A 272958-nucleotide genomic window follows, 5' to 3' on the forward strand; every position below is an offset into this window, starting at 1 on the left:
GCAATGGACTCTGTGGACCGCTGAATCATACTGGATATTTTCCCTAATAGGTACTTTCTATGAATAGAGAGTGAGAGAGAGGCGGGGGTGGAGGTGGGGAGCCTATTTCTCCTGAAAAACTTGGCACAATAAAGTGAGTCTGAAGCATGGAAGATGTGGCTCTGTTTTTCCCACTGCATACGTATTAGTCATTCGTAAGCAACACATTCCAGCCTAGCACTTCTGTGTTTTTCTCTCAGTACCTACACAAATCAATATATATTTTTAAGAAAAAATGTTGGGGCACACTATTTCTTGAAACGTGGTGTGTGTGTGTGTGTGTGTGTGTGTGTGGATAATATTTATGGCATTTTAATCCTGCCCTTCCTCGAAGGAGCCCAGGTGGGTTAGGCTGAGGAATGGCGATCGGCTCAAGGTCACCCAGTAAGTTTTTATGGCTGAGCAGAGATTTGCATCCAGGTCTTCTCAGTCTAGCCGGCTGCCATTATGGTGCAGGGAATCTGGCTCAGGCACAGGAAAGCTAGAACTGCATATTATTATCTCGTTGGAACCTACAGCAGGTGAGGATGTATTCCCAAATCGCTTAAGACTGTGTGAGAGTTTCTGCTACATTCTCTGTTCAGGCGGATCCTGGACATATTGAAGACACTATCTATGACCTTGTTGGGCCTACTCAAAGTGAAAATGCTCTCTGATCAAGTAGGGCACTCAACAGCATTCTCTTAGTTCGAAGGCCATGCTCCCTTCCAGTCCACACTGGCTACACCTTATATATTTTAAGGAACTTAAGGCAGCCTACGTGGTCCTCCTCCTCTCTACTGTATCCTCACAACAACACTGTGAGGTAGGTTAGGCTGAGAGTCAGTGTTTAGCCCAAAGTCACCCAGTCATGGCAGAGTGGGGACTAGAACCTGGATCTCCTGAGTCCCAGACCAACGCTCTAACCACTACACCACATGGGTTTTCCCACACCTTCACTTTCCTATCCTCACCTGACTGTTAAGGTGCCCTTGTAGGCTGAATTGCTAGAGGGCTTCCAAAAGCCTGGGTCCAGCTCTGAACTCCTTGGGGGAAGGTCAGGGCAGAACTGTAAGAAACAGAGTTCCACTTGATCTATTACTGATTGGCTCATGGACCACAGAAATGCTGACTGGCACATGGACATAGACAAGCTGATCGGCACAAGGACCATAGAAATACCTGGGAAGTCTCATTGATTTCAGCAGAACTTCCAACCAAACAGTTTGCGGTTAGTGTATTATTCCTATTTAGCAGTTGGCTCCAATCCATGTATCTTATTGAGTTGCGGCTCAGGCTGAACACATCTGGATTTTCCCAAGCAGTTGATGAGAGTGCTTCCATGATATGTTACAGTGGCATTTCTGTTAGGTCCAGAGAGTTACCCACCTTATACAGGGAATCGCTTTGTTTGATTGGTTAAATCTGGTGCCCTCCAATCAGAGTGGGCTGCGTTGATCATTACATGGTCTAATATGCAAAGATCAGGGATGGAATATCTTGTCACCATTCAAGGAATACATTGGATGACCTTCAGGTCTCATGAGAATGACCCCCAAACCTTACAGGTTAGTATTGTTTGAAAAGATGCCCTCATGTAAGACCCATGTTACTCACATCTATCCATTTCAAACTGGAAACGCACAGGGGACATTTCCAGTGAATTAGGCTTGCAGTCTTTGCCTTCATTCTCCGCCGCAGTGTAATACAGGATATAGCCTCTTTCCAACACCATTTAAAAAAATTCTCCTTTTAACCGGAAAAAAAAAACTCATTTGTAAAAATCTCATAAAAAGGAGTTATGGTAAGTAATACACATTTCCAAATTTATGAGAAATCCCAAAACCTATATTTACTTGGACGGCTGCAAGCAAAGGGCTGCATTTACCCACTTCTGAGTAAATAATAGACACACCAAACTATGTACAACATGCTTACGAAAATGGAAACATAACCAGGTAAACAGAATGCCGCTTAAAAATGCCCAAATATGGTAGGTGATGGCTGGAAAGAGGAGGATTTTTATCATGCATTTCATTGAATCCTAAATGACTGTGTTGGAGGCCAAAAGAGAAGCCATTTGAGATGGCCCATACCAGTGAGCCAAACTACATTCTGTAGGGCAGAGGTGGGTGACTCTCCAGATGTTTTGGCCTACAACTCCCATCAGCCCCAGCCAGCACAGCCAATGGTGAGGGATCATTGGGGTTGTAGGCCAAAACATACGAAGAAACACAAATTGCCCACCCCTGCTGTAGGGGAAGGCAAAAATTAAGGTTGCCAACTGATTAAATTATTTTAATTGGTTAATCATCTGGCCTTAAACTAATTGGTCAATTCATTCATCAGTCAAATGTAAATATATTTGTGTATTATTATTATCATCGTTATCATTATCATTATTATTTTACCACAGATTCCATAACAGTGTTTTTTAGGGTCTTGCAGAAAGTGTTTAAAAACCTGTGGTCTGATAAACAAAAGCTATCACTCACTCATAGACAGAAAGACGATCTTTATAAGATATATATTTTCATTCTCTAATAACACCAAAATCAATATAGCCTAAAAAGTGGTGTCCTTAGCTGTGAATGCCACAAATAACCTCCCACTTTCAAAGTTCACTAACTACAGCTTTAGGTTGCAATCCTGTGCACACTTACCTAGGAGTAAGGCTCATTGCACTCAATGGGCCTTGCTTCTGAGTAGGCATGTATAGGATTGCACTGCTCATTGATTAATCTACCAATTAAAGCTTACAGCCCTGCTATACAAATTACCCTGCAAAGTTATTGTCAGTCTGACCTGGGCAGAAGCTCCTCCATTTCAAATATGATTAGTTCTGAGCATGAGCAAAAGCCTTCCACCCAAGTCATTCCAAGAGAGATGTAATAATTGGGTGTATGTCCTTGGTACCCAACATCCTATTCCTGGTTGGGCAGTTCTGGATGTTCCAGGAATGGTGGGAAAAGTGCAAGATCTCTTGAAAATGGGGAGGAAGAGGTGAGATGTTTTGCTGACCTGACTGGTTCAAGACAGAACTGGATCAAACAATATTCTTCATAAAGTGTGTTTGGAATCCAGTAAGGTTTATATACTTTTAGCAAACAAGATCTTCAGAACGTCATTGACAACAACAACAAAACTCCAGAATATCACTTATCTTGTACTCTAGTTAGTGTGCTTCACAATTTGTTTTCATTGGGTTCTCAACAACTCTAGGAACTACATCACTATATTTTATAGATGCAGAACAGAAGGAAGCACCTTGTCTATTGTTGTTCAGTCGATAAGTCATATCCGACTCTTCATGACCCCATGGACCATAGCATGCCAGGCCTTCCTGTCCTCCGCTCTCTCCCGGAGTGTGCTCAAGTTCATATTCATTGCATTGGTGATGCTATCTAGCCATCTCATCCTCTGCCGTCCCCTTCTCCTTTTGCCTTCAATCTTGCCCAGCATCAGGGTCTTTTCCAGTGAGTTTTCTCTTCGAACAGGGCTAAATTTTAGACTCTTGTAAACCAAGAGGTCCTCCAAGACCTGGAGCCAGAACTGTCCCCAGATCTTGTCACATCAGCCATGGATCACAGTGCAACAAACCATTACCAAACAGGCAAGGTATCAACAAGACTACTGCTCTTAATTTGTGGGTCCTATACAAGTATATCCATTTATTCTTCAGAAAGAACAACCATTTCTATTGGAACTTCACTACAAGAACCATTCTGAGCCTAATTCTGGTCTGTATTACATGGATTGTACAGTGTAATCAGAATTAAGTTCTAGCTCTATATTGTGTTGCTGTATACATACTACTTACAAATGACTAATCAAGTATGTTTTCTGCAGTTGTGAGTACGACAAAATAAAAACCACAGCCTTTACTATCACTAGCCTTTCTTTGTCTTGCCTTATGAGCTAATGGTATGCCACCCTTTCAAAAAATACAGGCAGTCATTGATACATAGGATTGTCAAAATGGACTAATTTCAACTTATATGCAGGTGTTTATACAGCAGCTCCTTTTCAGACAGTATATTTTTTCTGGTAAAATTAGGAATTCACTACATTGGGAACACAGTTGTGTTTATACAGCTATACGTGGAATGTGCGTGTCGACATTCATTTCAACTGGTGGTGAGTCTTGTAAAAAAAAAAAAGAGAGAGAGAAAAGTACAGGTGTGGATCTGAGGCATTTTCTCTTTTATGTTTATCCTGCTTCTTTTTCGATGCCGTGTCCCCTTCCCCAAAGAAGTCACTTGATCAAGTATCAGACATACTGAAAAACCTGGCAGGACTGCAGGAAAGTGGCTAGACTCAGTGTGTTTGTGTACTTAAAGAAAGAATCTTGCACATTTTCAACCTTCAGTCGCGGCTATTTTCTTATAAGAGCCACTGGAGGTCTGAGCCAGCCCTCAAAGCGGAAATCAAAGGCTCCCAGAGAAACACACCCGAAGAATGTGAAGCTGGTCCAAGAACTGTACGCAATGCTCACACAGGACTGTCGGCCTTATAGGAAGTCTAGCCGTATATGGACATCTGTACCCTGAGCTATTTATCATCCTGATGGGCCGGTAGGCTGCACTGCAGACGTTCCTAGCTTGCCTCAGGTTTAATGATGTACATTAACTCCCCTCCCTAAACGCCAGCCAGAATGTTTCCCCCAAATGTTTAATAAATATTATCTTGCACTCCTGAGGGATCCTGCTTAACCATACATTCGATGGGTATTTACTTAAAGTTCCGATTCCAAGCAAGGCTTGCTGTTTTGCCTCAGAGCTGGAAATGAAGTACAAATAAAGTAGCTTTACTTTATATCCGGAATTTGCTTCTCTTGTGTTTATTTTTATTAAAGTTCATTCACTGGCTCATTCAATATATATTGAAAATTATACACTTCCAGCTATGAGAGCTCCAGAAAAGAGTTCCAGAATTTCCAACTAGGTTCCCTCCCCCCCCACTCTGGGATGTGATTTAAAAAGGGTGGAAAGAGAGAGAGAGAGAGAGAGAGAGGAAGTCCCGCTTCATATGTAATGAGAAGCCACCGTGCGTGAATTTCTCCATGGGTCTTTTCATTGCAGTGGCAGCTTCCATTTTGAATATTCAAGCCATGGCAAGGGTGCTCTGTAGCTTGTTGTTATGTGTGAACCCGGCAAGGGTGGGTTGTCAGTGTTGTTGACAACCTATCCAGAACCCACGGGTTGTTTTAGAGCGTCTCTACACAAGCCTAAAATCCTGCATTTAAAATGGAGCTTTCTGCTTTCATTTTAAATGCAGGATCATGACGACTCCCTTCACATGTGCTTCCTTTCCCCCCTCTCCTTTCCCCCTCCTTTCCCCCCTTATCTGAGTCTTCCACATGTTTCATTATACAGCCACTAGATGGCGCTGTGGTCTAACTCCTCTCATTGTGAGTTTTCCTCTTTTCTTGAGGGAACTCAAGCGGAACTTAAGCGGAACTTAAGCAGAACTCAAGTGCTGTAATTGATAGTTTATTATCTACAATCCTTTAAAAAATGGAATAAAGGTCATTTAGTATGGGAGACACCTTGGAGGTTGACAACGTAATCGAAAGGACCTGCAAACTTCCATGAGTAACCAATCTCAATAGCAGGATAAAAGCTCCATGTGAAGAAGCCCTTAGGATTGCAGGTGGCTTTTCCACCCCAACAACCCACCCTCTCTGGATTCACATGTAACGGCAAGCTACAGTGCCCCCCCCCCCCCGCTGCAGCTTGAATATTTAAAATGGCGGTAGCTGCCACATCGAGAATCCCCACAGGGAAATTCACCCACAGTGGCTTCTTTACATGTGAACCAACTGAATGACAATGTTTCAGATGCCTATATTTCTGGTTATATGAGATATTAAAAATAACCACAACAAATGTTCCTAAATGTCCCACTCCCACAGCTATACTGAAACCTGGGATGGGCCTGCCATTGTTTCTCCTAAGCTTTGTTGCTCCAATCTGCAACCATTCTTCAGTTACTTTATGCTAGTTTACATAACCTGACGAAAGGACCCAAGTATTTTCATCCAGCCAATGATATGTAAAGTTGCTAGCTTGGATGAACTGCAGATAGAATACCTGACTAAGGATGGGTGGAACTAGCAGGTTATGATCTGAAAAAAACTGTGGTAGAGTAGGGAACAAATCCATTTGAGGTCCCTTGGGCAAGACTCTTCCCTCAGTGAGTCTACATTCTCACCACCATTGCCACCAGCTACTGTTGATCGTCATCCTCTTTCTCATCATTTACACCACTTGCTTGCTTAATAGGCAGAAAGCCAGTGAGCAAGTAGGCTGTGTCATCTACTGCTCCTTCCTCACCACCACCACCACCGCTGTGTGGGCCAGAGAGAGAGAGACAGGTGAAAAGGTAGGTTGCCATGGTGAAGATGAGGAACAACTCCAGGGGGGAGGGTCTCGTTAGTGGGCCCCTGCTGGGGTGTAGGCCCTCAGCAGGTGCCCAGTCATATCTACCCTTGACGCCAGCCCTGCATTTCACACTGCCAAAATAGATTCTGCAGTCCAGTCCAGTCCAGTCCAGTCATGGTTATATATATATAGGGGTATTGAACTGCTTTCAGTGAGGGCAGAATTCTGTGTAGGAGAAGCTCTTGATGGTGGGTGGGGCTGAAGGCAAAAGTGGTGGGGCCAGCCCCTCTCTACAAATACTGGCATGTTTTTGCTTAAAGCTCTTCCTGCCTTAGGAGAGGCATTTCAACATTTCAGTGTGTGTGTGTGTGTGTGGGGGGGGGCATACAAATGCCAGGAAATCACTAAACGACTGGTGGGAGGGGCAAAGGGGGTGGATTCAGATGAAGGGGTGTGGCCTTCTGGGGAACTCCAGAAGGGCAGATGCAACCCCCAGGGGGTCCGATTTGGCCCCTGGACCTGCGATTCTGCATCTCTGCTTTATATTAATGCAAAAATGTTGTATTATCTCTTTTGATCACTCTTGAACTAAATGTTGGACTTTGACTGGAGAGACCTGAATTCAGTTCTACCCCATTCAGCCACAAAACTGGGTGACCCTGGGCTGTCTCTTCAGCTAACCTGGCTTAGCCCAATCTAACAGGGTTGGGAGGATGAAAGGTGGGAGGCACGTAAGCTACCCTGAGCTCAACACAGAAAGGGCAGGATACAAAGGAAATAAATAATACAAGAAACGCACACAGAGTGAGAGAGTGAGAGAGAGAGAGCAATTTGCCTCAAAAAACAATCTATGTTTTTCTACACTTGCATCCTGAGATGTGAGTTTTGTCATATTTGTGGCTTCCTGAATTGTTTTGTGGCCATTTTTAGGAAAAGGGGGTATGAATTACACCATTGTTATCTTAGCAGCTGTAATAAAAATCTTCTTTTAAAAATGTCATTTTGGATATTATTCTCTTCTCTCTCTCTCTCTCTCTGCTTTTGTGCTGCATATTCTGCATGCAGTTAGGGCCTAGCCTTGTCCTGAGGTAGCCTCGAGTGTGTTGCCCAAAATGTATGCATACTGCTGTTCAAAAGAGTATTAAATAATCAACCAGCTAATCACTCTGTTACCCTAAACAGGAAATGGGATTTTATATAGAATGGAATAGCCTCTGTAGCATAAAGTCAGAAATCCCTGGGAACCAGGAATCAAGCTTTGTGATAAACTTTCATTTGCTTCATGTTTTTTTCTTATGGATTGAGGTGATCTGATGTGGGGTCATTCTGCATCAAGATCTACACAGACTTGGAAAAAAGATTAGCAGAGGAACTTTAACTCTGGCATCTATTTCCTTTCTTGATCTCACACAGATATGTTTTATTGACTTAGGGTCCCACAGTAAGGCCCATCCGTTTACTCAGACCTTTACTGAAGTGTTGACAAGAACTGCGTGCGCGCTCTCTCGCTCTCATTTTTTTTCAATGATGGCTATGAAGAACTGACAGTGGTACGCCATTTACAAATATACCTGCAAATGATGACAGGAAAAGCATGGAACCTGGAAAAAAAACATCCTAGCAACTGCAATATATCAATAATTTAATAAAAGTCTCTGCCCCCTGTTTTGGAGGAGATTCCAGATTTGATTTTCCAGTAGATCATCTCTAGAATGCATACTATGCAAATATAGCTGCATTGGTGACAGTGATGGGAACCTTGGAAATAGCAGGGGAAGGCTGAAGTTAAATGATGAGGGCCTCCTTCTTGATCCACAGATGGCATGTGAAATTTCAGCAATTTATCCAGCACCCAGAATCATCATCTAAAAGTTACCTGAGGGGAGTTTGATTACTAGCATACAGTCTTCTTCAAATGATCCAGTCTAACAGAAGAAAATCAAGGTACAAATGTGCACATAATAGTACGAAGAAGAGGGAATTATGCACCTTCTCTAGTCAATATGGATAGTCTCCAAGATATATTGAAGAGAAATACATTGACAGAATTTTCTCTATTGCTTGTTCAGCATGCATAGCCTGCAAGGCACACTAGACAATGTTAATACAGTGACAGAATTTTTATATTTCCCAATAGATATTTATTGACTGATTGGTATGTAAATTTATACATATTGGGATTTTGTTTTGTTTTTGTGCCACAAGGGTCATCGAACTGGCCTTGCAATAAAATCACAATAGAGCTTCACAAATAATTGTTGTTATTCAGTCGTTCAGTCGTGTCCGACTCTTTGTGACCCCATGGACCATAGCACGCCAGGCCTTCCTGTCCTCCACTCTCTCCCGGAGTGTGCTCAAGTTCATCTTCATTGCATCGGTGATGCTGTCTAGCCATCTCATCCTCTGCTGTCCCCTTCTCCTTTTGCCTTCAATCTTCACAAATAATTACAACACAATTAATAAACAAACTGCAAATACACACCAGTAGCCTTATCTTATACTAAAGTTTAAAAAACCCCATGATTTCAATTCTCAGAAATCCTGGCAGAGTAAAAACATATTTACAGATCTGCTGAAGACTGTAATGGTTCCCTGAGGAGGGAATTCCCAGGACTGGTACTACCACTGAAAAGTCTCTGTTTATAGGTGAGTTTAATTGTACCTGTTTGGAGCCAGACTCATTTCTAAATGGCAGCAAAATGCAGAATTCTGTTGTGATCCTGTACACATGCATGAGATCCAGCCTTCAAATTAATCTGCAAAATCGCTTACTACTTATGCAAATTCTCTAACATCACTTGCAGACAATCCATCTTGACTAAGCAATCTAAAAAACAACCACCCCCAAACCCTGTTTATATTGTCAGTTGTGGAAGAATTCACATACTTCAGTTGCACTTGATTTACTAGTAAGTGTATTGACTGGAATCAATATGGGATCCATCAGATGAATTTACATTCTCTGACACTGAGTGGAAAAGTATGGATATTGCCTGGACCTGTGCACACATCCCAATGTTATGTTGCTGCCAGTTCTTGCAAATTCTCTGACAAGACTTAGAGACTATGCACATTGCCTGGGCAATGTGCAACATTCTCTGCTTGGGCTGCCAGTGTAGGCACATGCTTGGATGTATCTTGCCTAGGCTTGCCTGGTGGAGACAGCTGGTGAGCAAACACTTCTGAAGCTGCTGGCGTGAGGACCACCGGCGTTTCCCTGCTTGTGGGGAAGGCGGTAACTTTAACCCATGGGGAGAAGTCACAGCTCAGTGGTGGAGAACATACTGCACATCCAGGAGGACCCAGGTTCAGTCCCTGGCATCTTCAGTTAAAGGATCTCAAGTAGAGGGGCTGGGAAAGGTGTCAGCTCGAGATGCTGGTGAACTGCTGCCAGTCTGAACAGACAGTACTGGACTAGATCGACAAATGATCTGACTCAGGCCAGATCTGCACCTTGTGTCATATCATTACGATTCCATCATGGTAACGCTATATCCCTCTTACACATATATACCTTGTAGGATACACAGTTACATTTGTTGTGGTATTTTGGATAATGTGGAATAAAAAGCAGGAATTAACACTGCAAAAGCAGTATATCAAATGTGTAATGTGTCCCAACAGTTATCGGTAAACTTCAATACCGCTATAAAGCAGTAGCGTAGATCTAGCCACAGTAAGTAAGTAAGTAAGTAAGTAAATATAAGGCAGAGGGTGGCCATTTGTGAACTGCAAAAAAGAGGACAAAAGAGGATACCAATTTGCATACAATTTGTGTGTGCTAACTTAATATGTAAAGATGCAGATTTATTTTATTTTATTTAGTACATTGTTAATCTGCCCAATAACTCATGTTTTCTAGGTGGATTACAACTAGTTAAAAAACTAAAATGCCATTTTAAAATAGTTAAAATATACAATACAATGCAAATATTTAAAAGAATAAAACACAATATAATGCAAAACAATAAACAGCACAGAAATCGATAAAACAGCCATTATACCCTAGAACTAGTTCTCTAAAATGCCTAGGAAAAAAAGAAAGGTCTTTGCCTGGTGATGAAAAAGATAACAATGCAGGTGCTAGGTGAACCTCTTTCGGGAGTTTATTCCATAAGTGGGGCGCAACCACTGAGAAGGCCCTCTCTCTTGTAGCCGGAGGAAGGCCCCTGAAGATAATCTAAGGGTCCAAGCAGGTACCTGTGGGAGGAGATGTGCCTTAATAATAATTATTAGTACTGTGCCGAATCTTGCCCCCTATTTTCAGGAATTTTTTCTGTCCTTGCGAAAGAGGCATTTTTTTTCCCTGCCTCTTTCTCAGGGAGGGGGAGAATTTCAGAGAATGTTCTCATTGGGGACTGGGACAGGGTTTCCACATACCTTTTTAAAGTGTAGGTGATTCTTGAGGGGTCTTCTTTGTATTTTTTATTTTTTTAAAAAAACTTCTGAATGCCTATTGGAGAGGGAGGTGTCACATGGTCTCCTGGGAGTTCAGAAAAAGCTGTCAGGCTGGAGAAGAGTCCTGGGCTCCTGCAAGTGCAAGGGGTGTTTTATTTATTTTTTTAAATTACAAAAATAGAAAGAAGACCCCTCAAGAATTGCCTACACTTAAAAGGGGGCATGAACACCCTGCCCCCTTCCCAAGGAGAAAATTCTCCAGAATTCTCACCTCGCCCAGCCTCTTTTGCCAGAGTTTTCATTTTGAACCCCCTCCCCGATGGAATGCCAAAAATGGAACACTCAAAACTTTCAGCACAGCACTAATTATTGTAATGTAAATAGAATTACAGTACATCTCACCATGGTCTGGAAGGCTGTGACCAGGTGACGTGTGTTCCTGCCTGTTCAGCCTGTTGTCCAGGAGCTCACTGTCAGGCAACGTAAGACAACAGTCCTTATGGGTCATTATCTTTCAACTGGACCTGGACTGGAAAGACCTTCAAATAGAGGAAGGTTTTCTGGCAGCCCTTCAGACAGAGGATTCTGTGAAGTATTTTCATGGGGCTGGAGAGGCTGCTGTGGGGTGGAGGGGGTGGGGAAATCCTCTTCTGCCAGCCCTGGATCCAACCTACTGTATTTTGCTAATTGCTTTACAACTTTATATTAATAGGCAAGATCAAGGCCAGCATCAGGGGTTGGCCTCACTGAAACATGCTGAGGACCATGCCTCAGTAGGGGGCCCACAACTGACCTCCACAGCCCCCTGGCCTCCTTGTTGCTCCTCATACCATTTCTGCCTGCTGGCTTGCGATCTCCCCTTGGTGCAGAGGGAAAATGGCTGATGCAAAGCGAAGGAGCAGGTGTTGCTAGTGTCCCCCTAGAGGGTCTGGGAACCAGGACCAGAAGCAGAGGGAGCAGGTGGTGGTGGTGGGGAAGAGAAATGGACCCCCAAGGGCTGGCCTCCAGAACTTGAGCTGACTGTGGCAAAGATACACCCCTTGGTATTTTGAGTATTCTGATGAATTAAGAATACAGCAATACAAAATGCCTTCCTGACATTCAGACATTTAAATTAGGCACTCCATCCTAATGATTCTTGTTAAGAGAGGTCTATGAGGTCATTGCGAAAGATTTGAAGGGCTTTTCACTTGTGCCCCATTTTATAGCCCAAAGTTCTCTGTACACAGTATTCCTGCAAAGCCTACCTTAAAGAGCAGGCCACAAGGGGGAGTATGCGTTAGACTATACCATTTGGGCTGCCTGCAAATGTAATGTGCTGCTGAAAGCACTGAACGAGGAGAACCGGTCGTCGGGGGGAAAGGGAGTTGGAACATCTTCCCACATAACTCTGGACAGAGATGATGCTGGGTTTTTCTATTTTTGCTCTGAGCACTTACCCTCACAGATACAGAAAAAAAGCCCCTCCTCTCTTTTGCTGGGGAAGCATTTGGAAGCAAAATGAAATACAGAAGCACTATGTGCTTTGCACATTCAGCATCATGAGCACTATAATCAGTGGTGTGGCTAGGTAATTTTAGAGCTTGGACTGAGTAATCTTATGGAGACCTCCCTTAGACATCCGTGAATAGTACTTCCATCGTGATGTACACAACTAACATTTCTCTTCTCCCTCCACCCCACCACCATTCCATGCTTTATAATTGCTTCTACATTCCTTGATATGTTACATGATATGTTAGAGCAAAAAATCCCTCCAAAAGCTGTCAGCTCTTTTTTTTTTTTAAGGAATCATAGAATCATAGAATAGTACAGTTGGAAGCTTCATAGACTACACTAAAGCCTTTGATTGTGTGGATCACAACAAACTCTGGCAAATTCTTAAAGAGATGGGAGTACCAGATCACCTTACCTGTCTCCTGAGAAACCTGTATGAGGGTCAACAAGCAACAGTAAGAACCGGACATGGAACAACCGATTGGTTCAAAATTGGGAGAGGAGTACGACAAGGCTGCATATTGTCGCCCTGCTTATTTAACTTATATGCAGAGTATATCATGAGAAACGCCGGGTTGGATGAATCACAGGCCGGAATTAAAATTGCTGGGAGAATTATCAACAACCTCAGATACGCAGACGATACCAGCCTAATGGCAGAAAGCGAAGAGGATCTAAAGAGCCTCTTGTTGAGGGTGAAAGTGGAGAGTGCAAAAGCTGGTTTGAAACTCAACGTTAAAAAACTAAGATCATGGCATCTGGCCCCATCACTTCCTGGTATACAGAAATGGAAGAAATGGAAGCAGTGACTGATTTTACTTTCTTGGGCTCCAAGATCACCGCAGACGGTGGCTGTAGCCATGAAATTAAAAGACGCTTGCTCCTTGGGAGGAAAGCTATGGCAAACCTAGACAGCATAGTAAGAAGCAGAGACATCACCTTGCCAACAAAGGTCCATATAATCAAAGCTATGGTTTTCCCAGTAGTAATGTATGGCTATGAGAGCTGGACTATAAGGAAGGCTGAGCACCGAAGAACTGATGCCTTCGAACTGTGGTGCTGGAGAAGACTCTTAATGAGTCCCCTGGACTGCAAGGAGGTCAAATCAGTCCATCCTAAAGGAAATCAACCCTGAGTGCTCATTGGAAGGACAGATACTGAAGCTGAAGCTCAAATATTTTGGCCACCTAATGCAAAGAGAAAACTCCCTGGAAAAGACCCTGATGCTGGGAAAGATTGAAGGCAAAAGAAGGGGACGGCAGAGAATGAGATGGCTAGATAGCATCACCGATGCAATGAATATGAACTTGAGCACACTCCAGGAGAGAGCGGAGGACAGGAAGGCCTGGCGTGCTATGGTCCATGGGGTCACGAAGAGTCGGACACAACTTAATGACTGAACAACAACAACAAGGGTTGGAAGGGGCCTACAAGGCCATCAAGTCCAACCCCCCAATTCCAGGTAGGAATACTCTGAGCATGTGCAATTTTGCATTTTAAGCCAACTTAAATCATAGTAGGTATGTTGGAGGAATCTGTTTGCAGGGGTGGAGTTCAATGAGCTTCCCTTGGTTCCCCCCCCACCCCCGATTTTGGTCTGTTTTCCGTGAACGTTCTCAATTTTCCATATTTTTATTTGCATAAATAGAGATTAGCGCAAATTGCTGCTGAAATTTGCACAAATCTCTATTTTTTGCTGCTCTGTAGCTGATGGAGGGGGTCATGACTCATAAAATATGTCACGGATCAAGAGGACGGGAGGAGATAGCCAACTTGTGACAAAGGAGGGCTGGTTAACAGAGGGCAAAATACAACAAGGGAGAATTGTTTTAAGCAAAGCTCTTTAAAAGCGTGACACACTTTATGGATGTTCCTAGAGTGGAGAGAGACAAATACAGTCGTTGCAACAACATCTATGCATGCTACCATGGTGGTGGAATACCCTGCATCAGGAAGTAACGCCGGTGCAGCACCACAGTTGAGGTGTCACTTTGGTGCTATTATTCTTGTGACCCAGGCGTTGAGAGATACCATATAGAATTCGGAAGTGGACAGCACTTCTGTGTAGGAAATAGCTTAAAAGCCACGGGCTGCATCCAGATATATGTGCATGTTACTGGGTCTGCATGTGTGTGTGTAAGTGGATTTACCTGCCCCCTCCTCCCCATGGCAGCTCCTCCAGCCTCCTGAAAATGCTACACAGAGGGTCATGGAACCCCGCTGAAGGGGGAAAAGGGGGATTCCTGAAAGGTGCTGTTGGTCCTCCCACTTTTCGGGGATCCCACCTTCCTCCTGTACCAAAGCCTACCCTTCAAAACTTCAGGGTTCTCTGGCCCTTTGCATAGCATTTTCAGGAAGCTGGAGGAGAGGGCAGGGAAGTCGACTTCCACCAGCCCAATTGCATGTGCCTAAATCGGGATCCAACCCCATAGGTAGATTGCCATGTGAAAATTGCATGCGTTGTTTTTTTCACTGTGTACAGTTGCATTGGAAAACCATGACTGCCCTCAACAACCCAGTGCATGAACATCACATATACAGTATGTATAGTGAAAAACCAATGCGTGTGATCTTTATATGTGTGGGTTGTATGGGATTTGGTGCATGTAGGAATAAATCAGCCCTTATTTTCTTGCACAGAGGTTCATGGGATGAGACCCTGTGGTCCCCATTCCACTAGATTGATCATTATTTAGAAGGACATGTACATTTATCCTGGCACTTTGGCTGGGGCCATATCTTGCCATAAGGTTATCACAATGAGATTTCAGATCATAATGATTCCTTTATCTTTTGCCAAAGAGCCAAATGAGAAGAGGACAGAAACGGATTTTTCTGTTACAGTTAAAGCTTTATGCACTTTCCCATCTTCTTTTTCTTTTAGTTTATTTATTGCCTGGCTACTTCTTAACCAGTTTCCAGTTTCAATTTTTTTTAAAAAAGTAGTACTTAACATCTAAAGTATGCATGAAAGCACCTAAAGTATGGTTTTGACCAAACATCATTTTGATAGTAGATGCATTTTACAATCATATGAAATAGATATTTTTAAACACACATAACTTATATAGTGTGCAATATGGTTTTCAAAGCAAGCCAAGGAGAACATGTTTCTCATTTTCGCTATTTATGATTTGTGAGCATAAACTTTAGAAGATCTCGTATGGAAAGATGAGTAAAACGTTCTTTCCTAAGTACAAAGACTGCATTTTTGTCACAGTTCAAAACAATTATGCCTTGAGGTTCAACTCAAACATGGAAAATGTAGGAGATGATGAAATTTCTTTGGAAAGGGGGGGGGGCTACCTCTGAGAAAAGGGCACATTTGGATGAGTTGGACATACAAACAAAAAGATCCAAATAATTCTTTCATTCCCAAGCCAGCTTTTCAGGTGTTTAATATTCTTCCAGACAAAGCAATTAAATGCTGGTTCTCACATTACAGTGCCTGGGGCAATGCTGGCATGAGAAGTAACCACATCATTGGCCTCATCTAATTTGAACTCACTTTCCTAATGTGACTGGAGTGGCAGAGGAAGAGATCATAGGAAGAGAGTATTGTACCACTGGTCATAGGTGGACTCCCCTTAGCTCAATTGAGAATTGAGCTTGGCTCATCAAACCAATCTACTCTTCTGTCTGTCTGTCTGTCTGTCTATATCTCAGAAAATAGTTGCAGCTTTTCTGAGCCTAGTTCCTACATTTTCAGTATCATAGAGTTCAGTATGATAGAGCTACAGCATCCCTGACAGATGGCTCCTCCAGAGAAGGATTGCCCAGCACCGCCCAAGGCTGTCTGTTCCATCACTGAAACCTCTTACTATTGGGAGGTTTCTCCTAATGCATAGCCAAAATGTGCTTCCCTGCTATTTCCATACACTGATTCTAGTCCTGGCTTCTGAAGCAACGGAGAACAAGTCTGCTCCCTCTTCTTTGTGACAGCCCTTCAGAGATTTGAAGATCATTGTTATGTCTCCCCTTCAACTTCTCTTCTTCAGGTTCCCTACTGGGCTCTTGATGTGTCAAATGGCCTGCTCCCAACCCCATGCAAGCCACTGGATCCTGCTTTGCTGCCCCCTTTCCTTCCCACTTACCTGGCAATGGTGTCATTGAGGTCTCACTGCAGGCTTTTCTGTGAGATCTCAGAGCCTCCCCCTCAGGCACTACAATCTGCAAGGCGCCCCGGGGCATGTCCTTTCCACAGTACCTGTTTTACATAATAAGGACTCAGGCACCCTGGAAAATGGCATTTACTGGGATCTTTGGCATATGGGATACTTTGGTTACCTGTTTCAAGCTCATCAGGGAAGGAGAAAGGTATGCGCAAAAGCTGAGCTTAAAGTCCAAGCTGGAAAAGATCTCTTCAGGGTCTTGGTGCTTGTTGACCTGTAATGCAGCTGAGTATTTTTGAGCTGAACAAGTTTATATCCTGGGCCAGGACAATGTGAACTTTGGGGCATCATGACAGCCTTCTCCTGGCCTTTAAGAATTAGCACAGCACTAAAGTCAGATTCAGTGGGAACATTCAAAACAGAATTAAAAGCCAATTCAAATGTCCTCTTGTGGGACTGTACCACTTCAGAATGGGGGAGAGTTGCTTGTTTAAAAGCTGATCAAATCAAAACTTCCCAGTATGAGGAAACTTAAGATGTTAGGAAGAAGGGATATCATAGCTTTTCAAATGCTTTTGACATTACTTTTGACAAGAAAAACTTCCTGACTGTTAGAGCAATACGACAATGGAACCAATTCCCTAGGGAGGCGGTCGGCTCTCCCACACTGGAGGTGTTCAAGACGAGGCTGGACAGCCATCTGTCAGGGATGCTCTGACTCGGATTCCTGCATTGAGCAGGGGGCTGGACTCGATGGCCTTGTAGGCCCCTTCCAAACCTACTATTCTATGATTCTATGATTCTATGAGGGTGCTGCCAAATAAGGAACACCCTTTCCCCCCTCCCAAATCCTGAGGTGATGCAGGCCTATGAGAAGACTGTACCACACGCTCCCCACATGTCTACATAGAGACTTTTGTGGGTGTTCGGCATACCCAGTTAGCCCTCCTGATCCTCTCCACCCCCTGTGTCCTGCTAGCTGTTGAAATGTGCTTTTCATGTTTAAAACACAGATGTCCTGTCAGAAAATTAAAAAGGCTAGAACCCTCACTGGATCCAGAATCATAATAGCAGCAATCGTCAATGCACTAGAACTGGACAGGTGTGTCTAGACTCCCAGTAAAAGTCTTCCATCAAAGGGAAAGCCCAGCTGGAGGAAGCCTTGGAGTTTTAACTACTCAGCACCCCTAATCAGAGCCAGATTTTCAAAGCCTTCAGCTCCCATTAAGGTATTAAAATAATCAAGAGATTCTCAAAAGTGCTGAGCATCCAGTCTGCCACTGATACATTTATGGATAGAAGCACTAAGGATTCTGGGTGAGCAGAAACAGTTCTTTTACAAACAATGTGGTTTTAGCAGTGCCACTGAGAAAGCAAACAGTGTTTAATGCTTTGCAACTTTTCCATTTCTGATGGGTATTTATGTTTATTATCTTTTATGGTATAAAACCTACACTGATATATAAATTATGGAACAATAAGACCGAAAGAGAAATGTTATGGAAGAATCAGAAAAACAATGGTAGTTGGATATTTGTATGTGGGCCCAGAAGAAAAATTGAATAGCATTATGAACTTGAAAGCACTTTGTCATGGTGTAATAGAATGAAATGCATGCTGCAGCAAAAGTGTCAAAGAAACAGTTTTATGTGATTGTTTTATCTTTCATTTGTGTTAAGCAGATTTGGAGTAACTGCAACTGGGAGAAATAAAATAAAAGTCTGTGTTCCAACATGGAAAAGAAAGCTGGTTTATGGAAGTGATAATAACAAAGAGTCTTGTGGCACCTTAAAGACTGACAGATGTATTCTGGCATAAGCTTTTGTGCACTCTGTCCACTTCATCAGATGCAAGTGATGGAAGTGATAAGTCTGCATCTAATTTTAATAGAAGTGATGCATGTAATGGAAGCTACACATCTGCTTCCAATAATGATAAGGGCATGCAAATGTCTTTTCAGCTTCTCTGAATGTAGATGTGTGGGAAAGTATACAAATGCTGATCTATCTTCTGCAATAACAGACAGCCAGTGTGGTAGAGTGGGTTGAGTGTTGGACTGGGACTCAGGAGATCTGGGTTCTAGTCCCCACATGGCCATGAAGCTCACTGGGTGACTTTGGGCCAGTCCCTGACTCAGCCTAACCTACCTCACAGGATTGCTGAGAGGAAAAAATTGGGAGGAGAAGGAGGAGGCTTGGGTTCCTTGCAAGAGGAAACAAGGTGGGATATAAATGTAATAAATAAATAAATAAAATTTCTGATTATGTGTGTACTAGCACATTTATATTCAAGTGTGCATTGTAAAATTGTAAAAAGAGAGCTTCAGCTATTGGGCAGTATAAAAATGTAATGAATTAATAAATTAATTAAAGAAATAAAACGCTGTAGATACCTGATCTCCTATTGTATGAGCTGGGCTTTCAGTGTTTTGGACAGTGCAAACATGTTTGAACCAATTCTCAAGTCTTTGAGGACTTTTTATGAAGCTGGAACTCTAAGGGAAAAAAATCTAAGGCAAGCAACATGCTGTGTTTGAAATAGGGCTATATCTTGTATTGCTTTTGAAGTTTGGTGGAAAAGGATGCTTTCCAAATGGAAAGCTTCTGTTCCAGCTTTCAGCCCAAACAATAGACTTGGATGAATTCTAGTATCCTGTAATACAGATTTATAAAGAAATGCTGACAGATGCTGGAATCTCACAGTGCAAGTTGGGAGCCCTGATGCTAGCAATAATCATGATCATAATGGTTTTCTTTAATATTGTTCCATCAAGTGTTCCAAGCAGTGAACATAGTTCTTCATTTGGTGTAGAGATAAAAAAAATAAGGGAAAGTTTCTTGTGTATAATACAGGCATGTTATAACTGTCTGAGGACGACAGTAAAGGTTTTTGCAATAGATCCAGCTCTTTCTAAATTACATAGGGGAACTGGACAGAGATGTCCATTGTCTGCAACATATTATCATTAGATCCATTAGTGTGCTCCATTAAACAAAGCATAAATGCAAGAGGAATGGCAGTAAATGAACAGATTTGCATGGTGCTGCATTACTCCTCTAAGAACTGGAAACATCTATACCAATAGCCCTTTGTTTTTGATTTTGATATTAATCATGGTAAATCAGAATGGCATGATGTTATTTTAACAACCGAAGAATAAGAAGAGATTATATCCAAGTTCCCATTGGCATGAGGCAAAAAAAGGTTGGAAATATTTGGAAGTCAGTATCACATGGTCACTTTCTGTTTTTTAAGGATATAATTATTTTTCACACCTTGGAAAAATGTCCAGAGACTTAAATGGATGGTGGGTTATAGATTATCCTGGGTGGGTAGAAAACATAGGCATCGCTAAGTCTGGTCTATGAGCCCTTGGCCCCAAAATCTATTTCCCAGGTCCCTAGATCAATTCCCCAGAGTCCTGAGTGTCCATTGATGCCAATGGAAGATTCCTTTCTTAGCTTAATTGTCATGCAGGGGGTGAATGTAAAGGGGGACTGCAGCTGGGGAGGGAATGGTTAATCCCTCTTCCCCACGTGTTGTACCCCCCATTGCCCCCCCCACATGGCAATTAAGCTGGGGGGGAAATGTCCATTGGTGTTAATGAAAGCTTTTCATCTTAATTGCATGAGGTGGGGGCAATTTTCTTCCATGAAGGAAAGAGAGAAAAGCGGGGGGTGGGAGTTGGGAGAGACAGAATGGCAGGAGAAGGGATGATCTGGGTTGGGGTGAATTAATTAAAGAATTTATTTTATTTGAGGTGATTTGAGGTGAAAAATTAATTGGCTGTCTTTGCTGTCAATGAAATTTAAATAAATCCTAGAAATTATTTCTAAATTTGCATATAAATTAGCATATGCAGCATTTATGCAGATTAGTGCCCTTTGGGCCTGGGCCCTGAATCTTTTAAATGCTTAGCACTGCCCTGGTAAATGAAAATAACAAACTTTCCAAAGCTTCTGTATTTCTTTCAACCATTATATGGGTTGGTTTCACTGATTCCAAAGGGTCTACTCTAAGTATAACTAAATCTGAATCCAACCCCAGTTTTTATTGCCCCCTCCAAACATTAATGAGATGGAGACTAAAATAAATAACGGCAACTTACAAACAAACTCTGGGTGATGATTTACTCTACTGTCGCCATAATGACTATTGCCACTCTCCACACCACACCCTCTGCACCACGTAGAGACATCTATGCCAGTGATAGGAGTGTACAGCACGTGTACACCACTGGTGCAGCCATAATGTGGGTAACTCATGCAGAGGCCATTTCCAATGTCTTTGTGTAATAAGCAGAACATGTCATCACAAGCCTTAGTGCTTGCTGAGTAGCTTCCTTCAGCCACAACCTTGCCTGCCCATTAAAGAGTGACATATTTCTGTTCAAAGAAGCAACTTGTGTTCCTTACTACTTATAGCTGTAGAAGCAACAGCTGCCATAAAAATCTTCTTGACGACTACGCAGGTCAAGAAGATGCAAGCATTTGCAGGCTGAGACACCTAGCTGAGGAATAGATCTGCTGGATTTATAGTCTGTGGTCCATAGGTGAAGAGCATACTTCCATACGCTCATGTCTCGTATTTATTTATTAAATTAGTACAACATGGAAATCCTCTCGCACGTATTTCTACTGGTCACATGAAACAGGATGGCAAGTCATGCACTGTCTGCTCTCTTTGTGGTCACATCAGAAGGAAATGGGAACCTTTGGTTACCTGGATCAATCTTTCTCCTTCACCTATATAGCAGATGGGATTACTCTGGCTCTCCTTCCCTGAAACATAATCAGTGAAACGAGGAGCCACTGTATGATTTCAGTGGAGGTAAGGGGCACATTTCAACCTCCAAGGATGCTCTTGTCAGTGGCTATTCTTGAACAAAGGAATCTCAAAGACAGATAACAGCAGAAAATTGCTGATGTATAATTCATCCAGAGATTCAGCTTTATTTCCTGTGGTTTGAATAAGGACAACTTTTTATTTTTAATCATGCTATATATGTTAATCGGCTCACCATTGTAATGATGTCTGTGTTATCAGCCAACAATGTTTGTGAATGGCAACTGTTAAGGTAATTATCACTGTCTGTATTTTCTGCATTTCAACCTCCCTGACAAGGCAGTTTACAGGTACTTTATGTTTATATAAATCTGCCAATTTGATATTAACATCTGATAAAGAGGACAGTATCCATGAAAATTTATGCCAGAATAAATTTGTTAGTCTTTCAGGTACCACAAGACTTATCACTGCTTTACCTGTTATCCTGGCAGTACAAGAGAAATTCAGGCTCAGCAGAGACACATGAAAATGCTTTTCATATACTGTACATGGAAAAAGGTCCCTGGTGCACAAGGGTTTCAAACAGTCATGGATTATTTCAAGTAGTGTAAAACACATGGCAGCCATGCTTCCAACTTCTTTCCCCTCTTAGCCTGTCATATTTAACACTTTCAAAATTAAAAAAAAACCATTGCCAGCACAGATAAAGGTTTTTTCTCTCCCCCCTCCCCCCGAATAAGCGGGTTTCTGCCTTGTTTACTGTTCCAAAATGGAACTGATTTGGATATTATTCAACTTAAGTGTTTAATTTCATTGTGTCATATGGAAAAGGTTATGATGAGTGTTTTCTGTGCCTTGCTTCTTTACATCTTGGAACACAGCTGTCCCTGCTGTATTTAGGTGGAAATGGAAAAAGTTTCCAGCAAATTTTGCACATTGATCAAGGTACGAGCCTGTGGAGAAATGTAACAGAGATGAAGATCTCATTATTTTCACTGGTCACACAGTCTACTAAGTTTGAATGAAAGTGAACAATGTAACACCTGCAGACAAGCCAACAGAGGTGGGGGAACCCTTCTAAGCATATTTCCACATTCTGCTGGAAAGTACATTATTCATACACCAGTTATTCTAAATGTTAACATACACAAGAGTAAAATCCTTGAATCAATGCATGAAATCAAATACAGATGGAACTACAGGATGATACGTATCTTCTGAAAGGAGGAACTGATTTTTCCTTATTAAAAGGAAAATTTCACAGTCTCATGTGTGTATGTGTCACAATGTACCAAAGGCCAAACAATGTCACTGTAACAATGTGAAAGAACAGCTGGATTCATCCTGAGTGGGTTGGGCTTCCTGGGAGGAACCAGGAAATGGTTGAGGACAACACCCATTGCTTCTGGCCTGAGGGGAGCAAGGCCACAGCGTGAGAGAGCTCTGTGGAAAAGTCTTTGTTTAAATAAAACTTAGGTCTGTTTGAGTCTGTGGGGTGCAGACACACCAACTTTGAAACATGGTGGCAGTGGTGACAGATTCCTAGACAGAAGAATAACAAAATGAGAGTAGAGAGAGATGATGAGAAAGCAAGAGACGATGAAAATGGAAGACTTGAATCCACCAAACACATTAAATGTGCAAGCCCAGACATAGAAAACCTGGAAAGAGGAGTTTAATCTCTATGTGGACATTGCCATGGTAGATATAGGGCTCCTTCACATGCAGCTTTTATCCTGCTATGGAGATTGCTTACTCACAGAAGTTTGCAGGTCTTATACATGATGCAACCCTCCTCCAGGGGACCTCCTGCTCTTTGTGAGCTCTATTACGTTGTTTTCCATGACAAAGAAATTCTGGCATTTTCCTTCCTCCCACCATGGAGTCGATATAGAAGAGGGTATACTGTTTTAAGTAGCTTTTATTGCAAATAAAACCACAGCGCCAACCAGTGGCTTTGTAATGAAACACATAGACATTTAGTTTTTTTTAAAAGCCATGTGGAAAGGACCCGATCTAATCCCACAAAGATTCTGGAAGCAGAAGCCCCGGCAAAGTGCAGGATTTTTAGCCTTGTGTGATGAAGCCCATAGAGGATTCTGTGAAAATGAAACTGTTTCTGTATTTGATTGTGGAAAGAGTCCAGACATTTCTGGAACTGACCAACTATTTAGCTAAGTTTTTTAAACACCTCTCAGAGAAGTGTGATATCCTGAGGCAGTTGATACATCAAGAGACCTGCACACCCGAAAGACTATGTGTAAAGTTTGTGTTTTTTATTTTTATTATTATTATTATTATTATTATTATTATTATTATTATTATTACTATTATTCTCCTCAAAAGAGCAGGGATGTAACAGTGTGAAATAACTGCTGGGTTGTGGGTTCAGTCTGAGAGGGTTGTGCTTAGGGATGTTGGAAAAATCCTCCTCGGACCCCAATGAGGCCTGATTCTATTGAATCCAGCCCCCCAAAGTCCATGGAGGATTGGATCCCCTACCTCCTCTGTCACAAAGTCCTCGCCAGCAGATCCTGCCGCCAGCTTCAAAACCCCAGTGATACGGCCGCCGTTGCTGTATCGCTGGATGGACTGACGACTGCGGACGCAAATGACGGCTGGCGTAACGGCCGCCATTTGCGTCCCTTGCTCTTTGATGTGATAGGCTACGTAAATCTTTATGTAGCCTATCGCGCAAAGGAATGGGGATGCAAATATGCCATTTGCATCCCTGTTCCTTCGCATGATAGGCTATGTAAAGATTTACATAGCCTATCATGTCAAAGAGTAGGGACGCAAATGATGTCCCCTGTGTCGGATGCCATTTGCGGCTGCAGCCCGGCAGTGGATGGAAGTCCGGTTGTGGCTGGGGAGGATTCCGGGGGGAGGGACAGATCATCTCCCCCCCGCGGATGCCCCGGATTAGAAAGGTAAGTTGAATTTGTACACCCCTAGTTGTGCTTCCTGGGAAAAACCAGAAAAAGGCAACACCTGCTGCTTTGAGCCTGTGGAGAAGGAGGCTACAGCCTGAGAGAGCTCTGGGGAAAAGGCTTTGTTTAAATAAAACTTAGGTTTGTTTGGAAGGCAGAGTCTGTTTGAGTCTGTGGGGTGCAGTGCAGTCCACCAACTCTGAAAGAGTAATTAGAAATAAGGCTCCTTTTGTTTCCTTGAAACAAATGCTAAGGCCTTAAAAAAATAGGAACATTCATTTTCTACATTGGGAGGAGGCAGGTCCTTGGAATGTATGACAAGACTATTAGAAGATATTATCTTATTTATAAGAAGCCTACTTCTGCTTGCATGGACAGGGGTGCGCTTCAGGCCAGTGCAAGCCTTCTGTAGTGTTTTTGATGGATCTCTTACTTGATCCTAGCTAGAATTCCAGAAGACTGGGTCGCAGACTAATCTACTGAAGGTCCTCCATGAAGCTAGTAAGCCAGAGTGCTCTCTGGAAAGAACCATGAGCCTGCATGGAACCAGATACATTAAAAAGTGTTCGCTTCTTCTTTTCTTAAGTTTCAAGCCTTGGGGTCTGTTATTTATAAGGGTCCCAATACACAGACACAACTCCTTCCATACTTCCTCTTTTTCTTGTAGGGTCAGCCCTGCTCTTAAGCAGAATGAAGCAGCTGCTCAGGCAGCAGATTTTTGGTGTCATCTTAGGGATGGCGGAGAATTTCTCCACGATTCTTCAGGAGGCCGAATGCCAATGCATTCGGCCCCCCGAAATTGGTGAGGAAATTCTCCGCTGGCCCCCCGCCCCCCCGGGACGGGATTTACCACGGCCGAATGTCCCTCTCGGTGGCGGGTCCTGGCGGCAGTTCGGCAGCGTTTCGTTGGGGGCGGGGGCGGCAGCCGGTCTCCCGACCAGCTGCCGCCGCCGCCGCCATTACAAAAAAAAAAGTAAAGTAAAAAAAAAACACAACCACCCGTGATAGGCTAGGTAACGATTTACATAGCCTATCACGGCTAGATTCCCAAAGTCAGCCATGATAGGCTACGTAAATCGTCACATAGCCTATCACGGGTGACTTTGAAAAAAAAAAAAAGCACGTACGCAAATGGCGGCGCCCATGGGCGCCGCCATTTGCGTTCCTTATTTTGGCACGTCTTGTCTACGTAAAGATTTACGTAGACTACAGCGAAAATAAGGGAACACTATTTGCATTGCCCTTATTTTCGCCGTAGTCTACGTAAATCTTTACGTAGACTAGATGTGTCAGAATAAGGAACGCAAATGGCGGTCCCCATGGGAGCTGCTATTTGCGTACGCGCTTTTTTTTTTCAAAGTCACCTGTGATAGGCTACGTGACGATTTACATAGCCTATCACGGCTGACTTTGGAAATCTAGCCGTGATAGGCTACGTAAATCGTTACGTAGCCTATCACGGGTGTGTGTGTTGTTGTGTTTTTTACTTTTTTTTTTGCGGCCGGGTAGACGGGGCGCTTCTACCCTGCCTGAATTTCGGCGGCGAGGGATAGGGCGCCTCCCCCCTGGCCTGAATTTTGGCCGAGGGAGGCGGGGTGCCTCCCCTCCCTCGCCTGAACTTCGGGGGGAGAACCAAAGCGCCTCCCCCCCACCGCGAAGCAAGCTTCGAGAACAGGTAAGGGACTTTCGTCCATCCCTAGACTCATCATGAAAGAGCAACAAACTGTTACTTCATTATTATTGTAGTTTTACTGCTGGGGATGGGGAAGAGATACTTGTAAGATGTTCTGCCTCATGTGCCAAAATAACCGGGCTGGCTTTGGGTACTATGCACCTTGACTTGGGTGGGTGGGATGTCATTTGCTGCTGTGCTTCTCTTCTTGTTTTAATCATTTGCTAAATTCAACTGTATTTATCAGACTAAAATGTTTGTGCTTCTTTGAGGGTACATTTATTGATCCTTAGTTAAAAAGACATATTTCTTCCAACTGAGGATATGAGATTAATTATAGGTTGCTTCTACATCTGGACAACAGTGTGTTCTGGGAAGCTCATGGGAGTGGGTGGGATTCTGTCTGTGGTGTGGTAACGCAGGTTTGTTTTCCCCCTTTTCACTAGAATTAATAACAGCTTAAGAAAGATGGGCTGTTAGCTTTTTAAACCCCCAGTTGGGGCCTCCAGGTAAATATGAAGGAATTAGCTAATCTTGGGGAAATACCTAAACCAGATTACTTGCTTTCTTGCTTAAATCTACCAAAAATCCATTTACAAAACAGCTTTTGGCTCTCTTCACACCTGAGTTTTTTAGCAGGATTGTTCTTCTATAATCACTGATTTTCGTGGGAGCTTTCCTCTCCTGCTACTATTTCACAACTTCCCTTCCCTCTTCCTGTGTTATCTGAGAATGGAGAAAACCAGGCATTTTCTGTGCTTGCGATTGAAACTGTAATTTCCCCCCATGTATTTCCCCTTTAGCGCTTTATCCCGCTTTGTGTGGATGTGTGCTATGGGGTGTTGCTGGGTGGTGTTGAATAACATGAGAACAAATTGGTGGGAAGGGGGTCAGGTCACTGACCAGGCTTCCAGTGACCGTTTCTGCCTCTTTCCCATTCCACTATGGGTTCTGAGATCCCCCTGAACACAGCAATGCTTACTCCTGAGTAGGGATGGACGAAAGGGACTTACCTGGTCCCGCAGCTTGCTTCACGGTGGGGGGGAGGTGCTTCGGTTCTCCCCCTGAAGTTCAGGCGAGGGGGGGAGGCACCCCGCCTCGCCTGGCCGAAATTCAGGCTGGGGGGGGAGGCGCCCCATTCCTCGCCGCCGAAATTCAGGCCGGGGAGGAGCGCCCCGTCTACCCGGCCGCGAAAAAAAAAAGTAAGTAAAAACAAACGAACACACACCCGTGATAGGCTACGTAACGATTTACGTAGCCTATCACGGCTAGATTTCCAAAGTCAGCCATGATAGGCTATGTAAATCATCACGTAGCCTATCACGGGTGACTTTGAAAAAAAAAAAGCACGTACGCAAATGGCAGCGCCCATAGGGTGCCGCCATTTGCGTTCCTTAGTTTGGCACATCTAGTCTACGTAAAGATTTACATAGACTACAGAGAAAATAAGGGAACGCTATTTGTGTTGCCCTTATTTTCGCCGTAGTGTACGTAAATCTTTAGACTAGACGTGCCAAACTAAGGAACACAAATGGCAGCGCCCCATGGGTGCCGCCATTTGCGTACGCACTTTTTTCTTTTCAAAGTCACCCGTGATAGGCTACATGACGATTTACGTAGCCTATCATGGCTGACTTTGGAAATCTAGCCGTGATAGGCTACGTAAATCGTTACGTAGCCTATCACGGGTGTGTGTGTTTTTTTTTTACTTTCCTTTTTTATTTTGCAATGGCGGCGGCGGCGGCCGGTCAAAAGACCGGCTGCTGCCGCCCCTCCGCCGAAACGCTGCCGAAACGCCGCCAGGACCCGCCGCCGAGAGGGACATTCGCACGAGGTAAGTCCCATCCCGGGTGGGGGGGCGAGGGGGCGGGGGGCCGACGGAGAATTTCACCACCAATTTCGGGGGGCCGAATGCATTGGCATTCGGCCTCCCGGAGATTCATGGAGAAATTCTCTGCCATCCCTACTCCTGAGTAAACTCATTGGCTGTAAGGCTTTCCTTTCCTGGGAGTGCCATTGAAATCTGCATGGCTTGCTTCTGAGTAGGCATGCACAGGAGTGCATCCCCTTCAGTGCATTTACTTGGAACTTCCCTTTTGACTCCACTGACTGCTTCTTCTCCCTTTTGCTCAACAGATTGATGGGCTTTTTTCCTCCCAAGGTGGATGGGTGAGTCTCCCTTCTTAGCCATGCAGGAGAAAGGCTTGACAGTTAGGATTTCAATCGGTATCAAAAAGTGCCTTTTCTCCACTATCTCTTCTCCTAGCCCACCTTGCAGGGTCGTTGGGAAGCCAGAATAAGGGGGAAGAGCAACAACAGTGTGTGTGTGTGGGGGGGGAAGCAAGCCGGGTCTAATGAAGGTGTACCCCATGAAGCACTGGGGGGCTGCTAGGGATGGCTTGGTGCATTGACTATATACAAGTCCTTTTGTGGATTTCTTACTTCTGTAGTTTGGATCCTGGAAATCAGTATACCCTTCAAACTCAGTAGTGCAAGCAATATACTGCATTTAGTTCCACCACACACTGACGTATTTAGCAGAGAAGGACTAGCAGCGTCAGCAGCCTCAGGGTAAGCCACCAAGAAGACTCTCTCCCTCAAAGGAAGGAGGGGATCAGCTCCCATAGCCTGCTATCCTGATCACCTCCGACTTCCCTCCTGCTGTGGAGCATCCTGGAGAGACATGTAATCATGTTACAGGAACCAATGATCAGGGGAGGGGAGGGGAGGGGGTATGGAGCCAGCAGCCCCCTTCTGTCCTGATGGTTCCGTGCAGCTCAGCCCAGTCATGAAAAGATACAATGCGGAGGGACGTGCTATGAGAGATGCCTGTATCCAGGGAAAGTGTAAATCCAGGAAAGGATCTGGAATCAAAAGGACCAGTTTGTAGTGGGATGAAATGCCAGGCGTGAAGAGAGCCTTTGTTTTTAGAATGAGGATTGCGTAGCACCATAATAACAGAAATGGTCAAATATATGTTTTATTAGATGCAAATACAGAAGCAGCATTTTCAAAATGAATAGTTCTGGATGTGTGACAAAATGGATTTTTAGACATGAAATTATGTTTCTCTGTGACTGTGAAACAGAGACTGGATTGGTTAAATCCCATCAAATTGAAATGGTTGAATGATAACTTATTCACTAGAACAGTTTCTGTCTCCTGTCAACAACAAAGCAAACCAAGCAACAAGAGTGGGAAAAGACCACCAGAAAATGGAAGTGTTAAACATTTCAGTCTTGATATCAGTTTGATATCACGGTATTATACATAGGCAAAAACACACATGTGTTTTGTGTATGTGTGTATATATGTGTGTAAATTATCATGAACAGTTATTGGTGTCTTAATACATGACAATATGCATTCAGTGGCTCCAATCCAACTAAAGACAGACACTGTTATGTTTTATTGAAATCAACTGATAGTTGCAACTCACTTATCCCATTGACTTCTATGGGACTTAAATGTGCCTAACTTCAGATGTACAGAAGTCAGTGTCTCAAACTGGTATTACAAATCTTTCTTTTTAGCCATAAAAGCAATGATTCAAAAAGCTCAATATAAAATGTGTGCCAAGCAGTTTGCAATGTATATACATTGGGATGGATATAGAGTTTTTATTCCTCCAGCGGAATCATCCCTGGGTGCAGTTCCACTCAGAACATGCCTGCTGGTGGAAAGCGAGGGAGGTAATTTTTGCTGATTCCCCCTCCCTCTGCAGTCCCCCCTCCCAGACCACAGGGATCCCCAAACCCCCAGAGCAGATAAGGGGACTGCAGAGGGAGGGGAAATCAGCAAAGATCACCTTCTCTCCCTTGACAAAAACATGTAAGGAGCTGCTTGTTAAGTGAACTCTGTTGCAAGCCACACAAAAGTTGTTTTTGGAATAAAATAAATTGTGATTCTCCAGCAAAGGAGATCGTTACCTTGTCGTGGTGCTGGAGCTTGAGCACCTCAATGACGCCATGAGCTAAACCATGAAGGGACACCCAAGACGGGAAGGTCATGGCAGAGAGGTCAGACTAAATACGATCCCTGGGGAAGGAAACAGCAACCCACCCCAGTATTCTTGCTGTGAAAACTAAATGGATCAGTACAACCAGAGATATGTCGGTATACCATCAGAAGATGGGACTCCCAGGTCGGAAGATGGTCAAAATGCTACTGGGGAGGAACAGAGGATAAGTTTAACTAGCCCCAGATGTGATGACGTAGCTAGCTCAAAGCTGAAGCGGCCGATGGTGCTGGTGGTGAACGACGAATCCGATGTTCTAAAGATCAACACACCATAGGAACCTGGAATGTAAGATCTATGAGCCAGGGAAATTGGATGTGGTTATTGGGGAGATGTCAAGATTAAATATAGACATTTTGGGTGTCAGTGAACTGAAATGGACTGGAATGGGCCACTTCACATCAGATGACCACCAGATCTACTACTGTGGACAAGAGGACCATAGAAGAAATGGGGTAGCCTTCATAATTAATAATAAAGTGGCTAAAGCAGTGCTTGGATACAATCCAAAAATTGATAGAATAATCTCAATTCGAATTTAGGGTGAGCCATTTAACATCACAGTGATCCAAATATAGGCCCGAATCTCAGAGGCTGAGGAAGCAGAAGTAGATCAGTTCTATGAGGATCTGCAGCACCTACTGGATAATACGCCAAAAAGAGATGTTATTTTCATTACAGGAGACTGGAATGCTAAGGTGGGTAGTCAAACGACACCTAGAATTACAGGCAAGCATGGTCTGGGAGAACAAAATTAAGCAGGACAGGCTGATAGAATTTTGCCAAGACAACTCACTGTGCATAACAAACACTCTCTTCCAACAACAAAGAGACGACTTTATACATGGTCTTCACCAGATGGTCGACACTGAAATCAGATTGACTACATCCTTTGTAGCCAAAGGTGGCAGACATCTATGCAGTCAGTAAAAACAAGACCTGGAGCTGATTGTAGTTCAGATCACGAACTTCTTATTGCACAATTTAGAATCAGACTAAAGAGACTATAGGGAAGACGCACAGATCAGTTAGATATGAGCTCACGAATATTCCTAATGATGCAGTGGAGGTGAAGAATAGATTTAAGGGACTAGATTTAGTAGATAGGGTCCCGGAAGAACTATGGACAGAAGTTTGCAACATTGTTCAGGAGGCAGCAACAAAAAATGTCCCAAAGATAAAGAAAACCAAGAAGGCAAGATGGCTGTCTGCTGAGACACTGGAAGTAGCCCAAGAAAGAAGGAAAGCAAAAGGCAACAGTGATAGGGGGAGATATGCCCAATTAAATACAAAATTCCAGAGGTTAGCCAGAAGAGATAAGGAATTATTTTTAAACAAGCAATGCGCGGAAGCGGAAGAAGATAATAGAATAGGAAGGACAAGAATGTTCTCTTCCAGAAAATTAGAAATATTGGAGGTAAATTCCAGGCAAAAATGGGTATGATCAAAAACAAAGATGGCAAGGACCTAACAGAAGCAGAAGAGATCAAGAAAAGGTGGCAAGAATGTACGGAAGATCTGTATAGGAAGGATAATAATATTGGGGATAGATTTGACGGTGTGGTCAGTGAGCTAGAGCCAGACATCCTGAAGAGTGAGGTTGAATGGGCCTTAAGAAGCATTGCTAATAACAAGGCAGCAGGAGATGACGGTATCCCAGCTGAACCGTTTAAAATCTTGCAATATGATGCTGTCAAGGTGAAGCATGCCATATGCCAGCAAATTTGGAAAACACAAGAATGGCCAACAGATTGGAAAAAATCAACTTATATCCCCATACTAAAAAAGGGAAGCACTAAAGAATGTTCTAACTATCGAACAGTGGCACTTATTTCACATGCCAGTAAGGTAATGCTCAAGATCTTGCAAGGTAGATTCCAGCAACTCATGGAACAAGAATTGCCAGATGTACAAGCTGGGTTTAGAAAAGGCAGAGGAACTAGAGACCAAATTGCCAATATCCACTGGATACTGGAGAAAGCCAGGGAGTTTCAGAAAAACATCTATTTCTGTTTTATTGACTATTCTAAAGCCTTTGACTGTGTGGATCATAACAAATTGTGGCAAGTTCTTGGTGGTATGGGGATACCAAGTCATCTTGTCTGCCTCCTGAGGAATCTGTGTAACGACTAAGTAGCAACGGTCAGAACAGACCATGGAACAACGGACTGGTTTAAGATTGGGAAAGGGCTACGGCAGGGTTGTATACTCTCACCCTACCTATTCAACCTATATGCAGAACACATAATGTGACGTGCTGGGCTTGATGAAGCCAAGGCTGGAGTTAAAATCACTGGAAGAAACATTAACAATCTCCGATATGCAGATGATACCACTTTGATGGCTGAAAGCGAGGAGGCGCTGAGGAACCTTATGTCGAAGGTGAAAGAAGAAAGTGCAAAAGCTGGGTTGCAGTTAAACCTCAAAAAAACACAAGATTATGGCAACCAGCTTGATTGATTACTGACAAATAGAGGGAGAAAACATGGAGGCAGTGACAGACTTTGTACTTCTAGGCGCAAAGATTACCGCAGAAGCTGACTGCAGCCAGGGAATCAGAAGACGTTTACTTGTTGAGAGGACAGCAATGACAAACCTTGATAAAATAGTTAAGAGCAGAGACATCACACTGACAACAAAGGTCCGCATAGTTAAAGCAATGTTATTCCCTGTAGTAACCTATGGCTGCGAGAGCTGGACCATAAGGAAGGCTGAGCGAAGGAAGATAGATGCTTTTGAACTGTGGTGCTGGAGGAAAATTCTGAGAGTGCCTTGGACTGCAAGAAGATCAAACCAGTCCATACTCCAGGTAATAAAGCCAGGCTGCTCACTTGAGGGAATGATATTAAAGGCAAAACTGAAGTACTTTGGCCACATAATGAGAAGACAGGGTACCCTGGAGAAGATGCTGATGCTAGGGAAAGTGGAAGGCAAAAGGAAGAGGGGCTGACCAAGGGCAAGGTGGATGGATGATATTCTGGAGGTGATGGACTCGACCTTGGGGGAGCTGGGGGTGGCGACGGCTGACAGGAAGCTCTGGCGTGGGCTGGTCCATGAAATCACGAAGAGTCGGAAGCAACTGACCGAATAAAGAACAACAACAAATTGTGATTGCTAGTGATGGTATATGAAACTACAAATTTGTGCTTCAAGATCTGTGTTTGGTTCTGTGAATGTTTCTAGAACTAAGTTGATTGATACTGTAAGAACTTCAATAACCTCATGTTAATACATCGTTCATATCAGTACTACAGTGAGCAGGCCATGAAAGTAGAGTATTATCCAGTTTGTCATGCATTTGAATGTATTAAAACAATATTTAACCTGTGAAAAAGGTTGAATCACCTGACCACTCCTGCACTGGGAATCTCTCATGATCAGCACTGACTACAAAAATGTTACTTGCATTTTGGAAAAACATACTCAGCAATTTTAAGCAAATTCCAAACAAACAAACAAAAATATCTGTATTTGAGATTTCCATTTCTGTGTCTTCTTGTATTGCTGAATCCATCACTGATAGTACTTATTCTGTGTTCCAGTTTACATCCATGTGAATCTCATCTCTCAGATCTGGAATAGTATTTGGAATGAGTGAAAGTGGGTTCTGCACTATACCCTCATGGATTTCTACAAACAGGGGAATGTAGGTAACAAAATCCAGGAAAGACAGAACACTTGCTTCTGTGCGGTTGAACTTCTTTAAGGCCTGAATAGAAAATATTGAAAAGAGAAAAGAATGTTATCTTGGTTTCATAAAAAGCTCGGAATTAGAGACATCTGAAACCCATTATAGTTTAGCTCAACAATGTTGCACATTAGGCTTTGACCACATATGTCCTGATCCAGGTCTAGTCATGGGTAATAGTTGTGGATATACATTGGGATATGAATCCTGTAGAGAGTAATGAAGTGCTGGCAGACATCTGCACATGGATGTGCATTCTGAAGCACATTCAGCTTTTTTTTACCTTCTCTGCCTACAGTGCATTACTCTGCACATCCAGCTGTGATTTCTCCTCCTAATGGAAAGGACATCAGATAGAATTGGACATAAGGAAGACTTGGGACAATTGTTCCTTCCAGTGGAAAAAATATGGTGGTGTACCACAGCATCCCTACTGTTTTTCTGCTGGAAAAAGGATGGTATCGATCATAATAGGGCCTATATTTTATACTGTATAAGAAAACCATATTTTGGCACATAGACAATGGAAAACATTACAGTCTATAGGCCTCCGAGTGCTACAGTTCAAAATCACATCAACTTCAGTGAATCAGTGTGCTTCAGACTGACACTTGCAGCAGATCCCAAAGCAGCAAACAGAATGTGAAACAAGGCAATGAAGCCCAGCAGTACCACCATGTTTTCCAAAAGCAAAACCTCATTAACAGGATGTATAATAGGCTGAAAGCTTATTGGTCCAAGTGACTGTGGACAGGCATCCCTCAATGCTTCTTGAATGTCGGCTGTGAGGAGCCAAGAACAGTACTGGCAACTGTTCTGAGATGCTGGCCAGGGTGGGGTCATCAGCCAGAGGAATGTGGTGGATAGAGCAATGCTGCCTACCATCTCCTCACTCACAATAACTATCCACATGGGAGGGGGAGTTTATATTAAACAATCCACATTAGCCTGCTGCAGATGCTGTAAATGTTTTAATAAAGTTGTGGACCCTTGTTTTTCCAAGAACCTGTGTCTGTTCCTTCATTTCTGTCTGTGTGCAACAGACCAGCAAAAGGAATTTCACATCAGTCTACATAGATCTGGTTACATTCTCTTTTACTAGTCAATGGCTGTGCTTGCTTCGAGGCAGCGGCTCCTAAAGAAAACATGAAGTAAAAATAAAACAAAACCCTATCAGGTTGTAACCGTAGCCTAAATCATGAGAATATATACTAGTAAAACCTACTCTACAAACAGATCTTCAGTGGAAAAACTGCCCCATCCTACAGAAGTGGAGCTATCAGGAAAGGATTAAGCAAAGGTGAAGTTGTTTTAGTGCAGCTAGGGGAGATGTCCAGGTAGGAAATAGGGAATGTTCTGATTTCTCCACAAAGTTGTATTGAGATAGGATTGGGGATCATATTGTACCATATTTTTTTCATCTACCACATAGACTATTCACCCACCCTTCATATGTGAAACCAGAACCCTGATGAAGGAGCCTGCTAAAGTCGTTATGTTGAATTACATAAAAGCAAACCTCAAAGAATGGTTAAAATGATTACACTGCTTGTTCATTACAGATCAGGTTATTTTCCATGGTTGCTTCCCAGCATGGAGTAGTTGGTCACTAGTGCCTTTAAAGTTCCAAAAACGGCACAAGAGGCCTCTTAACTATCAGGCTGCCCTGTATGCTTGGCACCAAATTCAGACGACTTGGAGAAGTTTAGTTCAAATTGCCTGTTTTTGCTCTTCTACTTTGTATACCTTTCCGTAAGAAAGCAGACCTATTTTTAGGAGTTGGCTGATGAAGCTGAACCCAGTGGTTTTGACTTTCACCGTTGTTGTTTTTCCTTCCTTTAAATCAAAAAGCAGGGGGGCTTGGCTGATGGGATGTATATTAAAGCTTTCTTCCCTCTTCGTTCAAAGTGGCAACTTTTGTAACTGTCTGGAAATCCTCCTCAGTTTCATTAAATCCTGTTGGGTACTTACTTGTTAAGAGCCCCTCCCCCTCCTTCTTCCTAACTTACTCACTTCAGTTACATATTCAACTAACTTCAATTTGGGATGCTCAAGGAGTGAGTTGAGTATTGTAGCTTTATATTACAATCCTAATTATTGGCTTCAGCTGCAGAAAACACAAACTGTGATTTGTGCTGCTGCTACAGCTACTGACTAGTAAATGGTTCAAAGCTGCCATATCCACTCTGCTTGCCTGACAAAATCCTTAGAATGGGGACAAGGGGAGCTTGAGGTTTTGCTTATGAACTGCAGTATGGTGTACTGGATAAAGTAAAATTTGAAATTGGGCATGGTGGGGCACTCAGTTCATATAACTGCCAATGCCGATGCCCCCTGGGTGGCCATGAAAAAGCCCTGATCACCTAGTTCTCTGCAAGGATAAATGAGATTAGACTTGTAAAGCACTTTGCACATAGAAATGTGTCTTAGAAATTATTGTTAATAATAATCACACCCCAGTTCATTCAGGGGTGTTACATAAATGATTCCTGCTGAAAGCACCAGCCCAGCAGTGCTGATAGATTCTGCTTTGCCAGCACTGGTGTAAGTGAACCAACTGTGCTGATGCAACAGGGTTGGGGTCATTGCATCTGACCCTATGAACTACTGTGCCAGTGCAGTAACTCATAGGGTTGGGTTACCTGAGTGTGCTTGAGGAAATTAGATTGCTGAGAACAGGGGCTGAAAGAGCAACAACAGTTCTGAGGCAAGTTCTCCAGAGCAAGAGAATGGCAGACAAGATTCATCATTGGTAATATAGAAATGAATGTACTGTGAGATAAATAATTTAGCTCTTCAGAAAGGAGACCATGGCAGAAAGCTCGCTGTACCATCTACTCAGTGAGCTGCCCCAACGAAAAAACACACACATTAGGAATAATGGATTCAATAACAGCATCTTTTCCTGGCTGTGAACTTTGCTGAAGTAGTTCAGCCAGTTTAAGAGACTAATGATGACTTAGGTTGACCATTGGTCTGACCCAACATAGCAGTTCTTAGATTCTGAATGTGTAAGTACAAGAGCAGTTAATGTGTAGTGCAAATGTGTTTATTGGGGTACGGTCAGGAAATATGGAGGTACAAAATAAAATAAAATAAAAGCAGACAAAGCCCTATATCTGTTTTTTATTTTATTTTATTTATTTATTACATTTCTATACCACCCAACAGCTGAAGTTATCTGGGTGCTTCACAAAAATTAATAGAAAGGAAATGTAATGTAATCCATCCTGGTTTCTGTGACGATTATTTGAAGAGTTTATGAATAAGATGCAGAATGTTTCCATAAAAACAAATCTGAATTTGACCTGACCTACATACTGGGAAAAACAAAAAAAACTAAACATCTGCCCTTATTATCTGCATTTCCTGTCATATAGAATCCCTTTGCTAGTGAGAACCTACTTTCAGCTGAAAACAAAATAAAATGGAAATGAGCGACCATGCCAAAGTAACGTTGGCTTTTGATCTGTTTAGCTAACTCCAAGTTATGATTTATATATGACATTTGGATCATGCATGCTACAGGAAGCCTAAGTCTGGAAGGCAAAAGCCATAGGGAGGATATCCATCTCTACAGAGCTATGTTTGGCCTGTGACTCTAGTTTAGCATGAAACTAGAAAGTGCCCCCGTCCCTGAACAGTGTTGTACAGGTGCATGGCTTTTGAGGGGCATGGGTGAAAGTGATCATCTCAGGAAGTGCAACTAGAGATTTTGGAGTGGTGCCATCCAGCCATGAGAAGGAAATAGAATTTTAATGAATTTGACTTACAAAATTAATGGCCTCCAATGGAAATCCACCTGCTGCCAACTCAAGTGCCAGGCTGCGAATGCTTACTGATCCTCGAGACATTCTGTTTGTTTTCTTTTCCTTTTCTCCGTCGCAGTCCTGGAGGAGCTGCCAAAGGTCCTTTGCTTTCTCAATGCGAACACTTAAGGCTTCAAAATCCAGTTTGTTGATAAGTTTCTTAATCACAGGGCTACAGAGACAGAAGCAAGAGCAGACTATTCAAACATCTGCTCCTTTTTATGAAGTATACTTCTTTTCTCGTTTTTGATGAAAAGGAGCTGCTGGCCACACAGTTCCCCAATATCAGTTTCCTAGTACATTTTTTAATTGTAAGGTAATAGTCCTAAAGACAAATGCACTGTCAAAAAGAGATTTGTATTATGAGCAGGGGAATGTTGAAAACATAATTCAATGCAGGTTATATCCCTTGCCCTGAAAACTACTACATCTGATCTGTTCCCCATTTTCAGCTGTTAAGTGTTTTGGGGAAACAAGCCTTCCTAGTGAAATTTGCTGTTGGATTACTACAAAACAACAGAATCCCTTCAAATCACATAAATGAAAAAACCCTCTTTGGGTGCAATCCTATGGCTGCTGGTCAGCAGCTAGATGGCCATAGGATAGGTTGGTTCACTCAGAACCGACCTGCACCCCCTCCTGCCCTGCCTCGTAGGTAGTGTGGAATGGTCCTGTGCTCTGTACTTGGAAGAGGAACATGGAGTGGCAAAAATGGGGCATTCCTGGGGCATGTTGGGGCGGGGAAGTCGGAAATGCCGGTATGTCACAACCTACATGTTGTCCGGCTGCTGCTTCCCACACTCTGAGGTCCCATGGCTAGACAGCTGAAATTAGCTGTCTAGCTGTAAATGCAGGGTGGCTGAAGCACAGAGGTGACGATCCCCTCCATTTGGAGGCGGCCGCCTACCCCGATAGGATTTGATTCACACAATGAATTAAATCTGAAAGCAATATATAATGCAGGGCTTGACAGAATTATCACACTTATTTCTTTGAGTACTTTTCATACTGGACTGGTTCAACAGAGTATTCATTAATTACATGTGTTATGATCCTTCCTCTGTAGATCTCATTCATGGGCTTATTTTATGCTCACAGATACGCCGTGTGATAGGCTGAAAGACAGAGATGTGCCTAAAGGCATCCAGAGAACTTGTATCCAGCTGCTATGCTGCACAAATTCTTACATAGCTAGCATGGGACATTTCTTCAAATCAAAGGTTGGCTCATCCTAAAATGCTGTCTGATGGCCAGGTGAGGAAAGCAAATGAACAGCTTCATCTGATTATTCTGGGTTGGACATAAAGGTTTTTTTCTTTTTTTCAACTTCATGAATGGAAGGAAATTCTGTTCCTTTCAGGAGAGTTGTGCTCATGGAAAGACCCCTTCCATAAGCAAAGCTCTTCCTTCAATGTAAAAATCTTTGGATCCAACCCATGGGGATATCAAGTATCCTCAAAGCTGGGCCTACCATGAAGCCATTGGCTTAAGGTGGCAGACTTTGGGGACAGCATTTTCCCAGGACAGCCAGATAGATTAAGGGAGGAGCTGATGTCTGAGTGATGCCAGCGAAGCTTTTAGCCCTAGCATGGCTGGGGACATCTGGTGCTGTGTTTCACACAGGGAAATGTCTCGGGCCAGCGCTGAGTGCCCTGGCAAACAAAGAAGTCCTGGAACTAATAGACAACAATAATACTATACAGTATCTAATTCTGATAGAAATCTAGCATGCCTTTATTTGTACCTTGGCCACGTAAAATTATTCCAGCCTTGTGATAACAAAGTAAGGGTGTAAATGTAGCAGTCACAAAACCAGACAATTAACCAGTGACCAATCCACATTTTATGTTTTGTGCACTGGTATAGATACAATATATATACACAGCACCTCAAGCGTGAGTGGCGCAAGTATATCTAAATGCCCAACTTTCCCAATAATAAATACCAACATTCCCTTCCTGATTGTCACTTCCATACCCATTAGAGAGGAAGCTGGCTATTTGACCATTGGCCATCCTGTGTATTTTGTACTCAAGTATCTGGTATTTTATTTATTTTTCTATTTAGAAGTCTTGCCTTCCTTATCCAAAAGCATATTGGGACTGATCAATGGTAAAATGTGATGGCTCCCTATCTCAAAGACTCACAATGAGGAACAAAAGAAAAAACAACAACACCAAGAATTATAATCCTGCAGCACACCTCTGCCAGTTAACCTAGTTTCTCTGTTTGTTTTCTAAGCTAAGAAAATTCACAATTCCCCCCACATCAAATTGTGCATCCAAACTTACACAGTTAATCCTTATTCTTTGACCTAACCTTATGTTGCTGAAATGTAGAGAGATTTTGCTTCCTCTCCCCCTGTGCATCTATTTTTTTATTTTTTTATTTGATGTGTATATTGCCCAGCTGGCAAATGCCCTGGGGGTGTGTGTGTGTGTTACAAAACCAAACTACAACAACATAACCAAAAATAATAAATAAAAATAATAATACAACAATACAAGTATCAAATTAATACAATATTAAACAATAAAAACATTTTAATTAAATACATTGAGGAGTCAGTAGTAAAAATTAATAAAGTACCAGATTAAAGCTTAAATGCCTGCTTAAAGAGGATGTATACAGTGAAGGCACCAGGTGGATCACCCTGGGAAGGGCATTCCATAGATGGGGGGCCCCTAAAGAGAAGCCTCTTTCCCTGGTAGCCACCCATCCTACCATTGTGTGATGTGGCACCCAGAGAAGAGCATCTGAAGATGATCTTAGCAGCTTGGCAGGAACATATGAGGGAAGGCTCATCTTCAGGCAGACTGGTCCTAAGCCATATTTTACATCCAAGTAAAATGTCATTCAATACTTCAATCTTCATGCAGTCCCTATGTAAATCACAAATGGCTTCCAAAATGGCATTAACTTAAAGTGCTTACCCACAGGATGCTATCTATAAGGCATCAGTAGTTATTTCAATATGTCTTTGGTTGGAACTTGGAACCTTCCTCAGCTGCAGTCACTGATGTCCAATTCTTGTGGAAGAGAATGGTTTAAATGTCTCCTGATTGCACATCAGTAATACAGCTTTCTAGAAGATTCTGGAACAGGTGGCCCGCAGAAGTGCAACTTTCCATTTGTAGATCTCCACAGTGACCTCAAAGATGAAGGAATGCATATATTTCTCCAATAGTTATTTCTATCCTGCTGTGAATGGGAATATCTTGTGTGCCTGTTGTGAGAGAAGCCTGCAATGCTGAGACCGCTTTACTGTTTAGAAGTTTCAATGACATCAAGAGAAATGCTTTCTGTCAGTTGGTTTCAGGATAGTAACCTCAGGCTCTGCAGTAGTAAATTAGTGGCATTGTTCACTTAATTTTCCAAGCAATGAGCACTAGGTTTTGTTCCACAAAACCTTAAGAAAGCAGTCCAAAGGAGTTGACTGAGTGCCACATAAATGGCACAGGCTGCTGGATTAATTGATGGCATTAACAGGGCAATGGGAAACCTTCCAGTTGGGAAACAGTTTGAAGTGTGATGGTGCCAACCTGATGTACTACTGGGAGGAAGCCAATTCTGTACAAAGTGATTGAGGAGGAGGTGACACTAAAGAAAAAAGAAAAAACGAAGATGGAGCATTCTGGAGAGACCATTAAAGAAAAACAAATGTTGCTATATTTAAGTACATTAGTTACGTTACTTTGTGGATTAAGTTGCTAAAAAATACATATCCAATAAGTTCATGTTTTAAACTCAGAATAATCTTTAAAAAAAAAAAAAAACCCACGAGTGTAAGTATGAGAGGAAATGGTTGAAATGGAAATGTTTTCTCTCTTTTGAGCAACCTAATTCCCAGCTAGGTTTAGGAGGTACTGTCTTTTTTTTCTTTTTTGTGTGAATGTTTGCTGTGTTCACATTCCATCCAGAAAGTGAAGTAGATGGCCAAAAGGTAGCCAGTTTTTCTGGTCTTGACTGATTGCCACCGGGCTCTCTTGGTGTGTGGCTCCCACTTGTAATTGATGAAGTGATCTGCATGTTTTATTTGGCAATGCTAGGCTTACACGCTTTGGTCCCCGAGCTGATCCCAAGGTTTGTCAAAGGCTTTCAAAATCTGTGAGTTGGGTTCAGCTTCTTCCCTTGGTGAATCCCATGTTATTTCCCAAAATGTTAGATCATTGCATATAATATTGCATTACTAGCATAAATAGGAGCATGCCTGAACTTTGAACATAAAAACTAAAGATACTGGCTGGTTCTGAAAAGAAGAAAAAGGTGTGTAGTCTCATACCCTTAACCTTGAAATAACTCCTTCCCATAGCTTCAACTTACTTCACTCCTATTATCACCTGAAGTTATATGTAAGCAAATCTGGCTAATACAAAACACACTTAAATAGAATTGGAAGACAACTCTCCCCCCGTTCTGGATTTCAAAATGGTCACCAATAAGCTCTTTGGACTGAAAGGTTAGTATAGAAAAGTACAATTTGTAAGATTGTCAATCAGACCTCTACTGTTACATTATTACTAAGGCTGCAGTCCTATGCTTATTTACCTGGGAGTAAGTTCCACTGAGCTCAATAAAACTGAATAGATAAGTATAGCACTGCACTGTAAGAGATTTATATGGATTTGCCTAGATTGTATGATGTACCTTGAGTGCCATGGCTAGTTAGTGGCAATGGCATATAAACTGTCAAAAAAATTAATGCAATAGTTAGGAGCATGAATCTTTCTGCAGCAGTTAAAATAGGCAAATTCCATGTTAGGGATTGTTAGGGAGACCGATAAAAAGGGCCATATTATAATTTGTTGTTGTTGTTCAGTCGTTCAGTCGTGTCCGACTCTTCGTGACCCCATGGACCATAGCACGCCAGGCCTTCCTGTCCTCCGCTCTCTCCCGGAGCGTGCTCAAATTCATATTCATTGCATCGGTGATGCTATCTAGCCATCTCATCCTCTGCCATCCCCTTCTCCTTTTGCCTTCAGTCTTTCCCAGCATCAGGGTCTTTTCCAGAGAGTTTTCTCTTCGCATTTGGTGGCCAAAATATTGGAGCTTCAGCTTCAGTATCTGTCCTTCCAATGAGCACTCAGGGTTGATTTCCTTTAGGATTGACTGATTTGACCTCCTTGCAGTCCAGGGGACTCGTAAGAGTCTTCTCCAGCACCACAGTTCGAAAGCATCAATTCTTTGGCACTCAGCCTTCCTTATAGTCCAGCTCTCACAGCCATACATTACTACTGGGAAAACCATAGCTTTGATTAGATGGACCTTTGTCGGCAAGGTGATGTCTCTGCTTCTTACTATGCTGTCTAGGTTTGCCATAGCTTTCCTCCCAAGGAGCAAGCGTCTTTTAATTTCATGGCTACAGTCACCGTCTGCAGTGATCTTGGAGCCCAAGAAAGTAAAATCTGTCGCTGCTTCCATTTCTTCCCCTTCTATATACCAGGAAGTGATGGGGCCAGATGCCATGATCTTCGTTGTTTTAATGTTGAGTTTCAAACCAGCTTTTGCACTCTCCTCTTTCACCCTCAACAAGAGGCTCTTTAGATCCTCTTTGCTTTCTGCCATTAGGGTGGTATCGTCTGCATATCGGAGGTTGTTGATAATTCTCCCGGCAATCTTAATTCCGACCTGTGATTCATCCAACCCGGCGTTTCTCATGATGTACTCTGCATATAAGTTAAATAAGCAGGGTGACAATATGCAGCCTTGTCGTACTCCTTTCCCAATTTTGAACGACGCGGTTGTTCCATGTCCGGTTCTTACTGTTGCTTCTTGACCCTCGTACAGGTTTCTCAGGAGACAGGTAAGGTGGTCTGGTACTCCCATCACTTTAAGAATTTGCCACAGTTTGTTGTGATCCACACAATCAAAGGCTTTAGCGTAGTCAATGAAGCAGAAATAGACATTTTTCTGGAATTCTCTTGCTTTATCCATGATGCAGCGAACGTTGGCGATTTGATCTCTAGTTCCTCTGCCTCTTTGAAACCCAGCTTGTACTTCTGGTAGTTCTCGGTTCACATACTGCTGAAGCCTAGCTTGTAGGATTTTGAGCATCACCTTGCTGGCATGTGAAATGAGCGCAATTTGTACGGTAGTTTGAAAACTCTTTGGCGTTGCCCTTCTTTGGAATTGGAATGTAAACTGACCTTTTCCAGTCTTGCGGCCATTGTTGAGTGTTCCAAATTTGTTGGCATATTGAATGCAGCGCTTTAACAGCATCATCTTTTAGGATTTAAATAGCTCAGCTGGAATACTGTCAACTCCGCTAGCTTTGTTGTTAGTAATGCTTCCTAAGGCCCACTTGACTTCACTCTCGAGGATGTCCGGCTCAAGTTCAGTGACCGCACTATCATGGCTATCAGGGACATTAAGATCTTTCCTGTATAGTTCTTCTGTGTATTCTTTGCACCTCTTCTTAATCTCATCTGCTTCTGTTAGGTCCCTGCCTTCTTTGTCCGTTATCATGCCCGTCTTTGCACAAAACGTTCCCTTGAGATCTCCGATTTTCTTGAAGAGATCTCTAGTCTTTCCCATTCTGTTGTTTTCCTCGATTTCTTTGCATTGTTCATTTAAGAAGGCCTTCTTGTCTCTCCTTGCTATTCTCTGGAACTCTGCATTCAGTTGGATATATCTTCCCCTTTCTCCCTTGCTTTTCGCTTCCCTTCTTTCTTCAGCTACTTGTAAAGCCTCATCAGACAGCCACTTGTCTTTCTTGCATTTCTTTTCCTTTGGGATGCATTTCGTTGCTGCCTCCTGAACAATGTTACGGACCTCCGTCCATAGTTCCTCAGGCACTCTGTCTATCAGGTCTAATCCCTTAAATCTATTCCTCAACTCCACTGGATATTCATAAGGGATATGATTTGGGTCATACCTGAATGGTTTAGTGGTTTTCCCTACGTTCTTCAATTTAAGCTGAAATTTTGCAACAAGAAGCTCATGATCTGAGCCACAGTCAGCTCCAGGTCTTGTTTTTACTTACTGTATAGAGCTTCTCCATCTTTGACTGCAAAGGACATAATCAATCTGATTTCGATATTGACTATCTGGTGATGTCCATGTGTAGAGTCGCCTCTTGTGCTGTTGGAAAAGAGTGTTTGCTATGATCAGCGTGTTCTCCTTGCAAAACTCTATTAGCTTTTGTCCTGCTTCATTTTGTACACCAAGGCCATGCTTGCCTGTTATCCTGGTGATTTCTTGACTTCCTACTTTAGCATTCCAATCCCCTATGATGAAAAGGACATCTTTTTTTGGTGTTAGTTCTAGAAGGTGTTGTAGGTCTTCATAGAACCGATCAACCTCAGCTTCTTCAGCATCAGTGGTTGGGGCATAGACTTGAATTACTGTGATGTTGAATGGTTTGCCTTGGATTTGTACTGAGATCATCCTATCGTTTTTAAGATTGTACCCCAGTACTGCTTTTCCCACCCTTTTGTTGACTATGAGTGCTACTCCATTTCTTCTAAGGGATTCTTGCTCACAGTAGTAGATATGATGGTCACCTGAATTAAATTCGCCCATGCCTGTCCATTTTAGTTCGCTGATTCCCAAGATGTCGATGTTCAATCTTGCCATCTCATGTTTGACCACCTCTAGCTTACCTTGATGAACTGATCTGACATTCCAGGTTCCTAAACAATATTGTTCTTTACAGTATCGGATTTTCTTTTCACCACCAGACACATCCACAGCTGAGTGTCCTTTCGGCTTTGGCCCAGCCACTTCACTCTTTCTGGAGCTACTTGGAAATACCCTCTGCTCTTCCCCAGTATTGGACACCTTCTGACCTGAGGGGCTCATCTTCCAGCGTCATATCTTTTAGCCTTGTGATACGTTCCATGGGGTTTTCTTGGCAAGGATAGTGGAGTGGGTTGCCATTTCCTTCTCCAGTGGACCACATTTTGTCAGAACTCTCTGCCATGACCTGTCCATCTTGGGTGGCCCTGCACGGCATAGCTTATGGCTTCACTGAGTTACGCAAGCCCCTTCGCCACAACAAGGCAGTGATCCATGAAGGGGCCATATTATAATACCCTTATATAAATCTATATTGCAGGCACATTTAGAATACTGTATACAGTCGTGATTGATTCATCTAAAAAAACATAACAAGGAACTGGAAAAAGTACAGATCCTCCCTTCTACCCCCCCCAATGGTCAAAGGATTATAACATCTTTCCTATGTGTTGCTGCACATGGACATGAAACTAGCTTTAGTACATGTGTAACCACAAACATGTGGGTCTAAGGGGGCCTTTAAGCTGAGGTGTAGTGCACACACAGTGGATTTAGATACTATGCTCTTGCCAAAGTGGGGAATAGCTACTTCTAAATGTAAAAAAACAATAATGTATTTTTACACATTTTGTTCTCAATACATACCCACATACATATTAATTACAGAAGGAAAAATGGCTTGGTTAATAGACCCACCCACTAGCACTCAGGCCAGTATAATAGGCTTAACTACAAGACAGAGAAAGACAGGCCACAGGAGGTAGAAATGGATAGATTTAGAAGAAAATGAAAGGGAAAGAAGTAGGAGTGGTTATAATTACCTGACCTCAGAGGAAAGAGAACTGAAAGGTCTTTACTTCTGGGTTGGGTGCCCAGTTAGAATAATGTTGTGGGCATAGATTAGCTTCAAGGTCTCAGCTTTGGTTCTAGATTCAAAAATACACCAAGAGCCTCAAGTCACTTGATTAATCTCATGGGTTAGTTGCCTGGGTGGAGGGATGACAATTTGCATGTTTCCACAGTTACAGAGAGCTACTCCTTATATCTAATCAATGGAGGAAGCATGTACACAGTGTGGTTCCCATGCCTCTGTGGCCATCCAGAGCCTTACAATGTTCCTCCTAGCAACTTTTCAGGCTGTGCCTTACAGAACCAAAATGGTTTCTTGAACCAAGGTGTCAGGGTAATTCCAAGTAAATACACAGCACACAAAACACATGCCAGCAAGCCAGCGCATCTGAAGCTTCTCTGTAACAAAAGGAGAAAGGTTAAGGCATTTGATTTTTTTTTACTTTCGAAAGAAGATGGTATGATAGAAGGTTATGAGAGTATCAATGGAGTGGAGAAAATAGACATAATTTTTTTGCTGTCTTTCTCATAATACTAGAACTCAGGAAGTCCTTATGAAGTTGACAGTAAATCCAGGAGAGATAAATGAAAGTATATCTTTAGGTCATGCATAATTTGCTGCCACAAGATGTGGTATTGACCACTGGCTTAGATGGCATTTAAAATTCATGGAAGATAAATCTATTGTAGCATGCTCTCTAAATCCAGGGACTGGAACAACTCCTCAGCATCTCAAAAATGGTTGAAGATTGAGGCCAGAGGGGACAAAGCGTATGAAATGTTTCCAAGTAGTAATTTGGTCTATGTCTTGGAGTGGAGTGATAACAAAGCAATATGTCTTTTATTAATTTGCAGTTTAAACTGAGCACAAAATGCATTCTCATGAAGATCTCTTCATGTATGAAGAATCTGGGGAACTAGGAAGAATTTGGACAACTGACAATTTAATTGCTAAGCTGGGTAGAACGCAGACAGGAGGAATAAGTCAAGATATAGGAAAATGAATAGAATTGCTTAACCTTGTTACCCTAACCTCCGTGAGATCTCTCATGAGAAGTTATCTTTGAACAGAATTGTACTGGGCTACAAAATTGAGGATTTGTTCTAAAATAATTGACTACTTATGAGCCAAAGATTCAGATCAAACAAAAGACAGGACAGGACAGGACAGGACAGGACAGGACAGGACAAGACAAGACAAGACAAGACAAGACAAGGATGCTGACAACATCAGAAGTTGAATATTCCCATCATACTTTGCTCTCCATGTAACTGGAAGAATGGGAAAGGCCATCTTTGTAAATTCAAGTGGATGTTATGGTCTAATGGGTAAGAACTTGACCATATCTGGGATCCCCATTATTAAAGACGTAACTCATCTTCAAACTATTTGTTTTCATGGAACTATTATGTTGTATAATATACTTATATTTCTGTATTTTGCTTGTTAAATTTTTTAAAACATGCTTGAGTAAACCAACTGAATTTTCAAACTCTCAAAGTAGTGTGCATGGTTCTGTCTCTGTTTCACTGCAATCCAAAATAACCTCTGTTTTACTCTGTCAGTGGCTACTAGTTATGATAGCTAATGGAACCTACATGTTCAGAGATAATATGCCACTGTATATCAGTTGCCAATGGAGGGGGGATAGGGAATCGGGTAGGATAATTGCCTTCATATCCTGCTTGTAGGCTTTCCAGAAGAATCTGGCTGGCCACTATTTGAAACTGGACTTCATGGACCTTTGGTTTGATCCAGTAGGGCTTTTATTCTATTCTTATGGATTATCTCTAATCTATAATACAGTGGAGAATGACCTAGCTGGCTGTTTTTTTCCCCTACCAGATGTCTAATATCCAAGGATTGTCAAGATCAAGTTCAACTCAGTGATGGAAGTACATCAATCACCTTCAGACCGCTCTCTCAGGCCCAGGGGTGCTTGCAGATGGAGGGCACCTAACACAAAACAATTAAAAGACATTGCACAGCTATTCCATCTTTTCCTCCTGAATAGATTTTCTATGGGAAAAAAAAAGATGGATGGAAGAAGTGGTGGGAAAGCACAGTAGGGTTACAAATGGAAGGTGACATTTCGATCCCCCATAAAATTCTGTGAATATGCCAGGGCAATTGCACAATGAAAGCCTCGTCTGGAAGCACCCTAGTTACTAACTAAAGCAAAGTTCATTAGGTCAAAGTCCCATATCCAGCTTTAGGGCCCCCTAAGTGACATTCACACTAGCTCTGGATTGATAAAACTTGTCTGGGGGGGGGGGATAACCCACACCCCACCTGTGCATTTGTGAATGTAAAACTTTTCCCCTAGTATTTTGCATGTGCAATGCAAATGTATATGGAAGCTATTATGGCCAATATGTGTGTGTGTGTGTGTGTTTCACATCCCCCTCCCCTCCCCAGGTAAAATACTAACATTATGGGAATGACTAACCCATAAAAAAAAAGTAATATAGACCCCATGGCTGGTACAGTACACACCAAATTCCAGTTTACTAAAGGGAGGAGAGTGAATTATTTTTGATTCAGCTCCTTTGCAACAGCCTCATTTACTGGAAAGGAGGAACAACAAATCCCTTTTATTCCAGCACAAGGACTGTGTATTGGTAAATATTTTGAGAATTTTGCCTGTAGTGTTTGCCTAGTGAGACATTAAAAAATGCCTGTGAACCTGGGCAGAGGAGGGGGAGCTAGTAGCACTGTTTGGTCATATCTTTTGCTGTACTCGATCCTCTTGAGCCTCATGCCAGTAAGAAAGACCAGTGGGGATCATGTTAGTCCTTTATAGCTGCCCTCAACATATATTCCCCATATTCTACCATTTTATAGAAACCAGAAAATCCTGTTAAGCTTTCCTTTGGTCCATTTCTTCACTGTCACAACCCAGAATGGGTACTAACTCTATATGCTGAAAGGACATTTGGCCATATCCAGGATCCACATCATTAAAGACATACCCGATCTTCAAATTTAATTTGTTTTTATGGAACTATTCTGTTGTATAATATGCTTTTGTTTATCATTTTAAAAAATGTATGCAGCATACAGTTCCTTCGACGTTTTTCATGAAAGAATGTTTATACCTGTGGGCAAGGGCAAATGGCACTGAAAGACCTGCATTCATGGGAAGAGTATTTAGCAATTCATGGTTGCCAAGGTAAGCAGTAAAGGCATCCCCTCAGCAACACTGCTGCCTCTAAAGGAAACAGTCTCCGAGGTAACAGGCTAACTTCCTTGGAGACCAAAAATGTCTAGCTTTTTTAGATAGCCGAAAATATTCAATACTACAGAGAGAAGCTTTTTTTCACAACAAAAAAGGGGGCTCAATGTGTTCTATTTTTAGTTTTGTACTGGAGCTTAATTCAGCTATTGGCCAAGCATATCGTTCAGTTTCAGGGGCATAGGGGCTAATGAGCCATGTTGTAATTCTAGTTAGACACTGGAGTTTCTCACACTTGCAAGTGTTGTGGAAGCGAACAGCCATTTCCCTTAGTACAGAGTTTCCAGAATCAGATGGATTACACCGTTTATAGCCACAAGCATGTCTTAAACAGTGCAATCAGTGGAGGAAAATATCATGATGTTTTGTTTGGTAGGTTGTACATAACTGCTATCACATCAGCTTTCACGGATATACTTTTTTCACTTTCATCATGTGACTGGAATAGCTGTCAACAAGAGACACACTTGGACAAAATAAGTTGGTCTATCTGAATTATGGATGCCCCTCCCACATTCCCCCCAACCCATGAGTCAAAACATGTAGTCTTGGCTGTGAGATTTGTTTGGAATCATCATATAACTCTTGAATTCTCAAGACAGCAATGTGTGTCACTTTCAAGAAGACAGAGTCAAAATTAGTCTGACAATGAGTCTGTGCAATATGTGTTTTTGACCTCTGATGTCACTATGATACACATCCAATCACACGTCTGTAATTGTCTCTGTCTTGCTGACACATCCCCTAGGATGTCAGCTTTTCCTCACTGTATCCATCAAGTCAGCTCGATCTTCTCTTTTAAATTTCTCTTTAAAACCCACTTATTCTGCAAAGCTATTTTCAGACCATCATAGGAAAAAACTCCTCCAGGCTTTTTGGTGTTTGATCGTTTCTATATCCCTCTGTCCAGCTTTTCCCATTTTTAAAATTCTGAGGCAGAAATGAATGGAATATTTCCAGCATGTAATCTATTTCCTTTGTCTGAGGCCAGGTGTTCGTTTGTTTTGCAAAATTCTGCCTGGCCCATCACATTCCAATAACTCATGTGTGTGCTGCTGCCATGCATTTTACATACACTTTGAATGTCTCCATGCATGTACACCCTGATTTTAGTCACAGTGAATGGTTTTACCAGTGTGCTGGAACCCCAGTGCTTTGGGGGAGGGATGCTGAAGCAATATATTGCAGGACTGATGTATCATTCAGTGGATTTTGCTTGTTCTCTCTCCCAGAATGGAGATGAGGGTTGGTGGAGGCTGGGACGTGGTAGGGTGTAGCACTGGATGCATGCTTGGAAAATGCTGGATATGCAAGCCTTTCTGCTTCTGCTACTGTATTCTCCACGTTCATCATCCACTCCTGTCCTATTGCACTTTCTGTGTCTTTGGTGCAATTGAGCAGAAAACAAAAATGTCTTAACCTGTCTTTCATTCATCATGACTCCCTAGTACCTACACCTATCCTTATGAAATTTTGCAGGTTTCTTACCTAGGGACACCATTACGACATATTCCATTCTCATACAAATTACCCCCTGCCACCAAAATGGAAATTAAATCATTCCCCTCCCAAATTTGAACTTCCCTTCCATAAAAAGGTGCACCTATCCATCTGAAATTTTGCAGGTTCCTTAACTAGGTTCACCTCTATGCAGTATGTAACTTTCATAACAATTACCCACAAAAATGTAGGGGGATAAGCGCACCCTTTTTTTGAAAGCCCCCAAACTGTAAGCCTCATTTTTCATGAAACTCAATGAGCTATTTATCTGAAACTTGTAGGCTTGATCCCCTCAGAAGGGGCAACCATCCATGCAAACCTCATCCACTTCTTCCAAGAAATAAAAACGGTAACAGCAGTTCCTTCAAAAACAACAACAACAAAAACAACAACAACATTTAAAGGCACATAGCACAACCCCACCCTGCAACTATTTGGCAGGGATACTGCCAAAATTTGGTAGGCATACTCTCCTCATAAGGGACTAGTGAGCCTGCAAATTTCATAAATTCAGACAAAGAAAAGTTATAGCTGTTTGTTGATTTCCAATTATAGTCAATGTGAGTCACGGAGATCTGGATTTCCAAATCAAGATTTGGATTCGGATCCTAGTCGAATTGAGTGGCCTCTGAACTGGTTCAAGCCGAATCGGTGCACACCCTAATATGTACCACTGACATTCACTTTCAGTACTGCTAAATGGAAAAGGTGCTGACCTCCTTAGCAACTGTAACCAATGCCTCTGTTAGCAGTCAAGCTCCCATACACTGTAACCTTCGCAGAGTTTTTAGGCCTAATTTATTTATTTATTTATTTATTTATTTCATTTCTATACCGCCCAATAGCCGAAGCTCTCTGGGCAGTTCACAAAAACTAAAACCAAACAACACACAATAAAACAATTTAAAATATATAGAACATTAAAACCACAATATAACAATACAACCACAATAAAACCTAGCAGCAGTACAGGAGTTTAAAATACAGATTTAAAACAGCAAAGATAAAAATTTAGAAAGCTAAAATGCCTGGGAAAATAAAAAGGTCTTCACCTGGCGCCGAAAGGAGTACAATGTAGGCGCCAGGCGAACCTCACTAGGGAGCTCATTCCAGAGCCGGGGTGCCACAGCAGAAAAAGCCCTCCTCCTAGTAGCCACCCGCCTCACTTCCTTTGGCAGGGGCTCACGGAGAAGGGCCGCTGATGATGATCTTAAGGTCCGGGCAGGCACATATGGGAGGAGGCGATCCTTCAGGTAACCTAATCAGATACTTTTACGTGTTTCATTTCAATCTGAGCTATTTAACCATAGTACAAAATTTATAACCAATCAAAACTCTAAACACCTGTCCTTTGACATTAAAATAATAATAAATACTTAATGGTTTCTTCACACTGTCACATATTTGAGCAAACATCCAGATTCTTGCAAATTCCACTTTAGATGCACATCATAGAGTTATGGGTCTGGGCTTCCAACTACCATTTTCATTTTTATCTTTAATTATTATTTTTTAAAGTGCCCTAGTTACCAACACTACTTGTCAGTGCCATACAAAAATGAAACCAGCAAGGTCCTGCCCTATAGGCTTATGATGGCTGTGTTCCAGAGGATCCCTTAAGCTAGGGGAAGACACTTCGACTTGTGCAAGTCTTGCCCATCTCAACTTCCATTGATTCCCTCTCCCCATAAAGAAGGACACTTGGTCATAGGGTGACCACCAGGTGTTCTTCTTTACAGGGGAGAGCCCTCTATTTGAAGCGCTATGCAGTTCAAGTTTGGCAGAAGGATAAAGGACCATAAGAAAGGCAAGCAGAGGCCTTGACGTTGCCCAACCATGGTTAATTCCTGGACAGCAGGCTGAGCAGGCACACAGGTCACCTGATCAATCTTCCCCACTATCGTGAGATGAATTATATTTCTATTTAAATTATAGTTGTTATTTCTAATTCTATACTATATCAATTAGCATATGCAAATGTTATACAAATGGGTGTCCTCTTTTGTCCTCTTTTTTGATGATGTGATTCCTCTTTTTTGGCAATGCATAAGTGGCCATGCTACTGGTGCAGGCCCAAACACTTCCCGTGTATTTTGGTATCTCCACCCATAGGAGTGGCTTTTGGGGGGAGTTCAAAGGGAGGGAAGAAGTCCCAACAGGGGAAGTACCACTTGCACTTCTTTAGATCCATCCCAGTTTGATTAAGGCAAGAGAAAAGGGGAATATTAGAAGGAAAGAAAAATATGACTTCCATGCTTGTTTGGAAGCAGCCATTGGTTTTAAAGCAACCTTGTTTCAAATCTTCCCAGAGAAACCTGCTCTGATTTCTGCTGATCTTGAACCAGAGATTAGTTTTCTTTGAATATTGGAGTGGGGAACGGGGGCCTGATCTGTTATTGTGCATGCATATGATGTTTATCAGAGACGTACTCCAGTAGGCAACTTGTTGTACTTAAAAACATGAGTCACTATTGCACATACAAATTTATTCCATATGCCAGTTTAATCAAGTTTGGAAGAAGTAGGTAGGTACTGTGAGAATACATAATGCTCACTTGTGTAAAGTGTGAAATCACTGTAAATGTCTACAGTTTCTCCCTGGATGTACATGTGGTAGATTTGATGAAAAACAACTGGATTCCAGAAATTATGCCAGATTTTTTTGAGCAACTTGAATTCTGCCTTTGATCAGTTTTGGTGGCAGCCCTAGTTTCAAGAATAAATGGACTTCATTTAGAAACAAAACTTTTCATGAGATATACATATACATATTGTAAGTTCAGACCTCTGAAACTCTCTATATACTTTGCTTCAGTTGATTAATGTTTACTGATGGCAAGGATGAAGATGACACATAAGAAAGTTTGACATTTCCATCCAAGGATGACTTCATTGGACTGGCTGCTAGAAAAATAAACAACTTGGTCCTTGTAAAATGAGTTAATTGATATGAAGTCACTTGAAGACGATAAATGTTATTTTGGTTTTATACACATACGCGCGTATGCGTGCGCACACACACACACACACCACTTAAGTCACTTCCTGATTAATCTGATAGACCTTAAGCAGGTTGTTACTAAGAACTTCAACTGTGCTCTGTCAGTTTAAGTACGTCTGAAGTAATCGGTGCTTGTACCAGTGAGTATTTCTGACAATTATATACTTGTTTGTATAATTTACTGCAGAGCCCCGTGTGGTGCAGAGTGGCAGTATTGCAACTGAAACTCTCCCGACGACCTGAGTTCGATCCCAGCGGAAGCCGGGTCTCAGGTAGCTGGCTCAGATCAACTCAGCCTTCCATCCTTCCGAAGTCGGTAAAATGAGTACCCAGCTTGCTGGGGGAAAGGTAGTCACGACTGGGGAAGGCAATGGCAAACCACCCCGCTACAGTCTGCCATGAAAATGCCAGCGCAAGCGGCATCCCTCTAGGGGTCAGTAATGACCCAGTGCTTGCACAGGAGGAACCTTATCTCCATACTTACTGCAGGTGCTAAACTCCTCATATAGGCCATAAATAAACTAGTAAAAGCATTAAGCCTACAAAATAAAAAAATCAGAAGCAAAAAGTCCCAGATATAGCAGTTCCCCATAGATAACCCTCAGAAAAGCTTGGTGGGGGGGCAGGAGCCTTCAGTGGGGAGGGGAAGTGGGGAATTTTTCTTGTGCAAGTATCCTTGTATGAGGATTGCATTGGACACAGCCCCCCCCCCCATTTTTTAAAGCAATGTCCTAGTTTTCAAAGACAAGTCAATGAAAAAATTATGCAAAAACATATTTCTTGAAACTAAACTTAAATTCCTAATTTCCCAAAGACCCAAAAGTGCTTGCATGAATTAGAATAATAGAAGCATAGAATAGTAGGGTTGGAAGTGGCCTACAAGGCCATCGAGTCCAACCCCCTGCTCAGTGCAGGAATCCAAGTCAGAGCATCCCTGACAGATGGCTGTCCAGACTTGTCTTGAATGCCTCCAGTGTGGGAGAGCCCACCACCTCCCTAGGTAATCAGTTCCATTGTCGTATTGCTGTAAGAGTCAGGAAGTTTTTCCTGATGTTCAGCCGGAAGCTGGCTTCCTGTCACTTGAGCCCAGTATTCCCTGTCCTGCACTCTGGGACAATCGAGAAGAGATCCTGGCCTGAGGACTTCAGGCTGGAGCCATGTCATCTTGGCAGTGACCAAGATGACATGGCTCCAGCAGGTTGCTTATCTAAAACAGCTATGAAAAGGTTGAGAAACCCTTTAAAAATTCCCCTGGAATTAAAAGGGGAATCTTACAGTACCATCGGGTTGAAATCTTGGAAGAGCAGCTGCTTTTGCAGCGCAGCAGAAGGGCTGCAATCTAAGGTCCGTGGCCGGAGTATCATCTACTGTATGCTGTTTGAAACTCCTAGCAATTACGAGACTACAAGACTGACGAGTTTCAAAAAATATTTGTGAACTTAAACTACCAGTAGTATCTGGGGATTGGTACTTAAATCTAATTAAACGTTTGTTTTTTCTGTTTCTGCAATTATACTTGCTTGTTGTACTTCTGGAAGTGGAGGATGGCAGTATCAAAGGGAAAAACAGAAGGTCTGAGAACGCCACCTACTCCCCCAAATTAGGGATGTACGAAAGTGACTTACCTTTTTGAGGATTCTGTTCATGGGGAGGGGAGGTGTTCCGTCCCTCCCCCTGGAATCCTCGATGGGGGGGGGAGGTGATCTGGCCCTTCCCCCCGGAATCCTCGACGGCCGGCTGTGCTCCGCAGCGGCTCCACGAAGCAGCCGGACAGGCCCAGGCCAGGGCCGTCTGCGCCGGATTTCCGGCTGCGGAGGGCTCTGGGTAAAAAAAAAAAGAGGCGTACGCAAATGGCAGCGGCTACAGCCGCCATTTGCATCCCTTATTTTTTGCCATCTTAGTCTACGTCAATATTTACGTAGACTATTACGGCAAAAATAAAGGGGAACGCAAATAGCATAGTGGGCACTATTTGCGTCCCCTTTTGGTTCTCCGTTTTAGCCTACATAAATATTTCCGTAGGCTAAAACGGCAAATCAAAAAGGGACACAAATAGCGCCCACTACGCTATTTGCGTCCCTTTTTGATTCGCCGTTTTAGCCTATGGAAATATTTATGTAAGCTAAAACGGCGAATCAAAAGGGGACACAAATAGCGCCCACTACGCTATTTGTGTTCCCCTTTCTTATCTTCATCTTAGTCTACGTAAATATTGATGTAGACTAAGACAGCGAAAAATAAGGAACACAAATGGCGGCGGCTGTAGTCGCCGCCATTTGCATACGCTTTTTTTAAAAAAAACCTGGATGTGATAGGCTATGTAAGTCCTTACATAGCCTATCACGTCTCTGTAAAAAAAAACCAATCCCAAAACGACAAGACTGCAAATGGCGGTGGCGGCAGCCGGTTGGAAGACCAGCCACCACAGCCGCCGCCTGGAACATCCACCCCAGGTAACTCTCGTCCCAGGGGGGATCCGCAGGGGGGCGGGGGGGTGGCAGGCCGTTCCGCCACAGATTTCGGAGGGCCGAATGCACTGGCATTCAGCCTCACCGAGATCCGTGGCGGAATTCTCTGACATCCCTACCCCAATTGCTCCCCTGGCAAAGGCTTCTAGAAATGCCAGAGGTGAAGAGGACCTGCTTGCTTTGATAAAAAATATGTCTTCTCAGCTATCAGTGCAGTCAAAGAAGCTTCAAACAATCCAGGACTCAATCACTGCCCTTCAAGGGGCTGTGGATTTAATTAATATCTCTCTTCAAAAGATAGAGACGAAGGTTAATGTGCTCGAAGATTGAGTTATTGCTCAGGAAACTGCTATGCAAGCTTCTCACAATACTTTTTTTGCTCGAATCTCTCAATTGGAGGCTTTCACACGCAGAGCGAACCTTTATATTCGTGGTATTAAAGACTTGGCTGCTGATGTATATTTGGCTGAATTTATGGATAAACTTTTGCATGAGTTATTGGTTTTGCCATCTGATTTTCTACTGGATATTGAGCATGCATATCGTGTTCCTGGCTCAATACGTGGCACTCAAGGAACTTCTGGGACTGTTGTTTTTCAGTTTTCACAGGTTTCTACAAAAAATTATCTTCTGTGTCTGGCAAGAGAAAGAGGTGAGCTGAGGTGGGGATCAGCAAATAGGGATGTCAGAGAATTTCGCCCTGAAATCGGTGGTGAAACGGTCTGCCCCCCCGCCCCCCTGGGACGCGACTTACCTTGGGTGAATCCTCCTGGCGGCAGCGGCTCCGGCGGCGGTTCAGTGGTGGCGGCTGCGGCAGCCGGTCTTCTGACCGGCTGCCGCCGCCACCATTTCCAAGTTAAAAAAACAAACAAACAAAAAAACTTGATAGGCTACGTAAAGATTTACGTAGCCTATCACGGCTAAATTTTAAAAAACACCGTGATAGGCTACGTAAATGTTTACGTAGCCTATCATGGCTGAGTAAAAAAAAACAAAAAAACCTGCACGTACGCAAATGGCGGCGCCCATGGGCACCGCCATTTGCATACGCGCATTTTGGTTTTTTTTTACTCAGCCGTGATAGGCTACGTAAACATTTACGTAGCCTATCACGGCTGACTGCAGGGACGCAAACGGCGGCAGCTACGGCCGCCGCCATTTGCGCACCCGGCCAGCCAGGATTCGGGTGGGGGGGGGAGAGACGGAGTGACCCCCGGCCAGAATTTCGGGGGGAGGGACAGAGCGCCTCCCCCCCACCCCGAATCAATTTCGTGAGAAGGTAAGTCACTTTCGTACATCCCTAGACAAGATTATGCTCTTTCCTGATTATACCAAAGAAATTGCTGACAGAAGAAGGCAATTCACCAAAGCAAGAAGTTTTGCAAAGCAAAATAATCTGCAATATCATATTAAATATCCTGTTACATTTTGCATTCTTTTTGAAGGCCAGATGAAAAAGTTTTTAAATCCTGATGCGGCCGAATCATTTCTCATTGGTGTTAACATTAAAACAAGGGAGCCAACTTTCTCAGCTTCCTGAGTTGGAATTTAGCCATTTTTACTGTTCCTCTGAAGTCTTGTTTGGGGTTTAGATATAGGATGTCTGGGAAGTTTGCCAGAGTAAATGTAGGGATGGTGGAGAATTCCGTCATGGATTTCAGTGAGGCTGAATGCACTGGCATTTGGCTCCCCAAAATCCGTGGCGGAACGGCCTGCCACCCCTACGCTCCCCCCCGCGGATTCCCCCTGGGACGAGATTTACCTGGGGCGGATGTTCCGGACGGCACCGGCTCCAGCGGCGGCTTCGGCGGCTGGTCTTTCGACCAGCTGCCGCGGCTGCCATTTGCATTCTGGTCTTTGCCATGATAGGCTACATAAGTCTTTACATACCCTATCACATCTGGGTTAAAAAACAACAACAAAAAATGGAGTACGCAAATGGCATTTGCGTTCCTTATTTTTCGGCGTTGTTGTCTACGTAAATATTTACGTAAGCTAAAACGGCGAATAAAAAAGGAACGCAAATAGCACCCACTACGCTATTGTGTTCCCCTTTTTTTTCACCGTAATAGTCTACATAAATATTTACGTAGACTAAAATGGCAAAAAATAAGGAACGCAAATGGCGGCCGCCATAGCCGCCGCCATTTGTGTACGCCGGCTTTTTTTTGTTTTTGTTTTTGTTTTACCCAGACATGATAGGCTACGTAAAGACTTATGTAGCCTATCATGGCTCCCTGTCTGGATGCAAATGGTGGCGGCTCCAGCGGCCGCCATTTGCGTCCGCACCAGCCAGTCCGCAGCTGGAAATCTGGCTGCAGACGGCCCTGGCCTGGCCAGCTGCTCCATGGAGCCGCAGCGGAGCAGAGCCAGCCGTCGAGGAGTCCAGGGGGGAGGACCGGATCGCCTCCCCCCCCGCCGAGGATTCCGGGGGGAAGGACAGAGTGCCTCCCCCACCACCACAAACACAATCCGTGAAAAGGTAAGTGACTTTCGTACATCCCTAAGTAAATGTTTGCATATTTTTGTTTTCTTTCTCCTTTGCGTGTTATATTGTATGTGTGTATGTGGGTGTACACATACAAATACATTTTTAGATATGATATTACTTAAAATAAATAAATGGTTTGTTTTTATTTTTTATCCTTTTCTTAAATTTCTTCTTCTTTTTCTCCTTTCCCCCTTAATTATCATTAATATTAGTATTACTATTATTATTAAGGGATTATTATTATTATTTCTTGTTGGTTAAACTTTTAATGTTTACTAATATGTGTCAATTAAATAGTAATATATGGTTAATGGAAATTGATTGTTTGCTCCCATTTATTTGCTATAAGACTGAGGTTATAACATTGAAAGACAAGGCTTACCGTTTATGGAGCAGCGAAGTGAAGATGTAATAATACCTGCAATGTTTGGAAGAGTGCTGTATAGGTATAATTTGCAATTGGACTTATATTTGGATATTTGGTTTGCTTTCATTAAAGCTTAGATATACTCTCCCCCCCTTTTTTTCTTTCTTGCTTTTTTCTCTCTCCTTCTTTTGCTTTCCCCCTTTTTTCTCCCCCCCCCACCCAGAATACTGTAATGTTGGAAACTGAAGATTTTGACTATGTCGTTGGTATTGTTTATTTCACTTTTAAAAAATAAAATAAATATAGATTAAAAGAGAGAGAGAGAGAGAGAGAGAGAGAAGAGATCCTGGCCTTCCTCTCTGTGACAACCTTTTAAGTATTTGAAGAGCGCTATGATATCTCCCCTTAGTCTTCGCTTCTCAAGGCTAAACATGCCCAGTTCTTTCAGTCTCTCCTCATAGGGCTTTATTTCCAGTCCTCTGATCATCTTTCTTGCCCCCCTCTGAACCCACTCCAGTTTGTCTGCATCCTTCTTAAAGTGTGGTGCCCAGAACTCCAGATGAGGCCTAAGCTGTGCTGAGTAGAGGGGAACTAGTACTTCCTGGGATTTGGAAGCCATGCTTCTATTAATGCAGCCCAAAAGAGCATTGGCCTTTTTTGCAGCCACATCTACAACAATTCCAAGATCGTTCTCGCTTGTAGAGTTGTTGAGCCACATATGCCCCATCTTGTAACTGTGCATTTGGTTTCTTTGTCCTAGGTGCAGAACTTGGCATTTATCTCTATTAAATGTAATTCTGTTGTTTTCTGCCCAGCGCTTCAGTCTATCAAGATCACTTTGAACTTTGTTTCTGTCTTCCAAAGTATTAACTATCCTGCTCAATTTTGTGTCATCTGCAAATGTGATCAGCATTCTCTGCACCTCCTCCTCCAAGTCATTCATAAAAATGTTGAAGAGCACTGGGCCCAGGACTGAGCCCTGCGGTACCCCACTCGTTACCCCTCCCCAGTTTGAGAAGATCCCATTGATCTGCACTCTTTGAGTCCGATTCTGTAGCCAACTATGGATTCACCGGATCGTTGTTTCATCTAGCCCACTTTGAGCTAGTTTGCTCATCAGGATATCATGGGGCACATTGTCAAAAGCTTTGCTGAAGTCGAGGTATATTATGTCCACAGCATTCCCACAATCCACAAGGGAGGTTACTTGATCAAAAAATGAGATCAGATTCGTCTGGCAGGATTTGTTCTTGACAAATCCATGTTGGCTTCGAGTAATCACTGCATTGTTTTCAAGATGCTTCCAGATGGATTCCTTTATCATCTGCTCCAGAATTTTCCCAGGGATTGATGTCAGAGTGACTGGTCTGTAGTTCCCAGGTTCCTCCTTTTTACCCTTTTTGAAGATAGGGATAACGTTAGCCCTCCTCCAGTCATCTGGCATTTCACCCGTCCTCCATGATTTCTCAAAGAGAATAGACAGTGGTTCTGAGAGTTCTTCTGCCAGTTCCTTTATTACTCTAGGATGCAGTTCATCTGGCCCTGGAGATTTGAACTCATTCAAGGTGTTCCTTGATCATATGCCTATCGATCTCAAGCTGCAATCCTGCCCCTTCAGCCTGTACTTCACCTTTGCCAGGGGGGTCATAGACCCTCTTTTGGGAGAACACTGAGCCAAAGTAGGAATTGAGCACTTCTGCTTTTTCTTTGTCATCTGTTATGATTTTGCCATCCTTATTTAATAGTTGAACCACCATTTCTTTCCTCTGTCTTTTACTATGCACGTAGCTGAAGAAAGACTTTTTGTTGCTTTTAGCATCCCTCACTAACCTCAGCTCGTTCTCAGCTTTCCTTCCTGACACCATCCCCGCAATTCTGTGCTACGTGCCTGTACTCTTCCTTTGTTGCTTGGCCTTCCTTCCACTTCCTATATGTGTCCTTTTTTGTTTTCAGGTCATCTCTAAGCTTTTTGTGAAGACACATTGGCTTTTTCTGTTGTCTTTCACCTTTTTGTTGTTGTTAGAATCGTTTGTAATTGTTCCTTGAGAATTTCCTTTTTTAAAAGCTCCCACCCATCTTGGACTCCTTTTCTCGTTAGAGTCGCTTGCCATGGGACCTTACTGATCATTGTTCTGAGTTTATTAAAATCAGCTTTCCTAAAATCCAGGGTATGCGTTTGGCTACATTCGGCTTTTGCTTCCTTTAGAACCAAGAACTCAAGTATAACAATTGACCCTAAGTGAGTGCCGAATTAAATCAAATTCAACAGGACTTAATCCTGAATCCCTATTATGTTGAGTTTATCTGGAGCTGGATGTGTAAAAAATAAAATAAAACACTTTTCCATTTAACATTTTATTCTTCAGGTTTTGGTCTGTCTTTTGTTGCTAAATTTGAAAGAGCAAAATGGCAACTGTCACTAAATCGTCACTTTTGATGGTCTTAGGTTCATTCACTTACTCAAGCTGTGTGACTTTCTCAGATAGAGCTGCTACTATACAGAAGAGTTCAAGATTTAGCCTGTATTGACCTGGAAGTTCAAGAATCTGGAAGAGAAAGATAAATTTTGAAGATCAGTTAGTTTAATAATTAGGGCTATCAACTGATGAAACCTTTGTCCTGAACATTTGAAGTGATGCATTTACATGCAAATGTAATTCGGTGGTTATGATGTTGATGATCTCATGCAACAGACAGTCATTGACTGCATTTGCATGTAATACTAAAACATAGTTTACCGGTATGTGCATGAACAGAAGGGAGCCTGCACAAAGTGCTGGGCGTGGGTGTTCACCACCCCTCCTGTGTGGCCAGAAGAAGGAATAAACCAAGATTCCATTTCAATTTAGCCTGCAAACCAAGAATCATGGTTTAAAATAAACTATAGCTTGTTAAACAAGCCAGTTAAACAATCCAGGGTTTGTAGATGGCTTGTTTAACAACTGACTAGAGTTTATTTTAAACCACAATTGCTGGTTCGCATATAACATTAAGCCCGGAATCTGGCAAGGTGGAACTGAATCCTGGTGTATTCCTCCTCCTTGATTTGCAGGAGGAGGAGGGGCAGCTGGGCTCTTTTCTATTCATGCATGTTGCACTAAAACATGGTTTAGCATTATGTGTGAATCCTCCCATTGGTTGATCAATGTGCATGGGGAAGCCTGAACATCCTCTCCTGGATCAGGAACCATCTGTGCAAAATGGTGCTGCATGCTTGGGTCCTGGAGGTGGAACTCTGCCTCCAATGCTTTGGTAGTATTCATGCTTCAACACTGGATTGAGAACCATGTACACAGCACAGGACAAATGGATCAATGCTGTCAAAGCTAATGGTGCATAACTGGAACAGGAGGGCATGCATGGATCTCTAGATCAGTATGTCCAGCTTTATTAAATTACTTGCTGGTATCAGAAATGTTGGGATTAGACCAGTAGTCAGTTAACTTCTCTGCTTTCAGTCAATTAACCAATTCATCCGTGAATACATCACAGCATTTGAATTTGAGGTTGAACATGTTCAAAATGAAGAATTTTGTAATGCAATTAGGATATAACACAGTTAGGAGACAATTAGTATTTTGCTTCTGGTAGCACCCAGCCAAATCGTTCTGGGAGCCTATAAGGAGAGTATGAAGGTGCTTCCCATCCCTATATATTTGCCCTAGGCACCTGGGATTCAGGTATATTGCCTCTACTTCAGTTGCAACAATATCAGTACATAGAATCACAGGTATTGGAGGGAAGGGTTAAATGGCCTAGTAAAACTGTTAGTGTTCTTGAAGAAAATATCTCCGCCCCAATGTTAGTACCCACTTTCATTAACAAAAACTCAGTGTGTATGCAAATCCTGGCGGTGGGATAAGAAGATCATTCTACCACCGCTTGGATTTTACTGCAGTATTTAACAGCCAGACCCCAAATAGCATCTGCTCTACCATAATTCCTGCATTAAATTATTGGTGCAATATGTTTATTGCCAGTGGTTAGCTTTCAGCCTTTGAAATAGTTCATGATGTGACCTGCTTTTTATATTACAGTTTGTAAGGAAAAGTCATAATTCAGGCTTGTTTTGTAAAGATTTTGACAGAGGAGGTCTTTCCCCTGCTCCTTCAACATTTGAAGGTGGGAAGAATCCCTTGAAGAATTATTTTAGCGTTGAAATAGCAAGAGCTCAGTACACCTTGTCTTTCCTCATGTGTTAACTGGCATGTGCAGAAGATTCAACATAGACTGCCTATATTTAAGTTCCTAACCAGTTATGGGTTTGATGTGAAACCACCATCAATAAGTAAAGAAAAACAACAACAACTCTTGAACATCCTTTGGCAACACATTTGTTGTTCAGATTTTTAATTAGATGCAGAATTCTACAAGCTCTAGACTTCAATGGCCAATGCATTCTGGTAAAATACATTCCATGCTGTTCCAAGGGCTGGCTGGAACACACATATGCATGTTCATCACTTGATGACTAGTATCAAGTAGTGACTTGCATGCGTGAACAAGTGACTGCAGATGAAACACCACAGCTAGAGCTTTTGCATCACGTATCACATCTGCAATGCTTTTCAGTAGAGTCACTTCACATATTTAGCTCTGAGTCCTTAAGTGAAAAGTCCTCAAGTAATATATTTACATGTCTGATATAAAATATTCTACTTCAATGGAAGGATCATAAATTTCATGACCCTCTTCATGTCCTTTCTGCTTCTGTTTCTATGATTTTGTAACATTCTTCACTAGAGTTCAGCCAAGGGGATGCTTTGCAGCAGTACTGAAAGGCACACATTGATGATATTTTTAGTGATAGCTTTGACAGTATTCAAAAGTGTTTGCCTCGCCAGGAAACATTGCCTTCTGTCTGAAGTGGCTTCATTTGCCATCAGTAATGTCAGCAAATACTAGTCAAGTCTGATTGGCTACATAACACTGGCACATTTGGAATTTTGAGAAAGTGTCATGGGCCCTTTCACAAAATGGCTGTCATGGGGGGGTTGCCCATTCATAAAATGGCTGCCATGGTGGTCACAGCTGGTCACAAAATGCTCATTTCTCAGAAGGCAATCTGATAAGGCTAAAAGAAAAGTAACTTGTGAAACAACTGCGCTCCAAACACGAAATCACTCTTTTGATCACAAAGACTGTGCTGGAGGACAGCACTTCATTTTGCAGCATGCCAGCCTCCCAGTTTTTTTTTTTTTTTTTAATCTTAAGAAATAAAATAAAAATCAGGAGGGGCAGGGAGCCTGTTAGATCCCAAGAAAGGTTCGATGGGCATAGTGGTGCCTACAGGCACCATGTTGGAGACCCCAGGGTTAGGGAATTTTATAGTATAGAACTGCTCTTTAAGTAGCTTGCCTCTCCATGCCTTTGGCATTATTCTTCTAAAACATAGTTTTGAATATCATGAAAGGAAGAAAGTCTGCTTGTAACTCCCATGATATCAATCCCACAGTAGCGTCACCTCCACCCAGATTCCTCTTTTGCCTCAGAAACCATGAAAGTATAACATGTACCTTCCCCTCTCTTTGTTTGGATTTGAAACCAGGTAAAGAGCAGGAGCTATCAACTGAGGTGAATGCACAGCTGAGTAAATAAAATGAAAGGTGAGTATAAAAGAGGGAAAATGTCTTTCCTAGTACAAAGTTTGAAAAACAGACTTGGCAGAGAAGGAGAAAAAAAATCAAAACAAAACAGGAAAAGAGGGTCTGCTTATAAATTATGCTTTTTCACCTCAACCTTTTTCGATAGCCCAGGAGTAATAAGAACGGGTGTTTCTTGGACCAGTTAAGCATGCATTCCAGCTTTAAATGGCTTCCTGTTCAAATCGTTCAAAGCCAAGAAGACTGAGGGTTTTTTTCTCTCTCCTTCTGGGGCTGGTTACAAGTGTGTGAAGCATGTGCTTTTATTTCAGGCCAATTCAAATGTTTTTACATCTTGCATCCAGTACCCCCCCCCCCCCCCGCAAAAGGATGGCAGAATCTGACCAAACTGTTTTCTTCTTCAGCTGGGAAGTTCAGTGATTAGCCCTCAGTTCATCGGTAAACATTCACATTTTCCATTAAAGATAGATACGGAGGAGGAAACACTAAATTTCATTCTGTGTTGGTATGTGTATAGTGTTTTTATAGTATGTTATTGAATATTTATTTACTGTCTTTCTATTTGTATTTGTGTATTGTCTTTATCTTTATCTTGTATGCTGCTTTGAGAAAGTTCTACCCATAAAGGTGGGCTAAAAGTCATTTTAAATAAATAGAAAAAAATAAAATGTGCACATGTGGGCTCTGTTACACAGGCTGAAGTCTGGCATACAACATTTCAAGAATTTAGCTTGAAGGAAAGTGAGGGAAAGCCTGGATGTTTGAGGGTGTGAAGCATACAAAACCATTTCCCTCCCAATATACCTGAACCTATAATTCACAAATTATAAATTGCAGCTCCAATTTATGGGTTTTTGGTCACAACACCCTCAAATATTATTTTGTACGGCATGTTCTCCATAGATTTTCTTTACAAAATAATGAACACTCTAATTACATTTCTAAGAGTGAAAATAACACACCCAGAAGAACGATATGTAATGAAATGTGCCACAAATGTACCAAGAAAAGATGTTTCTTGAAACCACTGGAATGACTTATGTCCAGATTTATTTGGCCTAACCAATCAGAAAATTCTGAAATTACCATTTCTAGCTGCTTTTTTTGAAGATGAAACTGTATTTGTTATGCATGATACTTCACAAGCTTATTTCTCTCGCAGTGCTTTATTTCAATGAGTTTGAGCAAGCTCAGACTTTAAACCATATACGCAGCTGATTCTCACTGACAAAATAGTCTCGGTGCTTAACACTGGAATGGGGTTGCCATTTTGCCCCAAATGATACTTCAGTAAATTATTGTTTAAATTTAAAATTGTTTTAGGCCACCTTTAAGGTAAAGTGTACTCTTTCAAGTGTACAGAGTAAAAACCATACAAAATGAACAAATATGCAACGAATATACAATAAAATAGTATAAAACAGTAAAACACAAATTATACCAATAAAATCTGTAGCCCACGGATTATAGGAAAGCCAGAGAAAACAGAAGGGTCTTCAGAGCCTTACTGAAGACCTGCAAAGAAGGGGCCTGACAAACTCGGAAGCTGATTCTAGAGGTGCCACCAGGCCCACCACTGAAAATGCCCTCGGAAGCCAAGTCTAGAGGTGCCACCACTGAAAATGCCCTCTCCTTTGTGCACACCAGCCTAACTCCCCTTGGCAGCAGGCAAGTGAGAAGGGCCTCTGTTGATGACTACCTGTGAGAGCAGTTCGGTGAAGGACACAATGAGAGCCTTTTCCATAGTGGCCCCAAACCTCTGAAATAAGTTGTCATTAGGGGATCCGCCGGGCCCCATCATTGCAGGCTTTTAAGAAGGCCCTGAAAACATACTATTTTACTTTGGCCTTCCCCTGATATGTTGCTGCTGTTGTTTTTATTGTGTTTTGCTGTTTTTGCTGTTTTTATTGCTTTTTAAGACTGCATCAGTTTTTATTATATGTTTTATTACTGTATGCTGCCTTGGGAGGGCTTCTGTCCTGAAAGGCAGCCAAGAAGTATTTTAAATAAATAGGACCTCAAAATGCAGGCAGGTTGGTATGGGAGAAGGCGGTCCTTCAAGTAACTTAGGTCCAAACAATTTAAAGCTTTAAATGTTAAAACCAGCACTTTAAATTGGGCTCGGAAAGACATTGGTAACCAGTGCAGCTGGTGCAGTATAGGTGTCATATCAGCAGACATCCAGTCTACACCAGGCAGCTAAAATAGGCCCAGCATCAGGTCTGGGCATGCTGAGGTTACCAGGGCTGAGGAACATAGGAAGCTGCCTTATACTGAGTCAGGCCATTGGACCATCTAGTTCAGTATTATCAACACTGACTGGCAGCGGCTCTCGAGGGTTTCAGGCAGAAATCTTCCTTCACCTTATCTGGAGAAGCTGGGGGTCGAACCTGGGACCTTCTGCATGCAAAACATGTGCTTTATCACGCTGAGCTATGACCCCAACACACTAAGACTGGTCTCTGCAGCATCCTTTTATGATTCATATTTTAAAAAACATTTTATAGTCAGGGTTGGGCATGCACATGGTTACAGATGCTCAATTTTTAATTTTTACTTTAAAAGGATATATCTTTCTACAACAAAATGGTGCTTATTACCAAGTAAATATGTTTAGCATCAGGGCAGCAGATGCAAACACCATTTTATTGTTGTAGTCACGTTGGTGCCATGACCAAAGTGAGTTTAAAATGTGAAACTGCACATGCTCAGAGTATCATCGTCATCAGGGTTAGCACTCCATCTTTTGTTTCCAGTTGTAAAGCAGGGAATTGGGGTGGGGGAAGATAAAAGTTAGTTGTGTGCTTCACCACTGAGTTTCACCATGGCTGTTTACCCCCCGCACCGCCACCCTGATCACTGAGGGTGCAATCCTATGCACAGTTAGACAGCAAAAAAGTCCTACAACTCCCAGCATGACCCTGCCAGCCATGCTGCTGGGGGCATGCTGGGAATTGTAGGACTTTTTTTACTGGCTAAACATGCATAGGATTGCACCCCATGTCCATGGTTTAAAATTACCTAGCTGTACCACTGGGTACACATAGAATTAGTGGCCAGTGTTAAAGAAGCATAAATCAGAATAACGAAGGAATCAACTAGGAATGAGGTCTCTTGATAGCTGGTGTAAGAGTTTGAGCTGGAAGCCCCCTATTCAATAACACCTCACAAACTCTCTAGGTGGGCTTAGGACAGTCATTGTTCTCTCAGTCTGAGTGCCCCCCCCCCACACACACACATTTGCAATATGGGGTTAACACTAACCTACTTTGCAGGGCTGCTGTACAGTTTACTGAGTTAATAAAGGTGAAGCACTTCTGAAGCACAACATAAACACTATGTATTGTTATTAGTCAGGCAGAGCACAGAAGCAGGGTAAATGCAGCCCTATGTAGCCCAAGAATACTGACAAATGCAGAGAGATCAAGAAAGGAAAGACCAAAAAGGGTAGGCCTGGAGATCCCAGAGATTATGCAAAGACCTAGGGACCGGGATTGGGACTGCAGTTAATTTGCACAAATGATGTTTTCATTTGGGAGTGGGGAGGGGAGACCAGGTATGTATTTGCTATATTTTCAGTTTGAATATAAAATTGACATTGGCTAGACTTCTTCCAGAATGGCTGGAATATATATTTGATTTGCTCTCTTCTGCTTTCTCTCCCACATTAACAATATCCATGAAGGGCACATTCCAGACTAAAAGGTGTTCTCCACTTCTGTAAATGCCTTGACTCTTGTAGCCCAAGCACTTGGACTTTCCTTACTGTTATTTGGCAGGGTGGGTAGGAGGGAAGAATTTAATCTGACTGGCACATATGATTCATCTAAATGACATCTATAAGCCTAAAGCAAGTGGATGAGTTTAAGGACAATTTGCAGTAGTTGAAGAACCCTCTATATTCATTTTGCCAGGTAGGAAAAAAACCTTAATCCTGTTACATGAGCCTAATATACTTCAGACTATTTCAGTGAACCACTGCCATTACCAATACACACAGCTATGCACTGCATTAGCTTTCCAGACACTGAACACAATGTTGGCAAAATTGATAAAATATAAACCTCATGAGTCAGCCACCAAAACAGATAGATAGATAGATAGATAGATAGATAGATAGATAGATAGATAGATAGATATTTGTAATCTCCAAATCATACAGAAGATGTTCCAGACATATTGCCTTTGGCCCCACTGCAGAAGTCTTGGACAGCTTGTGTGATAACCATCTTACTGCTGACAAACGGTACAGTAGGACTTACATGGAAAATATAAGAGAACTCTTTGGGAGAAACCAGGTATTTGTTAACATCCTGGAGAGCTTCTTCAAGGTCGTTTATGTCAAGTACAAGATCCTGGAAAGAGAAAATATGGAAAACTTTCTTGGCTGAAAAACTCAAACCTTCACCTGTCCGCTTTGGACAGCATGCTTCAGAAACTGCATTCTGGACTACTAATAACAGGCCATTTAACTGTTTAAATTAAGTTACCTCCCAAACAGTGGGAGGTAAGCCAGACACAGCAGCCCTATTTGGGTGTTCTCCTTCATACGATCAACAGTTGCATGAGGGGGAAAGCGAGCAATGCCTGTTGGCCCTGGCCCTTCAGCCTATCTGCTCCACCTGTTGACAGGACATAGGATCCCCCGTTCCATCACATAGGACAATCACAACAGGGAGAATGGCTGAAAGAGGCTAGTGAACTTTATGTGTGCTCCAGATGTGCAATACTATGGATACAACATTCCCATTTATTTCAATCTCTAATTATTTTGGAACACATAATTTCTGACTTTACTGCTGTACCCTGAGTGTTCTTGTGCTGACCTGCAAGAAGCTAAAGCGATGACCCGCAAATCTGATTCATCCAATTTTTAAGGGCACTAGATCCCAAACACAGTTTGGACCAATTCACTCAGCCAGTGGCAGCTTCTGTGGGTCAGTGTAGTAGCAGTCTGGGAAAGTAATTGAATTGGCAGCTATGTTTGGCTTGTTGAATGTCTCCCAAGCCAGTGATATAAATGAAGTGACAATTCCACTTCCAGAGTGGAAACACAACGCTCTCTGGCATAATACTCTGTTTTGAGTTTCCATGGGGCTGATAAATATTAGCTGATTAGCTATGTTGCTCACAGTCTTATAACAGCTTGGACATTATTGGAAACTTATTATCTGACAGGGGTGATCTGGTAGACATTGTTTACTTGGACTCCCAAAAGGTCTTTAACAAGGTCCCTTGCCAAAGACTCCTGAACAAACTTAGCAGTTACAGAATAAGAAGAGAGGTTAAAGAACAGAAAGCAGAGTAGGAATAAATGGTAAATTCTCCCAATGGAGTCCCACAGTGATCTGTACTGGGGCTAAGGTTGCTGGAGAAATCTGTTGTGGACCCAAATGAGTCCAAATTCCCAGGGATCAGACTTCCAGAGACTGCAGTGGACTGCCTCCCCTTACCTGAATGTCCTCAGGTTTCATGCGGGGTGGCTCTCTGTTTTTCTAGAAGCTCCAATAGGCTAATGGCAGCTACCATTAGATGACTGCGGGAAAATTATGATCATAATTGGTGTATTTTACACCATTTGTGGCTGTAAAGCACTTACTTCTACCGAATTTATTTATTTATTAAATTTCTTAATCGCCCATCTGGCCGGTCAGCTGGCCACTCTGGGCGATGTACAATAATACAACAGTTTAAAACAATAAAATTCCACATTAAAACATCGTATTTCTAAAAATACCCTAACCCACCCCAAATGCCTGCCTGAACAACCACGTTTTTAATGGGTGGTGGAAGCTCATTAAAGAGGGGGCATGGTGGAGTTTCCTAGGGAGGGAGTTCCACGAAGTCGGGGCCACCACAGAGAAGGCCCTCTCCCTCGTCCTCACCAGCCTAGCCGTCCTGGCTGATGGGACAGAGAGAAGGCCATCTGAGGCTGATCTTGTTGAGTGGCCTGTCTGGTGTTGCTGGAGGTGCTCCTTGAGATAGGCTGAGCCGGAACCATATAGGGTTTTAAAGGTCAAAACCAACCTTTACTTTGGCCCGGAAAACAACTGGTGACCAGAGCAACTTCTTCAGCACCAGAGTGATGTGATCACGCCAGCGGCTGCCTTTAATTAGGCGAGCCACCGTGTTCTGCACCAGCTGCAGCTTCCGAACCGTCTTCAAGGGTAACCCCATGTACAGCGCATTACAGTAGACTAGATGAGAGGAGACCAGGGCATGTACTACTGATGGGGGCAGATGGTCAGGAAGGTAGGGGCACAGCCGCCGTATCAGATGGAGTTGGTACAGCGCTGTCCGGCTCACAGCTGACACCTGAGCCTCCATGAACAGCTGGGAGTCTAAGATGACCCCCAGGCTGCGGACCTGGTCTTTCAAAGGTAGCCATACCCCATTCAACACCAGGTCAGCATCCCCCAACCTCCTCTTGTCTCCCACCAAAAGTACCTCGGTCTTGTCAGAGTTCAGCTTATTCCTCCCCATCCAGCCACTCACCGTCTCCAGACTTTGGGCAGGGATTCTACGGCCAACCTTGGTGAAGATTTGAATGAGAGGTAGAGCTGCATGTCATCGACAAGTACTGATGACACCGCAACCCAAACCTCCTGGTGATAGCCCCCAGCGGCTTCACATAGATGTTAAATAGCATCAGGGAGAGGAGGGAACCCTGTGGCACCCCACAAGTGAGCGGCCATGCGTTCGAAACCTTGTCTCCCAATGCTACCCTTTGGTACCTGCTGGAGAGGGAGGACCGAAACCACCGTAATACAGTGTCTCCAATGCCCAACCCCTCCAGGCAGTCCAGGGGGATACCATGGTCAATGGTATCAAAAGCTGCTGAGAGGTCAAGGAGAATAAGGAAGGAGCATTCAACCCTATCCAGAGCCCTCCTCATATCATCTACCAAGGCAACCAGGCCGTTTCTGTCCCATGCCCAGGCCTGAAGCCTGATTGAAATGGATCTAGATAATTGGCTTCTTCCAAGCGTGCCTTCAACTGCATCGCCACCACCCGCTCAAACACCTTGCCCAAAAATGGCAGATTCAAAACTGGGCGAAAGTTGTTCAGCACTTGGGGATCCCAGGAGGGCTTTTTAAAGAGTGGTCTTATCACTCCCTCCTTAAGGAAGGCGTTCACCAACACCCTGATCCCCTCACCCAGCCTCTCTTAGGGATGGCGGAGAATTTCTCCCCGAAACTTTGGGGGGCCGAGCGCCAATGTGTTCGGCCCCCCGAACAAGTTTTGGGGAGAAATCCTCCGAACCCCCCCGCCCCCCGCACCCCCCCCGGGACGGAACTTACCTTCACCGAATGTCCCTCCCGGTGGCGGGTCCGGCCAGCGGTTCGGCGGGTGTTCGAGTGGGGCGGGAGCGGCAGCCGGTCTTTCGACCAGCTGCTGCCGCCGCCATTGCAATCAAAGAAAAAAAAACACCACCCCCTGATAGGCTACGTGACGATTGACGTAGCCTATCATGGCTAGATTTGCAAAGTCAGCCGTGATAGGCTACGTCAATCGTCACGTAGCCTATCAGGGGGCGTTTTTTTTTTTAAAAAAAAAACTTTTGCGTTCGCGGCCGGGCGAGGCGGGAAGCCTCCTCCCTGGCCTGAATTTCGGCCGGGGCGAGGCGGGAAGCCTCCCCCCCCGGCCTGAACTTCGTGGGGGGAGCAGCGAAGCGCCTCCCCCCCACCGGGAACGTCCTTCGACGACAGGTAAGGGACTTTCGTCCATCCCTAGCCTCTCTCTGCAGCTCATAATAGAGCCAAGATGGGCAAGGATCAAGTAAGCAGGTGGTTGGCCTTACAGATGAAAGCACCTTGCCCACTTCATCAGAAGGAAGAAGGTGGAACCGATCCCACAAAACCAGTTTGCCACAGACCGCCTTTCACTCACTAACTGTATCCATGGTGCACAGAATAACACTCCTAATCTGATCAATTTTATCTGCAAAGTGCCTTGCCAAGGCTTCACAGGAGGCCTTAGAATGCTCCAGCAGTTCCGGAGCAACTGGACCAAACAGGCTCCGGACCACGTGGAACAGCCTCCTGGGACAGCACTCTGCAGATGCGATAGAGGCAGCATAATATTTCTTTTTTGCTGCCTTCACCACCACATGATAGGCTGAAGATACTGCTCTAGCCTGTGTCTGATCATCTGTGGAGCGAGATTTCCACCACTGGTGCTCTAGCTGTCTCACCTCCTGTTTCAGAGCTTGTAAATGCAGATTGAACCATGGAGCAGTCCGAGCCCTGCTCAGGGGGAGAGGGCATTTCGGAGCCACCTGATCTAATGCCCCAGTGATTGCGGCATTCCAACACACCAGGGTCTTGACTGAGTGGCCTTTTGTGTGCTCCAGAGAATCCCCAAGCGTGTTCAGGAATCCATTCGGATCCATAAGACGCCTGGGGCAGACCATTTTAATGGGTCCTCTGCCCCTGTGGAGGGGTTGTGGAACTGAGAAGTCCAACGTCACCAGATAGTGATCTGACCATGACAAGGGGGTGGTGGATATACCCCCGACTTCCAGATCACTCCCTGCTTCTCCAGAAACAAACACAAAGTCTAGTGGCTACATGGGTGGGCCCAGTTGGAATAGGGTACAGCTCCCAGGAAGCCATGGTCTCCATGAAGTCCTAAGTGCCCCCATGAGGACAGCCTCTGAATGTACATTGAAGTCCCCCAACACCAAGAAGTTAGGGGACTGCACATGCACATCAAAGACCACCTCAAGCACCTTGGCCAGGGAGTCAGTGGTGCAACGGGGTGGGTGGTACATGAGCAGAATCCCCAGACTGCCCTTCGGGCCCAACCTCCAGTACATGCACTCAGCAACCTTGGTCTCCTGGAGAGGGAGTCTGGTGAAGACCGAGGACTCCTGGTAGGTAACAGCCACTCCCCCTCCCTGACCCCCAGCCCTTGGCTGCTGTGCATACAAAAATCCAGCTGGGCACATGGCTGCAAGAGTTGGAGTAGCAGCCTCAGCCAGCCAGGTCTCCATAATACATGCCACACGTCTCCACCCTCATCCCAGATCATGTCATGGATGTAGGGATGGACGAAAGCCCTTACCTGATCCCGAAGCTTGCTTCGTGGTGGGGGGAGGCGCCCCGTCCCTCCCCCCCGAAATTCTGGCCGGGGGGGAGGCGCCCCGTCCCTCCGGCCGCGAAACCTCCTCTCCTGCTGGGATGCAAATGGCGGCGGCCGTAGCCGCTGTCGTTTGTGTCCCTGCAGTCAGCTGTGATAGGCTACGTAAATGTTTACGTAGCCTATCACGGCTGACTTAAAAAAAAAAAAAAGCGCGTACGCAAATGGCGGGGCCCATGGGCGCCGCCATTTGTGTTCCTTATTTTGGCATGTGTAGTCTACATAAACATTTACGTAGACTACGGCGAAAATAAGGGCAACGCTATTTGCGTTCCCCTTATTTTCGCCGTAGTCTACGTAAATGTTTACGTAGACTACACATGCCAAAATAAGGAACGCAAATGGCGGCGCCCATGGGCCCCGCCATTTGCGTACGCGCTTTTTTTTTTTTTAAGTCAGCCGTGATAGGCAACGCTATTTGCGTTCCCCTTATTTTCGCCGTAGTCTACGTAAATGTTTACGTAGACTACACATGCCAAAATAAGGAACGCAAATGGCGGTGCCCATGGGCGCTGCCATTTGTGTACGCGCTTTTTTTTTTTTTTCAAAGTCAGCCGTGATAGGCTACGTAAACATTTACGTGGCCTATCACGGTGTTTTTTAAAAATCTAGCCGTGATAGGCTACGTAAATCTTTACGTAGCCTATCATGTTTGTTTGTTTGTTTGTTTTTTGCTTGGAAATGGTGGTGGTGGCAGCCGGTCGGAAGACCGGCTGTCGCAGCCACCGCCGAACTGCCGCCGGAGCCGCCGCCGCCGCCAGGGACATTCACACAAGGTAAGTCCCGTCCCGGGGTGGGGGGTGGAGGGATGGGGGGCAACGCAAATAGCGTTCTCTTATTTTCGCCGTAGTCTACGTAAATCTTTACGTAGACTAGACGTGCCAAACTAAGGAACGCAAGTGGCGGCGCCCCATGGGTGCCGCCATTTCCGTACGTGCTTTTTTTTTTTTCAAAGTCACCCATGATAGGCTACATGACGATTTACGTAGCCTATCATGGCTGACTTTGGAAATCTAGCCGTGATAGGCTACGTAAATCGTCACGTAGCCTATCACGGGTGACTTTGAAAAAAAAAAAAAGTACATACGCAAATGGCGGCACCCATGGGGCGCTGCCATTTGCGTTCCTTATTTTTGGACGTCTAGTCTACGTAAAGATTTACGTAGACTACAGCGAAAATAAGGGCAATGCAAATAGTGTTCCCTTATTTTTGCCGTAGTCTACGTAAATCTTTACGTAGACTAGACGTGCCAAACTAAGGAATGCAAATGGCGGCGCCCCATGGGCACCGCCATTTGCGTAAACGCTTTTTTTTTTCCCCCCCAAAGTCACCCGTGATAGGCTATGTGACGATTTACGTAGCCTATCATGGCTGACTTTGGAAATCTAGCCGTGATAGGCTATGTAAATTGTTACGTAGCCTATCATGGGTGTGTGTGGTTTTTTTTTTACTTTACTTTATTTTGCAATGGCGGCGGCGGCAGCCGGTCAGAAGACCGGCCGCCGCTGCCGCCCCCGCCGAAACGCCACCGGGACCCGCCGCCGGGAGGGACATTCGCAGGAGGTAAGTCCCATCCCGGGGGGGGCGGGGGGCCAGCGGAGAATTTCACCGCCAATTTCAGGGGGCCGAATGCATTGGCATTCGGCCTCCCAGACATTCGGGAAGAAATTCTCCGCCATCCCTGCTCCCAGCCCACCTCAGCCAGCCAGCTTATATAGCCTTTCCAAGAAGGGACAGGTGGAGGAAGTCAGCACACCTGGGGGCCTGGTCCTGCAGGGAATGGCGGTCTGCCAGGCAGAAGTCCACAGGGAGAGTTGTGGTGGTGGCACCAGCAGCAGAAGCAGCAAGCAACAGCAGCAGCAAGCAACAGCAGGAGGCACTGCCTCTTCCCTGGGTGGTGGCTTCTCCTGCAGATACTGGCTCTCTGGTGGTGTTGTTGTTCAGTCGTTAAGTCGTGTCCGACTCTTTGTGACCCCATGGACCATAGCACGCCAGGCCTTCCTGTCCTCCGCTCTCTCTCGGAGTGTGCTCAAGTTCATCTTCATTGCATCGGTGATGTTATTTAGCCATCTCATCCTCTGCTGTCCCCTTCTCCTTTTGCCTTCAATCTTATATTTCCCAGCATCAGGGTCTTTTCCAGGGAATTTTCTCTTCGCATTAGGTGGCCGAAATATTTGAGCTTCAGTTTCAGTATCTGTCCTTCCAATGAGCAGTCAGGGTTGATTTCCTTTAGGATGGACTGATTTGACCTCCTTGCAGTCCAGGGGACTCGTAAGAGTCTTCTCCAGCACCACAATTCGAAAGCATCAAGTCTTTGGGGCTCAGCCTTCCTTATAGTCCAGCTCTCACAGCCATACATCTCACCGCCATTTGCGTCCAGCCAGGCTGCTGTGATAGGCTACGTAAGTATTTACATAGCCTATCACGGCAGGCAAAAAACAACAACAACAGCGTACACAAATGGCAGCAGCTATGGTGGCCGCCATTTGCGTTCCCTATTTTTCGCCGTTGTAGCCTACGTAAATATTCACGTAGGCTATTACGGCGAAAAAAAGGGGAATGCAAATAGTGTACTGGGCGCTATTTGCGTTCCTCCCCCCCCCCCCGCCATTTTAGCCTACGTAAATATTTACGTAAGCTATTACGGCGAAAAAAGGAACGCAAATAGCGCCCACTACACTATTTGCGTTCCCATTTTTTTTCTCTGTAATAGCCTACGTAAATATTTTTTTTGCCTGTCGTGATATCAACATTATAAAATCTTAAAATCATACAAAAATCTTAGTTTTTTTAATGTTGACTTTCAAACCAGCTTTTGCACTCTCCTCTTTCACCCTCAACAAGAGGCTCTTTAGATCCTCTTCGCTTTCTGCCATTAGGGTGGTATCGTCTGCGTATCTGAGGTTGTTGATAATTCTCCCAGCAATCTTAATTCTGACCTGTGTTTCATCCAACCCGGCGTTTCTCATGATGTACTCTGCATATAAGTTAAATAAGCAGGGCGCAATATACAGCCTTGTCATACTCCTTTCCCAATTTTGAACCAATTGGTTGTTCCATGTCTGGTTCTTACTGTTGCTTCTTGACCCTCGTACAGGTTTCTCAGGAGACAGGTAAGGTGGTCTGGTACTCCCATCTCTTTAAGAATTTGCTAGGGATGTCAGAGAATTCCGCCATTTCCAGTTAAAAAAACAAAAAACAAAAACAAAAACGTGATAGGTGATAGGTGACGTAAAGATTTACGTAGCCTATCACGGCTAGGTTTAAAAAAAAAAACGTGATAGGCTACGTAAATGTTTACGTAGCCTATCACGGCTGACTAAAAAAAACCACAAAAAACCGCGCGTACGCAAATGGCGGCGGCCATGGCCGCCACCATTTGCGTTCCTTATTTTGGCATGTCTTAGTCTACATAAACATTTACGTAGACTAAGACGGCGAAAATAAGGGGAACGCAAATAGCGTAGATGCGCTTTGTTTTTTTTTTAAGTCAGCGATGATAGGCTACGTAAACATTTACATAGCCTATCACGGCTGACTGCAGGAATGCAAACGGCGGCGGCTGTGGCCGCCGCCATTTGCGTCCCTGCTAGCCAATGTCCGGATGTCCGGCTGCTGGCGGAGCCAGCCGGCAGCTCCGCAGGATCACTGTAGAGCACAGCCGGCCGGCCAGGATTCCGGGGGGGGGGGAGGAACAGAGCGCCTCCCCCCCACCATCAGCATAATCCCCGAAAGGTAAGTGATTTTCGTACATCCCTACATTAAGATCTTTCCTGTATAGTTCTTCTGTGTATTCTTTCCACCTCTTCTTAATCTCATCTGCTTCTGTTAGGTCCCTGCCTTCTTTGTCCGTTATCATGCCCGTCTTTGCACAAAACGTTCCCTTGAGATCTCCGATTTTCTTAAAGAGATCTCTAGTCTTTCCCATTCTGTTGTTTTCCTCGATTTCTTTGCTTTGTTCATTTAAGAAGGCCTTCTTGACTCTCCTTGCTATTCTCTGGAACTCTGAATTCAGTTGGATATATCTTCCCCTTTCTCCTTTGCTTTTCACTTCCCTTCTTTCCTCAGCTACTTGTAAAGCCTCATCAGACAGCCACTTGGCTTTTTTGCATTTCTTTTTCTTTGGGATGGATTTCGTTGCTGCCTCCTGAACAATGTTATGGACCTCCGTCCAGAGCTCCTCAGGCACTCTGTCTATCAGGTCTAGGGTTGGCGGAGAATTTCTCCCCGAAACTTCGGGGGGCCGAGCGCCAACGTGTTTGGCCCCCCGAAGAAGTTTCGGGGAGAAATTCTCTAATCCCCCCCACCCCCGCACCCCCCCCGGGATGGGACTTACCTTTCCTGAATGTCCCTCCCGGCGGCGGGTTCCGGCGGCGGTTCGTCGGGTCTTTGTCAGGGGCGGGGGCGGCAGCCGATCTTTCGACCGGCTGCCACCGCTGCCATTCCAATAAAACTAAAAATAGGCTACGTGACAATTAACGTAGCCTATCACGGCTAGATTTGCAAAGTCAGCCGTGATAGGCTACGTAAATCGTCACGTAGCCTATCACGGGGGCGTTTTTTTTTTTTAACTTTTTATTTCGCGGCCGGGTGAGGTGAGGCGCCTCCTCCCCGGCCTGAATTTCGGCCGGGCGAGGCGGGAAGCCTCCCTCCCGGCCTGAATTTCGGCCGGGCGAGGCGGGAAGCCTCCCCCCCCCGGCCTGAACTTCGGGGGGAGAGCAGCGAAGCGCCTCCCCCCCACCACAAAAAGCTGCGAGACCAGGTAAGTGGCTTTCGTGCACTCCTAATCAGGTCTAATCCCTTAAATCTATTCCTCACCTCCACTGTATATTCATAAGGGATATGATTTAGGTCACACCTGAATGGTGTAGTGGTTTTCCCTACATTCTTCAATTTAAGCCGAAATTTTGCAATAAGAAGCTCGTGATCTGAGCCACAGTCAGCTCCAGGTCTTGCTTTTACTGACTGTATAGAGCTTCTCCATCTTTGGCTGCAAAGGACATAATCAATCTGATTTCGATATTGACCATCTAGTGATGTCCATGTGTAGGGTCACCTCTTGTGCTGTTGGAAAAGAGTGTTTGCTATGATCAGCGTGTTCTCTTGGCAAAACTATATTAGCCTTTGTCCTGCTTCATTTTGTACACCAAGGCCATGCTTGCCTGTTATCCTGGTGATTTCTTGACTTCCTGCTTTAGCATTCCAATCCCCTATGATGAAGAGGACATCTTTTTTTGGTGTTAGTTCTAGAAGGTGTTGTAGGTCTTCATAGAACCGATCAACCTCAGCTTCTTCGGCCTTGGTGGTTGGGGCATAGACTTGAATTACTGTGATGCTGAATGGTTTGCCTTGGATTCGTACTGAGATCATTCTATCGTTTTTGAGATTGTACCCCAGTACTGCTTTTCCCACCCTTTTGTTGACTATGAGTGCTACTCCATTTCTTCTAAGGGATTCTTGCCCACAGTAGTAGATATAATGGTCACCTGAATTAAATTCGCCCATGCTTGTCCATTTTAGTTGGCTGATTCCCAAGATGTTGATGTTCAATCTTGCCATCTCATGTTTGACCACCTCCAGCTTACCTTGATTCATTGATCTTACATTTCAGGTTCCTAAACAATATTGTTCTTTACAGCATCGGACTTTCTTTTCACCACCAGACACATTCACAGCTGAGTGTCCTTTCGGCTTTGGCCCAGCCGCTTCACTCTTTCTGGCACTACTTGGAAATTCCCTCTGCTCTTCCCCAGTAGTATATTGGACACTTTCCAACCTGAGGGGCTCATCTTCCGGCGTCATCTCTTTTAGCCTTGTGGCACGTTCCATGGGGTTTTCTTGGCAAGAATACTGGAGTGGGTTGCCATTTCCTTCTCCAGTGGACCACATTTTGTCAGAACTCTCCACCATGACCTGTCCGTCTTGGGTGGCCCTGCACGGCATAGCTTATGGCTTCACTGAGTTACGCAAGCCCCTTCACCACAACAAGGCAGTGATCCATGAAGGGGCTCTCTGGTGTAAATGGATGCAATTTACGTAGAAGTAAGTGCTGTACAACCGCAAATGGCGTAAAACACACCAATTATGGTGTAATTTTCCAGCAATTGGCTAAAGGTAGCTTTCATTAGTCTATCACAGCTTTTAGAAAGACAGAGAGCCACCCTGCAAACTCTGGCAGATGCACCAGAGGCCCAGGAAAATCTGCAGGGCCACAAACGTCCTGGATTTCTTTGCAGCAGACCTCCCTTGGATATATTATCTCCAGTATCAGAGGCAGTATGCCTACATACACCAGTTGCTATGTACACCCATGTACACTAGTTGCTGGGGAACATAGGCAGGAGGGTGCTGTTGCACTCATGTCCTGCTTATGGGTTTCCCATGGGCAGCTGCTTGGCCACTGTGTGAACAGAATGCTGGACTAGATGCACCCTTGGTCTGATCCAGCACGGCTCTTCTTCTGTTGTTCTGTTCGTGCAGCCTTTCTCAACCTTGGGTCCTCAGATGTTGCTGGATGACAACTCTGACCATCCCTGACCATAAGCTATGCTGGCTGGTGATGATGGAAGTTGTAGACCAACAATATCTGGGGACCCATGGTTGGGAAAGGCTGTTTTAGAAGTATAACATACTAGAATAATCTCATTTTAGCAGTTGCAGGAGCAACTTTTAAAGAACTTGGGTCTTACAGTTTTTATTCTCATACCTCAGTCGTGATCACAAGGTTTTTTTCCTCCTTAAGACCTTGGGGTCATCACCCTCTTCTTGACTTTTGCTATTGCTTTTGGTTTTTAACATTGATTTGAGTAATAGACACAAACCCACGGAGATAAAGAAATGTATTTACAAAGTAGTTAATACATACCTTATTTGGGTGTAATCTCCGATACAGAGCACTTTGTAACCTTCTTTCTTCTGTAGGAATCTTGGAATTCTGTACAATTGCCTCTACATAAGCTTCTTTGTTTTTCTGTTCTAAAATCCTCTCTGTGTCTAGAGAATGGGATGTGAAGAGGGCAAGAAATAAGCAAAAAACAAGGAAGAATTGATACTGGGAAAGCAACTTTTAAAAATAAACGTTTTAATAAAAAGATCAAGATTCTGAAGAGAGCCTGAATGCAGCAGGTAAGTTATGGGTGGTAAGCCTCTTGTACAGGGGCTGGAGTTGGCTTGCTTGGCCGCCCCATCCAGCCTGTGAAAGCCCCTGAAGAGGCCCCACCCTCTCAGAGAAAGGAGAGGGGCCAAGAGAGTGGCTCTTGACTGAACCGTGGCCTCAAGGGCTGCTGCTCAAGGCCATGGTTCAGTTGGCTTTCCATAATTAGGAAAGGGAGTGAAAGATGTGGGGAGTGAAGCTGGCACTAGACTGAGCTGGTGCCTTGAGGAGCTGGTCCTTCAGGCACTGGCTCAGAGGGTTTCATCTGCCCCTCACCTCCCCTGATCAGGGAAGGCAAGAGGTAGGTGAAACCCACAGAGGGACTGTTCCCACAACAGGCTAACCCACACTCAGTGGTTAAGTGTGGGCTGTTGTTGAACTGTGGATTGATAGTTGAAATGTGGGTTAGCGTGTTGTCTGAACCTAGGTCATTTTCCACCAGGTAATGTTTGTTAACCACACTGAACAACCCAGCAACAAACCATGGGTTCTCAAGGTGGCTTGTTCAAGGAAAAATAAGCCACACTGCATGGTTAACAAGCCACCCTGTGGAAAATGTCCTGGGTTCAGACAACCTGTTACCCATGGTTCAACAAAGAACCCATGTTAGCCACTAAGTGCGGGTTAGCGTGTTGTGTCACCAGCCCCACTGTATGTGTGTGTGAGAGAGATGAGTGAGAAATGCTTGTCTGGAGTCAATTTGGCCTTGGGCCGAAAAAGATTCCCTATTCTGATCTAAGTTCTCATAGTTTCTGAAGCATATGGTGGCCAGTGGCCACTAAGGATGCTTGAGGAATTTGGTCTTTGTAAATTCTGATCTGAACTGACCTAATGTGTTCTCCTGTACTAATGGGCAGAGGAGGACTTACAGAGCAATCTTAAGGGGGGAGTTTGGGGCTGGGCAAGCCACCACTTCAAAGCCTTGCTGGCTTTCCTAAGCCCACAGAGCTTCCTGTGGGTGTACCAGAGGCCTCTGGGGTTGATGGGGTCACCCTATGAGAAGAGCTCCTCTCTGTCACCGAAAGGGCACCTCTTCCTCATCCTAATCCCCCCCAAAAACAAAACAAAACCATACTTAAGACTACAGGTATGTGCTTCCTCAATGTGTATGTGAAAATCATGAAAAATGTGAAAATTTGCTTTGAGTATGCCATATATCTCCTGTAGACTGTTTAGGTAAATGATATTGTTGGTCTGATATTGTGACTTCATAGAGAAGCCTTCCCCAATCTGGTGCCCTCCAGATCTGTTGGACTACAATTCCCAGCCTCTTCCAGCCAGAAGTTTATTCTTATTAACCAAAAGGACGTTCAAAATATTCCAGCACAAAAACACAATGGGACAATACAATATGAATCTGAACTGATATTGTTTTTTTAATTTCATTGGACACACACACACACCTAACACACATCCTCAGTAGCAGACTTTGTCTAGTTCCAGAGTATTTGCCCTGTTGTATTATCCTACCCAGGCAGGAAATGTGATTTAAAAATAAAATAAAAAATGACTATTATGAGGATGTTGTGGAGAATGCAGGCCATACAATATGCTATCAGAGCCCTCCAGTTGTTTACTATGGCCACTTTCAAGCTGAATTTGGACATCACGTTCTTATGGATTCTCAAGATTACTGGCAAACTTGTCTTCATCTGACAAAAATAAATATCCCCAGGCAGCTTCAGGAATTCCTTTTCACTCTCTTATCTGACAATGTCATGGCAAGAAGGAAAAAACAGAAATGATGGCAGCAGATCTGCCTCCATATTTCGTTTGCCTCTGCTCCACATTAACAATTTAAAAAGTTATTTTGAACATGGAGTCCAGCTATGCAGTGGGGGCCAATTCATAAGGTACACACAAAACAGCTTTCCTTATGGATCAGCTGCCACCTGAAGGCAGTTTTGGGTGTACCCAATGTAGGGTCAATGCTTATGCATCATCACCAAAAAGGAGGGAATTATCAGTCACCAAAAAAAGAGAAGACAGAAGTGGACTCATATTTGCATATGTTAAAATATGTATAGTTGCAAATTTAAAAATATTGGGTTGGATCCAGGATCTGCCTTCCACAAGAGGAAGGACTCTTCTCATGGAAGGTCCTGCTGCCTGATTTTGGGGTATCTCCCTCCCTTGCACATCACAGCTCAGCTCATTCAGCAGGGTCTCCTGACTCTCTGTATAGCATTTTTAGAGGGCTGGAGGGGCTGCCATGGGAAGGGAGGGACAGGAAAGTCCACGTCAGCTCAATTGGTCCAGTGTAAATCTGGATCCATCTCCAATACTCTAATTTTTATAGGAAAACACTGCATCTCACCATAGTGAGGAAGACTGTGACGAGGTGACCTGTTTGCCTGCTCAGTCTGCGTCAAGGTGCTAATTGTGGTGAACAACTCCCTTCTTGTTACTTTTGATCTTTAAACAGATCAAGAGCTTGATCTGGACAGCCCTTCAAATAGAGGACAGCTTCAAATAGAGGACTGTCCTCTGACAGCTCTTCAAATAAAGGACAGTAAAAAAAAAACAGTAAAGTAGGACACATGGACACCATACTGCCTTGTAGCAGCCTTAGGGCTCCTTCACACCGAGCTTTTATCCTGAGATTGAGATTGCTCCTTCACGGAAGTTTGCGGGCTCTTTAGATGATGCTGTGATCATTCAGGGCGTCTCCTGCACTAAATGCCATTTGTTGTTTTTAAATAGATCGCAGATAATGAGCTATCAAATTACCTCATTGGTTCTGCTTCAGTTTCCTCCATGAAAAGGGGAAAAGTGGCAAGAAGATGAGTGAGATCAATGAAAGATAATGGAGGACTCAGATAAGGGAAGAAGAAGGGGGAAAGGGTGGGGGGAAAGGAAGCATGTGAAAAAGGAGTCATTGTGATCCTGCATTTAAAGCGGAAACAGAAAGGCCCGTTTTAAATGTGGGATTTTAGGCTGGTGTAGTGATTCCCAGAGAAGTAGCTCTTTGAGAAGGTACATGAACAGAGTGGGGGGAGGGGAAGGGTTGTCTGGGACAGAGACATTAAACATACAATTTGGAAATATAAGAAAATAAACTATTAATCCTAGAAGCAGAGATAGTCGAGGAAATCCCCTTTGTGAAATTAAACAAGGAGGTCAGGACATGTGAGGCTGAAGTCATATTTGTGCAATGAAACATGCTTAATGAATTAGCATTTTTTTAAAAAAAAAGTCCTGTTCATCAAAATACTTACTGCTCAGCTCCGATAATTTTGAACTGATTTCTTTATACTTGTTCCAGAAAAGGTGTATTTTAAGATCCAGATTTTCGTACACATCAGCCTCAAATGAAAAAATAGAGTTAGCTTTTCACTTCAAACTGATCCTGTTAAATATATAGTTATGCCTTCTTTTGCAAAGATACAAGCACACTCAAGACGACGTCTTCACAATTTGCACTTGTTCAAAATACTCTTTTCTACTCTGCTTTTCTCTTGTCTTGCAAGTGACACAGAAACACAGGAAACTACTGCCTTATACCAAGTCAGACCATTCGTCCATCCAGCTCAGTATTGTCCTCACTGACTGGCAGCAGCGCTCCAGGATTTCATCACAGGAGTCTCGCACAGGCCTACTTGGACACGCCAGGGAGATTTTGGGTTTCAGAACAGAAGGAAAGGGCAAGATCCATAGCAAGATCCAAAGGCCATGCCTTTACTGGCTCTTGGCTATACTAAATATTAACATGCCAAAAGGAAGTGCCTTTTAAGATAATTGGCTATTACTCTATAAAGGTAAAAGGTAAAGGTGTCCCCAACCAGTCGTGTCCGACTCTAGGGTGCGGTCCTCATCCCCGTTTCTAAGCCGAAGAGCCAGCACTGTCCGAAGACGCTTCCGTGGTCATGTGGCCAGCATGACTGAACACCGAGGTGCACGGAACGCTGTTACCTTTCCCGCCGAGGCGGTACCTATTTATCTACTTGCAATTTTGCGCTTTCGAACTGCTAGGTTGGCAGGAGCTGGGACTGAAGACGGGAACTCACTCCATCACGCAGCACTCGGGTCTTGAACTGCTGACCTGCCGACCTTCCAGTCTGCAGTTCAGCGTCTTAACCAAATCAGATACATCAGTGTCGATGATTAATAATACATATGAACTGAAAAACAGTGCACAGGAATATAAGAAGCTGCCTTGTACAGAATGAGACCATCTAGCCCAGCACTGTCCACCCTGACTGGCAACAGCTCTCTAGGTTTCAGGCAGGTTTTTCCCCCCTTAGCCCTACCTGGAGATGCTGAGGATGTTTTGTGTGCAAAGCATGTGTTCTGTCACTGAGCTACAACCCTTCATAGACATAGACACAAGAGCTCCTTGTGTCATCAGTGACATATATTTTCAGGACTGTTATTTGTGTTGGCATGGCTGGCTGTGAGGTTGCTCTTAATCATTTTTGTCTATAGGAAAGGCACAAGGAAAGATGAGAAAACAACCGCGCGTGCGTGCGTTTGCCAGAATCTTAAGTTTCCAAAATTTCTAATTTCCAGATGCTCTTAATTTATCTGTGATCTTTAAAAAAAAAAACCCACAAGGAGAAATTAGGGAATCATATTTGTTTGTTTGTTTCTCTTATATTGTACTGCAACAAATGATTGCTCTGATGTTATCCGCACATGGCATTTAAGATTTCTTGTCACTTTGCAGAGGTGTTTTACACTACTTGTAAGAAAAAATAGGGGCAGTATCCAATGCGATGCCGGTGCTAACATAAGCTACATTGCATTGGTATAAGGGGCCTCAACTGCAATGCCAACAGCATTAGCAGGCACCATGGGCTTCCTGGGGAATCCCACCATGCCAGCTAATGCTACTGGCATTCTGCTAGAGGTCTCTTACACTAATGAGAGGTCATTTACATTAGTCCTTGTGTCACATTGGAAATTGCCTCCAAGCTGCAGATTGCACTGTATTCTTGTGGTAAAACGACCAATTGTCATTTTATCTATGGCCCTGCTTCATCCAGATGGGAAAGCATGCTTCCAAATTGTCAAAAAGTAGCTTCACTGATTCTTGGAGTGCAGCTGTTCATAAAGAAGTGGGGAAATAATTACTCCTTGAGTAAGAGTAAGTAACTATTCTTTGTTTTGCCTACTGTTCTCCATTCCCCAAAGACTTGTTACTAGAATTGATATCAAAGTTTTCCCCAATATAATTTCAAGGAGAACATAGGATTCTTAGGTCAAACATGAGAAGGATTTTGAAGGAAACAAAAACTCAGTTGAAAGTAATTATTGTTTTCATGAACATCCTTCACCATCACCATGGTGCCCTCCTTTGTTGGCAATTTTTTTAGAGATTGCTTTGAACATGTTTGTGTCAGGGCTGTACTGTGCACAGCAGTCTGAGGCATGTCAGGAACCAAGAGGCATGGAACAAAACCAGTAGTCAATACTGAAGAACAAGGCAGAACTGGAAGACAAATCAGGAGACTGACTCAATGAGAAAGCCAGTTGTCAGGAACAAGAACAACCAAGGATACAGGAACACACCAGAGCTCAGGAAAACCATTAAGACTATTAAATCCAAACTGATAAGGATGCCCTCTTATACTCTTCCTGATGCCCACTTTCATGGTTGGAGTCAGTCCAGGGCTTTCAGGTACTTCACTGAAAAGTTGTCACCTGGAGTTCAGTGGCTCACTATATCAGGCAGCTGTTGACAGGTCCCAGCAGCTCCTGGTTCACGTAATTCAGGATGCTTTGCTCTCACTCTGAATTGACTTTAATTCCCTTCAGAGATGTTAGTATGCTGCCAACTATGGCTAAGTTGCATTTTATTATTATAATTCTATTTACTTTGTGATCCTGATCAGCTGTTTTTAACTGACCATTCCCTAGCCATATTAACTGTCATATTAACAGAGTCTTTTTTTTCTTTTCTTTTTTTGCACACAGTGCTATTCCACTTTAAAGCTGATTGAGGGCTGTTACCATTTAAAATTCATGTAAGCCCTTTCAGCCCAAATCTATCACTGCTAGAACTGGAAAGAAATTTGTCTTGCATGCCAATATAGCACAATCAGTTATAGTTGTTGATTACACTCATACATTTTGCTGAATGGCTGGTTATCACTCTGAAGGCAGGATGTAAAATTTGATACATCAGCTGGCACAGCTGGCCTTTTGGTAGCCAAATGCCCATTTTGAAGCTAATGGCTTTGAACCTTGTATAAATTAGTATGTTATGTTATGAGCAATTATAAGTAATTTCATTCGAAGTGAAAGACAAAGCTTTAGGGGGTAACTATCATTCCATTTTACATTAATGCCATAAAGTCAGTTGGCTTCAAAGGGACTTGCAACCATATAGCTAAACAAAGAACATGCTTACCACCTATGTGCCACATTTTTTAAAATAATGATGACTGATCAAATACTGGCTGGATGTGCCTGATCTTGTCTGATCTTGGAAGCTAAGCAGGGTTAGCTCTGGTTAGTACTCGGATGAGAGACCACCAGGGAATCAGGCTTCCTGCATTGAGCAGGGGGTTGAACTCGATGGTCTTGTAGGCCCCTTCCAACCCTATGATTCTATGATTCTTTTACCTGCTTGACTGGCACACCTGAAGGCATAGATGTGAGTGCAGACAATGGGGTTCCACACAGGCTGTCTTCTTTTTCCTCCTTGTTTAGAACAAATGGTGTTTCTTTCCCTTCTTTTCTCTTCTTTTTCTTCTTCTGGTCAGCTGTGTGGCATTGCTGCTTGGTCATTGTTGCCTGGAGTTGCATTCTTTGATCTGACCATTGAGAAAGATCAAACTTTGGCCATTTATTTTCTTTATTTTTCCCATATCGCTAAGCTTAGACTGCCAGCATGACATTAGGGAAGCTGCAGCAAAACATGTAATCTACTACTTTGACCATGGGGATACAGGGAGTTATTGGCATTTTTTGGATATTCCATGAGACATGCCCCACAAATCAAGAATGATATACTGCTATTTATGGAAGAGAGGTAAATAATATGGTGAATGAATGTGTACTTTCTTGAGGACCACACTATGAAGTGTGCATGCATGTTGCAAGAAAGCAGTCTCGGACACTAGTAGATTTTGAATGCCGCTACCACCAAACATAGGATATATATCTGTAAGTAATTTTGTATGGGCATGGGCATGACAAGTAAAGAACCAGGGATTTCAAATTTGATGAAATTTTCTGAACTTCATTTTGAAGCTGGGTTCAGCTCACTCCTGTTTTTATTTGCAACTTGCTTTTCTGTTCATTCGAACAGGGAAAGTGGGCATTTTGAATGGGAAAAGTGTGCATTTCTATGTGCATGTTTCAAAAGTGCGCTCCCCCACATTGACTAAAGTATGAAAATGCTTTTTTAAAAAATGTGCCTTTTAAAGTGCACTTTAAAAAAAATGCATTTTTCAAATTCAATCACAAGCTCGGGAATGTGCAAACTTTTGTTTTTTTAATGCACTCCTGTTTGCATTCACATTCAGGATTGCAGATGGGGCATGTTTGGATGATTTGCAAACTGAAACAAAATCCCGTACATCCCCTAATTACGAGTTGTAATTAGGCTGCACAATCCTTTCTTCTTCAGCTTTTTGGAAATGTCACTTGCATCCTCCTCAGGAATATATTATGCAATTCTGACATTCTGTTGTAGCCAGGTAGGGAGATAACTTGATTAATTCTGAGGGTCAAACTAGATGATGCATGAAATGTGTGATTGCATTTCATGTGTCTGTTGTTGTTTCTTTAAAAAATAATGTGCGTGTGAATTGAATTTATTTGTCTATGGCATGAAGGCCATTACAAAATACTATATAAAATATAGCAATGCAGAATACAAAAAGCAATAAAAGCAATCCAAACAGTGACACACATTTACAAAAGGTCTAAAACAGATAATCTCCTTTACAATCCACTGCAGACATCTTAAAAAAGTTAATGACAAATTTTCTGTGTTGCTACTGCAAAGGTAGTGGCCTTGTTTGTGATGGAATTACTATAATCTGCCAACAAGTCATAGATAATGTCAACTGGAAGCCATCCACCTCTTATTTTCGAAAGATCTAGAATGCGAACTCTGGGTTCCTTATGCAGAGGACAATGCAACAGGTGACTACGTCTTCTATTTCCCCAGTGCTGCAAATACACAACTGCTATGCAAAAGTGATCCCTTTATACTTCCCTCCAAATATGCTAAGGGCATTGTTTGAAAACAAAGAGTGGCAAATGCCTTTCTAAGGGCAACAAAAGTCAACTCCTGAAGGTTACTGTTGAGTGCTGAAAGTATTTTCCTCTCTATAAAAAGGCTGCACCATGACGAAAATGCCTGGCACATTTTCACAACAATCTACCTTAAAAATTCTGTCTCTGAAGAACTGTTTGTCCCTATGAACTAAGGCAGTCTGAGCCTCTCCAAAAATTATTGACAAAGTTAGCCAATAATGGGCCCATCTGCCTTTGGCAAGTTGCTCAACAAAGCATTGTTTTTCTAGGTTTCCTTCTTGGCATTTAGCAGTCTTTTAGCATACAAAATAGATGGCTTAAGGATTCTTGCCTTAATAGATAAGAGTACAATCTCAGCAAGAAGGAAGGGGCTCCTGAAGAGAATGCCAACAGTTCTTTCAGGAACCCCTTCTGAATGGTCCCAACTACAGAGCCCTGTCCCTATGTGTGTGTTAAAAAATCAAGACCATGCTGCATGGAGAGGGGAATTTACCCTCTCCCATCTACACTGCAATCCCCACAAAAAATGTTTCCCTGAAGCTGCTCTGCACCCCAGAAGGAAAGCTGCCATTGACCAATCCCTCCATCTTCATGGTCCTGATCTTGATTGGGGCTCCCAGGAGCTGCTATTAAAGAAATTTTGTCGTTCAGTCGTGTCCGACTCTTCGTGACCCCATGGACCATAGCACGCCAGGCCTTCCTGTCCTGTGACACTATTCATGTATCAACTAGTTTGGGCCTGAGAAATGATTACTAAAAGAATAAATCAACTGCCAGTCCTGTAGGTTTTTAAGGACACAGTATTTGCCAGGATTGTCTCACTATTTATGTTCACCCAAATGTCAGCAGGAGTGAAAAGCCAAACTTTTGACACACCATGCAGGGGACCCCAGCTTAAAAATAATGTCTGCTTTGGCCCTTAAGTCTCCTGACACTCATTCTCATTCCACGACTTTTAGTAAAACTTAGAACCATTCTACACATTATCCACTGCACATATTCCATTAGCAATCATCCCAGCTGGCTCCATCAGGAAAATAGGTGAGACAGCGAGGCCCTCTCCATCAGCTCAGATGAACCAACTGTGAACTGGTTCTCCTCTTCCTGGAACTCTACCTTGCAGTTCCATTATGTTATGTAATATTCTGAAAGAGTTGCTTGATTTCATATTCTTCTCCCTGCCACCTCCCCTCTCCCCCGTTGCCACCATTTTATATCATGTCTCTTAGACTGTAAGCCATCATGGTACTCTGTAAGCCTCACTGAGTGCTTTGACAGAATGGCAGTTTAGAAATGTAGTTAAATGTAAGTAACATTTTAAAATATGCAGAAAGAAATAATAAACTGCAGTGGCAGCATTGTAGTGCCATTTCAGACTGCAAGTTGGGGGTGGTTTTGGTATCATATGTTCTCCCTAATGTAAAAACAACAACAAAGTCTCTTTGTCTGTACGAAATGACCATATCAGAAAGAAAGCTTTAACATAACCCTCTTGCCAATGTGCTAGTCTAGTACACGTCAGGAGCATTTCATGCAGGAGAGCATTAAAAAATAAAAGTCCCTCACTTGCAACGATTCAGAATTGCACCATTTCAGTCTACTTCATTCTGCATAATATTAGGTAGGAATAGTCACTGCTAACAGAGCAATGCCAGCCCGCTTGGACAGCCGTGCAAATGGTCAAGATGGGGAAAAGGTACCCCTCCACTGGTGGGGTGTGTGTGCACGTCCATCCTGGGGTATGCCCCAATTTATTTGCAGAAAGCTTTGCAGGCGTAAATCCACCAGTTATAGGCAGCAGTAGACCTTTCCAGGATGGGGCAGGGGTACCTTTGGATCAGTTGGATCCAGTCCCCTCCATTCCCCCATGGAGCTTCAGGATCAGGACCCTTATTCACTCCAGACTCAGGCTGGTGTAGGTATATTTCCCTCCTGTTGATTCTGATGGGAGGGACTTTTTTTTTTTTTAAGGGGATCAGCCAGGAAAAAAACAATCGGAAAACTGCCCCAGCACCACCACTTCCTGCCCTGACTGTTTGTGTGCCAACATGGGTCTGGATGGCACTGCAGCAGATCTCTCTTTCTGCCCTACTTAGGATTGGTCTCTAAGGCTGTCTTCTCAAGTTATGCCAGCGGCATGGGCACCACTGCTGCACAATTCCATATCATGCTGCTGGGATATAGTGAGAAGTCCTGGTCCACTGGGGAGGAGCCCACACACTGCAGTTCCTCCCACAACAGGATAGCCCGTGTTTGTGGATGGGCTCTACAGATCTTGGGTGGCCAGTTACACACTGTGGGGGGAGAAAAGGTCATGCACGGCCAAAAAAGAGGACAAAAGAGGACACAGGGTTGCACAAAAAATGGTTCAGATGCAACTATAGAAGTGATTAATATAACACAAACAGAAATACAGAAAGATTGGGAAAGATTGTGAACAGGTGACCTGTGTGTCTGCTCAGCCTGCTGTTCAGGTGCTAACTGATGAGCAACTTCAAGGCCCCTGCTCTCCCTTCTTATAGTTCTTTTATCTTTAAACTGGACATGGAGTGGACAGCCCTTCAAATAGAGGACACCTTCAAATAGAGGGCCATTCTCTATTTGGCACCGTGCCTGGGCACCATATGACACATTCTATGGCCTTCTCTCATATGATCTAGCCTTCACCAATTACACGGAAGTGGCTGACCTGCAGCAACACCGACACCACCAGTGTAAAGTGAAAAAGAGGCCTAACTCTTTTTTGGATGGTGTTTCAAGAAAATCTGTTCCTTTCCATTGCAATATCTTTCCAAAACATTATTCCTGTTTTCAGTAAGCTTTACTGGGTGTGTGCATGTGTGTTTTTTATATAAAAGATCTTGCCTTGAAGTTCTTGTACTGTGTTCACAATGTACTTTTTTCTTTCCAAAAGCTTCTTCATCTTAAACTTCACTTTTTCCAGTTGGTCTGATACAGATCCCTGTGAAGTAGAAGGGAACAACACGATGGGATATTAAAGTGGCAGGAGAAAACATGGTTTAAACCTTACAATTTCCTCTCTCCTGTTAATGTTAGGTAAGAAATTAAAAACTTCCATCTGTAATTATGTCAGAGCACAGTTAGGGGTGACTGTGTTCTTTAAAGCTTCCCCCCACCCCCCACTGTTGGTGCAAAGGGACCTGGGCAAATGCAGTCATCACAGAGAATGCTGGGATCCAAATTATTCTAGTAAATGGTTTTTCAAAAGCAGAAAGTCTGTTTTCTTTTTCTTTTTGTTGAGCTGCTTATTACAAACACCAAAGAAGCTCTGAGGAGAGAAGGTATGATTCCCCAAAGGTTTCAGTGGCATTTCAGGGGAAAGTAGTTTGCAAAAAAACCCCAAAACACAATTTTGCCAGGCTGCAATCCTATACACGCTTAGCTGGGAACAAGCCCCACTGAATACAGTTGGTCTTAGATCTGAATAAACCTCTCTAAGATGGTGCTGCTAGGCTTGATTCTCATTTCCATGTAAAGTTACCATAAACTGGACTTTCACCATGGTTTTTGTTCATTTTCTTTTAGCATATCAACTCCTAAAGTCAGGGACTGAAAATCTAAGAAGATTTATTTATTTATTTTTATTTATTTATTTATTTCATTTCCATACCGCCCAATAGCCGAAGCTCTCTGGGCAGTTCACAAAAACTAAAACCAAACAACACACAATAAAACAATTTAAAATATATAGAACATTAAAACCACATAACAATACAACCACAACAAAACCTAGCAGCAGTACAGGAGTTTAAAATACAGATTTAAAACAGCAAAGATAAAAATTTAGAAAGCTAAAATGCCTGGGAAAATAAAAAGGTCTTCACCTGGCGCCGAAAAGAGTACAATGTAGGCGCCAGGCGAACCTCACTAGGGAGCTCATTCCAGAGCCGGGGTGCCACAACAGAAAAAGCCCTCCTCCTAGTAGCCACCCGCCTCACTTCCTTTGGCAGGGGCTCACGGAGAAGGGCCGCTGATGATGATCTTAAGGTCCGGGCAGGCACATATGGGAGGAGGCGATCCTTCAGGTAACCTGGCCCCAAGCCGTTAAGGGCTTTTAATGTTAACACCAGCACTTTGAATCGGGCCCGGAAATGGACTGGCAGCCAGTGCAGCTGGAAAAGTACTGGCGTAATATGAGGTCGCAGGCCAGTCCCTGTTAACAGTCTTGCTGCCCTATTTTGGACCAGCTGAAGTTTCCGGACCGTTTTCAAAGTCAGCCCCACGTATAACGCATTGCAGTAATCCAGACGAGAAGTTATCAGAGCATGGATAACTGTAGCTAGGCTATCTCTGTCCAGATAAGGGCGTAGTTGGTATACCAGCCTAAGCTGATAAAAAGTGCTCCGTGCCACTGAGTTCACCTGTGCCTCAAGTGACAGTTCTGGATCCAAGAGCACCCCCAAACTACGAACCTGATCCTTTAGGGGGAGTGCAACCCCCTCCAGAACAGGTTGAATATCACCTAGCCGGGCAGACGAACCACCCACTAACAGTACCTCCGTCTTGTCTGGATTGAGTTTCAGTTTATTGGCCCTCATCCAGTCCATTACCGTGCCCAGGCACTGGTTCAGAACAGCCACTGCCTCACCTGGTTTTGATGAGAAAGAGAGGTAGAGCTGGGTGTCATCCGCATATTGATGGCACCTCAGCCCACACCTCCGGATAACCTCCCCCAGCGGTTTCATGTAGATGTTAAACAGCATGGGGGATAGAATAGAGCCCTGTGGAACCCCATGGCACAATTGCCATGGCACAGAGCAATAATCCCCCAGCACCACCTTCTGGAATCGGCCATCCAAGTAGGAGCGGAACCACTGTAGTGCAGTGCCTCCAACTCCCAACCCAGACAACCTATCCAGAAGGATACCATGGTCGATGGTATCGAAAGCCGCTGAGAGGTCCAGGAGAATCAACAGGGTTGCACTCCCCCTGTCCCTCTCCCGGCAGAGGTCATCCCACAGGGCGACCAAGGCAGTTTCCGTTCCAAAACCAGGCCTGAAGCCCGATTGAAATGGATCTAGATAATCCGTTTCATTCAAGAGTGCCTGGAGCTGTCCTACAACCACCCGCTCAAGCACCTTGCCCAGGAAGGGGATGTTGGCCACTGGCCTATAATTGTTAACATCCTCTGGGTCCAGGTTAGGCTTTTTCAGGAGTGGTCTAATTACTGCCTCTTTTAAAGCGGCAGGCACCACTCCCTCTCTCAAGGAGGAATTTACAACCTCCTGGACCCAGCCGGACAACCCCTCCTTGTTTGATTTAATAAGCCATGAAGGGCAAGGGTCAAGCACACAAGTGGTCGATCGGACTTGGCCAAGCACCTTGTCCGCATCCTCAGGCCTCAGTAACTGAAACTCATCCAATAAAACTGGACCAGACGGTGAAAATTCTTCCCCAAAGAGTATAATTTTGCATTTATAGGGTGGGATCCAGGATCTGCCTTCTGTGAGAGGAAGGGACTTTTTGCAAAAGGAAGGCCTCTGCTCATGGAAAGTTCCTCCGCCTGATTTTTGAGGATCTTCCCAACACCCCACCTCACCCCATTCAGCAGGGTCTCCTGACTCTCTGTATAGCATTTTCAGGGAGCAGGGTGGGGGGCTGCCATGGGAAGGATGAGTGGCTCCTTTTGCCAGTGCAGTTGATCTAGCTGAAATCTGGATCCAGCCACCCCCTGCCTACAAATTATGCAATTAAATCCCAGTCAGGCAGAGTTCTAAATATGTTTGCCCCATGCCTGACATAAAGCCCTGCATGCATAGAGCTAATGGAAGCAGAAGAGATGGGGTTGTATCTGTATTTAGGCATTCGCAACTGGGCTGGTGTAAAGCAGACTTTCCTGCCCCTCCTTACCATGGCAGCTCTTCCAGCCCCCGAAAATGCTGCACAGAGGGTTGGGGAATGCTGTTTAATGCAGTGACTGGTGGTGTGTGGGGGAAGGGGGGAATCCCTGAAAATCAGGTGGAGCCACCTTCTGTGAACAGAGCCCTTCTGCCCACACAAGGCAGATCCTGGGCCCCATCTACACCGGGGTTTTATTCCAGGGCGGGTGCGAGTCGATGTCCCTCATGATAGATGATGCAGTCATGACTTCACAGCCATCTGTGGCTTTCGCCTGGAAAAAGCGGAGTTCCAAGGAGTCATTTTACTGCAATTTTTGGGGTTTGCTGTGGGTTTCCCTGCAGTTGCAGGCCATGTGTTCCTTCCCCGAACTGACTTCGCATTTTGCAGTGAGAGTGTTGTAGGCATGCATAGTACCTGCGTCACTCTGTGATGTCCCTTTACTCACCCCATCCCTTGGCAGAGGTGCAGTTACAGAGGCACAGAGGGGCATTTTCATCTATTTAATCACACTTTCACATATTTTTGCAGCTTGGTATCTTCGCAACAGTTGCTTTTGGACACAGTACCCAAGGGCTGGGGGGGAGGGTCTTGGGGGAGGAACAACATCGCTCCGGCCACCATTTCAGAGCAGTGGCTAGGCACGTAGCACTCACACTTGAGAGTGTGAACCACTGCAAGAGTCTCAGGCTGGGGAGCTGACAAACTGATGCTATGGAAATGAAGGTGCACAAAATACCCACTTTTTACCTAAAATTGGATGGAAAGACAGCAGAGCCCCTCAAATACAAAACAGCCACTGAAGTATCACACCCCCACACTTACAGGACTGCACAGCTGTGCATTTCAGTAAAATGGGGGGCACGGCGAGTCTGTTAGGGAAGGGCGCAGTACTTAGCGAGTATATCGCAGGGCATCCTGACTTAAAGCGGCATTGCTGCGCAGTTGTGATGGGGTGGGGGACAAAGCGGTGCCCTGGTCCAACCCATGGGCTCATAAAGATTATATGCAAATCTGCATCACTCACTGAAATGCAAGAGTCATCATAGACTGGAGTTCCATCTTTGCATTTGGGCTTCCTCAAATCACATAAGAAATCAGTGAACTGAAGTATTTGAGGTTAGAATAACCATTTGTCTGCTGCGTGCCTGTTGGATAGTGTATCCCTGATTAGGAATGGGCAGATTCCCTACCTGTCGTTCCGCAATCTGTCCCTCCTCCCGGAATCCGTCTAGGCCGGCTCTGCTCCGTGTCGATCCTGCGGAGCCGGACGCCTGTTTCTGCTGAATGTCAATACAGCCGGCATCCATTGCCGTGCCATATCGCTGTAAGTCAGTCTCCAGATGCAAATGGCGTAATGGACGCCATTTGCAGCCGTAAAGCTGGTAGATTAGCCTAAATGCAGCCATTTACAGCTGCATTTAGGTTAATCTACCAGGTTTACGGCCGCAAATGGCGCCCACTACGTCAGTTGCGTACGGAGACTTACTTACAGCTATACGGCATGGCAATGGTTGCCGGCCGTATCGACATTCGGCAGTGATACGGAGCAGGCAGCTGGCTCCACAGGATCGACGCCGACATGGATCCTACCCGGACGGATTCCGGGGGGAGGCAGAGGTGAGTGCTCCATTCTGCCACGGACTCCGGGGGGCCGGATTCTTTAGAATCCAGCCTCATTGGAGTCCGTGGAGGAATTCTCCACCATCCCTATCCCTGGTTAGCAACTCATTTCCCAACACCATCAGCACCCATAGCAATTTTTTAAAGTATTTTTAGAGTTTTTTAAAGTATGTAAAATCAGCAACAGCTTTGGAGTCAGTTCATCAGCAGACTTCCACCTTTCTCTGCTGGCCACTCCTGAATGAGGGAGGAAATGTGTGCCTTTACTGGACAGTGTCAGACGGTAGTGGTGTAAGCACTGGGACTGCAAATTAGGAACTATGTAGCTGCACCTGCCATGGATGATGACACCAGTAGCTTGTACTAGGCTGATGCTTTGGCCTACAATTCCCTTTAGCCCTCACCGGCAAGGTCAATGGTGAGGGATCATGGGCATTGTAGGGTAAAACATCTGAAGGGGCACAAGTTGCCCACCCCTGTACTAGACACTGCTATCCACACAGCAGTTGTATGCTTGCATGGTGCTGAAGTGGGAGTCCCAGAGCTTCCATCTTGTGATGCCTTCAGATAAGGGCACTGGGTCCTCATTCTTTCCCCATTCAGTGGCACTCAGTCGTAAAAATATAAGAACAGCTGAGCTGGATCAAACCAAAGGCCTATCTAGTCCAGCGTTCTGTTTCCACAGTGGCCAACTAGATGGTCAGTAGCACCCTAACACTCATGTTCTCCAGCAATTGATATTCAGGGAGGGGGCTCTGATACTAGAGACAATATATAGCCATCATGACTACCAAGCCATTGTAAACTGCCTCACAAGATATTGCTGTGTGAAAATAAAGAGGGCTTATCCACACATCCAATCATATAACCCTTTAAAAGGAACAACAGTGCAAGGCTATCTCACTCTTCTAGCTATGCCCCATCACACAGACAATTTCTTGTTATAGTAGTTATGGTGGCTATATTTAAGGCCGGTCAGAAATAAAAACGATTTCCACCATTTTAAATAGTGATCAGGGGTGGTTTGTTCTAACCTTTATAAAATCAGAATGGTTTCACCAATCCTTTTGAAATTTACAGGTACCAGAAAGAAGTGTTGGTTTTATAAATTCTAAAATGTTCAAGAAGATTGGTGAAAGTTTGAGGAATAAAGAACAGTTTAAACAGAAAAAAGCAAAAACAAAACGAAAACCCTCCCTTGTGAAAACTAGTTACTTTGAAAAAAGCATTGGTGACCTTTTTTGGTCATTTTTTTGAAAAACCCAAAGACTTCTCACCTTAAACATTGATGGCTTCCCATTCCTCTTTTATTGTAGATGGTGGAATACTTTAAAAAAATCAAGCTTTTTAGCAGTTAATGACAGTCTATGGGACTCTTATCATGACGTGCAGCTGCAGAAGGTTTTTTTTCCTTATGCTGCCTCTCGGCTGATTTATTTGGAATGGGGGAAAGAGGTAAATGCCATATTTACTAGCCAGAGAGAAGGGATGTTGTCGAAGCCTGCCTCATCCTGCCAGGCCCACGTCCTTCTTCAGAGAAGCCCAGGCAGGAGGGCCTCTACTGCTGCTTCTTTCACCCTGAGAGCAGGTGAGTCATACCTGGCTATCCCCACCTCTGAGGCCACAGAGATCACCGCTAATGGCAGTGCTGAAATGACCATCCAGATCAGGCTGGCTGGGGAAGCCCCCCTTTCCTAGTCATCCTCCCACCTCCAAGGCAATGCAGTTCACCGCTTTCATGCTGCTAATGGTGGCACAAAAACTGTGTTCTGATCAGTTGGCTGGAAAGGCCACCCCCCACCTCCACGGTTGCAGTTTTTTTTAAAATCACTGAATTATCTATAAAGTTTTCCATGGGGAAATGACTAGAGCAGGCTTTTTATGAGCTGATCTAGTAAATTTCACCACTTATTTCACTTAAATTGGACTTGGAAAAGGGCATACCATACCTGTAATTAGGTTCCAGTTCCCCTCCATTATTATAGGGCCACAATTGTCACTCTGTGTTACGGGTGAGTCAAATGAATCACATTCTGCCAGTATAATCAGAAATTAAGTGCCGGGGGAGGACAGTAGGTTTTTTGGCTTACACTCAGAAAATGGCTCAGAGGATTGACTGAAATTTGGCAGTGCAGGAGAGGTGAGTTTGACAGTGGCCTGTGCCAATTTTGAGATAGAAAGGGTAAGAAATGGCTAATTTATAGGAGTTTAAAGTTTGATGGGTGATCTCTAGCAGATTGACAGGTATTGTCTGTTTTCTTTCTCATATTTTTTGTGGTGTTAAATGTATTGGTTGATTTCTCCATTTGTACAGCATTGTTTGGGAAACCATTTTGTTTTGCCTGGTCAGGGGGAAGGTCTTAATACATGCTGTGCCCTAATAGTAGCATAACACGGCTGTAGGTTTTTTCAAAATTAAAAATGCAGTTTCCCAGCCCATATTATCCTATAGGAGTTCATAAGCTCCTTCCTCAGGTATGCCGAGAATAACCTTGCAGGGAGGAAGGGGGTGGAATGCGAGTGAATGTGGCTGCTTACTAGGGAGGTGGAATAGAAGGCAGGAGGTACAGAACGTGGCAGCTCGCCTGATTACAGGCAGCCGCTGGCGAGATCACATAACTCCAGTGCTGAAGGAGTTGCACAGTTGTTTTCCGGGTCAAATTCAAGGTGTTGGTTTTGACCTTTAAAACCCTATATGGTTCTGGCCCAGCCTATCTTAAGGAGCACCTCCAGCAACACCAGACAGGCGCAGGCCGCTTAACAAGATCAGCCTCGGATGGCCTTCTCTCTGTCCCATCAGCCAGGACAGCTAGGCTGGTGAGGACGAGGGAAAGGGCCTTCTCTGTGGTGGCCCCCACTCTGTGGAACTCCTTCCCTAGGGAACTCCACCATGCCCCCTCTTTAATGAGCTTCCACCGCGCATTAAAAACGTGGTTGTTCAGGCAGGCATTTGGGGTGGGTTAGGGTATTTTTTATGATGTTTTTAATGTAGGGTTTTTTGTTTTAACTGTTTTGTTGTTGTACATCGCCCAGAGTGGCTGGGTGACCAGCCAGATGGGCGATTAATAAAATAAGTAAGTAAGTAAGTAGGGGCAGCATATGAGGAGGGAGTTATTATGTCAGTCAAGATTTTAGGCAGTTGGAAACAGTGAAGTTTGGGAGAAATAGGCACTGCAGCATTAATTTTACTTTAATAAATAAGTTATTTATGCTATTGTTCTATTATACTTCAGGGGTGGGTAACCAAACCGTGGGCCTTTTATAACATGATGAGGATAAGAGATAAGGATGATGTCAGTTTTAAGATTAGGCAGTTAGGAGCCAGTCATGTTTGGGGGAAAATAGGAGTTGCAGTGTTAATTCTACTTTAAACATATAAGTTATTTGTGCTGTTATTTATTAATATACTGTAGGAATGGGACACCAAACCGTGGAGCTTTTTAAAATTATAACATAAAAGTAGGGATGTACGAATCCCTTACCTGGCTCCGCGCAGGGGCATCTGTGGTGGGTGGGAGGCGCTCCGTCCCTTCCTCCGGAATCCTGCCCAGCTGGCTCCGCTCCGCTCCGCTCCGCTCCACAGCCAAGCCGCGGAGCCGTCGGCCGGCTCCAGCTGCCTGCAGCCGGACATCCGGCTGCAGGGCAGCCCTGCAGGGACACAAATGGCGGCTGTTGTAGCCGCCGCCATTTGCATCCCCATATTGAGCCGTGATAGGCTATGTAAATATTTACGTAGCCTATCACAGCAGGGGGGAAAAACCCAGCATGCACAAATGGCAGTAGCGGCTGCCATTTGCGTATGCTGGGGTTTCCCCCCCCTGCCGTGATCGGCTATGTAAATACTTACGTAGCCTATCATGGCCTCTGCAGGGACGCAAATGGCGTCCCTGCGTTAGCCATGATAGGCTACATAAGTATTTACGTAGCCTATCACAGCTAGGAAGAGGAGGAAGCGAATGGCGGCCAGAACGGCTGCCATTTGCAAAGCAGCGCGGACAGGAGCAGGCAAGTGCTCCGTTTCGCATGCCTTTTGTGGGGTGGGGGTGGCGGGGACTTCGTCCCACGCGCCTTTCGTGGGTTGGGGGGGTGGGGGCTTCGTTCCGCGACGGATTTCAGGGGGCCGAATGCAGTGTCATTCGGCCTCACCGAGATCCATCACAGAATTCTCTGACATCCCTACTTAAAAGTTAATGCATTGAGGTGGCTCTTATGACATGGCCAGCTCATCATGGCTTATTTAACACATGATGAGCCATGGCTCGTGCTGGGTGTGTGCAGCTGCTATTTTGAATATGCAAACCCCAATCGGGATGATAGGGTTAAACAATCTTCACATAACCCTACTAGTAATCGAGGATTATGTGAGATTTGTTTAACCTTTGAATAACCCACAATGGCTGGGTTCACATGACACAGTGCAACTCCCGATTGCCCAAATGGGGGTTGCATGTTGAAAATGGCGGCCACATGCACCCAGCTTGCACCACGGCTCGTTGTGGGTTAAATAACCCACAATGACCCAGCCATTTCGTGCAAACCAGGTCATTCTGAAATCCAACTTTCCCAGAATTTTCCTTGACACAGCCACTCTCTAGGACTGTATATCCCTTCCAACTCTATAGTTTTATGTGGGTGGTGGTGGTTGCTAGTTGGGTACTTGTAATGTGGAATGTTAGCTTCAGTGGCATAGACTCCCTGTGTCTATTCCAGCGAGCAGACAACTCTGGGACTTATGTCCACCACCCTGCCGCTAACAGCAACCCAGCTCCAAGGTAGTGGTGAAGCTGGAACTAGCCACAGCATATGTACCATATGCATATTGCCTAAATAACGTATCTGTTAAGGGCATGGCTCCTTAACAGCCATAATTTCCTGGCATTTTAGAGCTTTAGTGAACATGGAAAGCCTCTAACAAAACATATTAAACTAACAGGGGTGTGTTTTTTTGGTTAACTGAATGTTTGTACAATTACCAGGCTTCTCAAGCTGGATCAGATTTAGTGCTATAGTACTGACAAGGGAGAAGTTGCTCCCATTGTTCCATAGAGATAATCATCTGCGCACAACCTATGAAGCAATGCAAGAAAGGGCTTTGTGCCTGGAAGCCTGGAAAGCTCTACAATTATATATATGCACATCCAGAAAATAACTACAGGCTGAAATCTGTAACTATTGCCATTTTTAAAAAACAAAGTTTGTCATTGACATTAATGGGATGTGGACTGCTGATACAGACTGAAAATCTCCACTCACATTTCCAAGAATCATTGGGATCTTTCTTTCGATGTCTATGTTGCCTTTTGTTTTCTTCTGGATAAAAATGTCTTCGATGTGATCAAAGCCTCCAGGAGAGTAGTTAAAACTTATACGTGATGTATCAGCAGACTCTTGGTCTCTAGCGTCTTCAGTGTCCTTAGTAAAGTCAAGAAAGAACTCTTAAAATATCAATACCTTGAGCTGCATGTGCAGTGTGATACATACCTAGCGCTGAAACCCTCCCTCACATCCGTCTGCCTCCACTTTGGGACAACTATCCTCACTGTCCCACAAGCTTCAGCCCCTAAATTTACCAGGTAAAAGAGCAGTGGTGTAGCGGCAAATTCAGAAGTGCAGGGTCCCTTCCTGACAGTCACAGCCACGCCCCCTCACAGCCACGCCCCCTTCTAAGATTACACAACCTTGTAAGATATACAACCTTCAACTGGGATTCAAAAACAGTGCAGCTGAGAGTAAGGCAGTGGTATTTCAGCTGGACATCTGAGATAAAATGCAGGGGTGTTAAAACCATTTTCACTCACTCACAAACATTTTAGGTTTTCAAAATATGATACTCTATGGAAGTTTCACCCTCACTCGGCAGCAGGGAAGGGGAGGAGACAGCTGGAAAGAGCCTGGCACACAGCGGTAGGCTGGGAGTGGGAGGGACCTGGCTTTTTAAAAAGTCCTGTCTCTGTGAGACTCCTCACCACTAGACCCCTGTAAAAGAGACACCCAATATGCCTAACTGGTTCCCTTTATTCAGCCAGGAAAACTACCCAGGAAATATGAACACTATTGGTAGTACAGAAAGATGAACAAGACTTGGGATTTTATAATTTTTTAAAAAAGACATTAAAGTTTATTTAATAGGAGATTAAATCTCCTATTATTTAATAAGTTATTATTATAACTTATATAACTTATAATAAGTTATATATTATATTATATATATATATTATACTTATATTATATATTAATATATAACTTATATTATAAGTTATATAACTTATAATATAAGTTATATATTAACTTATATAAGTTATATAACTTATATATAATTATAAGTTATTATATATAACTTATAATTATAATTATATAATTATAAGTTATAGCTTATAATTAATCACTCAGTTCTCAGTCTTACCCTGCCTACGCTACCTTTTCTAACTCCTATCTCACAACTCACTATCCAGATGTAGCTTAATCAACCCCTAATGTCCTATCTCTAAACCCTATCTCTATCTGTCTGCTCCTGCCTTTTATAAATTCCGTCCCCGTCCCCCCCCCGTCCCCGCCACACATACACACGAACTCCCCTCCCACCTTTCATTTACTCACTACCAAACACTTAACCCTAACTTACCTGGCTTCTATTTAACACAGCAAACATATATAAACATTAACATAGACTCTAGATGGCAAGCATTGTGATTTTGTCACAGTGGACTTCCCCATTCATCTTAAAAGAGGAGGCAACACAAAGGGGAGCCCTAAAATGCACAGGGAGGAAATTGCCATATTAAGAGAACACTTTGAAACGTCTTTCTCATTTTTCACATAGTAGTGGTTACAAAGAAATGTCTGGGGATTGTTCTGTTGCAAAAATAAATAAAACAACTGACCCTAAGTTGCTGGCAGGCAGGCGGGGAGGGTGACGTAATAATGGGAGTGATGCTGTGTGGGAGGTAAGACATCTGCTGAATTTCCTTATTAGGAACAAACTTGGGCCTTGAATGTTACATTGGCAGGAAAGTAAACACCAAAGGCTTCGGCCCAGACAGGAAGCCATTTCTTGAAGTGGCTCCCATGTGGTTCAGGCTGATTTTAACTATGCTAGCCAAATCCCTCTTTTTAGCTTGCATAGTGAAAATTGGCCAGAGTGATACAGGGTGTGTTTCACACAAAACCTTCCCGTACATACAGAGAGCCACGCTGTTTAATTTCTCCTCAACAGCTTTACCATAAGAATGGCATAAGAAGTGGGCAAAACTAATGAGGTCCCTCTAAGTTCAAATCCCACCCAAGGCAGCCATTTTATGTTTGTGCCCAGGACAGTTTCTCAAGTGTCCAAATGTGTCATATACCCCAAAAGGTTTATTGGACTCCACATATTTTAAACTCCTGAACTTCTGAAATGCATGTCCGAGATAGCACCTGACAATAAGTATTCAAATCAAACTTCCTTTTTTCTCTCCTCTCCCACACCCCCGGCAGCCTATCTAATGCAATAATCAATTGCAAAGCCCCATATTTAATATTTTTAGGCTAAAGGAGATAATCCTTTATCCTAAAATAGTCCTTTATGTATTTTATTGTAAGCTGCCTTGGGAGGGCTTTTGCCCTGAAAGGCGGCCAAGAAATGTTTTAAACAATAAAGAAATTATATAAAAGCTAACTATAGGAGAAAAACAAAAACAAAATGCCATTGCACCTACTACCTTTCTGTTTTTTTTAATCTTCTTGACTAATATTTTGCTTTGTGGCTGGGCATTTCTTTTAAATTTCATCCTTCATGCTAGTCTAGGAGGAATGTGTACATTTGCATTCATTTAAATGAATTAATAGAGGCAAATAAACAAGAGCCAGCATGTGTGGTGACTGTTTCTATTTTGAATTTTCAGCCTAAACACAATGTTAATTCAATGGTAAGGAAAGGCTGTCAGAATAGATAAAGCAATGAGGTCTGTACCATTTTCAGGGAAAAGGATGAAAGGAATTACAAATAAACTATTTTGTGGTGATGAAAAAACAACACGATAAACGCCAGAAGATATATGCAAGGGGTCATAAAGTTTTGAGGTATTAAACAGGATACATGTCCTTATCTTCTGTGTTAATAGCTTGCTGTGTTTGTCACTGTTGCTATGGCTCCAGTCAAAGTTAGGGGAGACTGAACATGTTATAGCTTCTGATTGTCAGAATATCAAAACAGAGTAAGATAGTGGCAAAGTGGGCAAGATTAAAAGGGAAATGGAAATTGGTACATTGCCCAATTCTCTCCGTGTTGTCTCTTCTATTGTTACAACTCTTTTTTAAAAAGAGGATTTTTTTCATATAACCAATTAAACCATAATAACACTTGGGAGGTAAGGATATCTTGAGATAACCTCGCACTCAAGATGGCTGACAAAGTACTAGTTTTATATTAACAGTCGTAAGCATCCAATAAATAATAAATATTTGAGATATATAAAAATTGTTCTTCCTTAAAAATGTATGGATCTTGTTATCTGGCCTGTGATAAGGTGTATTACAAATTTAGATAAATACACTGAACAGGAGGAGGACTTGTGCCCACTACTCTACATTCAGGGTGAGCTTCCAAGCTCCCTTTTTCAATTGATAACTAAATGATTTTATATATTATTTTAGAGAACTGTGTGTACAACTGAAGAATGTTATTCATCCATCTGGGGGTTCAGTAAATTAAAGCAATAAGAGATACTGGATCAAAGAGGTGTGTTTTTTTTTTAAAGAAATATTTTACAGTTTTATACTGGATATTTCTGGTACAGAGTAGGTAATATTGGCTTAAATCCAAAGTCATGTTAGCAGAAGTCTGCTAGCACAACAGGCCTTCCTCTCTCTCCTCCCCTCCCTGCAGTCCTCTGCATTGCCTGAAATCTGCTCCAGGGGTTTCCCAGCCTGGTTCTGTCAGTTGAATGACACCACTGGATCCAACCCACCGTGATATTTGATTCTTGCACTCTACTACTCATTGACTTCTTATCCTTGAAATTTCCTTGTATTTGTTATTATTGATATCCTGCTTTTTGTCCAACAAGCCTAAGACATGTACCCCCCATTTTATCCCCCCCCCCGCAACAACCCTGTGAGTTGGGTTAGGCTGAGAGAGAATGACTGGCCCAGTGAGCTTCATGGCTGAGTGGAGATCTGAACCCATGTTTTCCCAGTCCAAGTCTATTACATCACACTGGCTCACCAGACATAAGAGAATTACTAGAGGCAGAGTTCCTGTTTGAGCAGAACACAAATTAAGTGAACATCTCTCTTCCTATGTCTCTTACCACATGACTGCAGTATTTTTGAAAAATTCTCTCATAAAATGGTAAGCGTTCTGGGCTATGAAAGAAAAACATGACATTAAAATTAGGAAAAGAAGAGAGATCTTACATCAAATGATAGCATGCCTGCGTAAAAGAGCCATAAGAGATCAAACACTACAGGTAGCATTTTATTATCACCTAACATCATCTCAAACACAACATATGCTGATGGGGACAGTTCACATATTTAGCCATGGCTGGGCCACCAAATGATGTACACGCATGTGTAAACGAGCCCATCTTGACTAGGGATGGCTGTTGCAGGGAAATCTTGTTCCCTTTGGGCTTGATGGATCCCTGTAGTGCCCCTAACTTGGTGCACATTTGCAAGCTGAGCAGCACGTCAGTTCCCCAAGCTTGGGAACTTTTACTGCTTTTCTTTTTATATGCATGAGCTCTGATTTGCACAAAATCGCAGATGTAAATAGCACCATTTGCACAAAATTGCAGGTATAAATAGTCTAGACCATTCATGCCTGTAATTTTGTGCAAATTGCGCTATTTATGGCCATGATTTTGCACAAATTGCAATTTGCACACATAAAAAAAGCAGAAAACCGCATGCTGGCCTGACTCGGCACACAACGAGTTGGACAAGCTCAAGGATGCGTGAGCTAGAGTTGCTTGTAAGTTCATACTGCTAGGTCAGTCTAACATCAATGTTGAAGAAACCGCTGTGAGTGCTCTTTAAATATTACACCTGTCTTCAGATACACACATTCTCACACAGTTTGTAGACTTTCCATGTTTTAACATCTGCCTTTTCAAGAACTGCTGAGGTTATGGTGAAATAATGCAGGGCTAAGTAGTATTCCTAGACAGTATTATTTTACTCAACTTTTTCCTCTGTCTTATTTTCTTAATCCAGAGAAAAGGAATGAAAGAAGAAGGCAGCTGAAGAACACCCCCCCCCCTTTGGCAGTTTCCCCTTGCTGCCTTTTCTGGCCTGTACTCTGTCCAGGTGCAAGGGGGACAAGAACTTGCTGACATTGGGTCTAAGATGTTTAAAATGTGAAGAAAGGGAAATTGGAACCTGCCTGTGGCTTCAGCTGTAACAAGAGATCAAAGCAGGTAGTTTCCAAGCACAAGGGTGTGTCTCTGTTTTGAGAGTAGCTTGGGATCTTTGATGTTGGACCGTCTGGTCACATGAGAGTACTCTACCCTCCCACCAGGATCCTTGTCTACAGTTACATTTATTTAATTTAAAACAATGTCCCCATCTGATAAATGTTTGCCTTTTGGCCAATTTTCCGACACTAGGGCATTTATTAGCAAAATAGCACACATGGCTCTGCTTAGTTAGGTGAGGTGGGGGTAAGGATTCCATCAGCAGTACTGGATTTGCTCTGATATGACTTGTTCAAACAAGCTTTTACAGATGGTTGGTGTCTCAGCAGGGCCAGCCCAAGGCATTTTGTTGCCTGGGGCAGTGCAGCAAACGGCACTCCACCTACCCATCCATGTGAAAGTGCATAATACCTAAAGCCAGCCAATTATTTAGGCACATGAGGCAGAACATCTCACAAGCATCTCTTCCCCATCCCTGGTAGTGAAACAGCAGCAACAACAACGTAACAGTTTGCTGCTCTTTCATGATACCCAAATCTGCTGCCTGTGGTGGCTGCTTCATTCTGCCTGGTGGTAGGGCCGGCCCTGAATCTCAGCTGGTGGAGTTTTATATTTTGTTTTAAATATTAGGGCTGTTTTCATAAATTTGTATTTTCTTTCCCTTCCAAAATCTTCTGTACATCACTCATAGCACTTGGATAAGTGGAAAGGGTGACTTATACATTTTAAGATGAAGAAATAAATAAAATGAATTCAAGTTCTCCTTCCCAGCTGAATTACAACATTCAGTAGTCCACGTACCACCACCACCACCACCACTCCTCCTTCTCCCCTCAGGTGGTGGCTCTCTGCTGTTAGCACCTGTCGAAATTCAAGAGGTGCAGCCTTTTCCAACATATGGAGCTACAGTGATGGGAAAGCCGCACCTGTTAGATTTCTGGGTGTTAGGCAGGTTTAAATAGCCTCTGTCAGGAAAAAGATGGCAACATTAGCACTGGCCAAAGCAGAGGAAAGGGATATCCTGATTTTGGAGGAGAAAGCTTCCCCTTTCCTCAGCATTTGAAAGCCTCCTGTCTCAAATCTTGACCAAGGTGCTCTTTGGGTCTTTAAATACATTGCGACTCATAGTAAAGTGTGCCTTTGAACTCCTTTAAAGGACAGTGAGAGAAAAAAGACCTTATTTCAGCACATATTTTCCAATGACACAACCTCCTTTCAAACATATTTGGATATAAACCATCATGTTTATATCCTCAAGCCAGTTCCAGGGGTGGGGGGATTATACATGCACATGCCTTTTCACCATGAAGCTGCTAATAATATTCAGGCTGCCTTCCTGGGTGTTTCATTCTTGGGCTGATTTACATTCTTTCCCAGTGAGTGAATGTGATAAGCACAAGTGTCTATTTATAAAACAACAGTGGGTAAAACTTACTTAATGATGCAGTACTTGGTTAAAAAATCCAGAATGTTGGGCCTGAGTCTTTGAGTTTCCTCCATCATAACTCTATGCTGCTGGCTATTCTTCTGAAGGCTTCTCTTGATTCTTGGCCTGTGGCAACAAAACAACACCCACAAAAAGGGAGAAAATGAGTCACACTGGGGTTTTTCAAAGGAAGACACATGTTTCTTTAGAAAAATGACAAAATATTTTGGAATTATACTTGGGGCATCAGGATTATCCATCAGTCTCAGTAGTCAGTAAAGGTTTCTTACATAATGTGGAAGAGCCAATGTTCTTGGCTTCTATCTAAAGTGGGTAGTAGTATGGCACAGGGGCAACACAGAGTTCTTTAACAGAGTAATGAGCAGAAAAATATCTCCCCCTCTTAGTTAGCACATTAGTGGAGTTAAGGGCAAATTAAGGACCTAGCTACACACTATATTGATTGTGTGGTTTGCAGCCATGTCAGAGAATTAAAAAAAAATGTAATCTTAAGTGTGTGTGTTAAAGGCAAAACTGAAGTACTTTGGCCACATAATGAGAAGACAGGACACCCTGGAGAAGATGCTGATGCTAGGGAGAGTGGAAGGCAAAAGGAAGAGGAGCCGACCAAGGGCAAGATGGATGGATGATATTCTAGAGGTGACGGACCCGACCTTGGGGGAGCTGGGAGCGGCGATGGCTGACAGGAAGCTCTGGCATGGGCTGGTCCATGAAGTCACGAAGAGTCGGAAGTGACTGAACGAATAAACAACAATAAAGTGTGTGTCTGTGTGTGTATGCTTGGGGGACACCTGGCAATTTGATGTGACTGAAGTCTCTGAAGATGGGAAGTTCTGTCCGCAGCCATGATCCTGACAAACATCACCCCCCTATGCTGCAATTAGCAATGCTTCAATTAGTATCAGTGGGAGCTGTTGTTTTTTTAAAATCACTAAGGGTCAAACTACATGTTATGCTAATTGTGTAGCGCGTAGAGGAGGCTTGTCTTACTTCTTATGCTTGTAAGCTCCAATACAGACTTTTTTTCTTTTTTAACCCCTTGCCCTCAGTGGGATAGAATTTCGGGGAAAATGGGGGGGGGAGGTTTAATCCACCCCTCCTGGAGTACTGTGGTCCCAATACAAGTTGGGGCCACACACGCTTACATGAGTGTAAGAAGTAAGACAAGTGTCCACTACATAATTAGCATAATGTGTAGTTTACTCTAACAGCAGCAGGCAGGGCAGGGGCGGGGGAGAGATTTTCACTGGGATCATGGCTAGGAGGCTCCCTGTGTGCTGTGGTCCCAATGGAAATCATACATTCTCCCCATGTGCCTAAGATTAATTGTTTAAAATCTGTTCTGCAAGCTACACATTAATGTGAGGTGATACCTAGTTCCTAAGAGCCTGTTATCACACTTTGCCAGTAGTTGTTGAACCAGCTCCTTTCTAGGTGATACAGGTAGCATCAGGAATAGTTTAATCTTGATCTTGCATGCTAGGATGCTTACAGTACGAGCCAGTCCAGTCCACTTCATTAGGATCCCTTGTGTGTGTACCGTGAGAGTGTTGTGTTGTAAAGTGTTGGTGTGAAGGTTCGAGGCCTACAGAGGCAAGGAAAAGAAAAAGGTCAGGCTTAAAGGCTTGGAGTTTTTGTTGAGAGGGGGTCTCCCTGAGGGGAGTAGTTTCACCAGAGTCAAAACAGGATATGAATGAAAATGGTGGGGAAAAAAATCACATTGCAAATGAAGAGGGGCTGAGGGTGAAGGAATATTGGCTTGCCAAAACCCACTTAGGTCAGGATTGAAATGAGATCAGAACTGGAACCTTCCCAGCTCACACTTTAATCCACGACACTACCCTGACGACAGGCATATGTGGAAGAATCTTGAGCAAGACTCCATTTCATGGACACTTTTCTGCACTGAGGTCAGTGCTGAAGTATTTTGAAAATCCCTTCTGTAATCCATGCAAGCAGGGGAAAAAAAATCATCCTAGCTGCGCCTCTCAGGCTTTCTTTGTTTTATTAACAAAGTTGAAAGAAATGCATCGTGATCTCATCCAGGGGTTACAAAATCACATCTTTCAATTAAAGCCTTATGTGAAACAGGACAGCCGTAGAAATATGGTGCAAGGCTTACAAAGGAACATCTGTAAAGATTAGGTAGTTCCTTGTGTGCAGGACAAATGCCTTAATATGAGGATCACAGGCAATTTTAGCTCTGAAGCTTTCAAAATACATTAATAAAAGGATTCAGTTCTAGCCAGGACATTCACAAGGATAGCAGATGGCATGTCCTTAACTCACCCTGCTGGATAATCTCACACAAGAGCCCTAGCAGGTATTTCTCCTAATGTGTCCCATCATCATTATCAAGTGTGTGTGTGTGTGTGTGTTTTGCACTGATGGGAGCTGCACGGTTTCCACTTTGGTTGTGATGGCAGAAACAGCTAAAGGTCAGCTCCTAGCAGTTTTCACCTCCACCAGAATCTGGTCTTTTGTAAAGCTTAATTGCCATTCAAGACCCGCACCCCATACTTATAACTACAACAGGGAACAATATATTATTACCAGGAAAATGCACACACACACACACACCCCGCCATACACACGCTACTGTGAGGATAGCAGCGAAGCTCAGAGGGAAGTCTGCACTGGAATGTGTGTGTTTAGCAGAAGACATAATCATCCCTGCTAATAAAAAAGTGCTGGTGCTGCATCCCCAATGCAATATGACAGGTGCCAACTCTGACGGTAATTCGGTGCCTGTTAAAACCTTCTTTGTTTAACTAAACATTTGCTAATTTTAATGCCTAGCTTAGTCAGACTTTTGTTTTATTGTGGGTCTGTTACAAATTGTAATTGTTTTACTGAGTTTTGTATACCACCCTGGAATTTCTTAATGAAGGTCAGTATAGAAATATTTTAAAGAAATAAATAAAATAAATATTTGTTTTGCTAGTGTCTAAGGTTGGTATAAAATGTTCCCCTCTTCTTCTAATAAACGTTGGCTAAGCTGATGAATTATAATGATTAAATTGTAGAACAAGGATATTTCTTAGTAGTATGGATCATGGAACACTGATGTATGTGAACAAATCCTTGGGGGATGATTCTAACATTATGCCCCCTATTGTTTCTGTGGGGCAGTGACTCCACATGGCAGACAATGCAATCAGTCTAACACTTCAAAGAATTCATGGCAGAATTTATTTTTTCATCTTCCCTTTCTCCAGTTTTCATGTGAAACTTAATGCTCCCGTTAAAAAACCACACATTGGTTGGTCTTTTGTGAGATCCTCAGCATGTGTTAGATTTCCATTCTTTGAAAATCCATGTGATCACCCAGAGGATTTGGGAGAATTAAGACCTACACACAGTACACATGCAAACGAGCAAATAAGAAATGGAACTCATGCATTAAAAAGCTTTACTGGAAGGATAAGCCAGGATAAACCTATCACTGCTGGCACTCAATGTTCTTTTCTGCAGAAAAGTGACATTAAGCACTTCCAGAGAATGACTAATTGAAAGCATTATTGTTTACTAGTTAGCTGCTTATTTTCTGTCAATGCCAACAAAAGATCATTAGAGAAACCGCAAAACATTCCCAGAAGGCAAAATGACCTTTATTGTGGTCAGTTTGAGTCTGTCTGTGTTTTTGGTCTAACTATGGAGAGTTTCTGACCAGGTTAATCCCTAGCATCAAACAGCATCCTGAAGAAAATGTACCCATTCATCACAAATAGGACCAGTTTTAGTTCAAGACAGATGTTCTTGGGAGACGTTCTAGGCTATGGAAAAGCAATGCAATTACCAGGATTCTAACTCTCTGCAATACTGCACAAGTGATGTACACCTTACATGACTGTGACAAATCATAAAACGCATCATGTTGGAGAACCGTCAAAATTTCCCCTGATGCTTCTGTGTGTCCCTTCTTACTTATTTTTGGGCATTTATATCCCATCTTTCTTCCATCTCTGAACACCAGGCAGCTTACATGGTTCCCCAGTAGGGATGGACAAATCTGTCAGTTTTGATTTCACTCAATTTCTCATTTTTCCAATCTTAAACTCAGTTCATCCCAAAGTTTGAGAATTTTTTTAAACATTTGCATGAAAAGTTGTATGCATTTTTGCACACATTTCTCCTAATACATTCATTTTTGTATGCAATTTTGCCTAATATACACATTTTTGCAATGCTCATTTCCGGGAACTGACCTCGGAGCCCATGCTCCAAGGTCGGTTCCCGGAAAACTGACCTCCCCCCTCGTCCATGCTGCCTTGAAGGCAGTGCGGAGAAGTCCCATTTTCCGTGCTTGGAAGAGGAGCGTGGAGCAACTGAAAAGGGACGGGGCTGGGGGTGTTCCGGGGCAGGGACAGCAGAGCTGCGCGTATGACACATCCAATGTGTCGTACGGCAGCTTCCTCTCCCGTTCAGCCCCCTCTGCTGCTAGACAGGCTGTCTAGCAAAAATTAGCAAGGCAGGAGAGGCACGGAGGGAATGATCCCCCCTGTGCCTCTCCTGCCTTGCTTTGGATAGGCGGTTGCCTCCGAAGTCGGAGGTGGCCACCTATCTAGGTAGGATTGCACCCTTAATGTATTGTGTTTCTTAAATATAATATATAATATATTATATCACAAATATACATCTTTTGTGTGCACTTTCACCCAATATATGCATTTTCAGACTTTTTTAAAAAAATTGGAGACTCAATTGCAAAATTCAGGGAAGTGTGAATTTTCAAGGATAACTGAGTTGCAGTTTGTGTATTGGTTCAAAAGTGCAAATTAAATACAAACATAATTAATTCCTCCCCTGTCCCTAGTTCCTAGTCAGTCTCTCATCCAGGCACTGAGCAGACCCAGATCTGTGACACAGATCTGTTTCACAATTTCCTTCTCAAATGTTGGCTTCTTTGCTGCCTTCATTTCTAGATTCCATTAGGTGACCTACTGTGTTACAGAAGGGCAGGGAAGCACTGGGCCCTAAAGTCCAGTCTTAAGAGAGATTTCAGAGATACATGGCTGATAAGTAGCAGTTGTTAAATTGAACCACATGTATATATCATCGTACCTTAGGCTTGTGATGTTTATTGGTTCAGCCATTATGGAGACATTTGATGGAAATCAAGTTGATTTCTGCTGTTTTTTGTATGTGAAAATTAATAGAAATTCTTTAAGTGAATGAAAGAATAATGCATATGTCAATAGATGGGGGCGCTGAATAGAGGACAGAGATGGTGATGGTGAGTCCCAGGACCATGCTGTCTGGCGGTAGGTCTTTAGGTGCCCTTGAACAGTTTCTATATTAATCAGTGGGATTTTGGTTCTTACTTGGCTCTTCTAGAGAACCAACCTCTTACCTGGCCCTTAGTTGGCTCTTTACAAAAGTTGCACATGACTTTTACATGAGGGATCAGCTTGTGCATCTTCTCATAAAGGAGAGAGGCAAAGTCCTCCAAAAGTTACAGAAAAACCATAAAAATCTAACTCCAGCCCCCAAACTTGGATGACTTTCAATATCATTGACCATGGTATCCTCCTGGATACCTTCTCTGTGTTGGGCTTAGAAGGCACAGTGTTACAGTGGTTCCAGTCCTTCCTGGAGGAGCTGTCTCAGAAGGTGGTGCTGGGGGACTTCTGTTTCACCCTATGGCCATTAGTCTGTGGAGTGCTGCAAGGTTCCACCCTGTCCACCATGCTTTTTAACATCCACATGAAACCAGTGGGGCAAGTTATGCGGTGGTTTGGGCTCAAGTGTGATTAATATGTTGATGATACTCAGCTCTATCTCTCGTTTCCATATAAACATCCCATGGAGACTCTTGAACCAGGGTCTGGAGGTAATTTGGGAATGGATGAGAATAAACAAGCTTAATATTGACCAGACAGAGGTCTTGCCTATTTTTAACGTGCTTTTTCAGCATAAAATGGCAATTTATTAATGCTTAAATGAATATCGACTGGGTGGCCCCTTAAAAAAAAAGCATGCTGTTACCTAGGAAGCTATCTCCAGTTCACCACTGCAGGGATAGAGGACCAGTTAGAATGGTCCATCCCAAGTGTCAGTCTTGTGTTATCACATTCAACCAAAGATATGTTGTCAAAAGAAGTCATTTAAAGTGACTTCTAGACAGAAGGTTATTTTCTAGTGCTGCATTAGCACTAGAACATTGTATAACACAGCTGTATATCACACAGTCGTGTATCACAGTGTTGTTTCTCAGTTTCCACATTGACCTTCACTACCACCAAGAGGGCTGAAGGTCAGTCAGCACCTCCTAGGCTTGGGCCTGCATGAAAAGAATACTGGATGTTCTCAATTGTAAAACACTCACACATCCAACAAGTTAGGTGGGTTGTTATTATTTTTATAACTGGCACTCAGAATGCAAAATGCCAAAGGCAACATACTAAAAATATAGGTACTATTACGGCAACACATCTGTGACTCCAAGAGAGGTTAAATTAAATGTGCTTGGAGACCAATGCCGGCTGTTTACTGTGCTTTTGTAAAAGGGAGATTTAATTTCCCTGGCAGACTGGCAATGAAGGAGCTATAATGGGGAGCAAGAAATGAATATTATTGTAAGTCTCTTTCCAACATACCCCACGAGAACTATGTTAATGACTACAGTGATAAAACTATGACCCCCTCCCAGGTATAAAGCTGCCCTTTATGGGTGCATTTGGATTTGAAAGCAGCCTCTCTTATTTGGTTTAAATAAGGAGCTGTCCTTGGCAATCAGACTCCAGCTAATTAAAACCTCTCCATCAGTTTAACATCTGAATGAAAAGATTGCAACTGGAAAGGAACCATGAGGCAGCAAAAACATTTAAAAATAAATAAATAATAAAAACATTCCCAGAATGTCAAGGGCCCTCCAGGAATATCAGTTAAGGAAAGTCACTGCAAAGCCAGCTCATTAGCAAAGGAATCAGAAAACAGCCAAGTGACATTGCTGCAAAAGCTCATTTAAACCCAGACATTTCATTCTCCACAGGTTTAACAGAAGCTGGGATTTCTTTTTTCCTCTTTAAGTAAGTTATGCTAATAGCAGAACAAAAAGCCCATGTTTCCCAATGAACATCATGGGAAAATTCTCTGAATGTTACAAATGAGCTACATAGCAAAGTCCAGTGGTGCTTTCTTCTCACACATGCACCCCAGTCTAGTGTCAAGACACACGTACATCAGTCCCATTGATTTTAATGGCTGTGCATTACTGCGCAGCGCAATGTGCCATACTAACAAGGATATATGGAAGCACTCAGTATTCACCTAACTATGCTAGTGTTGAACGATAACAGAGACTAATGCAATTCCTTTGGAAATGTATCCTTAAACATACCTTACGGCTAGGGTGGTCACCTGTGAATTGCCAAAAAAGAGGACATGCATCACCAACAGAGGAGCGCGATTTGCATAAAATTTGCATATGCTAATTTATATGAATAGATGCAAACTTAGAAATAGTCAGTATAATTTAAATAGAAAGACTGTGACCAGGTGAGCTGTGTGCCTTGCTCAGTCTGCTGTCCAGGGCCAGATCTACACTTTGTGTCTTATCATTATGATACCATCATGGGAATGCGATATCCCTCTTGCACATTTATACCTCATAGGACACACAATGACATTGGTTGTGGTATTTTGGATAATGTGGAATAAAAAGCAGGAAATAACACTACAGTAGTGGTATATCGAATGTGTAATGTGCCCCAACTGTTATCAGTGCATTTCAATACTGCTATAAAGCAGTAGTGTAGATGTAGCACAGGTGCTGTTGATGAGCAACTTCAAGGCCCAACTCTTACTTCTGAGGGTTCTTAATCTTTATACTGGACTTGGACTGGACAGCCCTTCAAATGGACTGTCACCTGTAAAAGATAACACTTGGACACCTTACTTACAACCAAGCTTTGATGCCTTGATTGCACATTAATTATCAATGTAGTGACAAAGCTATGTCAAAACAAAAGCAACATAAGGAAGTGTCCTTCTGAAAATTGCGTGGGGTAGCAAACAAAATTCTTTATCTCAGTTCTTTCCAGAATAAGAGTATGGATACAGTCTGTTGGACTCCATGTTATTTTTTTTAAAGCTGGTTGACAATAATAAATGGAAGTGCACATAGTCAAATGCACTTCTCTTCCACGTTTACTTTCTCTTGTTCTAAGGTGAACATATATATACACACACACACATACATATATGTATATGTGTGTGTGTGTGTGTATATATATATATATATGAAAAATGTCCTCAGTGAGATACACAAATATCACTATTTTCAGTAGTTTGCATCTTGTATACATTTCAGTTGTCTACCTGTGCTATGAAATGGCAATAGCATTTCTTGTGACCCTAGCGGTTACGTTAAGGTTGTGGAAGATGGCTAATGTCATTGAGCATTGTGATTCATTTGTTGAACAACATTATAATGGAAAAAATGATGCTGTTCAACAGGAGCCCCCCCCCCCCCGCAGTTAGTTGGTCACATATGAATGTATAGGTAATATTTTTAAATTGGATCTGTCTGTAACAAACACAGTTTCTATAATAAGTGTTATCTTATTAATGTAATTTTTGGTTAACAATCTCAAAATTTCTGACATATTCTGTTTGCCTTTCCAGATATATTTCTGTTTTCACTTCATCTTTTCAATATTAACTTATATAACTGTTTATAAAGTTGGAAGATATTTATTTGCATACTTTATATTAATTCACAGGCCTCCCTGTCTTAAGGGTTCCGGCAAGTTAACGATACTGTACATCTGAAGACAGATGCAACATATATGAACACCACGTACTAAAGAGTTCTTTATGCAATGGGAAAGACTCCTTTTGCTGTAATTTTACTGACTTCAGTGAACTTTTCATTGGGGTGAATTTTGCTTCCTGTGCTTACAAATTGCTCATTCCCACAACCATTGGCAGGGATTGCAGTATCGATGAGATCATTGTTTGCTCCTTGGAGTTTAAAGAAATGTGATACAGCCGGATTGTTTTCCCCATTGTCAAATTATGTAACCAAAATATCATATAGGTTTACATTATTGTAAAAGAAATCTCGGTCTTCTGGTTGTTATTGACTGTAGCAAATAATCAGACTACAAATAAGGAGAAGGCTTTTAACACGCCCTACATTCGAACATGAGGTGATTAAAATTCATGATGTTCTGGCAAGGACTAACACCTTCTGGTTGGAAGTACTGCCTGAAGAAAGTGAAAAAGCAAAATCAGGGGACAAAATGTTTCTCATCCCCACCTGGACAGAGGCTCTGTGCTGGTAACAGATTATAGCTCTATTCAGTTGTTACAGAAAGTGGTAAAAGCAACATGTCAGCAGGGAGCAGGGTGGTGTCAAGTAGCTCTGTCCCTGATGTCATGTGACCAATTAGCCCCTCCTCCTGGCATCCATATGTACAGTGTGATCATCTTCAGAAATGGGGCCTTTCACAAACAGCTGTATGCATAGGGCTTCTGTGCAACCCTGCACATGCGAAACCTGTACCAGAATCCTGAACTATCAAGATTCCATGGCATGTGAAATCTTGCACACACATAACTTCATGTGCAGAGGGCCCCTTTCCATAGATGTCCACGCTGTATGTGCAGATACTGGGGTGGTGGTGGAGGAAGGGTGAATCAGTACACACAAGATCAGGGCCAGAGGTGTTCTGTGCAGTTTCACTCCTTGCTCCAGTGTTGCTTTTTACCACTTTCTACAATGACTGAAGAGAGCAGACTTCCCCAGTCTGGTGCCCTCCAGATGTTTTGGATTACATGACCCATCAGTCCCTTCCTAGTATGGTCAACAGGCAAGGATAATGTGAGTTGTAGTCTAAAATGTCTGGAGTGCACCAGATTGGGAATGGGGTTTATGTGGCAACAGATTGTGTGGTCAGCAGAGGTCTGCTGAGTGTAGGTCCCCCTGTTAACGCAGTTCTGTGATGCTAGACTGTTGGGAATATTGCAGCCTCATCTGCAAGTTTCAGGAAGGGGGCAGTGTTGCAGTTAGTTAGTTAATGCATGAGCATAGCTAGCCTTAGTATCTCTATAGCCTACAGTGTGGGTCCTCCTTCCCGGTCCTCCCCTTCCCACTCTCTCCTGCCTTCCTCCGTTGCTGGAAGCACATGGCTTGCTCTCTCTTGCTCCTGCTGGTGTTACAGAACACAAATAAATGGACTGAACAAACTTCTGCTCGAAACCCTGCGCTGTACTTACATATATATGCAAGAATATTTGTGAGTAAAGCTTTTAATGTTTCTTTTACCAAAGAAGGGTGTGGTCTCTTTTTTAGCCTTTATGTGCATGTGGGATTGGTAAACGCGCATTCTGCTTTGCCTTTTGTTTTTACTCTGCTAGCTGCCTTTTTAACAGGAGGCGGTAATACCAAATAATCCCAACAGAATGCCTGAAAAACAATGTCTTAATATTCATAAATTAAGAATAACTAAATATTTGTTTATATATTGTGCCATCAGTGTACATAGCCCCTTACAGACGATTAGAGGAAAGGTTCCTCCCCAATCTATAATTTGCCAAGGGGGAGACAACAGAAGAAGGAGAGGGAGGGGAGAACGTGTCAATTACATGTACTTCAGTTTAGGTACAGCAGAGCTTGGGAACTAGAGATTTGACCCAAAGAGTTCATGGAAAAGGACATATTTGAAAGCTGTATGTGAGGTGGCATCCTGCAGGTGTTCTAGGAGGCAGTTCCATGTGTAAGAAGAAAGGGTGGAGTCTTCCAGGCTCAATCTAAAGTATTGACTGGTATTGACTTTTAAAGGCCTAAATGGCTTGGGATCAGGTTACCTGGGTTGTCTAACCCTAACCCCCCCCCATCACCTGAATTCTCATTACACAACAAGCCACGGCAACCTGGGCACAATGCAAAAATGGCACCTGTGGGCACCTGGCATGACATGACAGCCCCCGCAGATAAATTAAGCCACAGTGGGCTGTCATGTGGCCTTTTGCCTACATGAACCTGCCCAGGCCTTAAGATCAGCCACAGATGCACAGCTCACAGGCCTGCCATTCAGATCAGTTAGCTTAGCAGGCAGAACGAAGGCCTACAGTTGGATTGTATTAATTCACATAATATTCAGCAGCAACAGCAGCCCAACTGTATAATTTCAAGCAAGCACAATCTGTCTTATCAAAACATTTTCCTTATCAAAGAAAAGAAATGCTTTAGAAAGCTACCATTTTGTGTTGTGATCTCCCAGGAGAATTCACAGAAGGCTTACCGCTTGACTTATTCAAAACACAACTACACAAACCCTGAAAAATGTACCTCATGGCCAATGCAACACTACACCAGTCCTATACACAGAGGTGGCCAAACGACGCTTCTGAGCGGCACTATTGTGCACAATGCCTCTTAACGTTTGAAACCTGCTGCTTACATGATCATGGGGCAACTGATTGCATCGGACATCTGATGGCCCTAATTGTGTGGGTGCCTAATCTTTGCCAACCTGGTGCCATCCAGGTGTATTGAACTACAACACCCACCATCCCCAGCCAACATGGCCAGTGGTCATGCTGGCTAGGGATGATGGGTGTTGTAGTCCAGTGCATCTGGAGAACACTAAATTGGTGAAAGCTGCCAGTGCCACTAACTGGCATTATACTGCAGCCTTCGTATGGAGACGTCCCATGATGTAGGCATAGTTCCCGGTGTTTTCCACATGAGGTCTGTGTACAATTTTTGATGCAACCTTTAGAAAACAATTATTCAAGGGGGAAGGAGGATCAAAATGATCACATCTCTCTGGAGAGTTCTGAAGCTGCTGTGAGAGAAAAGAAAAATGCCGCACTTTGTACTGTTGTATCTAGTTTGCTCTCTGAAATGCCAGTAATGCAATCTGAGAAACATGTTTACAAAATACTTCAAACCTCATGAATCTTGTGAAGGAAAAAAAAATAGCAAAGGACAGGAATTCTCCAGTCTTTATACATGATATGGCTGCAACTAATGATACAAGAATACCACATCTCCATCTGTGCAAAAGATGGGCTAAAAATAAATATAAAAATAGTTAGATCATTGTTTTGAGGGTTGGAAGCAGTCATGTCAGTGGTCCTACAGAAGTTTGAGAGTGAAGCAGTATCTTACCACAAACCAACGATGATGGGTGTGCAGGCCTACAGATTCAAGACCTCCCCATGTGATGTGCTATGTGAGCCATCCTACTGTCCTACACATGCCAGTGAATAACAGTGACTAACAGCACAATCCTATATATGTCTGCCCAGAAATTAATCCCATGGAGGACTGCAGCCTAATACTTGTGTGACAGAGCTGAAATTAGCCCTCCCTCCCAAATAATTATCTTCAAATGTTCTTTGGATGTGTGAATATTTGTCTTTCAGCATCCACATTTAATATTTTCATATTTTTCCAGATGCAGGAAATGTTTGACAATCCTTGACAGCTGGCATTCACTAGTAGTCCGTACTGAACAGTATTTGACACCTAGCAGTCAGTATTTGACATGAATTGACAGCTGACATGCACCTGATGTCAACATTTGGCAGAATTTGACAGATGACTTGCAATAGAATTTAGTGAATTGTATATGAACCTCAATCTTCCATCCATTTAACTAATCAAACAGTAGAACTGAATTGAATTCAAATGTCACATTTTCAGAGTAAAATGTGATTTTAAAGTCTGAATTCTGAAATTTAAAAATTTGTTTCAGGTCTAATTGTATGCAGAACAAACATTTCCTTAATCTAATCATATCCTGACTTGTTCTAGGCTTCATTGTTTCCTCATAGTTCTTGTTCTACTTTTTCATACAATACTCAAGTGGGTCAAGAAAGCCTCAGCTACCTTTAAGACCTCTGAATCACAGAAGACATTTTAGCCTTGTCTGCTGTTGCTGCAACCTACCTATTCTTACATAAGTTTTGTAGAAGCTTTCCATAATACAGCTTTTGCTCCACTTCAGAGATATCATGAAGTTACATTATACTGAGTGAGACCATTGGTCCATAAAGATCAGTACTTCAACTTGCAGCAGCTACCAGAGAATCTTTTAACTTGGAGATATGAGGATAGAACCTTCTGTATCTGCTCTGCCTATGAACTATGGTCTCTCTCTCCAATAAAATATACCTCCCTCTAATAGTGAATTCACACGGTCAGTACCAACAGGATGGAATCTGTTGGTACTGACCACAAGGCCACTGGGAAAGAAGATGGAGGTATCAGCATTCGCAGTAGAACCCCGAGGTTTACAGAAGTTCAAAAAAATCCTTTAAAAAACCTTAAGGGGGCAAATCTCCCCACAAAACACAATCTAATAAGGACTGGGCATGCTCAGTAGAGGTCCACAGAATATTGACTGTTAGCTTGAAATGAAAAAATGGGGAAAAAAAGTGATGATGGAATGGAGTATCCTGGAGAACAGCATGGCTGGCTGGAACCCCAAACAGGTGGTTAGGAGGTATGAATACACTGCAAGATTTTGTTGCAGGTCTCACTTGTTATCATGATATAATATCACTGCCCAGAGGGATACTGGTGTGTATCTGTGTGTACACATGTTTTGTTTGCTATTATTGCAAACTGTTGCAAACTGCCTTGAGGATCATTTGACTGGAAGGAGGAATATAGATCTTAACAATAAACAATCAAATAAATAAGGAAAGACTATGACATGCATACTATATTTCAGAAGGCTCTGTTCAGCATAGGAATAACAGTAAGTCTCCTCCACATTGAGAAAGCGAGGCTATAGCTCAGTGGTAGAGCTTTACATGAAATGGCTGCAGCTTCAATCCCAGCTAAAGGGACAGCAGGGCTGGAAAGGCCCCCTGGCCCAAGACACCAGCCTTACTGCCAGCTGGAGTAGACAGAACTACATTACATGGTCCAGTGGTCTGTTTCAGGGCTCTTAAGGTGAATATTAAGAGGAGGCCAGGCTATCCCGATCCAGGAAAGGCTATAGCTGGTGAACCAGCCAAAGCTGGGCATCTGCACCCCTCCTTACCACTAAGCCCATGTAGGCCTCTAGTGCCAGCTTGGAATTGGGGGTGTTGTAATAGTGATTCCTCTAATAATAGACACCGTGTCAAATAACAATTTATTTGAACATAAAACACAGTTGGGACCTAGAGCTTCCAACTACAGTCCGCATCTTGCAACGACATGTAACAACAACCAGAGTTCTTCCCCGACTGCCTCCGGGAGGCTGATACCCCGCTTACAACTATTAACTCTTTCTTTGGCGCAGTCTGATTTCATGCACCTTACCACAAGGGGTAGCATCCCCAAGCAACAAACCTGCTGCTTCAAGGGGAGTGTTACCCTATCCAGAGTAGGCCACCTCCCTAATTCCTAGACCCTGAAAACCAAACAATGACTGCCTTCCACAGATTATTCCCCTCCCCTGTTCTTCTCTTTCTCTCCTTTCAGATGAAGCTGTTTGTCCCAGGTCTTAAACAGTGCATTGCCATAGGATTTTGCTCCTGGCCATGCGCCTTATATGTCATAAATGTAACATTGCTCAGCTGGGCCTAAGTAGCAAGTGTCACCTTTGTCACTACTTCTCTGATCTGTTGCCCACGCAGAGGCTCATGTACAATGCTGTCCATCTCAGAAGTAAAACAAACAAGCAAACCATTCCAGTGTTTTGGTGTTATTTGCATGCAACGTTATAAATGAGCTACTCATTAGAAAACTAAGAAAGATAAACATGTGGCAAAACTCTAAAGCCTGTTTCTGGAAAACTACTTGGAGAGAACAGCTAATCCATTGTTCTGAGTCTGAAAAATATTATGAGTGTGGAGTGGGAAATGGCTGTGGAGTGAGATCCAAGAAAACAAAGTTCAGGGAGCAAAGATTCACAGTGGCTTTCCCGAAGGAGGCACAGAAGCCCAAACGTAGACGAGAAAGAGTGGGTGTGTAGAAGGTGTGTCTACGGGGACAGTGGTATGGTGAGGTGTATTAGCAGAGAGCAGTAACCACATCACTAGCTCTCCGGATACGCAAATGCCTGCCAAGATAAGATTTTGTTTTCCCTTAGCCTGATGGGTAGAGCTGTTTGTTAGGGGTTAGAAGAGAGTCAGCAGGTGCTAGGGCAGCATGGTGTGTCATTAAATAGCTATGGAAGAAATGTAAATGGAAAGGTAAACCAAGCATTATTTATAGCTGGCTTTGTAAATTGAAGGAAGGAAGGATGCATGGATGGCCAGACAGGCATTTTTAAATTTTTAGTATCTTGTTCAGCAGCACTCTTGCCAGTACCATGAGCAAAGGAAACACTGATTTGCAAAAACAACTGCAAATTTCCCAACCTTATTATTAAAAAAAATTTGCCTGCCCATGTCTTTCAGGCACCATATGTTGTTTAATCTTCAATATTTTCTTGACAATAGACCAAATCTCTTCCATGTTTACAAGGTAGACCCAGGGCTCATCTGGTACATCTAAGTCCCAACCAGCAGTTTGAAAACTTTCTGCCATCAGAAAACCCTTTCCGGATAGACTCATCTGCCAAGGAACCGCTGCAAATCAGTTTCATAACCACAGGATTCTAGCACATGTTCTAAGGCACACACCGATGCCATGAAGGACACCTGGGTCTGTTGGGCCACGCCATCGCCCTCCATGAACTGAGAGTGCAGACTGGAGTGCATCCAATATTATCCTGTGGCTACACATTACAGGGGAAGATAGGTAATTGTATGCTAGCTGTCTTTCAGGGAAACCAGTCTTGTCATTAAGGAGCCCCTAATAAACAGCTTGGAAACCGCTGTCCTAATCAGTTAGCTTTTGCTTGGAACTAGACGTTATGGTGACACAGGACTGCTGCCAAAAATGGCATCCCTGCATTGAGTTCTCCCCTAATCCCTCGAAATGTCTTGTGAAACTCTGTATGCAGTGTTCATTAATTTGGGCTTTCAACGGATTGGACCTCTGAAAGATTTCCAGTTGACAAACATTGGTAAATCCTGGGATTTACACAGTTAGAAGGCTGATACTGAGTTTCGTCTAGTAGAGAGAGGTAAATATTTAGTCCTGGCTATTTTTATCTAAGCTGTACTTGCACAAGTGCCAGAGTAAAGCATCAAAGCAAGGCAAGACCCAAAAGGAACACTGTGAACTCAACCGCTCCCCTCTGACCATTTCTTTCTCTCCTTTGACTCAACAGTTTTCTACACAGAACCAAAAAGGATGAACACATGGAAAGTGGGATTCTACATAGGACTGCAATGAATAGGAACTGACAGGCATAGCTGGAAGTTGTAATTGCTGTTTCTTTGTACTTATTAAAGAGAAAAGCATGGTCTGAGAATCCGTTATGGCTGCACAATGTTGAATGGGCCTCTGCCGTCAAGCACTCATATGGCCAAGGGACTGTGGTGGACTTCTTTTTAACAACAGGCCACGTGGACACTGGATGCTAAGAGGTTACTTGGGGAGAGCAGCTCTTTACTGGAGACAAACTCACACAAGTACAAGAGTTGAAAAGAGCCATGCATCAGAAGGAGTGGATTTAGGCCTCTTCCCTACTGTGAAACCACTGAAACCAAAAAACCCTGAACACCAAAGAGCCACGCTCACAACTGTTGCATATGCTAGACAGAGCAAAGGGAGAGCATTCATCCACCCAATCCAGTGTGCATCATGACAAATAATAAGAAGGTAGATTTAAATTCAATGCTAACAAAAAAAATTCCTAATAAAGAGCAGCTCAAGCAAGCTGCCTAGAGACCCTTTGCTAAGAGATATCTGAAGAACTGCTGGGCAGACTTCTCTTGCCAGCTCAATACAGGGTCTGGGTATTCTTTTTCAAGGGAAAGGATGGGACTATCTGTTCTGTGGAGAATCTCAGAGCAGCTTAGCATGTGCAGCTTGGTGCTATTTTCTCTCTGTGTTGTTTTCTTTACCATGCAGAAAGGCACACATTTAAAGAAGAGGGAGGACATATCTATTTTTAGGAAAAGTGTCCCCAGGCTGCATTTCACTGAATGTTGTGAACAGAGATGTTACTAAAGAGATGGTATGCTCGTCACATTTACTTCCTGAGTCATGGGAGCACCATACAGACCCATAGTGGACATGCAGATTTTGTTATTCTAATAGCATTATACATACACTCAACAACACGTAAGTACCTGCAATAGTAATTTGTGGATCACAGCTTCATACTGATATCTAAAGCTATTCAGGACAAGCTGAAACAACTGTGTAAATTCTTTGCAGCAGAGACTTTCCCCCCCGAATAAATATATCATGTTCAAATCATTAATAACAAGTTTAGACCAGTGAAAAATGTACACAGTTTGTGTCAGGGTAAATTGGATACCCATCCAAATGTGCATCCAAGTGCAGATTTTGTCCATCTGCACTAATTTGCTTTTAATGGAATGCACATCTGGATGTACATTTGTATGTGCATTCCATTGCCAGCAAGGAATGGATGTGCATTCCATTGCAAGGAAGACAGCTTCTGAATCTGGATGTGCACACGAGTGCAGATGTTGTCTATACTGCACTGACTTCAGTAGAATGTGCACGTGGAATACATGTCTGATCTGAAATCTGATCTGATCTGATCTTTGCTTTCCATTGAAAGCAAAGCAATGCAATGCCAATGGACCCCATCTGCACTTGGAAACACATGCGGCTGTGTATTAATTTCATCCCACAGTCCTTTAAATGTGCAGTTTAAAGGATTCTTGGGGTGTGCCTGTGGACCTCCTCTGACAGTGGTGCAGCTGGGTCATTTTCAATCCTGGGCTTAATTGTCTTGGGTGGAGTGGGTGGGGTTGTGTGGGATGAGTGGGTGGGAGCTGTGGCTTTAGATTGCCATGTACACAGGTAACATTTGTCTTCCCCCACCCTTCCAACTGCCATTCTATAGTTTAACACTGCTTCTACATTTCGTAGATGCCATAACTACTACAAAAAACCTGTTTGCCACTAGAAAAGTTGGAGAAATCTGTTTGGGGGGAGTGGAGTTTGATGCATTTTCCTAGGTTTGGCCCCCTGGACTTCATTCTGGTTCCCACGGCAGCACCCAAGTCAATCTGCAGCAAGTCGGACCAGTTCATGGATTTTCCAGGCATTGTGCACATTTTTTCTGCAGGTTCTTCAATTTGCACAATTTCCTAAGCAATTTGTGGAAATTAGAGCTGAATTTGTGCTAATTATGGTTGAATTTGTGCAAATTATGACTGAATTTGTGCAAATTGCAGAGGAATTTATGCAAATTGCAGAACCTGAAAAATGTGCAAAAGGTTCCTGGAGTTTGGGGAAAAGCCTGTAGCTCAGCTCACAAATGCAAATTGAGTTGTACATGCCGCAGAAATCTGTTGAGTCAAAAAAGAACCGGATTTCCCAGCGATGGACGTCCCTATTTGCAACCCTGATGGAAAAGACCTCTCTGAGCATGTGCAGTTTTGCATTTTAAGTTCACCAAAATCATAGCACCATCATGATGACTACAGTGAAAAAAGTGGAGTTGGCTTCTGCACTGGCCACTTTCTGGTTGGTCCTTTGGGGGCCCTGGAGCTGGGCCCCAGGGCCTAGCCCAAGCTGCACCACTGCACCAATGAGCTCCTGCAAGCTTTACAGTGGCAAAGGGGCAGAGTCGCCCTTACAGGTGAAAGGGTAAATCGCATGGGTGGTGCTGGTGCTGGCGTGGAGAAATTGTTCTTTAGGGCGATGCAGCTGAAAATGTGCATTCTCGGACTCCAACTTCTCTCCCCTTCAAAGTGTGAGCTGAGTTCCCCGCTTACCAGGGAGCCGCAGTTTGTGGGCATGTGGGGTCCCGTGGCAAAGGAAAGAGGGAGGCTGGAGGGAGCCGATGCCTGTGCAGCAGCAGTGGAAACATCCAGGCAGGACATCTTCTGAGCTGACTGGAGTGTGACTGGCTTGACAGGGGCAGAGTCAGAAGAGAGCAGACCAGGGCGAGAGCCTCCACGGGCAGGTTTCACTATGGTCTGGCTCCCCATCACTGGGGATCTTGGGGATGTGGCATCAAGACCACACCAGCTCGGTGGCTGCAAGCTTGCCACATCCTGGGTGGAGAGAAAGGGGTTCACATTAGTGGTCTGCGCCATGGTGGGCCCCTGACCCTGCCATCAGGAAAGGGAATCGGACCACAGGCAGGCTGACCGATGGCAGGATCCACGCCCCATGCCTCCGCCAATCCTATTCAGGCAAAATCAATAAAGTTGTGGCCAATTAAATAGTCCATTTAAGTCTGCATGTCTGGTTTGTTTCTTTCATTCGCCACATGGACCCAATTAAATGCTGCGCCACATAAGGGGGCTTTTCCCTGTGCAATTTAAAGGATTTGAGGGAAAGGAACTTGGGCTCATGAGAATATTTGTGGTTTCTTCTTCCTCCTCCCCCCATTCAGACTGATAGAATTTGCTTTATGTTCATGTACGTAAGTGTATAAGCAAACAGTCTGAAAAGAAATGAGACTCTCTCTCTTTCTCTCTCTCATTCAGCATTCGATTGTTCACACCGAATGGTAGAGGAAAAGGGAACTCATACCTGCTGCTGCAGCATTATGAACACATTGCCCCTGTAGTCCTTTGAATTCCAGACCTAACCTCTTTAAGCCCCAGGCGGATGTGGAGCAAATGATTCCCAACAGAGATGGTTAAAATACACCTCAGTTTCTAAGGCCCTTGAAGCCTGTCGAAGCCGTTGAAACTGGCTTATGTGTGGAGACAGGATTGGCCAAGGAGTAAATGGGAGAAGCAAAACCATAACAACCGATTTTACAGATGGGGATGGTGTGGAAAGGGAAGCAGGAAGGAGCCTGAGTGGCAGCGCTTTATGCCTCTGTCCTTAGTCGGATCATGCAAGAGCGCACAGAGTACATGCATCGGACTGCTAGATGCAGCTTTTGACACAGAAAATTGGATGTTTTAAAAAAGCAGGGAAAGCCTGGCTGGGAAAATGAGAGGACTTCCCAAGGGCAGGCCACACTTTTAAAGCTCTGGAATGAGCTCCCTAGTGAGGTTCGCCTGGCGCCTACATTGTACTCCTTTCGGCGCCAGGTGAAGACCTTTTTATTTTCCCAGGCATTTTAGCTTTCTAAATTTTTATCTTTGCTGTTTTAAATCTGTATTTTAAACTCCTGTACTGCTGCTAGGTTTTATTGTGGTTGTATTGTTATATTGTGGTTTTAATGTTCTATATATTTTAAATTGTTTTATTGTGTGTTGTTTGGTTTTAGTTTTTGTGAACCGCCCAGAGAGCTTCGGCTATTGGGCAGTATAGAAATGAAATAAATAAATAAAATAAATAAAGCAGATATGCTTTACTCTGCCGAAAGTTTTAACCAACAGTGTCCCTTTTACACTGGCTTACTGTGGTACCTACAACGGCTTCCTCTTTGTGAAACCGGCTCTCGGCAGGCTCTCCCTCTTCTCTTTCCCAATGACGATAGCCTCTGCTGCTTTTTCATTGGCCTGCCTGTCATCACCAGCGTCTGGCGGCTTTTCCTGTGGAAATAAAAAGATATGGGCAGGAGAGCAGCAGACATATTTGGTAATGCTTTGCTTCAGAGTTTCCTGTCCACAGGGCTTTTGCTTCAGCTGCAAAATGTTAGAATAAAGTTTGGGGGAGAGAGGGAAGGAGAGAGAAAATATCTTGGAACTAATTCTTCTTGTTGTTCAGTCGTTAAGTCGTGTCCGACTCTTTGTAACCCCATGGACCATAGCGTGCCAGGCCTTCCTGTCCTCCGCTCTCTCCCGGAGTGTGCTCAAGTTCATCTTCATTGCATCGGTGATGCTATCTAGCCATTTCATCCTCTGCCATCCCCTTCTCCTTTTGCCTTCAATCTTTCCCAGCATCAGGGTCTTTTCCAGGGAATTTTCTCTTTGCATTAGGTGGCCAAAATATTTGAGCTTCAGCTTCATTATCTGTCCTTCCAATGAGCAGTCAGGGTTGATTTCCTTTAGGATGGACTGATTTGACCTCCTTGCAGTCCAGGGGACTCGTAAGAGTCTTCTCCAGCACCATAGTTCGAAGGCATCAATTCTTCGGGGCTCAGCCTTCCTTATAGTCCAGCTCTCACAGCCATACGTTACTACTGGGAAAACCATAGCTTTGATTAGACGGACCTTTGTCAGCAAGGTGATGTCTCTGCTTCTTACTATGCTGTCTAGGTTTGCCATAGCTTTCCTCCCAAGGAGCAAGCGTCTTTTAATTTCATGGCTACAGTCACCATCTGCGGTGATCTTGGAGCCCAAGAAATTAAAATCTGTCACTGCTTCTATTTCTTCCCCTTCTATATGCCAGGAAGTGATGGGGCCAGATGCCATGATGTTAGTTTTTTGAATGTTGAGTTTCAAACCAGCTTTTGCACTCTCCTCTTTCACCCTCAACAAGAGGCTTTTTAGATCCTCTTCGCTTTCTGCCATTAGGGTGGTATCGTCTGCATATCTGAGGTTGTTGATAATTCTCCCGGCAATCTTAATTCCGACCTGTGATTCATCCAACCCGGCGTTTCTCATGATGTACTCTGCATATAAGTTAAATAAGCAGGGCGACAATATGCAGCCTTGTCGGACTCCTTTCCCAATTTTGAACCAATCGGTTGTTCCATGTCCGGTTCTTACTGTTGCTTCTTGGCCCTCATACAGGTTTCGGAACTAATTCTAGACAGGCCTTAATGCTTACACATTTGTCTCAGTAAGTCGATTGAAGAAAGGCAGAACATGAAGAAGGTTCATTATTCAACTGCAGGGGATAATCAAATTACTAGACAGATCAGATCACCAGTCCTGATGAGGATTACATTTCAGGGCAGTTAGTCTTTCAAACAGTTCCTGGCCCCACAAAGCTATCATCCTCTGTACCTCCCATGTCTTAATTTAAAAATAAAATGGAGAATCGCGACATTAGAAAAGTATTTTAAGCAGCTTATGCTGGAAACAGTCTGTTCATAAAGCACAATGCCCTTATTTATCAGGGGACTTCTTGCGTTATTCTGCTTACTCCAGTCAAATGTTTGAAACAATCAAAGCCCATCCTGGAAATAAATGAAGCCCACTCAAAACAACAGCTTCTATAGCGACCCTCAGGCCCAGGGCCCAAACTGGACTTCAGCTCATTGACATCCTATGGCAAGGAGTTCCATAGGTTGGTTGTGCTTTGTGCAGAGACGTACCTCTTTCCGTTTGTCTTAAACATGCTGTGTATCATCAGTTACAGTGGATGGCCAATAACTTCTCTGGATTTTGAGAAAGATTGAACTTATTTCCCTTTCTCCGTCCTAGTCGTGACTGCATAAACCTCTATCATTCACTGTGATTACTTGCTAAGATATAACATTTTAATGTACTGAACTTTGCCAGGATGGGTATGTTTAGCCAGAGGGCAGGACTAGAACCAATGGGTGGAAATTGCAGGGAAGTAGTTTTTTGGTTAAACAATAGGAAAAACTTGCTCACAGTATTAGCTGGTGAACAGTGGAACAGAGGGGCTGTTCACGCAACACACTGACCTCAGTGGTTGAGTGTGGGTTGTTGCTGAACCATGGGTTAGTGTGTTGTGCGTGTCAAGAACATTTTCTGCAGGGTGGCTTGTTAACCAAGCAGTGTGGCTTATTTTTCTCAAATGAGCCACCTTAAGAACCTATGGATTGTTGGATTGTTCAGGGTAGTTAACAAGCCACAGTGGAAGATTAACAAGCCACACTGTGGAAAATGTCCTGGGTTCAGACAACACGTAAACCCATGGTTCAACAAACAACCCATGGTTCAACAACAACCCACACTCCACCACTGAGTGTGGGTTAGCATGTTGTGTGAACCCAGTCAATGAGAGGTTGGCTCTCCACTGCTAGAGGCATTTAAGCAGAGGCTGGGACTGCCATCTGTCAAAGATGCTGTAGTTGCATCCTGATTGCAGATCCAGCATTGAGCAGGTGGATGGATGGAGGGAGCAATCCTATGTGGCTAGGTGGCCACCTCCAAACTCAGAGGCGACCACCTATCCAATGCAGGGCGGGGGAGTGTAGAAGGGATCTTCTCCTCTGCACTCTGGGCACCCTGCATTACCGGCTAGACGGCCAATTTTGCCTGTCTAGCTGTAGCAGTTCGGGGTGGGGGAGAGGATGGAAGGTGCACAGGAAGCCTCATACAGTGGCTTCCTGCTGTCCCCGCCCCTTCCTGCCCCCAGGAATGGCCCCTTTTGCCCTGCTCCATGCTTCTCTTCCAAGCGCAGAGCCCAGGTATGATCCACGCTGCCTACGAGGCAGCGGGGCAGGGGGCAGGGAAGTGGTTCCCCAGGAACGGACCTTGGAGTATGGGCTCCAAGGTCAGTTCCCAGAAACTGACCAATCCTATGGCTGTCTAGCAGCTGTCTAGTGGCCATAGGATTGCACACTAAATGACCTCCGAGACACCTTCCAACTTTTTGATTCTATGCTTATTTTTATATTGGTTGCAAGCTTTCTATTTACTGGTCCCTAAACACAATTTAGCCTCTCTTCTTTCACCCTTATTTATTAGATTAACAATAACATAAACCTGCTGTCCAGAAAGTGCTTTGCAAGGATGCTTCCTCAACCTGGTGCCCTCCAGATGGTTTGGACTTCAGCTCCCATCAGTCCCAGCCAGCATGGCCAATGGTCATAAATGCTGGGAGCTATAGTCCAAAACATCTGGAGGGCCCCAGGTTGGGAGAGGCTGATTTACAGCATGAACAGAAAAGTCAGAAATATGAGATGATATCTTGGATGCCAAGAATCTCTCATTCTTTCCTCTGTTTGGAATAACTGGTTGTTTGGAATAACACTGGGTTTTGGGAAAATACTTCAGGAGAAGTATTTTTTGAGATAATTTCTGTCTCACCAAAGAATAATTTTCTTCTGACATCAAAAGTATCCATCGGAACTCCCTGCTGTCTTCATGACTAAGAACAGCTTATGTGACTTAATTTCTTCTGCCTGATGTTGCAAATTCTTTACTTCAGCCCAAACCCAAAAGTTTGAAAGGCAAAAATAAACTTAGTATTTGTGGCAAGTTCTCTGGAATGTTAGTTTTCAGTCCCTAGGAATATTTGACTCTGGAGGATCCTCTGGATTAGAAGAGGTTGGGCCCTTCAGATGCATTCCAGGTTTCCAGTGTCATTGTTCATACATCATTTTATTCTCAGTGGTGTTTTACAATTGGGTCATTTTTACAAGTCTGTCTGCTGGACTGCTGTAGGTCTTACTCTTTCTATGCTGTTTTGTTGCCATTTGCAGGTCCATGCTGATGTGGAGAGAAAAAATTCATTGGCAGCGATGGTGAAAAAAAGAGATTTTATTGGGGAGTTGACTGCTCCCATTAATTTACATTATTGGGCCTCTCTCTCTCACACACACACACACACACACACACACGCATCTGCCTTGTGAAAAAATGTGACTTTTTAAAAGGAAGATTAGGGAGGGATTAGTGGCTAACTGATTATTGAAATGGCCTTGCATGATTGGGGAATTCATGGGAGGAACTTTTACATAGATCATTTGTTGTTGTTATTGTTGTTCAGACGTTCAGTCGTGTCCGAGTCTTCGTGACCCCATGGACCATAGCATGCCAGGCCTTCCTGTCCTGCGTTCTCTCCCGGAGTGTGCTCAAGTCCATATTCATTGCATCGGTGATGCTATCTAGCCATCTCATCCTCTGCCGCCCCCTTCTCCTTTTGCCTTCAATCTTTCCCAGCATCAGGGTCTTTTCCAGTGACTTTTCTCTTCGCATTAGGTGGCCAAAATTTGAGCTTCAGCTTCAGCTTCAGTATCTGTCCTTCCAATGAGCTACGAAGATCGTAGAATCATAGAATAGTAGAGTAGGAAGGGGCCTATAAGACCATCGAGTCCAACCCCCTGTTCAGTGCAGGAATCTAAGTCAAAGCATCCCTGACAGATGGCTGTCCAGCTTCATCTGGAATGCCTCCAGTGTGGGAAAGCCCACTACCTCCCTAGGTCACCCTATCCCTATGATAGTAGGGGATGGTACATGAAAACGGAAATCCATCCATCCATCTGTATATACATATATTTGGCTTTCTCTATTACCCTTTCCCAAGGCTCCAATCAGATTATACTATACTTAATTAAAAACACACACAAACCATAGAAGTACAATCTAGCCAATGTTAGGTATTAAGTATTTTAGGTGACAATTCTATGCCTCCTGCGGGGTCCCAGGGGCCACGGGAAATATCGGATCTCCCCTTCCAAGGACAGGGAGAGTATTCTGACCTTGGAGGAGGGGATCTGACCTTGGAGGAGGAAAGTTGCACAGTACTTACTTCCCTGACATCAGAGTTCTAATGTTGGGATAGGTAAAAGGGGGTAGAGTAGGGACGTGTGTCCCCCGCCCAGTTACTGAAGATGTCCCCCAAAAGGGGGAAATTTTTGCCAGCCCTGGGGCTGGTGTAAATAATTTCCATCCCATTACTTGCAATGGGAGGAAAATAGCATTAAAAAAGAAGAAGCTGGACATAAAGGAGGACAACGCTGCTCCTCCCTCATTTCCACCATGCCAGCAGGAGCCCATCAAGGCTTTGGATATGTTGTATGCTCTGACCTCAGAGCATTCCAGCTCAGGAGGTAGAATTGTCCAGCCCAAGCTTCATTGATTTCAAAGAGTGAAGCATGTGACTTAAAAGTACTTAATTTGGGCTGGGTCATGCCCCACTGAATATTAAAATGGAACTCATCAATTATAATATCAAAGTTGAAGGGACCCAAAACAGTGTAACTGGGAATATTTGTCTTGACTTGATATTTTTATTTCACAGATGACAATCATAAGATTCACCACCACCACCACCACCACCACCACTTAAAAATACTTGTAGACCATTCTTTTATCCTTTTGATGTACTTACTGCTTTTGGTTTGCACTCATTTTTATATTCCTCTGAGGAATCTGATGGTATGACTGTGACTGGCTGAACAGGATCGGATTTTGTTCTTTCAGCAAAAATATCAAGATGTACCAGGGAATCTGGTTCACTTTGCTGTTGCATATTATACTCCAGTTGATTAATGGAAACAAATGGATGCTTGTTCTTTTTAGTGCGCTTGTTTTTTTTAGTATCAAAACTATTTTGTCTTTGCTGTTCAGAAAATAAATACAAAAATATTGAAACTACTGCATGCAAGCAAAGGACAGATATTCTTAACACTGTTTCCAGGGTTTAATTCATTTATATATATTCTTTTTATGATGTTGGAATGGGTTGTTCATATGACTTGCATGTGCTATTCCCATTGGTTCAAATGGCAACCATAGATGGATGGATGGTGTGTGTGTGTGTGTGTGTGTGTGTGTCTGAAAGGATGCTCAGATGAGTGCTACTTCAGGCCTAAACTGTGACCCACCAGGCTGAACTTAACCTACCAACCATGCTTGGTGTTCCACCATGGCAGGGGGGCAGAACAATATATTTGCAGGCAGATTACTCCCCCTCCTCAAGCCCACTCTGGGCCAGAAGTCTGTGCATGCACATTTTTCAAAAGTACACATTTTTCATGTGCATTTTTCAAATGTACGCATAGTGTTGAATGCATTTTGGCCTGTGAGTTACACTGCAAGCTCGGAAATGTATCAAGCCCATGTTTGGTTTGGGAGGTGCGAAGTGGGTAAATCCAGATAAAAAACTTAACTGAACCAAATTTCTCACACACTCCGACCTCCTCTACTCCCAACCATTTTAGCCTTTCTCCATGCCTCTCTCAGCACAGAGAAAGGGACTTGGCCTAGGATTTCCCTTATCCCTAATTTCTGAGGAGATAAGAGAAGAACTTCCCTCACCAGTGCTGGCAAGGGAAATCCTAGCCTTTCCCTAGCTAGGAGTTGCCTTATCTCTGATCTCTCATGATAAGGGAAGTTTCCCTTGCTTGCCCTAGCATTGACAAGGGAAATCCCAGGCTTTCCCTCAGTAGCGCTAGCACCAACACTCAGGAAAACTCTGGGCAGGGTCCCCGCAGCTTCACGGACCATGCTGCGTGCAGCTCATGAGCAGTGAGTTTGGCTCCCCTGCTACATAGTAAATAATAATAATAATAATAATAATAATAATAATAATAATAATAATAACAACAACAACAATAATATGTTGATAGGATGAGAGACATTTTCTAGAATGGAACCTTGAAATAAATGTATTTAATTACACAGAATGACCCACCCTGTGAGTCAGTGATGCAGGCAAAGCAGAACTCACCCTTTTGGTGTTATATAGTAAATAGCATGAGTGTAATGCTAACCCTCCATACTGAGTGATTAAACCCCATTCCTACGCTGGTGGTCCTAGCATTTGCAGTACAGGACTTCTGGTATACACCTGAGCTGAGGGCAATGAAGCAAGAGGGAAGATGGCTAGAACGCAGGTGGAGGAAAACTCGTGCTGAGTCTGACCGAACACAGGTTAGAGCTCATTATCAAGCCTACTCTGTGGCGGTGAAGGTGGCGAAAAAGGAGTTCTTTTCCAGCACCACTGAATCTTCTCAGTGTTGCTGTCCAGCAGAGAGTTTCCAAGTGGTTCATGGCCTGCTACAATCCGGGCTAGGGAGAGAAATGGTGGAATGCTGGCTAGCTCACTGTGACAAGTTTGCACAGCAATTTGAAGATAAAGTTGCTCAACTCCGACATGAATTGGACACCACAATTAATGCAGTTCCAGTAGCAGAGGTGCCCAGAGTACCATCTGGTTCAGTTTTATTGGATGAGTTTCAGTTGTTGAGGCCCAAGGATGCAGACAAGGTGCTTGGCCATGTCCAGTCAACCACCCATTTGCTTGACCCTTGCCCTTCATGGCTTATTACATCTAATAGGGAGGGGATATCTGGCTGGGTCCAGGAGATTGTAAACTCCTCCTTTAGTGAGGGAGCAGTGCCAGCCTCTTTAAAGAAGGCAGTAGTTAGGCCACTCTTGAAAAAGTCTAATCTGGACCCAGATGATGTTAACAGCTATAGGCGAGTAGCCAACATCACCTTCCTGGGCAAGGTGCTTGAATGGGTGGTTGCCGGTCAATTTCAGGCACTCTTGAATGAAACTGATTATCTAGATCCATTTCAATTGGGCTTCAGGCCTGGTTTTGGAACAGAAACTGCCTGGGCTACCCTATGGGATGACCTCTGCTGGGAGAGGGACAGGGGGAGTGCAACCCTGTTGATTCTCCTGGACCCCTCAGGGGCTTTTGATACCATTGACTGTGGTATCCTTCTGGATGGGTTGTCTGACTTGAGAGCTGGAGGCACTGCTCTGCAGTGGTTCCACTCTGTTGATGGCCAAGTCCAGAAGATGGTGTTGGGGTATTGCTCTGTGCCTTGGGAGCTATGTTGTAGGGTTCCACAGGGCTCTATTCTATCCCCCATGCTGTTTAACATCTACATGAAACCACTGGGGGGGGGAGCGTTATCTGGAGGTATGGGCTGAGAAGTCATCAATATGTGGCTGACACCCAGCTCTATCTCTCCTTGTCATCATATCCAGGTGAGGCAGTGGCTGTTCTGAATCAGTGCCTGGGCATGGTAATGGACTGGATGAGGGCCAAATGACTGAGACTCAATCCAGACAAGATGGAGGTACTGCTAGTGGGTGGTTCGTCTGCCTGGCTAGGTGATGTTCAGCCTGTTCTGGAGGAGGTTGCACTGCCCCTAAAGGATCAGGTTCATAGTGTGGGGGCGCTCTTGGATCCAGAACTGTCACTCGAGGCACAGGTGGAGTTGGTAGCGAAGAACACCTTTTATCATTGTAGGCTGATATACCAACTACACCTTATCTGGACAGAGATAGCCTAGCTACAGTTATTCATGCTCTCATAACCTCTCTTCTGGATCACTGCAATGTGTTATGCAGGGGGCTGCCTCTGAAAACAGTCTGGAAACTTCAGCTGGTCAAAAATAGGGCAGGAAGATTATTAACAGGGAGAGGCCAATGTGATTATATTCTGCCAGTACTTTTCCTGTGCTGGTTCACTGGTTGCCAGTCCATGTCGGGCCAGATTTAAAGTGCTGGTATTAACATGGGCCAGGGGCCAGGTTACCTGAAGGATCATCTCCTCCCATATATACCTGCCTGGACCCTAAGATTGTCCTCAGTGGTCCTTCTCTGGGAGCCCCTGCCAAGGCAAGTGAGGTGGGTGGCTACTAAGAAGAGGGCCTTTGTGGCACCCTGGTTGAGGAATGAGCTTCCCAGAGAGGCTCGCCTGGATGTGCATTGTACTCTTCAGCGCCAGGTGAACACCTTATTTTCCCAAGCATTTTAGTCTTTCAGATTCAGTTTTAGTTTCAGTTACTGCATTTTAAATCTTTGCATTGCTGCTAGGTTTTATTTTGGCTTTTAATTCTATTTTACACTGTCATTTTAAACTTTTGTAGTGGATCTTATGTTGTATTTTGTGGTTTTGATTGTTTTGAACCACCCAGAGAGCTTCAGGTATTGGGCAGTATAGAAATGTAATAAATAAAGGATAAAATAGTGATGGTCAATGCCATTTATGAGCCCCAGAGGTTCCAGCAAGCACTCTAGAACAGCAAATGCCTTTAACTAGGTGGAGTGGAATTCAGTTCCGAATCAACAAGCATAATTCAGGATTGCTCTTAACTCACCACTGTATCTGATTCACAAGAAATATCACAAGAATGTCCTTCTGGATGATATTTGGTTATGTTTGGTTGCAACTGGGAAAAAAAAAAAGAATGGACAGATGAGCAAAGCACGCATATTGACAATGATTTGAACATCTGCAAAGAAATCCAGCTTCCAAATCCTAAAAGATTTCAACAGCAGTTTTGAATGCAAACACAATGGATTATTCCTTAGGTTAATTTTAAATTAAATTAACAATTAAAAATGAATCAAATTCAGTCACTTTTCCCACATTACAACTTTAGGTTATGGACTATGGTACTGTTTAGTCATTAGTGCATGCCACTTCTTTGTCCGAAATCCTAACAGATTTTGCAGTGCACCACTATCAACTCATGAGAAAGACAAAGACATGCTACTTCTGCTACTAGTAGTACTAATTTCTACAGTACCATCAAGATATTCAGTGCTTTACGCAGTATTGTAAGCACAAAGGGTAGCCATTCAACGTGCCCCAGTGACCTCTTGGTAGGGGTGTACAAAACCCCCTTACCTGGAGTCCGCTGGGGGTTCTGTGTGGGGGGGAGGCGATCCAGTCCTTCCCCCCGGAATCCTCCCCAGCTGGCTCCTCTCCGCAGCAACTCTGCGGAGCTGCCAGCTGGGGCCGGCTGCAGCCAGACTTCCGGCCACGGCCGGTCTTCGGATGCAAATGGCGTCCAGCCTAGCAGACGCCATTTGCGTCCCTTCCCCTTCCTGTGATAGGCTACGTAAATCTTTACATAGCCTATCATGGGAAGGGGAAGGGACGCAAATGGCATAGCGCACACCATTTGTGTCCCTGGTCTTTACCGTGATAGGCAGGACGCCATTCACATCGGCCGCGGATGGACCCGGCCAGACCCGGCAGTGCCAGGTAGGATCCAGCTGGGCCAGAATTCGCGGGGTGGCGGGGTCTGTTCTGCCATGGATTCCAGGGGGGCCGGATTCTAAGACTCCCCTCCCCAGAGTCCGTGGTGGAATTCTCCGCCATTCCTACCTCTTGGACTTGGTACAACCTTTCCCAACCTGTGGTATACATTTTAGCTGAGCTTCTAGTGTTGTGGTTTTGAGTAACATCCAAGCATTTTGAAGGGATTTAACCCTCTTGACTCCTCCTTTCAACTTCCTTTACACCAGTTCCCTCAAAAGGAGACGTTTCCCCTTTTGAAGTCAAATGTGACTGTGTTGGACTTCCTTGGCAATTTTCCACTTAAATATGATTTAAATTTGATAGTGCTGTGGTTACTGTTTCCAACTGGTTCAACAACATTTACATCTCATACTAGGTCCTGGTTGACACCACATAGGATTAAATCCAGGGTCGCCTCCCCTCTGGTCAGTTCCATGACCAGCTATTCTAGGGCACAGTCATTTAAGGCAGCAAGAAATTTAACTTCTTTGTCATTACTAGAACATGCATTTATCCAGTGAAGGGGGGGGGGTGATTGAACTTACCTGTTATTACAACATGTCCTCGTTTACAGGCCTCCCTGATTTCATATTCCATCTCAAGGTCACCCTGAGCCTCCTGGTGTGGTGGACGATAGCATGTTCCTAGTACTAATTTCGTTTTGGAGCCTGGTCACCCACAGCACTTCTGTGGAAGTATCTGGCCCTTTTAGGTGTTCTAGTCTGCTCAACACTATTCCCTCTTTGACATATAGAGCAGCATCTCCTCCAAACCATGCATGTTTTGCATGCAAATGGCCCAAGTTCAATCCCTGGTATCTCCTGGTAGGGTTGGGAAAGTGAATCTTCAGCTACACACACAATTAGTGTGTAGTAGGCAATATTGATCTAGATGGGCCAATTGTCTGGCTCAGTATAAAGCAATTTCTTAAGGCATCATGAGAAGATGATGGAAATAATTCAAACACATCCTTCTTAAAATCAATCAATCAATCAAACGTCAAGTGTTTTCAGGTCTGGTGTTTGTTTGCCTGAATGAAAATGGTCTGAAAGTCTTGTATATTTATTACATATAGTTTGGTGACATTTTGGGGAAAGGGTTGGAAGATGCATGTAACTGTTACTTTTATGAGATAAAGGCAACCTTTGTCCTATTCCCAACTATTTCTACTCCTCCAGTGTTTTATGCACAGATACACAAACATAGGACACAACTGTTCAACAACTTCTTCTTATTTTGCTTTTATGCTTGTCTCTTTACTCCTTTGCACCTGTTATTTTAAATTATTACTAAAGGAAAGGGAGCTATTTCTGGGGCAGCCATATGGACGCAGGGGACTCCAGTCATGGAATCTTCCTTGAAACGGGACAGAAATAGCTGCCTTCAAATAAACTGTGTAACTAAACACAGATGGTTGTTTCATGAAGAAATGGCTGTTTCATGTCCACTTTAGAAAGTGGACGGTACCACACCCACACACAGTGAATCTCCTCCTGTGCGCTCCAATTCCATTGAAGATAACACATCCTGTGAAAGCAAACTTTGTGAATTGCTGGCTTGGGGAAACACAATGAAGCTCTATGAATCATCACAATCAGAGAAGTTTCCATTCCTTGTAGTTTATAAACCTCTAGAAATGGCTTAGGTGGATAAAAATTCCACTGACTACTATCCATAAACCTTGGGAAAGTCAGACTTGGCTTTGGTGTGTTCATTTCAAGGTTATATAGGGAAACCATTATTATATGGTTCAACAAAAATATTAAAATGTCTAAAGATTAAAATAAATTGTTATTTCCATAATTGTTTCCTTCTCCGTGTTCCAGAATACTTTTGCTCTATTACAAAACCTGCACGAAGGAGATAAAGTCACCTGCAGGTTCTATGTATTGTTTTTATGTATATACATCTTGAACAATTTCCGTGGTGTAAGATGCCAATGCAAAGCCACCTTGAAAAATTCTCGTACATTTAGACCAGGGATGCTCAACCTTTTTGGCCCTGAGAGCCACATGTGATGCTGGCTCAGGGTCAGGGATCAAGCATTACACACGCACCCATATGCATGCACAGACATAGCCACACATATCCACATCCCAGCAAACACACACACATCCACATACTGTACCATGTAGGATTTATGCGATTCTATATAAGACTCTACTAAATGCAATAGATTTCAAGTACACATTTTTGTTCTCATTGTAGGGTAAATCCATGCCTAATTTGCTGCTAACCTCACAGAGGCCAGTTGATTGAAGAGAAACAGTTGACAGCAATGAGGTTTCTTGATTTCGATCACTAATCATTTCATGATTGTCTGGAAGAATTCAAGAGCAGAAATGTAGGTGGCAAAGCCTTTGTCCTGTTCAGATCAGACATAATGCAAAAGCAGGGGAGCAAACAATTTGAGACAAACAGAAAGATATGTACTGCCTCTAGCTCGGAGCATCATTTTTTACTTGTCTTTGCTCCTGGGCAATTTTAGGTCTCTCAACAGGAAACTTACCACTGGCACTAGATTAGATGTACTGCGAAGGTACTCTCTAGAAAAACACAGCTCTTTGACCCATATGTCACTATATTTTTCTTATGAAAGCATACAGTACACTCACATGTACTGTATGCAGCCAGTTGTAGTCCCTCAGCAATCTACAGCTCGGGCTGGCCCAACAGGACATTTACCTGCCCAGGCTAGAACTGTAATGCACAGATGTTGGTACGTGGACATCCCAGCTCACCCTACAAATGCTTTTAAATACTTCAGTCTAGGTGAGTGGGGGAGACCTTACTTGAATGGGTTAGGAAAGGACCACCAGAGGCTGAATGATGAGAGGGAGGAAGTGGTAACCTAGTTGTGGGCAACTCATGGGCCACATGTGGCCTCCAGCTGTTCTGCGGCCCACAGAACCTCTTGGGTGCCCTGCTCCCTTTGACCCTGGTGCCCACCTGATCAGTCATCAGCTGTTAGCAATGGAGAAACAGTGATCATGATGAGGGTTGCTGCAGCGAAGAGGATTTAACCTCAGCCCCCCCCACACACACACATACACACAAGATCCTCATCAAGGCTAATGTTTCCCTGCTGCTTATAGTGATCTTGAACAGGATCACTGGGGGAAGGCGCGAGGTTAAAGCTTCTTCTCCCCCACTCCAACAAACTGATTTCTGTTTCCTCACTTTTATTAGCAGTGAGGATACAGGGATCTTGATGAGAATCACTACAGGGAGGAGCAAGGATAAAGCCTCTCCCTTCCCCAGATGTCATGTCACCACTGCAGGAAACATCTTCAGAGGAGAAGCTAGAGCTCCTAGGAGCAGTCCACGCCAGAAGACCAGGAGGAGGCTGGGATCTCAGGGGAGATGGTCCATCCCCACAAGAAGAGGGAAACTCTGCTGCTGAGATGGAGGCTGAGAGACCACTTAGCCCCTGAGAGCGTCAGCATCTCAAGAGGCTGGCCAGAACAATCCCTGTGAGGAGGAGTGCCCATTTCCAAAGGAAGGTGCTTCAGGAGTGTATGTGAATGCGTGCATACTGGCATAGATGTAAATGTGTGTGTGAATTAATGTGTATGAATGGATGTGTGGATGAGAGTGTAGCCACCCACTTGTGCTTTGGTCCCACCTACTTATATTTTGCCCCCATCCACAAAGATTAGCCATGGGGGAAAGTGGTTCTTAGGCTGCGAAAAGGTTCTTTGCCCCTGGTCAGGACACAGCTAGACATGACTGCTGGCTTTCAAAGAGCCCCACTTCTCAGGATCTACTACCTGAACATAATAAGAACCCTGCTGGATCAGACCAAAGGCCTATCTAGTCCAGCATTCATTCCCCACAATGGCCAACCAGATGCCTTTGGGAAACCCCCAAGCAAGACATGAGTACAACAGCACCCCACAATTGTGTTCCTCAGCAACTAATATTGTGTGGCATGCTGCCTCTGATACTGAAGTTAATATATAGCCATCGTGATGAGCAGCCATTGATAGCATTATCCCCCATGAATTTGTCTAATCGTTTTTAAAGCTGTCCAAGTTGGCCGCCTTACATCATCCCTTTCTTCACCTTGGGCGTAGCAAAACAATATAGGATGTACTTGTACCATTTCATAGATACCCAGAAATTGCCACATCCCTTACCTGAAGCAATCTCTGCATTGCCACTCCGGTGGGGGTTGTTGGAAAAATATATCTAACTTTAGTCTAAATATATACTTCAAACATGAAAGCCAAATATGTTGTCCTAGTAGCTTAACCTGATTATGTCTCCATTTTCCTTCATGTCAAAAGGAGTGGTGGCTTCATAAGACCGCTGAAAGAGTGAATAATTAATATTCTTGGATGAAAGGAAGTCCAGAAGTGGCAAATCTTATTATGGTGTGGGATTGATGTGAAGGACTCCTTTTCATACCTTCATTAAATCTATATCATTCCGGGAAGTTTGTAGGGATGTATGGATTTTGGTAAATCCTTTCCATCTGTTTTTTGCAGATTATCAGGCATCTTTCATTCCCACGTCTGCTTGTTGAAGGATTCTGTGTTTTGTTTTTTTTTAGGGATGAATGAGAATCCTGTTCCTGCTTGCAAATGTGCATTTGTGCTAATGTGCACTTGCACAAGTGTGCATTAGTGGTAATGTGCATTAACACAAGTGCACACTTGCACAAATCCTCCCACCCCCTCAAAAAGTTAAAAACAGTCCGCAAGTCGGCGGAATCCATGTGACTCGCAAAGTGCCTGTCTGCTGCAGAATCCACAGGTTGGATTCATAGAAATCCCAACTTATTTGAATTCATTGCAGATTTCTCCAACATCCCTAGAAGTTAATGCACAATAGAGAAAAAGATAAAGCTCAAATCCTAAGAATACTTATTGGAAGTAAATCCATGTACAATCAGTGGAATTTATTTCCAATAAACCTGTATATGATTTAGGAGTGAGATGGGGGGCAAGTTTGTTTTGTTGTTCAGTCGTTCAGTCGTGTCCGACTCTTCGTGACCCCATGGACCATAGCACGCCAGGCCTTCCTGTCCTGCGCTCTCTCCCGGAGCGTGCTCAAGTTCATATTCATTGCATCCATGATGCTATCTAGCCATCTCATCCTCTGCCGTCCCCTTCTCCTTTTGCCTTCAGTCTTTCCCAGCATCAGGGTCTTTTCCAGGGAGTTTTGTCTTCGCATTAGGTGGCCAAAATATTGGAGCTTCAGCTTCATTATCTGTCCTTCCAATGAGCACTCAGGGTTGATTTCCTTTAGGATGGACTGATTTGACCTCCTTGCAGTCCAGGGCACTCGTAAGAGTCTTCTCCAGCACCACAGTTCGAAAGCATCAATTCTTCGGCGCTCAGCCTTCCTTATAGTCCAGCTCTCACAGCCATACATTACTACTGGGAAAACCATAGCTTTGATTAGACGGACCTTTGTCGGCAAGGTGATGTCTCTGCTTCTTACTATGCTGTCTAGGTTGGCCATAGCTTTGTTTACATCCTATTAAAATCAGGGCAAATTCATACGACACTCCATGTCAACTTTGCTTTTAGCTCGCCCAATGCTAACTTCTGGCTGCAGCTGCAGCTGTGTGAAGTCAATCTAAACCAGTTTTTTGGACATCACCTCAGCCCTGTCTTTTTAGATAACCCTGGATGAGACACCTGCATCATGGCACTATGCATAATGACCTTCTTGCCATGCTTGATGCAGTTTGAAGCCAGCACCGGCCATGGTAAACTATCGGCAACATGCAAATGGCTTCTTAAATACAGTACATAGTTAAGCTCTTTGTTAGGTAGCCAGCAGGGGGAAAGCCTTCAAGAGACATGGCTTCTGATCCCTTTCCCTCTTCTTTGTATAGACATTGTGCATGAGTGAGGGAGAGAGGTAGCAAGATAGACAAGGAGGAGAACAAAAGTCATGTCCTGTACAGCATGGGATGGCTGTTGTCCTCCCAGGTCTTCTCCATTTTAGGTCTAGTGGCTTCCTTGCCAACGCAGAGGGAGATTGGAATCAATTGTAAGCCTTCAAAATATGAGGAAGGATATAGAGATAGTTCCATGATATTGTCATCTTTGATTGCATTCTCAAGTGCAGTATCTCAGTGCATCTGCAATGTATCCCAAGTGTATTCTGCACTGGAAGAAAATGTATTTTTAGCTTGCCCTTCTTTCTGAAACTACAGTATGCTCCTTAATGAAAGACATTCAAGACAGTGATGAAGTAACATCTTAGATGTGGTCAAGCATTTCAGAGAGGAGGTGGACGCTGCAGGAGAAGCTTTTTAACATGTTGTTTTCTTAAATATTTTGTTGACAGCGACAACTGAACTTCAGTCTTTTAATGAGCACAGGGTTCCTGAGCTGCTCGTCTCTTATTAAAATGCTGTTACCCACTTCCAGTCAAAAGAGAACTGTTCAGCTCTTTGTGGTTTTAAATCAGTGGGCTTTATTCATTGATATTTTGAGTCTTTGGGACAGGATCAGTGGGATGGATTGATCCGAAACACTGAGAGATCCTCCTGTGAGGAATATAACTTTTCACACTGATTCAAATTAACCCTTGCTCGTTAAACCTGCAAGGAGAATGGCCAGATGTTGCCAAGGAAAACACGTGCAGTCATTTCAATGGCTGTTGTAAGTGGCAAAGCCCACTTGCTGTATTACCGTCTAATCTGTACAAGAACATTGCTGGGGAAAGGTGACATTTGCCTGACATATAGGCAATGTTCACCCATTCTGGTTCCTTCAGCACACTGCAGTTGCAGTGGACTGAAACTGGTAGCTTTTGGGGTATTCTCGAAGCATGGACTGCAGAGAGGTCTCCCGCATCATCATTTCCTTATGGAAATGCCTCGGAACAAAGGCGTGCCTGGATCCAAGGTAATGAGGAGAGTCAAAACATGAATTTGGAAAGAAAGGGGAAAGGCTGGCTTGGATCTGCTTCAATGAAATTGTTCGGTACTAATTAATCTTACGTGTTAGCTGAACAGAACCCAAGCACATTTTAAGGTTGTTAAGTCTGGCGCACAAACCTTTCCAGGGCCAGAAAAGGGTAGCCACAGGGGAGAGTGGAACTATGAGGGGCACTGGATTACCAGCTGTTTACCAATGGAAATCCTGCCTCAGACTCTGTTTGCCTTTTGGGAGTTCTTCACAGCCAAAGGGAATAGAAACATTTTTAAATGAAAGCAGATAATCTTTCTGAGAGCCATGCTATATACCAGATTCTACACATCCTATACGAGCATGGATGGAGCAGATGTTTTAGATGACTTTACAGGGCAATGGTATGACATAGAAAGCTGAACAGTGAGAAAGAAATCTTTTGCCATTGTGTTGAGGTAATTTTCTCCAATCCACTGCAAACATTTGAAAATAAAGGTTTTCACTGGCGTAAAGAGAATTATCGCAAATGCATGGTGAGCCACTTATGCATGAACCAATTTTAGATGTGGTAGCATATGCCACGAAAATGATCTTAAAAGGCCTCCATGTGGCAGCTGTTATATGTAGATCAGCCCTAAAACAAAGGCAGTGTCTGCCCATTTTTATGTGAAAGCAAATATATATTGTTATATATCAGTGGTATCCCAACTGTGGCCAAGGAACTCTGGGGTGCTCCAGGAGCTTATTAGGAGGTCCTCAATCAGTAATGACAGACAAGATTCCCTCCTCTTCCATTTCTCTATGAAACCCTGATGATCTGAAATAAAGTCTCTTTAAAATAAGATATGTACTTTAAAATAAAGGTTGCTTGACCACCTTCATGGTTAGTATACACACACTCACCTATGCTAGTGCTGCCTTACTTACTGCTTTACTTCAACATACCAATAGTTTTCAGTTCCAGGCCATCTTCCAACTAAGGCTCTCAAGGCACCAGTCAAAGGTATATAAATAACATTACAGAGAATAATATGGAAAAGTAATTTAGAATAGGGTTTTTCAAACTTCCTGGACTTAAAGAACACTTTACGTGTACAATGTCTTTGGACGATCCATGGTGTGACTGTTATGGATGCCCTACATGTTGCAGATTATTTTGAAGGTGCTTTCTAAACTGCAGTCTTAGATCATGCAGGCACATTGCAAATGCTCCTTATTTCAGATGCTAAAGCTCCAAAGAGATACTGGCAAACCTAGTAGCTGGGCACTTGCTACTGGTGGCAAAAAGCTGATGGGAGAAAAAAGCAAAGCATCCTTCAAGTAGTGATGGAATCAGCTCATTCTTGGCCTCTTATGGTTGTTACCTTGCGACTGAAACATTTTGTTCACACAGGGCCTTCTCAGTTGGAGATCTCTAGGGATTACCGGGGCAGACATTTGACAGTTTATCAGTCAGAGGCTGAAACTCTTGCCATTTCACCTTTTGACTTGTTCACTCAAACAATTAAAAAGCATATTCTTTCATAATTCTTTGCAGAGTATTTTAAGTGAGTCTAGAGTCTCCTCTCTGGCCCTCTGCATTACTGACAAGGATGCATTGCAGAGGGAAAATTGTTTTAGCCTAACTGCTGTAAATGTTTCACTCTGCAAAAATGCTTGGGAATGTATAACAGAGGATGTCTGTCTGTGCCATAGTGCCAAGACCATGAAACCTAGACACCTGAAAGTTGGCAGGCACACTAAGAGGAAGCCAGGGGTGTGCACCTTGGGGTTATTTGGTTTTTGAAATGCATTAATTAATTTTAATTCATGTAAATGTTTGAAGCCTGAAGTACAATCTTCAGTCACTAGGTGGCAGGCTTCGCTAGCCAATGCATAGCTTTGAAGTTAGGGGTGCACGAAAGCCACTTACCTGGTCTCGCAGCTTGCTTCGCGGTGGGAGGGAGGCTCTTCGCTGCTCCCCCCGAAGTTCAGGCTGGGGGGGGGAGGCTTCCCTCCTCGCCCGGCCGAAATTCAGGCCGGGGGGGAGGCTTCCCGCCTTGCCTGGCCGAAATTCAGGCCGGGGAGGAGGCGCCTCGCCTCGCCCGGCCGTGAAATAAAAAGTTAAAAAAAAAACGCCCCCGTGATAGGCTACGTGACGATTAACGTAGCCTATCACGGCTAGATCTGCAAAGTCAGCCATGATAGGCTACGTTAATCGTCATGTAGCCTATCACGGGGGCGTTTTTTTTTTTTTTTACTTTTATTGGGATGGCGGCGGTGGCAGCCGGTCGAAAGACTGGCTGCCGCCTCTGCCCCTGTCGAAGACCTGCCGAACCGCCGCCGGGACCCGCCGCCGGGATGGACATTCGGGAAAGGTAAGTCCCATCCCGGGGGGGGGTGCAGGGGGGGTGCGGAGAATTTCTCCCCGAAACTACTTCGGGGGGCCGAATACGTTGGCACTCGGCCCCCCGAAGTTTCGGGGAGAAATTCTCCCCCATCCCTATTTGAAGTTGATATAGTTTGAAGCCACAAAGAAGTACTCTGAGGCAGTGGAGGCGGGTGGCTCCGATGTCAGTGGGGCAGTGAATCTGCCCCGGGTTTCAGTCAGAATTCTAAAGTAGCTATCCAACGTGCTGAACCCTATCCCCACAATAGGTTCAGCACTTTGGATAGCTCCTTTAGGGTTCTACCCAGTTCTGCCTGAAACCCAGAGCGGATCCACCAGCCCACTGACATTAGAGCCATCAGCCTCCACTGCTCTGAGGGACAGAGTTATGTGACTGCCCCCTCCCCCTTGCTGTGAGGCAGCCTCCCTGCAGGAAAATGGAGTGGGAGACCCCTCCCTCACAGAGCTATAGAAGTGCATCCTGGCAGGGCCATGCTTAGGGGTGTCAGCAGGAGTGGCTTCACTCAGACAGGGCAGGCACAATGCATCCAGCTGTGACAGCTGCACAACTTTGCTTGAAGGCTTCTCTGTATCACACTCCGGGGCTTGCCAGATGGCAAGACCACCTTTCCCTGGCCCCACCCGCCTTTCCCCAACTGCTAAGCGATTGGTAGTTTCCTAGCTTTTGTTCATTTTCCCCCATTCTCAAATGCCTCTCCTAAGGCTTAGTCACTTGTAGTAAGGGCTTTACACTAAAATGTGCTGGACATTTGGGGTATTTTGGCTCTGCCCCTTTTGCCTTTGCTCCCCCCCACCACTTGAACACAGCCCCCAAGTGTTTCTCTGAAAATGAACTCAGCCCATGGGCTGCAAGAGTCATGTGGACCTCAGGTCCTGCTCTGCTAAGCTCACTCACTCTGCATAGGGCTGGAGTGGCACTGGCCACATTTCGATGGTGACTCTGCCCACCTTCATGCAAACAGCGCATGCCATCTAAGGCTTCTCCATAGTCACAGTGTTGCCGCAGTTCATGCCGTGGGTACCATTTGCCTAAATGAACCAAATCCAAGGAGGACTGACTTCTTAGTTCTTCCATCCCCAGCAGCCACATTTTCAGCCACACTGAGCTGTCTGTGTACACGCTTATGCATGAATTTAGTATTCCTGCTTAGGCATGTACACCAGCAGCTCATTGATTCTGGCTGAAAGTGTGGCTGTCAGCGTGAGCTGGGTGAAAACAATGGGAGCTTAGGATCTGAAACAGCTGTGTGAACAGGCCCTCATGGTGTAGCTCTGCAGCTGCATCAGTCATTGTCTGTCAGCTTCAGCTCTCCATTTGCACAACCAGAAGAATATCATTCTTCCTCCAAGGATTCCTGAAAGGATAGGCAGTAATGCACTATCAAATTACAAGTACTATCTAAATGGTAGGCATTGCTTGCACTGGGGCAGGGTACCCAGTATGGCTGAGCTCTGCTCTTTTGCATAATGTCTAATCCAGCCATGGCGGCCCCTGCATCTGCCAATAGCAGAAGTCTTTCAAGTGGAACCCTGAGTAGCTGAACTCAAAGGATAATTGGGAGTCAAAAAGGACAGGGTGGGAAAGAACACTGATTCCAACTATAATGACAATAAGATTCTGTGCCTAGTTAATTTTGGCAGCCAGAATATGGTAATAAGTTTTGTTATGTTGATGTAGTGCCACTATAAATCAACACACTTATGGCTGTTTCCCATATGACATCATGGGAATGCTCACATAATTCATTCCCATGTCTAAAGATTTTAACATGAAGAGGAATTATGCATGTGTCTTTTTTTCCAAAAAAGATCCATGCATACGATGAATATACATGGTGCTCAGCAGTGGCACATCTCCTGTAGAAATAGGCACACATTTAAAGTTCAACTTGTGGAAAAATCTCCATCACCTAAAAATACACACATTCAGTATAGGAAGTGGTCTTTAGAAGGGATATGAAATGGAGATTTTAGTGGGGGAAACAGAGATAACAACTTGGGAACTTAATGCATTGGACTCAGCAGATGCGCTGCTGGGGATGCTACAGATAGCTGGGAGACATAGTTCAGCGGTAGTGCACATGCTTTGCATGAAGAAGTCCTGGGTTAAATCCCCAGTAGATCCAGGTAGGACAAGCAAAACACCTACCCAAAACCCTAGGGAGCTGCTGCCAGTCAATGTTGACAATACCGGGCTCGTTGGACCAATCAATGTTCTGCCACTGTTTAAGGCAGCTTCCTATGTTCCTATGCTGCTTGAACAGCCACCTGTGATAAAGTTAACTTGTGAATAAGCACCTATATATGCAACTTGCTAGATGCGATGTTCCTTGTGTGAAGTTTGTCCAGACATCGCACGAAATCTTCCCGGTACCCAACCGAAAAGTGCAACCAATCAGGGATACCACTTGGGATGTGGTGTCGACTTCACCAGCTGCTCCTGCGACATACCACAGGGTAAGCAGCAGGAGTGGACATGTTTTTATATTCCTGTAACAGAAGTCAGTCATAGAGGATGTCAGCACTTGTTGGAATGCTTTCTCAAACGATGTCTGTATATGTTTATACACAGACTAGAGATAGGCAACCCAGTGCGCTCCATATGTTTTGGGCTATAATTTTCATAAACCCTGACCATTGGCTATGCTAGTGGGGGCTGATGGGAGCTGTAGTCCAAAACATCCAGAGGTTACCAGGTTGCCTGCCCCTAACACAGACACGTATGCTAGGTGATTTATATGCTTTTTCGCACTTTTATATGGAAACTTTTATTTTGCTTTTTCAGGATGGCATTTAAAAGCAAGAGATCGCCAATATTACAGGCCGAGTGTTAAAAGCAAGTTCTGAAAAGCTAGCACCAGCCCAGCAATTCCTGTTATGGAAAAAAGCTTTTGTTAGGCAGTTACATTTTTAAAGCAGTGACTGGCACTGGCAACTATGAGTGGCTGGTTAGCATGTTCAGGGTGGGGGGTGGGGGCATGCATTGCACATATGCCTTTTAAGAAAGTGCAACATTCAATTTTTTTTAGCCCTGGAAATATTCAACACTATTTATAAAGCTGTACATTTTAGCATGCAAAGCAGTCAAGAACATTCCAGGGGCTTCTGCTTGTGATACTGGCTGCCAGTTTTCTGTGGGCAATATATTTGTTTCTACGGCAGTGAAGAGAATTCCTTTGAAAAGGACAGGCAAATATGCCCATGTCGTTTACATACTTTCTGTGGTTTGCATATTCTGTGGCTAAAAATATCTAAACCTCTTTTAGCCCACCTTCAGAATCAGACTTGAAATTAGACTGGGGTGCAGAGTGCAGCTCTTGTGAGTGGCTCATCTTTTTTTGCATCTGAAAAAAAGAAGAAGTTGAAAGAGAGAAAGAAACCTTAGACTTCAAGCATCTGACTTGGAGCTAACATTCTTGTCTCTGTTACAATTTAAAGAGCGACTGCTCCATATGTCTCTATAAAAGGAGAAACTCGCTAAATTTGGACAGGGCACGAGAACACTGATTAAATCAAATACTTGGTTGGGCCAACGTAAAGAAAATATTGTCAGGCCTTGGCTTCCTGCTTCACCATCACAGAAACAGACGTTTGTGGATTGTTGGCAGCTTAGCTTAGCTTGCTCAGTCAGACTTTGCCACGCTAACTTTCTCAACATAAAAGGACGTAAACCGAATGCAGCTGAACTGGAATGAGAGTGGGTGGCCAGTGAGACAAACCCCAAATCCCAGCATTGCAAGCTGGGACAAATGAGTTGGGTGTGGGACAAAATTGAGATTTTCATTGCATTGAGCTGGCAGACAGCAGTAAAAGTAAGTGGAAAAGACACTGACGAGCATGGAGCTGGAGCAAAATATTATGGAGTTCTAGGAAAACATCTCACAGACATTCATCACCAAGTTTACAGTTCTGGCATATAAGTCCACATTTACCACAGAGCCTCATGTGTTGTTCCTTCGTAAAGGTCTTCAGATATCTACCATTAACACTTTACAATAAATCAGTATCCCTTCTTTGTTGGAATGCTCCCAGTTCATTGGTGGCTTGAGGTAACATCCCGCTGAAAACATTTTTTTAAAGTATTTCCAGAGTTGGGGAAGATTGGCTTGACCACCCCAGAACAGACTATTGATTTAGAGCTTCTGCTACATTTAGCAGCAGGTCAAGATGCAGCTGGTTTTTTAAAAAAAATCTAAATGTATTTGATCGATACAGTTTGTGACATACTGTAAATGGAAAGTAATGCCTTCCAGCTCATGAGGCAATAACCTCTCATTTCAATTCACCTGGCAGGGCCAGGCCAGGAATAGCTTGCTGCAGCCAAATCTAGATTATGAGGGTATTTCTCCAGCTATTGGTCCCTGCGATCCATGACTTGAGCTAGAATCTGGTGCCTGTTGTTCAGCAAGCAGAGGGCACTCTTGTGTTGACCAAGCAAAGGCAGCAGCAGCAGGCCAGGCTCCTACAGCTTATGTGCGACCTTGCCTATCTAGGGGCTTCCTGGTGCCAGGCAATCACAGATGCTGATTTTATACACTCCTGTTCCTTCTATCAGGGGCACATGCTTTTGCATGCAGAAGATCCCAGGTTTGATCCCCAGCATCTCCTGGTAGGGGTATGAAAGAAATCTTTTCTGAAACCATGGAGGGAGAGTCATTGCCAATCAAGACCAACAATACTGGGCGAGATGGACCAATGGTCTGAGTTAGGAGAAGGCAGCTTCCCATGTTCCTAGGGCTGGGCTGCAGAAAAACTGAGATCCCCTCAGTTGCCACAAAATCATTTTCTTGTGTGAAGTTTCCTGGGAAATCCTTGAAAAAACAGCAATGAACAAATGGCTGAAATGTGTGCCCTCTCCCCTACCAGTTCCTCCCTTTTTCAGGCACCCCCGCTGCCCCTGCTCCCATTCAACGCTTGCCTTTGCGAAGTCCCCCCAATGCTCTTAGGCAGGAGATGACACTGCTGAGTATACAGCATATCCAGAAGTTAGTTCATTTTTTTCCTTATCGAAACTGTATCCCTCCCTCAGGGCATCATCCCATGGGACTGCTCCACCTCTGCTGGTTCCGTTGTGCTCGTGGGACCCACCATCTGCACAACAGGGCTTTTGCACTTCTAAAAATAACTCCAGACATGAGTGGAAACATTCGTTTCCAGATCGGGACGGGTCAGCATGTTTCCGTCCGTGAGCCCTGCTGACCTGCCCCATTCTGGACATTAGCACTTCCGCTCATTTGGGGATATTTTTAGAACTGCAAAAGCCCCATTGTGCAAACCATGGCTCCCACGAGCACATGAGCACAATAGCATATTCCTTTTAATCTCATTGAATCAGGGCAGTTTGCAAAATGTAATTTTAAAAAATCATAATAAAACCATAACAAACGACAACAACAAAAATGGCAGGAGATGCATAAAATAGATACATAAAATACGTATTATACCACCCAGCTTTATAAACCAATTTAAAATGCCATGGGAAACAAATAGGTTTAGACCCGGTGCTGAGAAGAATAGCATGTTGGCACCAGCCACTCCTCCATGTGGGGAGGTTGTTCCATAATTGGGTCACCACAACAGAGAAAGCTGTCTCCCATCTTGTTACATAATGTGCCATGGGTACTTGGACAAGATCTGAAGCATGGGCAGGCTGATACAGAGAGCGGCTTCAGATGTTTGGGCCCCAAGCAATTTGAGGTCTTAAAGGTAAGTATCAGTACCTTGAATTGGACCTGGAAGTGAATAGATAGCCAGTGCAGTCTTTTAGAATTGGTGTGATATGAGTCCTGCTGGCGGTACCAGTTACAACCCTGGCCATTGTATTCTGCACGAGCTGAAGCTTCTGAGTCATCTCCAAGGGCAGCCCCATGCACAACACATCACAGCAATCTAATCAGGATATTACCAGAGCATGAACTCCTGTAGCCAGACTATATCCAGGACCTTGCTTCCCTTTCCTTAACTGGACATGATGTTCCCATGTATGCTTCTCAGTCAGCAGTTGTGTCATTTCGTACTAAACTGTATGATTTATGGTCTTCTATGTAGGCAGAAGAAGCTATAGACATGATGCTCCTTCACAGGAAATAACACATAATTGCACTTAATTTAAAGGGAAGCCAGCAAGGGCTTCACAAAGCCCAGCTCATCAATGGTTGCTCACTCCCCCATCTCGAAGGTAAGGGATTGTTACTGTTGTTGATTGGGAAGAGGGGCAGATGGAAGGGAGGGCCAAAATAGCGGTGGAGGTACCCCCCATTTAGAGCTGGGCCCAAATTTCAAAGGTTCTGGGGGCTTTTCTACACAAGGCATTTATTATGCACTCATCATTCCCTGCTCATGGTTGTTTACAGGTTCTTTAGACGATGTGACCCTCTAGTTTCACTTCTGTGTTTAACCAACATTTTGGCACTTTTTTTTTTTTTTAAGCACAGGGAAAATGCGTCATTTGATTGTGAAAGCAAGAGAAAGCACGGTTTCTTCTTGTGTATTTGTGCTATTCCACTATACCACAGTGCCACTTAGAGGTTATGTTGAGAAAAAGCAGGAAAGGAAACACACCTCATATAGTGCTTGGATCTCAATTCTGACATGAAATCAAAAGTAGATGCAGCAGGTTAAGAGCTGATTAATAGCCTGTTGTAGAAAAGCTCTGGGATTTACAACGCTACCTACATGCATTTATAATCCTTTCTTTATGGAGGCAGTTTGGTTCCATAGATGACTTTTTATATCAACAATAACTGGAGGCTCTGCAAGTTGCTTGTATAATTAGTATTTATGCAGATACTAACAGCTGAGTAATAGAACATGTTGCCCATGAATGTTGTCTAATATTTTTTAATGGAAACATCTACAGAGGAGCTCACACAGGCATATTCATCACCCATCAAGTGACGACTTGAACTGTGAATCACCCATGACAGATCAAATTCCACAAACAGAGCTTTCACCTGGCATCGTCTTAAACACGATCATTTTTCAATGCAGGCATTTACATATGATCCATTAGATGCCAAGATACACTTTCATAATTCTCATGTAATACAGCCCCTTTTGTGCTGTATTATTTCAGAATGCAGGTGGGCAGAATAACATCATGAATTTGACCCTCATCAAAGCCTCAAAATCCATATGGCTAGCAGGTTAGAGACACTGGCTTTTACTTGGGTTTATTAAGTGCTGTTTTTATTTATTGTTCACATTTTATGTTTTTAGTGTATTGTATACCGCCCTGAGAATTTGGGTTATTGAGTAGTTTAAAGGTGTAATAGATAGATAGGCAAGGGGGGGGGAGGGGGGGAGACAGAGAGAGAGAGAGAGAGAGATGAAAGCGATAAATACACAGGCAGACAGGCAGACAGACAGACAGAGATTATTAGGGATTTTGGAGAAATCTGCAATGGAATCAAATGAGTTCAGATTTCTATGAATCTGACCCACAGATTCCGGAGTGGACCAGCTCTTCTTGAGTTGCATGGGCTCCATGGACTTGTGGACTGTTTCCTAAGTTGCATGGATTCTGCAGACGTGTGGACCAGCTTTTTTAGTTTCCAGAATTTTACACAAATTTAGTCGTAGACAAATACATAAAATAAAAAAACCACCCCAAAATGTGTATTTCCCCCATAGGTTAAAGCATGAAAATGTGTATTTTGGGGGGGATTTGCTCATTTTGGGAGAATTTGTGCTTTGGGATGGGAATTGTGTATTATGACAAGTGTGAATTTGATCAAATGCAAATTTGCACAAATTCAGGAAATGGGCAAGAATCCAATTCCATCAATGAGTGGATGGTGGAATGAAAGGCACCCGGGAATCTGCGAAATGCAGACAGAATGAATTTTACCAAATCCATACATCCCTACAGATCGTAGGGGTTCTTGTAGCCTAGACTTGGCCTTGATAGGGTGAAGAGCTGCCGGCTGTGTTGAAGTGAATGAAGAAGCCTTCCCTTGTATGGGGAGCTGTACGTGTGCTGCGGGGCTTGCAGTCTCTCAGTGAGCCTGGCTGAAATCTTGTAACATGTTGGTCACAACAGTGTGTGCTTTCTCATAAAGTACACACTGGTAGATGTGTACACACAGCAAAATATAAAGTACACAAACACAGCATAAAGTGCACACAGTGGTAGATTTGTCCCTGGCACAGCACAAAAGATTCAACCATGTGTTAAAGGGCAATGGTTTAAAAACTTAAAATTTGCCATAAGCACTCAGACCCGAAGCACAGCAGCAGACCCCAAACTACCAGCTCTATCTTTTCTTTTTTACCTTAGAGTTAGTGCAGGGGTCCTGACCCCTGTGGGATCAGTCTCCACACCTGCAATATATACTGCCACATAGTGATCCATTTGCTTTAAACAGTCACTATTTGGCAATATAAATTGCAGGTGTTGGGCCCCTGATCCAGATCAGGAAAAAGAGGAGAGAAGAGTTAAAAGCCCCCTGCCCCCACAAACTAGGCTTTGATCCAGATTGGGGCCTTGGATCTACTCTTGTCTTGAGTACAAAAGAAAGTAATGTGTGCTTTGGTCCTGAGATTATGGGCTTCTCCACACAAGGCTAAAATCCTGCACCCTTACTGGGGCTTCTGTTTCCTGACTCCTTACAGGATTAAGACTGCTTCCTTTACATGTGGTGTTTTCCAGGGGTTTTCTTTCTGGGCAAGTTCTACATGTTTCATTATACAGCCACTACATGACACTGTGGTGTAGCTGCAATGTAGCAGGATTCCAGAAATTCACCGGAAATTTATCGCACCTCAAAGCATGATAAGCTCTCTTACTGCATTTTCCCCATTAAGAATAATGTTGCTATAAAGGCCAGAAAGCATGGGACAACATCATATAATGGACCCGCAAAAAAACATGAGTGACCAATCACAAGCGCACAATAAAAGCCTCATGTAGAAATGCCCTCTATGTCCATAAAACAAGAATGTATACATACAGATTTTCAAATGTAAATTTTGCAAGTTTTCTAGCTCACAGTATGACAAATACAATTTTATTTTCAAACCCCTTTCTACTCTAGTTCTTAAAGTTAGGTTATCAGGAAATATGTTCTAAATAAGATCCAAAGTAGACACGGCACACAATTGCATGTATCTTTCTTCTGATTTTTTTTAATAAACCAAAAGCAACCTTAGTAGAATTTAAATGAAAAAAAATGCGATTTTAAAAGAAGTTTAAATGAAAAAAATGGTGGGGGTGGGGGTGCTGGTGGGGGTCGTGGTGGAAGAAGAGGAGGAGGAAGAGTAACTCTTTCCTCTCCAGACATTTTCCCATTCAAAATCACTTACTCCACCCAAGCTGCTTTTTCTCTATGGAAAAAGCATCTGAAGAGGAAATGTTTAAGCAGAAACACCTCATCCTACCTTTCACCTGTTCCATTACTCTGCTGTAACTCAAAGCCTCCTGAAGCTGTTTACGGGTGTGTGTGTTTTAAACAGAGGAAAAATATACATGATTGCATACAACATCTAATTTAGCCCTAAATCTATGCTTCCATAATTTGATTCTACTGCTTCTTAGCTTCTACCCACAAAAGCAAAACATGCTTCCCAACAATAATGCCTGCTGCTCTTCAACAATACCTCAATTCAAACTAAGGTTATGTGACCATCACCTGTGGATAAACCATCAAATGCCAGGAATTGAAAGTTCACCATCTGGTCCATTGAGTAAGTTCCAGACAGTGTCATTCAAGGGTGGTTGTGGAATTCCAGGCCAAATGGGGGCACGATCTCATTTAAAAAAGCAATGTTATAGTCATTATTACTGCATGCAAGCAATGGTAGCAAAAATAAGTGTGTGTATATTTTCTGAGTGAAATTTCATTTCAGCACTGTTCATAAACAGATTTAAAAGATTAATTTTATCAGTAGAGCAATGTGAGGGAGAAAAATGCCTTTCCACAGCCCATCTCCCTCCATTTTTCACAACTGAAAATAAAAGAATGTTAAGCAGTCTATAAAGCCATGTGGTGACAGCTGCTTCACAATAAAGATATGTGCAGTGTTTATAGACTGCAGTACTTTTAACATTAATCGAAATTCCATTTTTGTTAGCCACACAGACAACTACCCAATGAAAAATTGCTCTCCTTTTGGACGGTTTGCTCCAGAAATTCACAAGGAATAAAATGTCACATTCCTTGTTTTGTCAGAAGAATGTGCAAGGAAATCCTCTGCATGTTTACTCAGAAGTAAAACCCACTGTATTCAGTGAGGCTTCCTCCTTAGCAAGTGTGCCATAGCACTGCACCCTTAGCTGAGTATCCTGAGCAAGTCAAGACGATAATATATTATTGGGGGATGGGGGGGGAGGTTTCCTAGGCCTACACTTCATGTTTCCCAATGAGAAAATCATTCCACAAGTAGGGATGTTAGAGAATTCTGCCATGGACTCCAATGAGTCTGTGGTGGAACGGACCATCCACCTAGGGGTGTACGAAACTCAACTTACCTGGCTCCGCTGGGGTCCTCAGGTGTGGGGAGGCGATCCGTTCCTCCCCCCGGAATCCTCGATGAGGGGGGAGGTGATCTGTTCCTCCCCACCAGAATCCTGCCCAGCTGGCTCTGCTCCGTGGCCAGTCTGCAGAGCCGCTGGCCGGGACAACCTGCAGCGGGGCCTCCAGCCGTTGCTGGGCTGCTGCGGCCACAAATGGCGTCCTGCGTAGGGGATGCCATTTGCGTCCCTACGCTAGCCTGTGATAGGCTACGTAAATATTTACGTAGCCTATCACGGCTAAAGCAGGAACGCAAATGGCGTAGGGGACACCATTTGCGTCCCTGCTTTAGCTGTGGTAGGCTACGTAAATATATACGTAGCCTATCACGGGCTAGCGTAGGGACGCAAATGGCAGCTGCTATGACGGCCGCCATTTGCAGCCGCAGCAGCCGGAGCTGCCACTGCCACTTCATCCGCCACTTCATCCGCCACTGGAGCCGCCACCACCAGAGCCGCCACTGCCACTGCATCCACCACCAGGTAGGTCCGTCCTGGGGGGATTCCACAGGGTGGTGGGCAGGGAGGCCGTTCCACCACGGATGCCAGGGGGCCGGATTCTAAAGAATCCAGCCTCACTGGAGTCTGTGGCAGAATTCTCCGCCATCCCTACCCCCACCTCCGACACCCCGCAAAGTTGCCCCAGAACGGATCCTACCTGCCACTGGTGGGGTCTGGTCCGTCTGCTGCAGTCCGCTGCTGGTCTGCGGAAGAAAATGGCGTCCGGCATAGCGAATGCCATTTGCGTCCCTTCTCTTTGCCATGATAGGCTACGTAAAGATTTACATAGCCTATCACGGCAAAGAGCAGGGACGCAAAGAGCATCTGCTACGCCCGACGCCATTTGCGTCCGCAGACCAACAGCGGACAGAAGTCCGCCAGTGGCCGGAGCCGGCGGGCAGCTCCGCAGACTCGCTGTGGAGCGGAGCCGACTGGCGAGGATTCTGGGGGGAGGGATAGATCGTCTCCCCCCTACGGACTCCCCATGGACTCCAGGTAAGGGGGTTTTGTACATCCCTATACAAGAAATGACTGTATGGCATTTTGAACACTAAGTGGTTTTAGTTCAAGCAAAAGCCCTTTGAGCAAAAGGGACAGAAAGTCAAGAGAGCTGATCGATCTGTCTTTGGAGAACAATTTCAACTGTCCAGCTCTGTCCTATAGAAAAAAAGGTGAAGAAGAGAAGAGATGGCAAACAAATACAGTTCTGATATATCGTAAAGTGGACTTTGAGTATTTCTACCAATATATGCAGGACCTGGAACACAGAAGAGCTGTATTTCCAAAGGGCACCGCCTGTGTAGCTGACTGATGCTGGAAAATCCAAAGCATTTATTTATTTCTATACTGCCCAATACCTGAAGCTCTCTGGGTGGTTCACAAAAATTAAAGCCAAAGAATACAGACAATGGAAACTGGAACTTTGTGTTTTTTCTGATAGGAAGAACCGGCTAAAATGAGTAAAATGTTTTCAAATCTTCACATTTTATGTATGTGTGTGTATATAATAGCATGAATATCTAAGAGAGCAATCCTATGGCCCTCTAGACACTGTCTAGTGGGCCATAGGATATGGTCTATTCCAGGAACCGACCTTGGAGCCTGCACCCTGAGGTCGGTTCCTGGAAAACTGACCACCCCCCTCGTCCGCACTGCCTCCGAGGCAGTGCGGAAAAAGCCCCATCCTCCATGCTAGGAAGGCAAGCATGGAGCGACTGAAAAGGGGAGGGGCTGGGGGGCATTCCAGGTTGGGGAGAGCGGAGCTGCACATACCCAGCCGGCCCCCCCGCAGCTAGACAACCGAAAATGGCTGTCTAGCAAAAAAGCAAGGCAGGAGAGGCGTAGAAGAAACGATCCCTCCGTGCCTCTGCTGCCTTGCTTTGGGTAGGCGATCGCCTATCTACTTAGGATTGCGCCCTAAAACATCTTTTTAAAAAGGACATTGATGTGATTTCTCAATAAAAATTAAAAAAAATATATAAAAAATAAAGAAAATGAAGGAATCCACCCAAGTTAAGCACTTCAAGGTGCGATCCTATGCAAGTCTGGACAAAAAAAAGTCCTACAACTCCCAGCATTCTCCAGTCCACTGATTGGAGTGGGAGAGTTAAGCATAAGCTTAACTCAACTTGCTTGGCTTTACCTGGATCAAGCTCTGTGTTCTTAAGGAGAATTTCTGATTGGTATTGCATGCTTTATAACAGATTCAAACTTTTGCTGAAAAGTTAGGAAGGAAAAAAACAAAAGGAAAGCTATCTGTTTGGTGACACTACCTAAAACACTTGGCTGAACTGTCCATTCTGTGGCTGTTTCTCCCTGTTTTCAAGACAAGAGAGTTTACAAAGCGAACAACTCAAAATAACCATTTATTTTGGTAAAATTTATACCGTCAGATTCTACTTTTAGCCAGGAAGTGCAAACAAAGCTGGGAGACAGCTTGTTCCCTGACCCCAGATTCATTCCGTGTTGCTATAGCATCCCCCCTGAGAAAATGGAACAGGCTCTTTTCCTCTCCTTAGTTCTATTCAATGGGCTTTTGTCAGCTGTTGAATTATAGCATTAAAATTTAAATACTACAGATTTAATGGAGGATTATTATGACACCCCCATGCATTCTTTCTGTTGCTACTGGAAACAAACCCAAGGAATGAGCAGAAGACTTTTTTCATTATTATTTTAAAGAAGCTGTCCTTTTAAATCATGCTGATGCTACTAACTTATTTGGGAACAACAAAAATGGCTCCAACTTTGATTATTATTGTTTCTATGCCAAAGGAGATTGCAAAGAAGCCCAGATCACAAACCCCTTTGATTTACTGAGCATTACTAACAATTGAGTTGCCTCCACTAATTATCAGTTCTTTGAAAGCTCATTTATTATATATTCATAAATGGGGAGGGGAAAATTACCTGTGGTTAGCCAAATACATATCTATATCTATATCTATCTGGTGTGCAAGGGTGTATGTGTGCATTCTTCCATAAAATTCACATATTGATTGAATGCAGGGAGAAAATGCTTTTTCTAGCAGCCACTGAATTTGTATCTTACAGTTGTATGTATCCTTAGGAAGGAAAGAATAGAGGAAAGAAGATGAAAGCTGACTCTGTTCCAAGAGAATCCCATCATGGAAAATAAGAAAATGACAGGCCGGATCCGATGTCCTGATGTTCTACTCCTAGCATCCCTTGGATAGTGTGCAGTGCCTCCAGTCCCAACATCATGCCACAACTCAGTGTGCCAGTGTCAGCTGCTGGTTCTAATGTGAGTGGCACCAGCAAGAGGCCCTGGCACCCCTGTGGTGTGATGTTCCTACATTTTTCCCCAGAATAAAAATCTACCAAACATAATGCTATGTTTACTAAAGTGATGCTTAAAAAAGTGACATACCTCTGGAGCAGAGGGAAGGGGGCAGGGGGCTCAGACAAGCATTCAGTGTGCCTGTCTACAGTAAAAAAGCAGTAAGAACGTCTTCAATAAAAAGTATGTAATATGCTACAGACAAAAGCAGCCTTGTCTTCATCTGGGAACTTTTCAATCTCATCTACAGATCTAAAATGCAAATGTTTTTAGGCCTAGATTAAAGGACAAAGGAAATATTCCAGCACTGTTTATTAAAGGACCAACACTGTCAATTCAAGAAGCCAAAGCCCCACATTTTGAAATACCCTCACCAATACGGAAATTCATCCTCACTCATTGTTCAAACCCAAGCAGCCATTCTGGAGTTACTGAGATATGAAAACATTTATTTGGATGCTTGAGCCTGAGGTCCCATTGCACCCCATAATGCTTTATATATTCAGCTGTATTTTAATCATGGATAGCATCATCTCTCAATTTGATGTTTATAGAATCTCTTTCTGTCCTGGATGATTGAGGATATGCAAAACTCAAACTCATCACTTGCATTTTGTATAAAATGCTGATGGATGGCAAGGATTACCTCATGCGCACTGGAAAACAAGAGTGAGATCATAAAAAAATTCACTGCAAGGAACTACTTTACAACGGTGGGCCAATAGCTAAATGAGAGGCCTAATTGTTCATAAAGTTGATTCTGTTCAACAGGAGGTGATGAGTGAATTTCCATGTTAAGTATGTAAACATTACCTAATTCACCTCTGTTGTCAGGGTTTTTTTTTAGGAGGCATTGCTCGGTTGAGAAAGAACACTGTTCTTCAAGAAACAAAACACAACATAATGGAGGAAAATCACATACCTGGTTGACCTCAGTTAAATTATTCTGTTGATAATGAGCAATGTCCATGTTTTCTTTGAAGGGCTTTCTTCTTTTTGTCTTCTTTGCTTCTGAAGAGTTCATTTGTTGGACAGATGAACCCTGCAGTAAACAAAGAGATTAGATTCTATTCCAATGTGAAGTCAAATGTTCACATTTCCAAATATCTATGCTGTCATCATCTTCATGGCTTTTAAAAAAAGAAAGAAATGAGGTTCACATTTCCTTAGAAAATGGTGATGTTTGGATGCTGTCCCAAAGAGGACAAGGGCTACAGAACTCTGTTCCTTTATTTGATTTCCATGAGATTGAACTGAGCTTTGAGGGAACTAGTAATGCTTCATTATGCAAACATAGATATATATAATCCTTCACAGTCATTTACTTGTAATCATTATTTTTTTCATTCCTTGAAGTGTTTTTCTGTAGTAAAATGTAGTCCTAAAAATGCAAAAGTGGCCCTTAGAATTTATTTTGCGCCCCCAGTATAGGAACAGGAAAGCACAGAAATTAAATTGTTCTCAGAGTTGTACATGACAGTTCATACAGAAACTGTGTTACTGGAACGAGACCCACACAAAGAACAAGGCCCTTTCTGGTTTTACAATTGACAAATAAATAGTTTACAAGCCATTCTTGCCAAAAATGAAAATTTTGAACTACATGATTTTCCTCCTCACATTGGCCAGCTTTAGATTTCTGCAAAATTTAGCATAACCTTTTGAATGAAAGGTTTGCAGTTATTGTTAATATATCCACACTCATTTTCAAATGCCTCACTTTAATTTATTTTGGGTAAGAAAGCATGTCTTCCAAAAAATCACTTCCCCGTGTGTGTGTGTGTGTGCATGTGTGTGTGTGAAACCTGTCATAGGAAACTTACAGTTAAAACTACCTATGGAACTGAAAATGGCAATGCCTTTATAAAATATGTTCAATTTGCAAAAAATAATCAGGTTTTCTAATTTTAAAAATATTTGTCACTCCAGTCCTTTTATTAGTAAAGTGGGTATTGAGCCTGTGGGTGCACTTGGAGCCAAACCAGGGAGGTCGTGGTAGGAGATGAGTTTTTTCCTAAGATTTTTCATGAAAGGCGAGACCCACCCAATGCTTGCAGAAAGGTAGTTGGCTTAGAGTAACTCCCTGCCCCTCTCCACAACCATCAGAGAAAAGGGCTGCACTCTGCCCTCATGCTGCCAGCAAACACTGGCAATGGAGAGAAGCATGTTCGCTGAGCCAGGCCTTAGATGGCCAGGGCTGGGAGTTTTCAGACGGCTTTCTTTCAGCCTGGACCTAAAGCATGTGTAGTGTGTCTGTGTGGCCTGGTCTGGACATCACTATAGCTTCTTCCTCTTCCTTCTCCTCTTCTTCTTCCTCCTCCTCCTCCTCCTCCTCACATTCTGGGCTATTGTGAATTCAACGGGGTGCTTGTACACGTTGCCTGATTGCTCCCACTGGAAGCAGGAGCAACTAAACAAAATACAGACCTAGGGTGGCCATGTATCCTCTTTTACAGAGGGCAGTCTTCTGTTTGAAGGGCTTCCAGAGGACTGCCCTTTATCTGAAGGGATCCTCTATTTGAAGGGTTGTCCAGTCCAGTTCTGATTTAAGGAACCCTAAGAACTGTTGCCCATCAAGAGTTAGGAACTGGACAGCAGACTGAACAGGCAGACACAGAGGTCACTTGATCACAGCCTTCCACACTATAGTGAGATGGGATTCATTTCTATTTAAATTATAATGATTATTTTAAAATTTACATATATTGGCATATGCCAATTTTATGTAAATTGGTGTGATATTTTGTCCTCTTTTTTGGTGAAGCATTTCCTTTTGGGGGGGCACTTCATAAGTGGCCACCCTAATCTGTAGCTTGGTTAACGTCACATGTGAACCAGAAATTCTGTCTTGTCTCTTACCCAACAAGCCAGGGTCATAACCCAAGGGTAAATCATGGGTAATAGCTCTGGCTTTTCAGGGAAGAGACAAGCCAGAGTTCCTGTTTCATACGTAATGCTAACTGAACCATGGATGGAAGGTCCATCGTTTGTTTAGCCACTCCCAATCTGTAAACCAGGCCTCTTTGTGTATGTGTGCAATTATCCAATGACTCAGAAGACATGTACATGAGGTCACACATCCTTGAATCCAACTCCCCCCCCCCACCATAAAAGGACTATCTCCTTGCAGCTTAAAGCACTGCAGGGGAAAGGAGAAATTGGCCATGAAGAACATATGCCCTACAAGCACTATTTCCCCACTACCACACCAATGGGTCTCCCCTTCACAGTTTAAAGGTCAGTAAGAAGGCAGTAATTGCTCTTGGAGGGCATCTGCCTTCTCAGCCAAATTACCCCCAAACTGATATTCCTGCCCCCTTCTCTCACAAACACACTCCCCCTCACAGTTCCCCATTTGTGTACATATATTGACTTTCCAGTTGATTTCTGTTCAATCTGTCTTACCGTTCAGTTTATAAGGCTGTAAAACAGCAATTGACATTTGATGGTGCAGAGGCTGCCATAAAAATGATTGCCATTAAACTCTTTAATGCATTTTAAGAGTTTCACATCAAAGGTTCTAATTGTGCAAAACTGGAAGCAAATATATACTTTCATACTTTAGCATCATCATGAGTTCTGCATGATCTCTCTCATCTGATCTGGTACACTAACAACATTTCTAAAAGTTCCTAAAAAATAGACAAGTGTTGCATGAAATAAACTACAGTCACAAGAGCAGAAACCAGTTCTGGGACATTCTACATGAAGGAAAAAGGCTTTTAAAGTTGGTATAGTAGTGAGATGGTCTAGGAGTGTCTGTCATTTTAAGAGAAGGAAACTCTTACAGGAAGTGAAGAACAGGAAACTATAAGGGATGCCAACCTGTAATTCTAAAATACCTGATTTGAGTACCTGGCAGAGCCAGGGGTAGGTTTGAAGTAGCCATCGTTTCGCCTGATTAGTATTTGGCAGCTCAGGCAGGAGGGCCTGTTGGACTTTGGCAGATTATAGCTTGGGTATTTTGGGACATCAGAGTAGGATGGCCATGTGTCTTTTACAGAGGACAGTCCTCTGTTCAAAGGGATGCTGGAGTCCTCTATTCAAATATGTTCTCTGTTTGAAGTGTTGCCCAGTCAAAGTCCAATTTAAAGATAAAGAACCATAAGAACTGTTTCCCTAGGGCAGTAGACTGAACAGGCAGCCACATGGGTCGCCTGGCCACAATCTTCACAGGATGGTGAGACAAACTGCATTTCGATTTAAAATATGATAATTATTTCTAAATTTGCATCTATAGATTTCTTAGCATATGCACATTTTATGCAAATCAGTGTCCTCTTTTTTGGTGATGCATTTCCTGTTTGGGGACAATTCATAAGTGGGCACCTTAACATCAGGAATGGAGTATAGGTGCTGTATATGTGGCCAGTGATACCTGACCATGTGCACAATTTGTACATGTGTAAGAACTGTAGAGATGGCCCAGTGAACATAAGTGGGTAAGGGTAGAGGCAGGTCTTCCTGCTACAATCCCACTTCCCCTATCCATGTTCACTGCATGTACGATTGTGTGCAAAGGGTTAGAGTAGAGTTGTTGACCTAATTCTTTCTTTGGCTTTGTTGGTACTGGAGGTTTGTATGTATGTATGTATGTATTTCATTTATATCCCGCCTTTTTTCCTCCTTAAGGAACCCAAGGCAGCGTACATAATCCTCCTCCTCTCCATTTTATCCTCACAACAACAACCCTGTGAGGTAGGTTGGGCTGAGAGTCTGTGACTGGCCCAAAGTCACCCAGTGAACTTCCAGGGCCGAGTGGGGACTAGAACCTGGATCTCCCGACTCCCAGTCCAGCACTCTAGCCACTAGACCACACTGGCTCTTATAGTGCTTGTTTCACAACCAGAGTCAAATCATAAGGAAATACAACATTCTTTATTATTCTTATTGTTAAATAAATATCAGTTATGTCAGCAATAAGAAGACCTCTATGCATTGCTTGTTTTACAGATCTCTTATGTACCATAATACTGATGTGATGGTAGCAATGAAACAGAGTTCATGAGCGCAGTTCTGTTTTTTCTTGGCATTATAGAGCCACAGATATGCTTTGGGAGACTGCTGCCTGATATGAAGGATCTACTTTGGCTTGTTCAGCTGTAGCTGAAGTGGCACTGCATGCTTTGTCTTCCCGCCCCGATTCACCTACATTATAAGCCTCTAAAACTGCAACCCACACCTGAAATGAAGGTGCAGTTCTTCACAGGTAGAAGCTCCTGGGCCATTCTTCTGGCTATTAGGATGCCAGATACAGCTGCCGCTATATGTGTACTGATGCTGCCCTGACCTAGCACTTGTATGATCCCTTTAATTACTTTTGAGCATACAGTAAAAAATAGTCCATGGGTTGTATCTAAGCAGAAGACATGGGTTGGATCCAGTGTTAGTCCTACTTAGAGTATATCCATTAAAATGAATGGAACTTCAGTTAGACTAGCATTGGACACAAGCCCATGTGTGTATTATTTAATCTGAAGTGTATTAATCTGTCAGCAGCTGCTCACACCTAATTGGCTGCTGCCCAAGTAAGCCTTGATTCTAACAAAGCTGGCGTGGCTGCCTTCTTCAAGAACAACATCAGGCGTCTTCCTCTCCTGTCTGAGAACAAAGGACAAGAAAAGGTACACCGGGCTTGTAAATTCCCCACCTGCTATATGTGCCTGTTTTTATTGCTATAAAAGAGAGTTTGGTCCCTTCTCCAGCATTCCAGAACAAATGGAGGGCAGTTTTAAAATGTTCAAAACAATTTTACAACTTTAAAAACAATTTAAATCTTTAAAAACAATTTAAAACTTTAAAACAGCACCAACAGCAGAAACTAAGAGCAGGAGAGAATCTTATCCTATCATATTCTTCCTTTGCCGTTATTACCTGAAGACCATCAGGTTGTCTGTCTTTTCCTCCATCCATTGTTAGCTTTGTAAGCAAACTTTCTGGCTCCAGAGCTGACAGCTGGTTTATTAACTGCTGTTGTGGCTTCTGAATCTGGATAAGGGTGGACATGACATCAGGTTACACAACCATTCCTGATGGTAAGTTCCCTCAGCGATATTCTAGTCATGCTTCCTGTCCTTCCAAGCCTGTCATCTGCTGTCAATTTTCTTTACGTATCAAATCACTCACCTTCTCTTCAGACGGTTTCCTCGAATCTACATCAGAACTGTTTATTTCTTGGTTCCCAGGAGTCCCCATCACAGGAAGTGAAGACTAGGCAAAGAGAAGGACAGATATCGATGTTTTTGAGCATCCACTCTTTTTATCTAAGTAAGGGTGTTCCAGATGTCACTGGAATTGACAACACTGGCAGACAAACAGAGAGCACTTTTGGAAATACTTCACTGGGAAATACTTCTAGTTGGCGGAGGATTTAAAGCAACTGGCATGAATTTAACATGGTTGTAGTTCTGTCTCCTGTGCTGAATCTGATGCTCCTGCTCTACCTAGACTTAACAGTGATCAAAACATGGATTCTTCCCTAACACTACTAAATGGTTTGCAGGTGACTCATATCTGATTCAGAATACAAATCACCCACAAACCCATGAAAACATCCTTTAAGGGCATGTTTACACTACAAATTTAAACCAATTTAACCAAATTGGAAACTGCAAATTGTAGTTCTACTATCAAGTTGTTAAGGAGGAGCCTTAATAAGAAAATATCATTGCCTCAGAAAATCAGAATTACCAAAGGTCGTTGGGGGAAGCCAATACAGTCATACACATTTCAAAATAGTTTAAATTTTTAGTATAGATATGAATTAAGTATTCACTATAATTCAGCTCTGGATAAAGCATAAATTAGATAGAGAACCCCGTCAGTGATGGTTGGTTTCAGGAGAGTGTGGTATAAAATCAATGAACAGCAAAACAGGAATTGGCAAGGGAATAAGAAATGAAATGCATCCAAATCTCATTGATATTCTTTTTTTTAATATATATTTTTATTTACTTTATCTTTATAAATGACATAAACAATACCAAAATTACTAACAACCTAATCAATACTTCAATTGCCCAACAGTACAATATTCTGATGAGGAAAACTACAATAACAAAGAGAGAAGAAAAAAGAGAAAAAAAGAAAAAAAAAAGGGAAAAGTGAGGAGGAAAGGAAATGAAGAAAAAGGAAGAAAACCCCCTCCCCCTCTCCCTCCCCCTTAAAGAATTGAGTTTAAACTCCAACCCCCACTGGCCTCCGATGCCATTCTAGTTTAAAAACTATATCTATAACCTTAACAATCTTACAGTTTAATAAACAGCCTTACATTTGTATATCATATCATCAATCTTATATCAAAGAAACAGGTCTACAATTCATTCCCAAAAGCCTATATTATTATTAATAACAATAAAAATATATATAGTATTATATAATAATAAAACCTAATATAAACCTTCAACCATCAGTAATATATTTTATACTAGATATATTATCTATTTTAAAATAAAAATATAAAGAAAAGCAAGAAAAAATAAAAGATGAAAGAAAGAGAGAGTAAACCTATATATATATATAATCATTTATCTTCTGAATTAGCCTGGATCATGTAGACTAAACACAAACAGTTAACGAAGCTTGTTTAAAGATTCCAGTTCATGGGGTTGTAACAGAAATCTCACGCACTTTTACGTTCAGCCTTGCCTCCGCCATTTCATGATTTAGAAACTTCTTCATCTGACCTTCAGACACAATACAAAGTGTAGCAGGATATTTTAAGTAATATTGTAAGTTCATTTGTTTTGCCATATTCTTTGCTTTGATAAATTGCCTTCTTTTATTCACCACCTCTTTGATGTAGTCTGGAAATAATGTAACTTTATCTTGTTTCCTGGAAAGGCTTCCAGCCTCCCTTGCCAAACGCAGGATATACTTCTTTGTGGAGACTTTGGCAAATTGAGCTATGATCGTGTAATCAGTCCCTTCAGTGACTGAGGAACTCTGGACGGAATCAGTGCCTGAGGTCCGTAACATTGTTCAGGAGGCAGCAACTCAATCCATCCCAAAGAAAAAGAAATGCAAGAAAGCAAAGTGGCTAAGTAGCTGAGGAAAGAAGGGAAGCGAAAAGCAAGGGAGAAAGGGGAAGATATATCCAACTGAATGCAGAGTTCCAGAGAATAGCAAGGAGAGACAAGAAGGCCTTCTTAAATGAACAATGCAAAGAAATCGAGGAAAACAACAGAATGGGAAAGACTAGAGATCTCTTCAAGAAAATTGGAGATCTCAAGGGAACGTTTTGTGCAAAGACGGGCATGATAACGGACAAAGAAGGCAGGGACCTAACAGAAGCAGATGAGATTAAGAAGAGGTGGAAAGAATACACAGAAGAACTATACAGGAAAGATCTGAATGTCCCTGATAGCCATGATAGTGCGGTCACTGAACTTGAGCTGGACATCCTCGAGAGTGAAGTCAAGTGGGCCTTAGGAAGCATTACTAACCACAAAGCGAGCGGAGATGACAGTATTCCAGCTGAGCTATTTAAATCCTAAAAGATGATGCTGTTAAAGTGCTGCACTCAATATGCCAACAAATTTCCAGTGGCCACAACACTGGAAAAGGTCAGTTTACATTCCAATTCCAAAGAAGGTCAACACCAAAGAGTGTTCAAATAAATTACTGTACAATTGTGCTCATTTCACATGCCAGCAAGGTTATGCTCAAAATCCTACAAGCTAGGCTTCAGCAGTATGCGAACTGAGAGCTACGGGAAGTACAAGCTGGGTTTCGAAGAGGCAGAGGAACTAGGGATCAAATCGCCAACATTCGCTGGATCATGGAGAAAGCAAGAGAATTCCAGAAAAACATCTATTTCTGCTTCATTGACTACGCTGAAGCCTTTGATTGTGTGGATCACAACAAACTGTGGCAAATTCTGAAAGATATGGGAGTACCAGACCACCTTACCTGTCTCCTGAGAAACCTGTACGAGGGTCAAGGAGCAACAGTAAGAACCAGACATGGAACAACCGATTGGTTCAAAATTGGGAAAGGAGTACGACAAGGCTGCATATTGTCGCCCTGCTTATTTAACTTATATGCAGAGTACATCATGAGAAATGCCGGGTTGGATGAATCACAGGTTGGAATTAAGATTGCCGGGAGAATTATCAACAACCTCAGATATGCAGATGATATCACCCTAATGGCAGAAAGCGAAGACGATCTAAAGAGCCTCTTGTTGTGGGTGAAAGAGGAGAGTGCAAAAGCTGGTTTGAAACTCAACGTTAAAAAAACGAAGATCATGGCATCTGGCCCTATCACTTCCTGGTATATGGAAGGGGAAGAAATGGAAGCAGTGACAGATTTTATTTTCTTGGGCTCCAAGATCATCGCAGACGGTGACTGTAGCCATGAAATTAAAAGACGCTTGCTCCTTGGGAGGAAAGCTATGGCAAACCTAGACAGCATAGTAAGAAGCAGAGATATCACCTTACTGACAAAAGTCCGTCTAATCAAAGCTATGGTTTTCCCAGTAGTAACGTATGGCTGTGAGAGCTGGACTGTAAGGAAGGCTGAGCGCCGAAGAATTGATGCTTTCGAACTGTGGTGTTGGAGAAGACTCTTACGAGTCCCCTGGACTGCAAGGAGGTCAAATCAGTCCATCCTAAAGGAAATCAACCCTGAGTGCTCATTGGAAGGACAGATACTGAAGCTGAAGCTCAAATATTTTGGCCACCTAATGCGAAGAGAAAACTCTCTGGAAAAGACCCTGATGCTGGGAAAGACTGAAGGCAAAAGGAGAAGGGGACGGCAGAGGATGAGATGGCTAGATAGCATCACTGATGCAATGAATATGGACTTGAGCACGCTCCGGGAGAGAGTGCGGGACAGGAAGGCCTGGCATGCTATGGTCCATGGGGTCACGAAGAGTCGGACACGACGGAACGACTGAACAACAATTGAAGGCAGTATGTTAAAAGCACCATTGCCTGGGTGTACATTTGTCTCACAATCATATCTGGTAAATTAACTTTCATTGTGCTTCAAAAACCTACATCATATGAAAATGGTAGTTAGATTTTTTTTTTAAAAGGCAGCATGTACACAATGCCACTATCCTACCACCTTTAATTCTTTTACAAACTAGTGAGTTGAGTAAGGTTTTGATCCTTTTAATATAATTATTTCATTCCAAAATAGTTTTGTGTGTTCATGCAGAATTGGGTTAAATCATGGCCCCTCATTTCACAGCCCCATTCACTGTAAAATTCATTTTGATTTGGAGAGGGGCGATTTTAGGGGTAATGCTGGAATTCTTAATGTGTCATCAGGCTGGTGGCCATTTGAGAGGATGGGTAATGGCATTTTAGCATTTTAGCTTTCTGAGCCTTTAGCTTTGCTGTTTTAAATCGGTATTTTAAACTCCTGCACTGCTGCTAGGTTTTATTGTGGTTGCATTGTTATGTTGTGGTTTTAATGCTCTATATATTTTAAATTGTTTTATTGTGTGCTGTTTGGTTTTAATTTTTGTGAACCGCCCAGAGAGCTTTGGCTATTGGGTGGTATAGAAATGAAATAAATAAATAAATCAAGGCTGCCATTGCAAAAAACAGTGTCCTCTTCTGGTGACCATTTTGTTTTGTGGTAGTCACCTCCCTCCCCAATACTCCCAGAATCTAAAATGGTGGCTGCCAGCCACAGAGAGTGCTGAGAAGCTCCGGTGAGTTTCACTCCCCATGAAAATCATGCATCCCAACCTCTGAAAGTATGAAAGCAAAGGAAGGTCAGTTTTGTCACTCTCGTTTGATGATGCTAAATCATGTGCAAAATATTTAGCCTTTTGAAAGTTTTGCACAGCTCTAGTTTATAGTTCCTTGTGTGAGTGTGTTGTCCAGATCATTAATTATGGTGTTGTATTGGTTTTAATCAATGCTGTTATGTATTCAGATTGTATTTTAATGTATATTACAGTCTACTTTCGTATATTTAAATTCTCTTGTAAACAGCTTAGAGATGTTTTTAAATATGGTAAGTAATATATAAATATATTAAATTATACATTATTATTATTTTGCACTATATGTATCCTGTCTAGCCAAGGCTAAATTGATTTAGGCTGCAATCCTATATAGATTAACCTAGGAGTACGTCTCATTGAACTAATACATTTACTTCTCCACAGGCATTCATAGGATTGCACTGTAAGGCTGCAATATCTGTCTACCATCATCTAGGCCGTTTCTCAACGTTGTCACACTCTAGCATGATGCAAAAGCAGAACCCATGATGGGGATATGCAGATGAAGTGGTGGGCATGGTTCTCAATGGCTGTGGTCACCAGGAGCAGTGAACAGGTTTAGTTCCCACTTCAGAGTTCTCCCTGGGTGTTGCCCTTTGTATTGTCCCATATAATAAAGGGTGGAACTACTGTGTATGGAGGACAGTGACACTGGTGACCTGGCATTCACTGATCTGGTGTTACTAACACTACAGTGTGTCTTCCCTCTCCTACAGCTCATGGTGCATACTGCACCCGTACCAGTCCTTGCTATAATCAAGGCCTCCCTTCACACACCGCACACACACCACACACACACACACCAGCAGCAGCAGCAGCAGTTATAACAATGGGCAGTTTAATAGTATGCAATAGCAGCTGTGAGGCCTGTCAACAGCAGACTTCAGGGGGCAGCTGCAGCCATTGACAACAGCATATCCTGTGTGAAGGGTTCCCCAGTATTCTATATGTGGTGTTACAGTCCAGAACAGCTTGATTCAAGCTGAAAAGGTGCATATGAAGTATTCTGATGGCTGAGCTATACTCCACTGCGCAACAGAAATGTCTGAAGACAAACAACATTTTTCCCCACAGACTTGAAGGTGGTATGGCAGAGACGTTGCTACCTGTAGTGGAGACACTCGTTCCTTTCTTGTTTTTGCAAGCCCGTTACTTGGAAAATGTAAACTCCAGGCAGTATCCAGCACTGCAGCTGCAATCCGGCTTGTTCTCATTACGCCACCACTTGTGCAATAGAAAGGTAGCAGTCCAAAATCAATCCCAGAAGCAAATGGAAGTGTTTGCTTCAGGTCAGGAAGTGCTTCCTTCCTTCTGCAAGCTCCACTGACCTGCCCTGTTCCAGAAGCAAGCATTCTGCTCATTTCGGGTTGCTTTTAGAACCGCGAGCTCCCTCTGATACGAGCAGTGGGTCCTGCTGGGCTGGATGCTGCCCTATGAACAGCAAAGTCTTCTGATAGTTCTCTGGACTCTTTAGTATTCATCCTTTATTTATTTTTCCATATAAATTGCTATATATATAAGATTATATATATATATATATATATATATATATATATATATATCTTATATATATATATAATCTTATATATATATATAAATATATATATTTCCAGGCCTGAATGTTTTGGTAATTTTTGTCAACATCACCACTACTATTTTATGCTAAAACTCAAAGGAATCATAATGGGTTGGATCCAGACTAAGTTAGTTAGACTTAGGTCCCATTGCAGTCAATGCAGGAGTTAGTCATGATTTAATTTAAGTCTCATTGATTTCAGTAGGAACTATGTGCAACTAACTTGGTCTGAGTAGGTATGGACCAATCTGTCAAATTTAAGTTTCACCCAGTTTTTAATTTTCCCAATCTTCCGTTCATTCTCTCCCATTTCTGCATTGATTTGCAACTTTTTAAAATGTCTGCATGAAAATTCATGTGCATTTTCATGCACTTTTTATATGCAATTTTGCCTAATAAACAGACTTCTTTTTTTACAATCAGTTCCCCTTGTATAATGCTTTGTTGGTACATGTCCCCACAAACACATTTTTGTGTGGACTTCTCCCTCATAGATGCTTTTTTTCATGCATATTTTGCTTGGAGATCTGCATTGCAAAATTCTGGGAATACCAAAGGATAACAGTGTTCCAGTTCTCATATTGATGCAGGAAGTGTGAATCTGGTGAGTCCTTTCCCCCATCCCTAGTCTGGATCCAGCCCAATGTTCTTTATAAGAGAATGTAAACTCAAGATAGTATAAAAATCTGCTTTACCTGATAGTTCTCAGCAACGTTCTCATGGTGAGGAGGTAAAATGGGCTGTGTATTTGATAGTGGCTGTTTTCTTTGACTATCTTCTAGTATTCTAATCTTTTGATCTGATTGCATCTGTTTAAAAAGGCAATTAAAATGTTTTTTTTCCCCTGTAAAATATCCACTGGAAGAGCTTAAGAGAAGAACCCCCTGATCATGCGATTGTCCACAAAATGTTTAGTTTCTTTTTGTCTTCCAGGTTACCTGTTTTAAAAAAGAAGCCACTGCTAATTGTTAAATTTCCCTTCCTTTTATCAATCAGTATTATTCTCCCCCTTAAAGTAAAGAAAATCGCTTGTTATAAGGAACCATGGTGGATGTTAATTTCAATTAAGTAATGCCTGGGACTCGATGAGGACTTGGAAAGAATGAACCACTGTGCAATGGATGAAATGGCAGTGTGCAGCCCCTGTAAAAAGGCAAACTCCAAGTTAGGCATAATTAGAAAAGGAACTGAGAATAAAAGTGCCAATATCATACAGCCCTTATACAAATCTACGGTGTGTGATGTGACCACACTTAGAATACTGTGTACAGTTCTCTGTCATAATAAACTTTTTATGAACTGCCCAGAGAGCTTTAGCTATTGGGTGGTATAGAAATAAATAAATAAATAAATAATTTGAAAAACACGCCTAGAGCCTGGGGTCATCCCACAAAGCTGACTGGTGGGAGATTCAGGACAGATAAAAGGAAGGACTTCTTCACACACATCGCGCATAGTTAAACTATGGAATTCACTACCACAGGACGCAGAGATGGCCACCAATTTGGATGACTTTAAAAGGGGGTTAGACAAATTTCTGGAAGGTTATCAATGGCTACTAGTCCTGATGGCTGTGTGCTACCTCCAGTACTAGAGGCAGTGAGCCTGTGTACACCAGTTGCTGGGGAACATGGGTGGGAGGGTGCTTTTGCGCTCATGTCCTGCTTGTGAGTTTCCCATGGGCTGCTGTTTGGCCACTGTGTGAACAGAATGCTGGACTAGATGGACCCTTGGTCTGATCCAGCACGGCTCTTCTTATGTTCTTAATAGTTTCTTCACTTTTCCTGGAGATGCCTTTCTATGGGTAGTCTTGGATGTTCTAGAATAGCCTTCCCCAACCTAGTGCCCTTGAAACTTTTTGGAGTACTGCGCCCAGCATTCCTGACCATTAGCCATGCTGGCTGGGGCTAATGAGAGTTGAAGTCCAAATACCTGGAGGGCACCAGATTGGGGAAGGTTGTTCTGGGATACAGAAGAAAGTCCACATTGTGCTTGAATGGTAAGATGGGAATGTTTTATTTTGGATTGCATAGAAAAGCACAGGAAACAAGAAGTGTAAGGTATTTGTGTTCCTGCTCCCCTTGTCTGAAACTACTCTGAGATCTACAAAATATGAGCAAGTGCTGGAGCCAGCCCTACCAAATCATCATCTATAATGTGTTTTTCAAGCACAGTGGATTAGGTCTCCATTTATATTTGGGTGGACAGAGTTTCCACCATCTGTGGAAAGCTATGTGTGTACATATCTATCCCTTTACTAAAATGAATGAAGATGTCCATGTAGATGCAACAAATTGCTGAACTAACCAGCTGAGGGCCTAGTCCTCATTAGGATACAATAAATGTATCCATGCAGATGCAACAAATGTCCATGCAGATGCAACAAATTGTAGAATTGACAAGCTGAGGACCCAGTCCTAATCAGGATACAATAGATTGAAATAGGCAAACTCCATCCAAAGTTAAACACATTTGAGTACCTATGGGTTGAATCCAGGATCTGCCCTCCGTGAAGGGAAAGGTTCCACTCATGGAAGGTGCCTCTGCCCAATTTTGGGGATTCACACTACCCCTGCACCACAGCTCACCCCATTCAGCAAGGTCCCCGACCCTCTGTGTAAAATTTTCAGGGGGCTGGAGAAGATGCTGTGCAGAGGAGGGTGTGTGGAATTCTTCTTCTGCCAGCCCAGTTGCACACTCCTAAATCTGGATCTAATCTAGATTTAGGGACAAGGGGCTTAAACATATGCATATATCTCCACTGTTGAAATCAGTAAGACTTAAAAGTACTTAACTCTGGCCGGATTGTGCCTAATTTCTATTTTACAGAGAGAAATCCAAAATCTGATCATAGGATTTAATGAAATGGAGAAAATCAAGAGCATAGAGAAGTGCAACAACTATTAAAGTGTATGTTAAGCTACACCGTATATCAAGCTTCCTGTTTAGTAATTACAGGAGTACTATAGTTTGTATTAAGTAAAAGAAAACCAAATGCTGTTCTGTGGAAATCCAGAATGCTTTGGTTGGTTTCAGTTTGGATTAAATTAAAAAAAAAAAATCTCCAGCAGATCAACTTGAATTTGCAAAAAACAGTCTGGAACTGTTTTCATACATTAATTTTGTGGAATTTCTCCTTTATCCTCTGGGCTTTTTGCAAAGCCGGAAATATCACTGGAGCATACCGTCTCACTGTATTCTGACATTTCCATGCTTATTAAAAGGCACTCCAGAATCTGATGAGAATTAAGAGAAAGGGACTGTTAAAAGTGTTTGGCTCATGTTTGAGCAAAGGAGTGGTTTCAGCTGAATAGACTTTTCTGTCCTTACTAACACGTGTCTTCAATATTTATCATAACATTGTGGAGCAAATATATGGCATCAGGTATTTTGTTTTGTTTTTAGCAATGCACTTAGACATTAGACTAAATGCAACACAACAGGAAGACTACCTGTAGAGCTACAGACTCCACTGACATTTCCTAGTTTGCTAAAAGCTTGAAAGAAGAAAGAGCAATTCTACAAAAATGTTTTCCCTGAATGGCATATTGCTGAAAACATATTTGAATGTCACAAACATTCGTACTAAACCAGCATTCTGAATGACACACGTTGTGTACACGCTGTTTCTTCACCAGACCCCAAAATAGGACAAAACCACCTCTAAGACCTGATTTGGCCCCAAGCCATCCAATCAGACATATGCTTTGAAACCACATGGATTCAATAACAGAGTTAAGCAGCTTCTTGAGCAAGGCCTCTGTGTCAGCATGAATAGCTAGGACCAGTATATACTATTAGTGACACTGTATAGGTCTTCAAACCACTAATTTAGTCAACTTTAGGATGGGATTAAGTCAGGAAGAAAATTTTAAGAACTCTGAATGAAGCAGTGCTAATAAATATTGACTCTCTGTCAGGTTTGGAGGCTTTCATGTTAAACTCAGATTTGCTTTCTTGGTGGAATTTGACCTATGAAGTCATCTTCAATAATGTTATAATATATTGGAACAGGAACAAAATAAATAAATAAACTGCTCTTCATCAAGCCAAAAGATTACAATATTTGACAAAATTACTTTAACTCCATGCCAATTACCACCCAAGTGTCTGAAAGTCATCTTTATTGAATTTCCTCTTTTTCCATGTTCTAGGGTCAAATAATAATATAACATACATGGATGTCATGAACTCACACAAACAACTGAGCAACAGAAACAAACATGACATTATGTTTGGAACAGGGAGAAACATGAAGCAAGGACAGAGAATTTATATGTTTGTTAACACCTTATTTTCTAAAAGACAAACTATACTTTTGTTTGGGTTTCCAAAATGCTTCTAACACAGCTTTCATCAGCCTGTGCCCTCCAGCTGTCTTGTCCTACAGCTCTCATAATTTCCAACTGGAGGGTTCCAGGTCAGGGAAGGCTGTTCTAACACTACACCTACTGGCCTATTCTTGTATTATTGTTTAAGATCTGTATGAAGTTTTGTTTAAACTGTATCATCAGATTAGAGATGTCAGTGTGTGTGAGTGTATATGAGCAGGGATTGCTTCATTATGATATCCACATGTTTATGCATGGACCTTTGTAGACAAATATTTAATATGAGGACTGGCTGTCATTTTCAGTGAGAGATTCAGATCTCTGCTCAATGAGCAGAAATACCACCTGTTGCAACCTTTCCAATATGGTATAATTTCAGACTGTTGGTACATCATGTGTTGAATGCTCCCCTATTATTTAAAAAGATTCCCTGCTAGCAAAAAAAGAAAAAGAAAAGCATGTCCAGGAGAAGTAAGGCTAGGATGCTGAGATGCTAGCTTTTCATTGACAGATAATATTTTTACATGAGGAAGAATTTAAATATGTAATTCTTTAGCTGCAAGTGATGTAGTCCTGGATGGACTGAACCATGTGCTATTTCTGCATATCTGTGCTCACACCATTGCTTGGGGATGTGGAAAACAGGACAGTCCAGACTTTTAGTTCAGCTGTTTGTGTTCTCTCTTTGGCGGTTTACCTGACAACCATTTTCCATTGTAGGGAATTATTAGGTTGTGGCTGTCACTTGAATACCTGCTTCTTGCATATTCAGTTCTAGAGGACAACATCAACTGAGAAAATGCAATACCACAGTTATTTGAGAAGAGTGTGTCATAAACCGCCACAGTTCTTCTTGAACTTTGGAATGGTCTAATTTAAGAAGCAAGTTTTTGTTGTTGTTGTTAAGAGAGTTGTCTGAAGGTATTTTTAAAAAATTATGGTTCCCCAACCCTGAACAAAGAAATTATATGCCAAGTTTTTTCCTGACATAATATAAATGTCTGGTTTATAAATTAACTGCAACACAGGGTTTATAATGGAAACAGCTATTGACCCTTGGCTGTGGCAGCGCATTTGCTGTGGTAATATTAAGTTACAACTCTGTTCCCTGGGCACAGCCCAATAAGTTATATAACAGTGACCATTGCATGATTGCTCAACTTCCTTTACCTAACCCTAATTGCATGGTGGACATAACAACTTTCTTCTATGACATACTCAGCAAAGACACTGCTGACACCGCCTACGTCAACGACGATTGCCTTTTAAGAAGCCCCAATAAGATGCAGCATACAGGTGCCACCCACCTTAAAAGGATATTTTGTTTTCCCTTCTCTCCTTTCTGAACTGGCAAGCTATTTCTGCCTAAAATGAACTAGTACTGTGAAATATTTTAACTAATAAAGGAAGTCAAAGCTTCAGGTAGTACAGTGCATACTGTACTTGGGGTTTTGGCTTAAATGTGAGACAACCGCTCAGACGAAGGGGGGAGGCGGAGGAGGAAAAAGAGCACCTAAATTAAAAACAAAAGCCTCCTTTTCAACCTTTTTTTAACAACTCAAGCACTCTAGAAGTAATATAAGCTAAACGTTGTGTACGTTTTGTATGCCATCCATTCAGTTAGTTACAATAGTAGCATTGTGATGTGTCCCTCTTAGAAGCAGAAGAGAAACAGCAAAACACCTAGAAAATTGAAGGTATTTCATAGAGTGGCCAGGTACACACTGTGGAAAAAAAAGAAGAAAAAAGAGGACATGCATTACCCCATCCCAAAGGACAAAAGAGGACACTGTGTTGTACAAAAATTGCATATACTAATTGATATGTATAGATGCAAATTTCAAATTAAATACTATAATCTGAATAAAACTACAATACACCTCTCCATAGTCAGGTGGGCTGTGACCTCATGAACCTTGAATTTGAATCCTTGCCAGCAAAAGTTCTATTTACCATCTTCTTGTTTGTTGACAGGTGTTGACCTGTGTGCCTGCTCAGGCTGCTGACCAGGTTGATGGTGGGGAACTTCAAGGCCATGCTTTCCTTTCTCACAGTTTCTTATGGTCCCTTAGCTTTAAACCTGACTTGGACTAGCCTTCAAACAGAGGATGCCTTCAAACTGATGACTGTTCTTTGACAGACTTTCAAATACAGGACCATCCTCTGTAAAGTAGGACACCAGGCTACCCTAGCAAATAAAACATGATGAACAAGGAGAGAAAGTGGAATCCTAATAAGAAGCAGATACCAAAGGGTTGAGAGAAAACAAAGTGACGCAGACAGAGAGAGGATGAGGGAAGATGCTGACATAACAGATTTTCTCTATATGGATTATCTTAAAGGCCCACACCCCTAAAATGATGCCTTTTATTCATCTCTGTCATCCTTGTGAACCCTGAATTTGCATTCTTGCCAGCAAATCTTCTACTTACCATCTTCCTGTTTGTTGACAGGTTGTGGTCAAGTGTCCACTCCACATTTTTTCTCATCTTTGTGATGACTTTGCTGCCTCATTAGGGACTCCTTCAGAGTCCACCGAGAAATGTACTGTACAAACTGGTAGCTCTCATTAGAAGAAAATATGATTAACTGAAGAAAATCTGCCTTTAATTTTTCTTATTTATTTTTCATTGTTAGCGGTTTCAGTTAAACTGAATAAGTTAAAGTGGTCTTGCTATTGGTTTGATATGGATCCTAACTATGACTTTTATTCTACTTCAACCACATTTAAAATAGGTATGAAGTATCAGCTTCATAAATGGGGCCGCGGTGGCTTAGTGGTTGAGACGCTGAGCTGCAGACTGGAAGGTCGGCAGGACAGCAGTTCAAGACCCGAGTGCTGCGTGACGGAGTGAGCTCCCGTCTTCAGTCCCAGCTTCTGCCAACCTAGCAGTTCGAAGCAAGAAATTGCTAGTAGATAAATAGGTACCGCCTCGGCGGGAAAGCTAACAGCGTTCCGTGCACCTCGGTGCTCAGTCATGCCAGCCACATGAAGCGTCTTCACGGACAGCGCTGGCTCTTCAGCTTAGAAACGGGGATGAGCACCGCACCCTAGAGTCGGACACGACTGGTTGGGGACACCTTTTTACCTTTTTATCAGCATCATGACAGGATATACATAAAATGTACCATAGACTTTCTGTCTTTCAGAAATTTGCACTAGTCTACATTTTATATGAATGGTGGAACAATGTTATGCATTTAAATTTTAGCTCAATAAATTAACACCTGAGACTTCAAATAGAGTAGATAAGGGGTGGATAAAAGCTAGAATGATGACTACCTATTACTTGCTGGTTGTTGAGATTCTTGCGAAGAATGCTGGACTTTTGTCTAATCCAGCAAGGCATTTCTTATGACTGCAATCCTATACATGTCTACACCGAATGAGACTATTGAATTAATGGGACCTACTCCAAGGTAAGTCTGCAGCCTATATCCTTAAGTAAGAGTGCCTACTCAGGATTACTTAACACAGAATAGTTATGCTTACAAGATCCTTACAAGATCCTGAGGATGAAGTCTTACTTTGTAAATTTAAAACACATTGGTATACAACAGGGACTTTAGTACAGGAGAAAAGGAGACTACACAAAATTGGTCGACCCTCTTTCCTGGTTGCTCAAAACTGGGCAACTCCATGATCCATCTCTATATTATCTATAAGAAAAGGGATTCTTATGTTTTTTCAAATCTTTTTAAAATTAAAAATGATTTTATATTTTCTGTAAATTGTTCAGTTTGCTGACTATTATTTTAAAAAGAATAAGAAACAAGCCTGGTGATTTAGCATCCATCTTCATGTAGGATTGGAGTGGCCATATCCTAAAGGGGAGAAGCCTACACAATTCAGTGCTTGTTTACCCGCTGTCAAGGGTTCCTTGGAGTCCTCTCTCAGTCTAATCCAGTAGCCAAGTCCAGACACAGACAAATGGATTCCTTTCAAAGCTTTATTCTTCTTTTACAACTTAACAACTCTACAGGTAGCAACTAGATCTGAGCAGCAGAGTACCTATGCCCTAAGTTGAAACAGTTCGTCCCCGTTTGAAAGGGAATTACTGGCAGACCCCTGAACTTAAGGACTAGGGAGAGTCCCTCCCCTCTTCCCTTGGATCCTCTGGGCGCAGCCGTTGTTTGCGCGCCAACCGGGCACTATGCCTCCTTCCTGCACCCTCCATCTGGCGCCGCTCTCTGCGTCTGCGTCGCGCATCCACCAAGTCTGCTATCTGTGCTCGGTCACTCCCTGGACTGCTTTCTAATCTAGGAATGCTGGTGGGAGGAATCTCCGTCAGCTGTGGGCCCTGGGAAAGGGGAGCGTGCTCCTCTCCCAGGAGCGACTGCTCTTCCTCAGAATCAGAACTACTCTGGGAATCTATGGGCTCAGTGTCCACCCTGATTACTTCATGGCCTAGTTATCTTTTATCAAGCAGACAGTGACCCAACTTGCTAGGGATCAGTAGCCAGTTAATAACCAATTTGCAGACAACATCTGCCCCATGAAAAAGAGTGTGCTTATATTAAAATGTTTTTGTGGCTAGCAAACAGGACTGGTTTAGAAACTGTTTCTATAACAGTTCCTCAAGGCACTACACACTGCTGTAGAGAGGAAACGGGTTTTCTAATTTGTAAGCCATGCTTTCTCCACAAATCTGCCAAAAAGCTCAAGTGTGTTATTGGACTTTTTTTTTTTTTTTAAACCCTTCTTAGGAAAACAACATAGCTGTTCGTAAGTTCTGGTTCCAGCTTTCAATGACTCATGAGTTACTCCTTATTGGGACCCTCTTGGTTATATACAGGGCATTTAGGACTAAGGGCACAACACTATGCCTGCTTAGACAGAAAAAAGTCCTACAACTGCTGACTGGGGAATGCTGGGAGTTGTAGAAATTTTTTCTGTCTAAACATGCATACCATTGCACCCTAAATCATATATTTTTCCAGAAGAGAGCTCAGTAGCTTTTAAACTCCAAGGCCCCAATTGCTGAGGGACAATTGGGAAGCAATTAAAAATTGAAAAAGGCATGTTCCATGTTTGGGATCCTTAGGAAAGGCAGTGAAAATAAAACTGGCAATATCATTTTGTTCTCATACAAATCTATGGTGTGACCACACTTGAAATACTGTGTACCGTTCTAGTCGCCACACCTGAGAAAGGATAGTGTAGAGCTGGGAAAGGTGCAGAAAAGGGGAACCAAAATGACCAAGGGTCTGGAGCAACTCCCCTGTGAGGTAACATTACAACACTTGGGGTATATAAAATTATGCATGCTATAGAGAAAGTGGGAAAACTTCCCCCTCTCTCATAATAGTAGAACCTGGAATCATCCAGTGAATCTGAGTGATAGGAGATTCAGGACAGATAAAAAGAAGTCCTTCTTCACACAGCACACCATTTAAATATAACACAGGATGTAGTGATGGCCACAGACCTGGATGGCTTTAGATGAATTCATGGAGAACAAGCGTCTCAGTGACTATTAGTCACAAAGGCTATTATGTACCATATTAGAGGCAATATGCCTTTGAATACTAGTGGCTGGGGAACATGAATGGGAGGGTGCTATCAAGTCCTATTTGTGGGCTTCTCCTAGGTATCTGGTTGGCCACTGTGGGAACAGAATGTTGGACTAGTCAGGCCTTGGTCTTCTTGTATTCTTAAGCTGTGCAAAGTTTCCAGCAGCAGCCTAGGATAGTTCTGAAACTGGTCTCATTCAATGTCCTTTGCAGGTGGGAAGGGGGAAGATGATGATGAGACATACACATTAAATGCTGTTCCCTGCATGTTGTACACAAATATATCCCTATTTCTTTCCTATGGAGCTCATAATAGTTAAGCTACTGTATTCTGGAGACAGGAATAGGCCTGAACGTGATTTGACTCTTCAAAAGTCTCTCAGAAAAAGTAGTATACAGGAGTTTAGTTCTATACCGGTGGTGGTAGTAGTGGTCAAAGAAATACTGGGGTAGAGGGAGTCGTACAGCTTCCTCAGTGCATGGTTGCCACTGGAAAATCCTTAGCCCAGGGTGAGCACCAGCAGTGTGCGTGAGGGAGTTGTGCAAGTGCTGCTGGCAGACTGGCTTTTAAGAAGCTATGATCACTGGTTGTAACTGGAATTGGGCCTTTGTGGTGGTGTTTTGAAAGCCTATATAGACTGAAAAGCAATCCTTCAAGTGTGTGTGGGTGTGGGGGGGAATTGAGGGGCCCCATAATGACAAGCCCTGCCAGGCCCAATTTTAGCCAATAATACTAAACACTGAATATCGCACAGTCTGAGAGAGTTACATTGATGCTAGGGGTAGGGACAGAGAGCAGCCCAGAAGAACAAACTGGGGTGGCAGGGATTTAACTTTTCTGGCATTTGTTTACTATGTACTATTGTGATCAGGAGCAATTCTCAGATGGTCTGTCTCTAGATTACTAACACACACACACACACACACACACCCCTCAAAGCTGTTTTAAATGCGGTTACGAGCTCTGAAACTGTTTAAAACGTCTGATATGATGTAGGGGGAGTAAAATCTTTTTAATGGGTACATTCTCTGATCTCTGCTGATTCAGAGTATTAGTTTGAGCAGTTTAGTTGATAGAAAGGGCTGGTTCTCTCAATAAGAAAAAAGAAACAGTATAACAAAGAAGCACCTGTCTCCATCTAGTGTTCGTTATTCTGCATTGACTGGGAGCAGGCACATTTTCTGAACACAAATTATAAGGGGTGTGGGTGTGCTTGGGGGTGTTGGAAGGGAGTCACTTTTCTATCTGTTTGTTTTCCAAATCCAGTAGTCATTATTGAAAATAATGCTTGTCTTATGGTACGTAAACCCAGAAATATTGAACCAAAGAAGACAAGCCCTTTTCTATAGAGTAGCCAGTGCCAGTGACTGTGTGTCTGTGGAACTACTTTAGAGTAAGCCTGACATTGATATATGCAATGGCAGCAATAAAGGGATGAGAACAGTGAAAATTGCCAGCATTTTCCTGTCATAGAATCATAGAAGGGTTGGAAGAGGCCTACAAGGCCATTGAGTCCAACCCCCCCGCTCAATGCAGGAATCCAAGTCAGAGCATCCCTGACAGATGGCTGTCCAGCCTCATCTTGAACGTCTCCAGTGTGGGAGAGCCCACCACCTCCCTCGGTAATTGGTTCCATTGTCGTATTGCTCTAACAGTCAGGAAGTTTTTCCTGATGTTTAGCCGGAATCTGGCTTCCTGTAACTTAAGCCCGTTATTCCGTGTCCTGCACTCTGGGCTGATCGAGAAGAAATCCTGGCCTTCCTCTCTGTGACAACCTTTCAAGTACTTGAAGAGCGCTATCTTATCTCCCCTCAGTCTTCTCTTCTCAAGGCTAAACATGCCCAGTTCTTTCAGTCTCTCTTCATAGGGCTTTGTTTCCAGTTCCCTGATCATCTTTGTTGCCCTCCTCTGAACCGTCTCCAGTTTGTCTGCATCCTTCTTAAAGTGTGGTGCCCAGAACTGGACACAGTACTCCAGATGAGGCCTAACCAGTGCTGAGTACAGCCTCAGCACTGTCCCTGCTTCCTCCTGGTCCAGATCTTAAGTCCAGACAGTACATCTATGAAGTGTTCAAGAAGGGCTTTCCCTCATGCTGTCCTTGCTTCCTGCTGGTCCAGACCTTAAGTCTAGACAGTACATCTATGAAGTGGAGCTGATATGCATTTTTCAGGACTTTGCAACAGGTGTGCAGTTCCATGGTTTCAGTGCAACCCCATGGGGGAAAAAATCACTTCTCATAGAAAATGAGTATGTCAGGGAGAAGTGTTCAGCCTAGCTTCCTCTCAGGAACACTATTTTTTTAGGGCTGTGCACTGCTTTGGCTCAAATCCCGAAGCAGATCGGGGTGATTCAGAATAAAGTGGCCCAGTTCGGAATAAAGTGGCCCTTCCAGAGCAGGTTGGAAGTGGCCCAAAGTGGGTTGGATTGTTCTGAAGCACTTCAGGCCACTTTGGCCTGATCCGAACAGCCACCCACCCTGCCATGCACCCCCCACACCTGCTCCTCACCAGGACCCATGGAGAGCGCCTACAGCCATCGCCATATTGGACAGAGGCGACTCATCTTCCAGTAAGTAAATGGTGTGCAGATTGTGGCCGTAAAGGGGCTATCTACACAATATTACAGGCATAAATGGTGCATTTACACCTGTAATGTTGCATAGATGGCCTTTTACAGCTGCAGTCTACACACACCATTTACTTACTGAAGTGTTGCCATTTTAAAACAAAATGGTGACCAAGATGGCAACAGCTGCAGGCACTCCCCACGGGTCCAGATGAGGAGGAACGAGGGGCTCATGCACCTTGGCAGCGGGTGTGTGTGTGTGCGCGCCTCACACAGCTGGGCAGGGCACTTCAGCTGACCCGATCTCACTTTGGATCCAGAGGCCAAAGCCGGTTACTTGGCTCCGGATCGGCCTGAGGCGGGTCAGGGCCAATTCAGAAGCTCTGAATCAGCCTCCAGAGCAGGTCAGGGGGTCCCTGCACAGTCCTACTATTTTTCGATAGGCACGAAGGTGTTTCCACGACCACCTTGCTCCATGGGGCAGCATTCCAACATGCAAATCTGGAGCTGCAGCCTGTGGCACTAACTGTTCAAGAAGGGCTTTCCCACTCCATTCTACTGAATGTATAAACTGAGCCTCAGAGTCAAACTACATGTTCTGTGAATTATGTAGTATGAATCGGAGCCCTCTCTTCCTTACTTGAGTATAAGTGTGTAAGGCCATGATTCAAATCAGCACCAGTGTGCACTGGGAGGGAAGGATTAAACCCCAAATCCCCCTCCCTCTGGAGATTTATGAAAATCCTCCATTGAAGTCAATGGAGACTTCTTGAAAATGTCAACTGCTGCGGGGGGTGGGGGTGGTTCAGGAAGCAAATAGCCGGGGGGGAGGTTTAATCCTCCCCTCCCAGTGTGCACTGGTCCTGAACTGTATCGGGGCTGTATGCACTTACTCTCAAGTCAGAAAGCAAGAGAAGGAGCCTCTACATGCTACGTAATTAACACAATGTGGTGATTGAGCTTTACTGAAGGAGATATGGTAATAATCCCTGATAACCCCCAGGTCCAGCGCCAGGCTTTGAGAGCGCCAGGCAGACTGTCCTTGGTGAACTCCTTGCCTATGATAGTGGCAGCACAGCAGTTCTGAGCTGCAAGCCACACAGAGGGCAGAGCCAACCAGCAGAATTAAGGCAGGGGCAGTGGAGGCCGCCGGCTCCGATTCTGGTGGGGCTGTACATCCATTCTCGGTTTCAGTCGGAACCAGCCACAACTCTAAAGGAGCTATCCAAGGTGCCGATGCCATTCTGGGGCTCGGTTAAGCACCTTGGATAGCTCCTTTGGCATTCTGGCTGGTTCCGACTGAAATCCAGAATGGATTCACAGCCCCACCGAAATTGGAGCCACGAGCCTCCACTGGTCAGGGGCCACTGGGAGTTAGGACCCACAGCTCAGAGCTCAGATCAGTGCCACTGCTGCTTTGACCCACCACAAAAGCTGGACATATAATTCTAAAATGTTATCAAATTTAGAATTTATCTTACCTTGTATGTATATTTCAAAGTCAAGAGTTAGTTGGTCATTCATCTTTGACTGCATTCCCATTGCCAGATTCTCATGAAGCACACTTCATTGGAAAGCTCTTGACATGCACATTCCACAGACAACAACGGTTTTCACTCTAATTCAAAGTCAGTTTATTTATGTCCACAAAGCTTTTTTTTTTTTTTTTAAGAATTAGGCTATTGATTGTGTAGACAGGCTGCTGAAGGAGCTCATGAGCAATGACACCCCATTCGGTGGCAAGACTGTTGTGTTGTGTTGGTGGTGACTCTAGGCAGACCTTGCCTGCCATCCCACATGGCGCTCGTACAACCACCATTGCCCAGTTAGTCAAGAAATCCAATGCCTGGCCACCAGTGTCACCAAATTCCAGCTTACTCGCAACATGCGCACCCAGAGAGTGAATCTGAATTTGCTGCCTACCTTCTGACTGTTGGTAATGGCACTGCGGAAGAGTTTCCAGCTGTTGGAGAGGTCATGATCAAGTTCTCAGACTCGTGGATTGTTGACGAGGACATTGTCACTGCTGTCTATGGGACTGTCAGGGTTGGAACTGAGCCCATAGAGCCCAAAAGCAGCTCTCATTCTGAGGAAGAGCTACAACCTGTGGGAGAGGAGCCCGCTCGTCTCTCAGAGGTGCAGATGCAGGGAGAGCCCCCCCCCCCAGTTCGCATTCCTGACAGAGATAGTGACCCTGGCAGTCAAAGAGTGGGAGATCGGTTGTTGCTGGGCGTTAAGGTGCCGGCGCAGAGAGAGGCATGAGGTGGAGGGCGCCGAGAGGAGGCGCTCAGCCTGCTTGGCGCTCTGGGAATGGCTGCGTCCCGATTAGGGATGGCAGAGAATTTCTCCCCGAAACTTCGGGGGGCCGAGCGCCAACGTGTTCGGCCCCCCGAAGAAGTTTCGGGGAGAAATTCTCTGCACCCCCCCTGCACCCCGCACCCCCCCCCGGGACGGGACTTACCTTTCCCGAATGTCCCTCCCGGCGGCGGGTCCCGGCGGCGGTTCATCGGGTCTTTGTCAGGGGCGGGAGCGGCAGCTGGTCTTTCGACCGGCTGCCACCGCCGCCATTCCAATAAAAGAAAAAAAAACGCCCCCGTGATAGGCTACGTGACGATTAACGTAGCCTATCACGGCTAGATTTGCAAAGTCAGCCGTGATAGGCTACATAAATTGTCACGTAGCCTATCACGGGTGACTTTAAAAAAAAAAAGCGCGTACGGCTAATGGCGGCCCCCATAGGGAGCCGCCATTCACATTCCTTATTTGGTCGCTGTAGTCTACGTAAAGATTACGTAGACTACGGCGAAAATAAGGGCAACGCTATTTGCGTTGCCCTTATTTTCACTGTAGTCTACGTAAAGATTTATGTAAAGATTTACGTAAAGATTTACACCTTTTCAGATGGAGTTGATACAGCGCTGTCCAGCTCACAGCTGACACCTGAGCCTCCATGGACAGCTGGGAGTCCAAAATGACCCCCAGGGTGCGGACCTGGTCTTTCAACAGTAGCCATACCCCATTCAACACCAGGTCAACATCCCCCAGCCTCCTCTTGTCTCCCACCAAAAGTAACTCGGTCTTGTCAGGGTTCAGCTTCAGCTTATTCCTCCCCATCCAGCCGCTCACCGTCTCCAGACATTTGGACAGGAATTCTACGGCCAACCTTGGTGAAGATTTGAACGAGAGGTAGAGCTGCGTGTCACCCGCATATTGATGACACCGCACCCCAAACCCCCTGATGATAGCCCCCAGCGGCTTCACATAGATGTTAAATAGCATTGGGGAGAGGATGGAACCCTGTGGCACCCCACAAGTGAGTGGCCACAGCTCCGAAACCTCCTCTTCCAGTGCTACCCTCTGGTACCTGCCGGAGAGGAAGGACCAGAACCACCGCAATACGGTGTCTCCAGTGCCCAACCCCTCCAGGTGGTCCAGGAGGATACTGTGGTCAACGGTATCAAAAGCCGCTAAGGATGGGGGAGAATTTCTCCCCAAAACTTCGGGGGCCAAGTGCCAATGTATTCGGCCCCCCAAAGTAGTTTTGGGGAGAAATTCTCCGCCCCCCCCCCCCAGGATGGGACTTACCTTTCCCAAATGTCCCTCCCGGCGGCGGGTCCCGGCAGCGGTTCGGCAGGTCTTCGTCAGGGGCGGGGGCGGCAGCCGGTCTTTTGACCGGCTGCCGCCGCCACCATTCCAATAAAAGTTAAAAAAAAAAACGCCCCCGTGATAGGCTACGTGACGATTAACGTAGCCTATCACGGCTAGATTTGCAAAGTCAGCCATGATAGGCTACGTAAATTGTCACGTAGCCTATCACGGGTGACTTAAAAAAAAAAAGCGCGTAAAGATTTACGTAGACTACAGCGACCAAATAAGAAACGCGAATGGCGCCTCCCTATGGGGGCCGCCATTTGCGTACGCGCTTTTTAAAAAATTTTTTAAAGTCACCCGTGATAGGCTACGTGACGATTAACGTAGCCTATCACAGCTGACTTTGCAGATCTAGCTGTGATAGGCTACGTAAATCGTCACGTAGCCTATCACGGGGGCGTGTTTTTTTTTTACTTTTTATTTCGCGGCCGGGCGAGGCGAGGCGCCTCCTCCCCGGCCTGAATTTCGGCCAGGCGAGGTGGGAAGCCTCCCCCCCAGCCTGAATTTTGGCCGGGCGAGGCGGGAAGCCTCCCCCCCCGGCCTGAACTTCGGGGGGAACAGCGAAGCGCCTCCCCCCCACCGTGAAGCAAGCTGCGAGACCAGGTAAGTGGCTTTCATGCACCCCTAAAAGCCGCTGAGAGGTTGAGGAGAACAAGGAAGGAGCATTCGCCCCTATCCACAGCCCTCCTCATATCATCCACCAAGGCAGCCAAGGCCGTTTCTGTCCCATGCCCAAGCCTGAAGCCCGAATGAAATGGGTCTAAATAATCAGTTTCTTCCAAGTGTGCCTTCAACTGCATCGCCACCACCCGCTCAATCACCTTGCCCAAAAATGGCAGATTCGAGACTGGGCGAAAGTTGTTCAGAACTTGAGGATCCAAGGAGGGCTTCTTTAAGAGTGGTCTTATCACTGCCTCCTTGAGGGCTGATGGCATCACTCCCTCCTCAAGGGAGGCGTTCACCACCGCCCTGATCCCCTCACCCAGTCTCTCTCTGCAGCCCATAATAAGCTAAGATGGGCAAGGATCAAGTAAGCAGGTGGTCAGCCTTACAGATGAAAGCACCTTGTTCACTTCATCAGGAGGAAGAAGCTGGAACCAATCCCACAAAACCGGTTTGCCACAGGCCTCCTCTTGCTCACTAACTGTATCCACAGCGTGTGGAGTAACACTCCTAAATCTGATCAATTTTATCTGCAAAGTGCCTTGCCAAGGCCTCACAGGAGGCCTTGGAATGCTCCAGTGGTTCAGGAGCCACAGGACCGACCAGGCTCCGGACCACTTGGAACAGCCTCCTGGGACAGTGCTCTGCAGACGCAATAGAGGCAGCATAATATTTATTTTTTGCTGCCTTCACCGCCACGTGATAGGCTGAAGATACAGCTCTAGCCCATGTCTGATCGTCTTTGGAGCGAGACTTCTGCCACCGGCACTCTAGCCGTCTCACTTCCTGTTTCAGAGCTCGTAACCACAGATTGAACCATGGTGCACTCCGAGCCCTGTTCAGGGGGAGAGGGCGTTTCAGAGCCATCTGATCTAATGCCCCAGTGACTGCGGCATTCCAGCCACCCACCAGGGTCTTGACCGAGTGGCCGTTGGCGTGCCCCAGAGAATCCCCAAGCGTGTTCAGGAATCCATTCGGATCCATAAGATGCCTGGGGCGGACCATTTTAATGGGTCCTCCATCCCTGCGGAGGGGTTGTAGAACCGAGAAGTCTAACGTCACCAGATAGTGATCTGACCATGACAAGGGGGTGGTGGATATACCCCCGACTTCCAGATCACTCCCCAGTTCTCCAGAAACAAACACAAGGTCTAGTGCATGACCGGCTACATGGGTGGGCCCAGTTAGAATATGGTGCAGCTCCCAGGAAGCCATGGTCTCCATGAAGTCCCGAGGTGATCCTGTGAGGATAGCCTCTGAATGTATGTTGAAGTCCCCCAACACCAAGAAGTTAGGAGACTGTACACGCACATCAGAGACCACCTCAAGCACCTCGGCCAGGGAGTCAGTCGTGCAGCGGGGTGGACGGTACACGAGCAGAATCCCCAGACTGCCCTTACTCAGAGTTTTTATGAACTATGCTTTTACATCTCATTTTCCAAATCCAGAAATGCTACAAAGTGTCTTCTTTAAACCCTCTGTAGAACAAAAACCAGTCCCAGAAAGAAGAGAGCTCAGTTTTTTAGGTAGGAAAAGAGACTTTGAGACTCTGGCCCAGGTATTATCCTCCTAAAGGTGGTGAAAGTACACTTGCAAACTGTAGGGATGAAGAACTGAAAGAAATATTTTATCCACTTAGTTTTACCAAACATGAAATAGGAGAACTTAGTAAAGCATGTGAAGTATTTGGACCAACAGAATAGTTCCCACAGTGGATACAACATACAATATGGCAGAGTACATGAGACAAACATCAAAATACCTCCTTCCAAAGAATTCCCCCCCCATCTTCATGCAGACACAACACATTAATTTCCCAGCATTAATTTATTTCCAACAATAGCAAGTAGATTGATCGCTAAAGAAAAATGGGGGAAACACACTGAAGTTTGTAAAGGAACTCGAGGTACTATTGTTGGGGGTACATCTTTGACATTAGAAGAAGCTTACCTCTTTTTGGTTCTGCAAAAAGAATAAGAGAGGAGGGGAGAGGTGGGTGTTTGAAGAGGAGAAGAAGGAAATTTACCAGACACAACTCAAAGTGCATTCAATTGTTTGGGCGTTTGCATCTATGGAAAGAAATTCATTCATTCATTTGACTATGTTAATAATGATTGACTATGTTCATGGCCCGGCTGACATAATAAAATAGATGTACACTCTTACATGGTACCATTACGGGATTGCCCAATGAGTTGCAAGCAGCCAGACATGTCACTGTCTACATTTCTCCCTCATATATTGAAGTGGCGTTCCTCATAGAGAGCGGTGTGTCTTAGCTATGCCAAAAGGCGTTCCAAAACACATAATACATAAAGGAGTATTGATCCCTTGACAATGTATTATGCCAGATTTGCGGAGTTACATCTGTGGCTCATCAGCAAAATTGAAACGTCCTATTTTCCCTTATTATTATCCAGTCCCCTCGTGTCTAAATCATTGCTCAGCTCCTGAGCTTGGAATGGTGAAGCCTCACCACAAACACTGCATAGCCTAGGAGAAGGACGGAGAGGAGACAGATGGAGGCCGGCGGGGAATGATAGAAAGAGAAATGCCAAGCCAGAGAGACAAAGAAAAATGGCCAGTGAGAGACAGGCAGAAAGACATATGGAAGACAGACAGGTAGCGCACAAGGGACAGACCGCAAGGGGAAATAAATGGATGACATCAGGAGCATGCATCACAGACAGGTTGGGCAGAAAAACAGAAAAGAAAGATAGATTAAGAGCTGCCTCAGAGGCCCTTCTCTAGACCCCCACCCCACCCCCACTGTCAGAGGTGAACCAGGTTATGCCTGGTGAGAGGGCCTCCTGTGTGGTGGCCCTCTCCATCTCTAGAATTCTTCTTCATGGAGGTTTGCCTTGCACCAAGCTTATTATCTTTTTGGCACTGGGCAGAACCCTTTTTAATTTCCCAAGCCTTTAAAATCTATTGATTTTAACTCTACTTTGAGAAGTTCTGTTCTAATGGTTTGTTATTGGTTTTGTTGTTTTACTTATTTTATTGCTACATGCGGAATTTTCTCTCTTGTGGGCCTCTCTTGGAATCTTGGATGGAAGAGCAGGGTACTGAATGTTTTCAATAATAACCAGGTTCCCCACCCAGTCTGCTGATTAGGTAGCTAGGAGGGGTGGGAAGCACTGGAATTTGCCATTCAATGTGCTATTAACTACAGTCATGTTAAGTATCACTGTGGTAAAAAGGGGAAGGAACTCGAATTGGATCCATTGCTGAATGAAAACAGTTGGGAAAGCTTGCTGGAAAAACACATGCAAACCACATCAGTGATAATGCACTACATCAGACCTCCTTCCAAAACACCTAATGAGCAAGGCAGGAGCCACAGCAAAATAAACTTCCTAACGGGGAGATATTTTAGGGCAGGACTACATGTCCAGTGGTCAGGCCTGATCTCAATGAATTCAGCAGGGCACTAGTTGTGTACAGTATCTGTGATCCTACTGACCTCTGGGTGTTTCCAGACGGCAGGTTTCTTGCATGTTAGGCATGCTGGCTGGGCATGTCTAACAGTCACGAATCACCCCACGTTCAGTCCAGTTAATCCAAAAGGCAGAAATGGGGCTTGCAGCAGCAGCAAAGGATGGACAACGTGAAATAGCAACTGTTGCATAAAATCCTTCTTTGGGGTATTTGATACCTCTTTCTTGTGGTATAATTTATTGTCCTCTTGATTTAATGCAACAGTTCAAAATCAGTCAGGGAGGAAGCTGCCACCTGAACAAGCAAAGCAGATCTAAAAACCTGGCAGAGCAGAATAGTCTTGACAGGTGTGAAAAGATTGCAGGCATGGTGTAACAGCCATAGGATCGTGCAGATTCCTGGATATGAAGTTGGAGTCAAGTGCTCTGAGCTCGGATTCAAGAGTCCAAGCTCCCCACCCTGTCCCCCTCCCCCACGCAGCCAGCGCGGAGAGAACCAAGCTGGCTGCCTCTCTGAGGTCATGCTGGCGTCCTCAGGGGGAAGGGGGGGTGCCCATGGGTGGGGAGGAGTGGCTTATGCCCAGCCTCCTTCCCTCCCCCTCCCTGACAGCTCAGTTAGGTAAAAATGCTCGTCTAGCTGAAATACAGAGCAGGAGGAGTGTGGATGTGACAATCACCTCTGCTGCGCCTCTTGCTCTGTGCCAGATGACCGTAAGCTTCTGAGTTCAGAGGCTTACGGCCATCCCCATAGGATTGCGCCCTGAATATATTTCATGTCTTAGAGATTAACAATGCAATCCCATACATGTCTATTCAGAAGTAAGCCCCACTGATTTTAATGGGACTTACTTCCAGAAACGTGTGTACAGGATTACAGCCTAACAGCACAATCCTATACTTGCCTATTGTCTACGATGTCCCATTGAGTTCAGTTGGGCGTAGTACCAGGTAAGTAAGCGGAGGACTGCTTCCTAAATGAAAGTTGGTGAAAAATCATCTGTCACATTTACATATTATGAATTTGCAGGTGAAGTTGGAAGTTTACCAGACTGCAACTATATGTAAAATTGGGTTTTGTGTTAGTTACTCCACTATGCTATTTGTGGGGAGGGGAACATTATTGTTACAGACATGCCTTTTTATGATATATTGCATGCCGCCATGAGCAATTTGAATTCTACTTTTTGCTCATGTCTAGCCCGAAAATAACTCAACTGATAAATAGCTGTTTAGTGAAGAAGAAGAAGAAGGAGGAGGAGGAGGAGGAGGAGGAGGAGGAGGTATCTTACAGATCATGATCTACAGCTATGCAGGCTGCATGATTAATTTTAGCTGATGTGGTCTGCAGGTGGTTTACAGATGCCATGAACCCGGCTGGCACATTGCAAAAGGAACAGAGCGCATGGTTTAGATATCTAATATTACGCACCCATAATTAATGTGGTTCACATGTTGTTTGCAAGACGTTTGTAAGGTCTTGATGTGGTGTGGGCATCACTGATGTGGCCTGCCTGAGATTTACAAGAATGTTTTCCGTTTGTTTTTGTTCAGGGAGGGGGCTATTTGGAGCTCCTCTTAGCCCAGACTACTATATATTCATCATGGCTGAGAGCTTCTGATGATATCTTGGCATATTACCAACAGTTAACAGCATAATATAGACATTATTTAAAGTAGCTTGTGTTCTTGAAGAATTACTAAAGCCACAGCATTGGGGAGGGGGGAGAAGGTGTCCATCATAGTCTGGACAGACCACCCACATGAATAGTAAAAATGACAGATAAAAATCTGTTGAAATCAGGTGAAAATAGCTATGTTTTGCCAACACCAGCTGTGATGAAAAGCAACCTACCTGAATGCATTCCCATCTTTATTATTTTTGTGGGAAGATGAGTTTAAATGAAAGTGAATAAGTAACTGTGTAAGCTGAGTCCTTTTCAAAGAGCTACTTCTTTTCCACTGGTAACCTGCTTGCTAAACACCTACAAAGAAAATGTCTGTGGAGTGAAAAATACTGAACAGAATCCACGTTATGTGATATTTTGATTCCCCGGAGGAAAGAGAAGTGAAAGAAACACCGCCCCCCCCCCCCCGGAATACTTCCTGAACCTTTTCATGAGTTGCTTGGAATGTTTATGCAGTGGACTTTTAATCCTTTGATTCACATCTTTCTTCATCTTCCTCTGCTCTACCTAATGGCTGGGATCCAAAGAACAAGACAATGAGTGCTGCATGCCAAAAGGGGATTTGAGCTTGTGTTTCTCAAAGAGCAGCCTGCCTCCCCCAGCCCCTAAATACCTTAGGGCACAGTGTTTGTGAAACTAAGGATCCTTTCAAAAGCAATGTGTGTTACTGCACGAGGGCCTGCTCTTCAAAGAAAAAAAGTCAGAGATTCCCACTGGGCGTGCTCAAAGTTGCTCTTTGGTTCCTGGCAAATGACTGTGATTTAAAGAAAGTGGCTCGGTAGAAAACACATGTACTTAGCACTATTGCTGAATTTAATCAAAATGCAATGGGGGCCAAAATATGTGGTAACATAGCTTTGGAATATTACTCCAAAGTTTAGGCAGCCTTATCAAAATCCTATGTGATTTTTTTTATGAATAAACTTCTCACTGTTTTCATATTTTACAGCACCAAATATTTTACAGTGTCAAGAAATTTCATGATATCTTTGTTTTTGTTATATTTTTTGCCTTTCTTGCTACAGCATCTCCTGTTATCATGTACATATCATGAACACCACAAATGCCATGATTCAATGAAGACATGGGCTCAATAGCATTTGTGACAATGATGATCTCCTGTTTTCTTAGGCACTGCACACTCTATGCTTTCCTGTATTCTCCACATACAGAATATGCATATACATGTGCAATCTGGGGATGTGCAACCCCACCCCAGCTCAGGTTCTCTGGGCACCCGCTGAAGTGTGGCCCCCGCTTACCCCCCTGATCTGCATTTGAGCCCTCATGAGCTCAGTGAGTCGCCCACACTCACCCTGGGCCCATCTGACGAGTGCCTGCCATCTTGCCGCCTTTTTTTGCCCGACCTGTCCGGCGAGCGCTCATCCTTTTTAGCCTTTTTTTAAATGGAAAAAAGGGAGCTTTAAAAAATGTGCATATTTAAATATGCGCAGTTTAGGGCCGGGAAAGCTTAATATGTGCAATCTTAGAAGCATTGTGCCTCTAATATTGCTCATATTACGCTTTCCCAGCCCCAAACTGCACATATTTAAATATGCACATTTTAAAGCTCCCTTTTTTCCATTTAAAAAAAGGCTAAAAAGGATGAGCGCTCGCCGGACAGGTCGGGGTGAGTCTGGGAGGGCATGAGTGGGGCTAGTTAGGGCAAAGGCTTAGCAGGCAGGCTCCGGGGGTTGCAGGCGGGGGGGCAACAGACTCCTGGACCCAGTTGGGCGTCTGTGATATCCATAGTGCAATCATGGATGTGTCAAATTCCATATAGACATGCTGAGGTACAAAGCTTGCTAAAGACCACATTAACTAGGGCTGCGCAGGGACCTCCCAATCCAACTCAGAAGCCGCTTTGCGGCTTCCAAGGCAGGCCCGATTCGGCTTGCGCAGATTCGGGGGGCCCCCAACACGACTCGGCCCTGAACCCGAAGCAGGATTCGGATGTCGAACCCGATTCAGGTCCCCCCTGATGCCTCCGCACAAACCCTCTTACCTTGCCACCGCCGCCCCCCTCGCCGCCCCCTCTGTCACTGCCGCCCTCGCCGCTCTCGCCATCACCATCCTCACCGCTGCTGCCCTTCCACTGCCGCCATTGCCACTGCCTTCGCCACCTTCTCCGCTGCCACCTGCTGAGGCCGGGACATGCATGGCGACTCTTACTGCAGGGAGTCGCCATTTTTAAAATGGCAACCTCCAGGAACTTCCTGGAGGTTGCCATTTTAAAAATTGCAACTCCCTGCAGTAAGAGTCACCTTACGCGTCCAGGCCTCAGCAGTTGGCGGCAGCAAGAATGGTGGCAAGGGTGGCGGCAGCATCAGCAAGGACAGTGATGGTGGGGGCGAGGATGACAGCAGTGGCAGCAACAGAGGTGGTGATGGCGGGGGGCAAGGACAGTGATGGCGAGGATGGCTATGGCGGCGGCAGCGAGAGGAGGCGGCAGCGACAGCAGCGGCTCAGCTGAGGACCTGGTGTGGTGGGGCCAGGGGTCCTGAAGCTCTGCAGCACACCGAGTGCTTCAGAGAGCCCTCGGCCCACTCCAGGTCGCTTTGTGCCACCTCTGCTTTGCCTCAGAAGGGGCATAAAGTGACCTGAAGCAGCCCGCTTCGACTAGGGGTTCAGGCCTCAGGCCAAAGCGGTGCACAGCCCTAACATTAACTACTCAGCAGGGACAGCATTCATGCAAAGTATTTCCAGAGCACTGCTGTTTTTTAGTCTTAGACTACAGAACTTCCGGACAGGCATAGAGTACAGAAGAAACTGATTATGAGCCAGTATTTTGATACTGTGGCACAAAAGGCCAATGCCAGTCTTGGCTATATGAACAGCAGTATTGCCAGCACAATCCTATGCATGTTTACCTGGAAGTGAGTCCCACCATATTCAATGGGATTCATTCCCATGTAAGTAGTATTATAGATCTGCATCCAAATTTCGGGAATTAATCATCATACTATTAAGATGGCCTTTGTTCAGGGCAGCGCATATGACAGGAATAAGGAGCATCAGGTGGCTACGAAAGCAAACTGCAGGAAGATCTAGGCATGCTGCTTTAAAGTTGACTAAAAAGGAAGAAATGCTAATGCTACAAATATGTTAAAAGGATGATGAGGGATGGGGGAGACCAAGGCTAAATATAGTTTATGGGGTTCATTAATGATAGGATCAGATTACCAGAGATGGAGATGTGTTGTTGTTTATTCGGTTAGTCGCTTCCGACTCTTCGTGACTTCATGGACCAGCCCACGCCAGAGCTTCCTGTCGGCCGTCGCCACCCCCTGCTCCCCCAAGGTCGAGTCCATCACCTCCAGAATATCATCCATCCATCTTGCCCTTGGTCGGCCCCTCTTCCTTTTGCCTTCCACTTTCCCTAGCATCAGCGTCTTCTCCAGGGTATCCTGTCTTCTCATGATGTGGCCAAAGTACTTCAGTTTTGCCTTTAATATCATTCCCTCAAGTGAGCAGTCTGGCTTGATTTCCTGGAGTATGGCCTGGTATGATCTTCTTGCAGTCCAAGGCACTCTCAGAATTTTCCTCCAGCACCACAGTTCAAAAGCATCTATCTTCCTTCGCTCAGCCTTCCTTATGGTCCAGCTCTCGCAGCCATAGGTTACTACGGGGAATACCATTGCTTTCACTATGCGGACCTTTGTTGTCAGTGTGATGTCTCTGCTCTTCACTATTTTATCAAGATTTGTCATTGCTCTCCTCCCAAGAAGTAAACGTCTTCTGATTTCCTGGCTGCAGTCAGCGTCTGCAGTAATCTTTGCACCTAGAAAGACAAAGTCTGTCACTGCCTCCACGTTTTCTCCCTCTATTTGCCAGTGATCAGTCAAGCTGGTTGCCATAATCTTGTGTTTTTTTTTGAGGTTTAACTGCAACCCAGCTTTTGCACTTTCTTCTTTCACCTTCATCATGAGGTTCCTCAGCTCCTCCTCGCTTTCAGCCATCAAAGTGGTATCATCTGCATATCTGAGATTGTTAATGTTTCTTCCAGCAATTTTAACTCCAGCCTTGGCTTCATCAAGCCCAGCACGTCGCATGACGTGTTCTGCGTACAGGTTGAATAGGTAGGGTGAGAGTATACAACCCTGCCGTACTCCTTTCCCAATCTTAAACCAGTCCGTTGTTCCGTGGTCTGTTCTTACCATTGCTACTTGGTCGCTATACAGATTCCTCAGGAGGCAGACAAGATGACTTGGTATCCCCATACCACCAAGAACTTGCCACAATTTATTATGATCCACACAGTCAAAGGCTTTAGAATAGTCAATAAAACAGAAATAGAAGTTTTTCTAAAACTCCCTGGCTTTCTCCATTATCCAGCGGATATTGGCAATTTGGTCTCTAGTTCCTCTGCCTTTTCTAAACCCAGCTTGTACACCTGGCAATTCTTGTTCCATGAATTGCTGGAGTCTACCTTGCAAGATCTTGAGCATTACCTTACTGGCATGTGAAATAAGTGCCACCGTTCGCTAGTTTGAACATTCTTTGGTGCTTCCCTTTTTTGGTATGGGGATATAAGTTGATCTTTTCCAATCTGTTGGCCATTCTTATGTTTTCCAAATTTGCTGGCATATGGCATGCATCACCTTGACAGCATCATCTTGCAATATTTTAAACAGTTCAGCTGGGATACCATCATCTCCTGCTGCCTTGTTATTAGCAATGCTTCTTAAGGCCCATTCAACTTCACTCTTCAGGATGTCTGGCTCTAGCTCACTGACCACACTGTCAAATCTATCCCCGATATTATTATCCTTCCTATACAGATCTTCTGTATATTCTTGCCACCTTTTCTTGATCTCTTCTGCTTCTGTTAGGTCCTTGCCATCTTTGTTGTTGATCATACCCATTTGTGCCTGGAATTTACCTCCGATGTTTCTAATTTACTGGAAGGGGTTTCTTGTCCTTCCTATTCTATTATCTTCTTCCGCTTCTGCACATTGCTTGTTTAAAAATAATTCCTTATCTCTTCTGGCTAACCTCTGGAATTTTGTATTTAATTGGGCATATCTCCCCCTATCACTGTTGCCTTTTGCTCTCCTTCTTTCTTGGGCTGCTTCCAGTGTCTCAGCAGACAGCCATCTTGCCTTCTTGATTTTCTTTCGGACGTTTTTTGTTGCCGCCTCCTGAACAATGTTGCGAACTTCTGTCCATAGTTCTTCTGGGACCCTATCTACTAAATCTAGTCCCTTAAATCTATTCTTCACCTTCACTGCATATTCATTAGGAATATTCGTGAGCTCATATCTAACTGATCTGTGGGTCTTCCCTATTCTCTTTAGTCTGATTCTAAATTGTGCAATAAGAAGTTCGTGATCTGAACTACAATCAGCTCCAGGTCTTGTTTTTACCAACTGCATAGATGTCCGCCACCTTTGGCTACAAAGGATGTAGTCAATCTGGTTTCGGTGTCGACCGTCTGGTGAAGTCCATGTATAAAGTCGTCTCTTAGGTTGTTGGAAGAAAGTGTTTGTTATGCACAGTGAGTTGTCTTGGCAAAATTCTATCAGCCTATGTCCTGCTTCATTTTGTTCTCCCAGACCATGCTTGCCTGTAATTCCAGGTGTCGTTTGACTACCCACCTTAGCATTCCAGTCTCCTGTAATGAAAATAACATCTTTGTTTGGCGTACTATCCAGTAGGTGCTGCAGATCCTCATAGAACTGATCAACTTCTGCTTCTTCAGCATCTGTGGTTGGGGCATATATTTGGATCACTGTGATGTTAAATGGCTTACCCTGAATTCAAATTGAGATCATTCTGTCATTTTTTGGATTGTATCCAAGCACTGCTTTAGCCACTTTATTATTAATTATGAAGGCTACTCCATTTCTTCTGTGGTCCTCTTGTCCACAGTAGTAGATCTGGTGGTCATTTGATATGAAGTGGCCCATTCCAGTCCATTTCAGTTCACTGACACCCAAAATGTCTATATTTAATCTTGACATCTCCCCAATAACCACATCCAATTTGCCCTGGCTCATAGATCTTACATTCCAGGTTCCTATGGTGTGTTGATCTTTAGAACATTGGATTTGTCGTTCACCACCAGCACCATCGGCTGCTAGCCGTCCTTTTGGCTTTGAGCTAGTTGCGTTATCACATCTGGGGCAAGTTGAACTTATCCTCTGTTCCTCCCCAGTAGCATTTTGACCATCTTCCGACCTGGGAGTCCCATCTTCCGATGGTATACCGACATATCTCTGGTTGTACTGATCCATTTAGTTTTCATGGCAAGAATACTGGGGTGGGTTGCCGTTTCCTTCCCCAGGGATCGTATTTAGTCTGACCTCTCCACCATGACCTTCCCGTCTTGGGTGTCCCTTCACGGTTTAGCTCATGACATCATTGAGGTGCTCAAGCTCCAGCACCACGACAAGGTAACGATCTCCTTTGCTGAAGATGTACAAAGATGGAGATGTACGTACAAAGATGGAGATGTACAAAGCCCCAAATATTGTTCACTTATGGCTCTTACCAAATTAAATGAAATATGCAAAATTGTTGTGCCCATCTTCACTGTGTTCAATGGGGCTACTCCTTAGTAAGTGTCTGGGTTCACACAGAGGAGGAAATGAGCCATGGCCACTTGTGCTGGTTGCATGGCGGGGAGATCTGCATAATTACCCTTGCTGGCATGGCTTGCATGTCATGCGAACCTGGTGAGGGTGGCCTGTTGCCATGGTTCATAAGCCACCCAGAACCAATGGACTGTTTTAGGGTTCTGGGGTGGCTTGTTAACCACACAACAAGCCACCCTCGCCAGAGAGGGTAATTATGCAATTCCCCTGGCATGCTCGCCGGGGGAAATAAGCCAGCGTGGCCTATTTCCCCCTCCGTGATTGTGTGAATAGGCCCTGTGTGTTTAGGATTACAGATTTAGACTGCAATCCTGTGCACATTTATTTGGGAGTGAGATCCATTCAACACAGTGGGAGAGGTAAAAGGAGAGGTAGAGCTGGGTGTCATCCACATATTGGTGAGACTTCTGTCCATATCCCCAGATAACCCTTCCCAGTGGTTTCATGGGAAATGTAGAAGCCCATAGCATGACTGCCAGTGGGCAAAGCAACGACCCACCAGCACCAGCTTCTCGAATTGCCCATCCAATTAGGAGCAGAACCACAGCAATACAGTACCTCCAAGACCCAACCCAGAGAGCCAATCCAGAAAGAAATCATGCTTAATGGGATCAAAAGCCACTAAGAGGATTATCCCTACAAATAACCTTTGCACCTTGTCTTAGCCACTCTTAAGTCTGTATTTTTGTTGCATGTCTTTTGTTATGATCTAAAGCGAAGAGAAACACACTGAAGTTAATATTTAGACGTCTGTGAATTATAATTTCTTTTTTATTATTACGAAAGTCTCTTACCTGTTCCCGAAGCTTGATTCGAGGTGGGGGGGAGGCGCTCCGTCCCTCTCCCCGAAATTCTGGCCAGGGAGGAGGCGCCCCGTCCCTACCCCCCGAAATTCTGCCCGGGAGGGAGGCACCCCGTCCTTCCGGCCGCAAATCCTGCTGTCCTGCTGGGACGCAAATAGCGGCAGCCGTAGCCGCCGCCATTTGCGTCCCTGCAGTCAGCCGTGATAGGCTACGTAAATGTTTACGTAGCCTATCACGGCTGAGTGAAAAAAAACAATAACAACGCGCGTACGCAAATGGCGGCGCCCATGGGCGCCGCCATTTGCATTCCTTATTTTGGCACGTGTAGCCTACGTAAACATTTACATAGAGTACGGCGAAAATAAGGGGAACGCTATTTGCGTTCCCCTTATTTTCGCCGTAGTCTACATAAATGTTTACATAGACTACACGTGACAAAATAAGGAACGCAAATGATGGCGCCCATGGGCGCCGCCATTTGCGTACGCGCGGTTTTTTTTTTTCACTCAGCCGTGATAGGCTACGTAAACATTTACATAGCCTATCACGGTGTTTTTTAAAAATCTAGCCGTGATAGTCTACGTAAATCTTTACGTGGCCTATCACATTTTTTTTAAAAAAACTTGGAAATGGTGGCGGCAGCAACCAGTCGGAAGACCAGCCGCTGCCGCCGCCGCCGCACCGCCGCCGGAGCCACCGCCGCCGCCAGGAACATTCGCACAAGGTAAGTCCCGTCCCGGGGGGAGCAGGGGGGCAGACCGTTTCTCCACCAATTTCGGGGGGCAGAATGCGCTGGCATTCGGCCTCCCCGAGATTCGTGGAGAAATTCTCTGACATCCCTATAATAGAAACAAATTCCTATGTCAGCAACAGAGAATGTTGGACCCACTTAGTGGGCCTCATCATTCAGAATTATCCAGCTTGGGTCGGAACCAGATTTACACTGGATCAACGCCACCGACAGAAGTGGAGTTGTCCACCCCATCCTTTCCACAGCAACCCCTCCTGCCTCCTGAAAATGCTACAGTTTGATTGGATTCACATGACAAAGGTGGTTAATAAGCCACAGTGGCTAGTTCTGTGCCAGAACTGTCACTTGAGGCACAGGTGAACTCAGTGGCACGGAGCATTTTTTATCATTTTAGGCTGGTATACCAGTTACGCCCTTATCTGGACAGAGATAGCCTAGCTACAGTTATCCATGCTCTGATAACTTCTCGTCTGGATTAGTGCAATGCATTATTCGTGGGGCTGCCTTTGAAAATGGTCCGGAAACTTCAGCTTGTCCAAAATAGGGCAGCAAGATTGTTAACAAGGACAGACAAAAGAGCTCATATTACGCTAGTACTTTTCCAGCTGCACTGGCTGCCAGTCCATTTCCGGGCCCGATTCAAAGTGCTGGTATTAACATTCAAAGCCCGGAATGGCTTGGGACCAGGTTATCTGAAAGAGCGCCTCCTCCCATATGTGCCTGCCCGGACCTTAAGATCATCATCAGCGGCCCTCCTCTGTGAGCTCCTGCCAAAGGAAGTGAGGCGGGTGGCTACTAGGAGGAGGGCTTTTTCTGCTGTGGCACCCTGGCTGTGGAATGAGCTCCCGAGTGAGGTTCACCTGGCACCTTCACTGTATTCTTTCCAGCACCAGGTAAAGACTTTTTTATTTTCCCAGACATTTTAGCATTTTAGCTTTCTAGACTTTTAGCTTTCTGTTTTAAATCTGTATTTTAAATCCCTGCATCGCTGCTAGGTTTTATTCTGGTTGTATTGTTACACTGTGGTTTTAATGTTTTATATATTTTGTATTGTTTTATTCAATTTTTGTGAACCGCCCAGAGAGCTTTGGCTATTTGGTGGTACAGAAATGAAATAAATAAATAAATAAATAAATAGTTCACCACCCCCTCAGATGCTGGTCATGTGCTGGCTGATTAACCTTGCCAAGCGCAGCTGGTTGTGATGTCCGAACCCAGTGAAGATGAGTGGCTGCGGTTGGCTAACAAACCACCCAGAACTCATGGTCTGTTGTAGGGCTGCTAGGCAGCTTCTTAACCACCCCAGCCACCCACGCTTGCTGGTTTCAGACACCACATGAACCTTTGCCTAGTGAGGGTAATTGGGGAAAACGGCCAACTCGCGACTGGCACACATGGGGGTGGTTAACAAGCCACCGTGGCTTAGAGTCAGGAAACTCCGCTAAATAGGGTGAGCTCTGTGTGTGTGTGTGTGGGGGGGATCCCTGAAAATAGGGCAGAGGGAACTTTTGCAGGCAAAGCCTTTCCTTTCTCAGAAGGTCCCTTCCTCTCGCAGAAGGCAGATCCTTGATCCAACCCATGGTATTTATTTAAGTTGTGGCTTTGTATTAAACTTTCCTCCACATACTTCCAGATGTGAATTACCTGATGCAGCATATAGGAATGTTATGCAGCATATAGGAATGTTTCTGCACCATGAACATCTCATTTCCACTTGAAGAATATCCACTATTGTCGTCTTAAAACAGTATGCCAGGTGCACTGAGGGAGGGATGCTTAAGAAATTACCCACATTTTTTCCAGGTTTGGGGGCTCCAAATTAACAGACCTTGTTTATGGACCAGCAGGGATGTGTTCATGATCCACCCTCCTTCTGTGTTCATTGTTTAAATTGTTGCACATGAGCACCTTGCCACAGTTTTCAGTCACATATTTGTTCCCCTATAGGTTTCTGATGCACTGATGTGCACATTTCTTAAAATTAATTGTTGTGAACTTCCCAGAGAGCTTTGGCTATTGGGCGGTATAGAAATGTAATAAATAAACAAACAAAACCATACTAAAAGGAACCTTGATGCAATCTTACAATGGCACCGAAATTCCCATTTTACATGGTGTTTCAGTCAATGTGCATATGCATTCATGTGTATCAATACCCTGTAATCAAGGAAAGATGTGAAGTGAAAACAGTAGCAAGCTGCACAGATGGATCTATCACAAACTAATTTTAGAAATTCTCCAAGAAGGCAGGCAGAACAGAATACAGAACAATAACAGAATGGAATGGGGGCATCCATTCATCTGTAATTGTAACTTTTACTTGTCTCACTGCTCTGTTGTTCTGGCTGTTACAATACAATCAATGTGGTAGGGGGAAAATAATTAATATTAATCCCTTACTATTGCTGATATTGCTTCATGTAAATGAGTATTTAGAAGCAGGGGATGGAAATTTAGTTTCATGGAAATGTATGTATGTGTGTGTGTGTGTGTGTGTGTGTATATATATATATATATATATATATGAATGATACTGACAAGTAGCCAGATAGATAATAATATATGTAAATATATTAGTTATTTCTGAAAAAAAAACAAGCGTGACAACCAGTGACAAGCGTGACAACCCTAGCATTAAGCAGAGTGAGACAGCTACCTCCGGCAAGGGATGCTGAGGGGCAGGGACCTCTGGCAAGGTGTTGGAGGACAGAGCCCCCTAATTTAGGTGTGGTGGAAGACACTGTCCCATCATCAGTGTTGGGGTAAGATTCAGTCTAGTCGGCTTCTGGGTGTGGAACGGGGGGGGGGGCATCTTGTCCTCTGCCTCAGAATGTCTTGGGATGGCCCTGGTGACAATATACTTTGTTTTTACAGGACAGCCCCTTCTCACTCAGGGAGTCCACAGAGACTGTTCCTGTACCTGAGGTATCTGGACCTTGATGAACTGTGTCACCTCTTTGTCACTTTTGCGCACCTGGAAGTTTTCCTGCAGAGATCTGATGTTGTACATACGATCATTAGAGAAAGGAGACACAGGCCTTGTGAAGATTTTCTTGTGATGTACTTTAAAGGTTTTAGGCTCTGTTAGATAAGGAAACAAAAGAGAGAGAGAGAGAGAGAGAGAGAGAGAGAGAGATGAATTTTGCACTGCAGACTTATGGTACAGGGAAAAAAGGTAATCATTTCTATACAATTGTCATGTATAACATTCTCATAGATGCAGAATGTTCTTCTGGAAGACAGAATTTAGCCTTTTGCTCACTCAGAAGTGCAGTTAGGGCTGGACTTCAGGCCTAAGTCTAGGGACACACAGTCCAGGGGGTCTCCTAAGGACCACCCAGAGAGCACATGGGTGACATCAGCACATGGGTCATCATGGGAATGCCAGGGCCCACCACGGCTGACGCTGGTCACCACAGAATCCTTTCTTCACATTTTTTTAAAAAAATATTTGATTGTCAGAGGGCGGCCAACTGGGCAAATGCTCATTTTATTCTTTTTACATTTCAAATGGATTATCCTCTTCAACCACAAAATGGTGCTTATTCCTAAATAAATGTGGTTAGCACTGTGGCAGGCAGAAGCAAGCTCTCTTTTATTCCTGCAGTCATGGTGATGCTATGATTTAAGTGAGCTGAAAATACAAAACTGCACATGCTCAAAGTAATTCTTGCTTTCTATCCAGGTTGGCAAACAGGGTTTTGTTGGGGGTGGGGTGGGGTGCTCTAATGTGGTGGGGTGTGTGTGTGCGGGAGGAGAATAGAAATGTTAGTTGTGTGTTTCAAAACTGAAGTAATGCGCATGGATATCTAAAGCCCCCACCCCCAAAAGACAGAAGATCATGAAGTCTGATATTACCTGTGTGTACCACCGTGCTCACTACTATCCTATATACTAATAGCAAACTCATTCTCCAAGTGTGGATCCTTACACAGGCAAAACAGTAACACCCACAAACAAAAGGGAAGGATTGGGAGGTTCTTTCCTGCTAAAGTACACACAAAAAAATGAGGAGACCCTAAAAAATAACTCAGTGAGGACTGAACATGCTCAGTGGTCACAAGATGCTCACTGACTGTTGAAAAGGGGAATAAAATAGAAAACCAAGGGAAGGGAGGGAGAATGGAGTTCACTGGAAGAGGGCATGGCTGGCTAAACTGCTGAACAGGAGCGCTCCACACCATGTTGCTGTTGTTGTTGTTTGCAGGTCCCACTTGTGAGAGTAGCAGAATGCAAAAAGCCAATCATCATCACCCAAGTTCTGTGCATGATCAGCATGGACATGGAATGCCTCGGTGCATAGCAGATGCAGCCGGATGTCAGCACTGACTGAATCAGAAACCCATGACAGACAGACCCTGAAATGTCAGCTCCCTTAGTTCAAGTAAGCTTTCAGCTTTGATAGTACAGCTTAAGTTTACAACAGTGACATCTCTTTCTCATACTGCTAACCAGCCATGCATGCATTCATCTGCAGGCATGAAGTCAGAATTCTATCTTGCATGTCAATATTTATTTGCTATGAATATATTTGTGGTATCTTTCATGGTTCACGACAGAAGTCTTTGCAATGTTGATTTGACCTTAGAATGTAAGAGTGAGATGAAAAACTTAGTGTGCATATATCACTATTTAAATAAAAATCTGAAAAATGATCTACCTGTCCAGAGACAACGTGGTCTCTCACTTAAGCCTGGAATAAATGTGTTATGGACATTGTCCTGTAAAAGACCATGTTGTCTAAGAAACACTGTTCTCTCTTCTCTGGACATATCCTGTAAAGACTGAAGTAGTGCTTTTTCCTCTTCCTCACGAAGAAGTTTAGGTAACACCAATATGGTGTTGAAAACAGGCAAGAGTTTCTCTTCTCTCTTTCCTACATCTTGTTCTTCAGGATTTTTTACATCTGTCAAGTTGGATTGCTCAAACCCTCCTTTGTCCTTATCCAGGATTTTCTGAATAGGCTTTGGGGGATGTAACCCTTGAGAAACAAACCAGCAGCCATCATCAATAAGTTTTTCCTTGGCAGACATTTCCTGGATCACCTCCTCTCCATCAGGCCAGTTATTGAGAAGAGTGTCCCTCAGGAACTCCACGACACCCTTTGCATCTTTTCCTTTGAGCTGGCAACTTCTCAATAACGTCAGAAGAACAGCTGAGTTCTCTGGTGCCTGGATATGTTGTGGGTTTAAAGGTTCAGTAGGATCCGTGATAGACCTCCAAGGAGCTTCTTCCACATTTCTCCTGCCAGTTGGCCCTTCTTTGATACATTCCTCCTGGAGCTTGAGACCACAGTCATATTCTAAAAACTCTTTGAGCAATTCCAGACCAAGCTTGTCCTGAGCTTTATGTACCATAGTACAGGAAGCAAGTCTCTTCATGTGTTGGAGTAGGTCTGTTTCTGCAGCCAAAGACAGGAGCTGCTGGAAAAGAAAACCCAAAGATACACAGGTAATATGCTTTAGCCATCTCCTCATATGGTAATACTGAGAGAATTAATGAGTCGAATGCAAATTATGTGTTCATCCTACATAGTGATGCAAAGCATTTTTTAAATTGGGAAATTAATTCAAATATGGACAATGTGCAGTCTTTCCTACAAATGTATTCCTACTTCTTTTCAGAGCTGGCAAAGGAAAATACATCATAAACAGCTCCAGTGTCAGCATGCTGCATGGGTGGCTTGAGGCGCGGATGTGAGAGAAATGCCAAATTGTGCAACAACAGGGCAGCAAAGCTCAAACGACTTATTTCAAACAAACCCCATAGAAATCAGTAGGGCTCCTCCGAAATACACTGCTGAGGGGCAGAGGTGAGAGATGTCAAAAGACATTTTCGTTCTTGAGGCTGGAAATCCCAATGGTGACGCACCAATGAGGGTAACTCTTAGTAATACAAAATTAAAGCAATGGCAGTTTGCTGCTCCACCATCGTGCCTCCAGACCTGCTGCCTGAAGCAACCCCCCTCACCCTGCCTAGCCAGCTGAAATATCTGCACCAAAATAGGGGATCAGGGAATTTTTAAAAATAAGAATACAAATTGTAGTCACTGTCTTACCCCAGCAAAGGACATTTTATTTCAGCAGAGGGAGAGGCAGGAAGCAGGGGCGCTCCAGCAACTCTGCTGAGAGATGAGATCCCTTTGGCTCCTCCTCTCCCTGAATGGTTTCCATTCCAGCTGGTAATTATAAGAACGAATATGCAACTTTGAGAATTGGTGCCTCCGTTGGTTGGTTTTTCTCTTTCCTCCTCATCCCCTTTTCTTTTTGTGTTGCATTATTTAGATTGTAAGCCTGTGAACAAGGGTTTGTTTTTATTGCTCTTATGTAAGCTAGTCTGGGACATTAACATCACCCTGTTCCTTGCTTTATTATTTAGTTATTTATTTCATTTCATTTCTATACCGCCCAATAGCCGAAGCTCTCTTGCTTTCCGAGGTTTCCTTAAAAACGCTGCAGTGACAGAAGACAAAGCCCTGGTCTATACCTGCAGAAGAATTAGGTGACTGAGTGGTGTAAAAATGCTTTAATCAGGGGTGGGCAACTTGTGGCCCTCCAGATGTTTTGGCCTACAATTCCCATCAGCCCTAGGCGGCATAGCCCATGGTGAAGGATCATGGGAGCTGTAGGCCAAAACATGTGGAGGTCCACAAGTCACTCACTCCTGCTTTAAATAAATAAATATTTCCAAAATGGATTTGGAATGGCCATGCTGGCTGGGGATGATGGGAGTTACAGTCCAACATGACTGGAAGGCACCAGTCTGAGGAAAGGTGTACTAGAACAAAGTGTGCAGAAACTGGCCGGTGCTATACTAACAGAAATGGTATGGATTCCCTTATCTTAGGACCCAAGCCTATACCTGTATAAGCTTCATCTAAGCACAAGTTTATACACTTATGACAAACATAGCTTAGGTTTTGACAAGCCTCCTTGCACTGTATGGCATCTATGTTCCCTTCTGTAATTCTCCTTAACCCTCCTGGCCCTATCAGCAAAAAAACAAAACAACCTCCCACACACAAATATATGGGCAAATATATACACTTAAGGCACAATCCTATGCATGTTTGCATATTTAGACAGAAAGAAGTCCTGTAACTCCCAGCATTCCCCAGCCAGCACAGCTGGGATTATAGCCTAACTACAAGAAAGAGAAGACATGATCAGCAGTAGTCCCAGCAATAACCTGTAAACTGTCAACATGAATGCAGATTGCACCCTTTGAGGACAGAAACAAGCTGCCCTTTGAAGTTGCAGGTCTGGAATGTCATCTTCACAACTATTTTCCAGAGACGAATGAGTGTCTGGAAAAGAGTGTTTATGAAAACATTATTCTGCCAATTGTCCCGCTTTCCTGAAGAGCAAGGTACAGAGAGGAGGGGCAGGAAGGAAATATTCGCCAAACACCAAAACACTGAGGTGGCCAATCAGTGAAGGAATCCTTTCTTGGCATGGCCAACCTCACTCCTCAATAGGGTCACTATAATCCAGGAGATGGAACAGAATTTGATGGGAACTGTGCTCTTTGGCAGTACTTATTCTGAAGATGCACACATTCTAAAAATGACAGATCACCACTTGTCCATGCCCAGATCACTTTCCTTGCCATGGCGATGTGGGAAGCTGAAAATGCAAGCCGCGTGAACTTGGACCAAGCCTATGGATAAACAACTGTCTGTTTCCAGTGCTAGCAGTCCCCAACACATCTTTCATAAAGTAAGAATTCATCCTTAGGCATCCAGTGGGACTTTGCCCATTGTTTGAAATGAATGAAACTGCTGGAGAGTATATGAGTTCAACACTAAAACCTTCCGCTACTGCCTCCCTTCAGTGCTTAATTTATAAAATGAGATGTGGTGAACCCTCATGCTAGAGACCTAACATGGAAGCCTTCCCCCTGTGGCCCAGATATGTGGGGTCTTCTTAGGGCTGCTTAGTAGCAAGGGAGAGGTAGTACACTAGGGATTGGGGACAAATTCATGAAGGGGATCTTGGTTTAAGTTCTGGTGAACCCTGGCTGCAATTATACATATAGGGAAGAAATGGGCCCAGCAGGGTCTTTGGGTAGGGATGTTAGAGAATTCTGCCACAGACTCCAGTGAGGCCGGATTCGAAAGAATCCCCCAGAGTCCATGGCAGAATGGAGCAATCCCCCCCGCCACCCCGTGATACTTCCCTGGGATGGATCTTACCTTGTGTTGGCCGTCCGGTTCATCTGCTGCCCTGGTCTGCAGCCGCATCTGCTGCCCAGGTCTGCAGCCGCAAATGGCTGCCCTGGTCTGCGGCCGCCATTTCCCTCCCTACTTTAGCCATGATAAGCTACATAAATACTTATGCAGCCTATCATGGCAAAGAGCAGGGATGCAAATAGCGTCCACTACACCATTTGCATCCCTGCTTTTTTTGTGATAGGCTACATAAATATATACGTAGCCTATCACGGCTAACGCAGGGAGACAAATGGCAGAGGAGCGGAGCCGGCCAGGGAGGATTCCGGGGGGAGGGACGGATCACCTCCCCCCCACCGCGGATGCCCCAGACCGGAGCAAGGTAAGGGATTCGTACATCCCTAGTCTTTGGTCATTTTCAGAGGGTCGAAGAACAGGATGGAGCAATTATGAGGAAGCACTTGAAAGCATCCCTTCCACTATTTAGGCTTAGAAATGAGGAACTCTGCATGTGCAGCAAATCATGGAAAGAGGCACAAAATCCCCAGAGATAAGTGCTACAGTGTGGTGTAGTGGCTAGAGTGCTGGACTAGGAGCTGGGAGATCCGGGTTCTAGTCCCCACTCAGCCATGGAAGCTCACTGGGTGACTTTGGGCCGGTCACAGACTCTCAGCCCAACGCACCTCACAGGGTTGTTGTTGTGAGGATAAAATGGAGAGGAGGGGGATAATGTAAGCCACCTTGGGTTCCTTGTAAGAGGAAAAAAGGCGGGGTATAAATGCAATCAATCAAAATCAATCAATTAATATCTTTGAGCTGGGTTTAGGCTCATCTTTACAACATCTTGCCCAAGACTGCACCTCCTTGAATAAGAGTATACAGTGGCCTGGTTCACAGGTAACAAGAAGCCACTGTGGGTGGATTTCCCCACGGGGCTTATTGTTGTGGTGGCTGCCATTTTGAATATTCAGGGTGCGGTGGGGCACACTGTGGCTTCTCATTACGTGTGAACCTAGTGAGGGTGGGTTGTTGGGATGATTGACAAGCCACCTGCAACCCTTAAGCAGCCCATGGTTTCTGGGTTGCTTGTCAACCACCCCAATGTATGTAACAAGAAGCCACAGTGGTGGGGGCTTGGATTGTCAACCTGGCATCTGTGGGTTCTGCAACCCACTGTGGCTAATAAGCCATGGTGAGGTGTGGTGATCATGCAAACAAAATCAGTAAGTGAAAGACTATTTTGTTAATACCAATTTCAAACAGGTATAACAGTATTTGCCTTCTTAGGCAGAAAGATAAAATACAGCTACATCTCAGCCTTTGTAAAGTTGGCATACAGTAACTGGCTATTGGAATATGAAAAACAGTATTAGATTGAAGGTATATATCTTGAATATATAAACACACACATATATGATTTTTTAAACTATCAAATAGCATGAGAGAGAGAGAGAGAGAGAGAGAGAACACACAACTTTAAAAAAATGTAAGGGATGTTTCAAAAAGATTTCAAAAAGCCTATCCTTGTGAGAAAAAGGCCTAATTCATATTAATTACATCACCACCATCATTTGCAAAAAATAGGAAAGGGGATCCTTAGGTCCTAAATGCTTCCAATATTCTTCAATGTGTTAAGGATGCGTAAGTTGTAACTCAGTTTAGTTTCAGCTTTCTCCATTACTGAAGTGAATATGCAACCCATCTGTCGTACAGCACGGTATGTTATAGTCCAATATGTACATTTTTCATGTTCCGTACGATGTATGTGCGTCACTTGCATAGGTAAGTGAAATAGTTCGAATTATTATCGGTGCCTTTCAACTGAGACACATGATCGTCATATCAACATGGCTCACAAAAGAATGTCAAAATTTCACAGCAAATACTGAGTCCTGGCAGCCACAGCATATCCTTTGTCTTCTCCTCCAGAATGTATATTGAGAGGAAGGCAGTGACTAAAATGTAGGTCAAGTATATACAAGAGGAAACCTTGTAAGTCTTAAAGGTTTGTGAGTAACAAATTATAAGTCTCTGCAAAATCTGGGATGATTTAATAGTATGATTTTTTTAAAAATGACCAAGAAAATATACAATGCAAATATACAATGCAAATATACAATGCACATAGCTTAAAACATTTGGGGACAGCCCAAGACTGCCTGAGGTAGAACTGCAAATGTCCTCCCCACAACTAAAGTGGTTGTGCCAAGTTACTTGGGCACCTGAAGCAGAAAGTCCCACAAGCGCTTCTCCCTCTCCTTGGCAGTAAAATACAATTAGAAATAATTAGCAATTTGATGCCCTTCCGTGACACCCAAAGTCAGCTGCCTGGGGCGGCTGCCTCACTCTGCCTAATGGCAGGGCCGGACATGGCAGGGGGAAGGAATGAGTCGCACTCATTCTTCCACACTTGTTTCAAATTCTGCGGCTGGAGCCTATGTATCTCCTCCTTCAAGGTGCTCCATAAGCTGAAGAGACAGCACACTATTTATAAACAAAGGGAAAAAGGGAGATCAGCCTATGGCTCTTAAGCAAACGGAAGAAGAGACTCTTCCTCTTCTGCTACTTGTTTAGAGCTGTCCTCTCCAACCTGGTGCCCACCAGATGTTTTGGACTACAGCTCCCAGAATTCCTAACCATTGGCCATGCTGGCTGGGATTTAGAGTGTCCAAAGAGGCTGTATCTCTGCTCTCCTTTTTCTTGAAATAAGTATTTGGGAATTTATCATTTCAGGGCTATGGTGTCAGGCATCATGAGACTTGAAAAAGAAAAACTCATTCAGGACATATGCCAGTTCCTTTCTCCCTGCACCACTGGGCTGCTTCTCTGCAAGCAGTTCAAGTTGGGATACTAACACCACGTATCAGATTTCTCCTGGTCACATTTAGTTGTTTGGTTTACTGAAATTATATGCTGCTTTGAGTATATGTAACAGCGCCTGAGGGCAATTGATTGGCTTAGGGGACACCACCTTGCATACTCAGTTTTGTCTTCCAGGCTTCAACATCCCACTGCTGCTCTCCATCCCACAGCAACCTCCACCTGAGGCGGCACGTCTTACTCTACCTAATGGTAGGGCTGGCCTTGACTGATTGATAGCCTTATAGTCCATGGAGTTGTCTAATCCCCTTTTAAAGCCATCTTAGTTAGCTGCTGTCACATTTTGTGGTAACAAATTTCATAGAGTAATTACATGCTGTGTGAAGAACGGCCCATTGTCCAGTCTGAATCTCCTGCCAATCAACTTCATTGGATGACCCCAGATTTTAGTGTTTGAGAGAGGGGGGAAAACTTCTCTCTATCCACTTTCTCCACACCATGCATAATTTTATAAACTCTATAGCCTTACTTCCCTTTGTTTGTCCTGTGCCACTGCTTGCCATAAGTTGCCTGATGCAGCTCAGTCTAGGAAGCTTATTACTCAGGGACACCATTAGGCTATCCTTTTCCCCCTTCATCCCAGTTCCCTCCATTCTGGTCTGCCAGTCTCTTGTCCCCTTTGCTGTATATAATTACCACTGTTCCAACTAGTGAACCAAGGCACCTGGCACATGGAATGGTCAGTGGGAAGGAAAATTTTCTACCTTAGTATTGCTTCTATTCTGAAAGCTACCAGGTACATAAATTTATTGTTAAAATTGCAATACCAAAAATTATTATTGTTGTTGTTGTTTATTTTTAAATACTCAATAGCTTGCTTATGTTTTGAATCTATGTGATTGTCTATTCTTAGAATGATAAACTCAAAAACATACCACCCAGCAGAATAATAGTACTACAGATAGGACAGACCTGTACAAGCATTGTCAGAGAAGCCAGATCATCTTTGGGAATCCCATATGTTTCTGGAAAAAAATATTAAGTATTAATAAATGTATAGGCAGCAAACAAGCAACTTTCCTTAAAGTAAAGCAGCTGCGAAGTAATTGATTTATGCCTGTTTACCAATGACTGGGATGACATAGTTTCACTCTGCGAGCACAGTTTCCAGAAAATTGACCTACATTCAAATAAAAAAGATTTATCTGGTAGTAATTGTTCAGTCAGCAGGTCATTAAATTCTTTTTAGATGTTCTATTTTAGTGTAATTATTTTGCTTAGAAGTATTATATTCATGGCCTGTTAATAGGTTTGATTAACCTGGTGGCCATGTGTCCTCTTTTGCAGAGGACAGACCTCTATTTGAAGGTCTGCCAGAGGACTGTACTCTGTTTCGAAGGTGTCCTCAGTTTGAAGGGTTCTTCAATCCAAGCACAGTATAAAGAACCATCAGAAGAAAGAGCTGAGCCAGCTTGGGAACTTGGACAGCAGAAAGAGCAAGGCACAAAGGTCACCTGGTCACAGGCTTCCACTCAATGGTGAGATGTACCGTATTTCTGTTTTTTAAATAATAATTATTTCTAAATCTGCCTCTACACATATAAATTAGCATATGCATACCAGTGTCATCTTTTGTCCTCTTTTTTGGCAATTCTTAAGTGACCACCCTACCTGGTTGCTCAGATGGTGGAATCCACTATGATGATATTAACTGAAGGCCAGATCAAAAGTTACATCCCTCCGCAAAGATTCATAGAAGCTTCCAAAAAATATTTCTGCATTGTGATCTACAGAAGGGCCAAAATGTCTGAAATCACGATACCTCAGGGATGGCCACAACCACAAGTGTTGTCTGTACACCAGCACCACCAGCCACCAGGAATGAATGGCTATGACACAGAGCAGAGGTGGGCAACCTGTGCCCCCCACCAGATGTTTTGGCCTACAACTTCCATGTAGTGGGAAGTTCCCTCACCATTCACTATGCTGGCTAGGGCTGATGGGAGTTGCGGGCCAAAACATCTGGAGGGCCACAGGTTTCCCACCCCAGCAAAGAGGCTTTATGAGAAATCAGGTTTCTTGTGTAGTAAGCATATTTCAAATGTTATAGTGCCTACATGGGTGACTGTCACAATGAAGGGGTCTGTGTATGTGGGGGTGGGAGGTTTGTGGCCTACAAATAGTAGTATGGCCAGGAAAAGAGGAAATGCATGACCCAAGAAGAGGACCAAAGAGGAAACTGATTTGCATAAAATGTGGATATGTTAATTTATATGTAGAATTGCAAAGTTAGAAATAGTTACTATAATTTTAATAGAACTACAAGACCTCTCACCATAGTGAGAAATCTTGTGACCAGCCTGCTTAGTCTGCTATTTGGGAGCTAACTGTTAATGGGCAACATCAAGGCCCCTGCTCACCCTTCTTAGGGTTCTTTAAACTGGTCTTGGGCTTGACAGCCCTTCAAACATAGGACTACCAGACCTTCAGATAGAGGAGTGTCCTCTGTGGCACAGGACACATGGACACCCTAACACATGGGGAGGCGTAATGTTTGAATTGGCTGTCAGAGAGCATTTGTGATGTTTCTAAAAGGTCCTGGGGATAGCAAGCACAGGGCTAGCTTAACAAGATATTTAGTGCATGACACTGGGATGAGAGCTGAAATAATTAAGATGAGCTAGCTTTGCTCTGCGCAGGCTTTTCCCAGCCAGGGAGCAAAGCACTCTTCCTACTCCAGCAGGACCCTCAGTCAGGAAGCTGGCTTTGCCCTGCTCAGATCCACTGAGGCTCTGCTTCCTGTATGGGGAAGGGAAGGCTACAGAACCATGAAGCGGACTCCTCTAGCTTTGCTCCACAGCTCAGTTGTTCTCCCCTCTCAGCAGGAGGGGCTTCAGGGAGAGGGAGGGGGCATTTCTCAAGGTCCATGAACTAGATGGGCTGGACTGGCAGGCCTAATTTGGCCTACAGTCCAGAGGTTGCTATCCCCGCCACTGACTTTAGTAACTGGCTTACCAAAGTTATATGCATAATGCAAACCTGCAATCATGAAAACAGCTTAATAGTCCTATTACAGAAATAATGTGGGAGCTCACTTCAAACAAGTAGGGTCTTAGAAGTGCATAAAATGTAATTCAGCTATGACTTTTTAACAGTTTTTAAAAAACCAAACCAAATCAAGCGTGTGAAAGGTGTTTTATATTGCACAGAGGTGACACAGCCTGTACCTGCGTGGTTTACAATCTGCATTTTTGTTTAGTGAAGATAGAAATGGGAGAGTGGTTCAGATCTGCCAATGAGTAGTGATGACAGAGGATAATTAGGGGAGGATGAATGAATGCATTTAATAGTAGCAGTATATGTAAATACCATGCAAGTCTTATGGAAACTGCAGAGGTAGTATACACATGCAAGTCGATTAACTAGGTGAATGTGCTGTTAATGAATAACATAACTAATCAACTCCTAATTACTGCAATAAACTTCAAAAATTAGAAGGCAAGACTTTGGATTGTATCCATGAATGGCGACACAACATAATGCTAAGTAGCAGAGGGAATTCATCACTCAAAAATCACCCACTATGTCGTGAAATGCTTGAAGAAAAATAAAGGATCCAGACAATAAAACAGTGTCTGTCTCTTCCCTGAAGGCATTTCAGGCAGTCAACGGACACACAAAAATGTTTGTCTGTTGTCTTTTCAGTATATTTTTGAAAACATGGTGTGATCCAAAGTATGTGTTTTCAATCTTGCGTGCCACCACCTGATCCCAAGTGATATACCTGCTCCATGTTCCTTACAGTATACAAACTTTCTATTCATAGCGTTCCTCCCCAGTATAATTTTTGGAGGGTACACTGGAATTTCCTTGTGTGGCATATGGTAATCCCTCACCTGAGGGCTTGCTCCAAATAAAAGTTTACATTCCTCTGGCATCTCCTTTCAGATGTAAAGGCATGAGGTATGTGTGCCTTCTGTTAAATAACTGTTTGCATTTACATGTTCTAGTGGCAAAAGGTACATAGCGTTCTTACACTGTACTGGCAGCAGGAATGTCCAACCCTGTTTCCTCTCATAAATATTTCATAATAGACAAGACTTTAAAAATACGCCAGTTAAAACTCTGGACTGGCCCTTCCCACTCCAGGTACGAGAGCGAAAGCTTGAAATAAATACCGCAGGCAAGTTGGGCCGAGCAGTGGGAGGTCAGCTATGGTAACCACAACCTCCTCTTTGGATTAAGAGAAGATAATTTCATTTGGAGGCTATTACAAGAGGTCATGTGGTAATGGGTGGCAGGGGATGAACCAAGTATTTCTGAGAAGACATCAAAGGTGTGAGAAGGGAGAAGAATTTGGGAAGAAATGTCTAGGTGTGAGACTCTGTGCCTGGGTTTACACAACACAACAACACAACTCAAGGTTGAGTGTGAGTTGTCATTGAACCATAGGTTGTTGCTGAAATGTGGGTTGTTGTGTGAACCCAGCCATGCCAACAAACTGTGGTTTAACCATAAACAACCCAAAGTTCACAACCCAACAACAAACCATGGGTTGTCTTCATGGGTTGTTTGTGGTTAACAAATCATGGTTTGTTAGCATGGCTGGGTTCACACAACACAACAACCCATGTTTCAGCAACAACCCAAAGTTCAACAACAACCCACACTCAACCCATACTCAGTTGAGTGTGGGTTGTCATGTTGTGTGAACCAAGGCTGTATATCACTTTAGCTAATGCAAACAAATCCTGTTAATTTATACACACACACACACAAAGATAACACCATATTACAGTAATTAAAAGTAGGACTGTGGACCATTTCGAATCCAGATCAAATTCTGAGCTGAAGCGGGGCAATTTGGCCCTAATCAGTCCAGTCCAGAAATGGGTCAGAATCAGTGCAAAGTGGGTTGGATCGATCTGAATCACTTCGGACCGAACCAGACGATCCTGAAGGTTGGCTTGCATCCTCCCCTGGATGCACCCAATGACCACGTGACCTGCCTGCCGAGTTGTGTGGGCCCCATGCGCCTTACCTGGACCTATCGGAGCTCCCACAGCCATCGGCCAACATTACAGGCAATGTAAATGGCCTGTAATGTTGCGTAAATGACTGCCTTACAGTCACCATTTGCACAGGATTTGATTTCCATAGAGGAGTCACCATTTTAAAAGAAAATGGTGACTCCCTTGAAAAGGCTGATGGCTGTGGACGCTCTGACAGTCCAGATAAGGAAGACGGAGCTCATGCGACTCAGCAGGCATGATTGCCTGAATCGCGCTGTGGACCCAGAGTCCAAAGCAGGTGGGCTTGGGTCTGAATCGGGCCGAGGCAGATCAAGGCCAATTTGGAAGCTCCAAATCGGCTTCGGCTTCCAAAACAGGATAGGGGGTCCCTACATAGCCCTAGTTAAAAGTTATGATGGAAAAAGAAAGCAACCGTAGTAAATAAAAGAAATGCATGGTTCAAAATGATGTATATCATCTAGCCTTCCTCTTTAATGTACTATTTTCAGTTTGTGAACTATAGTAGCTCTTCATTGATACGAACCACAATATCCGTCTGACTTTCAATGATGATTCAGGGTGAAACACTATTAAAGATGGACATAGTACGAAAATATCCACAAGAGTCTAGGCAGGGAAATAAAAATACTGCTGCAGTTAAGGGTTTCAGAGAAATCCTGAATGGATTCAAATGAGTTAGAATTTCTATGAATCTGACCTGTGGATTCTGTAACTGACTGGCTTTTTCCAAGTCCACACAGATTTACGGACTGGTTTTTCACTTTGGGGTGAGGGGAATTTGTGCTAATTCTTGCACAAATGCACTAATCCTCATTAGTTAATGCAAGTTAGCACTAATTCACGTTAACTAATGCAGATCAGCCCATTTACACAAGTGTGCATTAGCACCAATGCAAATTAGCGCAAGTAGAATGAAATTGTAGTAAAAAAAAATCCAGTTCTGTCCATAAGCGGATGACGGAAAAAAGCCTAATAATCTACAAAACACAGACGGAATGGATTTAACAACATCCATACATCCCTAACTGCAGTCCAAAGCCACAGTTTTCTATGCTTTCAACTGATTGATACCCTTCTGGTAACATTAGTTTCTTTTAATTTTGGAGACACCTGGTTAAGCTTGATTCTGGAGCTATACGTAGCCATAGTGCCAGTGCACAAGGTTGGTAAGTAGAAGCATTTCATAGTCTGAGAACTGGCTGAATATTTGCAGCCAATAGGAGTGACCCTCCTGTCTAGTTGATTTGAAGAATTTCCAGAAAGCTGTGGAGAATTGAGAACCACACATATGGTTTAGGATAGTTTGGACTAGAACCTGGTGGGAAACGAGGCTGGCAACATTGGTGCTTAAAAGAATGACATAGGTCTTCTGGTCCAAGAAACATCTACACTGTTGGGTTCCAAAATAAAGGAAAACTGTTAATCTCAATATGTTTTTAAAAATCATAGAATCATAGAATAGTAGGGTTGGAAGGGGCCTACAAAGCCATCGAGTCCAACTCCCTGCTCAATGCAGGAATCCAAGTCAGAGCATCCCTGACAGATGGCTGTCCAGCCTCGTCTTGAAGGCCTCCAGTGTGGGAGAGCCCACCACCTCCCTAGGTAATACATACATGCAAGTGCTCAGGGTGTCTGACTGGTCTTAGTAACTGTGAGCTTATCTGTCCCAATAAAGATATTTCTTGGTATTTTAAGAAATATCACATATTTTATTATCTTTTGACAAAAGGCTAGATGCGTCTGATCTCGGAAGCTAAGCAGAGTCAGCTAGGGATGCTGGAGAATTTCGCTACAGATTCCAGGGAGGCCGAATGCCAGCGCATTTGGCCCCCCGGAATCCATGGCAGAATGAAGCTAGGGGTGTATGAAACCCCGCTTACCTGGCTCCGCTGGGTTCCACTGGGGGGGGAGGCGCTCCGTCCTTCCCCCCAGAATCCTCGCCGGGGGGGGGAGGTGCTCTGCGCCTCGCCCCGGAATCCTGGCCGGCCGGCTCCACTCCACGAGGATTCCACAGAGCCACCGGCCGGCTCCGCCAGCAGCCGGACATCTGGCCTCTGACTAGCAGGGACGCAAATGGCGGCGGCTGTAGCCGCCGCTGTTTGCATCCCTGAATTCAGCCGTGATAGGCTACGTAAAGACTTACGTAGCCTATCGCGACTGGGTTAAAAAAAAAAAAAGCTACGGCCACTGCCATTTGCGTTCCTTATTTTTGGCCGTCTTAGTCTACGTAAATATTTACGTAGACGAAGATGAAAACAAGAAAGGGGAACACAAATAGCGTAGCGGACGCTATTTGCGTTCCCCTTTATTTTCACCGTCTTACGTAAATATTTACATAGACTAAGACGGTGAAAATAAGGGGGAACACAAATAGTGTCCGCTATGCTATTTGCGTTCCCCCTTATTTTCGCCGTCTTAGTCTACGTAAATATTTACGTAGAGTAAGACGGCCAAAAATAAGGAACGCAAATGGCGGCGGCCGTAGCCGCCGCCATTTGCGTACACATTTTTTTTTTAAGCCAGATGTGATAGGCTACGTAAGTCTTTACGTAGCCTATCATGAATGGGGGGGGGGGAACAGACTGTAAATGGCGGCGGCCGGTCGGAAGACCAGCCGCTGCAGCCGCTGCTGGAGCCGCCGCTGGAGCCACCGCCGTCTGGAACATCCGCCCCAGGTAAGTCTCGTCCCGGGGGGGATCTGCGGGGGGCAGGAGGGGACAGGCCGTTCCGCCATGGAGTTTGGGGGGCCGAATGCACTGGCATTCGGCCTCACCGAGATCCGTGGCAGAATTCTCTGACATCCCTAAACGAAGCCACCCAGCCCACCACCCTGCAAAATGGGCCCGGAACGGCACCTACCTTTGTCGGCCGTTCCTGTGCTCCTCAATTGGCAGCCGTGTATGCGGCCACCATTTTCCTCCTTTCGAATTGCCGTGAACTCTGGGCTTCTCTCAGCATGGAGAAAGACAGAATGGAGTGGGGGGGGGGGCTAGGCCATGATGTTGGTGGGCAGGGCCACACCCACTGATGTCATCCAGTCCACAGAGGGGCAGGTGGGTGGCAATTCAGCCCCCCACCATGATAGGGTTCTGCCTGCCTGATTTAGAGAAATTGGGCAGGGGGGGCATTATTCTGGTGGTACAATGGTAGAGCACATGTTTAGCATGCAGAAGCTCCCAAGCTCAATTCCTCACATCTCGAGGTTCATGTAGCAGATGAGGGGCAGTCAGTCGAAGTTTGGGAGCTCTATTTCTCTGCAACATCTGAATCAGGAGAGGCTGTGCATGTTCTGAGCTGGTGCCCGGATGCAGTGATGGTTGGATAAGGGCCAACAAACTAAGACTGAATTCCTGGCAAGATGGAGACTCTATGGGTGGGTGGTTCCCAGGTACAGGAATTGGGGAGTTAGCCTGTTCTAGATGGGGTTGCACTCTCTCAGAAAGAACAGGTACGTAGCTTGGGGGTGCTCCTGGATTCATCATTGCCATTACAGGCCCAAGTGGCTTCTGTGACAAGGAGTGCCCATTACCAACTCAGGCTGGTATGTCAGCTACACCCTTTCCTGGACAGGGATAGCCTGGCCGCTGCAGTCCATGCACTGGTAACCTCACATATTGTAATGTGCCTTATGTGGGGCCACCCCCAGGCTTGGTCTGGAAGCTGCAGCTGGTGCAGAATGCAGCAGCTAAGATGCTGAGCATGGGCATTCTTATACATGCACATCACTGAGCATGTGCCCCAGATCTTTCTGAGCTGTGCCCTAGATTTTTTTAGATGCTCCAGTAACAGCATCAGCCTTAATACAAGCCTGCCTCTCCTCTCTGAGCTCAGCAACCTTGAAGTGACTAGGACACATTAGGGCTCACTCCCTCGGTAGACCAAAAGGGGCTGTAGTATGACAGCAGCTCCCCCCCCCCCCCCGCACACCGCTAACGTCTCCCACATAGCTGCAGGCATTAGATTATGCCCAAAGGAAGGTTAGGACTATATGACATCATGTGCCAGGAAGTGCTGGGGAGGCTGTGTGCAAAGTGCCTCATTGCACCACCATAGCAACATAGGAAGCTCCCTTATACTGAGTGTGGCCATTGGTCCATCTAGCCCAGTATTGTTGACAGTGACTGGCAGTGGCTCTCCAGGGTTTCAGCCTCAGGCAAGTTTTACCTGCCCTACCTGGAGATGCCAGGCATCGACCCTGGGACCTTTTGCATGCAAATCATGTGCTCTGCCCCTCCCCAATGAAGCTTTTAAATACGTTTTACTGTTTTAAAAAAAGCCCTCAGCCACTTCACCTCATGAAGTTAATTAAGGTATATACAACCTTCACACACCCTCCACCCCGGTTCTTCTGAACTGCTATCCCAGTTCATACCAGCATTTCCGCCTTCCCCGCCCCAGAATGCCCCCCCCCCCGGAATACCCCATTTTGGCCGCTCCGTGCTCCTCTTCTGAGCAGGGAGAATGGGGCCATTCCATGCTGCCTGTGAAGCAGCATGGAAGGGGGGGAAGGTTGGTTCTCCGGGAACCCACATATCCTATGGTCATCTAGCCACTAACTAGTGGCCATAGGATTGCTCCCTCCATTAATTAAACTAAATGATGGGAAAGATTTTGGAGAGCTGCTTTTGACTGAAGTACGCAATATTGGGCTAAGTAGACAAATAGCTTGAAATAGTATATGGCACCTATGTGATGGGACAATGAGTTGACAAACACGATAGAAGTAAGAGTCTAGGAACCCTATTGACTCAGAGTGCTGTAAGCACATTTTTAATGTTACCTAACTTCAAAATGCTGTGTATTAATCCACATGTCCTTCATTTAATTAAAATTTTACCTACCCGAGGAACCTTCTGGATACATACATGCTGTGGAAGCACATGCCTTTTTGCTAAAGTAGGTGTATCCTCCACCAGTGCGTACAGGCTTCTCATGATGAAAGCTATAAAGCAAGAAGAGAGAGAAAAAGATGCTCTCATGTAATATGAAACTGAGCTGTTTGTGGCACTTCCCTAAGAAGAAGATCACTCCTTCTAATAGCGAACTTGGTGACCCGTGCCGACGGAAATGGAGACAAAATGGGCCACTAAGAAAGAAGAGGAAGGTATCAGCACGCTCAAGGAAAATCCAAGGCTTGAAAAAACACAGTTAATAAAAAAGAGCAGAAGGGGATCACCCCCCCCCCACCCACCCCAACAGCTCAATGAGGCCTGAACATGCTCAGTGAGCATCAGGACCTACAGAATGCAGGGAGGGTCAGTTGGAAAAGAAAATTGAATTGGCTTTCTTTAGTTCCAAACAGCATCAGGTATCCTAGGGGAAAGGAAAGCTGAACAGAAGCACTCCTGTTAGGGGTAAGGAGGATATACTGCAACTTTTTCTTTTTGGCCCAACTTGTTATGAGTTTAAAACAGACTATGCCATGTATTCTCTGTTTTCAATATTCACTCTGAAATTAGTACATTTGACACAGTCAAATAAATTATCAGCGAGTCAAACAGCCAAAACTCACTTCACAAAACATCATAACCGTTTCAGTACTTTTCAATTTCCTTTTGTTTCCCTGGCTGTTTCTTTGTGCATTTTTCCCTATTACCTTCACTGGCCTTGGCCCTCAGTTGCTTATATTGCAATTTAATCTAACTGGCAATCCACATGATTTTGTTCATGTATATCAAGGGTGGGCAACTTTGGGAGATCTGGTGGCCATTTTTGCCCCCTGGACACCCATCGCTTGCACCCTATTTTCTGCTGCTGCCAGAACCCCGTGCAATTCTGTGGGATGCTGGCGGCAAAAAATAAAATAAAAATGCAGATTTGCCATGATTTTTGGCAGCAAACCTCAGCAGAACACTACAATAGCCCAATTTAGCTTGAAAACAAGTGAAATTTGGCCACTGTAGCATTCCGTAGCAGTTTGCCGCCAATTTTTGGTGGCAAATCGGCAATTTTTTGCTGCCAGCTTCAGAGGGGGCAGCAGAAAACAAGTTTTTTGTTCAGAAATTACTTCTGAAGCTTAAGATATAATCTGAAAGTCAGTTTCCACAAATCAGTGGGGAAATTAAAGACTTTGGGAAGAAAAAGAACTCAAACAGATCTTGATCTGATTAGCTACTAAGAAATATGTTCAAGAATTAAGTGTATTTGCTACAGTTATTTTTCATGGTAAGAACTATAAAGAAGGAAATCTCATTTGTCAGATGTTTGCACTTGACTTTTTTCTGTTGAAAACAATGACGCATATTCTAATACAAATTTCCTTTATTTAAGGTCATTAGCTAAATTTGTTTACCACTGATCCAGTGTAAAACTTCCTTGTTGAGAAACGAGACAGGAAAATTAGCTCTGTGTTGAACAGAAGGTACATATTATAATAAACTCTTAGCATTTGCTTTTTCTTTTTCCTTTTACATAGAAGTATTTACTTTTGAAGTATTTATGCCTTGAGCACCATTTTCTCGGTAGAAAGGTGGGATACAAATCAAATCAATAAATATAGTAGTACAGTAGCTACTATTCTACTGAATGGAATTTGAAATTTTGCTTGGGCCAGGAGGTGGTGCACCACTACATCACTGCTGTAATTTATTATTATTTTATTTATTTATTTCATTTCTATACTGCCCAAATAGCCGACACTCTCTGGGCAGTTCACAAAAATTAAAACCAAAAAGCGCAGGATACAACAATATGAAATATAAAAGCATTAAAACCACAATGTAATGAATGAGCACACCATTATTGCTCTACAGGAGATATTTCTGATTTTAAAATCTCATGTGTTGGTTTACATCAGTTCAGTCTAATGATAGCTTTAGAGTAGATTCACACATTCATTTTAGTTGCCAACATCCATTTCTCATTTATGTGCTCCGCGCTCCCTACCTAACATACAGGCACAACGTAGGAACTAATTGCAGTTATTTATGGAAACACATCTATGGTACCATGCTAGCATTAACACAACACAGCATCACTTTTAAGAATACAAAGTCTGTGTGCCTTGGCCACTGACTTTATAGCCAATGCGTGGCTGCCATTAAAAGCAGCAACCCCACGTCTCCTCCTTTTCTTTTCTCCCCTCCCCCCCCCAGTAACATTTAGGGTATCTCTACATTAATGGAAAATCCCACAGCCCTACCAGAACATTTTGCTCCCGTTTCTGTGGTGCAATTAGGATTGGCTCCTTTAGACGATGAATGTGGAATTGAAAACACCCTTTTTCAGCAGCCTTAATGGGGCTTTCTATATTTTTCAATGAAACAGGGCTGTCTAGTGGTGGAATTATCACAGTACAGTGGCTCTGAACACAGTGGAAATGGTGGTGGTGGGGTTACTACTCCAGCTTATCTCCAGTCTTTTTAAGGGCAGGATAACCAAGAAAAACCACTGAAGACATCCTGGAGGTTGGCGATGTTGTGTAAATGACCTGCAAACTTCTGTGAGTGGCCAATCATAAGTGCATGATAAATGCCTCATGTAGAAATGGCATTAGGAATGCAACATCCATGATGTGACATTATTGCACCATGAGTTTCCCCACCCCTACAAAAGTAGAGTAGGGCAGGGGAACTTGCAAAATTATGATGCCATGTTAAATTTTCTGGGTTATAGTCAACATGCTAGTAGAAAAGTTTCAAAAGTTGGCATTGATCTGCAAGCAATTTTAAAATCACTAGTAGAACTAGTACAACCAGCACAAGCACCAAGGAGCTGAATGACGTTGTAATAAGTTGTGGAATGCCTTGTGGAATGATTTGCGGAATCGCTTGTGGAATGTCTTGTGAAACAAACTGCGCAGGCAGAATCAAAGCAGAATTAAACATTTGCACAAGGCTAAAACTCCATAAAAAATGGGGTTTCCACAAGAACTAGACGCTTTGTGCTAGTGGAATGACTAGCAGAAAGACGTAATGATGGCCACCAATTTGGATGGTTTTAAAAGAGAGTTAGACAAATTCACGGAGGAGAAGGCCATCAGTGACTACTAGTCCTGATGGCTATATGCTGCTTCCCGTGTCAGAGGCAGCATGCATGGGTGGGAACATGGGCGGGAGGGTGCTGTTGCACTCATGTCCTGCTTGTGAGTTTCCCATGGGCAGCTGGTTGGCCACTGTGTGAACAGAATACTGGACTAGATGGACCCTTGGTCTGATCCAGCATGGCTTTTCTTATGTTCTTAATGTCACTGTTGGATACAAATCTCTGTGTTACTAAATGTTATGGAGGAAAGAAAATGAAGAGTGGCTGGGCTGATTATTTCAGCGGCAGCCATATAGCAGCCACCATATGTCGTTTCAGCCTTAGCTCAAAGCCCTGCAAGACAGTGACTGACATTACTACTTATTTCATTCTGCATTCTCTAATATAACCACAGACATTTTACCTAAACCAGTGTGAGTGAAAGCCAGTATGGTTATAGTGGTTGGACTGGGAGACTCACATTCAAGTTCCAGCTCAGCTCACTGGGTGACTTTGGGCCAGTCATTGACTTTCAGCCTAACCTAGGGTTGTTGTGAGGATAAAATGGAAAGAAGCAGGAACATGAACACCACCATGGCTCCTTAGAAGAAGAGGTGGTATATATATGTAACAAACAAAACCTGCATCTCAGCATCAGTGCAGACAACCTTTGTAGTGCGCTGTGCGAATAATCAGCCTGTATCAAAGCACATAGAGGGGAGAAGGAAGAGGACAGATAGTTATTACTACACCACCCCCACCACCACCACCCCCCACACACAAATTAATAGTTACATGATGGCCTATAAAAAATCCTATATGTCTTCAGTAGAGATTTGGAATGATTTCCCCATTTGATACTTTGGTCCTTTAGCAGATAAAACAATTTCATTTGTCATTAAGCAGTATACTTACTGGTTTTGAATTTTTCTATCACAGCCATAGCAGAGTCCATGGAGCGGCTGGTTGTCGATTAACGCTGCAAAGTGACTCAGAGGGACGGATCTCTTCCTGTTCAACTGTGCCTGTTCCCAAAATGGAACATATCTGGACAAAGCCAGAGAATAAATATGCTCAGAAATATATTTGTCATAAGAGGATCCAGAAGAGTTTAAAAACTCATATCGTATATTGAGGTAGCATCTGAGCCCTAAAAGCACTTCTGTGGAACGCAGAAGCACCAAACGAGGCCTGGGTCTTGCCTTTCAAAACGCCACAGGATATACTGAAATGTCCTCTTTAATAAAATTCAGCTTCCCAAGAGAATGTATTGGCTGGGCCCAAATTATGTATAAAGCTTATCAGTCTAGAGCAGGGGTAGGCAACGTGGCACCTGTGGGCACCAGGGTGCCCTCGGACGTCTTCCTTGGCGCCCGCCGAGGTGCCCTCAACCTCCTACTTTTCTTTTCCCTTTAAATAACAAAGTTTCTTACCAGCAGCTGGGATCACTTCAAAGCAAAGTGGGGGCCTCTCATCTTCCACCTTCTTTGCCCATGAATGCCTTTGGGCCACATGTGGGTCTCAGAGGCATTCTTAAGAAATTTATATGGCAGGAGGCTGCAGGTCAATGCTTTCATCTGCAGTCCGGCCGTTTTGTGGTAGTGCCCAGGACAGTTGCTCAAAATATGCCCATGGGCCTAAAAAGGTTGCCTACCCCTGATCTAGAGCCATGCTGGCAGGGGATCATAGGAGTTGTAGTCATGGGAAAATAGGAAGCTGCTGAATACTGAGGCAAACCATTGTTGACACTGGCTGGCAGTGACTCTCCAGATTTCAGGCAGGATTTCTTTGCTAGCCCTACCCAGAGATGCTGGGAATTGAACCCGGGACCTTCTGCATGCAAAAGCATGTGCTCCACCACCAAGCTACAGTCCCTCCTGAACACATATTGAGAGCACCAATTTAGGAAAGGCTAACCTAGATAAAAGGAGATGGAACAATACATGCCCTTTGCACAGCTCTAGTTATTTCAGTAGGGCTTGTCCAGACTACCTTTCTGAGGCATTGAATCCATGTCATAACCAACACACCTTTACTACAAAATTCAAGCAGGTTTTAAACTGATTTAACTCTCAAGGTTCATTCAAGGCACCCAGGGTGTGGTATTTTTGTAACATACTCATCACAGGACATTTCTCTGGTTTAAACTTGTTGGTGGTAGTGGTGATTGTGATAAGCTGCTTTATGGTATTATTTGTTTTTTACTGGTTGTTAGCTGTCCTGAGAGTATATTACCGAAGAGTGGGATACCATGAAAATTAAGTAAAATGAAATAAACGACACTTCCCAGGATACCCTGGGTGCAAATCCCAACAGGGAAGTCCATTGAAAACCAGTTTAAGCTTGTACTGAAGACTTGTCCCTCAGGTCTGTGTAATTTACTCTTGTGTGGTATTCTTGAGAGACACAACACCAATCCTTATAATGCTAGCCTGTAAAGTGGATGTCATGAATGTAGAATTTTACTTCACCACACTATCCTTCCCCACGCTCTTACTGGCAAAACAGCCAACTTTGGAGATGAAAGAAAGAAAGCTGTCTTGAATTATGGCTGGTATCCGCCATGCATAACGTGATGTTTTTCTAAACAGTGACAGCTTTCACATCCTGTCTGGCACGCCTTCCCTTTTTACTTTCAGCATCAGAAACAAGGTGGGCATGCATGCCACACGCTCTGATGCACAGCACAGGAACCAAGAGTAAAGTGAGGAGAACCTTCCCTGTCCCACAAATATGACCTCAGCTGCCAAGAATGGAGAGGGAATGGCTGGAAGGATCTAAGGCACGGGTGCAAATAAAGATGCGCTGGTTGCAAAATCTGGCTTCTGTCAGGAAGATACAACATTTTTAAAAGATGATTTATATGTAAAGGTTGTATGATCATCAGATTACATTCACTTTCCATTACCACCGAAGGTTAATGTTTACTGTTTGTGCAGGGAAGTTGTGGAATTTCCATTGAAGGTAGTTAGGGGGAAAACAGCTGTTGGGGATGATTTACAGTATATACCAACTGCTTGTCAGTTCTAGGTGGTTTCAGTGGAAGTTCTTTCCAGTGCCACATTTCTTTCCTTAAAAAAATACACTGTGTAGTATCACTATAACCTATGCAGGCTTATTCATCTGGGCTGATATATTTTACTGAGCTGAAGAATCCAGTATCAAGGAATGACCCTGTAGAAATTTTTGATCCTGAGCTTCCCATGGCCACCAACATCACAGGGGGAAAAACTTGGTAAAGTTTAAAACCTCTGTTTGAAGTGCTGATCTCTGCAGTGCTTAGACAGAACTAAAACGAATCTGGGTGAGGATAATTATCAGGCAAATTCTCCTAATTCATATTTGCTTTCAAATTATGTTTATATTCTTCTCACATTCCCATTTACAGATCAGTGGGCTTACTTAATTTGGCTTCGGGGTTTGGCCATTGCCTAAAAAGCTGATTTTTAACAAGCTGATATTTAACACTATTAATTTAAAATTTGTTTTAAAAAGATGAAGGCAGGAAAAAAGAACTGGATGATGATCCAGTCCCACTGTGGGTGCGGTACCCAAGTGCAGAGGACTCTCAGTAGAGCCCCAATGTGTCTTTAAGAGATGCACATGAGTATAAGTACAGGTAGTACAATGGGCCTTTATGGGAGTTCTGTGCTTCTTATTCCATCACCACTTAGCCTGCTCATCTAGATACAAGTTATGCATGCTGTGCAGTTGGATTAGATCATCCCTATAAGATTCAACCTTCTGGAAAGTTGTCTCAAAGCCAGGTTTTTACATTAAAAGCTGAAAGTGATCCAAGATTCCAAAAACTGAAATGGAATTCTGAAATGTTACCAAATTTTGAATCCTTTCAATATGAGAGGTACAGCTCTAACTTTTAACTCAAGAATATATCTCAGTATCTGTATTTCCCCCTGGATCTTTACCAGCCTGCTGCTGTTCTTCCCTGAGAAGTTCACAGCACACATCCATACAGACTACACACCTGGTTCTGGTAATTTAACCATCCAATAGTGTGGTCAGGTTTGACACCAGCATAGGACGATCTGCATGCAGATTTCATGGACTGGATGAACCATATGAGCAGAACCAGTTCTCCAAACATGCAAATATATATCAATATTTATTGATAGAGAAGAGAGCTTCGGCTATTGGGCGGTGTAGAAATGAAATAAATAAATAAATAATCAATGAGAATTTAAGATATTGTTCAAGAGAATAAATTTCTATCAACATTAATGAGCTCAAAAAACAGTACCAAGATTAGTCTCGTACATACAGCAGGCAAGCTGTATTATTATGCAGCTCTTTAAATTAAGAAAATGTAAGTGGAGCCTTGGGAACGAAACAAATGGAAAGAGTCCATAGTACTTCATGGAGATGAAAGGATGAGGAAAACTGAACCCTAGAGAACCCTACAGAGGCAACAATTCTAGTGGAGGAGAAAGGAGTTGCCCCACTGACTCACAACACTAACAATTAACTCACCAAAATGTATTCTTTTTTTAAATAATGTAATTTAAATAAAAATTCTTATTTAATTTAAAAATGTATAAGCCACCTTTCTGGACTACATCCAAAAAGAGGAATACACACAAAAAATATTGCATTGTTTGAGCAGAAGCATGTTAGATTAAAGCCTTTACATCCCTGTTTCAATCTGAAGATTTTTTTAAAAGACTGAGGATCACACTCTGAAATCCTACAGCGTTCCATGGAAAGTGCTGCGATAGTCTTAGTTTAGCTCAAAATGTCATAAAGAGATCCCTGCAGCATAATGCTACAAAAACATTAGTAAAATTCTTGGTTGCCCCCTTCACTTTTTCCTCAAAATATTGCTTCTAGTGAAAATATTTATTTTTAAAAAACTTAATATTCCAATTTACTGAGTATGGTGTCAGCTGAGGTAGACTTGCTGTATCACTAACTCCCTCAAATGGTAAATGCTGGTATTTCTTCTCAAAATTAAGATATTTTCATTTAATATCTAAAAATCGTTAAACACATTCACAGGAAAAAAAGTTCTTTAAAATCATATACCTAATGCAAGATATGGAAACAGATAATCCCTGAAACATTTGAACATCAGAAGAAATATCAGAAAAATGTAGTTCTGGAGAAATCACAAAAACAATCAATTACTGTTGAATCAGAGCCTAAAATTTACAAATGCTCATATGCAATAAATCCTTAATTTGATGCTTCTTCAATGGAGACTTTTCTTTTTATTTAATCCCCCCCAATCAGGGGGTAGGATTTCAGGGGGAAAATGGAGGGGGAAGTTTTAACCCCCTTTTTTTCTTGAGTCCTGTGGTGCCAATCCAAATTGGGCACACACACGTACACAAAAAAGTAAGGGAAACTACTATGCATAGTTAGACGCATGATTAGCAGAACATTTACCTAGGTTGCCTGCAGAGTGCAAGAAAGACAGTGGTGCTCATGCCTAAAAAGAGAAGAGTGATATGCATTTGTAGTATTTATATTCTGCCTTTCCTTCAATGAGCTCCAGGTGGCATTTTAGCCTCACTGCAGCCCTGTGAGTGAGTGAGGTAAGTTAAACTGAGAAGTAGTCAGTGGAAGCTGGTGGCTCTGATTTTGGTGGGGCTGTGAATCCATTCTGGGTTTCAGTCGGAACGAGCCAGAACTCTAAAGAAGCTATCCAAGGTGCTGAAACCTACCCCCCAAAAAAACTAGGTTCAGCACTTCAGAATGCTCCTTTAGAGTTCTGGCTGGTTCTGACTGACAGCCAGAATGGATTCACAGCCCCACCAAAATCAGAAACACCAGCCTCCACTAGATGTAGTGATGTATAGGCCAAGCCCAGTATTCTAGCTACTGCAGCACACTGGCACTCTTAGAATCAAATAATATTAAAATTGGAAAGGATCTTGGAGGCCATCTAGTCCAACCCCTTACTCAATGCAGGATCTCTAACACAGGACACATCTATATCAGGGGTAGACAACAGATGTCCCATGGGCTGCATACAGCCCCTGCTCTCCTTGGCTCCCCCTATTCTTTTTTTAACCTGGAAGAAAGGGCGGGAAGTCACAGTTGGCTGCCAAAATTCAGTAACACACCACTACGGAGGCTTAGAATGGACAAACTTAGCTTGTGGAAAAAAAGTGGCTAAGCAGGCTTAGAACTAGGGCTGTGCCCTGCTTTGGTCCGAATCCCAAAGCAGATCGGGGTGATTCGGATCAAATCAGTCAAGTTCCGGAGCAGGTTAGGATCAGGTCAAAGCAGTCCAAATCGATCCAAAGTGCTTTGGACCGCTTCAGCCTGATCTGGACAGCTGCTCGCCCAGCTGCACGAGCCCCTTGCTCCTTACCTGGACCCATGGGAAGCACCGGCAGGCGTCGCCATCTTGGAGGGTGTTGCCATTTTCTTTTAAAATGGAGACTCTTCTTCTGGTAATTAAATGTTGTGTAGATTGCAGCTATAAATAGGCCATTTACCCAACTTGACAGCCTCAATCTACACAACATTTATTTTTTTACCCTGGTCTTCCATAGTACTTTATTTGATAAGTGTCTCCCCCCCCCCCCCCCGCCGAAACTATTGCTGACTTGGGTGATTTTCAAGTCATCACAAAGGTATTATGAAAAAAATTGTAAGGTCTAATATTCAGCAGTGTTTTTGAAGGTTTTGAGAACCTTCTCCTCTCCACGGCCACAGAGCTAAAACAGATCTAGAATCTGCATAGTTCTGGATCTGAGAAATGTTCCATCTCAGTACCAAAGGTTACAGTGCTGGACTGCAGTGTCTCTGGCCGCCATAGTTTTGACAGAGGAAGAAGCTAAGAAATCTTGGTGTGATTTCTTTCTTGAAGAATAAGACGCATCTTGTTTCCTTGGCTCACTTGGATGTGGCATATTAGTTTTAGCTGCTTCAGGAGCAATTTGGGCAGGACACGCCATCCTTAAGTATTTCAGAGACTATATTTGCACCCACTTAAAAACGAGAGCCAAAGTAGAATAGTGGCTCGGAATGTGTTGAGATCTGAATAGGGATGTATGAGAAAATCATTTCAGCTTGATTTGAACAGAAATTCCCATTCATGAACACAATCTGCAGCCAACACTTGTACATTCCCAAGCTTGCAAGGCTGTTTGCAGAAGAAAAGGGATTCAAAAAGTGTACATATTAGAAAAATATGTATGGGGAAAAAATGTCCTTTTTAAAAAGTGAACTCAAACAAGCTTTCATCAATGGGAGGAAAAAAATGTGCACTTTGGAATGTGCACCCAAGTGCATACCCAAGCACTTTTTGCATATAGGTCTATGGACACAGACTTCCGATCGCCATATTTTTAAAAAACGTAATGATCGTGGCGGAGGCAGATGGGCCCAGATAAATTGCGGGCCACTCGCCGAGTGCGGGAGGGGCTCAAGCGCAGTCTGGGGACTGGTGAGCAGGGGCTGGGTGGGCAGCCAGAGAACCTAGATCGGGGGGCACCCATCCATCCCTACCACTTGTACACTTATACCTCATAGCGCACATAGTGACATTTGTAGAGGTATTTTGGATAATACAGGATAAAAAGCGGGAACTAACACTAGAAAAGCAGTATATGAAATGCATAATCATGTGCCCCAACAATTATAAGTGCACTTCAATATCAATAAAAAGCACTGGTGTCGATCTAGCCCTGGTGAGTTTAGTGATGAGATCAGATTGAGGGGTGTGGAAATCAGCAAAACTCAGGCTTGTCAAAGTTTTCCGAGTTCCACCACAAAGCTCAATGTAATTTTGCATATAAGTCCATGAACACAGACTTCCGATCACCATGTTTTTTTAAAAAACATGGTGATCACCCCAGAGGCGGACGGGTCCAGGTGAGTTGTGGGCTGCTCGCCGAGCATGGGGGCAGGGCATGAGCTTGGAGGAGGTCTCAGCAGGCACAGCTCAGTGGTCCAATGGATTTGCAGACCAAAATGGATGCCCACGCCATCCCTAGCAAGAAGCATATAGCATCACCATGATGGGATGGCATCGATATGACATGAGGTGTAGATCTGGCCCAGGTGATCTTATGCAAGCAAGATAACTGTATTATCTCTCATGCCCAGTCTACTGGTGGTTTTATGGCTTTGAGATGATACATGTGAAGTGCTCTGAAATTTCTGGTGTGTGATATATGATCAGTTATTAGACATTACATACAGACTGTAACAGGTGGTATTGTTATTGTATAGTTCAGGGAGATGACCCAGTGCACTCCTGAAGTGGTCACTTTCGACCTTCAGGGCCAAAACACATATGTGACACTGGCAGGCCCATGTCTTTAAATGTGGCTTGCCTCCAGTTACATGCAGAGGAGGGGCAGGGGTGCAATTTGAAGTATAAGAGAGGTGTGCAAGTGCTGATTCCTCCCCCTCAGCTTTTCCCCTTTCCCCACAGTCCATCCCCAGGAGATCACCCACCTGCCCCCCCCCACACACACACAGAGGTCCAATACCCAAAGTGAACTTAGCTTGGAGAAAAGCAGCTGGAGGAGGGGCTGCAGGGCAAAAGAAATGGGCCAGTGCACACCCAATGTGCCCCTCTTACAAACAGATGACAAGCCTGCATCTTACCTCTCAGAAAGTGCCCTTTTTACGTGAAGGAGCTAATCATGCAATGCCCTGTTTCAATCAAAAACAAATGGGACCATGCCCACCTCAGACCTGATTCAACCATTACAGCCCCTCCAGGGCCAATTCTGGGTTTGAGGGGTCCCATGCTAAAGTGCCTTCTGGTGGGCTCCCTTTTATGTCAGTGGCACTTTAATTTCCCACAATGCTCCAGAGTGTCCAACATAGCATCACTCTAGGGAATTGGGAAATATTGAAATGATGGCCAGTCTTTGTTGCTGCCCAGTAAGCTTATAGCTAAGAGTTCAGGGCAGGTATCAGTGGTGAAGGACCCTGCCATGGTACTCGGGTTTGAGTAGGTGCACCAGGGTGCTGGGTGCTGATGTCAGGCCTAGCCCACACATAGAGGCCACTAAAAAAAGGGTAGTTGATATTCAGTGAAATCTGGATACAAAATTCATGTCCTGCAACATCTACATATAAAAAAGGAAGCTACCTCTTGAAGTCAGACATTCACATAAGCTTCCAGCTGCCTAACCTTCTCATAATCTTCTTTTTTTTCAGAATCAAAAATGTTAGACATTCAAAACATTAACATACCTCAGGTCTACATATCTTGGAACCTGCCAAGATGAATGCAGCCCACCTTTCATAGATAAAGGCCCACCAGCAGCTCAAGAAATCACCCAATTTTGTTGCTTGTCAGGAACTGTAAAAACAGGACGTCAAGCTCATGATAGGCCTTGTATATGGCTAGGAGCTGCACTGATGTGGTAGGACACAACTTGTACTTATTATTTCTGCAAGCTTTCATCTCATTGGTCTGACATCGCCTCGTCCACTTACTCCATTTATTGCAGATAGCTCTCCCAGTCTTAAAATAGATCTCAGCTTACCATGTGACTAGATGGCACAAGGTCAGCATGGCCTAACTAGTTTGAACTTTGGAGCGCTGGAATACAAATAAGAAACAATGTGGTTTTTGCCCCCTTTTCCAAAAGTATCACAGGAAAAAGGAAATCAAATACATCAAAACAGAAAACCATTTTAACTAAACAAACACTCAAATGTCTGAGAGGAACATGCCATGGAAACCTTACTACTCGCTGGAAGCAACTCATAGCACATAGAGTTCTCTCTTGTGGGTTCCCACAAGAAATACTAGTGAACAAATATTTACTTCCCAAATTTGGGTCATGGTGGGAAATATAAATATTTTGTATGTTACTTATTGTAGACTATTAGGATCAAAGCACCCCAACTTTCAGGGTATGCTCAATATGCATGATATTCAATGTATATTTTAAAACAATGGTGCTTCCATCTATAGCAATGACAATCCAGTTAGAAATATCGATGCATCTTCAGCCAGGCTTCCCAAGTAATTTGGCGCCATGCCAAAAACACATCAGTTGGGTTCTCTTCACCCTCCTTCACTTGCATTCATAGCCAGGCCTACAGCCAGGCACTTTGGAAAGTTAAAGTGGACGGTGTGTTCTTGGCCAGTGATCAAGTGTTTTTCCACATATAGGCCAGGTGGGAGGGGAGGAAGGCCAGGTGGGGGAGAATGGAGCAGGATTCTGTGGTGGAAAAGAGATACTTACAGTTTCCAAGAGCAAACGGGAATGATGAGCACTTCAGGGAAACAAAGACATTTTGGTCAGAGGGGGTTAGCCATGTTCCAAAAGGAGCAGGGCTCTTGTCCCTCTACACAGGGACTACACAGGTGCAGATTTCCCAGCACTGAGGTGGGAAAAAAAAGCCCCAGCACTGGTGAAGATCCTGTCCAACATTTACCTTTTAAAGATGTAAGAGGCTTGTTTGTTCATTTGTTTTGAATAGGGTCACTCTGCCAGTAGAGATTTCAACTGATTGATTGATTTTTGCCTCAGAGGAGAAACATTTCAGCTAAATGTGCAAAACTCTTAGCATCAGTCACTAAATGGGAAGCCTCTTACTGACCCAGGGCTGGGGCTGTCATATGGCAGGTGGCACCATGAGGGGGCTGGTGGTGGTGAAGGCAGGAAATGCTGCTCGAATAGTGTAGCATGATTTGTTAAAATGTTAGTATTAGTGAGGGGTAAACAACATTTAGTCTCTGCTTGAAGCATCCCAATATCTTGGGCTGCTTCACATAAAACTTTTCCTATACAAAGCTGCTTGTGTGGGGTGGGATAATCATACATGAAGTTAACCTAGGATGCTGTTTATGCCTTTGAGCATATGCCTGTAAGAGATAGCAATGTTTCTTAAAGAATATAATTTCCATGCCAGCCATAAAACCGTAGACAACCCAAGTTGATTTCCTGCATGAGGAAGGACACCGACAGACAGGCCTGGTTCAGAAATGCTAAACCAGAATTTCTCCAGCTGCAAGCTGAGGGCCCAGGAGTGGCCCACGACATTGTTTCAGGTGGGTTCCACCCCCGCTCCCTCACAGAAAGCTGGGTGTGTGTCACTGTGTGCTGGCTTTCTCCTCTCTCGTCTTGCCATCACAGCTGCACCAAGGAACAGGAAGGAAACAGGGGAAGGTGGAGCAGGCCAAACACAAGGCAGCAGCGGGGAGAAGATGGAGACAGAACAAGCAGCTGAAACTGCACTGTCCTGATGCATCCTATAACTGCCTGCCTTGTCTAGCCCTTCCTCTTCACTCTCCTGCTGGTCCAGATGGAAGACAAACACCGCCACCAGCAGCAGCAACAGCAGTCCCATTCAGGCAAAAAACATGGAGCAGGACAAGCCCGTTATCCTCTTTGGGCTCCTTTCACACTGAGCTTTTATCCTGCGATTGAGATTGCTCCTTCACGGAACTTTGTGGGCTCTTTACATGACACCGTTATCATTCAAGGCGTCTCCTGCACTAAATGCCCTTTGTTCCATTTTTAAATAGATGGCAGATAATGAGCTATCAAATTACCCTGTTGTGTTCCACTTCAGTTTCCTCCATGAAAAGAGTTAAAAGTGGCAAGAAGAGGAGCGAGATCAATGAAAGACAATGGAAGACTCAGATATGGGGGGGAAGGGGAGGAGGGGGAAAGGAAGCATGTGAAAAAGGGAGTCATCGTGATCCTGCATTTAAAACAGTTGCTGAAAGCCATGTTTTAAATGCAATATTTTAGGCTGGTATAGAGATGCCCCTTGTCATGCTGCCCACTGCCAGAAGAGGTGTTAGTGGTGGAAAGTCACCAAAAAAGAGAAAATGCATCACCCCCCCCAAAGAGGACACTCTGTCCTCTTAAAATTTACATATGCTAATTTATATGTATAGATGCAAAAATTGGGAGGAAAGCTATGGCAAACCTAGACAGCATAGTAAGAAGCAGAGACATCACCTTGCTGACAAAGGTCCGTCTAATCAAAGCTATGGTTTTCCCAGTAGTAATGTACGGCTGTGAGAGCTGAACTGTAAGGAAGGCTGAGCGCCGAAGAATTGATGCCTTCGAACTGTGGTGCTGGAGAAGACTCTTACGAGTCCCCTGGACTCCAAGGAGGTCCAATCAGTCCATCCTAAAGGAAATCAACCCTGAGTGCTCATTGGAAGGACAGATACTGAAGCTGAAGCTCAAATATTTTGGCCACCTAATGCAAAGAGAAAACGCTCTGGAAAAGACCCTGATGCTGGGAAAGACTGAAGGGAAAAGGAGAAGGGGACAGCAGAGGATGAGATAGCTAGATAGCATCACTGATGTAATGAATATGGACTTGAGCACACTCCGGGAGAGAGCGCAGGACAGGAAGGCCTGGCGTGCTATGGTCCATGGGGTCACGAAGAGTCAGACACGACTGAACGACTGAACAACAATGCAAATTTAGAGAACTTTATTATAATTTAAATAGAAATACAGTCCATCTCACCATAGCGTGGAAGGCGTGTGGCCGCCTCTTCAGTCTGCTGCCCAAACACTAACTATTGACGAGCAACAGTTCTTAGGGTTATCTTTGTGTTTTTAGGGGTGGGTAGCCTGCCTGATAGGCGGGAGCGAGGGGGCATGTGTCCACCTGATGGAGGCAGTGGGGGGAGTGTTGGGGGCCAGAACATACCGAGGCTGGGTGGCAGGCGCTGGCAGAGAGCTAGGGGCAGGCCATGCCAGGTAAGGGGAACAAGGGAGAGATGTTTAGTATCTGTCCCCTGCTCCGGGCCTGTCCAGAGCCAAAGGATGGCTGGGGAAGGCGTGACCCCATCTTCTGGCCTTCGTTTGCTGCTCTGCAATGCCAGGTCTGTTACCCAGAAAACCTCCCTCATCCATGACATGATCCTGGATGAGGGTGCAGACCTGGCATGTATTACGGAGACCTGGCTGGCCGAGGCTGCTGCTCCAACCCTTGCAGCCATGTGTCCAGCCGGATTTTCGTATGCACAGCAGCCGAGGGCTGGGGATCGGGGAGGGGGAGTGGCTGTTATCTACCGAGAGTCCTTGGTCTTCACCAGACCCCCTCTCCGGGAGACCAAGGTTGTTGAGTGCATGTACTGGAGGTTGGGCCCGAAGGGCAGTCTGGGGATTCTGCTCGTGTACCGTCCACCCCGCTGCACGACTGACTCCCTGGCCGAGGTGCTTGAGGTGGTCTCTGATGTGCGTGTACAGTCCCCTAACTTACTGGTGTTGGGGGACTTCAACGTACATTCGGAGGCCATCCTCACAGGAGCACCTCGGGACTTCATGGAGACCATGGCCTCCTGGGAGCTGCACCATATTCTAACTGGGCCCACCCATGTAGCTGGTCATGCACTAGACCTTGTGTTTGTTTCTGGAGAAGCGGGGAGTGATCTGGAAGTCGGGGGTATATCCACCACCCCCTTGTCATGGTCAGATCACTATCTGGTGACGGTGGACTTCTCGGTTCCACAACCCCTCCGCAGGGGTGGAGGACCCATTAAAATGGTCCGCCCCAGGCGTCTTATGGATCCAAATGGATTCCTGAACGCGCTTGGGGATTCTCTGGGGCATGCCAACGGCCACTCGGTCGAGACCCTGGTGGGTGGCTGGAATGCCGCAATTACTGGGGCATTAGATCGGGTGGCTCCGAAACGCCCTCTCCCCCTGAACAGGGCTCGGACTGCACCATGGTTTAATCCGCAGTTACGAGCTCTGAAGCAGGAGGTGAGACGGCTAGAGCGCCGGTGGCGGAAGTCTCGCTCCAAAGACGATCAGACACGGGCTAGAGCTATATCTTCAGCCTATCACGTGGCGGTGAAGGCAGCAAAAAAGGAATATTATGCTGCCTCCATCGCGTCTGCAGAGTGCTGCCCCAGGAGGCTGTTCCAAGTGGTCCGGAGCCTGGTCGGTCCTGTGGCTCCGGAACCACTGGAGCATTCTAAGGCCTCCTGTGAGGCTTTGGCAAGGCACTTTGCAGATAAAATTGATCAGATTAGGTGTGTTACTCTGCACACTGTGGATACAGTTAGTGAGCAAGAGGCAGCCTGTGGCAAACCGGTTTTGTGGGATCGGTTCCAGCTTCTTCCTCCTGATGAAGTGGACAAGGTGCTTTCATCTGTAAGGCCGACCACCTGCTTACTTGATCCTTGCCCATCTTGGCTCATTATGAGCTGCAGAGAGAGACTGGGTGAGGGGATCAAGGCGGTGGTGAACGCCTCCCTTGAGGAGGGAGTGATGCCATCAGCCCTCAAGGAGGCAGTGATAAGAAGCCCTCCTTGGATCCTCAAGTTCTGAACAACTTTCGCCCAGTCTCAAATCTGCCATTTTTGGGCAAGGTGATTGAGCGGGTGGTGGCGGTGCAGTTGAAGGCACACTTGGAAGAAACTGATTATCTAGACCCATTTCAGTCGGGCTTCAGGCCTGGGCATGGGACAGAAACGGCCTTGGTCGCCTTGGTGGATGATATGAGGAGGGCTCTGGATAGGGGTGAATGCTCCTTCCTTGTTCTCCTCAACCTCTCAGCGGCTTTTGATACCGTTGACCACGGTATCCTCCTGGACCGCCTGGAGGGGTTGGGCATTGGAGACACTGTATTGCGGTGGTTCCGGTCCTTCCTCTCCGGCAGGTACCAGAGGGTAGCACTGGGAGAGGAGGTTTCAGACCTGTGGCCACTTACTTGTGGGGTGCCACAGGGTTCCATCCTCTCCCCGATGCTATTTAACATCTATGTGAAGCCACTGGGGGCTATCATCAGGAGGTTTGGGGTGCAGTGTCATCAATATGCGGATGACACGCAGCTCTACCTCTCATTCAAATCTTCACCAAGGTTGGCCGTAGATTCCCTGTCCAAATGTCTGGAGACGGTGAGTGGCTGGATGGGGAGGAATAAGCTGAAGCTCAACCCTGACAAGACCGAGGTACTTTTGGTGGGAGACAAGAGGAGGCTGGGGGATGCTGACCTGGTGTTGAATGGGGTACAGCTACCCTTGAAAGACCAGGTCCGCAGCCTGGGGGTCATTTTGGACTCCCAGCTGTCCATGGAGGCTCAGGTGTCAGCTGTGAGCCGGACAGCGCTGTATCAACTCCATCTGATACGGCGGCTGCGCCCCTTCCTTCCCGACCATCTGCTCCCATCGGTAGTACATGCCCTGGTCTCCTCTCGTTTGGACTACTGTAATGCGCTCTACGTGGGGTTACCCTTGAAGACGGTTCGGAAACTGCAGCTGGTACAGAACGCGGCGGCTCGCCTGATTAAAGGCAGCCGCCGGCGAGATCACATCACTCCAGTGCTGAAGGAGTTGCACTGGTTACCAGTTGTTTTCTGGGCCAAATTCAAGGTGTTGGTTTTGACCTTTAAAACCCTATATGGTTCCGGCCCAGCCTATCTTAAGGAGCGCCTCCAGCAACACCAGACAGGCTGCTTAACAAGATCAGCCTCGGATGGCCTTCTCTCTGTCCCATCAGCCAGGACAGCTAGACTGGTGGGGACGAGGGAGAGGGCCTTCTCTGTGGTGGCCCCCACTTTGTGGAACTCCCTCCCTAGGGAACTCCGTCATGCCCCCTCTTTAATGAGCTTCCATCGTGCATTAAAAACATGGCTGTTCAGGCAGGCATTTGGGGTGGGCTAGGGTATTTAAAAAAAAAAAAATATGGTAAAATTTTATTGTTTTAAATTGTTTTATGGTGGGTTGTACATCGCCCAGAGTGGCTGGGTGACCAGTCAGATGGGCGATTAATAAATTAAATAAATAAATAAATAAATAAATAAAACCAGACTTGGACCGGACAGCCCTTCAAACAGGGGATGCCTTCAAATGGAGGACTGTCCTCCGTAAAGGACTGTGCCTTGTGCCCATTCATGCTGGCTGCTGGACTGGTCATGTCTCCCTGCCAATGATGATTCCCCCACCCCAAGGCTCCACCTGAGCAAAGGTAGCTGGCTGGGATCATGCCCAGGATCTGCAAAGGAAGTGACCCGGCCACAGCATAGCCAGGAGCCGGCAGAAGCTGCACACATCCCATTTTCAAGGAGGAGGAGGAGGGAGGAGTGCATGAATAGGAACCGCTGCTGAAAACTGTCCCGCTTTATGGAGTCCTGGCTCTTTGCTAGCCAAAGCAGGGACATAAACAAGAGCGTGGTCAATTAAGCAGGCAAATGCTCAAGCGCAGGCAAGCAGTCAGAGAAATGGGGCCTGCCTAAGGCAGCATTTGTCCAACAAGCAGGCAGAAGTCAAAACACAGTGAGGCAGTCAGATACATTACACGGTCCAGGAGCACAGTCACGAAGGAGTCCGAGGGTCAGGAGCGCAGAACATCACTCACAGGTGAGGTACAAGGCACTGGACCACCCAGGGCTCAGCTGCAGTATGTCAGAGTTCTCTGGTCACAGCCCTACTCATGAGGAGCCCCTTTCCTCCTGAGTAGACCTTTGCTGCAGCTTGGCACTTCATCAACATTCCCTGAGTTGGGCCTGCCTCCTCTGGCACCGCCATTCCCTGGGACTTGGGAGGTGCCCACCCCGCTCCTCTGAGGCAGAGTTCCCCTCTTCCTGAGCTGCTGGGACCTCAGCAGGCTCCTCCATCGACTCAGGCCTTTGTTGTGGTGCAGGCCGTGGCAGTAACTGGGCATCATCCTCTGCTGGGGCCTCTGATTCCTGCTCCTCCTCCAAGGATTTCAATAGGGTCATGACAGAAACCGAGTCATGTATGCTGCAGTGGAAGGGCCAGCCACGTAAAGGCAGCAGTTATGGACCATCCCCATCCTTTCTTCCCTTGGCTGGCTGTAGTGTCACTTTAAAACAGGTGAAGGGGCCCTACCATTAGGCAGAGTGAGGCAGCCACCTATGCACTGAAATAAAAATGCTGATAGCACCCCCTCACAGTGAAGCCTTAATGCTCTTCTGTGCACAACAATATACGTATGTGCACTAAGAACACAGTGGCTCCACTGGAAATTTGTCCAGCTTTGCAAATACCTTTAGGGCGCAATCCTATCCAGACAGGCAGCCGCCTCCGAACTCGGAAGTGACCGCCTATCCAATGCAGGGCAGGAAAAGCACAGAGGGGATCATTTCCTCCACACTTCTCCTGCCCTGCATTTTTGGCTAGACAGATGATTGCGGCTGTCTAGCCACGGGAGGACAGAGCAGGGGAGGAGGCTGCTGTACGTACATTTCCACCCTCCCCGCCTTGGAACGCCCCAGACACGCCCCTTTTCAGATGCTCCATGCTCCTCTTGTGAGTGTGGAGGATGGGGCTGTTCCACGCTGCCTCCAAGGCAGCGTGGAAGTGGGGGGAGGTCAGTTCCCTGGAAACCGACCTCTGAGCGCGGGCTCTGAGGTCGGTTCCTGGAAAACCAGATATCCTATGGCCGTCTAGCCGCTGTCTAGCAGCCATAGGATTGCTCCTCCATGCCTTAAATGGTTTGTCCCATGCAAAATAATTCTTTAAAATAATTGAAATATATACTCTTCTTCTAATTTACACTATTTATACATGCATATCCTTCTTTTCAGCCAAGATTGGCTACAAAATTTCTTACAGTGAAAATCCTCACACAGGTACAACATAATATGATTGGGGCTATGTTGGTGTATGAGTGGCAGTCTCTTCTGCCCCCTGACAAGTTCTAGGCTCTATCAGGCGGACTGAGGTGGCAGATAGAGCTTCAGGTGGACTCAGGGGCTGATAGTAAAGATTGTGACTGACAAAGCTGCCCTTCCATTGAACTGCAGGGATCCTATCTTTTTATTATACCTTTATAATAATCATCCTTATTTAACTCTTATTGTACTTAGGGGAGCAAAAATCACTCAGGCCACTTTAATTAGAGCAAACAGTTTTGCATCTTTTAATTCTGGGCATTTCTACATGAGGGTTTTATCTTTCCTGAGGCTTCTGCTTCTGGATTGTTTGCAGAATTAAGATCGGCTCCTTTACATGTACTTTTTTGGGGGGAGGGGTCCTTTCTCTGCCTTTCTATATGTTTCATTATACAGCCACTAGATGGCGATGTGGTATAGTGGAACTGTGCAATTACACGAGACTCTCCCCCATTTCTAAATAATATCAGATTTTCCTTGTCAGGAAAAAAACCTGCCATAATGGTTGCAAAGCACGAGAGGCCTTGGAGGAGGAGGATGCTGTGTAAAGGACCCACAGACTGCTGTGAGTGAGCAATCGTGAGTGCACAATAAAAGCCTTGTGTAGAAAAAGGCTCTTTGACAAGCAGCTAAGAGGGTAACATTCTGACTAGCAACCCTACTATAAGTGCAGAACAAAAGTATTCAAATGTTTCTGAAATTGCTGATATAAAAAAACTGTCTCTCCTTAACATCCACATAAGCATCCACCTAGGTCATCATATCATATTATCTGAATATTCAGTCCACTGTGATCTGCGTAAGTTGTTTTAACAGTTGTGTATCAACCGCAAATACTGGCCTTTCTCCTTCCTGTGTCACAGAGCTTCTCCCTTTACCAAAGACACCCCGGCGAACTGCCACAGACAGCCGTCTCACCACCTTGACTCGGTCATATTTATTAACTCAGCCTGGATAAACACAGCTGATCAGAAGTGGCTTGTGTATCTTATTCAGCTTCACCCCCTCTTCAGACCCTCCAGATCATAGTAGACCACTGTCTTACTTGCCACAAATGCCGCAACAGAGTTGTGTATGAAAAACGGGTGTCACTGGGCGGGTGCAGTATGAACAGAAGCTTCCAAAACAACCTTTTTGTGAATTTTAATAGGAAATAATATTCCCAGTTCAAATTAATTAACAGGGGTGCGACTTAATAGATATACATGACTTCACTTAATAGATATACATGACTGTGGAAATGTCAGATAGGAGATGCTCTCCTTAGGGAATGGTTGGTGGGCACAAATGTGACGCACAGTGTCAAAGCATGTGAGAGAGCCAGTTAACCACGATGGTTCCCAGTCCATGTTGTGCCAGACTTCTGGTCAGGAATGTTGGGAGCTGAAGCCCAAGACATCGGGAGATCTACTTTCTGCCTACCCATGCCTGAAGCTGCCTTGTCTCCAACATCTACTGCTGTCACCCACGAACAAGTAACTGAACTCATCCACCATGTTGAATTCATCATATTATAATAAGAAGTCAAAAAATTGAGGCTTTGTAACTCAAGCTCATAACCGGGAGCGGGCAACCTCTTTTCCCCCATGATAGCTAAATTGCTTGGAGGGAATTTGTTGGTGCCACATGCCAGTGGTGGGCTGGGGCCAGAACTACCCCCCCTCTCGATCATCACCACCCACCCTGTTTATCTCTCTTAAGTATCTCAAACACCCACCCCCCTGCCCTCCCCCAGTTGATGATGACAGAAACAGTGTGGGATGGCAATGACCTAAGACATCATCATCTCTCTCTCTGACCTAGTTTGCACCCATTGGCTGTAGTAGAGTTCTAGGGTGGCTTGTTAACCACAGCAACAAACCACCCTGCCCAGGTTCACATGTCACAATAAGCCATGGTGACTACCCACCATGGCTCAAATATTCACAATGGTAGCCACAACCCACCATGCCCCCCTTCCCTTGCCACCTGGGCAAGAAAGGCATGGACAGAACCTGCCAGAGGCACTCTGGAGTGCCCACTCCTGCTTTAGGTCCTGAGCACCATTAATTTGCTTTGCTGTGTGGCAGCCATAGAGCAAGCAATGTCACATTGCACATAGCCCCCTGCACCCAGTGGAGATATATAATAATAGTTTACAGGCATGTAGTATGTGGCTTCACAGAAGCCAAACAATTATGGCTCCATCCTGGAGGTTTAGACTGGGTAATAAGCATATTCCAAATATCCTATTGCTACGAAGTAGCTCTCTTTTGAGTTTTGAGTGAACAGTACTGACTCCATTTTGAGACACAGCCAAAAAGCCAAGCGTCTTCATCCCCAGCCTCGGCAAAGGTGGGAGAAAGGCAGAGGAATGGGGTTGAGAGCATCAGGCAATTCAGTTTCTAATGGACTTCCATAAAATGCAAAGGTGAGGGTAAAAATTCAGCAAAACATGAATGTGCTGGACAGCAAGAGTGATATCTGGTAAGTTACCTAGTCAACCACCTGGAGTATGCTCCTATGGTTGAACTCCAGCCTTGACACCCCTCTTTAAGACAGTCATTAACATGTAAAGTCAGCTTTTGTTAAAAGAGTAAGAGATGGCAAGTAGGGCTTTTGTTTCCGGCAAAAGTACACCCATCTTCCCCAAGCAGCCTCTTTTGTTATACGGGATAGGAGGCCAACTCAGTCTCTCTCCCATAGCAAGTAGCGCCACTTCCAGGGCCAATGAGCAGCGTCTGGCTCATCAGAGTTGTGATGTCACTGCCTTTCTCTGAACTGTATAAAAAGCCTCAAGTTGGGGGCACACCTGAGTCCCCCTCTTCCCAGAAGGGGGGGCATGCTGCTGAAATCACTAGGCGCCTCACCCCTCCGGGGGTACAGTGCCACACTGCTGCTGAAATCACTCAGAGTCTCTCCTCCCAGAGGAGAGGCTCCAGGCTAAAATCACTGAAATCACTAAGCTCATTGCTTGCCAGAGCAAGGTGCCAACAGTGTGTGTGTGTGTGTGTGGGGCGGGTTTCCTCCCCTAGTCAAGGCTCCCTGCTTTCTTTCCTCTTCACCTGAGACCAGGAATTGCAACGCGCACTAGTTCCTGTCTGCAGGAAAGGGCTTCAGCCCAAGGAAAGGTATGTTGCTTTTAGACTTTCTTTGTAGAAATGGTAGCTTCCACCCCCACCCCGTGTGTGTGTATTGCTTCAAGCCTCTGGAAGACTCCTTCCCACAGTCTTGAAAGCTACTTTTAGGCCTGGAGCTCAGAATCACCAAGAATGCAGCTAATTTCCCCAACAAAGCATAACTTGGTCAAGGATGGAGCATCCCCAATTGGTCTCAAGTGTTGAATCCATTTGCTCAGCTAATTCCCCCAAAACTAGCTTGTGCATTTGAAACTTTGTAAAGATTCAATAAATGTGCCATTGTGGTGTTATCCTCTCCAACACTGTCTGAGTGTGAATCTCTTTGGGTGGGAATCGCCTTCTTAGCATAGACACTCTATTGCCAATGTCTAAAGATTCCTTATAAGCAGGTGTGTGAGTCTCATTAGAACGTGTGCAAGTTTGTACACAGGTCTAACTAGAGCACATCATGTAACACTATTAAAATAAAGTTACGATTTAGAAAAATCATAATAAATATATCAACCCCGCATAACCCTTTGCAGCTTAATCCTTCAGCAACCCTATACCACCACCACTGAAACCAAAAGATTTTTTAAAGGTTCTGAAAGTTGCTCAAAGAATATAAGGTTTAGTGAAGAAAGAATACCCTATAATTGCAAGCCGTTATCTGCTGTCTGTTATGTTATTGTTACTGTCAAGTGGCTGATACACTTCAAATCTGAGATCAGCCATAAGGATATCATTTCTTTGCATACTGAGTATCAGTACTGGTACGGGTTTATTGGTACCAGTACTGGGTACTAATCAACTCAAGATTATCTAAAAGTAAGGTATTTTTTCAGGGGTGCCTTCCAGATGTTTAGGACTACAGCTCCCATAAGCCCCAGCCGGCATAGCCAGTGGTCAGGGATTATGAGACTCATAGTCTCATAATCTGGAGGGAACCAGGTTGCCTAACCTATGCAATATGGAATCCCTTTAACTTAACTTTTGTAGTTCCTGAGCTGGTGCTAGAACTACGTCACTGTTAAGGCTAAAATTAGGCAAAACCCACAGACTTGATTGGCTTTTCATATCCCTGGGGCAAGTATTTGCATTCCCCCTTTTGGTTAAGATGCTGAACTGCAGACTGGAAGGTCGGCAGGTCAGCAGTTTGAGACCCGAGTGCCGCGTGACGGAGTAAGCTCCTGTCTTCAGTCCCAGCTTCTGCCAACCTAGCAATTCGAAAGCAAGAAATTGCAAGTAGATAAATAGGTACTGCCTCGGCGGGAAAGGTAACAGCATTCTGTGCACCTACCGGTGTTCAGTCATGCCGGCCACATGACCACGGAAGCGTCTTCGGACAGCGCTGGCTCTTCAGCTTAGAAACGGGGATGAGCACCGCACCCTAGAGTCAGACACGACTGGTTGGGGACACCTTTACCTTTACACCTTTTACCAGCATAAATAAGATAAGAGACATGTATAATTTCTGACCCTGTCACAGGACATGCTATCTCTCTCTACCATTCTGTCAAAATATGCTTGGCTACAAACTAAAGAGGAATCTAAAGAGGAATCACTGGTACTTCTCACACGAGGAAAGCCGCCAAATGAAAGGGGTTCTGTGGCAAAGAATTTCCATCTCTCACAAGCACATTGTCATTCCTTGGTGCGGAATGAAGCTAAAGTGACACTGCTGTTTCACAGAATTTGAGTATCAATTGCACGCATCAAACTAGTCATCAAAACCCTGTGTAGAATGCAGTCTGTGTGCTGTTTGTCTTCCTGTCTCTGTGATGAGCAGTCCTCTGACTTGCATGTCTTAGTTTATAGTTGTGTCTTAAAGCACACAGTAGTCTGACTGAGCTCAGGAATTTTCTGTGGGCAAAGCTTTCTATGATACCCTCACCAGATATAATCAATAAATAGGAACTCTGATGGACAATAGAGAGATTATATGTGGCGCCATAGACAGGCTACCTGTGTTTTATAATGTGAGACAATATTTTCAGTGCTCCAGCATCCTATTACACCTTCACCAAACCTGACCTGCTGTAAATACCAACATTGATGGACAATTAACAGATTAAGGGAGCAATCCTATGGCCGCTAGACAGCTGTTAGACGGCCATAGGATATGCTGTTTTCGGAGCCTGTGCTCTGAGGTCGGTTCCCAGAAAACTGACCTCCCCTCACATCTGCACTGCCTTGGAGGCAGCGTGGAGAAGCCCCCTCCTCCGCGCTTGGAAGAGGAGTGCAGAGTGGCTGAAAAGGGGCTGGACTCAGGGCGTTCTGGGGCGGGGAGAGCAGATCTGCATGTATGACACATCTTCTTCTGTCTAAACATGCATAGGATTGCACCCTATATCTGGTGTTATTGTGCCATTATGACCTGTCTTTGATTCTATGTGCATCTAGTCTCCCCGGAAGAAGATGCACATCTACATTTGCAGCAAAAGATGCATAAACTGGCATTGCAATGTGGATTTGAACGTGGATCCATATACACATGGACATTGGTTTCAGCATGGTGTGCACAAGCAGACTTCTGTTCTCATGGATCTCCCTTTCAGGATCACCATTACATGCTTAACAATCCATAGTGGATTAAAAAGGCCTCTCTAAATGAGTGCTCTTATAAAGTCACAAGCAACTTGTGTCAGACATTGAATTGTCCATATTTTTCCTCACTTACTAATTACATTTAGTGCTTCCTGTAAATATATCCAAATGTTCACATGTCCTTAACTAGGCATTTTCACAAGGTATACATACATACGAAGTATTTGGATTTTCTGCATTTGGTAAATTGAATGAAAGATATACATTGATAATCATGCACATTTAATGTTAAAATTTTCACCCTCTTTCAACATTGCATTATCAACCCCTTATCAAAAATATTTGGGGCGGGGTGGGGAGTGGGGAGAGGCAAAAGCGCTCTTGACATTACCTGAGAAAATAGCCTTTCAGTAAGAAGATTGTGATAGATTGCAATGATGGATTTCTCTCTTTCTACAGATGGCCACAAGGGGGCATCCTAAGGCTATTCCATGTCTTGGTTTGTAGTAGGGATGTACGGAAGTCACCTTTATGAAGGGTGACTTTTTTGGTGTGGGGGGGCGCTCCGTCCCTCCCCCCGAAATTCTCTCCGGCCAGCTCTGCTCCACGGAGATTCCACAGAGCCGCCGGCCAGGGCCGCCTGCAGCCGGACATCCGGCTGCTGGGCAGCCTGCAGGGACACAAATGGCAGCTGCCGTAGCCGCCGCCATTTGCGTCCCTGTATTTTGCCATGATAGGCTACGTAAATATTTACGTAACCTATCACGGCAAAAAAACCACAAAAAACACAGCGGACTCAAATGGCGGTGGCTATGGCGGCTGCCATTTGCATTCCCTTTTTTTTGGCCGTTTTAGCCTATGTAAATATTTACGTAGGCTATTACGACAAAAAACAAAAAGGGGGGGAACGCAAATGGTGTAGCTGCTGCCATTTGCATTCCCTTAGTTAAGCCGTGATAGGCTACGTAAATACTTCAGTAGCCTATCACAGCTTCTATATGGAAGAAGCAAATGGCGGCTGCAGACGCGGCCGCCATTCGCAAGTCAGCGTGGACGGCGGCAGGTAGGTGCTCCGTTCCGGGCCCATTTTGTGGGGTGGGGGGCTTTGTTCCACCACGGATTTTGGAGGGCCGAATGCACTGGCATTCGGCCTCATCGAGATCCATGGCGGAATTCTCTGACATCCCTAGTTTGTAGTTGACAACAAAAGGTATTGGTCATTTAGGTGCAATCCTATATCTACTTAAATCAATGGAGCCCACTTTGGAGTAGAGAGCTATATGATTGTGTGGTTTAGACAGTCCAGCTCAGAAAACAGCCTAGCCCCAAATGGCAACTAAAGCATTTCTTATACAAAAATACTCAGGAAAATGAGATGGAGCACGTCAACTGTACCACTGCCATCTTGCACCTTTATTTATTTTAGATTATTTATGTTGCCCTTCTTGTTTTTCCCACTATCCTCTGTATTCATTTCAATATCTCTTGAAATAATTATAATAGAAAAACATATTTAAAACAATCTAAAAGAGCACAGCTTCAAGTTTTAAATCAATATAGAATACCTTTTAATTTATATACTCAGGATGCACTGTGGTCAAGATCAGATGAAATTTTGTTGGTTTGTTGTCTTTAAATCAAAGTTTGGGCACTACCCACTCTAAATGTCAGGATTCAGACAAACCACCTCACATGTTCAAAGCAAGGGGGCCACTGGGCCTAGCCACAGCTCCACCAGCCATGCACATGCTAGTTATGTCCCCTCCCATTGGCACATTTGGCAAGCATGAGAAGGGCCTGACATAGATGCATAGAGCTCTTCCATGTAAGACAGGATCCTATGCTCAGGGCTGGCCCAAGAGATTTTGCTGCTTGAGGCAAAGGGCAAGATGGTACCCTCTCCCATTCCATTTACAAAAGAGGACTGGGCTAACGGCTGAAACTTACTTCAATACTATCAATGGGTCAGTAACTTCCACTGCACCTGAAGGCAGCAGGCTGGTTTAGAGGATGCAGAGCAGGCCATGTGGCACACCTACCTCTCTCCTTCAACACTTTGCTGCCACCTCCCAGCATCGGCTGCCTGAAGCGACCGCCTCACTTTGCCTAATGGTAGGGCCAGTCCTGCCTAGGCTTATAGAATCTCCCCCTAAAGTGGAGGATGAGCAAACAAGATTGCCAGGATCCTCTGAACATTGTTTCACTACTTGTCTTGTGCCCGATTCTCGTTCCCATTTGCAATCGCTGCTTGCTCTATGCAATCTGGAAACTTGCACAAATCAAACAGCGATCGAATGGGAGATTGGTACAAATCTCTCCAAATATGCACACATATTCTAATTTGCATAAATTTCCTCCACAGACTAAAGTGGAGCTGATTCAGTCTATTGAGGAAATTTGCACAAATTAGGGAATTTGTGCAAACTGAACGGGGAACCAGGAACAAGATGAATGTGAGCATGTGTTCAACAATTTGTGAATATTTTTGGTGGCTATGTGCTTGCGTTTACTTTTTGGCCTTTGAATGGGGCACACTCACATGTTTTGTGAGCAAAAATGAAATTATCCTACATTCCTAGAACAGCTCTACATATACATGCCATTGTGCATGTAGGGCCCCCTCCCACGCTCTCTGAAAGTCTGCATCAGCAACAGGGGACAGGACTGATGGACAAGACTCTCGCTCCCCCTTTCAATTTGTGAGGGATGTTCGTCTGAACACCCCTAATAACACTTTTATGCACATATCGGTGTATAAAATATAGTCCTAGCTATCACTTTCCCCTGAAAACAATAAAAGTGAGGAAACAGCTAGGGTAGACCACCTCTGATAGAGCACATATGGATGTCAGAGAATTCCGCCATGGATTGAAATGGGATCGAATTCCCTTCAGTCCGTGCCACGGAATCCTTTGCGGAACGGCACCACGAGGTCCTGTGGAGCCAGCAGTCATGCGGCTTGTTTTTCGTCGTCCGCAAAGACTTGCGAAATTTTTGTAAATAAAAACGCAGTGTGGTATATTCCGATAATAAATACGTACTTTTTTAAAAAAAATGAATTGTGCTTACCGCCTTGTTTGTCGGTGTTCTTTTTAAATTGAAATCTTCCGTCTCCGTTTACTTTCAGCCAAAACACTTCTTCCTCCTAAATGCTACATTTGTACAAGTGTGACTGCTTCAGAAAGAACTTTCCATTATACTGTCTCTTTATCATGAGTTTCATAACAGAAGTGTGGTGTAGTGGTTAGAGACCAGCCCAAAGTCACCCAGTGAGATAACTAACAGGAGGTTTGATCATGAGCTGGATGTGGAAATACAAAGCTGAGCTGGGGGCAAGTGGGGTGCGGACATGTGTAGGAGTAAGTCGCATCGAACTCAATAAGACTTACTTCTGAGTAGACATGCACAGGGTTGGTTCTCCTCTCCATTTTAGCCTCACAACATCAACAACAACGCTGGATGTGGAAATATAAAGCTTGGAAGGGAGAATAATACCTTGTGCAGGGCTCCAGGACTGGCATGGTCATTTTAAAAGGTTTTTTCTTTCTTTAAAACAGCGTGGCTTTAAACAAAGAGTGCATCGCTCAGGCACACCTAGGGCAGCTTTCTTTTGGGAAGCCCCTACAAGGAAGAGGAAGTATTTTGGCTGAAAATAATTACTACATGTCGGGGCAGGGGGAAAACTACATAAATATCTATGAAAAATAGTGATTCTTATGGAAGATATAAGATACGCAGACTCACGGCGATGGCTGGGCACCAGAATTGTGGTTGTCGGTACGGATTTATCTTTGTAATTTTCGGAGCATGAAAAAAAAGAGGAGAATTCCGGGGGCTTGTGAACAGCAGAACGGAGCACTGGCCGCAAAATGCGGACGTCAAGCGGCACCGAAGGTACACAATTCGTACATCCCTAAGAGCACATCTTCCTGAGCATTTTTGTATAAGAATTGCTTTTTGTTGTACTTTGAATCCACTGATGCAACTTTACCTTGCAGATCATATCCTCTTAAAATGTATGAACTGGATGTGAAACATTAAGCCAGGAGTCCCAGACACATAACTTTCTGGAGAACTATTCCATGCTGTTACCATAAGGTGGCAGCATCCAGTCATGACATGTAGTCACTTGTGGCTGGCAATTTTTGAACAAGTGCTCCTTACTTTCTTAGCAGGTTTTCATTGGAGGAGCTTAGCTTTCAGTAATATCTCCCTTGGAAAACTTAGTTTGGGGCAATAAAGGTTTGGGAGGGTGGAACAGTTCTGAAAAAGAAAAGCCCAGGAAAACTTTTGCCATTCTTTCATGAAGGAACTTCAAAGGGAGACTCCAGCATGAAACTACTGAATCAGAATTTATCACAATCCTATCAAAAAAGTTGATATGAAGGGTTCCTTGAAGGTAGAATGTTGTGTGGCAAATGGTATGTGTGTTGGTAGATAGTACAGGTTAATAGATAATGAGGATTGGGTACGTCTAGGGAAATGCAAAGTATAAAGTAGAAATATCGAGAAGTATGTATTATAAGCTAAATGCCTGTTACCAGTGTACAGTGAGATTATATTTAAAATATACATAAAATAAAAATAAAAGTATACAGTCTGATAAAGTTGTGCACTTGTACTTCAGAAGAAAATTGGGGATTCAAAATTTACAGTTGTCAGTTTTCCTTGTTAATGGGTTGTCTTACTTTCTTGGCTTGTGCTACATTGTAAAGCTCTAAACCTTTACAACTTGTTGTAACTATTATCAATAACATCTTATATTAGATTCCACTTCCACTGTGGTCCAAAGTGTGATACAATTCCTACAAATATAGGATCCCAGTGCTATCTTGCAGGGCGAGTGGAGCACAGAGGGGATCTTCTCTGCACTCGGGCCGCCCTGCATTTGTGGCTGTCTAGTCAGGGCACCTCGGAGCGGGGGCGGGGGGAGGCTGGGCGGTGCATAGGAACTGCCGTAATGGTGTTTCTGCCATCCCCTGCCCCCCCGCCCCAAGGAATGCCCTCTTTCACCCCGCTCTGCACTGCTCCTACGAGCGTGGAGCTGGCGACGAACTGTGTGGCCTGTGAGGCAGCAGGGGAGGGAGCAGTCTGTGTTCTGGGAACCAACCTTGGAGTGCTGGCTCTGAGCATGGTTCCCAGAAAATGAAAAGTCCTATGACGATCTAGCCACTGTCCAGCACCCACGTATACACAATGGGTAAGTGATTGCAGAACTTCACGTGGTGGCACCATGCAGTAAAATACAGCAGTAGATTCTAGGCCTGCGCATGGACTCCACAATCTGACCTGGAAGCCACTTTGGGGCTTCCGAGGCAGGCCCTAATTCGACTCGGGCTGATTCGGGGAGGGGGGGCTGACCCACCTCGGCCTATGAAGCCGAAGCGGGATTCGGACATCCGACTTTGGCCCTCCCAACACGCCGCCCAGCCCCCATCTCCTTACCTGGGCCCTTGTTCTGGGGGGGATGCTGTTGGCAGGGGAGCTGCTACACCCGCTGCTGCTGGTGCCACTGGGGGAGCCGCTGCCAGCACTGCTGGGGAAGGTGCTGCCGGGGAAACCGCTGTCCGCCAGCCACTGACAGGCATGAAGGCAGGAGCTGCCCTCCAACCGCGCTCTCTCCCTTCCTTCCCTCCTACCTCTGCTCAAGCCTCCACAATTTCTTTGCTTGCGAGGAGCCTGTGAAGGCCTGAGTGAGGCCAGTGGCAGCAGCTTGCAATAAGGGCAGGCTGCCACTGCCCGCTCCTAGGCCCCTGGAAGTGCGCTGGTGGCCGTCTTGTTCCAGGGAATGGGGGGAGCCATTTCCCCCTGTTTTTGCACTGTGGCTGTGCCCGCGAGTGGCAGATCCGTGATTTTTCTGGTTCAGTCCATGGGGGCAGTTGTGCCTTGTGACTAGGGATGTACGAAAGTCACTTACCTTTCCATGGATTATGTTGATGGGGGGGGAGGCGTTCCATCCCTCCCCCTGGAATCCTCGACGGGGGTGGAGGCGATCCGTTCCTCCCCTCTGGAATCCTTGATGGCCAGCTGTGCTCCACGGCAGCTCCGCAGAGTAGCCGGCCAGGCCCAGCCCAGCCCAGAGCCGTCCGCAGCCGGATTTTCGCCTGCGGAGAGCTCTGGGGGGGGGGGAACCCACGTACGCAAATGGCGGCGGCTACGGCCGCCGCCATTTGCATTCCTTATTTTTGGCCGTCTTAATCTACGTAACTATTTACGTAGACTATGACGGCGAAAATAAAGGGGAATGCAAATAGTGTAGCAGGCGCTATTTGCGTCCCTTTTTGATTCACCGTTTTAGCCTATGTAAATCTTTACATAGGCTAAAACGGCAAATCAAAAAGGGATGCAAATAGCACCCGGTATGCTATTTGCGTTCCCCTTTATTTTCGCCGTCATAGTCTACGTAAATATTTACGTAGACTAAGACGGCCAAAAATAAGAAACGCAAATGGCGGTGGCCGTAGCTGCCGCCATTTGCGTATGCAGTTTTGTTTTGTTTTTTTAAACCCAGCCATGATAGGCTACGTAAAGATTTACGTAGCCTACCACATCGTTTTGTTGTTTTTGTTTTTTACAAGACAAATGGCGGCGGCGGCAGCCAGTTGGAAGACCAGCCGCCACCGCTGCCAGAGCCGCCGCCGGAGCCACCGCCATCCGGAAGATCTGCCCCAGGTAAGTGTCGTCGCGGGGGGGCGGGGGGCAGGCTGTTCTGCCACAGATTTCGGGGGGCCGAATGCTCTGGCATTCGGCCTCACCGAGATCCGTGGCGGAATTCTCTGACATCCCTATTTGTGATTGGATGGTAGTTCAGGGGATTTGCTCTGCAAAAATCATATGAAATCAAGAAGATCCCTGCCAAGGATCCATGTTTTGTGCCATGGCTTCACCCACAAGTGGCACATCCGTGATTTTTCTGGTTCAGTCCACAGAGGCAGATGTGCTCTGTGATTGGATGGTGGTTTTGTGGGTCTCCCCTTTAAAAATCATATTTTTAAAATATGATCAATGAAAAATCAATGAAATCATGAGGATCCCTTTTTTATTTTATGGATCCTCGTTTTACCCAGTCCCCATAGCACGTGCTTTCTTCTTGGCTTTGTTCTGCCAAAGGAGAGTGGGAAGGGTTAAGGCTTCTCTGCCATGCCTGGCAGAGACTGGGGCAGTTGCTCCCAGTGGCCACAGCAGAGGCAGGATAGGACTGGAGCAGAGAGAGAAATGACATGGAGTTTTCCTCTCAGCTCCCATCTTGCTGCTGTCGCTACTGCCACTGCCACCATCATTGCACACAATGGCAGCTTGTCAGGGCAGCGGGAGGCTGCTCAATTATCAGGCAGCTCGCACACCCCAATGGAATGTCTTGCACCCCCCCCCAGGGCATGCACCCCGCTTTGGAGACCACTGCTCTAGCCAAATAACGTTCAGACAATCCTCTCCTCTCCTGTAACACCACCTCTCTCATAATGAGCAAACGGAGGCTGACTCACAGCCAAGCTCACTCCCTCCTCCCCCTCCTCTCCCCTCCCCTCTCCCTTTCCTCCACCTCTTCCGGTGGCCAGATCTTTCTCAAATTTATACATTTGGTGCCTCCATGTCTTCTTGCCTTCCCACTCCCTCCTCCTCCTCCTCCTGCCCCTCTGCGTGATCTTTCAGAAGGTGATACATTGTGGAGACAGCCTGTCTGGGCTGCTCAGAAGGCATAAGAAGAGCTACGAATATACAAGGAGGACGAGGCGCTTCGTGGAGGACCTGCTTCACTTCAGGGTGCCTCAGTGCTGGTCTGATCCACTTCGTATCACGACGAGGCACCTCCAAATCAGCACATTTCACCTCGCTATTCGGGCTTCATACTGAAGTGGTACACAGCCCTCGTAGATTCCTTGGACATCCCAGTTTGAAAACTGACAAAGCACACGAAAGGTCTGTATTGCTGCACAAGCACAACAAGAAGAGACTGCACTCTTTCTTAGCAACTTTTTATACCTTGGGGAGAGACCTGTCTCATATTTGGGCATCATGATTTCATTACGATGTATTTTAATTCTTAATTTTGTAAACCACATAGAGATTTTTTTCGATATGGTAAGCAGTATATAAAGTGAATGAATGAATGAATAGTTGTTCCTTGTCTTACACGGTGACCTGGTTCGCACATCACAATAATCCACAGTTCTGAGGAACAGTGATGCATCATGTCTGAGTGGCGTGCTCCTAGATGCTGCCCAATCCTGCTATGGTTTGTTTGGTGTGACCTGCAGACCCGGACCTCTGGCTTGTCCCTCCCCCGGGAAGCCAGAGAAATAACTCGTGGTTAGTTGCTGGGTTATTTTGCTGCTCCCGCTTGCAGCAGGAGTGATCAGGCGGTTTTGGATGAACCTTGTTTTTTCATGACACGTAAACCCTCCCAATATTACCTCAACAGTCTATAATGAAACCTAATACTTCAAAAAAGACAACATGGATCAAAAGTATCACTTATTTTTGGAATTTGGAAGTGGTATTCCACTTATCCTTGCTCACTGATCCTGATTTTCAATAAATGGCTCTATGACAGAAACTGGGCATACTTAGAGATCAGGTTGGAAGTAACAGTGGTATTAACCATGGCAGTAAAATGGAACCTTCATATTCAGAAGCAAGATTTCACTGATGACCAGGTGCTGGCAAACATTAGTAAGTTTCTCCATGCTACTGTTGGAAATAGAATGGCTGGACAAGACAGACCCTGGTATTATCAAGGAACGGCCTTATGTTTGTTTTGCAGACCCTGTAATGTCCTAGCTACAGGCCAGATGGAACACATGTAACAGTAACCAAAGATAATTTGAAGACAGGAAAATTAAGGAGGAAAATAAAATGTGGGATGGAATGGGAGGACATGAGTCCTCACTTAAGATATATTAAATTTGTTTATTTGCATTTGTACCCTACCCTATATTGGAGGCACTGTACAGATGACTTGCGCAGTATATTAAAGGGGAAATGGTCAGTGATGTCAAGATAGCCACAGGAAAATATTAGAAATTAATTAACCTTAAGAAAAATTTTGGGAACAGTTAAATCTCACCTCTTTTCATTTATAATGGGATATTCAATGACGTATACAAGCAGATAACCATTGTACCAAAGTATTCTAGGTTCAGGATTTCTCTGTCATTCTTCCCAAACCTACACAGAGGTCACATTCTGAGAAACAAGCTGTATCATAAAACATTCTCTTAGTGCCATTCAATCCCAGACTATACAGCAAGCAATATGCAATAACATAATTTGCAGCCTGTCATCACATGTTTTCCATTACCACTGTTCAGCATTCTTCGTACCCATAAAAGAATTACATAATTCTCCTAGCCTAAGCAGAGGGTATTGCTGAGGAAAATAACTTTTCCTCAGAACCACTTACTTTCTTCCCCACACCGCCTCAGGAAGAATTCATGAGGGTACTTTACTGATAGCCCCAATGTATAAAACTATCAAATAATCATTATCAGGAAATGGAGGGTTAGACTATGCAGGATCATTCCCCTTTTCAATCCACTAAGGCAATTAACAGATTTGCCTTTCCGTTCAGAGACAACAATGGAAGTTCTGGTTTCGCCAGCCTAAGTGCAGGAGAGACAGATTATGTCACGCTGCTTTACAAAAATATCTCTGACAGACCATTTGTGACAGAAATAAGTACACTATTCCAGACAAAGGCTGGTTGTTCTGGCTGGTCACCCAGTGCTAGATAGCACTTAAGTCTGTGAGAGCTGCTGCTGCAACAGGCATTCATCAAGGTCAAATGGCAAACTGGCAAATTGACAAAAATAAATGAGGCATGCATGTATATATATATATATATATATATATATATATATACACACACACACACACACACACACACACACGTGCGCACACACACACATGCATGTGTGTGTGTGTGTGTGAGAGAGAGAGAGAGAGAGAGAGAGAGAGATGAAAGGATAGTAATGGATGTTACAGCTAGAAAAGTGGTTTTGCGGAGTTTAAACTTTAAAACAATATCCTGCAGTGAAAGCGGTTCCCAAATTTTGCAGTAGTTGTACTCTCTAAGTAGAAGATATGGAACCTTTCTCAGCTTGAGGTCCTCATTCCCTTGTGGGTAACGTTCCAACGGTACCCTTGTGGGTAATGTTTCAGAAGTAAGTGGGGCTTAACTGAAAAGGTTTGCATTCATGCATACAAACACATACACACACGCATGCACGCACACACACACTCACACACACTCTTAAACATAACACAGGGAGCGTTTCTATACGAGTTTGTTAATTGCTGTATCTACTTTTGGTTTTGTTACAGAATTGAGCTCTGAGCTCTGCACAAACAGCTTTTCCTTTCCTGCCCACTATGTAACTTCTAGGTGGCACAGTGCTACAGAGGAATAGTGCAAATACTCAAGTCTTTTGCTTTCAGAAGTAATACCCAATTTCCCCCTTTCTAAAAAAATAAACCAAGGAAGTGCTCTTAAAAAACAGAAGTGAAAATGGAAGATCACAACACTATCTAAAGAACCTGCAAACAACTGCGAGTAAGGAATCATGAGTGCACAATAAATATAGGGATGGCGGAGAATTTCTCCCAGAAACTTCGGGGGGCCGAGCGCTAACGTGTTCAGCCCCCCGAAGTAGTTTCGGGGAGAAATTCTCCGCCCCCCCCGCCCCCCCCGGGACGGGACTTACCTTTCCCGAATGTCCCTCCCGGCAGCGGGTCCCGGCGGCGGTTCGTCGGGTCTTCGTCAGGGGCGGGAGCGGCAGCCGGTCTTTTGACCGGCTGCCGCCGCCACCATTCCAATAAAAGTAAAAAAAAACCACGCCCCCGTGATAGGCTACGTGACGATTAATGTAGCCTATCACGGCTAGATTTGCAAAGTCAGCCGTGATAGGCTACGTAAATCGTCATGTAGCCTATCACGGGTGACTTAAAAAAAAAAAAAAAAAAGCGCGTACGGCTAATGGCGGCCCCCATAGGGAGCCGCCATTCACGTTCCTTATTTGGTCGCTGTAGTCTACGTAAAGATTACGTAGACTACTGCGAAAATAAGGGCAACACTATTTGCGTTGCCCTTATTTTCGCCATAGTCTATGTAAAGATACATAGGAGTGGGCCAATGGCTGTTGGGCTGGAGGGAGGGGACATTGGCAATAGGCTTCAGCAAAGGGCTGGATGCGCCTGATCTCGTCTGATCTCGGCAGCTAAGCAGGGTCAGCCCTGGTTAGTACTAGGGATGTATGAAAGTCACTTACCTTTTCGACAGGGTGATTCGCGGTGGGGGGGAGGTGCTCCGCACCTCCCCCCGAAATCCTAATCCAGCCAGCTCCGCTCCGTGGAGATTCCGCAGAGCCACCGGCTGGGGCCGCCCACAGCTAGACATCTGGCCACTGGGCAGCCTTCTGGAAAAAAAAAAAACCAGCATAGGCAAATGGTGGCAGCTACAGCGGCCGCCATTTACATTCCCTTTTTTTCGCCATTTTAGCCTACGTAAATATTTACATAAGCTATTACGGCGAAAAAAAGGGGAACACAAATAGCGCCCAATACGCTATTTGTGTTCCCCTTTTTTTCACCGTAATAGCTTGCGTAAATATTTACGTAGGCTAAAACAGCGAAAAAAAGGGAACGCAAATGGCAGCTGCTGTAGCCACCGCCATTTGCGTACACTGGTGTTTTTTTTTTGCTTGCTGTGATAGGCTACGTAAGTATTCATGTAGCCTATCACGGCAAAGGCAGCTACGCAAATGGCGTGGTGGCCACCATTTGCATGGCCGCCTTTGCCATGATAGGCTATGTAAATACTTACGTAGCCTATCACGGCAGCCTGGCCGGATGCAAATGGCAGCCGCTATGGCGGCTGCCATTTGAGTCTGCAACAGCCGCTGAGACCAGCTCCTGCCTCTGCCGCCGCTGCCGCCGCTGCCGCCGCTGCCACCACTGCCGAAGCCGCTGCCGCCGGAACATCTGCCCCAGGTAAGCTTCATCCAGGAGGGGATTCCGTGGGGGGGCGGGGGGCCATTCCACCATGGGTTTTGGGGGACCAAATGCCAGTGCATTCGGCCTCACTGAAATCCGTGGCAGAATTCTCTGCCATCCCTAGTTAGTACTTGGATGGGAGACTGCCTGGGAATCAGGCTTCCTGCATTGAGCAAGGGGTTGGAATCAATGGTCTTGCAGGCCCCCTCCAACCCTATGATTCTATGAACTTTATGAAGCAAGCTCCCAGAGAGCGAGCGACCAGAGCGAGCAAACAGGGGGAGCAAACAGGAGTTGGCCAGGGGAGTTGCAGTGGTAGAAGAGACAAAGGAGACAGAAGCTAAGAGGTAAGTGGGCTGCAGGAAGCCCAGGGGGCTGCCCTTTATCCTTCTGAGTGGCTGTGAGCTCACCAGGTGCTTCTGAGAGCTCCAACTGAATTGGGGGTGTGTGTGGCTTGCGTACTCCCAGCAGCTGAGTGGGCAGGAAGCTTCAGTCTGTTTCCCACCTCCAACAGGAGTTGGCCAGAGGAGTTCGGCAGGGGAGGTCAAGGGGGAGGCCCCCTAACATTTTTTTTCTTTTTTAACTAACTTTTTTTTTCATTTATTTGTCTTGTAACGCACACTTCCACACCAGTGGGACTCTGCTTTTAACCTCTACTGAGTAGAGGAGCAGGCACAGACTAGTCTAGAACAATCACAAAGCTAGACACAAAAAGGGAAAAGAGGCTATGGAAGGACAAGACTCTCCAGTGGTGGTGACCTGCAAGGTGTGTGCAATGTTTGTTTTCTTGCCTGAGAACAACATGGCCTACACCTGCAACAAGTCCAAGTTGATCACGCTGCTGGAAGAAAAAGTAAGTGGACTGGAGCGGCGACTATTGACCCTCCGGGGAATAAGAGAACACAAAGAGTTCTTGGACAGAATGGGGGAACTACAGCAGCAAAGGGAAGACCAGAAGCTTGAAGAGCAACAGCAAGATGAGGCAGAAGTAGGAAATGCTGAGGTGAAGAAAAATGGAGTAGAGGATACTCCTTGGAAAAGGGTGACAGTTAGGAGAAGAAGAACTAGACGTCACTCTGCACCAGTGGAAGCAGTGGAGCTGTGGAACCGATTCCAGGTACTTGCAGATGAGACTGGAGACAGCCTGCAGAGGAAGAATCACAGGGGAACCTACATGAGAGTGAGCAAGAGGCTGAAGGTCAGTCAAACAGAGGCGATGAAACCCAGGCCTACAATAAGAAGAAGAGAAGAGTGGTAGTAGTGGGAGACTCCTTGCTGGGTGGGATCGAGACCCAAGTATGTCGCAAAGACCCGTGGACTCACCAGGTATGTTGTCTCCCGGGAGGACGGATTAGAGACGTGACTGAAAGGTTGCCTGCACTCATAAAGCCCACTGACAGGTATCCCTTTCTTCTCATCCATGTGGAACAAATGATACCACCAAGCGGAGCTACAAAGAAATCACGTCAGACTTTGAAGCTTTGGGAAGGAAACTCAACAACTTTGGGGCCCAGATAATTTTCTCATCCATACTTCCAGTAGTTAGAAGAGGGATAGAAAGGGAACAAAAACTACTCCAGATGAATGACTGGCTATGAAGGTGGTGCCGACGAAAGAGATTTGGATTCTGGGACCACAGGCTATACTTCCTGGAAGATGGGCTGTTGGCAAGAGACAGGTTGCACCTCACAAAGGCTGGGAAGAATGTGTTTGGCCACAGCATGAAGAACTTCATCAGGAGGGCTTTAAACTGAATCCTATGGGGAAGGGAGATGTAAAGTTGGGGGTAACAATGGATGTTACCCCCAACTTTACATCTGAACAGAAAGGGAGGTGGGGTTGGACTGTATGTGAAAAATACATATCTCTGCACAGAAATACAGGAGGATGAGCTTGGTAGCCCCATCGAGAGCATCTGGATCAAAATAAATGGAGCAAAGAATAAAAGGAACCTGATGGTCGGAGTCTACTACCAGCCACCCAATCAAGGAGAAGACAAGGATGAAACTTTTGAAAAGCAAATAGCCAATGTTTCAAGGAAGCATGGTGTAATAGTAATGGGGGACTTCAATTTCTCTGATATTTGTTGGGAGACAAATTCTGCAAAACATGGCCCCTCCAGGAAAGTCCTGACTTGTGTGGCGGATAACTTCCTCCTACAGAAAGTAGAGGAAGAAACTAGAGGATCGGCTATCCTTGACTTGATCCTAACCAACAGAGATGACTTAGTGGATAAAGTAGCAGTTACAGGAACTCTGGGGGAAAGCGACCATGTTGTACTTGAGTTCTTGCTTCTAAGGGAAGCAAAAGCCGAGTGTAGTCAAACGCGTACCCTGGATTTTAGGAAAGCTGATTTTAATAAACTCAGAACAATGATCAGTAAGGTCCCATGGCAAGCGACTCTAACGAGAAAAGGAGTCCAAGATGGGTGGGAGCTTTTAAAAAAGGAAATTCTCAAGGCACAATTACAAACAATTCCAACAAGAAGAAAAGGTGGAAGACAACAGAAGAAGCCAATGTGTCTTCACAAAAAGCTTAGAGATGACCTGAAAACAAAAAAGGACACATATAGGAAGTGGAAAGAAGGCCAAGTAACAAAGGAAGAGTGCAGGCAGGTAGCACAGAATTGCAGGGATGGTGTCAGGAAGGCTAAAGCTGAGAACGAGCTGAGGTTAGCGAGGGACGCTAAAAACAACAAAAAGGCTTTCTTCAGCTACGTGCATAGTAAAAGGCAGAGGAAAGAAATGATTGTTCAGCTATTAAATAAGGATGGCAAAATGATAACAGATGACAAAGAAAAGGCAGAGGTGCTCAATTCCTACTTTGGCTCAGTCTTCTCCCAAAAGAGGGTCTATGACCCCCCTGGCAAAGGCGAAGGGGCAGGATTGCAGCTTGAGATCGATAGGCATATGGTCAAGGAACACCTTGAATGAGTTCAAATCTCCAGGGCCAGATGAACTGCATCCTAGAGTAATAAAGGAACTGGCAGAAGAACTCTCAGAACCGCTGTCTATTCTCTTTGAGAAATCATGGAGAACAGATGAAGTGCCAGATGACTGGAGGAGGGCTAATGTTGTCCCTATCTTCAAAAAGGGTAAAAAGGAAGAACTGGGAACTACAGACCAGCCAGTCTGACATCAATCCCTGGGAAAATTCTGGAGCGGATGATAAAGGAATCCATCTGGAAGCACCTTGAAAACAATGCAGTGATTACTCGAAGCCAACATGGATTTGTCAAGAACAAGTCCTGCCAGACAAATCTGATCTCATTTTTTGATGAAGTAACCTCCCTTGTGGACCGTGGGAATGCTGTAGACATCATATACCTCGACTTCAGCAAAGCTTTCGACAAAGTGCCCCATGATATCCTGATGAGCAAACTAGCTCAAAGTGGGCTAGATAAAACAACGATCCGGTGGATCCACAGTTGGCTACAGAATTGGACTCAAAGAGTGCTTATCAATGGGACCTTCTCAAACTGGGGAGAGGTAATGAGTGGGGTACCGCAGGGCTCAGTCCTGGGCCCAGTGCTCTTCAACATTTTTATTACTGACTTGGAGGAGGAGGTGCAGGGAATGCTGATCAAATTTGCAGATGACAGAAAATTGGGCAGGATAGCTAATACTTTGGAAGACAGAAACAAAATTCAAAGTGATCTTGATAGACTGGAATGCTGGGCAGAAAACAACAGAATGACATTTACTAGGGATAAATGCCAAGTTCTGCACCTAGAAAAAAGAAACCAAATGCACAGTTACAAGATGGGGGATACATGGCTCAACAACACTACAAGCGAGAAGGATCTTGGAATTGTTGTCGATCACAAGCTGAATATGAGCCAACAATGTGATGTGGCTGCAAAAAAGGCAAATGCTCTTTTGGGCTGCATTAATAGAAGCATAGCTTCCAAATCCCAGGAAGTACTAGTTCCCCTCTACTCAGCACTGGTTAGGCCGCATCTGGAGTATTGTGTCCAGTTCTGGGCACCACACTTTAAGAAGGCTGCAGATAAACTGGAGAGGGTTCCGAGGAGGGCAACAAAGATGGTCAGGGGACTGGAAACAAAGCCCTATGAAGAGAGACTGAAAGAACTGGGCATGTTCAGCCTTGAGAAGAGAAGACTGAGGGGAGATATGATAGTGCTCTTCAAATACTTGGAAGGTTGTCACAGGGAGGAAGGCCAGGATCTCTTCTTGATTATACCAGAGTGCAGGACACTGAATAATGGGCTCAAGTTACAGGAAGCCAGATTCCGGCTGAACATCAGGAAAAACTTCCTGACTGTTAGAGCAATATGACAATGGATCCAATTACCGAGGGAGGTGGTGAGCTCTCCCACACTGGAGGCCTTCAAGACGAGGCTGGACAGCCATCTGTCAGGGATGCTTTAACTTGGATTCCTGCATTGAGCAGGGGGTTGGACTCGATGGCCTTGTAGGCCCCTTCCAACCATACTATTCTATGATTCTATGATTCTAACTCCTCAAGCAGCTGGACAGACTAGAGTGTGTCAGCAGGTATATTCTGACAGGTGGCAGCCTATCAGAAATGATTTTCCTGGGGAACCTACATAAAGAAGGGGTCCATTTATTTATTTATTTATTTATTTATTTATTATTAAATTTATTAATCACCCATCTGGATTTTCATCCATCAGGGGGAAAAGTTATTTCTTCTCCGGGTCTCATAACAGTCTTGCTATGCTGACATTTCCAGGAGAGAGGAGTGATTGTAAGTAATCATCTGTTGAAGTGTTTTTAGGATTGCTGCTTTTTTACCTGTTAGCATCTCTATGCCTTTAATGAAGCATGACAGCATAGAAACTGAACAGTGCAGGGTTTTCTATTTGGAGATACTATGATGGAAAAGTATCACCTCTTGCATTTCTGAGCGAGATTCCAGAAGGAGGTCTCCCCAGTTAGAGGGGATTATACAGTTACTCTGTTTTTTTAATGCATTTACTCCATCTTGACCCCCCATAAAATTCTGTGAATGAGGAAAGGTGATAACCCAATAAATGCCTCATCTAGAAGCACCCTGATCATCATGTGGCTGCTAAACAGAGAGAGTCTCTGTTAGGGGGGAAAGGTAGGAGCCTATATGATGGGTGTTTGCAAAGATCTGAAGTGAAATGGAAAGAGAAATGGTACAACAATTATATCCACCTCTCCCTGTTCCTGGATCCTGTCCCCAAGGCCTCATCTCACAGTAACTTCCCAACCCACATCTGAAAACATACTCTTCTGACTGATCTATGATTCTATGAAAAAGGTTTTTCCATATCTTTATTTAAGACAATAAGGCAAAACTTTGCTTACAGATCCCTAACTGGGAAAGGAAAGTTGAGGCTGTTGGTTTAACTTACATTTTTGCAATTTTTTCTCTTTTATAATCATACCTCCTTTGAACAGTGAAATACAGAAGTTAAATCTGGTGCATACAGATGCAGTTCTATGTTTTTTATTTGAATACTTATTCAGCTTCTGTGCCTGTTTTTAAAAGTGTGTGTGGGAAGAGGAGGAGAGACACAAACTCTAATGTGATCTGCCATGAAGTTGAAAATTGATGTACGCATTCAAGATACAATTCAATATTTCAGTTTTAAACACCAGCTCAACCTTTACAATGATTTTCAAGGGACTGGGAAAGATACAAAACACTCTAATGTGGAATCTCCCTTGAAAACTGAGATGTCACAATAAAACCTGGTGTGTGAGTTTATGACATAGTTTTGGGTTTAAAATTAGAGCAATATTTTTAGAGGAAATGTTCAAAATATATAAAAGTAAGGCCTCTCAAATAGTGTGCTTTATGACTGTATATATAATCATACAACTAAAATCCAGAAGTGCTCCATCATAAGGCTCATGAGTAGCTTTAGAATACAAATGTTCAGAAATTCCAATTTAAATCACAAATGTCAGTTGACCTCATTCTTTCCAATGTTAATGCTGTCCTCAGGATTATGGATAGCATGAACGAATCTGGTAAAGCTTTTGGATCCTGACTAAATTGTAAGCAGTGGGAGAATAATAAAAGAGGAAACTAATCTGGAGGGTTATTGTCAAAGGCTTAATTTTGTTCATGTATAGTTTTATTTATCAGGAAGGCTTTTACTCCTGCATTATATGAACATTACAAAAGGATCAGACATTCTTGTATAGTCTTGCTATGCCCTTTTAGGGCAGTATATAAATGGAGACAAAAGTGACTGGCAAACCCAGAAGAGGTGGAGTACCTGAATCATATTCTAAACTCAGCAGCAATTCTTACAATGCACTGTTTTTACTGTAGATATATGAGAAAATCAATCAGGAGAAATTAATCAGTCCATTAATTAAAATTTTTACATTCTGCTCTTCCACTGCTTTTGCAGCACACCGGGCAACTTACAACAGTTTAAATACAATGCAACCCAATATAAACTAATTCAACTATCAACAATAAAAATAATTGGCACTAAAATCAGAGAGAGGTGCAGTAGATAAAACCAGCCTTTCAAAGTTGGTTCAGCCACAAAGGGGCTCATCCTCAGCCTGGCAGGTGAAACGCTTGTTGGAATAGAAAAGTCTTGGCCAGATGGCAAAAAGCAAGGAGAGGACGGACCAAATGGACCTCCCAAGCCAAGGAGTTCCACAGTCTAGGTGCAGCCACAGAGGAGGCTCTCTCCCACATCCCAATCAGCTGTGGATCGAGACACCAAGAAACACCTCCCCATAGATGCTAGGGAGTGGGCAGGCTGCTATGGGAGGACCAACCTTATTTCTTGACAAAGGCTCTGTGCTTATAACAACTGTGCATCCTAAAGGGCCAGAGAAAGCTGCACATCAGGGGTGTTGAACCTCTTTCAGCCTGAGAGCCTAATTCCATTTCAGAGAAGCTCTTGGGGGCCACATTCCAGTGGTGGTGGTAGGGCAAAATACCATTCAGGGAAAAGGTGTGGCCAGAGGAAGGGAGCATGGCTATCTTGGCAGCCCAGGAGGGCCTGAGGTTCTATGCCCCTGCTGTACATTTTGAATTTCTACCCACCATGCAGATATCAGAGACATAGAGGTTCTTGCCCAGGTTCTTAGCCTTAATCTTTGTGAGATGTATTTCTGCACCATGTTTACAGGAAGAGATCTTTTCCTTTTGATGAGCACCAAGTGAAAAACCAATGCATGTATGTGCCACAGCAGGACCCCCCACCCCTTTGCTGGTTTTGCTATCCATCAAGGACCCCCTGAAAGCAGGATGCCATCTATGTGTCAAAGGTTATCTTCTTGTATCCAGTATCTGTCTGTAAATACTAAGGTGTTTGTTTAAAGGAGTGTTCTGAGCTTGCTCTTGCATCCAAGCCCCAACAGGAATCATCAGCCTTGCTAAGCTTATCAAATGCTAATTTAGGTTTAAATATTTCATTCAGATAAACAGTTCTGCGTTATCATAGTCATACCTTGAAATATGTCCCTGCAAGTAGGAAAAGCAACCGTGAATCTGCAGAAGAAAAATAATAATTATATGTAACATATTCTGAAACTTTTGACAAGAAGGATTTGGCTATATGCTCAATGGCTCTGAAAAACAACCCATGCTAGCACTTTATCATATCTGTACTGATTAGTGCGGTGCCGAAAATTTCTCCCACATTTTTTTCAATTTGATAGAAGAGAAATTGCTTCTGAAAAGAAATTTAATGGTGAAGAATTCTCATGGGTTGGGTTTCGTGGGGTTACCTTACTTAGGAGGTGGCTAAGGAGAGAGCACAAGTGTCCTGTTTTTCGTTGCACAGTCCTCTCTCTGGCAGCCTGTAGTAGCCTCCTTAGCTTAAAGTCCCATTTAAGGCACCGTGAGGTAATTCCTCCCATAGGGCTTTTTCAGATCAGGACATGCAGGCAGCCTGGGAGGCTGTGATTGGGTGATTGGGTGAGCTCAAAAACACCACAAAAATACATTATAAAACATCCTGAATGAGGCAGAACAATGGAAGCCTCTTTCATGGGGGGAGAAAACTTTCAGGAAACTGGAGGACAGATTTTGGCAGAGTGCTAACTCCACCTCATCCCCGGAGCTGGACACAATGCTGCCCCCACCTGTATTGTGGTGGATGAAAATTGGGGGCCAGTCTGTCAAGACAGTTCGTTTGTTTGTTATTTCATTTCTATACTGCCCAAATAGCCAGAGTTCTCTGGGCAGTTCACAAAAAAAGTTGCTGCTGTTGCTCAGCAAAATCTCCCAAAACCTTTACCCCAAAAGAAAGAAGCTGAGCTACAAGCCCTGCCAATGGCGAGCCCTACCTGGGAGAAACTGTAGAGAATTTCTCCTCCCGCCGGAGACATTCGGTAAAATTCTCTCCCAATTTTCTCTGCCCACAAGTAAGGTGGAGAATTTGTGCACAGCTCTAGTACTGGTATGTTTCAGCCTCTCTTTGAGGATCAATTCATTTGTTACCAGGCCACAATGGGGGCTACCCCCAGCATGGGAGAGTTGAAGGTGGCATTATTCCCTGAAGACAACACCCACTTTTCTTTTGCTTTACTGTTGCATCTGATCAAAAAGGTTGTGCATATTTTGAAACACCACAACACCCTGTCAACAGAGACAATTGTGGAATGAAAGTGCACACCACAGGCTACTCTGTTGTATCAATTATCTTGGTGTGGGCGGGGTGGGGTGGGGAGAAATCTCTGTCTATAGCTGGTAACATTGAAGTGTATTTTCAAAATGCACACTGTCAAATGCAGGAGAAGGAGATCACATCTACTCTAAATCATCGCTTGAATTACAGGGGGTTGGGCAGAGCCAGGGTTGGGGCAGGCCTTTATCTTTTGTGATGACTTCATTAGCTCTTGTTTTTAAAAGGCCATGGTGGGTCTTGTGAATTTCATTAATGACCCCACACACACACACACACACACCTTTTCTTCCATAATTTGAGCTCCGCTCTAAATGCAGCCTATCTACTCCCCCCTCTGGAGCAACAGGCAAGCATTGGTAGACAGTGGACTGAATGACGATGTATGTTTCTAACATCATGTTTGCCCTGTAGATTTAGCTCACTTTTGGTTGATGCTGCAATTACATGTATTTATGGTACTCTGCACCTTTTCCTTTCAGTCCTCCGATTCTAGAAGCACACCATGAGCCTAATCATGCTATGTAATTTTAGGAATAATAACTAGGCTCTGCCACTACAGTGTTTAATATATTAAACATGCCAAGAAACATTCTGACCAGAGCAAAACAACTTCAAAAGAAATATTGAAGGCAAAAACAGTGTAAAACCTATAAGTTAAGTGCAAGAAATTGCTCCTTCCCAAGGCTGGTCCAACCTCAGATTCTGGGGATTGCAGTGGCAGCCCCTCTGCTGTTCCCCTCTCTTGGAGGACAGCGTGTCCTGCAGCCCTGAAGTTAGCTTGCTGCCTTCAGGTGTGATGGAAAATGCTGTCCTGACACCAGTGTTGAAGTAAGGTTCACCTGCTAT

At 44.1% G+C, this 272958-nt stretch overlaps 1 protein-coding gene across 1 annotated transcript; it reads right to left on the reverse strand.

The window, feature by feature from the left end:
• Positions 1 to 32445: 32445 nt before the first annotated feature.
• Positions 32446 to 212563, reverse strand: LOC146359540 (uncharacterized). Its single transcript, XM_084816571.1, has 24 exons — positions 212516 to 212563; positions 208982 to 209744; positions 207242 to 207402; positions 177507 to 177557; positions 175017 to 175130; positions 168128 to 168211; positions 167876 to 167989; positions 162924 to 163043; positions 151462 to 151534; positions 149086 to 149219; positions 134268 to 134498; positions 128763 to 128884; positions 108383 to 108499; positions 105841 to 105895; positions 101807 to 101965; positions 91937 to 92033; positions 87428 to 87618; positions 84079 to 84166; positions 80573 to 80700; positions 68828 to 68920; positions 61423 to 61508; positions 58978 to 59013; positions 37278 to 37485; positions 32446 to 33525 (listed from the first exon to the last, which is right to left on the reverse strand). Exons 1-24 carry the CDS (start codon positions 212561 to 212563, stop codon positions 33343 to 33345), a joined length of 3456 nt encoding a protein of 1151 aa, XP_084672697.1. The 3' UTR covers positions 32446 to 33342.
• Positions 212564 to 272958: the final 60395 nt, after the last annotated feature.

This window comes from Heloderma suspectum, chromosome 1, assembly GCF_057233095.1.
Source record: "Heloderma suspectum isolate Gila_16-S chromosome 1, 16-S_ref, whole genome shotgun sequence".
NCBI classification, from domain to species: domain Eukaryota; kingdom Metazoa; phylum Chordata; class Lepidosauria; order Squamata; family Helodermatidae; genus Heloderma; species Heloderma suspectum.

Coding starts and splice junctions, on each gene's coding strand:
- LOC146359540 (XM_084816571.1), bottom strand. CDS start 212,563: ATGCGGCTGCAGACCAGGGCAGCAGATGAACCGGACGGCCAACACAAG. Junction 151,535..162,923: donor ATTTAACTGAGGTCAACCAG/GTATGTGATTTT, acceptor TCTTTTTTTCAG/ATGCAAAAAAAGATGAGCCA. Junction 37,486..58,977: donor ACTTCGCTGCTCCATAAACG/GTAAGCCTTGTC, acceptor CTGTCTCTGTAG/CCCTGTGATTAAGAAACTTA.